This window comes from Ovis canadensis, chromosome 5, assembly GCF_042477335.2.
Source record: "Ovis canadensis isolate MfBH-ARS-UI-01 breed Bighorn chromosome 5, ARS-UI_OviCan_v2, whole genome shotgun sequence".
Taxonomy (NCBI): Eukaryota; Metazoa; Chordata; class Mammalia; order Artiodactyla; family Bovidae; genus Ovis; species Ovis canadensis.
In genome coordinates, this window is record NC_091249.1 from 64,059,664 (window position 1) to 64,279,505 (window position 219,842).

At 43.5% G+C, this 219,842-nt stretch overlaps 3 protein-coding genes across 15 annotated transcripts; 1 reads left to right on the plus strand and 2 right to left on the minus strand.

The window, feature by feature from the left end:
• Nucleotides 1–58,513: 58,513 nt before the first annotated feature.
• On the minus strand, nt 58,514–130,881 carry PFDN1 (prefoldin subunit 1). Of its 3 annotated transcripts, none has more exons than XM_069592256.1 (4): nt 130,691–130,881; nt 127,962–128,128; nt 91,837–91,921; nt 58,514–59,368 (listed from the first exon to the last, which is right to left on the minus strand). In XM_069592256.1, exons 1-4 carry the CDS (start codon nt 130,721–130,723, stop codon nt 59,285–59,287), a joined length of 369 nt encoding a protein of 122 aa, XP_069448357.1. In that variant the 5' UTR covers nt 130,724–130,881; the 3' UTR covers nt 58,514–59,284. The 3 variants fall into 3 exon arrangements, 2 of the variants coding, with proteins under 2 accessions (XP_069448357.1, XP_069448358.1); XM_069592257.1 differs by having other exon boundaries at nt 58,968–59,365; nt 130,691–130,819; XR_011257327.1 differs by lacking the exon at nt 58,514–59,368 and adding an exon at nt 89,207–89,832 and having other exon boundaries at nt 90,250–91,921; nt 130,691–130,819.
• Nucleotides 130,882–154,303: 23,422 nt separating this feature from the next.
• HBEGF (heparin binding EGF like growth factor) lies at nt 154,304–167,219 on the minus strand. Its single transcript, XM_069589833.1, has 7 exons — nt 166,793–167,219; nt 165,939–166,697; nt 165,566–165,739; nt 162,537–162,714; nt 157,092–157,247; nt 156,177–156,267; nt 154,304–155,771 (listed from the first exon to the last, which is right to left on the minus strand). The coding sequence occupies exons 2-6, from the start codon at nt 165,982–165,984 to the stop codon at nt 156,195–156,197; spliced, it is 627 nt and encodes a 208-aa protein (XP_069445934.1). The 5' UTR covers nt 165,985–166,697; nt 166,793–167,219; the 3' UTR covers nt 154,304–155,771; nt 156,177–156,194.
• A 13,430-nt stretch (nt 167,220–180,649) lies between these two features.
• Nucleotides 180,650–194,427, plus strand: SLC4A9 (solute carrier family 4 member 9). 11 transcript variants are annotated; one of them, XR_011257011.1, is made up of 23 exons: nt 180,656–180,923; nt 181,274–181,434; nt 181,735–181,848; nt 183,112–183,167; nt 183,311–183,468; nt 183,717–183,804; nt 184,141–184,295; nt 184,562–184,678; nt 184,846–185,020; nt 185,161–185,294; nt 185,458–185,720; nt 186,802–186,860; nt 187,073–187,261; nt 187,390–187,503; nt 188,694–188,855; nt 189,002–189,180; nt 189,807–189,879; nt 191,290–191,358; nt 191,568–191,741; nt 192,346–192,527; nt 192,636–192,754; nt 192,856–192,948; nt 193,999–194,427. XR_011257011.1 is itself a non-coding variant. In XM_069589835.1 (22 exons), exons 1-21 carry the CDS (start codon nt 180,706–180,708, stop codon nt 192,907–192,909), a joined length of 2,868 nt encoding a protein of 955 aa, XP_069445936.1. In that variant the 5' UTR covers nt 180,656–180,705; the 3' UTR covers nt 192,910–192,948; nt 193,999–194,427. The 11 variants fall into 11 exon arrangements, 3 of the variants coding, with proteins under 3 accessions (XP_069445936.1, XP_069445937.1, XP_069445938.1); XR_011257015.1 differs by having other exon boundaries at nt 192,346–192,501; XR_011257013.1 differs by having other exon boundaries at nt 191,568–192,501.
• Nucleotides 194,428–219,842: the final 25,415 nt, after the last annotated feature.

Here is a 219,842-nt window from a genome sequence, read left to right on the forward strand (position 1 = left end):
CAAAAAAAAAAAAAAATCAGTAGAAGTGAACCCTTGTTGTTGCTGTTCCCCAGGGCCCCAGTGTGAAGCTTGCATGTCAGGAGTAGGTTCTTCCTAGATGAAGGCCTGTGGCTGGCTGTGGAATGCCTGTTCTTGTGGCTTTGGGGTTCGTATTTGATGCTGTTGCTTCTTTTCTTGGCCCACAGCAGGCTCACACTATGTGGCCCACTTCCTCTGTTGGCAGGGTCATTCTCTACTTGTACATGAGTTTCAATAAACTTGAGTAACTCTTTGAGATAACTGCCCTCTGAACCAGGCAAAGGTGGTTTAGCCAAACTACCCATACCATACCCTTGAAATCTGGCGAACTTCCAGATTTTTCCATCTGATGCAGTAACCAACAAATGGAAAGATAATTTTATTTTTATTATCAGAGGTACTGAAGAGGAAGAGCAAGCCAGCTAGAGTTAGTTCTTCCTCTGATATCCTCGTTACTAGGCCTGTCAGGTAGTAAGTACTTAATGTTGAATAAACAAATGATCAGGTTTGCCAGTAGTTATCTGCCAAGCAAACAGAATTGCATGAATCCTACTAAAAGATATAAAGAATAACTAGAAAAAGTTATAAAAAATAATAGAAAAAGAAGCTGCAATGATCCTGAAAGTTTACTCTTAGTAAGGTTGTTTTTGAGTGTTATCTCTGACAAGAGTGTGAGGTTTGAGTAATCTGAATTCATCTTTCTGCCTAATTCTGTGTGACCGTTGCTTCTTCTTAGAAGCCTTCTCTGACTCCCCTGACCTGTTGTCTCTACTTTTTTTAGAATGGCCAGATGACTGTGAATAGAATAAACAAACATGTCAACACCAAAATTAACGAAAACTATAAACCTGAGATGGTAGAGCAGCACAGAGCTAGTAATTCTAAAGCTTTTTTTTAGCACAGTCATACCCAAAATTATGGGCATGAGAATAAAAAAAAACTTGAGCGACCTAGAATATAAAATAATCTATTCACAAAGATCCTATTAAAAGGCCAGCTAATTAGGGAGTTCAAAAAAGACACAGAGGAGGTCTTTAGAATAAGATCAGCTTTCATGTTTTCAAACTTTTCAGTTTTGTAAAATCCAAAAAAGGATATATAAAGAGAGAGGGATAAACATAACTTCTGGCTTTGAATATAAGAGTAGTTCCAAGGTGGGGAAAGTCTGTATGTAACCTAGAGAAAATTTTTTTAACCCCAAGTTTGTTACTTAGCCAAATAACTTCTCAGTTTGAAGCAGAAGAAAACATTTAAACAGCTTAAGGAACTGTGGTGTCTTGTGAAGAAAAGAATCATGGGACTTCCCTGGCTGTTCAATGGTTAAGACTCTGAGTTTATACTACAGGCTGCACAGATTTGATCCTTGGTTGGGAACTAAGATCCTATATACCTTGTGGTACAACCAAAATTTAAAAAAAAAAATCACAATTACAAAAATCACTGTAAAAAGCAATGATGAGCAGATATAAAGTAGTTTATCCATAAAGGAGAATTTTTAGTAATAGGAAGGGAAATTAGAGTACTAGAAGGAAACAGAAGGTCTACAGAGGCATTCTGCTGCTGCTGCTAAGTTGCTTCAGTCGTGGCCGACTCTGTGCGACCCCATAGATGGCAGCCCACCAGGCTCCCCCGTCCCTGGGATTCTCCAGGCAAGAACACTGGAGTGGGTTGCCATTTCCTTCTCCAGGCATTCTAGCTATCTAAAAAAAAAAAAAAAAAAAAAAAAAAATAGGTGGGTAGCATGAAAACACCAAAAAGCACTAAGAAAACAATTTTTTTCTGACTGTGGAATTTTAAAAAATACAGAATAAATAACAATTGCCTGTAATTCTAGCACCCAGGGAAAACCACTATAAATGTGTTGGGGTTTTTTTCCATCTAGCCAAATTTTATCTGTCTACTGTTACTGTACACTTAAAGCAGGAAAATCTTAATGTACAACTCCAGGAGTGTTCCATGTAATCATGACTCAGCTTAAGATGGGAAACATCTCCATTATCCCAGAAGTCACCTCCAGTGCCTCTTCCAATCAATATCCGTAGATTGGTTTTGGCTGTTCTTGAACCGCATATAAATGGAATCTTAGCAACATGAAGTCTAGGTTCTTTCATTGATCATTGTCTGTTTGACTCATCCATGTTGCTGCAGATAGTAATCATTCTTTCCTTATTGCTGGGCAGTTTCTGTTTGATAGACTGTACTATAATTTTTCTGTTCTGCTGTTGATGAACACTTGGATAGTTTCCAGTTTGGGGCTATAATAAATCAAGCTGCTTTGGCCTTTTTTTGTCCAGATCATACAGCATATGGGATCTTTAGTTCCCTGACCAGAGACAGCACCCGCTACCCCTGTCTTGGAGGTGCGGAATCTTAGCCACTGGGCCACCAGGGAAGTCACTGACGACTCTTGCATATGTCTTCGGTGTGCTTATGCACTCATTTTACTTCAGTGTATTTCTAAGAGAAGAGTTGCTGGGTCATAAGGTAAATACTGCCTGAGTCATGAATATATTATAAACTTTGTTCTAAAGGTATGTTTGCTTTAGCTTTTATATAAAAGTCCATGGTGTAGTATGAATTATTCATGGTTTATAAGGATGGAGATCATTTTTTTTCTCCCATAAGAATAGTTGGCACTATTTATTGAAAAGACTAATTTTTACTTTCTGAGTTGCAGTGGTACCTTTCTACTAAATTAGATGACTACTATGTGGGTCTCTTATAGGATTCTTGATTCTGTAACATCGATCCATTTATTAATATTTAAAGAAAATCAGGATCATGCTGTTGCATTTTTCTTACACTTAATATTATAGCATGCTTTGAAAGCAAATTAAAAATAAGTGCAAAGAAACTATTACATAGATATACCATAATTTATTGTTTTGGTTTTTTTGGACATTTGGGTTTTCTTTCTTTTTTCTTTTTTGTTTTGCTCTTTTATGTTGCAGGCTTTCCACAAATGTCTTGATAATCCTTGTTCATTCATTTATTTATGAGGCAATAAAAAGTCGATTAGAAGTTCTCTGTTCATGGGCTTTATTGTAGAATGACTGAGTGAGTCATTTCTTTGGGCTCTCGAGTATCATTATCAATATGTTTTTCCTTTTGGGGCTGCACAGTTTTTCCAGAGGAACATTCTCCACCCTACTGCCTGCAAGGTCAGTGCCAAGATACCAGTTATCTTGTCATTTAAAAAATAACTTTGAAAAACTGTTCTTTCCTTTATCTCTACTTTGCTGAGGTCTTTGATTGATATCTCCATGGGCCACTTTCTGAAAGAATAGTTTCTACTCTTCTCATTTTATGGTTGGATGACTGAAAATCCTGTGACTTTGAGCATGTCTTGAGTGGGATCATCAGATACTATTCAACACAGTCTTTTAAAAAAGTTTTTATTTTATATTGGGTTATAGTTGATTTATAATGTTGTGTTAGTTTCAGGTGTATAGCAAAGTGATTCTGTTATTCATATACAGGTATCTGTTCTTTTTCAGATGCTTTTCCCATTTAGATTGAGTAGAGTTCCCTGTGCTATACAGTAGGCCCTTGTTGGTTATCTGTTTTAAATATAGTGTGTATATGTCACTCCCAAACTCATGTTTCCACTTCTGTTACCATAAATTTGTTCTCGAAGTCTGTAAGTCTGTTTCTCTTTTATAAATAAGTTCATTTGTATCATCTTTTTTTTAAGATTCTGCATATAAGCATTATCGTATGATATTTGTCTTTGTCTGTCTGTCTTACTTCACTTAGTTATGATAATCTCCAGGTCCATCCATGTTGCTGCAAATGACATTATTGTTTTTATGGCTGAGTAATATTCCATTGTACGTATGTACCACATCTTCTTTATCTATTCAACTGTTGATGGACATTTGCTTTCATGTCTTGGCTGTTGTAAACAGTGCTGCAGTAAACATATGGGTGCGTGTATTAAGACATGGGATTGCAAAAGAATCAGACATGGCTTAGTAACTAAACAACAAATTCTTTCAAACCATGGTTTTCTCCAGATACGTGCCCAGGAGTGGGATTGCTGAATCATATAGTTGCTCTGTGTTTAGTTTTTTAAGGAACCTTTGTACTTTTCTCCTTAGTGGCTGCACCAGTGTACATTCCCACCAACAGTGTAGGGAGGACTTCCCTTTTCTCCACACCCTCCAGTACCTGTTGTTCACAGACTTTTGGATGATGACCATGCTGACTGATGTGAGGTGATGTCTCACTGCAGTTTTGATTTGCATTCTCTGATAATTAGCAACGTTGAGCATCTTTTCATGTGCCTATTGGCCATCTGTATGTCGTCTTTGGAGAAATGTCTATTTAGGTCTTCTGCCTGTCTTTTGATTAGGTTGTTTGTTTCTTTGATGTTGAGGTACATGAGTTTGTATATTTTGGAGATTAATCCCTGTTGGTCACATCATTGGCAAATATTTTCTCCCATTCTGTGGGTTGTCTTTTCACTTTGTTTATAGTTTGCTTTGCTGTGCAAAAGCTTTTGAGTTTAATTAAGTCCTATTTGTTTAAATTTTTGTTTTTATTTCCATTACTTTCAGAGTCAGATGAAAAAGACTTTGCTGTGTTTTATGTCATAGAGCATTCTGACTGTTTTCCTCTAAGTTTTATAGTATCTGGTCTTATATTTAGGTCTTTAATCTATTTTGAGTTTATTTCTGTGTATGGTGTTTAAAAAAATTTATTTCATTCTTTTACATGTAGCTGTCCAGTTTTCCCAACACCACTTATTGAAGAGACTCTGTTTCCTCCATTGTACATTTTTGTCTCCTTTGTCATAGATTAATTAACCATAGTAACTTGGATTTATTTCTGGGCTTTCTGTCCGGTTCCATTGGTCTATATTTCTATTTTTGTGCCAGTACCATATTGTTTTTATGACTCTAGCTTTGTAGTATAGTCTGAAATCAGGGAACCTAACTCCTTCAACTCCATTTTTCTTTCTCAAAATTGTTTTGACTATTCAGGGTCTTTTGTGTCTCCATAAAAATTTTTTAAATGTTTTGTTCTAGTTATGTGAAAAATGCCACTGGTAATTTAATAGGGATTGCATTGACTCTGTAGATTGCCTTGAGTATTATAGTCATTTTGACAATATTGATTCTTCCAATCCAAGAACATGGTATTTCTTTCCATCTGTTTGTGTCATCTTCGATTTCTTTCATCAGTGTCTTACAGTTTTCAGAGTACAGGTCTTTTGTCTCCTTAGGCAGGTTTATTACTAGGTATTTCATTCTTTTTGATGCAATGGAAAATGGGATTGTTCCTTTAATTTCTCTTTCATTGTTAGTGTAGAGAAATGCAACAGATTGCTGTGTGTTAATTTTGTATTCTACAATGTTACCAAGTTCATTGATGAACTCTAGTAGTTACCCAGTAGCATCTTTAGGATTTTTTATGTATAGTATAATGCCATCTGTAAACAGTGAAAGTTTTACTTCTTCTGCAGTTTGAATTCCTTTTATTTCTTTTTCTCCTCTGATTGCCATGGCTAGGACTTCCAACACTATGTTGAGTAACAGTGGCAAGAGTGGACATCCTTCTCTTGTTCCTGATCTTAGAGAAAATGCTTTCAGCTTTTCACCATTGAGTGTGATGTTAGCTGTGGGTTTGTCATATATGGCCTTTATTATGTTGAGGTAAGCTCCCTCTGTGCCCACTTTCTGGAGAGTTTTATCATAAACGGATGTTGAATTTTGTCATAAAGTTGTTCTGCATCTACTGAGATGATCATGATATTTATTCTTCAGTTTGTTGATGGTGTATCACATTGATTGGTTTGTGTATATTAAAGAGTCTTTGCATCCCTGGGATAAATTCCACTTGATTATGATATATGAGCCTTTTAATATATTGTTGAATTTGATTTGCTAGTATTTTGTTGAGTATTTTTGCATTTATGTTCATCAGTGATACTGGCCTCTAATTTTCTATTTTTGTAGCATCTTTGTCAGGTTTTAGTAGCAGGGTGATGGTGGCCTCATAGAATGAATTAAGGAGTGTTCCTTTCCCTGAAATTTTTTTGGAATAGTTTCGTAAGGACAGATGTACAATTTTCTCTACATGTTTGATAGAATTTGCCTGTGAAGCCATCTGGTCCTGGACTTTTGTTTGTTGGGAGTTTTAAATCATAGTTTCAGTACTTGTGATTGATTTTTTCATATTTCTATTTCTTCTTGGTTCAGTTCTGCAAGGTTGTACCTTTATAAGAATTTGTCCATTTCTTCTAGGTTGTCCATTTTATTGGCATATAGTTGTTTGTAGCAGTCTCTTATGATCGTTTGTATTTTTGTGGTGTCAGTTGTAACATCTTTTTCATTTCTAATTTTATTGATTTGAGCACTCTCCCCTTTTTCCTGATGAATCTGACTAAAGGTTTATCAATTTTATCTTTTCAGAGAACCAGCTTTTAATTTCATTGATTGTTTCTGTTTTGTTGTTGTTGTTGTTGTTGTTGTTGTTTGGTCTATTTCATTGATTTCTGCTCTACTCTTTATGATTTATTTCTTTTTATTAACTTTGGGTTTTGTTTGTTGTTCTTTCTCTAGTTGCCTTAGATGTCAGGTTAGGTTGTTTGATATTTTTCTTGTTTCCTGAGGTAAGATTGTATTGCTATAAACTTCTCTCTACTTCAGGAACTACTTTTGTTGCATCCCATAGGTTTTAGGTTGTTGTGTTTTCACTGTTGTTTGTCTACAGGTTGTTGTTTAATTTCCTCCTTGATTTCATTGGTGATCCATTGGTTGTTTAGTAACAGTGTTTAGCCTCCATGTATCTGTGTTTTTTACAGTTTTTTTCTCTGTAATTGATTTCTAATCTCATAGCATTGTGGTTGGATAAGATGTTTGATATTATTTTAATTTTCTTAAATTTACTGAGACTTGCTTTGTGGCCCAGCATGTGATTTCTTGGAGTATGTTCTATGTGCACTTGGAAAGAATGTATATTCATCTATTTGGGGATGAAATGTTCTAGAAATATCAGTTAAGTCCTTGTAGTCTAATGTGTCATTTAAGACCTGTGATTCCTTTTAAATTTTCTGTCTTTATGATCTGTCCTTTGATAAAAGTGAGGTCTTAAAGTCCCTCACTATTATTGTGTTACTGTCATTTCCTCTTTTTATGGTTGTTAGTATTTACCTTAAATATTGAGATGCTCCTATGTTGGGTGCATATATATATTTACAATTGTTATATCTTGTTCTTGAATTGATCCCTTGATCGTTATGTAGTGTCCTTCTTTGTCTCATGTAACAGTCTTTATTGTAAAGTCTATTTTGTCTGCTATGAGTATTGACATTCCAGGTTTCTTTTGATTTCCATTTGCATGGAGATTTCCATTCCCTCACTTTAGTCTGTATGCATGCCTAGATCTGAATTGGGTCTCCTGTAGGGAGAGAAAAATAGGTCTTGTCTGTTTTAAGACTAGCAGTCTCTGTCTTCTATTGGAACATTTAATCCATTTATATTTAAGGTAATTATCAGTATGTATGTTCTTATTGATGAAAGTGAAAGAGGAGAGTGAAAAAGTTGGCTTAAAGCTCAACATTCAGAAAACTAAGATCATGGCATCTGGTCCCATCACTTCATGGGAAATATATGGGGAAACAGTGGAAACAGTGTCAGACTTTATTTTGGGGGGCTCCAAAATCACTGCAGAAGGTGATTGCAGCCATGAAATTAAAAGATGCTTACTCCTTGGAAGGAAAGTTATGACCAACCTAGATAGCATATTAGATAGCAAAAGCAGAGACATTACTTTGCCAACAAAGGTCCATCTAGTCAAGGCTATGGTTTTTCCTGTGGTCATGTATGGATGCGAGAGTTGGACTGTGAAGAAAGCTGAGCACCAAAGAATTGATGCTGTTGAACTGTGGTGTTGGAGAAGACTCTTGAGAGTCCCTTGGACTACAAGGAGATCCAACCAGTCCATTCTAAAGGAGATCAGTCCTGGGTATTCTTTGGAAGGAATGATGCTAAAGCTGAAACTCCAGTACTTTGGCCATCTCATGCGAAGAGTTGACTGATTGGAAAAGACTCTGATGCTGGGAGGGATTGGGGGCAGGAGGAAAAGGGGACGACAGAGGATGAGATGGCTGGATGGCATCACAATGGATGTGAGTCTGAGTGAACTCCGGGAGTTGATGATGGACAGGGAGGCCTGGCGTGCTGCGATTCATGGGGTCGCAAAGAGTCGGACACAACTGAGCGACTGAACTGATGTTCTTATTGCCATTTTGTTAATTGTTTTGAATTTGTAAGTCTTTTTTCCTCTTTTGTTCTTGTCTCTTGTGATTTGATAACTAACTTTAGTGTTGTTTTGGATTGCTTTTCTTCGTGTGTGGGTTTTTTTTTTTTTCATCTATTGTGGATTTTTGGTTTGTGGTTTCCATGAAGTTTTGATACAGTGGTCTATATATAAACAAAACTGTTTTAACTTGCTGGCCCTTTAATTTCAAATGCATTTTCAATATCCTGCATTGTGCTTTCCTCTTCTTATGATTGTGGGTTTTGATATCATATTTGTATGTGGATGATTTCCTACCTTTACTATATGTGTGCTTTGCTGGTGAGCTTTTCCATTCATAATTTTCCTGTTTCTAGTTTGGCCTTTTCTTTTCCACCTAGAGAAGCTCCTTTAGCATTTGTTGGAAAGTTGGTCTACTCGTGCTTAATTCTCTTAGCTCTTGCTTGTCTGTAAAGCTTTTGATTTCTCCATCAAATTTTAATGAGAGTCCAGCTGGGTGGAATTCTTGGTTGTGGGTTCTTCCCTTTCATCACTTTAAATATAGTGTGCCACTCCCTTCTGGCCTGTGGAATTTCTGCTGAAAAATCAGCTGATAACCTTAGGGGAATTCTTACATATGGTTTCTTTTTTTGGTTTTGTTTCTCCACTGTGCAGCTTATGGGATTTTAGTTCTACCAGGGATTGAACTCTGGGATATGGCAGTGAAAGTACCATATCCTAACCACTGGACCAACAGAGAACTTCCCCCTTGTATGTTATTTGTTGCTTTTCCCTTGTTGCTTTTAACAACTTAATGACTAGAGACATATTAATATATCTTGTTATCTAAGCATTATTGACTGGAAACATTTCAGTATTCACTTACGTAAGAAATTGCCAGCCACAGGCATTAGTTTCTGCAGAAATCTCCCAGTCAATAATGTTTTAATATTTTCTGTCAGTTTGATTACTATGCCTCTCAGCACGGTCTTCCTTGAGTTTATTCTGCCTGGGACTCTGTGCTTCCTGGACTTGGCTGTGACTGTTTCCTTTCCCATGATAGGGTAGTTTTCAGCTATTATCTCTTCAAATATTTTTTTCAGGTCCTTTCTTTTTTCCTTCTGGGACCCCTATAATGCAAATTGTGTGTTTAGTGTTGTCCCAGAGGTCTCTGAGACCATCCTCTTTTTTTTCCCCCCATTATTTTTTCTTTATTTGGTTCCATGGCAATAATTTACACTGTTCTATCTTCCAGCTCACTTACCAATCCTTCTGCCTCATTTATTCTGCTACTGATTTTTTTCTAGTGTATTTTTCATTTCAGTTATTATTCATCTCTGTTTATTCTTTAGGTTTTCTACCTCTTTGTTAAACAGTTCTTACATCTTCTTGATCTGTGCCTCCATTCTTTTTCTGAGACCTTGGATCATATTTACTGTCAATACTCTGAATTCTTTTTCAGTTGATCCTGGCTCCTGCTTGATTTGAGCTGTCTCTTTTGGAGCTGTGAACTGTCCTTAATGCTGCAGTTTCTACTGTTTACATTTGATCTTCAGTATAACATACTCTCCTAGAGCAGTGCTTACATTTCACCCAACCAAATTTATACGGGAAAAATTCATATTTTAAAGTTTTATATCATACCTTAAATTTAAAGCTCATTTATATTTTTGTTATGTTAAATGGTTTGTACTAGACTGTGTTAATGTGAGGGAATCTTTCCTTACTTGGGTTTCCTTCTGGGCAAACTTGGAAACAATTGATTCCCACTGGGTGAACTCCTGCTTTTCAGATGCCAGCTCTGGAATCCTTGATCTCAATATAGATGGAGTTTCTGTGATTTTTGCTGTTCACTTGTTGGGATTTTTTTCCAGCCTAGAGGACACTGAAAATAAATCCAGATGTTATTGCCCTAAGATGATTGTGTTCTGGGAACACAGGGACAGAGTGTGCAGCAGGGCTGGGTCGTGACAGCAGAGCACTGTTTGGTTTAGCCTCTTTATTAGTGCCTCTGAGTAGCACATGAGGTTCCCCCCAACCCCAGACATCAAGCAGTTTCTCAGGCAGGGGAAAGATATGCACCAAAAATGAGGGGGAAACATGATTGAGGGAGAAGGGGGAAGACACATTTATTTGAGAGAGTTTTGAGGGTCCCGGGAATAGTGAAGAATACATACACAGAAATCAATCAAGAAAAGTCATGAAACATTGAGATGTGAGGTTGTGATATTTCTAAATACTTTGTTCTCTTTACCCTTTCACTGCTCATTGTTTTTAGAAGGGCAGTGTCTTCAGAGAAATATAGGTCTAGACTTTGCTAGAGGGAGAACAATCATTATTACAGGGTCTTGTTGGATTAATGAAGTTATTAAACTAGTTTTGATGGAATTAGGTCAATTCAGAGGATACCCACTGACCCCAACCCCTATACACACCCACTGAATTTTAGGAAAGAATAGTTATGATGGCTGTGTTCTGTAACTAATGGGATAGCCAAAGGGGATTAATAAGACTGATTTCTGTATTAACCAGGGCTCACTAGGTTTACCACAGCCTTCCAGGTAGGAGAGAGGAAATGCAAAAGTAATCAGCAGTTAAGTATGCTCAGATTCACATGATGATTGCAGTGTTAGTCACCACCAGCCTTTGCCTTAGGTTAAAGGGAAAGTCATTCCCAGATCAGAGTATGATGCCATGTTGGCATAGGCCAGAGAGCAAACAGGGGAAAGAACTCCCATTCTTTTCTGAATCCCTGTTAGGCCCCTGGAAAAAGAAGACTGGAGACAGAAGACAGATGTGATCAAAAGAGAGAGCTTCCAGCCATTCTGACTCCATATTATAAAGTTTCAGTTTATTATCGCCTCCTTCAAATGACAGTCTCACTTGCACCTTCTCCCACTGGATTTAAGCCCCTACTCCAGCCCAGTAATCTATTTACCACTTTTTCTAAAAAACACTATCCTTATGTTTCTCTTTTTAACTCATTGTCCAGGGAAGGATTTGAACCATGTTCATTTCTGTACCCCACTACTTAGACCAGTGCCAGGCATAGTCCGCACTACATAAATGTCTGCTTGCTTGAACATCACTCAGGGATTCCTTAGCTTACCTTACTTTGGCTCCTAGCACTGGAAATTCTACAGAGGTAGTAGTTTAGGTTAAGTTGGGATTCAGTCTGATTTTTGAGCTATTATAAAGTCATCTTTTAATTTCATGGCTGCAATCACCATCTGCAGTGATTTTGGAGCCCAAAAAATAAAGTCTGACACTGTTTCCACTGTTTCCCCATCTATTTCCCATGAAGTGATGGGACCAGATGCCATGATCTTAGTTTTCTGAATGTTGAGCTTTAAGCCAACTTTTTCACTCTCCTCTTTCACTTTCATCAAGAGGCTCTTGAGTTCCTCTTCCCTTTCTGCCATAAGGGTGGTGTCATCTGCATATCTGAGGTTATTGATATTTCTCCCAGCAATCTTGATTCCAGCTTGTGCTTCTTCCAGCCCAGCATTTCTCATGATGTACTGTGCATATAAGTTAAATAAGCAGGGTGACAGTATACAGCGTTGACATACTCCTTTTCCTATTTGGAGCCAGTCTGTTGTTCCATGTCCAGTTCTAACTGTTGCTTCCTGACCTGCATATAGGTTTCTCAGGAGGCAGGTCAGGTGGTCTGGTATTCCCATCTCTTTCAGAATTTTCCACAGTTTATTGTGATCCACACAGTCAAAGGCTTTGGCATAGTCAATAAAGCAGAAATAGATGTTTTTCTGGAACTCTCTTGTTTTTTCGATGATCCAGCGGATGTTGGCAATTTGATCTCTGGTTCCTCTGCCTTTGCTAAAACTAGCTTGAACATCTGGAAGTTCACAGTTCACATATTGCTGAAGCCTGGCTTGGAGAATTTTGAGCATTACTTTAGTAGCGTGTGAGATGAGTGCAATTGTGTGGTAGTTTGAGCATTCTTTGGCATTGCCTTTCTTTGGGATTGGAATGAAAACTGACCTTTTCCAGTCCTGTGGCCACTGCTGAGTTTTCCAAATTTGCTGACATATTGAGTGCAGCACTTTCACAGCATCATCTTTCAGGATTATGACCAACCTAGATAGCATATTCAAAAGCAAAGACATTACTTTGCCAACAAAGTCCACTAGTCAAGGCTGTGGTTTTTCCAGTAGTCATGTATGGATGTGAAGTTGGACTGTGAAGAAAGCTGAGCACCGAGGAATTGATGTTTTTGAACTGTGGTGTTGGAGAAGACTCTTGAGAGTCCCTTGGACTGCAAGGAGATCCAACCAGTCCATTCTAAAGGAGATCAGCCCTGGGTGTTTTTTGGAAGGAATGATGCTAAAGCTGAAAATCCAGTACTTTGGTCATCTCATGCAAAGAGTTGACTCATTGGAAAAGACTCTGATGCTGGGAGGGACTGGGGGCAGAAGGAAAAGGGGACGACAGAGGATAGCATCACCGACTCGATGGACTTGAGTTTGAGTGAACTCCGAAAGTTGGTGATGGTCAGGGAGGCCTGGCGTGTTGCGATTCATGGAGTTGCAGAGTCGGACGAAACTGAAGTGAACTGATAAAGTCATCTGGAATTCCATTTCTTTCCTTCTTTCTGCTGTACCTTTCTAAAGTACCTACTGCATCTTAAGGCTGGTGACCCCCTCAGGGCTGAAGATTGGCTGTCAGCAATTTGTAGCCCATGTCCTTGCTGGACTATGTGTTTGCCTATGTTAAGGTAAAAGGACGTTTGGGAGTGTGTTTGAAGAGCCCTAAGATTTTAACTGATCAAACCACTTTAGAAATAATCCGAGTGACCAAGGATTGCCATTTGTGATTGGCTTAGTCCTAAATTCCTTGAATCAATCTTGATGGAAAAGAGGAAAGGGTGACCTGGATTGGCTTAGGTTAGACTAGGTTTACCCTGGAGCTGGTAAGGAGCTTCCTATGAAGCACATGAACTGCAGGAGGAAAGAATGGATGCGTAACTGGAAATCTGACTTATTATGAAGGAGGATATGGTTGTTGTGTGGGCAGCCAGCAAAGTGCACTATTTTAATCCATATTTTTTAGGGAGGCTTACTTTATTTATAAGTAAGAAAAGTAATTTATTACTTTATAAGAAGTTGTTCTCTTCTTTTTATAGAGTCATTTATGAATTTATTGATTGCATGTTATAAAGAATTAATGGTGAAATTATTAAATTTTGAGCATGAGACTCTTTCCTTTATTAACTTAGATAGGTAAAATATTTCGTATCAGCACAGGAGAGGGGTAACAGTACCAGGCAGCAAGATGACAGTATCAGATTCATCCAGTGTGTATGGACTTTGCATTCTCCAGAAATGCTTTTAATCAGAAAGGCCTTGATCAGGCACTTCAGGGGCTACAGAGATGATAGAAAGGAGATGCTGACCCCCTCCAGACTTCAGGCCTAATCAAGAAAATGGATAAAAGGCTCTGGGGGCTGGGAGGAAATGGCCTCCCTCACAGAACCAAAGCACCCAGAACAGGAACTATAAAACAGTGGGTTCCTGGTGAGCCCTCCAGAGTCCTGGGAGCCTGGATGGTCAGAGAAGATGCTTGGCATCCTCTGTAAATAGCTCTACCCTTTGCGCGGTGACAACCAAGCACACCGCTCAGCTGCGCAGAGCTAGGGGTCTGGGGCGAGCGACCAGGCCACCCAGTGCCCGGGGCGGAACAGCCCTTACCCCGTCCCTGGTCACTCACTGCTGGCATGGCTGCTTAGCCTGATTCCTGCTGTCACAGCCTGTCATCTAGTGAGGCAGGCAGACAAAAAGCAATCAGATACATAAGATATTCACCAGTGGGGAGAAGGAAACAAAATGGGCAGAGCTGAAAATGTGCAAGAGGTTTAGGATATCTCTAAGGCAATTTGTAAATTGTCTCATGATTACAGTTTTTTTCTGATGATTTCCTCAGGTTAAAAACAAATAACTTTCACTGTTTGTCTCCTAGGTGTACTCTGCAGGTCCCTGATGAACCAAGGGAACCCTCCGCCGTATCCGGGCCCCGGTCCGACAGCCCCGTATCCCCCTTATCCATCACAACCAATGGGGCCTGGGTTCTACCCTCCAGGACCTCCAGGGGGACCCTACCCACCTCCTCAGGGCGGGTACCCCTACCAAGGATACCCACAGTACGGCTGGCAGGGCGGACCTCAGGAGCCTCCTAAAACCACAGGTACTGTGATGTCAATGGGGTGGGTATACAGTCGGCCCTCCGTATCTGTGGGTTCTGTACCCATGAATTCAACCAACCACCAGATTGAAAATATTTGGGGAAAGAAATTCTGGAAATTTCCAAAAGGCAGAACTTTTTGCTGCACTCTAGAAACTACTTGCATAACATTCATGTTGTATTTACAACTATTTAAACAACGTTTACATTGTCTTGGGTGTTATAAATAATCTATAAGTGATCTAAAGCATACAGAAGGACATGTGTAGGTTATATGCAAATTCCTTTCATATAAAGTATTTATATATAAGGTACTCGAGGCACCACAGGTTTTGGTATTATGTGGGTCCTAGAACAAGTCCTCACGGACACTGAGGGACGACTGTGTGTGTACCCGGGTGCACGTGTGCAGTCCCACACCACCAAAGGAGATGTTTGCTTTGCATGTTTTCTTTGGCAGAGGAGAAACTCTGGCCTCTGTGTGTGCTGTGGTTGACATTCCCAAAGCTTGGTGACTGCATAGATTGGCTTCTGACTCAGGAGAGTTGACTCAGCTCTGCTTCCTCCTTCATATCTCTTGACCCCTTCCTTCCTTCACTTCACTTCCTGGCTGGCATGTTTTTTGAGGGGACCTCCTCAAGCAGTGAATGGGGGCAAATTAGCAGTTGGATTCTTGCTCTGGCAGCCAGTTTTGTTTTCCAAGTTTAGCCTGTTGGGATTATTTTATCTCTCAACTTGTTGACCCTCAAGTCATCCTCTTGCCCCTGCTGTTGAGGTTGGTTTTCTTTGCTAATATGTTTTCATAATTCTGTGTAACCTGCTAGCTGAGTTGTCAGCAGGCTTGTGGTCCTTCTTGTGTGCTAGAACAGTGCTTCTCAAAGTTTACTCTGGAGACAAGGGCCAGTCCATGAGCAGCTATCAGCCTGCCATGAGGTAAATACTGAAAGTGTAAACATTTTTAGAGTAAACATCTAAAAACTTTGAAAATAGTTTGACATTGCCGTGACATTCAAGCCTGTAATCTCGCATTTTACAGAAAGTAGCAGTCTGTGAAGGGTTAGGAAGGAAACATCTTGAGAAGCACTGTGCTACATGTCTGGGTGACTGCTGTGACTGTTCTATAACCTTTTGGTTTGCAGAATTGTTGCTCTCTTAGCGCTTTCAGCTTTTGAATATAGCTCATTCTTACTGAGTGCTTATTATGTGCCAGGTGCTTTCCTAAGAGCTTTATATACATTCACATTTAATCCTTGCAACAGTCTTACGAGGTTATTCCCATTTTACAGTGAAGTGATTGAGGCACAGAGTGGAGTAATGACTTGCCCAAGGCCACCCAGCTAGAAATGGCAGAGCCCAGATCTGAATCCTGACAGGTTGACTGTGGACTCTGTACCCGTATCTTATTGCTGTTGTCCCTCTCCTCTCTTTTCTGAACTGCCGCATTCGTCTGAGTTTTAGAACCTTAAGCTGCCTCAGAGATTTTCTGAGGTTAATTTATAGTTTAACCCCTAAGGTTAAATTTTATAGTTTAACCCCTTACTAATCGAAAGTAGTAACAGAATTGAAGGTTCTTTTTATTTCAGAATTTGAGGGTTCTTTAGAATGGGTGGATACCAAAGAAGAAGAATAGGTTTAAGAGGAGTTGTGGGCTCAGTATGGGAAACATTACACTTTTATGGTATTAAGTCAGAGGCTATGTTAAGGTTGAATAGATTTGAATACCTTTAAAAGATTTAGTTTATTTTGAAGAAAAACTTTTACAATCCAAGGTTCTGTTTCTGTTTTAAAGTGTTACAACATGTGCTTGGAGGAGTTCAGGAAGTACAACCAGTATAATCAGAATAGTTGGCATCCAGGTCTGTGACATCAGAGGGGGATTTCCTGAACATAAAGCTCAGTTTCTAGGTTTCTGTTTCAAAATAAGGTAACCCTGTGATGAATGAAAGAAGACAGTCTGAAAAGACCACATAATGTATGTGGTCTGTTTATGTGCAATTCAAGACTAAGCCAAACTAACCTGTGGTTCTGGAGATCAAAATAGTGGAGTGGGGGGCTAGGGTGGGGTTTGTTATTGACTGGGAAGGGCACAGGGAACCTTCTGGGTATTGGGAGTATGCTTTTATCTTAATCTGGGTATAAACATTTTACAAGCCTCAAACTTTTTATCTGTGCACTTTAGTATATATGTCAATAAAAAAAAAAGTCAGCCCAGCATTTGTATTGAACAATAGACTCAGTCCAGTGCCTCCCTAGGTTGTATCTTTCACCCAGAGCCCTTCTGGCCTATACAATACAGGCAATACAGGCCTTCCGAACATTTCCGGGCCTGTATTGTTTGTACTGATTATAAGTAGCATTCAGTGGACTGGAATGTTCCAGAGCTCGTCTAGAATAAGTGCTTCCTGGGCTCATGCAGAAAGTATTCATGGGTTTGGCCCTCTTTCTTACCTTTGGTGTCATTTAAGTGTTAATATTATGTCAGCATTTTTGAGGAAAAAATAGGATCTTAATTGTTCTTAGGATTAAAAGGTTCTTTTAGTTCAGTGTTATCAATTTGTCATGATTTCATAAATGCATTTAAAAGCTGTTGAACATCCTTCTCTACAGGACTTCTCACTGACATCAGCCTGGGTTAATTGCCTACACCCATTCTGCGCCAGACTTGGCAGGCGATGCCAGATGGTGAAGTCCTTCTCTCAGTCTGGGTTCTGGGGGATCCAGATTCTGTGAATGGGACCCTCTGACCCCCCTCACTAAGGGATGCACCTTTAGGGAACCCATTTCATTTATTTCTCTCTGTTGCTCCTGGAATCTTCAGTCAGAATCATTCTTGGGGCCTATATTCTAAGCACAAGAATTTGAGCGCTCTGCAGAAATTTAAAGGGTTTTTTTCCTCTAGCAGGGTGATTTTAGATGTATCTACTGCTGCATATGCCATCTCTCAGCTGGAGTTCTAGTGTGTAGTCCATTCTGTTAATAGCCACCCAGGTGGAAATTATTCCAGGGTGTTAGTGAAAGTGAAAGTCACTCAGTCGTGTCTAACTCTTTGCGATCCCATGGACTATACAGTCCATGGGATTCTCCAGGCCAGAATATTGGGGTGGGTAGCCTTTCCCTTCTCCAGGGTATCTTCCCAACCCAGGAATTGAACCCAGGTCTCCCGCATTGCAGGCAGATTCTTTACCAGCTGAGCTGGAGGGGGTCTTAGCTATTCTTAATTGATATTTGGTAATTAGTAAGGGTTTAATAAAGATGTGTTGAATGTACAAGAAGGTGGGTAGATGGCTGATCTAAGCAGACCCGTCTTTGGTACTCTGTTTATAGTTCAAATTTCACTTTCTCAGATACTCTATATTTTTTAAGCATTTGTTTTCCTCAGCAAACCAGCTTTTTGGAAACCATGTGATTGGAAGGAGCAGGTGTTTGTGAGAATCAGGCTTCCCTGGGGAGCACACCCTCGCTATGTCAAGGGTCTCCGGGGATGATTTTTAATAATAATAATAGTTAATATTTCTTCCATTGACATTAGCTTCACATGATTGTCACAATGACCCTCTGGCATTAGTCCCGTGTTATAGTGGAATATGAAGCTCAGAGAGGTTGTGTTTCAGTTACTATTGTATAACATATCACTCTGAAACTAAGTGGCTTAAAACAACAGTGATTTATTATTTCTCATGGTCCAGTGAGTTGGCTTTAGGGGATCTCTCCTGGGGTCACTTGCATGACTTAATTCAGCTGTCAGCCTGGCTGGAGCTGAAATGTCCAAGACGACCTCACTCACATGACTTAGACCTCGTTTACCTCCATGAGGCTTCTCTCTGCACATCTCCCTGTCCTTCAAGAGTGTGAAAGTAGCAGCTGCCAGGCTTGTGATAGTGAGGCCCAGAACCGGCTCCGCCTTGCCCTGTATCCTGTTGCGCAAAGGCTGGCCAGGTTCAACAGGAGGGGAAATCGATGCCTTCTCCCCCACTTCTGCTTTTTACTTCAAGTGTACAGTCCAGTGGGTTTTGGTATAGTCACAGAGTTGTGTGACCATCACCACTAATTCCAGAACATTTTCATCACCCTGAAGAGAGACCCTTTGGCAGTTATTCCCCATATCCTTAAATCTCCTCCTCCATTAATTTATTTTCTGTCTCTGTAGATTTGTCTGTGCTGAACTTTGAATCATGTAATATGCAGTTTTTTATGACTGGCTTCTTCTACTAAGTGTAATGTTTTCAAAGTTCATCCACATTGTAGCAAATATCAGTGCTCCATTCCTTTGCCAAATAATATTGTATGGATATACCATATTTTATTCATCCTTTCATTAGTTGATATATATTTGCTTTTGAAATATTATGAATAATACATAAATGGCTGTTACAGACATTGGTGTAAAACAGACCTCAGCTCACTAGGAGGAACAGGGGCTTCCTAGGTGGCTCAGTGAGGTAAGGAATCTCTCTGCAGTGCGGGAGACGCAGGAGATAGGGGTTCAGTCCCTGGGTCGGGAAGATCCCCTGGAGGAAGAAATGGCAACCCACTCCAGTATTCTTGCCTGGAGAATCCCATGGACAGAGGAACCAGGCGGGCTACAGTCCATAGGATTGCAGATTTGAATGCAACTGAGCAGGCACACACTAGGAGAAACTGCATGTGAATCCAGGGTGAGAGGAGCTGTTGGTGGCCGTCTTGGCAATTGGTCCACCACGCACCAGCCTTCGCTTTTAACAGTTCACATCCCTCCCAAGCGAAAAATATACCCACCCCCTTACTAGACTATCAGATGTCTCATCCAGTAACTACCTTGGCTTGGAGTTAAGGATGTCACCACTGAGGATGGCCTCTAACCAGCCATGTTGCTCCCTTTAGTCCCTGCTCCTCATTCTCATTCTGCCCAACCCTACAGAGAGATCAAACAGAATATCAGCACCTCCTTGAAACTTTCCCTCCTGAATCCCACACCTTCCTTAGAACTTAGCACTCCTAGGTGCTTCAGCTGCACTCCATACAGACTTCTTTCAAAGTGCTTCCTCTCAGCAAATTCAGTTAGGTTTCATGTTCTGTAAAGAACCTCTTAAATGACTGACTGCAGTCAACCTTGCTCTTACTGTTTTAGTTTAGACTTCCACCATTTGTGTTAGTCAAGACTCATAAGACTGCAAGTAATAGAATCTCAGCCTTAAATATTAACGAACAACAGAGGATCTTCAGAGACCTGAGTAAAGGCCCCAAATGATAAGACAGGAAAAAGGGTCACTGAGGGAACAGAGGCAACACAGGGAGCAAAAACCTTGCTACAAAAAGAAAGGGAGGAGAGGAATCTTATATTCTTAGATGTGCAAGGAGATTTCTTATTGAAATAAGAGGAGGGATGCTCTATAAAAAGCAACTCAGGAAACAAAAGCACTTAGGCAAGGAGCTGTATCAGCCCAAGGATTGGGTTCAAAGACCCATTTGGAAAGCCAGGTCTTACCAAACCAGAATTTAAGGCTTTTTCCCTCAGGTGGAAGATTGACATATGTTTTGGGTGTCTACTACTACGTAGTCAGTCAGTTTAGTTGCTCAGTCTCGTCCGACTCTTTGCGACCCCACGGACTGCAGCATACCAGGCTTCCCTGTCCCTCACCAACTGCTGGAGCCTACTCATGTCCATCGAGTCTGATGCCATCCAGCCATCTCATCTCTGTCGTCCCCTTCTCTTCCTGCCTTCAGTCTTTCCCAGCATCAGGGTCTTTTCCAGTAAGTCAGTTCTTCACACCAGGTGGCCAGAGTATTGGAGTTTCAGCTTCAGCATCAGTCCTTCCAGTGAATATTCAGGACTGGTCTCCTTTAGGAGGGACTGGCTGGATCTCCCTGCACTAATACACATTACTATGTAGTAAGTTACCCTAAATCTTGCCATTAAAGATTCTGTAATTTGGCAGAACTTGGCCAGAAAGATGTGTCTCTGCTCACTGGGGCTGGAGCATAGAGGATGACCTAGAGGGGGCTGGGCTGAGTCTGTGTGCTTTCTGCCCTTGAATAGGATTTACAAACTTTCCTTCTTGGCTTTCATATTTATAGCTGTCTAAAAGGATACTCTTGGTTTGGCTTACACCTGTATCACAGAGGAAGAAGCTGTTTGGTTTGGCAGATTCTTTGGAAGGGAGAGGGGAGTGGGAGCATGACTGTGGCTGTCTCACTGCTGGGAGGGGTCAGGTGATGCACAGGCTGAGAAGTTACTCTTTTCATCTGTATGCAGTCCAGGCTTGGGCTTTTCCACTCCTGCTGGCTTGATCTGACCCTTTTATTTCCCATGAAAGTTTAAGTTTTGTAGTATTCTGTCAGTTGTTTCAGTTTCAGTTAAATCTTATACTTCTTCATTATAACAAGAAATTGTTCTTTCAAAGGCAAAAACGAAACAAACAAAAACACCCAAATGCGTCTGGTGTCCTTTCGCCCTCCAGCTCCCTCCACATGGCCCCACAGTGTGACAGCCTCAGGAGGTCTGGGCTCCTTTGGCAACTCCTTTGGAGTTGCAAAAGTAGCAACTCCCAGGCCTTCCTTAAAAAAAAAAAAAAAAAGAAACAAAAAACTTTTCATTTAACTTCTAATTTTGAAAAAATTCTGGACTTTACAAAAGCTTTGCAGAAATAGTACAAGCAGTTCTGTGCACCTTTCACCCAGATTTCCCCAAACTTTGTATAACTTCAGAGTAATGATCAGCCTGGCTTTTTCACTGCCCGGACTCACAAGTCTCAGCACGTCACTTCGTCACACTCTCTGGTGGCAAAGCCACATCAACATGAGTAGGAAGATCGTCGGAAACCCCCAGGCCCTGGTGCTGGTGAGCTCATGCTCAGTGAAGCATTCTAAATAACGAAAGTTTCTAGGTTCTTGGCAATATGCCATAGTAACAAAACTATTTAAGGTGGCAGTTAAACACAGCAGCATCTCCAGTCTTATGTCAGAAAATAGGCCATCTGTCTTTTTAAGGAAAATTCTGTGAATTGGTTAGAAAGTCCTGAAGTCAGAGGTTTTTAAATTCTGTCACCAAAATTGAAATGGCTCCCACTCGGCTACCTCAAATCATCGAAGTGTCTGGTTGCCCAGCTGATCACCCTCCCAAGCTCATGGGAGACGTCACTCACCAATTCCAGCTCTATCTGCTCAGCCCAAATGTGGCTTCAGAAGCCTCCTTAGCAAAGGGTCCTAGGCAGCAGCCATGAACAAGGCTTAAATTGTTTGTTAGGTAGGATGTGGCCATTTACCATTCCTTATTCAGCCAGTGCCCTCTTTCTTCAGTTCAGTTCAGTTCAGTCTCTCAGTCGTTTCTGACTCTTTGTGACCTCATGAACTGCAGCACACCAGGCCCCCCTGTCCATCACCAACTCCCAGAGTTTACTCAAACTCATGTCCATTGAGTCAGTGATGCCATCCAACCATCTCATCCTCTGTTGTTCCCTTCTCCTCCCACCTTCAGTCTTTCCCAGCATCAGGGTCTTTTCAAATGAGTCAGCTCTTCGAATCAGGTGGCCAAAGTATTGGAGTTTCAGCTTCAACATCAGTCTTCCAGTGAACACCCAGGACTTATCTCCTTTAGGATGAACTGGTTGCATCTCCTTGCAGTCCAAGGGACTCTCAAGAGTCTTCTCCAACACCACAGTTCAAAAGCATCAATTCTTCGGCGCTCAGCTTTCTTTATAGTCCAACTCTCATATCCATACATGACTACTGAAAAAACCATAGCTTTGACTAGACAGACTTTTGTTGGCAAAGTAATGTCTCTGCTTTTTAATATGCTGTCTAGGGTGGTCATAACTTTCCTTCCAAGGAGTAAGTGTCATTTCATGGCTGCAGTCACCATCTGCAGTGATTTTGGAGCCCCCCAAAATAAAGTCAGCCACTGTTTCCACTGTTTCCCCATCTGTTTGCCATGAAGTGATGGGACCAGATGCCATGATCTTAGTTTTCTGAATGTTGAGCTTTAAGCCAACTTTCTCATTCTCCTCTTTCACTTTCCTGAAGAGGCTCTTGAGTTCTTCTTTGCTTTCTGCCATAAGGGTGGTGTCATCTGCATATCTGAGGTTATTGATATTTCTCCCAGCAATCTTGATTCCAGCTTGTGCTTCATCCAGCTCAGCATTTCTTATGATGTACTCTGCATATAAGTTAAATAAGCAGGGTGACAATATACAGCCTTGATGTACTCCTTTTCCTATTTGGAACCAGTCAGTTGTTCCATGTCCAGTTCTAACTGTTGCTTCCTGACCTGCATATAGGTTTCTCAAGAGGCAGGTCAGGTGGTCTGGTATTCCCATCTCTTTCAGAATTTTCCAGTTTGTGGTGATCCACATAGTCAAAGGCTTTGGCATAGTCAATAAAGCAGAAATAGATGTTTCTCTGGAACTCTCTTGCTTTTTCGATGATCCAGCGGATGTTGGCAATTTGATCTCTGGTTCCTCTGCCTTTTCCAAAACCAGCTTGAACATCTGGAAGTTCTCAGTTCACGTTTTGCTGAAGCGTGGCTTGGAGAATTTTGAGCATTACTTTAGTAGCGTGTGAGATGAGTGCAATTGTGCGGTAGCTTGAGCATTCTTTGGCATTGCCTTTCTTTGGGATTGGAATGAAAACTGACCTTTCCCAATCCTATGGCCACTGTTGAGTTTTCCAAATTTGCTGACATATTGAGTGCAGCACTTTCACAGCATCATCTTTTAGGATTTGAAATAGCTCAACTGGAATTCCATCACCTCCACTAGCTTTGTTCGTAGTGTTGCTTTCTAAGGCCCACTTGACTTCACATTCCAGGATGTCTGGCTCTAGGTCCTCTTTCTTAGAGATACTGAAATACAGAGAGGTTTAGTGACTTGCCGAGATGCTTGTATTTTTATAAGGACATCAGTCCTGCTGCTGCTGCTAAGTTACTTCAGCCGTGTCCGACTCTGTGCAACCCCATAGATGGCAGCCCACCAGGCTCCCCCATCCCTGGGATTCTCCAAGCAAGAACACTGGAGCGGGTTGCCATTTCCGTCTCCAGTGCATAAAAGTGAAAGTGAAGTCGCTCAGTTGTGTCTGACTCTTCACGATCTCGTGGACTGCAGCCAGGCTCTTCCATCCATGGGATTTTCCAGGCAAGAATACTGGAGTGGGGTCATAAGTCCTGAATCCAAGCTAAATGCATTTCCTCTTTACTGCATGCTGCTGCAATCCAGCACTAATTCCACAGCAGCCCTCAGACATCCATCCAAGGAAAGTAGCTTCTTCTCAGCCTATTTCTTCCCGCCTCCCCCTGTTTCCTCCCTCCCCCTCAGCCCCCAGCCACAGAAAGAAACACAGAAAGCTGGTAGTTATAGCAGGGATAACCACTTTCCTGGTAGGCAGGTGGCAAGTGTGATAAAAGCTGGATTCAAATCCCCTTGTTAATGCTGGACCTGGGCAGATTGCTTAACCTCTCTGATCTTTGAGTGTGCCTGCTTCCCCTTGTAAGCTTCATGAAGGTGATCTTTTTCTCTCAGCCTCTGTTTCCACAGAACCTAGAACAGTGCTGACTCATGGTATATGCTCAGTAAATGTCTGCTGAATGGATGGAAATAACATCAGTTCGAAAGATGTTTGTGAATTCATGTTCCATTTCTGGTCCCCTTTCCCTTTGAGACTCTTCCCTTGCTATTTAACTGTCGTAGGTCCAGATACTGGGCTTTTATTCATGTTCTTCTGGGTTAGGACTGACATTTGGCAATGTATGGATATAAAATGAAATGAATTCTGCTTCAGCAGAGTCCCTAGGATGTCCCCATGGAGTTCAGAAGGCTGATTGGCCTTTGTGCAGGGTTTCTGAGCCTGTAAAGTGTGCCTGTTTTTGCTCTTTGTAATTTGAAGATGCAAAAGGTGAGTGCTTGTGGCAGGAGAGCCCTACCCAGGTCACTGGCCAACCAGCCAGCCTGTCCCCAGTCTGCAGCGGCCTGTCCCCAGTCCACAGTCAGTGCAGGCTGGCACCGCGACCTGGTTTGCCTGCGCACCACCTTCATGTCTGACGCTGCTCTTTCACTCAGTGCAGGGGTAAACAAAGAATTGAATGATCCAGAGTCTCTGCTAAGAAATTACAGCTGGCTTGTTTGAGCCATTTATGCTTTTTTTTAAAATCAGAAACTCTGATGAGGCATTTTTCATTGCCCCGGGAAGCCTTTCCAGCGCAGATAAAGTCCAGCTTAGTACCTTCTTTCTTCACCAGGTGTCAGATGACAGAATGTCCTGGCAAGGACTCTGCGTGGAGCCACCAAAAGCCACACTGGCTCAGGAATCTAGGTGGAGTCTCTCCAGTTCCCTGAGCTTCTGCTTCCTTATCTGTCCTACTGTGATCGCAGGACTGAGGCAAAGCACAAACAAAGTCATATACCATCCAGTGTACAGGCAGCGAGGACTCAGCATCCTCCCTTGGCCCACGCCACTTTTCTGAATTTTTATTTGTGGGTGGATGGGGCTGCTGAAGACAGGAAGCCCCCAGGGGAAAGGTGGGGATCCCAGTTGCTGAGAGTCATTCCTGATCTCCCCCCAAGAATCCCCACCGGCCTGAGGCAGCTATGGGACCCTCAACTCCAGAGTCACGTCATCTGCCTTATATCTGGTCTCCCTCCTGCTCTTGCCCCTGCTGTCTGCTTTCTCCCCCAGGCCCTCTAGATGCTTCGCTTGTCACTCAGAGTAAAACCCAGTCCTTCGGTGACCAGCCAGGCCCTCCGTGGGCAGGCTGCTGCTGCTCCAGTGCTCCTTGGTATTTGTGCTATTTGCTGTTCCCTTCCCCTCTGCCTTTCTCTTTGCTCCGAAATCGACCCGGCCTGTGTTCTCTTGATTCTTGCTCAGCTGTCACCTAGTCAGAGAGGCCTTCCACCCACCTTCCCTCTCCCCACCCCATTAAATATGACTCCCTAGCCTGCACTCTCCGCACCCTGCCCGCCTCTTTCCCCTTCCCAGCACGGTGCTCCCGGTGCTCCCGAGTTCCTTGGCTGCCTTCGTCCTCCTGCTGGAACGTAGGTTGCTGGGAGGCGGGGCCTTTTGTGCGCCATGTTCACTACTTGATGCCAGGGTGCGTTGGCTGGCAGGCTGTCCCTTCCCCGTGTCCTCTGCCTGCACAGGTGTCTCTATAGCACCCGCTTGTGACGTTACCTTGGGTTCCTCTCCCTTCTCATCTTCTCTGTATAGAATCCTGGGAGTGGCTCTGAGTTTTTGCTGTGGGTCAGACCTGGTGCTGAACACTATATATCCTTCAGCTTTTAATTAGGGGGACAGCTCCATGAGGTGGGTCTTATTAAAGAAGAGTTTGCCCAAGGTCAGAGCTAGTAAGTGGCAAGCAGTCATTCTAACACCATGTGTGACCTGAGACAGACCCAGTGACCACAAGGAGGAAGTCTCTAGAAAGGGAGGAGGAAGAAGAAGATGAGCAAGGAAGGGGTATGAGATGGAGACAGTAAGGTTCCCAGAGCTGGCACAGTAGCTGGTAGTGAGTAGGGTTTCCAGAAAGAGCTATGGAAAGCATCAATCCCCAGGGCCTGTCCCGACAAAGGCACAGAAATGGGGCAAAAGGGACAAGTTGCCTGTGATCTGAGCCAGCCTGAACACACTCACCTCCTTAACCAGGAGGAGGTGGGCTGCTTGTGGGATCTTCCGGGGATCTGTGGCTCTTGACAAGGGCTGTGGCACCAGTATTTCTCTCAGCACTGGAGACCTGCCCTCTCCCTGATGGGGGGGGTCCAGGACCGCGGCCCACTGGGCTTTCAGCTTGCACATCCTTACTTTGGAGAGAAAAATGCTCCTTCTTACTTTTGGTCATGGTCTCTTGGCTTCCATTTAGTTTGAGGCTTTGCTGCTGGCCTGGGTTTCTGTGTGATAGGCCAGAAGTTTTGATTTACCTGAGGATAAAGAGGTTTTGGGAAGAGCTGTTCCTCACCTAACCCTTGAGTGTGCCAGAGTAGAACCTATACAAGTTAAGGATTTAAACATCTCTTTTCCCTTCCTATTATTAGAATAAAGACCAATATTTCCAAAGGCCTTGAGAGGTCCTTCATGTTCTAGCCTTGCTAGCAGATTCTGTTTTCAGAGAGGCCTCAACCTCCCTAGGCCTCTCCTCCCGTGTGGCTTTTGCAAATGGTGTTTCCTCTATATGGCTTGCAAAATCATAACTCTCCTGACTCGGTGCAAATAACTCTTATTAATCCTTCCCATCTCACTCTTGCGTCACTTCAGTGATGCCGAGTGGTACCTCGCCTTCACTCCCCAGCACAGCTTGGGTCAGCTTTCTGTCCTTCATAGTGCGCTCGCTCTAGGCTTGTAATTTGACAGCCTTGGCTCTAGTTGGAGAATTAAGGTCTCCACCACTGTCCAAAAGTGTCCTGATTGCAGACACTTTGAATAAATTGACTGACCCCTTGATTCCCCAGTGAGTACTTGTTGAGTGATTAAAGATGAAGAGGAGTTTGAAGATACGCAGGAGAGAGGACAGAATGAGTTTCAGAGTAAGCTTTGTCAAGTTGTTAAACTTTTGAACTTGAATTTGCAGAAAGGATCATTTACACCACTTACCCCTCCCTCGTGCAATTCATTTGTCGGTCTGGGCTCTGAGCAGGATATTCACTGAGTCATGGGTGTGTGAATTATCAGAACTGAGAGATGCAGCTTTGGGTCATTTTTGCCTCCACTGAGTGGTCTGGTCACTGAACATAGTAACAACTCTGACAGGAAAAAAATTTTTTCCACTCATAGTCCAGATACCCCATTATCTCAAATCATTTTTGTGTTCTTTCCCCAGCAGCTCTGCTTAGATGCACGTGTCGTTTGCACCTGGCGGCCACTGTAGTGTAGAGTCCGTTGTGCGTCCTGTCCCCTCCTCCACCCCGCTTACCTGTAGAAGCAGATTCCCTGTAGGGCAGGGTTTCTCACCCTTAGCACCTTGATATTTGGGTTGGATGATTCTGGCGGGGGGAATACAGAGCTGTCCTGTGCACTGTATGTTCAGCAGCATCCCTTGCCTCTGCCCACTATCTGCCAGTAGTATCCGCTCAGTTTTGACAACCAGCAGTGTTGTCCGGACTGTTGCCTTTGACTTCTGTATGTCTTCATATTAAAGCTGTAAGTTGGGCTTTTGAGCCCAGTGGAGGAAAAGGCCTTCCTAATAAACTTTATCAGCAGCTAAAAAATTCATGACTTTTTTTTTGGTGGCCAGCCCAGGAAAAAGCCTCCAGGAACCTGGAGCTTTAAAGAATTCACTCGTGACTTCTTACTGGATAGACAAGCTTTGTTTCTGAGCCTCTCTGCAGGTGGGTCTGGAGAATCTGGGTGTCTGAAAGCAATTCCTAGATTAAAACTAACAGGACAAGAAGAGTTTGAGGCCAGTGGTCTAAGTTTTTGAACATTTAATATTAATTATTAATTGGTGAATAATTAATAAAAGCTAAATAAAAGAATGAATAGTTATCACGTGGTTATGGTGTATCAGGCATTTTTATGAGTCAGCTCTTTTAGTCCTTGTAACAACCCTGTGAAATAGGTTTTTTACCATCCCCATCATACAGATCAGAGGTCCCCAACCCCCAGGCCACAGACTGGTGCCAGTCTGTGGTCTGTTAGGAACTGGGCCACACGGCAGGTGGTGAGCTGTGGGTGAGTGAGTGAAGCTTTATCTGTTTTTAAAGCCACTCCCCATTGTTCATGTTATCGCCTGAGCTCCACCTCCTGCCAGATCAGTGGCATGAAATTCTCGAGTTCAGGTCCTACTGTGAACTGAACCTACAAGGGATCGGGGTTTTGGGCTGCTTATGAGAATATGAGAATCATCCCAAAACCATCCTCCTCGCCCCATCCATGAAAAATAATTGTCTTCCACAAAACTGGTCCCTAGTGCCTAAAAGCTGGGGACCACTGGTATAAATGAAGGGAATGAAGCAGAGAAAGCATGAACCTTGTTCATGGTCCTACACCTAGGAGGTTGTAGGGCTGAGATTCAGACCCACCAGTCTAACCCCAAAGCCTGTGCTCCTCAGTGGCTATTGAGCACCTAGTGAGGTGCCCCCATGCTGTGCTGGAAGCTGTATGGACGTGGCTTTGATTCTTTCTATAGTCCTTCTGGGTAGGTTATCCCAGACCTTACACTCAGGGAACCTGAGTCTTACAGAGGCTGTAATGTCTTGACCATGGTTGCCTGGGGATCTGACCCAAAGCCTGACATGCTTCCATGTGTCATTCGGCCTCCCATGAATAAGTAAAAGTTGGTTTCTGTTTGTTTTTTTTTTTAAATAACTTTGTCTTTCACTTTCCCTTGGAATTTCACCTCTCACTCCAATAGTTGTTTAAATGCCTTGTGTAATTTAGTGCTAAGCACTAAGTAAATGTTGCTGTTTCTAATTAGGTCTTGTTCAGGTGTTTTGTGTATATTATCTTATTTAATCCATACAGCAGTCCTGTGCTGGTGGTTTCCTATTTCAGAGATGAGGACACAGGTTCAGAGAGATGAATTTAACTGGCCTAAAGTCAGAGAGTCCCTGAGCCTTGAATTGAACCCAGGTCTGTCTGGTTTCAAATTGTATTCTTAACTTGCATGCTTATTTACATTACATTAGAAAATGCCCTTGAAATACTTCAAAATATTAATAATATATATAGTAGTTTAAATATAAAATGTATAATATTCATAACAATAACATACATTGTTAACAGCAATGAAGAGGCAGGCCCACCTCTTCTCTCTGGGACCCTCAGTTGCAACTCTTCACAAAAGAAGATGAGACTAGCCTTTCGTGAGTGGGCTCTTGGCACCAGTTTCAATCCTCACTCCCCATGTTTGTGACCTCAGGCTTTAACTCGACAGATCTGCTCCGGTAGGCCTGCGCTTAAATGAAGCCCCATGCCCTGTCCCCCACTGCCTAGTGACTGCCCAAGGTCTGGGGCCTGGCGTCACATGAAGACAGCCTGGTCACAAGGACACTGAGGGACCACAGGCTCCTAAAGATGGCCTTGGGTTTTTAATTCTTTTTGGATATAGAGACACAGTCTGTTTTGGTCAAGTGCTTAATGCAAAACACTTGCTTTTTCAAAAGCCTTGGCCCGCCCAGCACTCAGGGGTAATGGAGTGTAAAAGGGCGGCTGCTCTTTGCAGGTCCGGTCTGCTTGGCTGGCCGGGGGCATGTGGCGGGGGGGTTAAAGTCCTGCCCGCCCCCGGACAACTCTGCCGCACTGCTTCCTCAGCCTCCCCCGCCCTCCAGGTGCTGCCGGGGTTTTCTGCTCTAATACTGCTCTCATCCAGTCTTGAAACTTGACAAACGCCTTTCCTTTACTTCTCACATAAGCCTTTTAAGTTAGGTTGGTATAAACAATGAGGAAATTGGTTTGGTGGGCAAGGAGAGGAAGGCTGCTTTGGGTGAATGGTATCCAGGGAAACTGGGAGGCATGGGTGGGCTTGGAGCCAGCACCAGGGTGTTGGGACCGCCCTGTGAGTGTGAGGCCACTAGAGTGGCAGGTCTTTCCCTAGGACGAACCCTTCCAAACAGAAGGAAGACTAGCCTTGCTGAGAGCATCCCAGGCCCGAGCACAGGCCCTGAGGCTCTGCTGCACCCGTGCTGCTGTGGCCCAGTGCCCACGGGCACCTGCTTCCCTGCGGCCAGTGTGGTTAGCCACAGGGGAAAAAAATCTATATTCTGTTTATATTGTGGCTCCCCAGAGTTGAGATTCTCTAAAAGGTGGGATGCAACATGGGATGGTTGTAACTAAAATGCTGGCATTGAAGATGGTAAGGACTGGCATCCTCATTAGTGGATGAGGGCTTAGCCCAGCAGATGCCGACACGAGTGTGGGGACCAAGCCCAGTGTGGTCAGGGGCCAGAAGAGTGGCTTTCTCCAAACCCTGACTTAGCGCCACTTACGCAGACCCCAGGCCACTGCTCCTGGGGCCAACCAGGTTCTCACACAGAAAAGCACGGCTTTGTTTTTAAAAAACTTTTTAATTTACAGAAATAGCTCTTCCTTATAAAAAGTGATAAACCCATACTTTTGCTGTCCAGAGACAATAGTTTACATTTTCATGTAAATCTTATGGTCTGTGTTTCGTTCTTCATGATGCAGCCCTTTTGAAATTTGACTATTATGTTCATCTCTGTCCAGGAGATCTATTTGTAGCTGATATAAATACTGCATAAAAGTGTGGTTTGGTGTTCTGGTTTTTTTTCCTTCTTCTTAAATTCATTAAGTCTGTGTCTCCTCAGCTGCATCTTGGCCCCATACAATGTGGGAGTCTTGTGAGCGGTGAGCAGTGGTTCTCAGTGAGGTCTCCATGCAGATGTCAGTCGCACCATGCTGACTTCATGCCTGGCCTCCACCCAGTCTCTAGAACTGCTTTTCCTTCTAGCCATTTATTTTTTTTACAGTAACAGTAATACTTACAATATATTATCCACTTACTTGGTGCCTGGCACTGTGCTGCTTTTCAAGTTAGCCATCTAATCTTTATAACAATCCCAAGAGGTAGGTGGTGTTATTGCCTCCATTTCTCAGGTGAGAAAACCAAGCCACAGAGAAGTGAAGGGAAATAAGTGCATTTTATTGAAATGGGCTATTTCCCGTGTGGCAGGCTTAGCCCCAGAGCCAGTGAACCCGGATCTGCAGCGGCTGGATTGGGCCGGGGGTGGGGCACTACAGGAATGAGGAGGGCCCAGCTCCCACCCTGAGAGCTGGTCTCAAACCCACTGAGAACCGCCAGCGAGTGGATCATGGCAGTGGTAGTAGCCTGCCCTGGCCTTCTGCTGTTCCACACTTGGCCTTGGCTCCTTGAAGGAGTGGCTTCCTCCTCCAGGAAATGCACTTTCCTATCCACCCTTCTGGAAAGCCTTATCAGCTTGCAACCAGGAAGCTGTGTGCTGTCAAGGCTGCCCAGCTTTATAGAGAACATCAGGAGCACTCAGGGTGGTATGGCTGTAGATACCAACCCTTTTAGTTTCGAGAAGCCAGTACCGCTTGCCTCCTTGTCCCAGTGCTGGGCTCGGTGGCTTTTTCCTCTTTAGATCCGTGGTGCGATGGAAAAGGTGCCTCACTCCCTCCGGCTACCCTTACACATTCTCAGCCTTTTAGACTCTAGAGGTTTTCCGAAGCTGGAGAAGGGCAGCCCCACCCCACCCCCCACACACGTGTACAGGTGCGGGCACACGCACACACTTTTCCTCTAGAGGTTATCCCTGGGTGTGTGTGGTGACGTGGAGAGCTTTGTTCTTGGGATCCCAGGCATCAGAGTCTTTTCCCAGGGACATGCGTGCTTCAAGACTGTAAATCAAAAATGGTCCATGGAAGATTCTAGTGCCTTTCAATTGCATTTTCCTTAGGGGAAAAAAAATTCCATTAGATTTTCTTTTTGGTAGTGTCTTGATTCCCTCTGAGCTTTTCCATTTACCCCTGAAATAAGTCCATTTGGTATCCTGGGATACCTTGTCAGCCTGGAGGATTTTAGAGTGGATGAGATTGTTTTTGAGTAAAAATGGATTTTTGCTTCTGAAAGTAGGCGTATCATGGGTAGTTTACAAAGGATCAGTATTCCTCCCTCCACCCCAATCCCTGTCCAGCACCCCAGGCAGCTGTGGGTAACCATGAATTCCTTACAGCTATGGGCGCAGTGCCCTAGGCCTACGGATCTGAAGGAAGGGCTCTCAGGAGGGTCCTCCCTCTTGAGAAGGTGAATCCTGGGGCTCTGGGGCCCATTCTCCCCAGCCCAGCCAGACCTGGGATCCTGAGCTGTCTGTGCTTGCTTCACTCATTTCCAAGATATCCTCCTAGTCACATGGATTCCTTCTGGGATAGAGTGATAGCCCTGATACCCTCAACCATTTCAGGGAAGTTCAGAATGAGCCAAGATCTCTCAAAGGATTTCAGTTGACCAAAGTGAGAGTGCCACCTTCCTTCAGAACTTCAGGCTGACAGGATACTCATCTTTTCTTGGTCGCACTCTGCCATTGCTTCAGAGAGGAGCCAGCTGAGCCTGTATCTGAGCTTGCCTGCAGGGCCAGCTACAAACAGCTTTTCCAACTGAGGCAAAAGGTGCAAGACACCTTTTGTTCACTCCTCCATTCATTCACTCACTCATTCCATGTCTCCTGTACCTCAGGTCTGTGGAGTAGACTCGGGGCGTGGTTAGTAACGTTGGCATGTACAGCAAAGAATCGGGAGCTAAGGGTCACCAGACTTCATCTTGGAGATCTAAAGGAATTCCTGGACTGGACCTTCCCACTTTGTGGACCTAGTAGAAGGGGCAGGAGGGTGGGGGACTGGTAGGATTCTTGAGGGTCGCCAGCTCCAGCTGCTGCTGTGGGGGGTTGGGGGAGTCGTGGGGATGCCTAGTGGTTGTGCCTCATTAGGCAGCTGTGCCCCCTGCCTTCCTGGGTCATTGCCCAGCAGCCTGGCATCCACAAGGAGGGGGTCTAGGCAATACTTAACGGAAATAGCCACCTCTTTTACCCGATTTCCACATCACTTGGTTGTTGTTCAAAAACCTCAGTTCGTCAAGTAGAAGGAGAAGCTGTCTGTAGGCTCCTAGCAGCTTTACATCATGCCAGTGTCGCCTCCAGTGTCTCCGCACCTTCTGTCCTTCAGGTCTCTGTCTCGAGAGTAGTAATGGCAGCTGACAGAAACTTCGAGCCTGCTGTATACCAGGCAGTTAGTGTGGCTTAACTAAGTCCCCAAGGAACCCAGTGAGGGACAAGGTGCTGTTATTATTCGCATCTCACAAGTGAGAGAAACGAAGCTGGGAGAGGGGGTCACCCCTCAGAGTGGCACTTCGAGTGGACCCTGGGGTACCGACTCTACTACCGCCTTTCCTCATCCCCACAGGGTTCCTTGGTGAGCTGTTAGGAGGCCAGGGTCTGTATGTGTCGTGACCTCGGGGTGCTCCTGACTCAGGACCACAGCTGGGCAGCAGGAGAGGCCCTCGACCGAGGGGGCTGGGCTTTCTGACTTTGCTGAGAGGCCTTGCGTTCTCCAGACCAGCAGGGCTGTGAATAAACCCACCACTTTGGGCAACTGAACCCCGCTCAGCAGATGAGGAGCAGTCAGCTGCCTCTGTCACTCTTGACACAATGGGGCTCCCTTTGTACCCGCTTCATCACCAGGGCTAACCTTACCTAGCTTCCCACCTCAGCCTTTCGTGGCAAGGATTAGCCTGTCTCTTCCTGTTTCACTGGAAAGGTGGTTGGTCACAATGTTGGGAGACTTTTTGGATCTAGCTTCAATGACAAGCTGGCTAGAACTATTAATATTAATCGTAGAGTTGACCATGGAAAGAAGCTTTTCCACGGGCCAGGCTTCCCCTCTGTCCCCGTTTCTCCACCAGGGACGTCTCTGGCCTCGTATTTGCCGAGGGGCACACCTCAGCAGGTTGGGCGGTGGTTTTCGGGGCCCTTCCTGGTTGGCTTCTGGGTGGATGCTGGCTTGTGGCAGTTACAGAGCAGGAGGAACTGTTGGGGATTTCTCGGCAGAGCCCAGGCGCCCCTCACAGTTCTTTCCAAATCTACAAGGACGACCTTTGTTGCTGGGAAATGGCTGGTGGTGTGCTTCAGGGAGTACAGGCCTGTTGAGGAGACAGTCGTTACAAGTGAGGTTTGCCTTGCTGAGATCACCTTCTCACCATGCTCACTGAGAGTGGTCATCCTGTCCCACCCCGCCCTAGAGGTCACTGTGTACCAGGGCTCTGCACTGGGGTGCATTCAGGTGAAAACACACCTATTTTTACTGTCGCCAAATTAAGCTTGACCAAGGAGGAAGAAATCAACCTGGGGCATTTTGCATAAATATATCTGCTAGGACTGTTAATCAATAACGTAGGAACCTGGTACTTGCAGATGCCAGTTGTGGTCTGTATACGTAAGATAAAGACACACTCGGTGTTCGATAAAAAACAATAGGGTGGTGTTTGCCTTGTGAGAAAATGCAGCAAGACCTATTTGAATGAGACTTCCGAGGCCGGTGCTCAATGTGAGTCAGACTAACATTGCCGATAGCAGAGAGGCCTGTGCCCGTCTGTGCCTGGACACTAATGAGAAGGGCCTAGCAGTGACCTTTGTGCTGATCTCTGTCCATCTGGGCCCGTTCCAAAGAGCCAGTTCAGTTCAGTCACTCAGTCGTGTCCGATTCTTTGCGAGCCCATGGACTGCAGCACACCAAGCTTCCCTGTCCATCACCAACTCCTGGAGCTTGTTCAAACTCATGTCCATCAAGTCAGTGATGCCATCAAACCATCTCATCCTCTGTTGTCCCCTTCTCCTTCTGCCCTCAATCTTTCCCAGCCTCAGGGTCTTTTCTAGTGAGTCAGCTCTCCATATCAGGTGGCCAAAGTATTGGAGTTTCAGCTTCAGCATCAGTCCTTCCAATGAACACCAAGGACTGATTTCCTTTAGGATTGGCTGGTTGAATCTCCTTGAAGTCCAAGGGACTTTCAAGAGTCTTCTCCAATACCACAGTTCAAAACCATCAACTCTTTGGCATTCAGCTTTCTTTACAGTCCAACTCTCACATCCATACATGACTTATGGAAAAACCATAGCTTTTACTAGACAGACCTTTGTTGGCAAAGTAATGTCTCTGCTTTTTAATATGCTGTCTAGGTTGGTCATAGCCTTTCTTCCAAGGAGCAAGCGTCTTAATTTCATTGCTGCAGTCACCATCCGCAGTGATTTTGGAGCCCAGAGAAATAAAGTCTGACACTGTTTCCACTGTTTCCCCATCTATTTCCCATGAAGTGATGGGACCAGATGCCATGATCTTCATTTTCTGAATGTTGAGCCTTAAGCCAACTTTTTCACTCTCCTCTTTCACTTTCATCAAGAGGCCCTTTAGTTCTTCACTTTCTGCCATAAGGGTGGTATCACCTGCATATCTGAGGTTATTGATATTTCTCCTGGCAGTCTTGATTCCAGCTTGTGCTTCATCCAGCCAAGCATTTCACATGATATACTCTGCATATAAGTTAAAGAAGCAGGGTGACAATATACAGCCTTAACGTACTCCTTTCCCGACTTGGAACCAGTCTGTTGTTCCATGTCCAGTTCTAACAGTTGCTTCTTGACCTGCATACAGATTTCTCAGGAGGCAGGTAAAGTGGTCTGGTATTCCCATCTCTTGAAGAATTTTCCACAGTTTGTTGTGATCCACACAGTCAAAAGCTTTGGCATAGTCAATGAAACAGTATATGTTTTTCTGGAACTCTCTTGCTTTTTCAGTGATCCAATGGATGTTGGCAATTTGATCTCTGGTTCCTGTGCCTTTTCTAAATCCAGCTTGAACATCTGGAAGTTCTCAGTTCACGTACTGTTGAAGCCTGGCTTGGAGAATTTTGAGCATTACTTTGCTAGCATGTGAGATGAGTGCAATTGTGTGGCAGTTTGAGCATTCTTTGGCATTGCCTTTCTTTGGGATTGGAATGAAAACTGACCTTTTCCAGTCCTGTGGTCACTGCTGATTTATCAAAATTTGCTGGCATATTGAGTTTAGCACTTTCACAGCATCATCTTTACAGTGTTGAAATAGCTCCATTGGAATTCCATCACCTCCACTAGCTTTGTTCATGGTGATGTTTCCTAAGGCCCGCTTGCCTTCTCATTCCGGGATGTCTGGCTCTAGTCCAGTCATCACACCATCATGGTTATCTGGGTCATGAAGATCTTTTTTTGTATAGCTCTTCTGTGTATTCTTGCCACCTTTTCTTAATATATTTTGCTTTTGTTAGGTCCCTACCATTTCTGTCCTTTATGGTGCCCATCTTTGCATAAAATGTTCCCTTGGTATCTCCAATTTTCTTGAAGAGATCTCTAGTCTTTCCCATTCTGTTGTTTTCCTCTATTTCTTTGCATTGATCGCTGAGGAAGGCTGTCTTATCTCTCCTTACTATTCTTTGGAACTCTGCATTCAGGTACTTATATGGTTCTTTTTCTCCTTTGCCTTTTGCTTCTCTTCATTTCTCAGCTATTTGTAAGGCCTCCTCAGACAACCATTTTGCCTTTTTGCATTTCTTTTTCTTAGGGATGGTCTTGATCATTGACTCCTGTACAGTGTCATGAACCTCTGTCCATAGTTCTTCAGGCAGTCTGTCCATCAGATCTAATCCCATAAATCTACATGTCACTTCTACTGTATAATCGTAAGGGATTTGATTTAGGTCATACTTGAATGGTCTAGTGGTTTTCCCTACTTTCTTCAATTTAAGTCTGAATTTGGCAATAAGGAGTTCATGATCTGAGCCACAGTCAGCTCCTGGTCTTATTTTTGCTGACTGTATAGAGCTTCTCCATCTTTGGCTGCAAAGAGTATAATCAATCTGATTTCTGTATTGACCATCCACTGATGTCCATGTGTAGAGAGTCTTTTGTGCTGCTAGAAGAGGGTGTTTGCTATGACCAGTGCATTATCTTAGCAAAATTCTAGTAGCCTTTGACCTGTTTCATTTTGTATTCCCAGGCCAAATTTGCCTGTTACTTCAGGTATCTCTTGACTTCCTACTTTTGCATTCCAGTCCCCTATGATGAAAAGGACATCTTTTTTGAGTGTTAGTTCTAGAAGGTCTTGTGGGTCTTCATAGAACTATTCAACTTCAGCTTCTTCAGCATTTCTGGTTGGGGCATAGATTTGGATTACTGTGATATTGAATGGTTTGCCTTAGAATCAAACAGAGATCATTCTGTCATTTTTGAGATTGCACCCAAGTAGCGACCCAGGAGAAAGGAGCAGAGACCCCACAAGAGACTGACCCAGACTTGCCTGTGAGTGGCCAGGAGTCTCTGGCGAAGGTGTGGGTCAGTGGTGGCCTGCTGCAGGGTCGGGGCCACTGAGTGTGGCGGTGCAGGCGTGGGACCTTGGAAGGGGGCCGCCATTATCTTCCTCACCTCCACCATAGTTTGGCCTCAGGTCAAATAACAGGGAGGGGACACAGCCCCACCCTTCAACAGAAAATTGCATTAAAGACTTATTGAGCATGGCCCCACCCATCAGAACAAGACCCAGTTTCCCCCACAATCAGTCTCTCCCATCAGGAAGCTTCCATAAGCCTCTTCTCCATATCCATCAGAGGGCAGACAGAATGAAAACCACAATCACAGAAAACTAACCAAACTGGTCACATGGACCACAGCCTTGGCTAACTCAGTGAAACTATGAGCCGTGCCGTGTGGGGCCACCCAAGACGGACAGGCCATGGTGGAAAGTTCTGACAAAATGTGGTCCACTGGAGAAGGGAATGGCAAACCAGTTCAGTATTCTTGCCTTGAGAACCCCATGAACAGTATGAAAAGGCAAAAAGATACAACACTGAAAGATGAACTTCCCAGGTTGGTAGGCGCCCAATATGCTTCTGGAGAAGAGTGGAGAAATAACTCCAGAAAGAATGAAGAGACGGAGCCAAAGCAAAAACAACACCCAGTTGTGGATGTGACTGGTGATGGAAGCAAGGTCCGATGCTGTAAAGAGCAATAAAGCACAGGAACCTGGAATGTCAGGTCCATGAATCAAGGCAAATTGGAAGTGGTCAAACAGAAGATGGCAAGCTGAACATCGACATTTTAGGAATCAGTGAACTAAAATGGACTGGAATGGGTGAATTTAACTCAGATGACCATTAATATCTACTACTGTGGGCAGGAATCCCTTGGAAAAAATGGAGTAGCTCTCATAGTCAACAAAAGAATCCAAAAAGCCAGCTACCCTCTGATGAACCTCACCTTTTTTTCCTATAACCTAGTGCCTGAAACCAAACAAAAATAATTTTCCTAGTTCTGTTTAGCATCCAAAATCATGGCAATTGTTTTCTTATATTCAGGGGCAGCGACGTTGGGAGTTTGTGGGTTCTGAGTCTATTTCTGTTCTCCTCTTATCTTTTCTCTCATCGCTTGTTCCCCCAATTGCCTGGTTCTAAGCGTCTTTCCTGCTGCTCAGCAGGCTGTGAAATGACAGATCCTGCGGTCAGGCCCCGTCACCGCCACTCCCTCCTTGAGAGTTCAGGGCATGATGAGTCTTACCAGTCAGGAGAGGTCGGGGTTGGAACACAGCTGGGCCAGCCTACAGTGCCTCCTGTTTGTAAGTGAGCCGCTCAAAGCCAGCATTTCTCTAGGCTTCCTTGTGAAGGAAGGAACGCGAGGACAGGGCAGTAACGGGCTGGCGTTCCTGTCTCCTCAGCTCACCGAAAGGCCTTGTCTGGGCTCTCTGTTGACTACTGGTGACCGCCGCCCCCAGCGTGGCTTGCCAGCGCGCGCTTCCTCAGCTAGCTCGTGGGCTCTTCTGTCCAGGCTGTCTGTGGGCCGCCTGAGTCAGGCCCGGTGTCCTTTATTCCCAGACTCCGCTGCAGAGTTGGCCATGTCAGGGAAATGTGAAGTGAGCGTGTGAGCTGGGAGGGACCCTGAGCAGTGTCCCTGTCTCCTCTGGCACATCCTCTGTCTGTGAGATCCAGCTGGAGCATTCTGGAGGGGTCTTCGGGCCGGAGGGCAGGCAGGCACCTCACTGGCAGAGCAGACCTCCTTTGCAGGGTGGCGGGATCCACCACCCACCAGCCCAGGAGAATGGACAGCTGCTGGGACAGAACGGCCCTGAGGCACCAGCCCACGGAGCTTTGCCTGCTGGGAAGCGAAGCTCTGACCCATATCCCTTTCCCCAGGTGTTGATATGCCTGGAACCCTCCCAAATAAGCAGAGGATGAGAGTATAGGGTTTACCATTTTAACCACTCGTAAGTGTACAGTTTGGGTGGCAGTAAGCCTGTTGACATTGTTGCGCAGCCGTCACCACCATCTGTCTCCAAAACTTGGTTCATCATCCCAAACTAGAACTCCTCACCTGCTAAACAGTAAATCCCCTCTCTAGCCCCTGGCAACCACCATCCTACTTCCTGTCTCTACGAATTGACTCCTCTAGGTACCTCATGTAACAGGAGTCATACAATATTTGTCCTTCTGTGACTGGCTTATTTCACTTAGCAAAATGTCTTTAATCCATGTTGTGTCATATGTCAAAATTCCTTTCTTGGACTGAAGAATATTCCATGTTCCTTTCGTCCACTGGTGGTATCTGGGTGGCTTCCACCTTTTGGTAATGCAAGCATGCTGCTGTGGACATAGGTGTGCAAATACCTGTCCAAGCGCCTGCTTTCAGTTCTTTTGAGTAAGAGTTGTAAAGCACAGGAGCAGGATGTCTTTGAAGGTCAGTTTCTGATGACTCACCCTTTTCCACTGAGGGCTGGACTTATGGGCCAAAAGGAAGCTTTACTCATGGCCTAATTTTAGACTATAACGCAACCACCACTGGTCACTCGTAACATCAGGCTTCCTTTTGATATTTGATAGGATTTCACAACATGTTAAAATTCCAGTTTTATGTATTACCTTTTGTTGATTACACTTAGCTGGCGACTCCCTTGTGATTGTGGCCGCCCCGTTGTCACTCAGTGGTGGGCATTGACCCTAGGCAGTGCACTTCCTTACAGCTGGCTTGTTCCAGGGGTGTGGGCTCTTGCTGACTTCGCCCCTCGTCACCCAAGTTGGACTGGTCTTCTGGCCTTGTCCCCACCCCGGGCTCCGTCCTGGGACCCAAAACCCTGAGCCCCTGCCAGCTGAGAATATTGAAGTCACTTGCTTCAACTCCCAGCAGCTTTGAGCAGGCATGGTATCCCCCAGGTCTACTGGTTCTCATCATCTGTTTTTATTTCATCCAGTTTTCTTACACATTTAATGTTATTTGAATTATATGTCATTTTTTCCCCAGGAAAATAAAATACTTTTCTGAAACAGCTTGGCATTTGGAGTTACCACAGGAAGTGGTCTTCCCCGCACCAGCTTAGACTAGCCTGAGGGCCTGCATCTAGGGATGACAGGCTTAGTGGATTCACCTGTCCTGTCGTGGGTCCCTCGACCTCTAGGGGAGACTTCTTTGGCCAGTGCCCATCTGTGCCAGACCAGTTAGGAAGTGGACATGGGAGCACTGGGAGAAGACCTGCTCCCTGCACTTGAGTACCTTTATAGTCTGTTAATAGTTATGGCACTTAGAAACCCTGAGGATAAATGAGCCATTTCTGAGGCAGTCCTGTTTTCTTATCTATTCCAGTGCTTCAGGTAAGCAGAAAGCACTGCTGGCCCACAAAGGGAAAGGCCATCGCTCTTAGCCCCAGGCTTTGTTCTAGACACTGACTGACCACTGTACACGTAGCCTCCCCTTTTCCTCTGGGGACTGCCCTCAGGCCTATCTCTGTCTCCGCTTGGTATTTCTCAGACCAGGGTTTGTGAATGATTGTACTGATAGGTGACAGCAGCAGATCAGAGTCAGAAAGATCTGGGTTGGGCTGGACCAGGTCAGAAAGGCTTCTCGGAGATGCACGGGACCCCAGGTCAGGGTGCTGTCCTGCAGGTGGCCTTAGTATGTACTGAGTACCAGACAGCCATTCTAGTCTCCTGAGGGTTGCGTTATTTGGCTCTGGTTTTAGATGCTGGAGGAAGAAGGGAGGAGTTTGCCTTCAAACAAACAGCAGATAAGATGCTTCTCAGAGGGTCTGAAAGATCTGTGTGTTGAGTGGAAGGGGAGAGCCTTTCACACAGTAACCCAACATAGAGCGCGATCTCTGGCCTGACCCTGGGAGGAGCCTGCAAGTGGATCAGGCTGCAGTTCCTGGCGCTGACATGGAGGACAGGGGCACTTCTCTGCCCTGGGGCAGGCGAGCAGTTTTCTGGCAGAGAGAGGAGATGAAGCTGTTCACGGGGTGCAGAGCCGGACCTGGGAGGGGGGCTGGCATCTCTGCTCAGGTGTCACAGGCTGGATGGGAACATGGACGACTGGCAGGTGGTCTGGGAGGCCCTGTGCCACCCACTGTGGGCTCTCGCACTGGGTCAGTGCCACAGAGTCCCGAGCGCCGGGTCTCAGCAGGTGGGGTGGGTTGTCGCTGCCGCGGTCCTGGCAGTCAGGATGCAGGTCAGCCTCTGGTCCTTGGGTTACACCTTGTGCTGTTGTCCTGTTTATCCCCTGCTAACCAGGCCCCTCTTCTGTCCCAGCTCCCTGTCCTGGACTCTCTCTGAACTTCCCAGAGTCACACCTCCCCAACCCTGAACTTGGGCTCTGATGCCATGTGGTTGGTTGAGGCTGAAGGAAAAGTGACAGGGAATGAGAAGGAGAGAGAATGAGTGTGTGTGCACGCGCGCCTAAGTTGGGGTGAGAGCAGGGCCTAGAATTGCTGGCAGCTCTCCTCCAGCAGTCTTCCGGCCTGCTGTGGGGCCATGGGAGGTGGGGGCCTGACTCTGTTCAGCCACTCCCCTCCTCAGGGCTTCGGGCACACCCTCCCTCGGGCTGGACGTACCTGCTGCACAGTGAAGGACTAGGCGACCTTGCAGGCCCTTGGCTCCCAGAACAGCCTGTAACTGCCTCCTGGCCTCTGGTTTATTTCTGAGTCCAGGTGAGCCCCCCAACCCCTTCTCTCTACCAGTGTGTAGGCCACCTCTTTTGTCAGTCCTGGGAGGGGTCTCCCTGAGAGTCAGTCATTTTAATATGGTAGTAACACCAATGAGCATTTATTGAACAGTGACAACGTGCTGGGCACTGTGCTATAAGCGTTTTACATGTCTAATCTCTTCATTTTCCCTGCAACCCTGTAGGGTATAGATTACTGATGTCACTCTTATTTTACAGCACAGGAAGCTGAGGCTGAGAGAGGTTGTCACCTACTCAAGGTTACATGGCCAAGGAGTAGATAAGCCTATGTTTAAATCCAATTTGATATGTCTTATTAAAAATCTCTGTTCTGAAATTCTAATTGTGGTCTCTCACTAAATTGGAGCAGAGTGTCTGGGAATTGAGACCTGGACTGGGGCAGACATATCTGATAGGGAAGTTTCTTCCCTGCTTCTCTGAACTTCCCTATCTCTGGAATCTGATGAGAACCCACTGCCTACTTACCCCACCCCTACTCCTGTTGAACCTCGAGTTCCTAGGGAGAGACACTGGAACCTCTGGGGCTGCTTTAGGGGGACAGGGGTCTGTACTGGAGGGGCCAGGTCTGTGCTGGGGGGCCTTGTCTGTGCTGAGGGGGGCAGGTCTGTACTGGAGGGGCCAGGTCTGTGCTGGGGTGCAGGTCTGTGCTGGGGGCCTGGGTCTGTGCTGGGAGGTGACTGGGTCTGTATGGGAGCTCTGCTGCAGTGGTGGGAACAAAAAGATCTTGATGTTGGCACTTAAGGCAGTGAGTGAGAAAGGGGAGCCAGGAGGGGTGGTGAGGGACCTGAAGGCGGCCCCTGGCAGATCATGGGCTCCCTGGGGTTTGCAAGGCTAGACCGACTGTACCTGCTCCTCGGCGCCCTTTGTGCCAGACCAGGCTCAGGTGGGCTCCTGACTCCCTCCTGCCCAAACCCGAAGGAGCGGAAGAGAAGAGGCTGGCTTTGGTTGGGGAAATGCCAGCAGCTCCTGTCACTGGAGAGGGAGGAGTGCAAAAGGAACCCTGGAAGTGGAGCTACTGGGGACCTGGTGTGGTGGTGGGTTTTCTGGCTCATGGGGCTCAGCCTTAGGAATTGCACCAGCATGAGAACCCTCTGGTCTCCAGGCTCCTTGCAGGGGGAGTGGTGATCTGATCCAGCCGCTGCTTGCCAGGTTGGCCCAGCAGAAACCCTAGCATGTGCCTGGGGCTGAGTCAGCAAAACCTGAGGGAAGTCAGAATTGCATTGAAGGCAAATCTGATGGGTCAAACTCCAGGCCATAGGGGCCACCAGACCCGGCTGTGAAGGGAGCAACATCACTGGGACCACAGGTTAGGGGAACTGGGCCGAGGCTGGTCTGTAGGTAATCGTGACACTGGGGAAGACATCTGGGACTGAGGCCAGAGCACCAGGGAACCCAGATCAGTCGATGCCAGCTGCCCCCAGAGAAAGCCCCAGAGCCAGCACAGTGGCAGAGGCCAGAGGGGGTCTAAGCTGTGTTGAACCTGGATAGCCCTCCCTCCTGCCCACAGGACCCCAGCAGTGACATGGAGGAGCAGCAGCTTTGGGTGTGACTTTGGAACTGCGTGAGCCTGGATTTGAGAAAAACATAAAATGCAAAAGCAGAGTAAAAGCCCCTACCCCTCCACATTCTGACCTTTGTTTCTTATATTCTTTCAGATATCTGTCTGTATGTCTGTGTGTGTATGTGTATCCTTTTCATTGTACAAACATAACAAGGGCACTGCTGTATACCTTGCTTCTATCCTTTGCTTAATTTATTGGCAGGATGGAAGAACCATCTCCGCCTTCTTAATGGCCATTTAGTATTCTACTCTGTGGGATGTATTAGCTTATGTAGTCAGTCTCCAGGTGACAGACATCAAGGTTGTTGCTAGCTTGGGGTTATTTTGATACAGCAGCAATCACAATGTACACACATTTTTGAACAATGAGACAATTGTTTCTATAGAAAAACCCTAGATACAGATTTTCTGGGTCAAAATTCTATGCAGCACCCTACCGCCCCCCATATTCTCTTTCAAAGGGCTTCTATTAATTCACACTCCTGCAGACTGTGTTTGAGAGTTACAAATGATAGAAACAGAGCTGTTGTGAGGATTAAATGAGACGATGTGTAAAGCTTGCAGCCAGTGCCTGCCACATCTGGCTGCAGGGCGGGCCTCACCACAAGCTGTTAGACTTTGTCCAGGCAGGCACTGGGCCGTGTTTGGTGGTCAGCGTGGGGGAGGGGGTGTGGCAGGCAACAGTGATCTGCCAGCTGCCAAGCAGATGCCACCTTCACTCCCTCATCCAGGAAGCTGCCTGCCGCGTGCAGCGGTGACACCGGGGCGGGGCGGCCGGGCCAGGTGGGCGTGGCTCCCCTTCCCGAAGCAGGCAGTCTGGAGGGAGGGGGACTCGACCGGCTCCTCAGATGCGCTAGCGCCCGAGCAGCACCGGCCACCGCGGCTCGCGGTCGCCTCTGACTGGGTCTCTCTCTCCCCGCCCCTCCCCTGCCCCCCAGCTTACGTGGTGGAGCGGGAAAGGAAGACTGAAGACGCCGGGTGTCAGGCGGCCCTGGCCGCGTGCTGGGCTGCTCTCTGCTGCTGCTGCCTCCTGGAAAGCCTGGACTGAGCAGCGGGGCCCCAGGTGCCCCCGCAGGCCCGCTACCTTCTGTTACTGGAATAAAGAACTAGTGCTGCACAGTTGACAGTTTTTCTTTCATTAAAAATTACCTCATCTACAGACTTCACATTTTAGCATGTGTGATGGGTGTGAAATGGTATCTCGCTATTTTACCTTCCCTGCTTACTAGTGACTTTGAACATAAATATATTTTTGACTTGTCTTTACAAATCTTGTGAATTGCTTGTTAAAGTCTTAGCCCATTTTTTCTACTGGTTTGCCTTGTTACTGATTAGTAGGGAAACTTAAAAAATTCCACACACTATTGTCACTTTTATAGGCTTGGAAATACCTTCTGTCTGTCTCTTAACCTTTTTATCGTGTATTTTCTAGTATGAAAGTTTCTAAATTATGTTTATTGATCTTTCCCTCATACTTTGTGTTTTAATCTTTGATGCAAAGATAAGTCTATATTTTCTTCTAAAAGTCTTTAGTCCACCTAAATTGGTTTTTCATCACGGTGTAGGATAGGGTTCTGGTTTTCTTTTTCTATTTCGATAGTTTCAACACCATTTACTGATTAGGTCACCCTTTCCCCATTGATTTAAAATGAGATTTGTCATATACCAAATTCCCACATACAAATGGGCTAGAACCGGGAGTCTGGTGTGATAAGCATCTTCCTTGACCCCCCGGACATGTGTACACACCTACCCCATTTTCTTTAGAACTTTCTTGGATATTCTTGGCCTTTTACTTGTTTAATCAGGATTTTAGGATCATCCTAAAATGACACACTGTCATGGAAAACTACCATGCTTGACTTTGATTTAGAATAACTGGGGGAGAGTTGACATATTTAGAGTGCTGTCTTCCTATCAGGAACATGATTTCTCTCAATTTTTGAACAACTGTTCATTTATGGCTGTGCTGGGCCTCCGTTGCTGCGCGCAGGCTTTCTCTAGTTGAGGCGGGTGGGGGCTGCTCTCTAGTTGCTGTGCGAAGGCTCCTAACCGCAGTAGCCGCTCCCGCTCCCGCTCCCGCTCCCGCTCCCGCTCCCGCTCCCGCTCCCGCTCGCTCCGGGTGCAGAGCACAGGGGCCCCCAGGCTTCAGCAGCTGTGGTGCTCCAGCCTAGCTGCCCCGCAGCATGCAGAATCCTTCCGGACCAGGGATTGCAGATTCTTGATGGCTCAGACGGTAAAGCGTCTGCCTGCAATGTGGGAGACCTGGGTTCGATCCCTGGGTCAGAAGATCCCTTGGAGAAGGAAATGGCAACCCACTCCAGTATTCTTGCCTGGAGAATCCCATGGACTGAGGAGCCTGGTAGGCTACAGGCATGGGGTCACAAAGAGTCAGACACGCCTGAGCAACTTCACTCTTCACTCATCCCCCATACCACCGCCCCTCTTAATCTTTTTTCCTAGTCATCTTTTATGTCCTTAGATAAAATTATGTAATTTTCTTCACACAACTTTCCTGTACCCTTTGCTGGTTTTAAAATTGGATGTCTTCTCAGGTGCATTGCAGTTTTAATGCTATTATATATGGACTCCTTTTTAAAAAAATATTACTCCTTTTTTGGTGAAAATAATTTCTTCACTCTACTGGGGTCACAGACTGGATTTTCAATCCAGTTTCGTCACATCACCACCTTGGGGGCACTTTAAATAGGGAGGTGCAGTTTTTCAGTCTGCCCCAAGTATACTCCAGGGTTGGAAACAAAGGAAAGGAACCGTATTTGCTCAGGAGGAGGAAAATCATGTTGGGCTCTGAATGTGTTGGGTTAGATTGAGGTGTTAAGGTGCTTATCAGACATTCAAGTAGAGATGTCAGATAAGCAGTTGTAAATACACCTGGAGCTTGGAGATGTTGGGCTGGAGATGAAATGTGAGAGGCACTGGCATATTGGTAGCAATTAGAACTGTGAGAATGAATGAGATCACATCAGGTAGAAATATGGAGGGGGAAAAAAAGAGAAGGTGGCAATGTAGGGCTGAGCGTTAAGGAAAACTGACTTGTACCTGTAGATGATGAACCTGCAAAAGAATCAAAGATGGAAAACCAAGAGAATGGGATGCCCTGAAAGCAGAGAGAATTTGTATTAGGGGAACCATCAGTAGCATCAAATATTCCTGGGAAGTCAGGTACGAACTAAAAAAATGTGCACTGGATTTGGCCACACTATTGCCACTGAGGGTGGGTGGACTTCCCTCCAGCTTCTGTTCTGTGAAGGACACCAACAGAGGAGGAAACAAGATTGCTAGGACCGAAAATACAGGTCCAAAGGAAGGCAAGTATGCATGCATGCGTGTGTGTGTGTGTGAGAGAGACGAGCTCGTAGTGCAGAGAACTAGCTGGGCCATGAAAGATCGAAGCCTCTGCTAAACTGAAGAGAACCATACAAAAAAAGAAGTTCCAGAGGGGTCAGACACCAAGTAAGGGAGTCAGTTAATGCCACGCAGGTTTTGAGCCTCTAGACAGAGGAGACCTTGCTCTCCAAATGGACTCTGCTGGAGGGTCCAGCACGCAGACTGTCAAGCATGTGACTGCCCGTGCTGGGGAGGTCCTTCTGAACAGCAGCATGTATAGATCATAACCACCATTTCAGTCTGATAGGGTTCAGGTTTTTCTAGTATAAATGGTTTTATAAGAAACTCCCCATGTAACTGCAGTGTGAAATAGATACTGTGGAACTGCAGTTGAGGCAAGGAGGAGCCGTCCCCTGCCTCTTGTCTGGGAGCCCGGGGATCTGAGGAATACATCTGAGAACCTTAGTTTTTCTGGATTTTCCAGCACATTTGGCCAAGGGAGATTTGGGCTGAATGGTTTCTCTGCCCTAGAATGTCCTTCTGAGATACTGCCTTGTAAGCAGAATTAATCAGTGTGTAACTGCTGGTGGATTTTCTGAAGATCTGGGTGTCATATTCCATTGTCTGGAGGTAACAGGTTATATTCACTTACCTATTGAAGGACAATTGGGTTATTGCCACTTTTAGGTGATTATAAATTTATGTACAGGTTTTTGTGTGAACATAAGTTCTCATTTCTCTAAGAAGTATGATTTCTGGCTTAAATGATTGTGTGTATTAACTTTAAGAAGCAGACTGTGTTTCAGAGAGGCTATGCCATTATGCATCCCCGTCAGCAATGACTGAGGGTTCCAGTTGCCCTGTGTCCTTGTCAGCACTATTGTCAGTGATTTTAATTTTAGCCACTCTGATAGGTGTGTAGTTTTAGTTTGCATTTTTAAAATGGCTAATGATGTTGTCATGTATGTATTTGTTCTTCTCAAATCCTATTTGGTGACATGTCTGTTGACTTCTCACTGTAGAGTTTTGAGAGTGTTTCTACATTTTAGATACAAGGTCTGTACTGGATGTTATTTCCATGTTTTCTCCCAGTCTGTATCTTGTCTTTTCATCTCAACAGTGTCTTCCATAGAGCAAAAGTCTAAATTTTTATTAAATCCAAAGTATCATGCTTTTGCTGTTAGATTTGAGAACTCTTTGCGTAACTCCGGGTCATGAAGAATCTATTTCTTCTAAAAATTTTATAGTTTTACATTTAGGTCTATGAGCCATTTGGGGTTAATGTTTACATAAAACGTGGGGCTTAAAATGGCTGAAGTTTTTGGGGTTTTGTGTGCCAGCTGTTTCAACATTTGTTTGGAAAGACTGTCCTTTCTGCATGGAGTTGCTTCTGCATATTGTCAGACGCCAGCTGGCGTGTGCCTGTGGCGCTGCTGCCGCTCTTCATGCCCCTCCTGTCGTCTGTGTCACTCCCTTCTCCTGAACTGTGACTGTCGGGACTCCTGTAGCTTTATATTAACCGTAAAATAAGGTAGCATTAAGTCCTCCAACTTTATTCTTTTTCCATATTTTTTGTTATTCTAGTTCTCTTGACTTTCCATATATTTTAGAATCAGTTTATCTATAAAAAATGGTTGGGATTACGATTAGAATTGCATTAAGTCTATAGATTATGAGGCTTGGCGGGTATTTAATGGCATGACTTGTTCCCTCTTGCACTTCCCTTGTGGCTCAGCTGGTAACGAATCTGCCTGCAATGTGGGAGACCTTGGGTTCAATCCCTGGGTTGGGAAGATCCCTGGAGAAGGGAAAGGCTACCCACTCTAGTATTCTGGCCTGGAGAATTCCATGCACTCTATAGTCCATGGGGTTGCAAAGAGTTGGACACGACTGAGCGACTTTCACTTCACTTGCTCCCTCTTATATGCCATAACCTCTAATGAAGCCAGGCAGCCTGCTCCCTCATTTGCTCTGTTGTGATAATTCTAGCTTATGATTGATTGTATTGGTATCTTTTGAAGCTTCGTGGTAGAGGTGTGTCTACATCGAATTGGGTAGGAACAGTCATGAAAAGATGACCAGTATGTTGAGGGGCTTGTGGGCCAAGTCCTGCTCTGAGGCAGGTCAGCCACCATCATTCACAACCTTGATCTCTGCCTCCTTCCTGAGTAGGTTGTGAGCAAGACCTGCCAGTCATTAAAGGAATCTCCCTGCCTTGGGGTCTTTAAACCACAGCCGCAAGGTCATAGAACTGTCCTATACTGGGCATGATCTGAATTTTTTCTAGAGTCTCCTTAATTTCTTCTGCCTGGCATAGCAGCCTCACTCGTATTTATTTCTTAAAAACCCACATTAGAAACATATTCATGACGCATCACAATATAATGAATCGCATCCTCCTGTCTGCTGTAGTAACATCAGCCATGACGTCAGGGCTTCTCATACACTTCCCTTTGACCTTCCCTAGGTCACACCATGGTTCCTCTAATCTGAGGCAATGGCATACACAGACTTGGAGCAGAATAGCCGGTGCTGAGGGCTCGCCATGTACATTCTCAGCCTGCGTATTCCTCCCATCACTGTTCTTCAGTCCCCTCCCTAGTCTCTTGGCTGAATTCAGGATTCAAGAACACCGAGTGTCCTGTCTCTTGGTCTCCGGGTATACAAGGCCACTCACTGATAGGTGATTGGCCGTCACCCTGGCCAATCATTTGAGTTTCCCTTTTGATCACCTATTTTCTTTTCTCATCAGCGGAAGCAGTAGCTCTTGATTATCTTCTCAGATTTTTAGAAAAAATAAAAAAAGACTTATCTAGGTTTTTCATTTTATAAGCTTGGATAGAGCACCCGTCCCCTAAGCTGTTCAGCCCTTGCGTCAGCCTGGGGCATTTCGGTAGATGTGGGCCCGGGGTGCTCACTGTGGCCCAGTTGTCAAGACGAAGCTTGGTGCACACCGCCAGGCAGCACACGTGGTTGTAGAGGCTGCATTGGAACTCCTGGCACCTCAGGTCTTCAGCTCTGTGAACATAAACAGTTAGCTTTTCAAATTGTGAAAGATAATGTCTGAAAGCTCAGTGGTAAGGAATCCACCTGCCGACACGGGTTCGATCCCTGGGTCATGAAGCTCTCCTGGAGAAGGAAATGGCAGCCCACTCCAGTGTTCTTGTCTGGGGAATCCCACGGACAGGGAGCCTGGGGGTACCGCAGTCCCCGGAGTCACAAAGAGCCGGACATGACTGAGCACAAATATGATCTCAACCCACGGTGAAACCTTGCTGTAAATTGAGATTTCTTTTCTGACCCATCTTAATGATATCCACCTTTGTCCACTTTACATTTTCACATGTCCTCTTAAGGCAGCAGCTTCCCCTGCTGTCTTTACTTCCTACAGAGGATTCAGGAGCTCCGAGATGCCAAGTGACTTAACCCGAAGTCACCCAGCTACAGCAGAACAGAGCCAGGGCCTCTCAGCTCTGTGGGCCCTGGTCTTCCTCTTCTGTCGGTACAGGGAAGAAAGGAAGCCCTTGTTTTTTGTGTGTTGTGTAAGTGCAGTGAGTTCCTGTCTCCCCACATATAGACAGTGAGCACTGCAGGATCTCCACCGCATGCACCCAGACTGGCAGCTTCCAGCCCTGCGTCGAGTCCCAGCGGAGGAAGAGGGACAGCACTCGTGCGTTCGCGCTCACGTGCCCTGTTCAGGCTCCTTAGCAACCTCCTTGCCTTCTGCAGCATCTCCATCTCGGAGGTGGGAGGATGTCCTTTCACTTGAATATTTTATGACTGTGGACAGAAGTCTTTTTTTAACGTGTACATCCTTTGTTGACTGTTCTTTTGTATTATGTCCTCCTGTGGCCCTTAGTGGGTGCACGGTCTTAGTGGCAGCCACAGACGCACCATATCCAGGCAGATGCTCACCTGTGTATGTATGAGGGTCTCCTTACTCCCTGTATCTCGAGAAATGGGATGTTTCTAAATAGCTCACTCTCTATTCTCTTGAGGGGCCTCAACAGCTAAAGCTGTTTGTATTCAGCCTTCCCCTTGCTTCTCCCTGGGTTGTCTCTTCCTTCCCTTTTCTGAGCAGCTGTGCTTCACGTGGACAGCCAGCTCCTCTGCTTTTGTCATCCCGTGATTCAGTGCCGCAAGTGCAGATCCCAGCCTGAATATGGACTAGTGGGAGGAGCCCCTCCCTGCACACAGACTGAGAACCCAGACTTCGGTGATCTTTCTGTAGGGTATCGTCACACTGTGGTTCCCCCATTATGAATCCTCCCTGCTTCACTCTGTGCCAGGCCCCAGGCCATACATTTTACTTTGTTTTTGTCACAAAATGTAGGCTCTTAGGCACTATGCCCCTTCCCCACTTCGCCAGCCAGAGGCTGGGGCATGGGAAGCTGACTGTCACTTGTGCAGTGCCCTGCAGAGAGCCCACGTACGCAGCTGTTGCCCTCAGAGAATAAAGTAACTCAAGTGGTGGGGGCCCAAGGAAAGTCTGAAGTCGATTTCTTCAGGGGAACAGTCCAAGTACACCTCTCCCGCATGCCCCCAAGAAGTGCCTTGTTCTGGGCCGAATGGCTGTCAGGAGGGACCCTGGCATTCACTTGTCTCCCGGCTGACTGCTGCTGGGCCAGGGCCATTCTGCTCTGACTCTTTTGGACACTGTGGCGGAGGGTGAGGGCTAGATCTTGCTCGCACACAAACCTTGGATTTCAAGGGAGAATGGGGCAGTGGAGGAGAGGCCTTCCGCCTCTCCACAGTCTGTTTTTCAGGGCACTTGCAGGCAGCCTGGCGTCTGATCTGAAGTGAGCCTAACCTTGATGTGCAGACAGCACTGGGCCAGGAGCACCGGGTGACAGGCCAGGACCCACCATCAACTCACTGTGCAGCCTTAGCTACCACCTCCCTTCTGAGCTCAGGATCCTTTTCTTACCAAAAAATGACTGCCACGTGATCTCCAAGGCAGTTTCATTTGCAATTCTGGCATCTGGGATGTTCTCAACTGCCCCCGTATCCACAACCACCTCTGTCCCAGTGGCCCCAGCAGGTCTAGCCCAAGGAGAGGGTCACAGGAGGTGGTGGCAGTCCAGTCTTACTTGCCAGACTGGTGTGAGATGTCCACATGTAGTTAACCTTTTTGTAGTTCATGAGAAAACTTTGCCATCAAGTCTGCTATTCATAGGACTGACTGTGCTGGACAGGGCGAAAGTGCAGGCTGGCCTGTGACTGAGCCCTTCTCTGGGTGCTCGGGCTGAGGCAGGCTGGGGTCGCCTAGACCCCCGGAAGGCTCGGCCGTGATGGCTGCTGGGTTTTGTCTAGCAGCTCCTCCTCGGAGGATGGTGGTGGCTGCACTTCTGGAGATCTCGGGACAGGGACCCACACAGCAGACTCCCACCCTTTCCAGACCAATCCACACCACCACTTGGCACTCTGTCTGACAGTGATCCTGGGCTGACTGACTGCTCAGTGGGGCGGCAGGCAGCAGGCATGTGAGTGGACGGATGAACTGGTGGGCCAGCTCCCAGACTGCTGTGCCTTGGAGTAGGTGTCTTGGGACACTGAAGCAAGGAGAGGGACAGGGTCGTGGAAGACATGGCTGAAGTTGCAGGAGTAGCAGGGCAGGCGTGAAGCCGGGAGCACCAAGGTTGTGATGGTGCACCAGCCCCACAGCCCTCCTGCTGTGGAGGAAGAAGCTGCACCTCACCTCTCCCGCTCTTAACCTCCAGACTCCAGTGAAAACCACACTCCCTTGACTGCCTCTATGCTCCTGGCCGCCCTTCATCCCCTACGCAGCCCTCCCCCAGCGTATTTACCTGGTGCTCATGGCCTTCAGAGCAGGTGGCAGAGGGGTACTGCCTTTAGGACAGCTTCCGTCCCGAGTGCAGCCCCCTTGTGCTGAGTAAAAAATGGTCCCGCCGTACGTGCACATCCAAGGAAAGCGCAAGTGCATCCTCAGCCAGCAGTGTGGTCTCTCTGGCTGCTCAGAAGGCGCAGGAGCTGTCCTGGGGCCGTCTTGAGATTGTACTTATTCCTCAGATGCATTACGATTTTTCCCTCTTCCTCCCTCTTGGTCTGAGCAGTAGGAGGGCTGTTTGGCATCCTCTGATACCTCGCGGAAGGCTGGCCTTCTTATGTTGTTTTGGATGCTGGTTTAGAAGATGGGGTGAAGACAGCTGAGCACTGACCACAGGCCTCCTGCCTCTGGCAGAGCTGTCACCTCCGCCGGGGGCACTCCTGGGGCGGCGCTGGGCTGTGGTGGTCTCAGCAGTAAAGGAGCAGCATGGGGTGCCCACCACTGGTCCGAGCCTGCACAAGAGGCCAAGGTACAGCTTCCTTCGTTTCTGGAGCAAGAAGGCCCAGAACTGTCTGTGAGGCCCCAGTCTGTTGTATCTGCTTCTCCTTACTAGCTTCCTGGGCTGGGACTGCAGACAGATGCAGGCACAAGAACTAATGGCCTGCTAAGGCTCAATTACCACTTCAGAGCCCTTGATTAATCATTTAAAATGTCTGAGCTGAGCAAGTCAAGGTTTCAGATTCCAGGATGGGGCTGACTAAGAACTGGAGCCTTTGGCTGAGTCTCCACTCACATTCCTACCCGGGTCCCTGTGTGGCCTGGAGCCCTACTTGCCCAATGCGTGCCCGGAACCAGGGTTCTGAGTAGCCCATGTGAATACCTGCCCCCTGGGTGTACACTATGGTAGTCCTAGAATTTGGGACCGCTGGCTGGTGTGGCTGGTGGCCCTGGAGAAGACCCCAGGACTTGGCGAGCAGGCACCTGGGCCCAGGGGGCTGCATGCCTCCAAGCATCTTGCATCTGTCTTCTCTGCTTCCAGCTGAGGCAAGACAGTGGATGAGGATCCTCTGCCAGAGTCTGCTCAGCTCCCCTGGGCCTTTGACCTAGGCTGGGCCTCCAAGTCACACACATGCTCACTCACCCTTCCCTCTACATCCCCCAAGCCCGATACCACCACTACTCACGCTGTCTTTACACCTGCATTCATGTGGCAACTCTCAGTACCTGCCCCTCTGCAGGCCACACCCCTGGAATGGGGCTGAGGACACTGAAGGTTGGTACCAAAGGGCTGTGTCAGGGCAAGGCAGACAAGCTGGTGAAAGAACCCCTAGACCTGCTCTCCAACTCACCCACAGTTTTCTGGAAATTGAGAGTCTGTTCAGTCCCTTCCTGGGACCAGGGCACAGGCTGAATAAGGTGGCCTTGACTCCTGACACACTACGCAGCAAATGGGATGGTAAGCCTTTTGGGTGCTCTGCGTGTGGGCCCATCTGTGAATGCCTGCCTGCATCAGCAGGAGCTGGCACCCAGGCTGGCCACAAGGGGGCACTGGACCCCTAAGTAGGAGCGCTGTGTGAGCAGCCCCTGCACATGCCAGACCCAGTGCCCCTCACTGGGCACTGACTGCTCCCACTGCACTTTTGATCCCTCTCCATTGTTCCTTCCTTTAAAAGAAAAAAAATTTTTTTTAATTCTGGAATAATTGTAGATTTACAGATGAGTCAGAAATAGTACAGTTGCTGTATACTCTTGGTCCAGCCTCCCTTAATGTTTAACATCTTACATAACCATGCCCCCATGCTCAGCTTGCCAGTACAGGCCAGTTGCCAGTAAGGCTCATGTGGCCTGGGTGTGGAAACACCTGTGTTAGAATCCTCTACGTCCCAGCTCCTGCTGGGGAACCAGTATGGCCAGCGAAGCTGTGGTGTATATACAGTGCCCTGACTTAAGGTACCCAGGGAGGCTGTCCCGGCCCAGGACTCGGGCAGCACAGCTGCATCCTGACTGCTGAGCTAGGGCAATATGGCAGCTCTCAAGGGGAAGCGCGGTTCACCACTGCAGGGCAGGGATGGGGACAGGTGGCAGAGTAGAGGATGTGAGGAGCACATCCGAGGTGGGGTGGGCAGACCAGACCGGCAGCTCAGTGCAGCAGGCCCCTCTGGAGGTGCAGTACCTCAGACTGCGCAGGTAGGAAGGGCACCTAGGAAGATGCAGTTATAAAAAACGGAGTTCCTGGGCCCCACAGTGAGTGCTGTGAGGTGTTCCTCAGAGCCTTCTCCTGTGCCCATCATCCCTGCTTTGGCGATGGGAAGAAAAGCAAGGAAATCACTTCACTCATACCTCCAGACCTACTTTACCACACAGACTCCACCACCACCACCCCCATCTTCTCTACAGTCTGTGGGGATAGGTTCTGTCCTCAGCTAATGCGAAGGAAAAAGTCATAATAAGGGCTTTGGAAGACTCAGTGCTCCAGGAAATAACTGACCGGGTTTCTAAGGTAGGTACAGCACTAACTACCCCCATCAAGGCTGACACAGCCCTCGGGCTTGAAGTTCTGTTTTTTTGGGGTTTTTTTTAGCCAGACTGACTATTTCTAACCTCTGTAACCACTGTCTGGGGGTAATCAGCTCAGAGTCTCTACTGCACCAGGCTGTGGAGGACGTCATGTGAAATAAGCCCTGTCTAGGACGGATGTGGACTAGAGGAGGAAGGTGACAGAGGAGGCAAGACGGAGACATCTTTGTCTTCCTGAGAAGCTACCTGTGGGTCAGTGGTTCTGACAGGAGGAAGGGCTGGGAGTGGGGAAGCTGGGAGCAGACAGGTGTCCGGTGGGGCTGTGAAGGCCCTTAGCACGGACTGAGTAGTGAGCACCTCCATAAAGGCAGCTTGAGAGAGACTGCAGGGCCCAGCACACAGGAGCCCAGCCGTGGACTAGGTCTCTGGCCTGGGTCCAGCAGGCTGCCTTTGCAGGGGAGGGAGCCTTTCTGTCCTCGGGGCAGCAGAGCCAGTCCACTGACAAGGAGAATGCAACCAGAGATTAGGCAAGGGAAGCAACAGCCAACTGCGTTTTGGGTTTCCCTGTCCAGCACTACCCATGCAGGATCAGGGGAGGCTGGCAACCTGGGTCGGTCATCGGGGCAGAAATGGCAGGTCGCGCTGCCTGGGGCTTTCCTCCTCTGGTGACCCCAGAGTTGGGTGGGCGCTGCCTGGTGAGAGAGGACTGTCCTGGAGCCCATTCACTCCCGGGCTCCTCCTGGTCCCTTTGCTATCTTAGCTGGGGCCTGGGCTCACATTCCTGCTCTGGCTGTTTCTGTGCTTGCACAAGAGACCTGACCTTCGTGAGCCTCGAGTTCCTTACCTGTGAGATGGGAACATCCAGCACACAGTTACTGTTAAGACTAAACCAGGTCATGGCCTTATCAGGTGGTCATCTTTTTGACTAGGCTCCCCTGGTGGTGGGTCTTGACTCCCAGACCCTGAACAGCTTTTCCTATGTTGCTGAATGGGGCCAAATGAGATTAGACCTGTGCCGTGCGAGAGGAGAAAGGGCTATCTCTGTGGAGGGCAGCTGATACAACAGAACTTGAACAAGCTCACACTACCCAGCGTGTTTTAGCTACTATACCAGGCTCGAGAGAGGAGCTGCCAAGCGAGGAGGTATAAAAACAGATACGCAAAAACAGAACTGAAAGACGACTGCCCAAGGATTGGTTTAACTTAGAAGATTCACGTATTCATGAACTTGCAAAAAAAAATAAGATCCTTACTGCTTTATAACCTGAGTTTGATGATGGTAGCTGTTTTGAGATTTTCTTAAAAGTGTCTGCAGATCCTCTGAGGCCACAGTCAACCATCAGATACTCTAACAGGAAGTGAGGCTGATGTCAGCCACAAGTCAGTTGATGAGTAAAGGGCGGCTGGGGGTCCTTCTTGATCTAGGGATTGTTCAGCACTCATCTCTCCTAATAGAGCACTTAGCCCTGACAGGGTTCCAAGTTCCTACTCCATTCAGAGGAAACACAAGAGTACCAAGCTCCAGCCATACCCTCCCACTTACCCAGGTTTTCATCCTACCTTCCATTGCTTTGTGCAAAAGTTTAGAGGCTGGAGCACATTCTGCATTGGTCAGGTATGAAAAAAAAACAAGATTCTTGATTAATCTTTTAAAGCCTAAAGCCCCTTTAGATTATAGTTACCCTCTTGCTCTTGGGAGATGGCTTAGGTATATCTGAGGAAGCCCCCCCAACCCCCCGCCCCCAGTTCCCCTGTAAGATTTGGAAGAGGGTGCTCCCTGGTTTATAAACCAGTAGTGTTGGCCAGCTCTGGCCAGAGCACAACAGACACTCCTTACTTAACTCAGGCTGGCCTGGTGTGAGGCCACTGTGGAGGTTCCCCTGGGCTCACCCTCCTGCGGGGATGACTGTCCTTAGCAGGAGGGGGGACAGTCCTAAGCAACCATTCCTGCGTTCATCACTGAGACTGCCTCAGCGGCTCTGGCTGCTGCGCGGAGCTCTCCCTTGGTCTGGGTGGTGCTGGCCCTGTAGGGCCTGGGGTTTACTATTAAGTTACTGTTAGAGTTCATTCTCACCCTGTCCCCTTCCCCCTGCAGTGTACGTGGTGGAAGACCAAAGAAGGGATGACCTGGGCACATCTACCTGCCTCACAGCCTGCTGGACGGCCCTGTGTTGCTGCTGTCTCTGGGACATGCTCACCTGACCAGCCCAGCTCTCCTGTCCTGCCAGCTCTGCCGCCACCGCGCACAGCTGTGCCTGCCCCGCCTCTTCTGATTGCTGAAATCAACGACTAGCTCTGCACAGACATTTCTACCTTCAACACAGTGGGATTCTAGATTAGCAGGGGTTGCTGCTGTTTAATTCAGTGACTTGATCTTTTTAATGTTCAAATCCATTCTTATTGGCCTTTCACAAATGTGCTAAATGACTTTTCTCTTTATTTTTTTGGCCAAAGGCTTAGTTATAAAATATATATTTATAATTTTAGAATTATATTCAGGTTTGATGTAATTTACCACTGAATTATTTCTCTGCTCACATCCTGTATGTTTCAATAAATTTGTCTAAGCCTCAACTGTCTCAGTTATTCCAGATAGAATCTAAGCCCTGGATTTCTCAGCCACTGACCAGTATACAAGGAAGCTGATTTACCTGTTCATCCTGGCAGCTCCTAGGAAGGCAGGGTCCAAGGCCAGGTGTCCTTCAGTTGGGTCATGGGGCCCTCGCCAAGCGAGCATTCTCTCCCCAGGCCCACTGAGAGACACGGCCTCACCAAGGAGCCACACTGGCTTTTTCCCTGAGCCTAGAGCAGGGTGTCCTGGTAACCATGGCTGCCCCCAGGGCCGGACAGACCTGAGTCTTTCTTTTCCTGCTATGCCCTCCCAGAACCTGCCCCCTCTGTTGCCACACAAGGAGAGAGGAGAGCTGTCACAATATTAAATACAAACTAGCCGGTCAGGCCATCCATCTCAGCTTTGGCCGCAGGGTGGCGCTGGGCAGCCATAGCAGCGAGTTTCATTTTCCTTCAGCGGCCGGTCCTGAGGCACAGCTGACAGCTCTCCCTGCCTAACTGCGGCTGCCCACTTTTCCTCTACAGTTGCTGATGAATATTTAACCATTAGCTCTCTTGCTTTAAAAACGAAAATATTTAACTACCATCTCTCTCTTTAAAAGCAAAAAGCCATGATTTTGTATCATCACCTGATTTCTGTGGAGTAAACGGTAGGTACCCCCATGGCTGATTTCAAGCTACCAATGTGGTATCTTGAACATGGAGTCGGGAAGAGAAGGGCAGGCTCACACTACTAAGTTGTATTTCCACCATCCAGACACAACAGACTGTCAACCTCAAAAACATAGATAATGGTCAAATTCAGTAAAGTAATTCAGAAAGGATAAGTTCTTAATAATTATTAACCTTACTTTTAATATAATAGTAAATTTACAAATGTAATTTTTAATAATGGCTATTGTTTAACTGACTCAATGGACCTGCATTTGAGCAAACTCCAGGAGACAGTGGAGAACGGAGGTGCCTGGCGTGCTGCAGTCCATGGGGGCTGCAGAGAGTCAGACACTGAGACTCCAGGCAGACTGCCACTGAGGTACCACTGTTGTGATCATGCATTCAGCCATGCCTGCTCTCCTTTTCCCTCATCTGCATACTACTGATAATGGAGGCTCAGAAGTTGAGGGGTTTACCTAGAGGAACAGAAACGAAAAGAAGAGGGCAAGGCTTCAATGCAGAAGGAGCAGGGCCACAGCCCTGGAGAGGCAACAGGGAGGACTGAGGTGGAGACACCCTTTGCCTCTCTGGTCCTCTGTTCTCATCCATCAGCTCAAGAAAAGCAGACTTTGTAGAGTGGGACAGATGTCTTTTATTGGTCTGACCGGCGTGACCAGCAGTAGGCCCCGGAAGAACTCCCCTGTCTGTCCTGGCTCCCATCTTCCCTTCCCTGGAGTTCATGATTCAACCACAGGGGAGAAGGGTAGCAGGCAGAGCCAGGATAAAACATACAAGGATGAGAGTGAAAGGGGCTCCAGGCCATGCATAAAACATAAGGTTACTAGACCATCCAGATAAAGTGTCCCTCAGGCAGAGCAGTTTCCCTACACAGGCCCCTCACCAGGAATGGCAGGGCTCAGAAGGAAGAGGTTCCTGAGAGGCTGCCTACTGTGCCCTTCGCGCCATTAGCATCTCCCGGATATTGTCCTCGGCTTCCTTCACACTCCGCTCCAGATAGGATTTTTTCTGCTGCAATATGAGAAGGAAACAAGGGTTAGGATCAGGGTGAATGTGCCAAGCTGACAGATGCTGCTTTTATGCCCATGGGTTATGGCTTCTCTGCGACTAGTGACTTCCAGGAGCCTACTGTCTATTGAGAGCCAGGCGTACACGCCTGCCCCAGAGCATTCCCCAACCCCGACGCCTGGGCACCAGGGAGGGTGTCGCTTGGTTCCGGAAGCAGAAGTGCTCTGTAGAAAGCAACAGCACTCTTCCCCCAGAAGGAAGCAGACTCTAAAAACAGGCAGCATAGTACATGAAGTTACACCAGACAGACAAAGGCCAGGAAATTCCAGGACAAAGCTCTGGCCCCACAACAGACTGTCTCTCAAGGTTTTCCAAAGCCCAGGCCAGGCGCTTGTAGCTTTCGCTGCTGCGAGCGGACAGCATGCCCTCCGCTCTGTCCAGCGCGACGGGAGACAGGCTGCCTCGCGGACTGAGAAGCTGTATCACATGGCTCACTGAGGCAGATGAGTCAGGATGAAATCTGCTTTTCTAATGAAACCACTGCCTGCCAGGAATCCAGGACAATGACACACTGAGTAAAACAGACCTTCTGGAAGTGTACCTCCTACCCCATCTGGGTCCTAAATTAAAAATCTCGACTTAGACAAAGAACTTCACTTTCAGGAGCCACATCTGGACCAGGATTACGAAAGACTGGTCAAAGGAAATTATGTCTGTGTGTTATTTGCCCTGTGGTCACCCCAGAAGTGTGGCTTTACCACTGGCCCCTGCCCTGAGGACACACTGTGGCTCCGCCCACTGAACAGACATGACACGAAGCCTCCCTTTTGGGGGATGCCAGGGCGCATGGGACGGAGCCACACTAGAGTCAGAGGTGCAGAGCCCTGGCCCAGAGGCAGCCAGTGCCCTTCCCTCACCCCAGCAGCTGAGGGTTTTGACTGCTGAAATGCCCAGATGACCCGGGAAAGCCAGGGGAGGGCAGCGGCAGAGGGCAGGTAAGCAGCCTGGTCTCAGGCCTTGCTTGGGACCTGATCCCCAACCTCTGAAGCAGAAAAACAGAAATGAGGGCTTCTACTGCCCAGAGCCTTCACCATGAAACCTCTCTGGCGCCCCTTCTCCATACCCCTGCCTCCAACTTCTCCCACTCTCTGTCCAGACATTTATTAAATGATACACTGGGAAGTACAGTTTCCTTTAGGTGCCGTGTGCTGAGGCAGCCACAATTTTAAGTATAGTTGATTCACAGTGCTGTGCCAATTTCCACTGCATGGCAAAATAACTCAGTACACACATGCACGTTCTCTTTCGTATCCCTCCACCATGCCCCTCACAGGCCATGGAGCACAGTTCCCGGCTCTACACAGCAGGGCCCACCATTCATCCACCCTGTGCAACGCTCTGCATCTGCTAGTCCCACAAATCTTTATCACAGTTCTTATGTGAACTTCTGGTTCCTGTTTGTTTCCGAACTTCAAATTTCTTGAAGGCCAGGAAGAGCCCTGTCTCTCTACCCATCTCCCATCCCTTCAACTTGCACTCAATTCCTTACAAAAGAACAAGAGCGCCACAAAAACTCCTAGTGACCATGGTGAGTCTATGGCCCCAAGTGTGTTACTGCCAATAAAATTGTGTGCACCGCTAAACCTGGTACAGTCCTATCTACCACTGTGATATCAGAGTGGGAACTTAAACTTCCTCTGATAAACAATCGTTAGATTTACTTGTGAGTAAAAAAGGCAAATACTAGTAACTCCTGACACACTGCTGAAGAATGTACATGTACCAGCTGTTGCACGGCAGCTAGAGAGTGAGTGTCATGCGCCATCCGGGCACCTTTTGGGTCCCAGCCCAGTAAGGAATCCAAGGAAGAGGAGAGGGGAGCAAGGGGGGTTCTAGCCCTGCAGTTCAGCCAGAGTTCAGGACCCACGTCTGCTGCATTTCATGTCCACCCACTTGCTGCCCCAACGAGCAAAACCATCAAACTGAACATCAGCAAGAGCCTTTCTCCCTACAGCCCCGGCCTCTGGCCAGTTGAATCCAGGTTGTAACTCTCAACTTTAAAATTCTTTATTCTGTCACATCTCTTCCTTCCATCTTCCACTTCCAATTTCATTACTTTTTCATGATTTTTACTACTGCATATCCTAAAGTCTTCAAGTTTCAAAATAATGTAAAATGAACTTGTCTATCCTTAAATCTTCAGTTTAAACAGACTTACTGTACAGTAAAGAATTTTTTTTTCATCCCAACAGATGGGGCAACTCTAGCATAGTCCTGCCTTCCAACTGTATTTCAGTTGTCTCATCCTCAAACATACGTAAGCCCAGCAGACCCTCACAGTCAAACCTGTACCAGAGCACATGACATGGGTTGAATCGTGTCTCACCAAGAGACATGAGGCAGTCCTGACCCCTGGTATGTGTCAATGTGACCTTATTCGGAAACAGGGTCTTTGCAGATGTAACCACGTTAAGATGTGGGCACACTAGGTTAGGGCAGGCTCTATATCCAATGACTCCTGTCCTTGTAAGAAGGGCACACAAAGACTAAGGGACACATGGGGGCGACACCGTGCAGAGTGGGGGATGCACCTCCAAGAGGAAGAAGGCCGAGGGTGGCCCAAAGCCACCGTCAGCCAGACAGCAGGAAGGAAGGAGTCTTCCCCAAAGCCTTCACACGGAGCACGCCCCACAATACCTTGATTCTGGACTTTTACCTTCTAGAATTGCAAAAAAAAAAAACAATTTCTGTTGTTTTAAACCACCCAGTTTCTGGTAACTTGTTATGCGGCCCTAGGATACCACCATAGCACCTGAAATGAAGGGAGCTCCCAGAGACAGAGTGTACCCCAAGGCTCTTTTGGGCCATACCTTTCACCACACCGCATCACAGAGGCTTAGTTAAGGAGCCCTGAAAGTGAGAATGCTGGGGTTGTATTTATCTCAGAAATAATTGTTGTAGAATTGACCCAAATACAAATGAGACCATCAGAGAGAATGGAGAAAATTAAGGAACCAATGATTAAGTTAAACCTTCTCTTCTTTGAATCTCCACAGTTTAAAACCATTAGTCAAACCAGAAACTGTGGACCTGGCTCTTCCTCATTCCTGTAAATAACTCCATTCTCGCAACTCAAGGCAAAAACTTCAGTGTCATCCTTGAATTTTCTTTCTTTCACACCTGACATCCAATCAAACAACAAATCCTGCTAGCACTATCTCAAAATATCTCCAGACTCTGACCTTAATCAAGAGCTTCCTAAGTGGTCTCCTTTCTTCTATCCTTGACCACCCCCTTCAGTTTCTTCACAGTGGCCAGTCACCTTTCATTTTTAAAACCTCCCAATGGCTTCCCGTCTCTCTCAAGAGGCAAAAGCCTTTCAAAAAGCCACGTATAGTCCTGCTCTGACTCTCTGGCCTCCCCTCCCACGTCTCCCTCTCTCACTTCGGCTCCAGCCCACTGGCCTCCAAGCTGTGCCACAGATCCACCAGCCGGGCCCCTGCCTGTCCTTTGCCTTTGGTTCTCTCTGTGTAGGGTCCTTCTTCCCCAGATATCCGCATTACTTGTTCCTTCAGGTCTTTCTCACATGTCACCTATGGGAAAGGCTTTCGTGACCACGTGTAGCTCCATACTCTATCCTCCTCACTCTGTGATTTTCCTCCTTAGCACCTGTCCACCTGAAGGCGTGTATGTGTCTGTCTGTCTTCCCTATGAGAAGAAATGGTCCTTGATGGCAAGACTCTGCTCATGACACAGTCCCAGTGTCTAGCAGAATGGCTGGTTTGTAACAGCAACTCAGTAGCTGACTAAGGACATGTATCACGGGAAACGAGGCCTTTCTGATTTCCTTGTGTGCACACTCTGTTTTAGTTTCCCTCCCAATCTGAATGAATGAGGAATACCCACCAGAGGAAGCAAAGGCAGAAAATGGCCATTCTCTTTCAAGGTGGTTTTCAGTTTCTGGCATTGCCCTCTAACCTCTCCCTCAAGAAATGCACAGGTTTAAAACTCAGACCTCACTGATGCTGACACGGACATCAAAACCTCGCTCCCGTGAACAGGCCCTATGTACGGGTCAAAGCCCTTATGCTTTAACTGGTTAACTTGTGAAACCATAAAACAAACCATCCCCATTTCCTGCATCCTGGAGTCAGAAATCCTTGAGAAAGGGCTCCACGTGATGTCTGTCAGGGCTGCTGTGCACGACAAGGGCGTAATGACTGCTGTGGAAACTCTAGGAGGCATTCTGAACCCCCACCTTCCATCCCGAGTCCTGGGAAGGCATTTGCTGGCCTCAGTGCAGCACCCTTCTGCCTTCCTGAGCACTCCCTGAGAACCCTTTCCGTAGGAAAGGCTCTAGTGGCATCAAACCACAGGGCTCTGGGCGCAGCAACATTCTTGTGGGCCTTGTCCTGACGCAAAATTCTGAGCTTTCCTGTGGGGCTCAGCACAGCCAGGGAAATGACATTGTTGGCCTTCTTGCTCATCAGCGTGAAGTTCTTTCCGGAGTCAGACTGAGGGCCTGGAGTTCATTCTCATCCTCTCTCAGAGGAAAGAGGCTCAAGTCCCCTAGAACTTTTCTGACATGACACAATCTCTCAAACAGACTCCTGAGGTAATGCATCTTGTGACATTATCTCTATAGACTTTTCTTAGGAACGTTGTTTTCCTCTCTTTCTCGAAATTAATGTTTTTCCTCTCTGTCCTACCTTGAGGTATAGAAAAGTTTTTTCCTCTCTCCCTTTTTATTTTCCAACTTATCAAATGAGGATTTAGACAATACCAAATTGAAAACTCAAGAGCCTCAATGATTCTCCTGTTCTCTCAGGTTCGTGGAACTATAAAATCGTCAGAGGGGGCCGGCTGCCCATAATGGAGAAATTTAGCAAGAGGCCAGCATCTGAGGCTGAGAAGGCATGTTTTGGCAGATGGGGTAAAATGTGAGGAGGGCAGGGAAACAAGAGGAAGAAGAGAAAAACAAAGGCAATGCAAGAGCACAATGAGAGAAGTCAGAAAGGGAAATGAGACAAGGATGGGCAGAGCTCTGAAAGTGCAAGTGCGACGCGAGTCTGCGTGGGTGAGGAGCACCAGAGGCAGAGAGGGCAGGCCAAACCTGACCAGGCCCTGAAGATAAGAGACAAGTGATCCAAGGACACACAGCCACCTGTGAACTCACCTGGGTTTATCTACTTCACCATTAGGAAACAATGAGGCTGCAAGGTAACTGCTGAGCTACATATGGCCGGGAGATGAGCTCAAAGAACAAGAGAGCAATTTTAGGCATGGAGCAAGAGAATAAAAAGAAGCCTAAGAAGGGGTTACTGTCTCCATATCTTTTAGAAACTGCTTTCAAGACACCTTTCAGAAGTTCCTCTGCTGAAAGACAGGGACAAAAGACTTGGATTAGTTGAGCAATGACCTTTTTTTTCTCCCAGATGTTCTTTTACTTGATAAATAGATTCTAACACAGCTACCATATGAGGCCAGACTCCCATATCCCACCTATGATCACACAGCTCAATCTACCCAAGGCAGAGCAAAACTCTGCTCTACTCAAGTTCCTTAGAGCAGAGATATTCCAGGGTGGAGGCAGGGGGAGGAAAGGGGTCATATTTCCTCCAAATAATAACGTTTATTAGCATTTTAGTCCACCTAAAGTTTGTGATCTCTACCTACTATTACCCTCCCTACCACATCAGTTTCATTTAAGTCTCAGAGAAAGACCCATACATTAGACAATGTGAGAAACAAAGAAAACAAGCTCACAGGTTAAGTGAAGAGCAAGGTCGGGCACCTGTTCCAATGCATGTGGCAAAGATCAGGCCTTAGCCAAAGAATCATTATGTTCACAGGCACCAAGCTTAAAGGGGGTAAGATAAGACAATGATCATGTTAAAGAGATATATAGCTAATGGAGGTAGGGAACTTGGCTCAAAGAATATTAAGCGGAGAAGGAATCCAATCACTAACTTAAATATCTAAAACAACAGCTCTTGAAGTGTGGTCCCCTGACCAGCAGCACCATCAACACCTGGGAACTTATCAGAAATCCACGTTCTTAGGTCCCAACCCAGACCTACTGAATCAGCACCTCTAGAGAGGGAGCCTGGCAATCTGTTTTCACAAGCCCTCCAGGGGATGCTGATGCACACTGAAGTTTGAGAACCTCCTTCAAAAATGGACTCCAGCAAACTCCTTCAATAAAGGGCCAGAGAGTAAATATTTTAGACTTTGTGGAACTGCCTCTGTCACAGCTACTCAACTCTGCCACTGTAGTGCAAACGCAACATAAAAAATATGTAAACAGGACTGCCCAGTGGCCCAGTGATTAAGAATCCCTGGGCTGGGAAGATCCCACATGCTGATGGGCAACCAAGCCTGTGCGCCACAACTACGGAAGCCCACACTCTAGAGCCGGTGCCCTGCAAGGAGGGCAGCCACCACAATGAGAAGACCATGCACCGCAGCTAGAGAGCAGCTGCCACTCACCACAACTACAGAAAGTCTGAGCACAGCAACAAAGACCCAGCACAGCCAAAAATAAAAATTTTTAAGGTGTAAACAGATGGGCTAGCTGTGTTCTAAAAACACAAAAACAAGAAGCAAGCCAGATTTAGCCAGCAAGGTTTGCCAACTTCTCTTCTTTAAAAAGAGGGAGCCTTACAAGGTAGAACTGAATCCAGCAAGCAGAGATTTTAACTTTTAATGAAAGCTGCCTAATAAAAGCATAAATCTCCATCCATCCATCCTTCCATTCATTCATCAAGCCTGCTGTCAAACCATTTTCTATTTGCTCCAAAATCCCTGGTCCTTGAAGTCTGTGGCATCACAGTGTGCCATCCTCTTCTCCCCTCCTTGCTGCTGCAATCTACCAGTAGTCTGGATCGACAGCTCACCGTCTCCCTCTCCACCACAGCTGCACTGCTCAAGGCGACTTCAACAAGAGTGGAGATGATCCATTCAATACTATGACCTTCTCTCCCCTCTCACAATTTTTACTTTACCCCACCTGAGTCACCCAGGCCATAGTCATACCCCAGAGATACTGGCACCAGTAACTGTACCTCCTCCAGAATTTCAATTTCACCACCACCACTTCATATTTTTCCAGGTCATTTTGATCTGATAACTCTCCTTCCAGCACTTCTTCAACCTCATCACTCAACAAATTTTTCATTATCCACTCTGCTTCCAGGACTTTCTCCCTTCCCACTCAGCTCAGCTTCCACAGTCATTCATTTATATTTATTCCCCTCTGAACTCCCTTTTGTCCCCTCTCCCTCTCTGTTGCACTTCCCTGGCAAAATACTAACAACCCAAGCTAATCCAAACACCCATCTATTCCACGTTTGTAACCCACTCCAGTGTTCTTGCCTGGAGAATCCCAGGGACGGGGGAGCCTGGTGGGCTGCCGTCTATGGGGTCGCACAGAGTCGGACACGACTGAAGCGACTTAGCAGCAGCAGCAGCTGAACGCAGCTGGAGAAAAACACGAAACTGCGCTACACGTTTCACTTAAATTCAAGACCATGTATTTCAGCACTCACCAGTGTCCAGAAGCTCTATTAAATTTCCTTAACATATTAACTTCTCTACTCTCCCAAATAACTATTTCATGCTTTCCTGTCTCCTCAAATTTCCTATACTCTTTCTTCCTCTCTCATTCCCAGCTCAGAGAAAACAGAAGCAATCTGAGGAGAGTTCTCTCTTTTCACTACCAAATCCATCACCTGACTTACACCTATACATATACTCTCTTCTTTCTCCATGTTGGAGACACTCCAAAATGGACAGAGTGTCTCTGTTTTTATAAAAACACAACAATTCCACTTGGGGGTTGAATCCATCCCTTTTTCAAAATTTTCACTCCCACAGTTATCCTTTTTCTTTCTTCTCAATCTTCAATTTCTCTTTCTCTGCAAGGTAACTATTGGTGAGGCAAGTCACACACCCAACACACATCCACACTTTTCTTGACCTCACATTCCCCTGTACGTACTGTCTCCTCTCTCTCCTCTCCGTCTTGCAAAACCTCCTGAACTAACTGTTCAGCAGCTGCCTTCACTTCCTCACCTCTCATTATCTCTTCAAACCTCTCCAGTCACGTTTCCCTATTGAACTGACTGAAGTCCAGGTCGCCAATGATCTCTGTTACCCAAAGCAGTGGCTACTCTCTGTTCTCTTCTTACTCAACCTGGTCATTCTTACTCATCAACAGCATTCAACACAATTCTTGAAATAACTTCCTCTCTTAGCTTTCATGATACCACACTCCTATCTTTCTCCTACATTACTGGCTACTCCTTCTAAGCTCTCTTTTGCTGACTACTTCTCTGCTCAACTTCAAAATGTTGGTATTTTCTGGGAAGCTGTCCTTAACTTCTCTTCTCTTCATCACTCTCTCTTAGAAACCCTCATCTACTCTCAACTTTAAACATCATAATTCCCAAATCTGTATCTCCAACCCAGACTCCCCTTAATTCCAGATTTACACATCAAATTGCTTATAAAACGTATTTTCCTTGTTGTCAAACCCAAAATTAACATGTCTAAAATAAGCACAATTGATTTATACATTCAACTGCTCAATTTAAAAACCAGAGAAACGAAAAAATACAGAAGCCACTCTTTTCTTCTCTTTTCCTTGAACCCAATATCCCCCCTTCCATCTATCCATCAGTCTTAACTTACTTCCAAAGATATCCCCAAACCATCCTCTTCTTTCTATCCAGCACCACTGCTACCATCCTAGCTCAAGCCTCTATCATCCTCGCCTGGATGTTTGTCATGGGTATTGTAACAAGTAAATCAGGGTTACTTTCTGCTCAAAACCCTTGAATGTCCTCCCATTACATTTCAAATAAAATCTGAACTCTTCAACCCAGGAAATAAGGCCCTGCATCATCAGGTCCATGCTAACCACTCCAACCTCATTACAACTCTTTCCTTTTCTCACTTGCTTAAACAATTCCAAATGTTTTCTAACAAGACATTTGTATCATCTGCGCCCTCCACCTGGAATGTTCTTCCTTTGGATACTTTTAAGTGGCTGGCTGTTTCCTCTCATGCAGACTTCAGCTGAAATTTCATCTTTTCTGAGAGGCCTGCCCAACAGCTCTCTAAAACATCACTTTACTATGTATTTTCTTGCTTATATTGTCATTGTCTATATCTGAATATGAGTTTCATAAAAGTAGGAATCTTCTCTGATGTAATTAACCCTTCATCCTCAGTACCAAGTGACACATAATTTAACCAATATTTGTCGGGCACTCAATACATGTTACACCTGAAGAGCACTGGGCTTACAGCAGTGAACAAGTCACACACTTATTCACAGAGATCACACTGTTGCAGGACACACAGACATTTAATCACCATTGCAACAAGGGCTCTGAGGGGAAAGCACAGTGTCTAAGAGAGGAAGGGGCTTCCCTGATGGCTCAGCAGTGAAGAATCTGCCTGCAATGCAGGAGATGTGAGTTCTATTCCTGGGTTGGGAAGATGCCCCGAAGGAGGAAATTAGTAACCCACTCCAGTATTCTTGTCTGGGAAACCCCATGGACAGAAGAGCTTGGTGGACTAGAGTCCAAAGGGTCGCAAAGAGTCGGACACGACTGAGTGTCTGAGCATGTTAATACAGGAAACACCTGGTATAATCAAGGAAATCACAGAAGCACTTTTGAATAAGCTATGAAGGATGAATGGAAATTAAGTGGAGAGGTTAGCAGGGGGAGAGAGCAATTCCAGGCAAATGGAGCAGCATGTGCAAAGGTCAAATGAAGCAAGACACGTCTGGGAACTAAATGACAGCAAGTGAGGATGAAGTACTAAAGGGGGAAGAGGACAATAGATAATACAGAAGGATAAGGCTGGTGAGGTTGAGTCAGATCACAGAGGGTCAAAAGCCATATTAAAGATCTTAAAGATGATGAAAAGCCACTGGGTCTTAAGACAGAGTAACAAAAATCAAATTTCCACTGGAAACAAAAACTACTCTGGCTGCAACACAGAGAATGAGCTAGAGCAAGGCTTCCTGCAGAAAGCCCGACGAGTAATGAAAGGGTAATAGATGTATCCATGATGTTGATCCCTTTAGTCCCCGGAGTAGCCAAAGGGACCCCCACCTCTCCTGGGCAGTTGCTGCCACCCTGAGCATCCTCTGTCCACTTATCCCAGTGAACTATGCAAATACTATTCTCTAGGTGCCTGTGATGTGAAAAGGGCTGGGAAGCACTCGGTTAGAGAATACAAGTGTGAATGCTGAGAAACCTATTAGGAAGCAACTGTAATAATCTTGGAAAGAGATGACAGTATCTTAGTGGTGGCAATGGAGCTAGAGAAGAACATATTTAAGAAATATTTAAGAGAAAAAGCTATCAGAGGACTTCACCATAACTTTCATTATTAATCAGAAGTGGGGGGGGGGGGTGTCAAGAACACCTCCCAAGGGGATCAGGTTTGGAAGGAAAGATTTTAAGTTTAGTTTTAGACATGCTGAGTTTAAGGTACTTGTGAAACATCTAAGTGAGATGTGAAAAGAAAACTAGATCGCATCCTTGAAGTTCACAGAAGTCTGGGCTAGAGATACAAGTTTACACATAGGTACTTGAAGCCATGAGAATGATTGGAATTCTTTGAGAAAGAACTCAGAATACAAGGACTTAGCCTTACAGGAAGTCAACATTTAGGAAGAATGAAAGGAAGAAGAGGAACCAGCAAGTAGTATCTAAAAAGGAGGGGCACTGATTCATAAAAACCAAGAGAAGAGTGGTTCAGGAAAAAAGGATGAGATGACTAGAAATCACAGGATGTGTTCAAGTAGGAACCACGACAACACATCAGAAATGTTGAGGGCAGTGGGAAGAGTGTTCCATGAAGTGGCCTCTGGAATATCTTCCAACTTTAAAACGTCTAGGAAATTTCCTGGCAGTCCAGTGGTTAGGACTCCTTGCTCTCACTGCTGAGGACCCAGATTCAATCCCTGGCCAAGGAACTAAGATCCCACAACCCAAGCAGCACAGCCAAAAAAACTGAAAATATAAATTAAAAGTCTATGGCTCTTTGAGACCTGATCCTAAAACTTCATGAAGGGAAACCACCTGATATTTTAATTGTCACAGATGAGCCCTAAGAATACGTTAAGTGTCAGGACAAAATAATTTTCCCTCTTAACTTCAAAGGAGACACTGTGCTTCACACAGGTCTAACACAAGAGTTGTAGAAACACAAGAGTTGTAGAGTATCAGTATACTTTACACCCAAGGAAATTATTAGAAGGGTCGAATTGCTATATTCAGGAAATAAACACACAAAGAAAATATCCTTCAGAGATCACGCAGTGCCACAACTGAGAACTGTGTGTTGTACAAATCTCCTAACAATATACTAAACATGCTAAGTGTTTGATTCAGGGCCTGCAGGAAAGAGATAACTTTCCTGCAAAGACAACTACCAATATCACAATCCTGGAGTCTCTGATTCCTTTCTAAAATAAACAAACCAAAAAACCCTAAAAATTAGAGCCCAACTAGAACATTATTCTAAGTTTCATCGTATTTGAGAAGTAAATGTACACAGTACATAATAAATAAGTCTCATGAAAACAAGTTTTACAAAAGGAAATTTTCTAATACGCATTAGTTTCTTCTGCTTCTCCAGGGTCAGAAAGCCTGACCTATCAACAGGACTATCGAAACTCTACAAGTCTTCTAAATGAGCAAATAAAACAAGTTTTACTATTTCAGTTTGTCTTTAGTTTGCCCTCTTATAAGAAGAGCAAGAGGATCAAATCAACAGTGTTTACGATGGAGTTTGGCCTGTAGGCATGGTAAAGGGTTAGGTGAACAAAGGCGTGCCTTCTGAGAGCGGAAGTAAGGGCAACACCTTGCATTCTTAGAAGTGGAGGTGTAACTGACTCACCTGTGGTGGCAAGACTAACATGCAAGTGTGTGTGCCAAAAGCAGCAGTCAGTCTGATTCTGCTCTTTGCTCCAAGCAAGTTAAGAATTTCTATTTTCTTACAACTCAACAACAAAAGATATACAACCCAGTTAAAAAACAAGCAAGGGACCCTCGAGTAGACATTTCTCCAAGGAAGATATATTAGCGGGCGATTAGCACATGAAAAGATGTTCAACATCATTATTCACTGGGGAAATGCAAACAAAACCATGATATGATACTATTTTATACCCACTAATATGGTTACAATCAAAAATGGAAAATAAGTGTTAATGAAGACAGAGAAATCAGAACCCTCATATACGATGGTGGGAAATGTAAAATGATGCAGCTGCTATGGAAAACCGTTTAGTAGCTACTCAAGAAATTGAAAAGACAAAATAACCATAAGACCCAGCAATTCCACTCCTAGGTATATATCCAAGTAAGAAAAATGAAGACAGGTGTAGTACCAGAAATTTGTGATTGTTAGTAGCATTACTCATAACAGCTCAAAAATAGGAACCACCCAAATGTCTATCAGTTGATAAGCAGATAAACTAAATGTGGTATATCCATATAACTGAATATTATTCAGCCATAAAAGGAAAGAAGTACTGATACATGTTACAACACAGATGAACTTTGAAAACACTAAGCTAAGTGAAAGAAGCCAAACTCAGAAAGCCACATATTGTGTGATCCATTTATACGAACATCCGAAACAGGCAAATCTACAAAGACAGAAAATAGATGAATGATTACCAGGTGCTGGGGGAAGGGGAAATGGGAAGCAAATGCTTAATGATTAACGGGTTTCTTCTGGGGGGTGATGAACATGTTCTAGAATTAGACAGTAATAAGGCTGTAAAAACAGGCATAGCAATACAAGTTCCGAATGAATTATTTTCAGAGCAAATTAGTCTTTACTCCACCCAGAGGCTGACAGTAACACATACACAAACCAGGCAGGATAAACTGACATATTAATTTCTGAAAATTAATGTTATCAGCAGAAGCATTAACATTTCATGAGTTTATAAGGTACTCTGAGAGAGACTATGGACAAACAAAGGCAAGGAAACTTCTATGTGATCACAATATTACTTTCCAATCATGTAACATATTTATACAACTAAAAAAATAGAGATACGGCAACCGGAAACCCATAAAAGGACCAGGAGACAGTGAAAACAAGTAAGAGCTCAAAGCCACTACAAGCACAGAAGCATGACTCATGGGCACCTCCTCTGCTGATTTGTACAGGTCATCAGAGGGCAGAACCAGAGAACTACAAACTCAGTCTAACACCAAAGGGTTATTTTATAAAGCTTTCAAAAAACCTTAGCTTTCTTTTTACTCAGAAAGAGAAAAGGGAAACTGATACTTACACCTGTTCATGTCACCAAGAAATCACTGCTCTCTAACTCTGAGCTAAACCTCTAGGTCGGACAAGCAGCCCAAGGCCCTGGCTCATTGCTCTCAGGGCACTGGAAAGTCAGGTCACATTGCCGAGTGACACTTCTCCATCCAGGCTGATAAAGGGGCTCGTATCATGATGAAATCACTCCACAGACCAGACGTCGCAGCTGCCACTTGTCCCAACTCCACACCCACCCAAGTTACCATGGAACTGGTACAAACAGAATGGAGTTGAGCATGCTATTAGCTCTGATCTAAGTAGCTGACATAAGACCAATTAAATTTATAATGACACTGGAGTAATAAAAGAGCACTTGGCACACTTCTCTTTGCAAACATGATTCAAGGGGTGGTTTTTCTTTTGCCCTTCCTTCAATTTCCAGACACAAGGCCACTTAGAAGCCACTTTATCTCTTTACTCAAAAAGTTGGTCTTTAGGGGTTTATAATTTTATAAGAAAAGGATCACTAATATTAGAGGACCCAGCTACTGGAAGTATCCAACCATGGCAGAGGAATCCTCATTTCTTTCAGAGCAAAGGTGGCTGGAAATTAGAATCTGGAATCCTGGGTTCCCACTATGGCCTGCCCTCTCTTTCTCATCAATTCTGATTCCGGCTCTGTGAAGGACATGTGATCTCCATTTCTAAAACACTGACAGAGGCCAGCTAGTGTCAGTCAGTTCAGTCACTCGGTCGTGTCTGACTTTTGCAACCCCCAAAGACTGCAGCACGCCAGGCTTCCCTGTCATCACCAACTCCCGGAAGCTACTCAAACTCATGTCCATTGCATCAGTGATGCCATCCAACCATCTCATCCTTTGTCATCGCCTTCTCCTCCCGCCTTCAATCCCGCCCAGCTAGTTTAGGAGATGGCTTCACCACAGAATCCACAGCCATTAGGAAGTGAGAGCAGGAGATCTCACCAACCTGTTGGCACTTGCATCCTTGAGCCCACTGACTAGCCTTAACAATGTCTGTATTTATGCTACATGTGAAAGGAGTCCTCAGGTCCCTTGCCCACATTTACATGTATACACTAAAGCTATCAACAATGGATCCTTTGAATAAAATACAGAAAGTTACATGTTCTTATAGAATACCCTGCAGTAAACTGAATAAATTACATATATTTATTAGTGTGAACAGAACTCAAAAAAAGGCAAGTTACTTAAAGACATGAACAATATAATGTCATTTGTTGATCATAGAATGTTATGAAACATGGCTTGGAAAGTTATACCTAATAGCTCATTGTAGTTTCTCCTAGTTAGTGGGAATGAAACGAATGTATAGCCAGGAGGCAAGTTACAAAGCAGATTTCAATTTCATTAGTATGGTTTTATTTTTGTAAAAAAAATAAACATTACAGTATGCTAACATTTGTTAGCTCTGGGTGATGAGTACACAGGTGTTTGTTGTATTAGTTTTGTACATTTGTGTATCTTTATTTTTTTTCCCAGTTAAAAGGAAACTTTTATCTTATAAGCATGTGGTGGCAAAATGCTCCATCAGTAAATAGTTACTGAGCATCCATCATATGCAAGTAACAAAACCCTGCATTTACCGAGTAGTTAATGTGTGCCAGCCACCAAGTGGTTTGTATGTATCATGTTATGAGGTAGGTACTTCCTGTAAGAAGGAAGAAATGCTGGTTCTCTTCACCTCCAGTTTTCACCAGCTATCCATCCTGGTCTCCCCAATCTACTCTCAGGAAGACTACTGGCTTTTCTGACTGGTGTGTTTAGGAAAAAGAACTATGGCTTGGCCCCTGCCACTCTGCCAGGATCTGCCTGCTTGCAGAAGGTACACATTTTCCTCATAAATTTGACAGATATGCTCTCCCTGCCTCTGCAGAGAGAGACCTGTGGTTGTCCCAAACTTCCAGCGATTTGCTGGGTAACTTAATTCTGGACCAGTATTAGAAATCATTATTACTGCTGCACACCTAAGACACATCCTTCAACCTAACCTTCACCAGTAATAACAGTAAAATATATTTTAAATTTTCATATCAATATGCCCAACTTTCAGTTGATTCCATACTTAAACAGGAAATAAGAGGGTTATTTACTGTCCTTATCCATCAACCCTGCTGTTGTTGCTATTTTATAGAAAAGTATATTCAGCCTTAGAAACACTAAGTAATTTACCCAAGGTGATAGTATGTGGCAGAGTCAAGAGTTCAAATTCATATTCACTGATTCCAGAGTTCATCTTCTTAATAATTATGTCAAGGCATTATGCTGTGCTTATCAGAGCCCAGAAAAGCAGTGCCAGTTACTTGCTAAGAATCTGTAAGAGGAACTCAAAAAATATTCTAAAGGCTGAAGTATTTCTTAACATACACTGAAAGAGGGCAGGAAACAGCATCCTTGTATACATATGTGTTGAGTGTATATAAACAACAGTAAATGCACTGTATTATAAAACCCTTTTAGGGAACTTTTACCCTTCAGCAGGCACGCTTGCTCCCACCCATGCAAGCACACTCCTCCCTCAGGTCTCACCCAAGAAACCAGACATGCACAGGCAGTGTTATAATCTCCTGCGCTTTAAAGGAGCTATGCTGCACCACTCCCTGCAGTGTAGCCCCCAGAGCCCGGTCAGCTCTGAGGTTAGCTAGATGTCGGTCTCTACATTCTGCAGTCTCTCCCCAGAGAAAGCAAACTGTCCCTCAACAGACCAGGCCTGTCCAGCTCTAGGTCAGTGCTAATCAGAGAAGGCCACAAAGCCCTAGAAACTCAGGGCTAATTGGGCTGACAGTGTCTGCTGCAGCACAAAACCAGGGGCCCGCACAGCCCGCTAACCATGGAGGAAGCCGGTCTCATCCCTGCAGCTTGGCCCCTTCACAGCAGAGGGTGTTCACTCAGTTCTCTGAATTCACACTGCACACTGTCCACACCTCTGTACAGAGCTTTTACATCCTGCCCTTGGTTCAGTACATGAACCTTTTTTATACCTCCTATAAGCAGCTACCTTTTCTCCTTAGTTGATCTAATCCAGTTCTATGACTTTAAATGCCACCTATAAACTGACAATTTATAGACAATTCTCAATTTTATTTCACTAGCCTGGAGTTCCAGATTCCTATTTCCAACTGTCTCTTCAACATTTCGACTTGGGTGTCTAACAGTATCTCAAAGGTTAACAAGGCCCAAAACAAACTTTCAATTTGCTTTCAAAATTACTTTTGAAACTTGAAAATTGACTAAGAAATACTGATCTATGAATTATCAACAGCATATATGTTCCCATAAACACACGGAATCTCTGTGGAGCCCATCACACATGGAGTGCTGTGTGGAAACCACAGTGAATGAAAAGCATTGCACTGGGAATAACTACTCGTCCAGAACAAGGAGTACTTAAAGTGAGTATACACCATACTGATTTCATTCATTTTAGCCTTCACTTCTTTCCCTTAGGCCTTTCCAGCTTCGTTTCTCACTTTAACTCTCCATTCTACCACTTTATTTTCAGACTTCTGGTCATAGCATTTTTTTTGCTTTGAAATGCTGACTCCCCTGAACCAACCCTATGTATTAATAATAAAGTTCTAATTGATCTTCAAGGCCCAGCTAAAATGCCTCCTTCTCTCATGAACCCAATCTAGATCTCTACAACAGGTGATGAGTGATATATGTGGGAGGAAGGAGGTATGATTCTTTTGTAACAGGTTCAAAACTTTCAGTCTTTCTTTCATCCCTACACTCAGTTGTTTTGGCTCTACCTTAGAAATATCCAGATTCTGATCATCTCCACTGCCACCATCATGGGCCAAGCCACCATCAATCTTAATGCAACAGCCTCCTGACAAGTCTCCTTGCTCCCACACTTACTTACTCTCCATAATCCATTCTCACCAAAGCATCCAGAATGGTGAGATTTTAAATGTAAATCAGATAATATCATTCCTCTGGTTCAAAACCCTCCAAAACTCCCAACTTCAGACCGTAATACAAAATTCTTAATATGGCCTACAAAGCCCTATGTAATCTATTCCCTGATACCTCTCAGCTGACATGGCCTCCTTGCTGTTCCCAGAACTCATCAAATATGCTATCACCTCCAGGGCTTTTATACTCGCTGTTCCCTCTGCTTGGAACCCTCTTCTCCAAGATGTACACACAGCTTGCTCTCTTACTCTCTTCAGGTCTCTCTGCTCAAATATCACCTTAACAGAGAAACCCTCCCTGGCAGCACTACAGAAGACAGCTTATATATATCTCACCATTCTCTTTATTCTGTGTTGTTTTTCTAACATTTATCAATTATTTATTATCTGTCCCCTCACTCCCATTCTCCATAATATAAGTTCCATGCCATCAGGGTCTTTGCTAATTATGTCTTCTTTGCCTATAATAGTGCATGGCACACAGTATTACAATAGACTGTAGGTTCCTTGGTGTAGCAAAATAAGAACAAAAAACCTCTATAGTTAGTCAAAACACCAAAGTACACTGTATAATCAAGACACCCAGCAAACATTTAATGATGCATTTTTTTTACATGCATACACTTCTTCTGGCCTGCTTATTGGTCAGAGTCTTATCTCATGAATCTTAGCACTGTTTACCCAGGTGGCACTAGTGGTAAAGAATCTGTCTGCCAATGCAGGAGACAGGAGAGATGCAGGTTTGCTCCCTGGGTCTGGACGATCCCCTGGAGGAAGAAATGACAATCCACTCCAGCATTTTGCCTAGAAAATCTCATAGACAGAGGAACCTGGCAGGCTACAATTCATGAGGTCACAAAGAGGTAGATGGGACTGAGTGCACACACAGCCCAAAGGAAGGAAAAATCCACTGTAGGTAGGAAATTCAAACCCTGATACTGAAAGCATCAACACTTAAAAATTAAGGCAGCTGACATTTTACAATGAATTTCATAACTTGATCCATTTTAAGGATCAACTCTAGTACCAGAAGCTCCTCTTCCTCTTTTGTTTTCCATCACCATCTACCTTTTATTTCCCTCTCATGCCGTCTCTAAAGAGATAAAGACACTAAGCCTGCCTTAATGAAGGATCTGAATTTGAACCCCAAAAATCCAGAAGTGCAAAGTGATTTTTTTTATACAAATTTCTAGAGATGATTAAACTTGGCCATAAATGCTATCAATCTTGAGCTACTTGTAAAGGTTTTAAGTGCTGCCATACATGTCATTCCACATGAGTCACAAGACTTCATCATCAACTATACAGCACAGATAGTGCTGAAGACTGTGCTCTAAACTATATCTCTAAGACCCTTTAGTTCAGTTTAAATGATTGTGTTTCATTAAATTAGGCAGTAAGGCAGGTTGGTGACTTAAGAAATGCCTAAAAAGAATAAGCATTCCCAAAGCTTGCAGTGTCCAACCGCTCAGATTTCAAAGCTTTAGGTAAATATCAGGATCTTCATTAAAAACAGGCTTTCCCAAGATACTCCTTAGCAAGAATCTCTAATAAAAGCAATCCATTCTTTCTTTGGCAGTAAAGTGGCCAGATTCAAACCAAAACACACACTGAAAAAACAGAAGAATTACACGAAGGATAGGACTTCAGACGCAAAAATCAATAAGCAACTTCAGAATATAAAAATCAATAAATGCTCAGGTCAGTCAACAAAGAATGTGGAACACCAGAAATATAACTGCAAATTTGCTTCCAGTTTTCACACACTCTCCTGCTGGTAAACGCATAACAGGGGACAGGAAAGACACTTAACTCATTCCTTCAGTTATCGTCAATTCCTGGGTAGGCGAACCCCCTGCAAAAGGGATAGGCTGCCCAACTCCAGTATTCTTGGGCTTCCCTTGTGACTCAGCTGGTGAAGAATCTGCCTGCAATGCGGAACACCTGAGTTTGATCCCTGGGTTGGGAAGATCCCCTGGAGGAGAGGAAGGCTATCCACTCCAGTATTCTGGCCTGAAAAATTCCATGGACTGTATAGTCCACGGGGTTGCAAAGAGTCGAACATAAATGAGTGACTTTCACTTCAGTGATCTTCAATAGCTTTACTAACAAGTACTAAATTGCTTTCATTACAATCCCAAAGAAAGGCAATGCCAAAGAATGCTCAAACTACCACACAATTGCACTCATCTCACATGCTACTAGAGTAATGCTTAAAATTTCTTCAAGCCAGGCTTCAGCAATACATGAACCGTGAACTTCCTGATGTTCAAGCTGGTTAGAAAAGGCAGAGGAACCAGAGATCAAATTGCCAATAACCGCTGGGTCATAGAAAAAGCAAGAGTTCCAGAAAAACATCTATTTCTGCTTTATTGATTATGCCAAAGCCTTTGACTGTATGGATCACAATAAACTGTAGAAAATTCTGAAGGAGATAGGAATACCAGACCACCTGACCTGCCTCTTGAGAAACTTGTATGCAGGTCAGGAAGCAACAGTTAGAATTGGACATGGAACAATAGGAAAAGGAGTACGTCAAGGCTGTATATTGTCACCCTGCTTATTTAACTTATACGCAGAGTACATCATGAGAAACACTGAGCTGGAGGAAACACAAGCTGAAATCAAGATTGCCGGGAGAAATATCAATAACCTCAGATATGCAGATGACACCACCCTTATGGCAGAAAGTGAAGAAAAACTAAAGAGCCTCTTGATGAAAGTGAAAGAGGAGAGTGAAAAAGTTGGCTTAAAGCTCAACATTCAGAAAACTAAGATCATGGCATCCAGCCCCATCACTTCATGGCAAATCGATGGGGAAACAGTGGAAACAGTGACAGATTTTTTCTTGGGTTGCAAAATCACTGCAGATGGTGACTGCAGCCATGAAATTCAAAGACGCTTATTCCTTGGAAGGAAAGTTATGACCAACCTAGACAGCATATTGAAAAGCAGAGACATTACTTTGTCAACAAAGGTCCATCTAGTCAAGGCTATGGTTTTTCCAGTGGTCATGTATGGATGTGAGAGTTGGACTATAAAGAAAGCTGAGTGCTGAAGAATGGATGCTTTTGAACTGTGGTGTTGGAGAAGACTCTTGAGAGTCCCTTGGACTGCAAGGAGATGCAACCAGTCCATCGTAAAGGAGATCAGTCCTGGGTGTTCATTGGTAGGACTGATGCTGAAGCTGAAACTCCAATACTTTGGCCACCTGATGCAAAGAGCTGACTCATTTGAAAAGACCCTGATGCTGGGAAAGATTGAGGGCAGGAAGAAAAGGGAACAACAGAGGATGAGATGGTTGGATGGCATCACCAACTAAGTGGACATGGGTTTGGGTGAACTCCAGGAGTTGGTGATGGACAGGGAGGCCTGGCGTCCTGCGGTTCATGGGGTTGCAAAGAGTCGGACACGACTGAGCGACTGAACTGGACTGACTAGATTGCTATCTCCACTTTATAGAAAGTTATTTCTATTACTAGAAAGAAGTTAAGGTGAAGAAAGATCAAGAGCCAAACCACAGAAAGGTTTATGCTGGCAATGTGAGTTAAAATTATCAATACATGCAGATGTACTGAAGTCACATATGTGGTTAATTTTAAACAACCTGATTCTCTGGGAACACTGAATTAGCGTAGTAGAGAGTGCTATATAGATTTCTATTCTTATACTATCCATTTCTAATCACCATCTTCTCCACCTCACCGTCTCTCACAGGCTAACTGCACATTTCCACTGTCAAAAACCACATTAAAATTATGCACAAGACCACAATCACTTGGTTAATCTCAAGCATAACCACTGATTAGAACATGCTCTTTGAGTTCCCCAGCTCTGGCTCTCCACTATAAGTGGATGTACATATGTGAGCCCTATGGGGTTTGGGAAAAGAGAGAGCTCAAACAATGTACTTGTCAGCACTTCAAACAAAAAACCCATTCAATGAGAATGGCACCATGTTACTTTTGCCCTTTCTCCTTAGGAACTAAATTAAACAGATTACAGACAGTGGCAAGAGCTGGTCTTATAACAGCCTCCCCCTTATTTGTTATTTTTAGCAATTTAGTCCGACAACGCCCTACAACTAAACATGCCTAGAATAGCTAAAGGGAGGGGGATTATCAGATACTACCAGCAAAACACTAGTCATCACTTCCTCCAACCCTAAGAAAGAATCATTTTCCATGTCTTTATAGCATCACACAGCATTTGAGCTTTTAGAGTCTCATATAAAAACAGAGCATGTGTAAAACATCAGTGGAAACTGATAATGCTTCCTGACATGAAGTATTGTTCCACCCTCATGTGTTTTCTTAGAAACAAAAGCAGAATAAAATGAACTAAACTGTTTTACACAAAAGTTAGGAGTTTAATGCATGTGTGTCCATTTTGGAAAAATTCCCTCACAAGATAATTACCTACCCAAAAAACAGCCTCATGAATAGTGATGGAATTCAAATATTTTTATTATCCTGGTGGCAAGTGAGAGATTTGTTTGAAACAAGATAAAGTGAGGGATAGGAGAAAATCCTTTAATTAATCATAATTAGCAAGACAGCATCAACCATAGACACTACTTTTAAATGAAATAATGGAGTAAAAATGCTTTGAAAAATGAATAAAATGGTAAAAATAAAAATAATAAAGTCCTAAGCGGTATAACTATCTATATCAGCAGATAAACTAAAATTCATTAAAACATATTTTATAAAATTTGCCACTTATAAAAACCACATACACTCAAGGAATTTAATAATTTTTCAACATTTTCTTAATATTTTTGCCACTATTCTAAGTATCATGTATTTTACATGATCACTAAAAGATAAAGCACTACAAATAATAACATTCCTTGAGAATGCTACTTTATGAATGTAGAGCTAATAAGCTGTTACACAGCTCTATCCAAAAGTATCTCTAGAACAGGTGATACCTAATGTAAACTACCTTTAAGCCATCACACACACAATCTCTGTGATTTCAGTAACTTAAACATCTACTGCAAAGATCAAAGGAGATGCTGTCACCTTGTATTACATTTTAGCTGGCAAAGCTGCAGACAGACAACTAATTTTATTTACCTGCAAAAATATGATTACAATTCACTTTTTAAAATTAAGATAATGATCTGAATAGAAAGGAAACTGGGTTTTTTTTGTTTTGGTCTGCTTACCTCCATCTTCTCATTTTAAGGGGGCATTTTTGCTTCTCAAGTGGCAATTCGAAAAAAGAACAAGGTTCTTACAATAAATGTAATAGAAGTGACCCTAGATATCTTCTAGTCCAACCTTCTTCTTTTACAGATGAGGACACCGAGGGTTAGAATACAGCAAGGGCTAGAATCCAGAACTCATAACTCAACAGAAGGTATTTATATGAGAATTTAGTATTTAAATTAGGAATTTAGAGTAATGAATGCTCTACTACAAGTCTAGTTGACTTTGAGATCTCCATTTATGGTTCAAATATCAGTTTGGATCTTGTGTTTTTGAGTTAACATACACAGTGTGCTCACTAATACAGGTGTGGCCTGTCCACATTAAGTACTGAACAACTCATTTCTTCTGGCCAGCATCTATTACTTCAGATTAAAGATCTATCATATAAAGACTGATCAGAGTAAGAATCTAGTATGTGCTGTGTGCGAAAAGTCACTTTAGTCACATCTGACTCTTTGAAACCCTATGGACTGCAGCCTTCCACACTCCTTTGTCTGTGGGATTTTCCAGGCAAGAATACTGGAGTGGGTTGCCAAGGCCTCCTCTAGGGGATCTTCTCAACCCAGGGATCAAACCTGCATCTCATGTCTCCTGTATTGCAAGGTGGGTTCTTTACAACTGCCACCTGGGAAGTCCCAAAAATCTAGTACAAATAAAAGTATACTGACAACCTTACCTTACCGTCAAGTTACAAGAGCAAGGAGGCATACAAATAACAGAAAACAAAATTCAAATTCTAACTCATCAAAAGAAATAATTCACTAGGCAGCCTGAAAATGAATGGAGGAACTCTCAGGCATGGGAGGGAGGAGGCTAAGGACAAATATTTATGGTTAGACAAAGAAAAGTACAGACCAAATAAAGCATACAGCAGCAAAGGCTGAGGTCAACAACCCTCTAAAGCATTCAAAGGAAGAGTCTGGTGTGGTCATGGACAAGTGTTCCACCCTGGGAATGTATCCTAGAAGAAAAGAATAACTGAATCAAGATGCAAAAAGCTGAATTCTGTACTAACTGGAATGTAAAACCTTTTAAAAATCTTAATCACAAAATGAAGACAAAGAAATGAACAGATCAAATCAAAGGAGTATGTGGTAAAATATCTGTAATATGCACTTCACAAACAAGAAATGGTCAATAAAGGGCAAATCTATCTGGACTGGTTACATCTAAGTTCTTACCAGAACTGAAATACTTCTACTGAGGAAATAAAATATACCACAGACAGTTTACATCTGGGCAAATATTAGCACTTGAATCATATCACATATATACTGACCAAGATACTGATAATATTGATAATAACCAATAAATATTCAACCAGAAAAAGGACCATACATGGGCTTTTTCAGATTCACTGTTCTCTGAAAGCCACAGAGGAGAATCACATAGCTAGCTACATTAAGCTACATGTCCTAAAACACCAGGACATGGAGAATGTGTGTGTGTGTATGTATAATATATATATTATATATATATATAGTTCACTATAACTCTAGCCTTCCAACCATCAAGCCCTTTTAGACTTAAGTCTTAAGTAACTAAAATTATTTTAAAACATTCATTTTATGTATGCTGAGAATGCAAATGAACTCTACAAAGAGATAAGTATTCATCAGATACACAGATGACACTACCCTTATGGCAGAAAGCGAAGAAGAACTAAAGAGCCTCTTGATGAAAGTGAAAGAGGAGAGTGAAAAACCTGGCTTAAAACTCAACATTCAAAAAATGAAGACCATGGCATCCAGTCCCATCATTTCATGGCAAATAGATGGAGAAACAATGGAAACCGTGACAGACTTTTCTTGGGTTCCAAAATCACTGCAGATGGTGACTGCAGCCACGAAATTCAAAGACGCTTGCTCCTTGGAAGAAAAGTTATGACCAATCTAGACAGCATATTAAAAAGCAGAGACATTACTTTGTCAACAAAGGTCCATCTGGTCAAAGCTATGGTTTTTCCAGTAGTCATGTATGGATGTGAGAGTTGGACTATAAAGAAAGCGGAGTGTCAAAGAATGGATGCTTTTGAACTGTGGTATTGGAGAAGAGTCTTGAGAGTCCCTTGGACTGCAAGGAGATCCAACAGTCCATCCTAAAGGAAATCAGTCCTGAATATTCATTCGAAGGACTGATGTTGAAGCTGAAACTCCCAATCCTTTGGCTACCTGATGCAAAGAACTGATTCATGTGAAAAAACCCTGATGCTGGGCAAGACTGAAGGCAGAAAGAGAAGGGGACAACAGAGGATGAGATGGCTGGATGGCATCACTGACTCAAACATGAGTTTGAGCAAGCTCCGGGAGTTGGTGATGGACAGGGAAGCCTAGCATGCTGCAGTCCATGGAGTTGCAGAGTCAGACACAGGACTGAGTGACTGAACTGACTCATATCTGAAATCCCAACATACGGAACAATAAGAGAAGTTTCACCCAAGACTCCCAAATTCAAATCAACATAGAAAGGAGATTATTTACTAAACTTGCAATTATTTCTTTTTTTAATTTTAAAGACACCAGACATGCCTAGCTATCTAGTTACTACTGAAGGTGGGTAATCACCATTTCACTTCTCTCCAGACACTCAAACTTTCCTGGGATAGAGTAGATGTCTCTGGAAAACAGATCTCCTCAGCAAGAGGCTAACAGATAAACTATGCAAATATTTTATGAAAACATCTTGCCTTCTTAAGGGTAAAAATGAGCTGTCTGTATGTACCCCAACGTTCACTGCAGCACTACTTGAAACAGCCAGGACGTGGAAGCAACTTCAGATGTCCATTGACGAATGATGGAGGTACATATATTCAAAGGGATATAAGCCATAAAAAAGAACAAATCTGAGGATGAACCTAGAGCCTGTTTATGCAGAGTGAACTAAGTCAAAAAGAAAAAGACAAATATATTAATGCATATATATATGGAATCTAGAAAAATGGCACTGATCAATCAATTTGGGGGTTCGCAACAGAGATGCAGACACACAGAACAGACTTGTGGACATAGTGGGGGAAGGAGAGGGTAGGATGAATTCACAAAGTTAGCACTGAATCAAATACATTACCATATGTAAAACAACCAGGGGGAATTTGCTGTATGACGCAGGGAGCTCAGCCAAGTCCTCTGTAACAACCAAGACCAGTGGGATAGAATACAGGTGGGAAGGAGGTTCAAGAGGCAGGGGACATATGTATACCAATGGCTGATTCATGTTGATATATGGTAGAAACCAACACAACACTGTAAAGCTATCATCTTCCAATTAAACGTTTTAAACATGAGCTGTCTGGAAAGATAAACTGTGGCACAACTATATAATGGACTACATATAGCAATGAAAATGAACAAATCACAATCTCAACATGAACATATCGAATAGTTTACAGACACAATGTTGAGGGAAAGAAGAAAAACAAAAAATATGGAGATTGATTTTGTTCATATAAAGTTCAAAAACTTTTGAGGGGTACCTACAGAGGTAGTAAAACTTTTTATAAAAGAAAATAAATATCCAAAAGTTAGAGTTACCTGGGGGAGTGGGAGAACAGGCAAATGGAAGTGGGTGGCACTCTGGTGTCCTGTCAATGTTTGCTTTCTTGACTTGGATGATTGTTACAGGTGAATGCTTTATCATTACTGATTAAACTACATGAATTTTAATACATATTTCTGTAAATGCTGTATTTCACTACAAAATAAATAAATGACAAATTTTTTAATGGATTCTAAACTTTGAGGTATGCAAGCAGATGAACCATTGGGTATAATTCTTGTTTAATATATGTAAAACATTCTGCCACTGGCTTTGCTCTCACCTGCCCTTCTCTCTTCACTGAAAACACAGATAAGAATCAGTACTTAACATACAGTAGTGTCCACCTGACATCACCTCCAAAGAGGGTGTCCCATTATACACACAAAGATAGCAGCCCAAAAGTAAAGTATTTAGGGCAAAAACTAGGCATCCATCCAAGTGCCTACCAGTCACCACCCATGCTGTGGAAAAAATGATCCTCCTTAGGCAGAGTGAAATATCCTTAATCATGGGAACTATTCCAAAACATTTTCTCATCAGAGTCTCAGAGCTCAGCCAACTGCAGAGTGTCACAGGCACCTCCTATCTTGCCACTAGTCTTCCTAGTGGCAAGTATCTCTCCTAATTTTCTTGCCACTAGTCTTCCTACTTGTTTCAGGAACTATCATCTGACCATAATAGCCATTTTTATGGACGAGTCAGGACTTTCACAGTTTCTCAGATTTTACTTATAGCATGGGCTGGAGAGCTATTTCACAACTCTGGGATTGAAACATTCTGCGTCAGAGTGGTATTATGCAGGACAGTATGTCTTAATTTCCTTATTCTTATTTTTATTGTGTCATTGCTGAGCTAACCCGGGTGGTGGAAGGGTGGGAACCACGTCAGAGAAAGAGAGGAAGGAAAGTGGTCAACCAGTATTTGCATGTGCCTAAAATATAAGGTGAATTTTAGACTTTAGGCAGATGAGCCTGAAGCAGTAATACAAAGAGAGAGAACACAGGAGAATGACGGTCAAAATGTATTCAAACACATCACTGAAAGCTTACAGTTATCTCAACTATTTCAAATATTTGACAGTCAAAAGGCAAAAGGGGTCAAAAATTCAGCTCTAGCTCATCTAAATGCTGAAACTAAGTTTTTGCAACTGTAAAAGTCCACAAGTAATTGTTTTTTTTTTTTACCCCCCAAAAGTAAGCAAAAATATAGGATGTATTTTTCACTCTTTAGAAGATACATATCTCTTCAATCCATCAATAAGGTTTTAGGTCAACTTTAACTAAAACTGAAATTAAAGAAAAAAAAAAAAAAACCACTCAGGTCTTCCCTTGGTGCTCCAGTGGTTAGGAATGCACCTGCCAGTGCAGGGGACACAGGTTCAATCCCTGGTTCAGGAAGATGCCATATACTGTGGACCACAACTACTGACCCCACACCCCCAGCAAGCCACCACAATGAGAAGGCCCCGCACTGCAACTACACAGTAGCCCCTACACGCTGCAGCTAGAAAAAGCCCGCAAGCAGCAACAAAGACCCAGAGCAGCCATTAAAAAAATAAGATTTTTAAAAACTTGTACTTTCCCGGAGAAGGGAATGGCAATTCACTCCAGGATTCTTGCCTGGAAAATCCCACAGACAGAGGAGCCTGGCGGGCTACAGTCCATCGGGTCACAAAGAGTTGGACATAGCTGAGCAAACAACAATACACTACTACTATATTTTGTGTCTGATACCTCAAAAATGTCTGTGAGTTTAATGATAGGGTGTCTAATTAAACTCTTCAATCTCAAAAAAATAAAAACTTGTACTTTATGTAGCAATGCTATATAGTTCAAAAATTATTTTTATACAGACAGATGAGACACATGAAGTCCTAATCAGAAATCCCAATTATATGCATGTCATTTTTAAGAAGTACAACTTTATATTTTCTAATAACATATACTGTATTATGTGTTATATACTCAGCCAGCTTCCTTAAAGTTATTTGTTATCAGTATTTTTTTAAAAAAATAATGAATTCCCTCAATGACATAAACAACATGGTTACTCTACCATACTAAAGGCATCATTTGATTTTTTCTCTTCAATTGGAGTAGCATCATTGGTCTGCTAATCACCACGAGGATGAAACTGTGACATTTGCTCCCAGAACCTGATCAATCATCTTTATAAAGGAAAGGTAAAAATCTATATAACACTATCACATTGTGAGTCTGTTATGAAGTCACTTCCTAATCTAACCCAAGAAACTGATTACAGCCTGAAAAACCAACACAGGGGTATTAAAATGTAAAATACTGAATTTTAAAAAGAAAAAGACAGCCTATCTTCCCAAGGTTAACATGGTACTTGTTTCTACCCTTCTAGTAGGTAATGTAACTCCCTATCAAGAGGACATGAGAGCAGAGACTCCCCTGGAGGTCCAGTGGGTAAGACTCTGGGCTTCCACTGCAGGGGCCATGGGTCTAATCCCTGGCTGGGGAACTAAGGACGTGAGCACAACATTACAGTATTCCCACTTTTGCTCCAGAAGAGGAAAGGGGCCAGAAAGTGAGATACCAGACTAGTTGACAATGTCAGCACAGCATACTAGCATTATTAAAAGCTAAACAAATTCCAGGTAATCCTTACACTCATAAGTTAAGGACTAGGGGAAAAAAATATGGAGAGGGCAAAAAGAAACTAAGAATGGAGGTGGAGAAAGAGCAGTCTAGAAAATACTAACGAAGGTGGGCTCTCAGATCAGACCAGCACCTATGCTATGTCATGGTTGATCCACAGTGTCATTTATATAGACTACTGGTAGGGGATGCAGAGGCATACCCAGCGTAACCAGGTCAGAAACTGAACTCTTGACCCAAACCAAAAACCTTACTTCATAAGAGATGACAGCTGCTAAATGAAGCAGCCTGGCCTTAGGTTGCAGAGTTATTGTATAAATTATGCCTCCTCAACTTAATAGTAAGGGCTCTGAGGGTACAAATTAATAACAAATAATGATCATTATGTTGGACTAGCAAGAAATACTAACGCTCAAAAGGAGAGACTATATTTGAAAGGCAGGGTAATAACTGGAAGACCTTGGGAAAAACTATTTAGAGCTCTGAATCTGTATTAGGCTGCCCAAGTAATAGGAAGTAATATCTGTAATGACTTCAACTGATAATAGTTTATATGCTCAAATCCTCACATTGTGCTATGAAACTAGAAAAATTAGAACAAGGGGAAAGCACTTAATTTAATACTGAGGAATCAGAAAATGCTTCTCAGAAGTAGCCCTAAACTAAAATCTTAAGGATTAACAGAGTTGGTAGGAAAAAGAGGAAATTCCCAGACAGAGAGAATTACTCTTTTTATAGTTGTTAACAAGCATTTCAAATACCAACAAGCGAGCTAATCTATTCCATCATCTGACAGATGTCAGAATACTCTTACCAGTATTTAAGAGACTTCATGAAAGGAAACTTTTGGAAAATGAATTTCCTGATATTCACCAGAGCTAAATAGAATGCTAAAATCATCGTCTGTGGCAATTTTACCTTGATGTTTCTTTTTAAATATGAAAGTTAATATATACTTGTTACAATTTATCCAACACAGAGGTTATAAGAAAAAAAACAATTACAGCCACACCCCATCTAATTTCCTTAGGGAAACCAGTGTTAATTTCATACACATACTTACAACAAATCATATTCAATGTTCATATACAGATCTTGGCTTTTGTTTGTTTTCATAAAAAGAGAATTACTTATACATTACTTTGCCACTTATTCATCAGGACAATGTTCAGATATATCTATCAACAATTGCAAAAACACATTTTCTTTTTTTTTGGTACTCTACATGAAATAGTTTTGTTCAGTTTTTTTTTTTTTCTTTAAGGTATTTTTGTTTGGAAAACTCAACCTAGAAGAGTTGAGCTGACAAAAATTATAAAGTAGGAAATAATAAAAACCTGCTTACTACAAGGTAAGTTTTCTTTTTTTCTGTCGTTTGCTTATTTGTTTTGTTTCATAATACATTTTCTAAGCTACAAAGCCATTATCAAGTCTGCTTAAATTTTCATCAGTAGTCAAACAAAAATAAGCCTAATTAACTTAAAACACCACATGCTTGCCCAGGCCATGCCAAGTTGGTGTCCCTGAGAAATCCCCAAAAGGCTATAAGGGATGTCTCATCAATTCAGTAAAAGGCTGAGTCAGATTCTGAACCACTGCCTCAAATAGTATTCAAAGAAATTAGATAAAGTGACCTATGAAGTCACTGTATCCACCCCCATCTCAGGAAATCCTGGTCCCCAAAAATAATGACCAATTTTTTGTCCTATCCAACTTTTACTACATAGAGGATAGACCATTCACCAAAGTCCAAGAAAACTATTTCATTAAAGGTTTTAAGGACTTCCCAGGTGCCTTCCCTGGTAGCTCAGCTGGTAAAGAATCCACCTGCAATGCAGGAGACCCCAATTCGATCCCTGTGTTGGGAAGATGTCCTGGAGAAGGAAATGGCAACCCACTCCAGTGTTCCTGGACAGAGGAGCTGGGCAGGCTACAGTCCATGGGCCTAGTCACAAAGAGTCAGACACAAGTCAGACAACTAAACAGCAATAGCAAAGGTTTTAATGTGTAAGAAAATGATAATAATAAACTCCCAATTTTCCAAACACTTATAAAGTTATTATTCTTACCTATCATCTTTTTCCTTAAGATAAAAAAGATTGTTTTCTTGACTGGAGCACTATCCTTCAGATAGATAATTAGTTTTAGCTTGGTTGCCATGCCCTCCTTCAGGGAATCTTCCCAATCTAGGGACTGAACCCAGGTCTCCTGCACTGCAGGCAGATTCTTTACTGTCTGAGCCACCAGGGAAGCCCAATTACAGCTTACTACTCACTGTTCCAGAAAAACATCTATTTCTGCTTTATTGACTAGGCCAAAGCCTTTGACAGTGTGGATCACAATAAACTGTGGAAAATTCTGAAAGTGATGGGAATACCAGACCACCTAACCTGCCTCTTGAGAAATCTGTATGCAGGTCAGGAAGCAACAGTTAGAACTGGACATGGAACAACAGACTTGTTCCAAATAGGAAAAGGAGTACGTCAAGGCTGTATATTGTCACCCTGCTTATTTAACTTATATGCAGAGTACATCAAGAGAAACACTGGGCTGGAAGAAACATAAGCTGGAATCAAGATTGCCGGGAGAAATATCAATAACCTCAGATATGCAGATGACACCACCCTGACGGTAGAAAGTGAAGAGGAGCTAAAAAGCCTCTTGATGAAAGTGAAAGAGGAGAGTGAAAAAGGTGGCTTAAAGCTCAACATTCAGAAAACGAAGATCATGGCATCTGGTCCCATCACTTCATGGGAAATAGATGGGGAAACAGTGGAAACAGTGTCAGACTTTATTTTTGGGGGCTCCAAAATCACTGCAGATGGTGACTGCAGCCATGAAATTGAAAGATGCTTACTCCTTGGAAGAAAAGTTATGACCAACCTAGAGAGTATATTCAAAAGCAGAGACATTACTTTGCCGACTAAGGTCCGTCTAGTCAAGGCTATGGTTTTTCCTGTGGTCATGTATGGATGTGAGAGTTGGACTGTGAAGAAGGCTGAGTGCCGGAGAATTGATGCTTTTGAACTGTGGTGTTGGAGAAGACTCTTGAGAGTCCCTTGGACTGCAAGGAGATCGAACCAGTCATTCTGAATGTGATCAGCCCTGGGATTTTTTGTAAGGAATGATGCTAAAGCTGAAACTCCAGTACTTTGGCCACCTCATGTGAAGAGTTGACTCACTGGAAAAGGCTCTGATGCTGGGAGGGATTGGGGGCAGGAGGAGAAGGGGACGACCGAGGATGAGATGGCTGGATGGCATCACGGACTCGATGGACGTGAGTGAACTGAGTGAACTTTGTTTTCTGAGTGAACTCCGGGAGGTGGTGATGGACAGGGAGGCCTGGCGTGCTGTGATTCATGGGGTCGCAAAGAGTCGGACACAACTGAGCAACTGAACTGAACTGAACTCACTCTGTCCTTATCTAGAATTACAACATGTAAGAGTCATATATCTAGATTCTTTAACTACTATCATTACCCACTCTCATGCCCATCTACCACAATATGTGGTATTTATATACACACTGTGCTTTTATTTTTTAAGAATAAACATATTCACTCAAAGGCAATGGAAGAAACACATTCAGCTTAACAATATCCTATCCTAAAGTATCAAAACTCCCTAAAGTTTTAAGAGACTAGTCTTTTTTTTGGTCATACACTGCCATAAAAAGACTGCATCATTAGCTCTAGCACAACCGGAAAAAATAAAAACAATGTGACATGACCTTGGTAGGCATACATTTTCATTTAATGTGACAAAATGAGATCATTACTTTTCTCCTAAAAGCTGACTACAGCTATCATTATTCACTCAAAACCTACTTACTTCCAATTCTTTAATTTTTTCTTCTGCTATCTTCTGTTTCTCTAACAGCTGATTATGAATTGCCTCCTTGGATTGAAGAATAAACCTAAAAACACAAAAACGTTGAAGATTAAGCCACTTGACCACTATGTTCATCAATAACCATATGCCACAAATACTAAACGAAGAAAACCAGAAGGATCATTGCCCAACTCAGAACAAACAAAATGCATTATTATGTTAATATGACCAACTTCCTCAGGAAACGTCCTCAGGCTGAAGCCTTCTTGGCTGAGAAGGAATAAAAGTTTAAAAGTAAATTTTGCCTTCATGGCTTAAGAAGGGAATCAGGCTTCAAGGATATTCATAGACAAGAAAAAAAGAAAGGGAGATAAAAATCTGTTGCAGGCTAAAAGAAAACTGAACAAACAATAACCCCCCCCCAACTTTAATTTTTCAGTTTTCTGTATCAAATTTTATCTAGATATCTTTCAAACAATATTTGTAAGTCACAGCTCTTCCTCCAATCTTTAAAAGATTTTCTCTGTAACAGCAGTAACTCATGACCTTTTAAAGTCACAATCAAGTACTGTGTTAGGATCAATGCATTAGTGTTTATGAGTTCCTCACACAAAAAGCACTGTATAAGGCCCAGTATCTTTTACTATATCCAGAGTGTATAATACCTCTGAAAAGCTCAAAAAGCACAAGTGGAAATTTTCAACTTTTTCCATTTTACATTTGGGCACATTAGTTACAGTAGATGAGGGTAGAAATATGGGGAAGCTTTAAAAATTAATACTAAATCTGTTTTGGGACTTTATGTTCATAAGTCTTGCTGCAGGCAAAGGAAGAATGAACTATTTTTATGGCCTAAAGTAAGTAAACCGAAATATTTCCCTTCCACTGGAAGCAAGGGGAAAATCTCAATTACTCAAATCTCTTTCAGAGTTGTCCAACTCAGTCATAACAAATTTTTTTCAAAATTAATTACACAGACTGTTTCTTCTCTTTGCATATAACATAAGAGTTTAGCAAAAAACTAAACATCATCTCTTAAGAAGCCCTACAAGAAAGCACATCAAGTTAGCAATAGAATGTTTCCTCTACCAGAGCCACAAAAACAACACTGTATCTAGGTAGGTTCTTACCAGGAGGGTCTGTTATCACAGACAAAAACAACAAAAAAGAACAACTCTAGCTTTGCCCAGACACCTGGGAGGAAACTTTTTTCCTCTCTTCATGAATACACCCTGTCATACATAAAATATAGTCTGGTGTGATACTTTCTTTCACTCCACAAATTATTAAACATGTGTCCTGAGAAGGACAGGCCAGAAAATTTAATTGATAATCCTAGTCTTCAGTACTAACTTGACCCTTTGCAAAAATCTTATTCATATATTTACTGCAAAGATAGCCCACATTCATGCAAAACAAGGATTACCATGTGATGCTTTGTGTCCAAAATACTCATATTATTAGTCCAAGAGACAGGTGTTATTTCTGACAAGACTACTATTTACAGAATATTTTTCTCAGAACTAATTATTTAGTGTAGTATTCAAGGAAAAGAGTGGTTTTGAACTGTAATAAGTCTTGGTGACAACATATAAAAAGGATCACAAATCAAGGCCCCAGAGTTACCAAATTATGTCATTATATGCACAATTTTACTAACAAAGGCTTTTGGCCAAGGAAATAATTTTCAGAGTAAAATATACATTTCTAAATAGCACTGATTGCTGGCCAGAGAGTAGTATTCTCAAATTATAGGTCATTAAACATTATCTTTATTACTGTCTGGGAAATTCTCAAAGCTAAGATTAGAGGTCAAGTCATTACTTATGTGGTCTTTAAAAATAAAGTATCTGAACAGATACTAAATCCCTTGAGCAGAAAATAAAATTACTAGAAAGCAAGAACACTCAACAAAAACATGTTTTTCCAAGACCACACACACCTGAGGTATCTATACTGAACTGGGCCAACTTCAAAGGCCAGAGAGATGTCATCAAAGCTGGCCAATCTACTTACAAGCCTGATGACATCTCAGCCTTGAAAATTTTAAACAGGGGTGAGTATGGAGTAAACGCAAATGTCTACTTCAAAGAATAATTACATAGACAAAATTCAAAAAAAACTTACAGAAAATTTGGTTTAGTCCTCAATTTTTAAAATGCCAAAGATACACTGTATTGAGGATTGGAAGGAGTCCCCAGAAACATTTGAATTTCTGGGAAAAGTCTTTAGAAAACACCTTTATCTAGTGTCAAAAAGAAAAAAAAAAAAAACGAGTTATTAGATGTTATTTTGAAGATAGCTATTCAAAGAAAGAGAGGAAAACAACAGAATGGGAAGGACTAGAGAACTCTTCAAGAAAATTAGAGATACCAAGGGAACATTCCATGCAAAGATGAGCTTGATAAAGGACAGAAATGGTATGGACAGAAGCAGAAGATATTAAGAAGAGGTGGCAAGAATACAAGGAAGAACTGTACAAAAAAGATCTTCATGACCAAGATAATCATGATGGTGTGATCACTTACCTAGGGTGATTCACTTCATCCTGGAATGTGAAGTCAAGTGGGCCTTAGAGAGCATCACTACAAACAAAGCTAGTGAAGGTGATGGAATTCCAGTGGAGCTGTTTCAAACCCTGAAAGATGATGCTGTGAAAGTGCTGCACTCAATATGCCAGCACATTTGGAAAACTCAGCAGTGGCCACAGGACTGGAAAAGGTCAGTTTTCATTCCAATCCCAAAGAAAGGCAATGCAAAAGAATGCTCAAGCTACCACACAATTGCACTCATCTCACATGCTACTAAAGTAATGCTCAAAATTCTCCAAGCCAGACTTCAGCAATACGTGAACCATGAACTTCCAGATGTTCAAGCTGGTTTTAAAAAAGGCAGAGGAACCAGAGATCAAATTTCCAACATCCTCTGGATCATCGAAAAAGCAAAAGAGTTCCAGAAAAACATCTATTTCTGCTTTATTGACTAGGCCAAAGCCTTTGACGGTGTGGATCACAATAAACTGTGGAAAATTCTGAAAGAGATGGGAATACCAGACCACCTGACCTGCCTCTTGAGAAACCTATATGCAGATCAGGAAGCAACAGTTAGAACTGGACATGGAACAACAGACTTGTTCCAAACAGGAAAAGGAGTATGTCAAGGCTGTATATTGTCACCCTGCTTATTTAACTTATATGCAGAGTACATCATGAGAAACGCCGGAAGAAGCACAAGTTGGAATCAAGATTGCCGGGAGAAATATCAATAACCTCAGATATGCAGATGACACCACCCTTATGGCAGAAAGTGAAGAAAAACTAAAGAGCCTCTTGATGAAAGTGAAAGAGGAGAGTGAAAATGTTGGCTTAAAGCTTAACATTCAGAAAACGAAGATCATGGCATCTGGTCCCATCACTTCATGGGAAATAGACGGGGAAACAGTGGCTGACTTCATGTTTTTGGGCTCCAAAATCACTGCAGATGGTGGTGACTGCAGCCATGAAATTGAAAGACGCTTACTCCTTGGAAGGAAAGTTATGACCAACCTAGATAGCATATTGAAAAGCAGAGACATTACCTTGCCAACAAAGGTCCATCTAGTCAAGGCTATAGTTTTTCCAGTGGTCATGTATGGATGTGAGAGTTGGACTATAAAGAAAGCTGAGCGTGAATTGATGCTTTTGGACTGTGGTGTTGGAGAAGACTCTTGAGAGTCCCTTGGACTGCAAGGAGATGCAATCAGTCCATCCTAAAGGAGATCAGTCCTGGGTGTTCACTGGAAGGACTGATGCTGAAGCTGAAACTCCAGTACTTTGGCCACTTCATGTGAAGAGTTGACTCACTGGAAAAGACTCTGATGCTGGAAGGGATTGGGGGCAGGAGGAGAAGGGGACGACAGAGGATGAGATGGCTGGATGTCTTCACTGACTCGATGGGCATGAGTTTGGGTGAACTCCGGGAGTTGGTGATGGACAAGGGTGCCTGGCACCCTACGATTCATGGGGTCGCAAAGAGTCGGACATGACTGAGCAACTGAACTGATGAGTGGTATATAATAAGTATTATGTATACTACTTCTCAAAGTAGAGACTCTCATAAGCATCTTGCCTGATAATTTATGGAAAGCCAAATGGTAGATAAACTGTTCTACAACTCAGAATTTGCCCCAAAGGAAAAATAGAGCATGAAATGAAAAGTTATTTTCATATAACAAATGATATATCCAAAACATACTTATTAATACTCAATATTACCTAACCTACAATTGTCACTGCTTTGTAAAAAAGCCTCTACATTGGAAATCAATGCCATGTGGCTATGCACGTAATCCATCAATGATGCGTAGCCTGCTGTTTCATTTCCTCATTTATTTATAACTATGCCATCTGAAAAACATAATTTTACAATGACTTCTGGTTTTATTTGAGAAACATCAGAAGCTGTGTTCTGAACTGTCCTACAGTTTGGTACATAACTTCCATTTTCTAATGATTCAGCATGTATCAAAAGTGTTGTTCACTGCCAAAACACAACCTGGAATCAGTAGCAATGCTGTCTTTTGGCTACACTTGCAAAGTATGGTAACCTGGACACACACTATTCAGAAATAACAATACGTTTATGATAATGCATTTTGTCTGGGTGGGAAATTTTTAGAATTTAAAAACATATTTTAGTGGTATTTAAGGAATCCACAAATTATACAGCATAGAAAAAGCTAAATAAGAATGAGCATATCTTATTCCTTTGTCTCATTCCATGATGATGCAAAAACTCTTTGCCTGTGTGCACAAAGACCTACATGCAAAATTTTTTTATTTCAGTTTTTTAGCAAAACAAAAACAAACAACAACCTAAATCCCTAAATCCCTAAAAAAGCAATTAAAAAATTACTCAGCCTTTCACAACTCTCCACAATGTAAAAGGCTGAGTAAGACTTTTATTATTGGCATCTTGTAGAGCAGAAATCCAGGACAAAGGAAAAAAAAATGTTTTTTAACATTTTGCTGAGCAACCACAAATATTCCACAATGTGGAGAAAAGGGAACCCTTATGCACTGTTGGTGGGGATATGAATTGGTGCAGTCACTACAGAAAACAGTATAGAGATACCTCAAAAAATTAAATATAGAACTATCCTATGATTCAGCAATTCCACTTCTGAGTATTTATCAGAAGAAAATGAAAACACAAATTAGAAAAGATATATTCACCAATATGTTCATTGCATCATTATTTGTAATAGTTAGGATATGGAAAGAACCTAAGTGTCCATCAATAGATGAATGGATTAAAGACATAAGATATATACATATATATACACACCTAAATATATGATGAAATATTACTCAGCCATAAAAAAAATGAAATCTTCCCATATGTGACAATATGAATAGAACCAGAGGATGTTACGCTAAGTGAAATTAGTCAAAGGAAGACAAATACCATATGATTTCACTTATATGTGGAATCTAAAAAACAAATTAACAAACTTAGCAAAAAAGAAACACTGTTATAGATACAGAGAACTAACAGGCAACCATCAGAGAGGAGAGGGTAAGGAGAAGAAACAAGTGAGGGAGATAATGAGGAACAAAATTCCAGGTGCAAAATAAATGAGTCAAAGGTATAAAATGTACAGCATGGGGGTCACACTCAACAACATCTTTCTATGGTGACATATCACAACTAGATTTGCCACGGTGATCACTTTGAAATGTACAGAAACATCAAGTCACCATGCTGTATAACAGGAACTAACATAACATTTTAGGTCAATTATACTTTAAAGACACACTAACTCATAGAAAAAGAAATCAGATTTGTAGTTATGAGAAGTAGGGAGTGAGGGAAGGGGAACTGGATAAAGGCAGTCAAAAGGTACAAACTTCCTGTAAGACAAATAAGTATTAGAGATGTAGTGTTTAACATAGTAAATATAATTAACATTACTGTACGTTATATATGAAGTTGTAGAGTAAGTCCTAAAAGTTCTCCTCACAAAGAAAAACACATTTTTCTCTAGTCTTTAATTGTGTATCTAAGAGATAAATGTTCACTAAATGAAGATCATGGCATCTGGTCCCATCACTTCATGGGAAATAGATGGGGAAACAGTGGAAACAGTGTCAGACTTTATTTTGGGGGGCTCCAAAATCACTGCAGATGGTGACTGCAGCCATGAAATTAAAAGACACTTACTCCTTGGAAGAAAAGTTATGACCAACCTAGATAGCATATTCAAAAGCAGAGACTTTACTTTGCTAACAAAAGTCTGTCTAGTCAAGGCTATGGTTTTTCCAGTGGTCATGTATGGATGAAAGAGTTGGACTGTGAAGAAAGCTGAGCGCTGAAGAATTGATGCTTTTGAACTGTGGTGTTGGAGAAGACTCCTGAGAGTCCCTTGGATTGCAAGGAGATCCAACCAGTCCATTCTGAAGGAGATCAGTCCTGGGTGTTCATTGGAAGGAATGATGCTAAAGCTGAAACTCCAGTGCTTTGGCCATTTCATGTAAAGAGTTGACTCATTAGAAAACACTCTGATGCTGGGATGGATTGGGGGCAAGAGGAAAAGGGGACGAGAGAGGATGAGATGGCTGGATGGCATCACGGACTCAATGGACGTGAGTTTGAGCGAACTCCGGTAGATGGTGATGGACAGGGAGGCCTGGCGTGCTGCGATTCATGGGGTCGCAAAGAGTCAGACACGACTGAGCGACTGAACTGAACTGAAATTTAGGTGACAAACATTTCATAATGTATGTAAGCCAAATCATTAAGCTGTATACCTTAAACATACACAATGCTTTTTTGTCAATTACATCTCATTAAAACTAACACAATAAAAAAAGAAATACTCTACAAAGGGCCAAAATGAAGTGAAATGTGGACATGAATTTGAGCAAACTCCAGGAGATAGTGAAGGACAGGGAAGCCTGGTGTGCTGCAGTCCATGAGGTCACAAAGAGTTGAACACAACTTCTCAACTGAACAACTACAAGAAAGCAATAAACTGGTTTTCACCTTGAGCGATTCTGCTGAATCCTAGAGACCCTGAGCATCCAAACTGTCAAAGAAACAGGATTTAAAACAGGAGATAAAACCTAGGCACCATCCAAAGTAAGGATGTTATTTAGATAATCCTGAATTAAAGGATTCCACCTCCAGTCTAGGGAGGGGGGGAAAAAAACTTGTTTCTCAGTATGTAAAATAAAAGAAACTCATCTATCTATACCATGATATTGAGTAAAATGAAAAAAAAAAAAAAAGTCCCCTAAGAATTTGTAACACTAAGCTGACTTCCTCATGGGCTGTGGTCCAAATTCAAGCTGATTTCCTCATGGGCTGTGGTCCAAATCCAACCTATCAGGGAATTACCTGGAAGCCAGTGGTTAGGACTCCACGCTTTCACTACCAAGCATGCAAGTTCAATCCCTGGTCAGGGAACTAAGATTCCACAAGCTGTGCAGCGTGGCCAAAAATAAAACACACACACACACACACAAAAAAAACCCTAGTATATATGGTTCAGAAAATTTCACTCACAGAATTTATAGTGTTCCTACTCACATAAATGGCAAAGGTCTAGTAAACGTGAAGATGGGTTAAGAAAAACTAATCAAACTGAAACACAAAGAGGAAAAAATGGTGTGAAAACCAATAAAACAAAGCAAAAACAGGATATAGTAGGCAAGAGATAATAATTAAGCTGCCTAACATATGTGTTGGAGAAGGAAATGGCAACCCACTCCAGTATTCTTGCCAGGATTCCATGGACAGAAGAGCCTGGTGGGCTACAGTCCATGGAGTCGCAAAGAGTTGGACACAACTGAGCAACTAACACACAACATATGTGTAATTAGAGACCCAAAAATAGAAGAATTTTAGAGAAATATTTGAAGAAATAATGGACAAAAATTTTCTAAAACAAATGAAAAAAAGAAGCCAAATCACAGTTCCAAGACACCCAGAGAAACCCAAACAAAAATAAATACAACCGAACAAAATTATGTGTAACATAATCAAACTATTGAGAAATAGAAAGAAAACTTTGAAGGTAGAAAATGATACATTGTATTAAAAGAAACAATGGTAAGTGTTACATCAAACTTCTTGCTACAAATTATGCAAGGAAGAAGACAATGGAATGACATTTTCAGTGTACTAAAAGACAAAAGCTATTAACCAGCATTACACACACATTGAACATATCTTTCAAAAATGAACAGGAAATTTAAACTAACACACACTGAGAGAATTTATTCTAGCAAACATAAACAAGAAATTTCCTAAGTAGTTGTTCCAGCAGGAGTATGATAACATATGTCAACTTACAAAGAAATGAAAAGCACTAAAAATATTACAAATTAAGATAAATATACTGCTCAATGTTATGTGCCAGACTGGATGGGAATGGGGTTTAGGAGAGAATGGATATGTGTATATGTATAACTGAGTCCCTTTGCTATTCACCTGAAACTACCACAACACTGTTAAAATCGGCTATACCCCAATACAAAATAAAAAGTTTAAAGTTTAGAATAACAACAAAAAAGATGTAAATATAAAATACATGTTTTCCTCATTGTTAATGATTTTAAAAATAGTTCACTGTCTAAAACATGGGTTGACAAGCTTGCTTGCAGGCTGAATTGGTCACACTCATTTGTTTACAGAATGTCTATGGTTGCTTTCTCCCAACAATGGCAGGTAAGTAAGAGAGCTGAGACAGGAATTATACAGTTGGCAAACCTATTTATATCCCATTAAAAAGCAAGCTTGTCAAATTCTGTAAAGCAGTTATTCAATAAAAAAGCTTGTTAACCCTTGATCTAAAGCAAAATAGTAACAATATACAGTGGATTTCAACACATATCTTTAAGTGTATAACAATAAAAAAAGAATGCAGAAATTTGAAATATAACAAGATGAAGTGATATTATTTAACAACAGGTTACAATAAACTAAAGACATATTGCAAAAAACTAAGGTAATAGATAAATAAAAAAAAATTTTACTAAAGACTAATAAGCCAAAATGAAGATAACACAGGATCATAAAACATACTCAATCTAAAAGAAGGCAGAAAAAAAAAAAAAAGGAATACAGAACAGATGAGAAAAAGACAAAGCAAGCAGCAACGTGGTAGATTTAAATCCAATTACAGCATTAATTACTGGAAATGTAAATGATCTAAAGACCCCAATTAAAAGGCAAAGATTGCCAGATTTAATCTAACAGCATGACTCAACTACATGCAATCACAAGAAACCCTCTTTCAATAAAAAGACACAGATTTGTCCCAAGTAAAAGCACAACCACACCCTCAAGGACGGAAATAATCAAAAGATAATAATTTTTTAAGAGCATATGCAAAAGTTGGAACCCTCATACTTTGCTGATGGATACATGAAATGCTATAGCTGCTGTAGAACATTCTGACAGTTCCTTAAAATGTTAGTTACACTTCAGCAATTCTACTTCTAGAAATATACTAAGAGAAAAGAACAAATACACACAGACACACATGCACAAAAACTTGACTATAAGTGTTCAAAGTAGATTATTCACAGTAACCAAAAAGTACAATTAAAATGTGCATCAAATGATAAATGGATAAATAAAATGTGGCATAGTCATACAAATGAATATTATTTGGCAATAAAAAGGAACAAAGTACTGACACATGCTACAACGTGGATTAACCTTTAACACATAATGCTGACAAGATAGACACGATCATACACTATATGACTGTAAGGTTATATTTATGTGAAATATCCAAAATGGGCAAGTCTATACAGACAGAATGATTAGTGATTGCAAACGGTGAGGGGGAGGGCTTCCCAGGTGGTGCAGGGGTAAAGAATCCACCTGCCAATGCAGGAGACACAAGAGACATGGGTTCAATTTCTGGGTTGGAGAGATCCCTTAAAGAAGGAAATGGCAAGCCACTCCAGTATTCTGGCCTGGGAAACTCCGTGGACAGAGGAGTCTGGCAAGCTACAGTCTATGGCGATGCAGAGAGTCAGACACAACTAAGCATGCGCGCGCACACACACACAAAACACATGGCCAGAGGAAAGGGGTATTATGGAATAATTGATAATAGGTTTAAGAATACTTTTTGTGGCTATATTTTTTTGGAGACTTCCCTAGTGGACCAGTGGTTAAGAATCCACCTGTCAATGCAGGGACACAGGTTCGAACCCTGCTCCAGGATGATTCCATGTGTTAAGGGGCAACAAACACCTTGAGCCACAACTACTGAAGCCTGCACACCCTAGAACCTGTGCTCTGCATTAAGAGAAGTCACTGCAATGAGAAGCTCACTCATGTACCCCCGCTGACCACAACTAGAAAAAAGTCTGTGCACAGCAACAAAGACCCAGTGTAGCCAAAAATATATAAAAGTCTTTTAAAATTTCATAAACATTAAAAAAAAAAACCACTAAACTGTATACTCAAAAACCATTAAGAGTGAATTTTATTATAATTTATTTTACCTTTAAAAAAATAACCAAGGGACTTCCTTGCTGGTCCAGCGGCTAAGATTCCAAGCTCCCAATGCAGAGGGCCCAGGTTTGATCCTGGTCAGGGAACTCAATCCCACATGCCGCAACAAAAGAGTTGACATGCCACAACTAATGGTGCTGCGTACCACATCAAAGATCGAAGATCCCGTGTGCCACGACTAAGACCCAGTGCAGCCAAATAAATTTTTTTTTAATATTTAAAAAATAAAATATAGCCAAGAGTGAACTTTCCTGGTGGCCAGGTGGCTAAGACTTTGTGTTCCCAATGCAGGGGGCCTGGGTTCAATTCCTGTTCAGGGAACCAGATCCCACCATGCTGCAACTAAGAGTTTCCATGCCACAACTAAGGGTTTGCAAGCCGTGATTAAAGATCCCTCATGACACAACTAAAAGATTCTACACTCTGCAAATAAGACCTAGCACAATCAAATAAATAAGCAAAAACCTTATTTTTTTTAAGCAAAAACTTAAAAAAAAAAAAGCCAAAATACTTAAACTGACATTTCATCAAAGAGGTAAGAATGACGAATAAATGCTCAACATCATTAGTTATTAAAGACAAAAATTAAGCCCACAAAGAGATACTGTTACAGTTATTACAACAGCTAGAATTAACAACAAAAAAAGACAATACCAAGTGTTGGTGAAGATGGAAGCAACTAGAACTCTCACATATAGATGGTGGGCATGCAAAATGGTATAGCCACTCGGAAAAGAGTTTGGTGGTTTCTTATAAATGTAAGCAATGATTTACCCTTCAACACAGTAACCCCACTCCTAGATATTTACCTAAGAGAAACAAAACATATGTCCATGTACAGACTGTACACAAATATTTACGGCTGGGTTATCCAGAATTGCCAAAAACTGGAAACTCAATGTCCACGAAGAATTGCATGGACAAACTGTGGTACAATTATACAACAGTATGCTATTGAGCAATAAAAACAAACAAACTACTGATATACTAAGCAACATGGAGACGTCTCAAAACCATTGTTAAGCCAAGCAAGATAGATGCAGAAGGTTGCATAATTATGATTCTATTTACAAAACATTCTTAAAAAAGCAAAACTATAAGAACAAAAAGCAAATCAACAGTTGTTAGTGGGTGAGGGTAAAGAGACAACTAACTACAAATGAATATAAAGGAATGTTTTGAGGGGATGTAAATATTCTATAACTGTGGTGATAATTACACAGCAGCATGTTTCTCAAAACATACAGAACTATACAACTGAAATGGGTACATTTCACTCTATATAGATTATACATGAGAAACAAACATTACTTTCAACAAAATGGAAATAACAGACTAATTCTAAAATGTTGTTAACGCAGAAGAAATCCACCCTTACACACTGATCCCCAGCTAGCTACCTGCTTTGGACAGCATCATGTGGACCATGCAGATCCCACATGTCTCCAAAGTTTGGGGCATGGGGGGCCTGGGGCACATGGTGTGTAGTTATGGTTCAGCTGGGGGATCTGGAGCAGTCCTGGGAAGATGTTGCAGAAGCCTCACTGTGCGTGAAACAGCATAGAAGCCCCCTTCCTTATTACCAGTCTCTTCAAACCGTATGCCAGATATTCTCAATATTACAGTGAAATATTACATTAAATTATTTTTGGAATAGTTTGAGACTGCTGAATTAAATATCAACTAAATGTAAATAATAAACCTAAGACGGCATAGTGGAAGGACGTGAGCTCACCTCTTTATGGAAACCCCAAAATCACAACTGCCGAACCATTAACAGAAAAACACTGGAACCGACCAAAAAAGATACCAAAGATAAAGAAAAATCCACAAGACAGCGCAGAAGGAGCACAATCATGATAAAATCAAATCCTATATCCACTGGGAGGGCAACCCACTAACTAGAAAATAACTATATCACAGTTCTTGCACAACAGTTCTAAGCCATGTGTCAGGCCCTCCAGCCTGCGGATCTGGCAACAAGAGTAGATCCCAGAGAATCTAGCTTTGAAGGTCAGCAGGGTTTGATCACAGGACTGGGGGAAACATAAACTCCATTCCTGGAGGGGGTACACAAGGTCTCAAATGCACTAGGACCCAGGGAAAAAAGCAATGACCTCAGAAGAGCCTGGGCCAAATCTACCTGCTGGAATTGGAGAGTCTCCTGTGGAAGCAAAGAGTAGCTGGGGCCCACTGCAGGGAAAAAAGACACCGGCAGTAGCAGTTCTGGGGAGTGCTCACTGGCATGAGCCCTCCTAAACGCTGCCATTTTCTCATAAGAACTGGCCCCACCCAACAACCTGTAGGTTCCAGTGCAGGTACATTTTGGATCAAAAAACCACAGCCCCATGCATTAGTAGAAAAAGTGCTTAAATTCTTTCTAAGCATACAGCTGCCCGATAAACACAACCCTTGACACTGCCTTGCCACCAGACGGACAAGACCCAGCTCCACCACCCAGAGGGCAGGAACCAGTACCTCCGAGCAGGAAACCTGCACGAGTCTCTTAGACTCATCCACCAGGAAGAAGACAGCAGAATCAAGAACTACAATCCTGCAGCCTATGAAAGAAACTGCAGTCACAGAAAGTGAGGCACACGGAGACACCAAAGGAATACGTCCCAGATCGAAGAACAGGATGAAACCTCAGAAGACGTGAACTGGAGATAGGCAATTGAGACAAAAAAGAATTTAGAATAACAACAGTAGAGATACTTAAGAATCTCAAGAGAAAAAATGGAGGCACATCAAGAGGATACAAGAAATGTTTAACAAAGACCTAGAAGAACTAAGAATGAACAGAGATGAACAATACAATACCTGAAATGAAAAGTACACTAGAAGAAATTAATTGCAGAATAACTGAGGCTGAAAAACGGATAAGTGAGCTGGAAGACAGAACTGTGGAAATCACTGCCATGGAACAGAAAAAAGGCAAAAGGAATTAGGACAGTCTCAGAGACCTCTGGGACAGCATTAAACACACTAACTTGAGCATTACAGGGGTCCCAGAAGGAGACAGAGAAGGCAATGGCAACCCACTCTAGTGTTCTTGCCTGGAGAGTCCCAGGGATGGAGGAGCCTGGTGGGCTGCCGTCTATGGGGTCGCACAGAGTCGGACACGACTGAAGCGACTTAGCAGCACCAGCAGAAGGAGAAGAGAGAGCAGGAAGGAACCTGATAAAATATTTTATAATAAAATTTTTATTATATAATAAAAAATTACCTGAACAGATAATGGCTGAAAACTTCTCTAACATGGGAAAGAGAAGAGTCAGCCAAGTCCATGAAGCACAGAGAGCCCCAGGCAGGATAAATCCAAGGAAGAACACGCCAAGAGACAACAGCGATCAAACCGACAAAAATTAAAGACAAAGCAAAAAATATTAAAAGCAACAAGGGACTCAGCCATTAAAAAGAATACATTTGAATCAGTTCTAATGAGGTGGATGAAACTGGAGCCTATTATACAGAGTGAAGTAAGCCACAAAGAAAAACACCAATATACTATACTAACACATATATATGGAATTTAGAAAGATGGTAACGATAATCCTGTATGTGAGACAGCAAAAGAGACACAGATGTACAGAACAGTCTTTTGGACTCTGTGGGAGAGGGAAAAGGTGGGATGATTTGGGAGAATGGCACTGAAGTTCCATGCCAAAAATAAATAAATAAAAGCAACAAGGGAAGAGCAATAAACAAGAAAACTTTCACAAGATTATCAGTTGATTTCTCAGCAGACAGTCTGTGGACTGTAAGGCAGTGGCACAATATATTTAAAGGGATGAAAAGGAAGAACGTACAACCAAGAACACTGTACCTAGCAAGGCTTTCATCCAGATTTGATGGGGAAAAAGCTTTACAGGCGGGGAAAAAGCTTTACAGGCAAGCAAAAGCTAAGACAATTCAATGCCACAAGATAACCTGCAACAATTGCTAAAGGAACTTCTCTAAATAGAAAAGGCCTCTATTAGACATAAGAAAATTGCAATCACAAAAACCACCAGTAAAGGCAAGCATAAAGCTAAAGTAGTAAACATCTACACACAAATATGACATCAAAACCAGCAATAATGAGAAGAGAGCACAAATGCAGAATATTGAAAATGCATTTGAAATTAAAATACCAGTAACTAAAACAATCTTGTTTATATATAGACCGCTATAGCAAAACCTCATGGGAACCACAAACCAAAAATCTACAATAGATATGCACATAAAAAAGAAAAAGCAATCCAAACACAACACTAAAGATAGACATCAAATCACAAAAAGACAAAAGAGGAAGGGAAGGAGACCCACAAAAACAAATTTAAAACAACAACAGAAATAAACATATTGATAATTACCTTTAATATAAATGGATTAAATGCTCCAACAAAAAGACACAGATTGAATGGCCTCAAAAACAAGGCTCGCATATATGCTGTCTATAACAGACCCTCTTCAGATCTAGGGACACATACAGATCCAGAAGTGAGGGGACAGAAGGTATTCCATGCAAATGCAAATCAAAAGAAACCCAGAACAGCAATACTCACAGCAGACAAAACAGATACTAAAATAAAGAATGTCACAAGAGAGAAAGAAGGACACTAAATAATGAACGAGGAATCAATCCAAGAAGAAGAGTAACAATTATAAAATACGTATGTACTGAACATAGGAAGGACAGATGCTGAAACTGAAGCACCAATACTCAGACCAGCCGGTGTGAAGAGCCGATTCACTGGAAAAGACCCGGATGCTGGGAAAGACTGAAGGCAAAAGGAGAAGAGGGCAGCAGAGGATGAAACAGTCAGACAGCATCATTGACTCAACACGTCTGAGTTTAACCAAACTCCAGGACAGTGAAGGACAGGGAAGCCTAGCATGCTGCAGTCCATGTGGTCGCAGAGTCAAGATACAACAGTGACTCAACAACAACCCAACAAAGGAATACCCCAATATAGAAGGCAAATTCCAACACTCGAAGAAAGAGAAATGGACATTAACACAATTAATGGTGGGGGATTTTAACACTCCACTCTCACCAATGGGCAGATCATCCAGACAGAATATCAATTTTAAAAAAACACAGGCTTTAAATGACACATTAGATCAGACAGACTTAACTGATATTTATAGGACATCCAAAACCAGCAGAATGCACTTTCTTCTCAACTGTACATGAACATTCTCTAGAACAGACCACATCTTGGGCCACAAATCAAGACTTGGTAAATTTCAGAATACTGAAATCATATATAGCACCTTTTCCAACCACAATTTTATGAGATTAGAAGTCAATTACAGAGGAAAAAAAACTGTAAAAACACAAGCATATAGAAGCTAAACAACATGCTACTAAACAACCAATAGATTAGTGATGAAATCAAAGAGGAAATTTAAAAAAATACCTAGAGACAAATGACAATGAAAATACAATGCAAAACCTGAGATATGGCAAAAGCAGTGCTAAGAAGGAAGTCCACAGCAACACAACCTTACCTCAGGAAACAAGAAAAATCTGAAACACTCTAACCTTATACGTAAAGTAACAGGGGAAGAGGAATAAACAAAACCCAAAGGTAGCAGAAGTAAGAAACCATAAAGATCAGAGTAGAAATAAACAGAGATGAAGTAAACAATAAAAGGATCAAACTAAAAGTTGGTCCTTTGAAAGATAAACAGATCTGTTAAACCTTTAGCCAAACTTATCAGGAAAAGGATAAGTTTCAATGGACACCACAGAAATATAAACAATCATGAGAGACTACTACAATCATACGCAAAAAAACCCTGACAACTTCGAAGAAATTATCTTAATTTTTAAAAAGTACAACATTCCAAGCCTGAACCAAGAAGAAACAGAAAATATAAATAGATCAATCACAAGTACTGAAATTGAAACTGTGATTTTAAAACTCCCAAATAAACATCATAGTCAAAAGAGTCCAAAATGCAGTACCTGGATGCAATCTCAAAAACGACAGAATGATCTCTGTTCATTTTCAAGGCAATCCATTCAATATCATGGTAATGCAAGTCTATGCCCTGACTAGTAATGCTGAAGAAGTTGAAGTTGAATGGTTCTATGAAGACCGACAGGACCTTCTAGAATTAACACCCAAAAAAGATGTCCTTTTCATTATAGGGGACTGGAATGCAAAAGTAGGAAATCAAGAAACAGCTGGAGTAACAGGCAAATTTGGCCTTGGAGTACAGAATGAAGCAGGGCAAAGGTTAACAGAGTTTTGCCAAGAGAACGCACTGGTCACAGCAAACACCCTCTTCCAACAACACAAGAGAAGACTATACACATGGACATCACCAGATGGTCAACACCAAAATCAGACTGATTATATTCTTTGTAACCAAAGATGGAGAAGCTCTATACGGTCAGCAAAAACAAGACCTGGAGCTGACTGTGGCTCAGTTCATGAACTCCTTATTGCCCAATTCAGACTTAGCTTGAAGTAGGGAAAACCACTAGACCATTCAGGTATGACCTAAATCAAATCCCTAATGATTATACAGTGGAAGTGAGAAATAGATTTATGGAACTAGATGTGATGATAGAGTGCCTGAAGAACTATGAACAGAGGTTCATGACATTCTACAGGAGACAGGGATCAAGACCACCCCCAAGAAAAAGAAATGCAAAAAAGCAAAATGGCTGTCTTGGGAGGCCTTACAAATAGCCGTGAAAAGAAAAGAAGCGAAAAGCAAGGGAGAAAAAAAAAAGGTTAACATGTTTGAATGCAGAATTCCAAAGAATAGCAAGGAGAGATAGGAAAGCCTTCCTTAGTGATCAGTGCAAAGAAACAGGAAAACAACAGAATGGGAAAGGCTAGAGATCTCTTCAAGAAAATTAGGAGATACCAAGGTAACATTTCATGCAAATATGGGCTCAATAAAGGACAGAAATGGTATGGACCTAACAGAAGCAGAAGACATTAAGAAGCAGTGGCAAGAATACACAGAAGAACTATATACAAAAAAGATCTTAATGACCCAGATAAGCACAATGGTGTGATCACTCACCTAGAGCCAGACATCCTGGAAAGTTAAGTCAAGTGGGCCTTAGGAAGCATCACTATGAACAAAGCTAGTGGAGGTGATGGAATTCCAGCTGAGCTATTTAAAAATCCGAAAAGATGATGCTGTGAAAGTGCTGCACTCAATATGCCAGCACATTTGGACAACTTAGCAGTGGCCACAGGACTGGAAAAGGTCAGTTTTCATTCCAATCCCAAAGAAAGGCAATGCCAAAGAATGCTCAAACTACCGCACAATTGCACTCATCTCACACGCTAGTAAAATAATGCTCAAAATTCTCCAAGCCAGGCTTCAGCAATACATGAACCATGAACTTCCAGATGTTCAAGCTGGTTTTAGAGAAGCAGAGGATTGCCAACATCCACTGGATCATCAAAAAAGCAAGAGAGTTCCAGAAAAACATCTACTTCTGCTTCATTAACTATGCCAAAGCTTTTGTGTGGATCACAACAAACTGTGGAAAATTCTGAAAGAGATGGGAATACCAGGCCACCTGACCTGCCTCTTGAGAAACCTATATGCAGGTCAGGAAGCCATAGTTAGAACTGGACATGGAACAACAGACTAGTTCCAAATAGGAAAAAGGGTACATCAAGACTGTATATTGTCACCCTGCTTATTTAACTCATATGCAGAGTACATCATGAGAAACGCTGGCTGGATGAAGCACAAGCTGGAATCAAGATTGCCAGGAGAAATATCAATAACCTCAGATACACAGATGACACCACCCTTATGGCAGAAAGTGAAGAAGAACTAAAACGCCTCTTGATGAAAGTGAAAGAGGAGAGTGGAAAAGTTGGCTTAAAGCTCAACATTCAGAAAACGAAGATCATGGCATCTGGTCCCATCACTTCATGGCAGATAGATGGGGAAACAGTGGAAACAGTGGCAGACTTTATTTTTTGGAGCTCCAAAATCACTGCAGATGGTGACTGCAGCCATGAAATTAAAATACACTTACTCCTTGGAAGAAAAGTTATGACCAACCTAGATAGTAGCAGAGACATTACTTTGCCGACTAAGGTCCATCTAGTCAAGGCTATGGTTTTTCCAGTAGTCATGTATGGATATGAGAGTTAAACTATAAAGAAAGCTGAATGCCAAAGAATTGATGCTTTTGAACTGTGATGTTGGAGAAAACTCTTGAGAGTCCCTTGGACTGTAAGGAGATCCAACCAGTCCATCCAAGAGGAGATCAGTCCTGAGTGTTCATTGGAAGGACTGATGCTGAAGCTGAAACTCCAATACTTGGCCACCTGATGCAAAGGGCTGACTCATTTGAAAAGACCCTTATGCTGGGAAAGATTGAAGGCAAGAGGAGAAGGGGACAACAGAGGATGAGATGGCTGGATGGCATCACTGACTCAACGGAGTCTGAGTAAACTCCGGGAACTGGTGATGGACAGGGAGGCCTGGTGTGCTGCGGTCCATGGGGTCGTGAAGAGTTGGACACAACTGAGCAACTAAACTGAACTGAATAAATAAAAGTCCAGGACCAGACAGCTTCACAGGGGAATTCTATGAAACTTTCTGAGAAGAATTAACATCTATCCTTCTGAAACTCTTTCAAAATATTGCATAGGAAAGAACATTTCCAAGCTCATTCTATGATACCACCATCACCCTGATACCAAAGCCAGACAAAGATACTACAAAAAATGAAAAAATTACAGGCCAATATCACTGATGAACACAGATGCAAAAAAAAAAAAAATCAACAAAAACTAGCAAACTGTATACAACAATATGTTAAAAGGATCATATACCATGATCAAGTGGGATTTATCCCAGAAGTGCAAGGATTCTTCAACATATGCAAATCATGGGATATATCACATCAACAAACTGAAGAATAAACATCATATGACCATCTCAATACATGTAGAACAACGTTCTCACAAAATTCAACACCCATTTACGATAAAAAAAAATCTCCAGAAAGTGGGTATTAAGGGAACATGGCTCAATATAATAAAGGCCATACCTGACAAACCCACAGCTAACATCATATTCAATGGTGAAATGCTGAAAGCATTTTTCTCTAAGATCAGGAACAACGAGACAAGGATGTCCATTCCCACCACTGATATTCAAAACAGTGTTGGAACTCCTAGCCATGGCAATCAGAGAAGAAAAATAAAAAGAATCCAATTGGAAAAGAAGTAAAACTGTCACTGTTTGCAGATGATGTGATACTGTATTTGACAATCCTAAGGATGCTACCAAAAGCTACTAGAGCTCATCAATGAATTAGGTAAAGCAGCATGATACAAAATATACAGTATACAGAAATCTGCTGCATTTTTAAACACTAACAATGAAAAATCAGAAAGAGATCTTAAGGAGCCAATCCCAGTTACTACTGCTAGGAAAACTGCACATCTACGTGTAAAAGAATGAAATTAGAACAATTCCTAACACCATACGCAAAGATAAACTCAAAATGGATTAAAATGTAAATGTAAGAGCAAAAACCATAAAACTCTTAGAGGTAAACATAGGCAAAACATTTGACATAAAGCAAGATCCTCTATGATCCACCTTCTAGAGTAATGGAAATAAAAACAAACAAGTGGAACCTAATTAAACTTAAAAGCTTTTGCACAGCAAAGGAAATTATAAACAAGGTGAAAAGACAACCCTCAGAATTGGAGAAAATAATAGCAAATGAAACAAGTGACAAAGGGTTAATTTCCAAAATATACAAGCAGCTCATACAACTCAATACCAGAAAAATAAACAACCCAATCAAAAGGTGGGAAAAAGATCTAAACAGACATTTCCCCAAAGAAGAAATACCAGCAGCTAACAAACATGAAAAGATGCTCAACATCACTCATTATTAGAGAAATACAAATCGAAACTACAATGAGGTATCACCTCACACCAGTCAGAATAGTCATCATCAAAAAGTCTACAAACAATAAATGCTGAAGAGGGTATGGAAAAGGGTATCCTCTTGTACTACTGGTGGAAATATAAACAGCCACTATGGAGATTCCTTAAAAAACTAGGAATAAAACTACCACACGACCCAGCAATCCCACTACTATGCTTATACCCTGAGAAGACCAAAACTGAAAAAAGACACAGTACCCCAATGTTCACTGCAACACTATTTACAATAGCCAGAACATGGAAGCAACCTAGATGTCCATTGACAAGTGAATGGATAAAGAAGCTGTCATACATATATACAATGGAATACTCAGTTCAGCCGCTCAGTCGTGTCCAACTCTTTGTGACCCCATGAATTGCAGCACGCCAGGCCTCCCTGTCCATCACCAACTCCCGGAGTGCACTTAAACTCATGTCCATCAAGTTGGTGATGCCATCCAGCCATCTCATCCTCTGTCGTCCCTTCCTCCTCCTGCCCCCAATCCCTCGCAGAATCAGAGTCTTTTCCAGTGAGTCAACTCTTCACATGAAGTGGCCAAAGTACTGGAGTTTCAGCTTCAGCATCAGTCCTTCCAGTGAACACCCAGGACTGATCTCCTTTAGGATGGACTGGTTGGATCTCCTTGCAGTCCAAGGGACTCTCAAGAGTCTTCTCCAACACCACAGTGCAAAAGCATCAATTCTTCAGTGCTCAGCTTTCTTCACAGTCCAACTCTCACATCCATACATGACCACTGGAAAAACTATAGCCTTGACTAGATGGACCTTTGCTGACAAAGCAATATCTCTGCTTTTCAATATGCTGTCTAGGTTGGTCATAACTTTCCTTCCAAGGAGTAAGCGTCTTTTAATTTCATGGCTGCAATGACCATCTGCAGTGATTTTGGAGCCCAAAAAATAAAGCCTTAGTCATAAAAAAGAATGCATTTGAGTCAATTCTAGTGAGGTAGATGAACCTAGAGCCTATTATACAGAGTGAAGTCAGGAAGAGAAAGAGAAATATCATATACTAACATGTATGTATGGAATCTAGAAAGATGGTACTGATTAAATTATTTGCAGGGCAGCAGTGGTGAAACAGCCTTCCCTGGTAGCTTAGCTGGTAAAGAATCTGCTTGCAAAGCAGGAGACCCCAGTTCGATTCCTGGGTCGGAAGTTCCCCTGGAGAAGGGATAGGCTACCCACTCCAGCATTCTTGTGCTTCCCTGGTGGCTCAGACAGTAAAGAATTCATCTGCAGTGCAGGATACCTGGGTTTGATCCCTTTGTTGGGAAGATTTCCCTGGAGGAGGGCATAACAATCCACTCCAGTATTCTTGCCTGGAGAATCCCCATGGACAGAGGTGCCTGGTGGGCTGCAGTCCATGGTATCTCAAAGAGTCAGACACAACTGAGAGACTAAGCACACACACAATGGAGAAACAGACAGAGAGAACAGACTTATGGACACAGGGAAGAGAAAGAAGGTGAGATGTATGGAGAGAGTAACTACCACATGCGAACTTATATTACCACATGCAAAACAGACAGCCAATGGGAATTTGCTGTATGATTCAGGGAACTCAAACAGGGGTTCTGTAACAACCTAGAGGAGTGGGATTGGGAGGGAAATGGGAAGTAAGTTCAAGAGGGAGGGGACATATGTATACCTGACTTATGCTGATATTTGGCAGAAAACAACAAAATTCTGTAAAGCAATTATCCTTCAATTAAAAAACAATTTTTTGAAGGAAAAAAAGTAAAAGACCTAGGAATAAACCTACCTAAGAAGGCAAAAGGCCTGTACTGTAAAAACTATGACACTGATGAAAGAAACTGAAGATGACAGAACAGATGGAAAGATGTACCATGTTCTTGGATTGGATAATCAATATTATTAAAATGGATATACTACCCAAAGCAATCTATAGATTCAATGCAATCCCTGTCAAATTACCAGTGGCATTTTTCACAGAACTAGATCAAAAAATTTAATTTCTATTGAAACACAAAAGACCCTGAGTAGCCAAAGCAATCTTGAGAAAGAAAAACAGAGCAAGAGGAATCAGGCTCACTAGCTGCAGAGTATACCACAAAGCTATAGTCATCAAAACAGTGGTACATATGCATTACCATAGGTAAAATAGCCCGTGGGAATTTGCTGTATGACACAGGGAGCTCAAGTGGGTGCTCTATGACAAGCTAGAGGGTGGGATGGGGTGGGAGACGGGAGGGAGGTTCAAGAGGGAGGGGACATATGTATACCTAGGACTGATTCATGTTGATGTATGGCAGAAACCAACATAACATTGTAAAGCAATTATCCTCCAATTAAAAATAAATAAATAAAAAACAGTATGGTACAGGCACAAAAACAGAAATACAGATTAAGTGAATAAGACAAAAAACCCAGAAATAAATCCAAGCACCTATGGTCAATTAATCTATGACAAAGGAGATAAAAATATACAATGGAGAAAAGAATATCTCTTCAATAAGTGGTGCTAGGAAAACTGGACAGCTACATGTAAAAGAATGAAATAGAACTATTTTTAACACCATACACAAAAATAAACTCAAAACCGTTAGGCCAGACGCTATAAAACTCTTAAGAGTAAAACATAGGCAGAATATTCTATGATATAAATCGCAGCGATATCTTCTTTGATTCACTTCCTAGAGTGATGAAAATAAAAACAAAAACAAATGGGACCTAATAAACTCAAAAGCTTTGCACAGCAAAGGACACCATAAGCAAAATGAAAAGACAATCCACAGAATGGGAGAAAATATTTCTAATGAAGCAACCATTGATGGATTAATCTCCAAAATATATAAAAAGCTCTGGCAGCTCAATATCAAAAATAAATCAAAAACTGGACACAAGATCTAAAACAGACAATTCTCCAAAGGAAACACAGAGCATAAACAAGAAGCACACGAAAATATGCTCAGAATATATATGGCGGAAACCATGGTGTGAAAACACATGCACTCCAGTGTTCCCTGCAGTACTATTTGCAATTATAAGACATGGATTTCATCAACAGAAGAATGGATAAAGAAATGTGGTGTACACACACACACACACAGGAATATTACTCAGACATAGAAAGGAACGAAATAATGCCATCTGCAGCAACATGAATGGAACTAGAGGTTATCATACTAATGGAAGTAAGTCAAAGACAAATATCAAATGATATCATTCATATGTGGAATGTCATTTTTTAAAAGTGACAGAAATGAACTTAATTACAAAACAGAAAAAGACTTACAGATATCTGATTAAACAGATATCCAGATATACAAATATTTTACAAATATGGTTACCCAAAGGGAAATGTGGTGGGGAGGGATAATTAGGAGCTTGAGATTAACATACATGCAGTATTATTTATAAGACAGATAATCAACAAGAACCTACTGTATACCTTAGAACTACTCAATATTCTGTGATAACCAATATGAGAAAAGAATCTGAAAAATAATGAATATAAGTATAACTGAAAGACTTTACTGTACACCCAAAACTAACACAACCTTATAAATCAACTCTACTCCAATAAAATGTTTTAAATAAACAAATAAGTACACTCAAAGATATAACAACAGAACTGACAGATGAAAACACTGAGGAAAAAAGGAAATTAAAAAAGAAATGAAGGCTTCCCTGCTGGCTCAGTGAAAAAGAATCTGCCTGCCAATGCAGCAGACATGGGTCGAATCCCTGATTCCGGGAAGATCCCATATACCACAGAACAGCTAAGCCTGGGCACCACAGCTACTGAGTCTGTGCTCTGGAGCCCGAGAGCCGCGACTACTGAAGCCCTTAGGCTCTAAAGCCCATGCTCCACAACAAGAAAAGCCACAATGAGAAGCCAGCAACTGCACCTGGACAGTAGTCTCTGCTCACTGCAACTAGAGAAAAAGTCTGCACAGCAACAAAGACTCAGCACAGCCAAAAATAAATAAATAATTTAAAAAAAAAAAGAAGTAAGCTGGAATTTCCCTGGCAGTCCAGTGGCTACTCACCACTTTCAATGCAGAGGATATGGGTTCAATCCCTGGCTGGGGAACTAAAATACTACACACATCTTCTGACTAAGCCACCAGGGAGGCCCACTGCATCTTATTAATCATAATGTATCAATATTCCTTCAACTGAAACAAATATACTACACAAATTCAAGATATAAATGGAGGAGACTGGGGAGGAAGAATGTGAGAGCTCTTGGTACTTTCTGCTCAGTTTTCTTTTAAACTAAAAGTTATGCTCTAAAAAATAAGTGTCTATTAATTAAAATAAAGCAGGTTGAGGACATGCTAAAAGCATACAGGAGATCCCCTGATACAAACCTACAGAATATTATCAAAAATTAATATAAACTGAGTGAAACTGCTGCATCTTAGCACTATACTATTCATGCTCCCCTTACCAACTACTATATTCATAAGTCCCTCTTTCCTTTTCTCTTCCAGTGCCCATATTAAAAGTATTATGCAAACTCTGGACTAAGCTATTTGTACCCAAAGTCACTCTGAGAACTCTTTCATTTTCAAGGCTTAAACGTGGCTGTCTCAGCAGTAAAGAATCCCCCTGCAATGCAGTAGATGCAGGTTTAATCTCTGGGTCAGGAAGATTCCCTGGAGAAGGAAATGGCAATCCACATCAATACTTTTGCCTGAGAAATCCCATGCACAGAGAAGCCTGGCAGGCTACAGTCCATGGGGTCACAAGAGTTGGTCATGGCTTTGACTAAACCACCACCACCACCACCACAAACTTGGCTAATGAATCTCAAAATAGTACAAATCCCTATCACTTGCACTATCATCTAATGGTCACTTCCACTTATATTTTCCACATTTCCTCAAATTCAACATGTCCCAAATTAAACTCATTTTATCTACCCAGGCCAACACTGCCTACAATCAGGTTTCCCCATTTCAAATGCAGTCTCTATCAATAATGTCACCACTTGCCCACTCACCTAAGTCCCAAACCTACAGCTATTCTCTGTGTCCCCATATTCCCAATTTATCTCCAAGGCTCATCACTTTCTTTCACCCTCTTCCTCTCCATCCCACTTCTGCCACCTTAATTATGCCCTTATTACTATACTCCTGAATTACTTCAAGAATTTCCTACCTATATTCCCTAATTAACTTGCTTAATTCTTCTTAAATATTTTACATAATTCTCATGTAGCTAGCCCTGAACTGTTGGACACTGCAATGATTATTGTTGATGATTTTAGCAGATGCTACTGGTTGACTATCCAATATCTGTTCTTTGTTGACAAAGCCCCAGTTTTGTCTGGGTAGCCTGCACTGCTGAGTGACTCCTGCGGTAAATCTTGGTCTTATCTAATTATGGCAGTTCCAACCCACAAGATTTAAGCCAAGCATGTAGCTCAGCTCTTGTCGTGCAATGTGAGAGATGGTCCTTTTGACGACTCCAAGGAAAGATTTCCTTGCTCACAAAAAGTGACACAAAAAACATGGTAACTTTCTAACTAAGATGTTGTCACATCTGAATGAAATCCTTGGAATTCCTGCAACCAATCTCAAGATGAAGCTGGCAAACACAGCGGAGAGGGCAGAGGCAAGAATACTTTAAAAAGTGGAATTAAAGCCCAAAATACAGTTCCTGAGGAAGACTAATAGGCACAATATGGACAGATCTCAGAAGTATTAAGCTTAATCAAAGAAGCCACAAAAGGAGTATATACTATAATGATTCTACTTATATAAAGTTCTAAAATAGGCAAAATTAATCTACAGAGATAGAAATCTGACTATCAGTTGCCCAGGGCAGGATTTAGGGGACTGACTTGTCTAAAGCAAGAAAGAACATTTTACAGAGATGAAAATGTTCTATATCATGATTGGAGTGCAGCCACCACTTTGTCAAAATTCACCCTACTCTACTCTTAAAATGAATGCATTTTACTATACGTAAGTTATAGCTCAATAAAGTTGATTTAAGAAAGACAGATAGTTAGTACTATGGTATGCCACATGGTTTAAAGCGGCAGGAGAAAAATAAAGCCAAGGGAAAAAAACAGCACACAAGGCAAGTAGCTGGGAGGTGAAGTATGCATATACCAATTTTATACTGGGTGGTCAATAAAAGAATGGATATACGTATATGTATAACTGATTCACTTCGCTATACCGCAGAAAATAACACAACATTGTAATTAACTATCAATTTTAAAAAATTTTAATATATAACTAGATAACTAGTTTATATATTTAATTTAGATAAATAACTAAAAGGGTAGTCACAAAAGGTCTCAATGCCTACTTAGTACAGACTGAAGGAAGGGAAGTTATAAGCCATACAGACATTTGGAAGAAAGATCTATATTTTAAAAGAATCACTCTCGGGCTTTCCTGATGGTTCAGTTTAAGCTGCCAATGCAAGGGACATGGGTTCAATCCCTGGTTGGGGAAGACTTCACATGCCAGAGGGCAATTAAGCCCAGTGCATCACAACTACTGAGCCTGTGTGCTCCAGTTACTGAAGCCCCGTGCCCTGGAGCCCATGCTCTGCAACAAGGGAAATGAGAAGCCTGCAGACTGCAACTAGAGAAAGCCTGCAAGCAGCAATGAAGACCCAGCACAGCCTGGAAATTAATTTAAAAAAGAATGAATCACTCTGGCTACACAGTTGAGAAAAGCTATAATGTAGTCAGGATGGAAGCAGGAAACCCATTTAAGAGAAAACTGCAATCCAATGACAGTTTAGACCAACTTGGTAACAAGTAATGTGCAGATTCTAGACAAAATTTAGACAGTCTTTGCTAATGGACTGAACTTAAGACTAAAAGAGAGGAGTCAAGGATGAGCCAAGATTTAGAAGAACTAAAAGGAAAGAAAAAGCATTTGCTGAAATGAGAAGGAAGAAGGAACTGGTTAATTTGTAAATAATGAGAATTTTGTGTGGAGTCCCATCCCAAGGTCACAGTAGCAAGGCCTTGTACCAAGGCCACAGAGGCAGAGCCCAGAACCAAGGTCACCTCTGAAGTTGACTGAGCCCCTCTGTAACCACTGCCTGCCAAAAGCCCCCCTGATCATTACCAGCCAGCTTCCTGACTCCAAATTAGGCCAAAAATGCCCACTCCAGTACTCACTCTATAGCACCCTAACCAATTACCTATTGCCATCCTTCCAGTAGGATTCTTCTTTGTCCTGAGGCTATAAAAATTGGGTACTTAAACCATGAAAAGCGACAGCTCTCCATGAGCCGGCCTGTTCTCACAGCCGGCCCTCCCTGGTCTGTCAGAAAGTCGGCATTTGCAATGCCCCTCACTATCTCTGCTCTTTGTTCTCAATAAATTCATTCCTTTCTGAAACACTCTGTGTCTGGAAATTCTTTTCCAACTCGTCAACCCTATTCTGACTGCCACAACATTTTGGACTTCCCTGGTGGCACACTGGAAAGAAATCCACCTGCGAAGGCGAGTGACAAGGGTTCAATCCCTGGTGCAGGAAGATTTCACATGCCATGGAGCAACTGAGCCTATGCGCCACAACTACTGAGCCTGTGCTCTACAACAAGAGAAGCCACCGCAGTCAGAAGCCTGCACACCAAAACAAAGGGTGTGCACACCCCGTTCGCCACAACTAGAGAAAGCCCATGAAAATGAAGGCTCAGAGCAGCCAAAAATACACAAAATTTTAAAAAATAATAATAATATTTTTATTTTGGTCAAGTTAGTTTCGAGATGCCTGTTAGCCCATCGAACAAAGGTGTAAAGGAAGCAGGCAGATATATCCAAGTCTGGAGTTCAGGGAAGGGAAGATAAAATTCTAGAAGTTGTCAGAATACAAAAAAGCATTTAAAGAGATAAGCCTGGATGAAATCCCTAAGAAACTGACTATATATAAGAAAAGAGAAAAAAAATCCAAAGGCTGAGATGAGCCCAAATAATATTTGGAAATTGGAAAGAAAAGGAAACAGTGAAGGAGCCTGAGAAGAACTGGCCAGTGAAATTGACGGAAAACTAAGAGGCAGTATCCTAGAAGCCATGGGAAAAAAGCACATAAAGGAAAGAAACATAAACTGGACTAAATGCTACTGATAAGTTAAATAATATGAGGATTGGGAATCCATTGGAATTATTTTAAAAAATCAGTTCCTTCAAGAACCCAATTTCACGTAAACATTCCTTGTTCTAGATGAGTAACTCACATACTGATACGTTCAATCTGTACTAGTTAAAAATCACTGTGTATTTTTAAATCAAAGTATTACTCCAGAATTAGAAACAGTAGTATGTTAATCTATTTTAAACATGACACTTATTTTTGGTCACTACTTGGTATTCTAAGCATTCTGGTAAATAATCACCTCTGATGTTTACCACTTTTACTCTGGCCTCATCAACACCTAAACATTTCCACACATAAGCATCAAGCTATGCTATAAATTTTTCCAAGATGTAATCTTTATTTCACTCATAGGTTAAAATATAACACTGGATAAACTAGAATCACCAGATAATAAAAAATGAGTACTGAAGAACACAAACAGAAGACTATTGGTGCAAAAGCAGAAAGTCACAGAGAAACATAAATACAATTTGGTACAAGCACAAGAGTTACACACATATAGGATGCATCCTGTGGTCCAAATCTTTTTACCCTGAGCCAAACAATGTAAAAGGCTTTGCTTAGGGCAGTTATTCTCTTACCTATTTAAAGATACATTTTTCAATACTGGGCTCCTGCTGCTGTGAAATTTTGATGTAAGAATATTTCAAGTCCTCTTCAAAGCCAAAGGGTAGTGTTTTCCAAGTAATCTGGTTCATTTCAAGGTAACTGATCTTAGAACAAGAGTCGGTAATGAGCATCTCTGGTCAGAACAACGAGATAACATTCTCCCATAATGTCTATTCAAACCTAAATTCTAAAAATAAAGTGGGCATGCGTTCTTCACAAAACCACAGGCACTAATGGTACATGCAACACGACGCAATCCTAATTATTCTATCTGGGCAAAAGACATTTGCAATCCACAGCAATTCCTGATAAAACTAATAAATTAAAACACACCAATAAGTCATTACTGGTGTCTTCAAATATATGGACTGGCTCTTACCTTTTAAGCCAGTTTTTTTTTTTTTCCTAGTTCCTTTTTGGATGTTTCATTAAGCAGATTATGTTCCTTGACCTGACCATAACAGTCGTCTCTCAAATAGATTAGATAGCAAGTTGTTCCTAAATTTGCCACTATGAGATAAGTGGCAGCTAAAATCAGAAAATCCTTGGTACAGCTTAAAATTGATTGTTTTTTACTTCAGAGAAATTCAACCTGATTTAAGTCAGTTATAGCACCCAAATCCCCAAGGACAAAGTAACAAAGTTCAAGATTACTGCTAGCTTTATTTTTATTTACATAGGAATAACAAGGTAATTTTTTTCACCCTTCCCTCAGTTAACTACATTAATTTCTTGTTTATCACCAACTGGAATACACTGTACCACTATCCTCTCGTGTTGCTGATTAATTACTTTCATGCAACAAAAGCAGATGGGGAAAAAAAAGGCAGGCTTTTTGATGTCAGGAGATGGCAGAAGCAAACTCCTCCAAGTAACGGTAACAAAATGAATCAATCACATTTACCTTTTCTCAACAAGTTCTAGCATAAATGAACCAACCCTACAACAAAGACACATTAAATAAAATTCTTATTTCAGTATGTTTGTACATCCCAAGGTAAGTATACAAACTCTCTCTTTTTTTTTTTTTTTCAATAAACTCCTAATTAACACAACTTTTTGGAAATTAATTTCCAGTGTTTCAGTGAGATTGTTTGGATCTTGGAGGACATGGGAGGGGAAGAAGGGAAAGAATTATTAAAACTACTCTTTCTGCAGAAGAAACATAGCTATGTCATTCCTACGCAAATGTCTGTTAACTTCTCCTGGCATAAAAACAGTGATGTCATTCTGCACAGCAGTCAGAAGAGTTATAATGAACACCAAGTTTTTAAATCACTGACAGCTTAAGGAAATTAAGACTATGACTCAGAAATCTCCTCTCCCTAGAGTATCACATCTGTGGAAGAGGAGACTATGCCCAGCTGGGGTTATATACATACTCAACATCAACAAAACTGAAGTCATTTTCCCCTGCACAACAGGAAGAGTTGTTTTTTCACTGTTAGAACTCTGAGCAATGAAAGCCATGACTTTATACAGCTCTGTATAAAAACACAAGAGGGTGGTTCATATTCTATTAGGAAAAGCAGCTCAACATCAAAACTCCTCTCCCTTCAAAATAAAATCTAAAAAATGATTAAATTTCTTCCTACCTCTGAAAATTATTTTATCTTTGCTTCATTTTCTCTGCTCTAAAATACAGACTAACACCTTTAAAGACAGTATAAAGGAGCTTATAAGTAGACTGCATTTTTTCTCTCCAACAGTAAGCATAAAATATCTAAACTTGGCTCTAGAGAGAACAATAACATAAACTATTATTACTATAATATCAATAATGCTTAACAATGTCTATTACACCAAGATTTGTGGTTTGTCTCCTAATGTATTAGGAATAAAATATAATGCAACTTATCTTCAGCTTTAAAATTACCTCAAATTGACTGGAATATCAACTCTACATGAACACGAAGTAAAACAGCTGCAAAACTTAAGACAGCCTGATTATATCCCTTTTGACTAATATTTAATGTATCTAAACTGAGAGCAACTGCAGATGTTTCATCTTGACTTTTCTAAATGTTACAATCCAAATTACAAGTCAACATTCAAGCTAACAATTAAAATCAAAACAAAACGTAACATTCTAAACAAAGGGCAGTTCAACCAAACTGTCACAGTTCAGATTTCTACATAATTAGTTGAAAATCTGTTCAATTATTTAGATTTTTTTTAAATTTTGTTACCCATCAGAAATATACCTACTGTTTTCAGTTTCTACCTGTGCCACATTTATCTTAAGTTTTATTCTTCTGGATTTTTCAACCACCAGAGATCAACCATCAAATTACTTCAACAAGTAGAAATAGCAACACCGCTCCCAAACAGCAATTTCTGCATTGCTAGACACTTATCTAGTTGGTAGATTTATACCATTGTTCATTCTTAGTTCCTTAAATGTAAAAAATATCCACAGAATGGTGGCATACCTCTAAATTAGTTTAAATATGGTACAAAGTTATTTTTAGTTAGGTTCAAGTTTTAGAAAGGCACTAATCATTCTTCTCAAAGGCTAATCTACTCAAGTTCCTCTCATTAAAGAAATATAAAGCTTAATTTATCTCTTTTGGAAAGAAGAAATGTTATTAATGTAATGCTCAAGCACAAGGATATTAGAATAATGGACCTAATATCAAATCAGAGTCTGGATCATACCTATTGTTAATAAAAATAAATTTGACCTTTATTCTAATGATGGTCCTTTCAAACAGTATGACTAAATGTCATTTATGTGCACTTTCAAATGTAATACTAACTTTGAAAAATATTATTTCTACTATGCAAAGGAAAATGGAAGAAAACTAACATAAATAATTACAAGCTGGTTTTTATTCACACACACAAAAAAAAAACTACAAGAAACATTCATGTAATATTTATTTGAGATCTGTGTCTATTCCTTCCTTGCATGCTAGAAAGATGAAAAGACAAACACGTCCAACTATTCAGACACATCATTCCACAGTTGTAACTTTCATCATAGTTCTCAAAGCAGTATGGTGAGGTCAGCTCACAAACAGCTTAAGTAGCAAAACTAGAAATTGGTGGTAGTAGTATCAGGCTACATAACAGCCCCTCCAAAGAATATGAAGTAAGAGAACTAAAATGTGCTGGCAACATGCCAAGAGACTAGATGGACTATAGCTTTGAGCAACGAATATGCAGAGTTTACAGTATACAGCAATTCATCATCTCTTACCCTGTAGTCTGATTTTCTTTGTTTTAACCCGAAAATAGCCATATACAAAAGATATTTAACACTACCAGTTTTCTCCATACTCATGACTGGGAAAGGCATCTGGGCTTGAAATGACTTTGTAAACTAAATACACATCCTAAAATGAAAAATATGACTTCCATCCTATGTAAGCATAAGCAAGGTAAAATATACAATTATACCAGTAATACTCTGCACAGAACAGCCTTTACTCTCCAAGGATTATACTGCCCTCAGCGTAATCCTAAAGGCTTGGGGTTTTCCTATATTGTCAATGCTGTCTATCTCTGCAACTGGTTGGCATTTAGAATTAGTCAACCTTCTCAACAGATTTAATAAAGAATTAATTCTGTCAGATTAGAGGACATAATTTTGGTCAGAAACAATTCCTTTGACCTTACTCAAAATATGTTACTTTTAAAATTTCTTCTTTATTGAATCATATATTTAAAAAGCATAATAAACTTCAATTAAGTCTCTGACACTTACTAAACATTTTCTTTCTAGAGGACCAAAAGAAAATGCAGTTATTTTAGCCAACAGAATTATATTCAATTCAAACCAACACACGTTTAACATGTGAGTGCCAGACATTATACTGACGACTGAGGAAACAAAGATAAATATGTATATGGTCTTTGACAATCTAGTTGGGGAGGGCAGACCATTTCAAACTCAGTCAAGTTCTGCCCGCTACCCTCATCCCACCACCCACATACTCTACTAGCTACAGGAACAAAAGCTCTGGTATCATTCAGGAACGTGTTAGTAAATCTGCCAGGGAAGATGGAAAACTCTTCAGAGAAGATAAACTCTGTCTTAAAGGATGTGAGTTTCAGGAGGCAAAGTGGGATACTGCAGGCCAAGGACAGAAGGAGCAAAACCAAGAAAACACAAAAACACGGCATGTGTGAGGAAGCCCATGTGATGAGGGTAGGGCAACAATTTTGGGTACATGAGCTACTCCCCTTCTACCTTCAGCCCATGGCAGACCTCACTGATCAATTAAAGCATGTTTAAGCCCACAGGAGACTCAAACTCAACAGATAACTCAAAAACCAATGAAAAGAAGTAAGTCCATGAGATGAAATTTATGTGCTATCCTCAGCTTGGAAATAGAAAGTGGTGGGATTTGAGGCTAGAAGGCTCAATTAGAAGGCTAAATTAAGGACAGATTATGAATGACCATGAATGCTAGGCTAACAAGTTTAGATTTTATCCCATGGGCAACCAAGGATGAACAAAAGATTTTATGAAAAATAATGACATAATCTTATCTTGCAGATGTGTGAAGAAAGCATTTAAACCAACACAATAAGGGCAGAAAGAACAGTTCAGAAGCTATTGCTTCTTAGTCCAGGCAAGAGGGCCTAGATTTCAGCAATGGTAAAACTGCAGGTTCTAAAACAAAAATGTAATGTTTTAGATTTTATAATTCTTGGTTTTAAAACAACAGTTTGAGAAAAACTAGCATTCTAATTAGAATTCCCTAACAATTTTCAAAAAGGAAAAGAAAAGACAAATTAAGGTAAAGACTAGAATTAAAGAAGTGAATCACAATGATACTCAAGATTACTCAAGACTATAAATTCAGAAATAGCTATTTCAGGCTTAGCATCAAGAAAGAGAACATCCTCATGACCAGACTAATACTCAGCAAGTCTTTTCCTCCTGAGGGCACTAACACTCTAGCCAAACAACAAACACAATTTACCTTACATGCCCCTACAAACTCCAGTGAGATGCACAAAGTACAAAAGACAAATTTAAAACCAAAGTTTAAAACCATGTAGATATTCCACATTATCTAAACACTTAAAGCTACTTATTTCTGTTAAAAAAAACATAATTCACATGAAATAAATCTTTTGGAAATACTACTGTTCTACCATTAACTAATTCATAGCCCAGCCTTTAAACTCTAAAATTCTTTGAGTGGAATACAACCAGTAAGTAGCACTTTGGGCAATAAGCAAAAAAAGCAACTTGCCTACCATCTCTGCAGAATGTTTAGTAAATGAAATTATTCTATTAAAAATTAAAACTTCACTATAGATTGGGCTTCTCTGGTGGCTCACTGGTAGAATCCATCTGCCAGTGCAGAAGACACAGGTTCAATCCCTGGTCCCAGAAGATCCCACAGGCCGTGGAGCAGCTAAGCCTGTGAGCCACAACTATTGGGCCTGTACTCTAGAGCCCGGGAACCACAACTACGGAAGACTGTGCACCCTAGAGCCCGTGCTCTGCAACAAGAGAAGCCACCACAACAAGAAGCCAGAGTGCTGCAACCAGAGTAGCCCCTGCTCCCCAAAACTAGAGTGCACCAGCGTGTAGAAACAAAGACCCAGCAAAGCCAAAACAAATAAAGAAACAAAAAAAATTTTTTTTTAATTCACTATAGATCAAAAGACCAAAGAGTTTTTCTTTTCAGGAGAGAGACATTCTTTAACTGCAGCAAGCAAAGGCTAATGTAATGATGTGAAACCGAAGCACAACATGTTAACAAGCATGCTATAAAAGCTACCATTACTGTTTTAAGACCTAAGGATATTCATAACAAAGATAAAATTATCCTGCAGTGAATGCCAACAATGCACTTCATGCTACACAGACACATATTCAAGGGTTCTACTTTGTTTTCATCCCAATTCTTTTGCGTCCCAGTAACAAACTCTCAAATTGGAATTTTCTTCCTTTTAAAACAAGCTAAAATGAAAAAATAGACACCAACAATAAGTTTTTATTTACTTATCCATGCTGTTTATTCTCAGAAAGCAAATCAGATGAACAGTTTATCATAACCTATCTCTGTTTCAAACCAATATGGATTAACTAGTCATGAGCAGGGTCTATTTCTCATGATGTCATTCTAAAGCCATCAGTAAATGTTACACATGCTGTGCTTCCTTCAAATCAATCACAAAACAAATCATCCTAGACTGAGGTCAAATTCCTTTCCAACTAAAGGAGCTCCAAACTTAAGTAATGGTCCACTTACTAAGTAATATTCAAAGACCAAATTCCAGAAAAACCCTTCTCTTGTACCTCCTCCACTTAAAAAAAAATCAGTCTCCTTTTAGCTCAGTGTAATGGAATGTGACCTGCAGTTAAGGGCTTTTCCATTCCTATTCACTGCTTAGAGAACATGAAGCAGATGTATTCTCCCTCAGAACGGCAATATAGTTTAAAAAAAAAAAAAGTGAACTGCAGGTGGTTAATCATATAATAAGAATTAGAACAAACAAGGTAAGTTGACTTACTAGATTTCTCATGTTTGACAGAATGAGTATATTTAAATAGACAACTGAATATTTATTTTTGTTTTACAACCTGATCAGACATCTAAGATTCATGACTTGTGTGATTACTAATAATTAGGTTGGGAAGAGGAAGTTAAAACTATAACTACTTAAAAAAATCTTCACACACAAAACCACTATAAACATCTTTTCACAACAAATCATATTTTTACCATTCAAGCTACACACATAAGTACCTAAGTATGGAGAGAAGAACTTGGAATAAATATTTTTAAAATGTACTTCAAAGTTTAAGATTAAACACATTTACCTAGAACTCAGTTTCTCATTTAAAAGAAAAAAGATATTTGACCTAGTGTTCTTTAAAGCTACTATGATACTTTAACCCAAGTTGTAAAGTGAACAAATTCTATGACTTAATTCAGGTAAACTTCTTTCAGGATAACCCCCTTAAGGATATACTTTACTTACATTCTTCCTACACCTTCATACATGTTAGTCTCATCTACCAAAGTCATAATCTCTGTATCTGTAAGATGTGCATGCTTTTTCGTTCTGTTCAGCTGTTCAATCTGTACATCTGCAAGCTTCACCTTCTGTTGAGTGTCAATAACTTTGGCTTGAAGCTCTGTGAAGGCCTAAAAAGAAATAAGTCCTTGATTTAGCAGGTGCAACATTTTACAGTAAATGTTTATATCAAATCTATTAAAATGAAGCCTGTTAAACAGACAAAGCCGTGAAATTTACCACAGCAAACATCTCAAAGCCAGTCTGCTAAAAACTTGAGCCCTGAACAATTCAGTGATTAGAAGCACTGACCCTCTGTGTAGTTGAAAATCCAAGTATAATTTATAGTTGACTCTCCATATAGCAGTTCCTTTGTATCCCTGGTTCTACATTTGTTGATTCAACCAACTACATATCATGTAGTACTCTAGTATTTACTATTTTAAAAATCTGTGTACAACTGGATCCCTGACATTTAAACCAATGCTGTTCAAGAGTCAACTGTACTGAACTTACCCAGTCCTCAGAAGATGCAACCTATCTGAAGAAGCTGAACAAAGGCACGGTAAATAATAACCATATCAAGTAGCAGGTACCCAAGGAGTAATAAAAGCTCTAAAGGCAACAATCACAAACCCAGAGACCCAAATCAGGAACCATTAATGTAACAACTCACCACATCTGTACTACTCAAGATTATTTAAAGCACTTTCCCACACTTGTTTGAAATATTAACATGTGAATATTAATATGAGAATACTGACATATAATAAATGTCTCATTTTCTCTTTTCAATAATCCTGAGTTAAGGATGGCAGATTCATCAGCACAGCTTACAAATTAACTAAATGTTTTAAAGAGATATAAATGACTTTCACAGGGCTGAGCAACTACTAGGTCAAAAACCAAGTACTTAATTAACTTCTTCTGACCGCTAGTTACTGAATCTTTCTACTCTACTATCCACAGTAATATTCAGAAAATGAATATTTTAAGAGAAAGACACACAAAAAAATTCAAAGCATTGATAAAAGAATTGCATCATGATCTTCATATGCACACGATAAGCCAAACTTGACCTCTGAGTACTGTTAAAAGGTTTTTGATACTTCTGAAGTGCCTAGAATGATTTTCACATGCTGTCAAATTCTGACTTAATAATAACATCTGTGGCTGCAATACATGGCAAAAAGCTACTAAACTTTTATTCTGACTTTGTTCTCACCTACTAGTAAGGTTTCAAAAGGTTTATCTAGAGGGGAGAGGAGGTACCTAAAGTTTCCTATTAGTCTCCATCCCTTCCCCTCCCCCCAAAATTATAAACATTAAAAGACCTTTAAACAAGTTTCTTCTGTAATTTTATTGGTTGACAAAACTACCCAATTTAAGTCTGTAATTATCTTCTTAGTTTGCATTCACTGTCCACAGGTTTCCCAGCAACAGACTGAAATAATACTGAGGGGTAAGTCCATTCATAGCTGTATTCTATTGTTAGCTCTCACTAAACCCTAACTTAAATTTGAACTTTTAACGGAAAAAAAAGGTAAACTTTTAAAACACTTTAAGACACAGTTTGGTAAGGAAGCTAGTATTTTGTTAAAGCTGAGATAATACAGCACTAGACAGCACCATAAGGAGTAAAGGTACAAGTTCCAAACAAAAGGCAATACACACACACAAATCCTCAGAGCAATAATACACTGCTTCATCTATTACGTGGAAGAGCTACTTCAACTGTCTTATTTCTCATGCAAAGATAGATTACAAGACAGTCTTAAACAAAATTTGCTCTTCTAACCTCAAGTAGTGATCAAAAGGTGGAAAGTGAGGCAGAGAATGCAATATTCTAGAACCAAGCTTGGGCTGACTCTTCTGTTAAACTGTTTCCTTTTCTAGAAAAGTATCAGTTTAAAGTAGATGAAGTCTAGGCTCCTTTCCAATCCCCATTCTCCTTCTCTTCGCAAAAAAAAAAAAAAAAAAGGATACGCTTTTGAGTCGGTAGTGGTGTTAGAATCCTGACAACTCTCAGGTGGTGAAAACATTTCTGTGTAACAACACATTTCTAGGCAATTGTTTGAAGAGAGAAACTCAATTCCTTCTGATACCAATTTGATCTGGAAACCTTTGACTTGTTTCTTCTTTGACAAATCTTTAAAAACGAGGGTGGGGAGGGGGCGGTTGTTGGCAAAGCCCTAAGATGAACATTGCTACGAGGATACCTGACTGAACTGTATGAAGCGACCTTACAAGATATGGGATTAAAGAACTGACCTAAAAACAGACTGGACTTGGAGTTTTTCAAAGCAAATTAGTATACAGAATTACAGATGCTACAGCTCGGGCAAGCAGGCTAAGAGGCTCCAACTGGAAGCGCTCATTTCAGGCCTCACTATGGAACTGAAGGCACCAAGAGCAACGAAAGGTCTCTGGAGCTCGGAACAAGGGAACAAAACAGCTATAGGCCCGCCAAACTTAACTAGGCCCAGCCCAACGGGCTCTTACCCGGCAAAGAGCCGCTCGCCCTCGACTCCCGCCTAAGGAGGCCCGGTCCCGCCTTTGCACTCTGAGAAACCACTCCCCATTTCCCTGGGGCCTCTTTCCTTCCGCAGCACTCGAGACTCACTCGACATTGTTGTCCACAGTCCCCTTAGCTTCCAAAGAAAAGCTTCTGCCTGCTCAAGACCCTTTTTTACCTTCTTCAACTCCAGATCCACGGGGGCCGCCATCTTGCTTCACTACTGCGCCTGCGCAGTGGGAGAAGCCCGGAAAGAGCGTGGGGGAAGGGCGCGCCCTGAAGGTTTGATAGGGCCTCTTCCTTCTGCGCCTGCGCATGAGTGGGGCTGCTTGGTTTTCCTACCTTCCCCGTCGTTATTAACGCCTGAAATAACCGGGATTCCGATTCAGAGTACGTCTTCCCCACGTGACCTATGGGCCTGCCGTGATTCTCCACATCCTTCCAAACACGGCACAATCTGCAGATTTCGTGTGTGTGTTTTTTTAATATAAATTTATTTATTTTAATTGGAGACTAATTACAATATTGTATTGGTTTTGCCATACATCAACATGAATCCGCCACGGGTGTACACGTGTTCCCCATCCTGAACCCCCCTCCCACCTCCGTCCCCTCGTGTGTGGTTTTAACCACTTCGACAAATAGTTTAGTTTGTGTCGCTAAATTAAGATGTATGTAGATCAGGCTAAAACCTTTAAAGTCATTCATGCCTTCAGCGAGTCCTGTGCTGTCAGGGAGGGATGAGAAAGAATCAGCCTGAGTTTCAGACATGGCAGCATGGAGAAGACCAGAAGGCTTCAGTTCAGTTCAGTCGCTCAGTCGTGTCCAGAAGGCTTAGTTGAAGCGTTTTCCCAAAGAACTTATTTATACTGAATGCTCTCAGAAGACCTTGTAGACACAGGAGTTCTCACGAGAAACCAAATTTCTTTTTAAAAGAAAAAAAAAAAAATGCAGATTCTCTGATCCTCATCCCAAACTTACTTAGAATATTTGATATGGGGCACAGAAATACATACTTTTGCAAACTCCTTTTATGATCTGATCTAAGTGGACTGCAAACCACATTTTGAAAATCTGCTGTAAAATAGCTGGCATTTGAACCAGAAGGATGACTAGAAGGATGGACATGAAAGAAATGGATATCTTCCTTACTCTAAAAACCTGTGAGGCAGGGGAAAGGGCAGGGAGTTTGGAACTAAACAAATCTGTATTCAAGGTTTGGTCTACACTGAGCGTAGGTATGTCTGCTTCCATTTACTAGTTGTGTATCAAGAGTCTGTCTCCTCATTTAATATGAGAATAACAGTACTGACCTAACAGTTATTCTGAGGAGTAAACAAGATCAGGATGGAAAGCTCCAAGCATAGCACAATGCACACAGTAGGCACACAATAAAAAGGTATAATTAAGTTCATGTAGTTAGCATTGTTATATTTGTCTTTCAAGATACAGCAAGCAGCAGACACATAATATGTATCCATTATGTATTTTTTTATTTTTTACATCACACAGACCATAAATAATCTCTCCTTGGAATTTCAAGACTACTTCTGTTCCTTTTTCAAGACACATGACACTATCTGTCTTAAAAATTTTTTTTTATTAGACTTATTAGCTGTTCAAATGTCCATCAATCGACAAATGGATAAACAAAATGTGAGGACATTATGCTAAGTGAAATAAACCAGTCACAAAAAGACAAATACTGTATGATTCCATTGTACAAGGAACTTGGTGGTGGTGGTGGTGGTTTAGTCACTAGATTGTGTCTGACTCTTGTAACCCCATAGACTATAGCTAGCCAGTCATCTCTGTCCATGGGATTTCCCAGGCAAGAATACTGAAGTGGTTGCCATGTCCTTCTCCAATATGAGGGACTCAGAGTAGACAAAATCATAAAGACAGAAAGTAGAATGATGTTGCCAGGGGCCAGGAGGAAGGGATAGAAAGGAAAAAATTTTTAATGTTATTTATTTATTTTTGGCCATACTGGGTCTTCATTGCTGCACTCTCTAGTTGTGGTGCATGGACTTCTCATTGTGGTGGCTTCTCTCGTTGTGGAGCACAGACTCTAGGGTGCAAGGGAGTCAGCAGTTCAGCCACATAACTCAGTAGTTGTGGCTCCTGGGCCCTAGAGCACAGGCTCAATAGTGTGGTGCATGGGCTTAGTCTCTCCATGGGCATGTGGAATCTTCCTGGATCAGGGATCGAACCAGTGTCTCCTGCATTGGCAGGTGGATTCTTTACCACTGAGCTACCAGGTAAGCCCAGGAATTCTTGTTTAATAGGTGTAGAGTTTCAGTTTTATAAGATGAAAAGAGTTCTGGAGAGGGATGGTAGTGATAGTAACACAATAATGTCAATGTATTTAATACCACTGAACTGTACACTTAAAAATGATTATAATAGTAAATGTTATGTATATTTTACCACATTTTAAAAAATGAAAAAAAAATTTGTTCTTTTTTCAAATCTACATGTTCTTTTCTTTTCCATAATGATATGCAATGATATGTTCTTACCTAATTGTGAAAATAATTAAAACATAATTAACATAACTATTTTTTAATTTATTTCTGTCTTATCAGTTGAAATCTTTGGGGTATGAATTCTTCCACTGTTGGGCATCTGCTGGTCTTTCTTATGAGAGCTGATTTTCTCATTTGACTCATAAATTTTTTATTAGAACCTGTCCTCAGTGTCCAGCATATCCATGGACTTTAGAAACATCTCACATTCACTTTTTTTTTGCTGCACCTTGTGGCTTTTGGGATTTTAGTTCCCTAGCCAGGGGCTGAACCCAGACCCTTGGCATGAAAATACCAAGTCCTAACCACTGGACTGGCAGGGAATTCCTCCACATTCACTTCTACCAGAGCCCTGAGAGAGTCATAGGTTCCAGACCAATTTTTATGCTAATTCTTGACACTACATGAATGAAGCAAACTTAGGGGAAAAGAAACTTTGCCCAGAGCATAAAGTTGGCAGAATGTGATATACATTTATGTATGGGCAGCCACTATATTATCACCCTTTTATTTTGGACTTCAAAATAAATGTTATTGCCTTTCCCTCTTTAGAGTTTCTAAAATGACAGGAAGACACTGTCTATGAAAGCCCTAAAAAGTTTTCAGTTCTTGGACACTTGTCTAGAGAATAACCATGCTGAGCTTGCTTCTATTATTTTCATTTTAAAAAAAAAAAAAACAGCTTTCACACTGAAAACTTCACTAGTACAGGGATATACTCCTGAGGTGCAAACAGACCACAGTTGTGGAACTTAAAAAGTGATCCCCTATTACCGTTCAGCTCTGACAACCCATGCACAATACCCTAATTTATTCATTCAACAAATATTTATTGAATATCTATTAGGTCCTTGGGGTATAATAATAACAAGAGACAAATTCCCTGTCCCCATGGAACACACATTCCAGTGGGAAAAGAGAAACAATAAACATGCCAACAAATAATTTAATAAACTAATAAGTGTTATTAAGAAGAAAACAGCAATGTGGTTAGAGGCTGCTGGGTGGATACCACTTAGGTGTGGGAAGCTCTCTGAAAGGCCATAACATTTGAAATCAGACCTGGAAAATGAGAATTAGATAGCTGTGCAAAGAGCTGGGGAAACAGCCTTCCAGACAGAAGAAACAGCAAGAAGTTTAGGATGGGAGCAGTCTTGGCATATTTGAAGAACAAAAGGAAGATGCCAGCATGGCTGGATGTGGAGAATAGTAGAAGGCAGTGACATCAGAGAGTTGCACTGGAGGCCGGACCATGAAAGACCTTTAAGCTATAGTCAGGGGATCAGAATGTTATTCTGAGTGTGTTTATAAGCCAGTGAATAATTTCAAGCAGAGGACTGATATGATCTGAAGAGATTGATATGATTCTATTTTAAGGAGACCATTGTGGGTTCAAGGTGGAAAATGGATTGGAAGGAGCAAGGTTGGAAGCAAAGAGACCAGTCAGGAGACTATTGCAGTGGTACACGAGACAGACACTAATGATCTGAGGATGATGACGATGGAGACAGATAGAAGTAGATGGATTCGGGTAGAGGTTACTAAACTTAATGAAGGAATGGATTGGGGGCAGAGAGGGTGGCAATGAAACAGAGGAATCAAAGATGATTTGTAATCTCAAAATAAATATGCTGAGTGAGAGAAACCAGATGAGAAAGAGTAACAGGCTGAATGATTCCATGTCTAAAGTTCTAGAATATGCAAACAAATCTAAAGTGACAGAAAGAAGATCAGTAGTTACCAGATAGATTGGGGGTAGTGAAACCTAAGGAAGACGCAGAAGGAAGTGATTACAAAGGAGCATTAGATAATTTTTGTGGTGATGGATATACTTATTATCTTAATTCTGAAGATGGTTTCCTAGGTGGAAACTTATCAAAGTGTACACTTAAATATATTCAGTTTATCATATGTCAATTATATCTCAATCAAGTTGTTTTAAAAGAAAAGCAAAGACTCCAAGGTTTTTGACCCAAGCAAACTATTAATAGTTGAATGATAATGTCTTTTACAGAGAAGAGAAAGTTAATTCTTATGATACAGTCTATAAGCATCTCAAAGCAGCTCTATAGGAATAGTAAGAATAATCTTTCTCCCTGTGAACAGACTATATTAGTTAGAGATACGTTCAGCTGCTATAATAGAGATCCAAAACAACAATGGCTAAAACAAGATGGAAGTTTATTTCTCTCCATCTCAATCATCCAGGCAAAAGCAATGTAGGGTAAGTATGTGAGTTCTACAATGCCACAGTTCCCAGGCTCCTTCTATCTTATCCCTGTGATCCAAGATGACTCATCACCACCATGTTCATAAACGAGCTACAAGGAAGGGGCAAGGACCCAGGGGTGGGGGAGGGGGGAGGGGGACACTCACTCTGTCCCTTTAAAGGCGTATCCCAGAAATAAAAATGTGGCTCTGTTCATATCACATTAGCCCAGACAGAATCACATGACCATTCCTGGAGACCAGAAAAACTGGGAAATGTAGTTATTATTGTGGGCAATTATGTGACCAGCTAAACACTAGGAATTATATTATTATGAAAGAGAAACCAGAGAGATTTGGGTTAAAATTAGCAGTTTCTGACATCAGAGCTTTTCAGCTTACAAAGCCATTTCTTATTTATCAAGTTATTTGATCTGAACAACTTTGTAAGATGGATAGACTCTGAAGGGTTCACTCCATCTGAAAGTTTAGCAGAGTAGTTAAGAGTATAGACTTTGAAATCTGACCTTCTAGTTTCAAATTCTGTCTCTACTATTTACCAGCTGCAAGATTCAAGGAAAAGGACTTAACTTCTGTCCCCTTCTCTTCAACTATAAAACAGAGATAGTAATAGTACCCATCCCATAGGTTGTTATAAGGATTAAGTGAGATAATGCATGCAAAGTTCTTGATATACTGTTACACCTAATCTACACTAGCTACTATTATGTGTCAAGTATTACAAACCTACAGATAAATAAAAGAGCAGTTCACAATACAGCAGGGGTCACAGATAAACAGAAAGTTATAAAAGAATCTGAAAATTTAGCTGTAGAGAAAGTGACACCAGGAGTTGGAAGAACAGAGAAGAGGGACTCCTAATCCAGGAATCTTGCAGGAAAATTAACAGTTTGCAGCAAAGAAAGGAAAAACGATATTCCTAGAAGAGACTAAGACACCAAGGCGAGAGCCTAGCGTCTTTGGGGGAATACAAATTGTTTGGTATGGGTGAAGCACAGAGCATGCTAAACACTGAGAGAGAAAGGGACAGAGAGGTGAGGGCCAACAGTGGAGGGCCTTCCAAGTCAAGCTCATTGAGTGCAATGGTCATTGAATGCAATGGAGTGTTGTAAGCAAGGGAGTGACTGGTCACATTTATTTACACTCCAGAAAATTGTGATGGCTGCTTTAGCGGGAGTGATTCCTGGAAGGCAAAAGATGAGAAACCAGATCAGAACAGAGCACCAATCCAGATAGCAAGGGCACAAAACTAAGGCAGTGGGAGAGAGGAGAGCCCTAGGGTTCATCTGCTTTTCAAAATTCCTGTTTTGAGCAAGTTCTCTCTTAACTCTGCCTTATCTCAGCTGCTTTTGCATCACTTAATTTACTACGGAAACATCTTCTTTGATAATATTTCTATATTCAGGTGATCATCATGATTTACCCAAGACTATGGAGATCCAACACAATCCATTCTGAAGATCAGCCCTGGGATTTCTTTGGAAGGAATGATGCTAAAGCTGAAACTCCAGTACTTTGGCCACCTCATGCAAAGAATTGACTCATTGGAAAAGACTCTGATGCTGGGAGGGATTGGGGGCAGGAGGAGAAGGGGACGACAGAGGATGAGATGGCTGGATGACATCACGGACTCAATGGATGTGAGTCTGAGTGAACTCCGGGAGTTGGTGATGGACAGGGAGGCCTGGCATGCTGCGATTCATGGGGTCGCAAAGAGTCGGACACGACTGAATGACTGAACTGAACTGATACCAGTTTTTGTGCTGAGAGCCCTGTGATCTGAGAAACCCCTTAATCCTGGGCAGGCCAGGACACCCATTCAGCTTACAGAGAGGCTGTGTACTGGATAAAAGAAAAATTCTGGACCCAGATTGCCTGGATTCAAATCCTAGCCCAATCATGAATCAAGTGTAGGACCTTGAGCAAGTTACTTTACCTCTCTGTAGCTCAATTTCCCCACATGAAAACTGGAGATGATGCAATGTAGTAACTACAGGGTTATTGTGAAGATTAACTGAGTGAATAATATAGAGCTGGCCTTTTGTATCTGTCGATGCAATTTCAAAATAAGGGCTGACTCTAAAGGACTCAGACATCCTGAGATTTTGATATCAGAAGAATCAATCCCTGGTGAATACTGAGGGACAACTATACTATTTAAAATTTAGGCTGATACCCAGAAAATTGTATTTGCCATGACCATTCTGAAATTATAGCTGTTATAAACCTACCTGGGCTTCCCAGCTGGCACTAGTGGTAAAGAAACTGCCTGCCAATGCAGGAAACATAGGAGTCACAGGTTCGATCACTGGGTTGAGAAGATCCCATGGAGGAGGAAATGGCAACCCACTGCAGTATTCTTGCCTGGAAAATTCCACGGACAGAGGAGTCTGATGGGCTACAGTCCATCGGGTCACAAAGAATCAGACACGACTGAGCGACTGAACACACATAAACCTACTGCCTTCTGGTTGATTTCACTTCTGTGCCACACATCCTCTTGCTCTGTCATTATTTCTTGGATGTCTCCAGATCTTTCACTTCAAGCTCCCAGTCACCTCACCCAAGGATGGTTAGAAAAAGTAGTTCTGTGATCCTGGGGACTCTTGTTATCTGTGGGTAGCCTCTGGGAGCATTAAATTGAATTTAATAGTGTTGAAGGCCTTTAAGATTCTCTTCCAAGTGGGCTACTTCCTCATATCCTCAGGAATAGGGAATTTGCATGTTTCCTCTGAAAATGAATTATGCACGGGTCTGCCTAGGAGTAGGGTAGGATCAGGTGGGGCATTTGTACAGCTTATATGGTTCTTATATGTGAGGGCTTTAGGGACAAGAATAGGGAGTGGTCCTTCCCAAGTGACACATTTGCAAAGAAACTGAAGTAGCTCTTCTGGCTGACAAAGTAAGATTTGGGGCTGGGACATTCCTAGGAGGGAGCCTTAGCTGTGCCTAGCAAATGAAACAGTCATTGTGAGCTGCAAAGAGAGGAAGTGAGTTGTCCTAAGGAGAAACAGTCAGCAGCTTTTCCCAGGCACCTGGCCACATTTGATTCAAACTGTTTATGAAAAGTCCAAAGAAAGTGGGTACTTTCAATCAATCTGATGATTTAACCTTGCCTTAGAGATGAAACTGGGTAACAGAGCATAACAAAGACTGGGATATTTATCCCATTGCTCACCAGAGAAAGTGAGGGTGTGGGGCCTGGCAGAGGTGAGAGCCAAGAATAGGAGACTCAAGAATAGGGAAGCAATAAAATCAGGAAAATCAAAAGCTTAGTGGAGAATCCATGTCTCTATCGCCCAGCTCACCCTAAATGGAAAATATTCATTGTCCTGTAAAACAGGAAGAAGAATACAATGGAGTTGGGTTGAGATCTGGACAAAACTCCACATGCAATTTTTAAATAGGCTCCCAAAAAGCATCAACATGGAAGAATGTTTTTCTGTCCTCAGAGCTGTTCCTAGGACATGGTGACTAAAGCTTTTCCCCAGAGCACTCACATAGAGCAGCTCCAAATTTTTTAAACAAAGGTTTCTAAATTGTAAGAAGCTTTAAAACTTACTATTTTTCCTTTTAGAAATTAGAACATGAGTAAGTGTAACACCTAATAAGCAGAAAACTTAGTTGAAACAAGAAGCCACACATTGCCCACCTTGTTATTAACTCTCATCTGTAGTCACAAACAACTCCAGGCTTCCATTTGACCACTTTAGCCTCCAAGCAGAGAGAGACCTCTTTCCTTTATGTTTCCAGAAAGAGTGCCAGAATTGGATTTTCCAGGCCTAGGTTGTATCATATGCCCATCTTTGAAACAACCACAATAGCTAGTGGCATGGCTCTTGATCGGCCAGGAACAGGTCATACAGCCATTTCTGGAAGGTTAGGGGTACAGCCCCACCCAAAAAGCACATGGACTGAGAATGAGGGGAAAGTGTCTTCTTTACCAAAGGATAAAGTGTAACTATCAAAGAAAGAGGTAATGGATGTCACAAATAGGAAAAAAAAATGTGTCCACTACACCTTAGTGTCCAAAATTTCAATTTTCTCAATCCTCTCTCCTAATGACTAGGTCAATTCCATTTCAATCAATACATGAACTTCATGATAGTGAACCTCTATTCTGCCTGAGATGGTGGAGGTCAGGGACTTCAAGAAAACAGTCTTGTTTTGCAATGGAGTCCTTGGATCATTGGATATGGAGGGTCCCGCCCAAGGGCACTGAATTTAAGTTTTAGTATAGTTTGGCTTTTCTAGCTCAGGGACACTAAGGACTATCTCTTTGTTTCATTAACAACAAATTGTAGCAGGCATTGTTGAGGGGATGTGGAAGTTACCACTTCCTTTTATCCCCTCAGCTAAGGTCAAATGCTAAGGTCAGCTTGGGCTTGGGAAGATGGCAAAGGGTAGCTGGCTGTGGGTGAGTGACCTCATAGGTCTTGGTCTTTCTAACCACAGGGATTAGAAGAATACATAAGAAGTCCCTAGCAGAAATACTTATCCTGAAACATCAGCTTCTGAGGACAGAAAGCCACATAGAATCAGGGGGCAAACTGCAACGGATCCTAATTAGTCCATCCGTTTGTCACATACCCTCTCATTTTATAGTTGAAAATATAGAAAATACACAGAAATATATAGGACAGTATAATATATAAATATAGAAAATGAACCTCACAAAAGAGAAGTAGTTTGTCTAGAAATAGCAAATTGGTATCCAAGCTGAGACTAGAGCCCAGGAGTCTTCGATTTCCTTCCAGATTCCTTCCACGCCACCCTATGGCCTCTTTTGAGTGGATCCTGGCAAAACTATGCTGAATCTCAAACAGAATTTAGAGTCAAAAGGTTCCATTTGTCTTGGGAATATGGGACTCCTTTTTGTACCCACTTACCCTTGACTAGACTTGAACATGCAGATCTTGGAAAAGGGCCTCAGTCCCAGGGCACAAAGAGAAGTTGAGATAGAATAAGCTCTAGGCTTCTGCTTACTAGAAGAAACATGAACCTGATGTTATTTCAGATTTGGACTACACGTGAATTCTGGGTACACCATAAGCACGACTGTGCTTCATGACTTGTGGGATCTTAGTTCCCCAACTAGTGATCACATCCGGGCCCTTGACAGTGAAAGCACAGTCCTAACCACTGGACCGTCAAGGAGTTCCCCAGGAAATCTTCAAAAGCACGATATCTGGGCCCCTCCTTCTGGGGAGATAGATTCAGTGGATCTGTGTGCTGGAGCCCAGAGAACCTGCATGTTACCAGGAGCTTACGAGGAAGGAAATATTAATGAAATGCTTTTCTGGAAGAGAGAAAGAAAAATTAGCTCAGAACTTTAAAGCCATTCTGATATAAATGCTTCAGGTGCTTAGACAAAGAGAAAATGAGAATTCCTGGAAAGGGAAGGAAGTTGAAACCCAAGAAGCCGTAGAGAGAACAGTGGAATTAAGCAGGTGCCGAGTTTCTGTCATATTGCACTGTGACCACAGCTCATACCCAGCAGATCAGCTCCTAGCCCAGACTTTGTTTCCCTGACTCTACCCAACAGTGACTGTGTGATTCTGTGAATTCCCAGTCCTCAGGGCAGTAAAGCATTAGTGCAAATCAATCCCTTCTTGGTATTTTTATAGTTTTACTGAACAAAAACTACTCACACGTTGGCTTTGTGCATCTGCTAACCCCGTTAGATTCTAACTCTCAACCCAGCCCCTACACCCCTCTCCCTCAGCAACTGCAAGTCTGTTCTCAGTTCTCAGTCTGTGCTGACTCCAAAAAATGTAAAGTAGACACCTCTGTTACCTTCTCAAAGAATCCTATACTTCTTTTTCATGGCACTTATCACAGTTTTTAACATATTTATTTGCATGATTTTCAAAAAATATTTATTTATTTGCTGCACTGGCTCTTCACTGCCGAATGTGGAGTCTTAGTTGCAGCATGTAAGATCTAGTTCCCCTACCAGGAATCAAACCTGTATCCTCTGCATTGCAAATGTGGAGTCTTAGCCACTGGACCGCCAGGTAAGTGCCAAATCACTGGAAAAAAAAAAAAAAAAGGTAACTCATGCAATAACCACGTATTAAATAAAAACTGTATAAATTATATATAGCAGGAAAAGAAAATTAGCCTCATGCTCCTGACCCCCTGATTCTCAGCTCTTCTTCCCACAGCCAAATGCCATTATATTCTATAAAAATTCTATATAGTTTTGTGGGTCCATGTAATTATTCGTTAAATGGCTATCTCCTATATTAGACTGAGAGTATGTACTGTGTGTATTTGTTCACTGCCTTATCCCTAGTGTTTGGCACATACTTAGAAATTCATCGATGTTTGTGGGGTAAAAGAAAGGATCTCAAAAAAAGAGAGAGACTGGGTCAGTATCAGAGCTGTCAGCTTTTGCACATCTTCCCTGCCCCCTCAGCTCAGAGCACACAGTAAACTTGACCAAAGTTCCTGTGCTCTCCCAGCTCTCCATCAACACTTTCTTGAGAGTAGCTGGTTACATGATGCTGAAACTATAGTTCCCTCATCTGTCTGTCTCTCAGTTGTCAGTGAGCGCCTTCAGGGCTGGGACCATGTTTAACTCTAGGAATGTCATGTTAAGCGTCTCAGACATTATTGAACACTTTCTGACTGGCTGCTTAAAGTAACCTGACTCACTGGACTGTTGGCTCCTTTGCAATTCTGTTCTCAGCCTGTTGGAGCAGCTTAGAGTTATTATTTTTCTGAGAAAGACTAGCATTTACTTCAACATTTCTAGTTTAGAGAGATGCACTTTACCTGAGCCTTCCTGCTTTGGGACTCAGTTTCCTCATCTATAAAATGGGGATGGTCGTGCCAACCTTCCAGGGTTGTTGTGATAATTAAATGAGGTCTTATGTAAGCACTGAGCACATCAAGGCGATTGTTCAATTCTCAACATCCTTTCAGCAAGAAGAAGAATCTAGGCGTCTGTTTTGCTGAAAAGAAGAGACGCTCTCTCTGTGTAGGAAGGAGGGCAAGCAGACAGGAGCTTTCATTCCGACCCACGTTCAAACACTATTGAGACAGTGACGTGCAAATCACTAGTGAAGTGAAAATTGCCCACTTTGGACAATGACTTGAAATGTAATGGTTGCATGTCAAAGATGCTGCTGAGTGATGCACCCTCAGGACAGAATACAGAGACTTAAGAGGTTCCTCAAGGCTATATGTGGGGCTTCCTAGGTGATTCAGTGGTAAAGAATCTGCCTGCCAATGCAAGAGACAGAAGAGATGCAGATTTGATCCTGGGTCGGGAAGATCCCCTGGACTAGGAAATGGCAACCCACTCCAGTATTCTTGCCTGGGAAATTTTCATGGACAGAGAGAGGAGCCTGGCACGCTGCAGTCCACGGGGTTGCAAAGAGTTGGACATGACTGAGCACACACGCAAGGCCAAAGGCAGTCTGGTCCCGCCTGCCCACTGCCTCATCTTGTAGCACTTCCTCCATCCTCCCCTCTAGGGTCCAGACACACTGAACTTCCTTCGTTCTTCCACACACCCTTTTGATGCCAGGCTTTTGCATATTCGTCCATCTGCTGGTCACCCACGTATTTTAAGCTTAAAAATTTCTTTTTTAGGAAGAGCTCTCTTGACCTCCTGAACCAGAGCAGGTCACTGTTGTGGGCTACCCCATAGAAACCTGTCCTTCTCCTTTCCTAGCACTCATTACATATGTAAATTCCCAAAGGGCCTTATTCAACCATCTATGTATTCGACAATCAGTTCTAGAATTCCTACTATGTGCTAAGTCTTGTTTGGGAGCCTGAGGATACAGTGGGGGACAAAATAAGCCATAGACCCTACTCATGACACTAACATTCTAGTGAGAGAGGTGGACAATAAGCAAATAAGCCTGCTCTTTTCATTGCTGCATTTGCAGAACTGGACGTTGTATACCCCCATACAGGAGATACTCAATAAATGCTTGTTGAGGTGAAGGAACGTAAGGAAGGGTGAGTGGCAGCCAGCCTCAGGGAAGAGGCAAGGGTGGCCAGTGTCAGAATCAACGTGCCTCACTACTGCAGGATCACTTCACCCTGAAGATCTGTTGAACTTACAGGAGGGATCAAAATGGGTTGGAGTCTACCCTCTCCTGTTGGCCTCCAAGAACATGAGCCTGGGGAGGGGAAGAAGTGGCTTACCTTCACTTTTGTCTGGCCTGGGCCTGTGTAGGCATATAAAAAATAGGGATAAATGAATAGGCACAAGCCCCAGCCTTGCCAGATGATCTTATCCTCTCCTGTGCCTTCCTGTGCCAGGCACTGGCTAGCTGGTTGCCAAACCCATTTCCTCTTTCTCATAGACACCCACCTAGACTATGCTTTCCCACTTCTCTTATAGCTAGATGTGACCACATGATGAGCTTTTGTCAGTGGGATGCGGACAGAAGTGATAGAAACTCCCATGCACAATCCTTCACGCTCTTGCTACATCACAGTGACCTCAGAAGTCGAGTCATGTATTAAAGATGGCAAAGATCCAAGATGAAAGGACTTAGGTCCCTGAACTAATATTTGGAGAAGAGCCTCCCATTTATTAGGAACACCCTATTTTTTTTCCTTTTTTTTTTTTTTTTTTTTGGCTGTGCTGCATGGCATTCAGTATCTTAGTTCTCCAACCACAGATCAAACCTGTGCCCCTTGCAGTGGAAGTATGGTGTCTTAACCACTGGACCACCAGGGAAGCCCTAATAATACCCATTTTAGACTTGATCTGAGAAATAAACCACTGTGATGGACCACTGAGCTGGGCATTTACCTGTTAAGAGCTGCTAGCATTATCTTAATCATATAGTTCCTTACTCTGTCCAGGAAGACGATACCTCTCCAGCCCAGAGCCTCTCCTGGGCTCCAAACTCAGCTCTACAACTAAGCACCAGACATCCTACTGATAGTGTGGGATGTCAAATGTGGTCAAAACTGGGCTTGCTCTCTTTATCCCCAACCAGCTTCTCCTTCTCCAGTATGGCCCATCTCAGTGGATGGCACCACAGTCCATCTAGGCATATAAGCCTAAAACTCAGAGTCTTCCTTGACTCTTTTCCCTTTCTCTCATCCTCCACATACCTCATAAACATCTCTTGCATTCATGTACTTCTCTTCTTCTTCACTGCTACCACCATCAGATACTGCTATCTGGTTACTACACTAGCCATCACTAAACAGTCTCACTACTCTACCATTGCTACCCTTCAAGCTCGCTCTCCATACTATAGCCTGAACCATCTACTCAAAAACAGATCCAGTCACAGCATCCCCTACCCACACTTATTATTTTTTAATTAATCAAATTTTAATTGACATATGGTTGATTTACATTGTTTCAGGTATAAAGTGGTTATATAAAACCTTTTTCAGAATCTTTTCCATTATAGGTGGTTATAAGATATTGAATATAGTTCCCTGAGCTACACAACAGATCCCTGTTGCTTATCTATTTATATTTTATATATAGTAGTATGTATCTGTTAATCCCAAACTTCTGATTCATCCCTCCCCCACCCCTATTCCCCTTTGGTAACCATAAGTTTCTATATCTTCTTTGTCCATTCACCTGTTGATGGACATTTAGGTTGTTTCCATGTCTTGGCAACTGTGAAGAGTGCTGCTCTGAACATTGGAGTACCACACTTACTTTATACCCTAGGCTGGCTCCCCATCACCCTGCAGATCCAGGATAAACTCCTTGGCAGTGTCTTGAAGGCCCTGCATGATCTGAGCCAGCTTCCCTCTACCTCCTCGTCCCTCTGCTGACCCCAGCCCAGCTGTCTACCTTCCTGTCACAGCAAACTCAGTTCCTCATTCACATCATCCTCCCTTCCCCCACTGACTGTTCCTCTGCTTAGAATAAGCTTAACCCCTTTCTTCCCCTGGGCCACATCTGCGCATCTTTTAGGACTCAGCTTGAATTTCACTTCCTCAAGAGGTGGCCTCCTTGACCCCTGGAGTAGGCTCACCCACCTGGCACTGCCTACTGCCCATCACAAGCCTCTTGACACTTGATTGGTGCGACTTGTTAAATTGTCTGTCTTTCCTGTTAGAGTGCAAATTCCGAGAGGGCAGAGCCTGAGTCTTATTCACTCTTGTTTTCTTAGCTTTTAGAACAAAATAGGAATCACTGTATGACGGTAAATGAACACATGCTCTCAGTAAACTAGATCAGTAACTATCAACTAAAAGTTGCAATATGGCCTCACTCAGCAGCCTCTTAGGAATATCAGTGCTCTTTCATGATAGCAGTTAATTCTCAGAGTTTCTCTGTGATCTGAGTCAGCGGTGATGTGCTCTGATTTCTTAATGAGGAAACAGAGCTCCAAGGGAACAGGTGATCTGCCCCAGGGAAGCAGAGAGGTGAGGCAGTCATGGGATCCAACTATGACCATACCATCTCCACCTCCCCCCACCCCACTTTTCTTGTTTCTGAGCACCAGGCGGAAATGTAATGTCATGACACACTGGGGGATTTCTTCTTCCACTGCATTTTTCTGGTGTGACTCCAGCCTGGGGGGTTGGGGGAGCACAGGCCACAGCGGGAGGGAGGCGGTGGCGGGGAGGTTCGCTGCCACCACATTCTTCAGCGGCCTCCGTTTGCATAGCTCTGAGAGAGAAGAAAGAAGTTAGCAAGCTTTGGCAGACGCACTGGGCATTCAGCTCCTGTTCTGGCAGCTGCGGAGCCTGGGCCCAAACACGTACTCTGCCAAGGCCAGGGAGGCCGGCCCTCTCCCGGCTCAGGCTGCCAGAATGAGGTAGAGGAGGTCAGGGCCTCTGCCTAAGATGGGGGATCACAGAGAGTCCCCTTCTTTCTGCCTGGTCTGGCAGCCAGTTGGCCAGGAGCCAGTAAGTGTGCATGCATGGGGTGGGGAAGTAATGTCAGGGCTTCAAGGCAAATCCTTCCAGGTTAGAGGGCTGGTGTGGACACTGGAGAGCCTGGGGGGCTATCTCTGCCCTTGCAACACCCTGGAGATATTGGAGGGGAAGCCTCTGGACAGATGTCCCCACCCAGTTGCTGGGGCCACTGCCACCACATTCCAGAGAGGACCACAAGTCACAGACCGTAGCTTGAGAAAGAACACGCCTTGCTCACCATGGAAACCAGGCTTCCTAGGAAAAGGTCACATAGTTGATGTGGCTGTCATCCAGACACCTTAAAAGAAGCCCTGTTCCTGCTTTTTCTAAGGATGCCTGCCCATAGAGAAGGCCTGAGATAATGGGGATAGCCGCTGACCTGTTGTGCCCAGCTCAAGCAAGGCCCCTGTCAGAGCTTCCACCTCTCAGGAAAACCCAGTGCTTATGCACATCCATAGCCTGACTCTGACTTGTACCTGCACAGCCATGAGTCTGGCAAGAAGGCTGCCAACAAGATCCACAGTGGTAAAAACCAGCAGAGGGCTAGAAGTCAGAGCTTGTCGATAGCTATCCTGGACTGATTACATCCTTCACACTGGGTATTATGATAAACGCTTTACATGCACCATAATCCTCACAAAAATCTTAATAAGAAAAGTGAAGCTTTATACAACTAGAGATTATCATACCAAGTGAAATAAGTCAGAAAGAGAAAGATAATATATGATATCACTCATAACTGGAATCTAAAATAACACAGATGAACCTATCTATGAAACAGAAACAGAATCACAGACATAGAGAACAGACTGGCGGTTCCCAAGGGGGAGCGGGTTGGGGGAGGGATGGACTGGAGATTGGGGTTAACAAAACTAAGCTTTTATATAGAACAGATAAACAAGATCCTACTGGTTAGCACAGAGAACTATATTCAATATCCTATGATAAACCATAACAGAAAAGAATTTTTAAAAAGTAAAGCTTTGAGAGGTCAAATAACTTGTCTAAGATTATTATACAACAGAAATTGACCTGGTCAGGATTTGAGGACTTCCCAGATGGCTCAGCGGCAAAGAATCCACCTGCAGTGCAGGAGCCACAGGAGCTGTGGTTTCAATCCCTGGGTTGGGAAGATCCCCTGAAGGAGGAAATGGCATCCCACTCCAGTGTTCTTGCCTGGAAAATCCCATGGACCCAGCTTTGTCTAATGCAGAGCCTAAACTCTTAACTTGTACCCTATTTTCACTCATTTCTTTATTCATGCATCCATTCATTTACTCAACTGTCCATTCATGTATGCATCAAACATTTAGTGAAAGCCTCTGATGAGCTAGGAACTGTGTCAGGTACAGGCAGAGAGAACTGCGAAAGAACACTCTCCATGACCTCCATGAGCTCACAGTGGGAAAAACAGATGAGCAATGACCATACACAGTGCAATGGAAGCCACGGGAGAGGAAAACCAAAGCTGCTATGAGAAGAGGACCAATTTTCCTTGCATTGTCCAGGCCCAGGTGCTGTGAAAGCACAAAGGAGGAGTGACAAACACAACTGGGACCAGTGGACTTTCTCCAGGTGTCCAAACTAGGAAAGGATGTTTGTACCTGCAGGGTGGAACTTGCATCAGGCTTCTCTCACCTTAAATCTTGGGGTCTGGAGTTACATCCACTGGGCAGACATGCAGATGGACCTGATCAGGCCCTCCTTACCAAGCACAGGGCTTCCCAAGGCCACTGATCCACTCAGTACAACCGAAGAAATAGAAAGAAATCAAGCCTTCCTAGAGAGTCTTGGGGAAGAGTGTGGTATACATAACCAGGCTTAACCCAGACACTAATGGCATAAGGAAGAACAAGCTGGTAGCTTCTTCCTTTTTTCACACTCTCAGTGAAGCATGCCTGCTATCGAAATCTGGAGGACAACAAAAATAAAACCAGTCTCTCATCATAGGGAAACCAACCCAATGACTTCTAGGTTACAAGGAAATGAGGGTTGGGGAAAAGGGTGACTTAATTCCTCCCGTCTGTCTGGTTGCTGCACCCACATCATACATCTTTGGGGAAGCCTCCCACACAGGCTATGAGCCACTAACTGCAGCACTCCAGCCCTGAAAGGAGCCCTTTTCCTTAGATGCCCTGTTGTTTAGTAATGGCCAAGATGCTGGGAGGGAAGAAAGAAGGGAGGGGGGATGTTCTCTGAAGAGCAAGAGGGCTGGCTTCCTTTACAGCTGTGTGGGTGGCAGTGAGCTAAGAGGTCCCATTTTCTTCTCCATCAGTCAAGGGGGCAATCAAGAAAAAATGTGCAATTTTAAAAATTCAAAAAGAAAATCCAAACCACAACAACCTCCAAATTATATTAACATGGTGGTGGCCTGACACTCCAGAAACCAACCATCGAAGGGGCAATTCTAACTTCCCTCTCCTGCTCTCAGACAAGTTTAGCCTTTTCCTTTTTTCCAGGAATGACACTGCCTAGTGTCCTGTTCCCAGAGGCCTGTCTCAACTTGGGCACCTCACCACAGCAAGGAGGAAAACACAGAGCCTTTTTCTCTCTTTGGAGAACAGGGGTCAAGATAGAAGCTCGAGGTCAGTGAGGAGCCTGGGCCCTGCCAGACTAGGAAGCATCCACCAAATTGCATTAGGTAGTAGTAGCCTTCATTCCTCTGATTTCAGGGCCTTCTTCCATTAAACTGGAGATAATAATACTACCCATCTCCCCCAGGAACCATAAGGATTAAATAAGATACTCTAACAGAAGAGTTGTGAAATACTACCATATGTCAAGTGTCTTTTTATTTTTTTCCTTTTTCTATCTTCAAGTCCTTCTTATTTACCCTTTTGGTTCAATTTTTCTCCTCCTTGCATCTTTTTCCCACCCATCACTCTCACTTGTAGTGCCTTTCTTTACCTCATTTGGACTTAATATGTCCATGAAAGAATTCTTGATTTCTGTGGGCCCTGTGAACATGCTCCCCTATTCCTTCCCATCCTGATGAACAAAACCATTAGGCAGCCAGTTTCTCAGGCTACAATCCAAGAAATCAACCTTGATTCTTCTCTCTCCCATAGTGCCCGCCTTTGATCCATCAGCCTATCTTACAGGTGGTTCCTCCAATATGTATCCTGTATCTGACCACCACCTCCTCTACTCCCACCCTAATCCTGGCCACCATCATGTCTTGCCTGGATGACTCCAAAGGTCTCCTAACTTTTGTCCCCTAAGACTCCTTCTCTGTATATCAAAGTCATATGTGTTAAACGTACATCAAATCATATCACTCCTCTGCTCAAAACACTCCACTGGCTTCCAGATTGTTCACCACAGCCTACAAGGCCCCACATGATCTGGTCCTTACCTCCTTTTTAAGTCTCCAATGCCAATGCTGCAGCTCAGGGGTTCTTTTTTGTCACACACACATACTAAGCTTATTCTTTGTGTGCCTGATCTTGTCTTGTCCCAGTTCAGATGTTATATCCTCAGAGAGACCTTTTTTGAGCCACCTATATAAATTAATTCTATACCCACTGACTCTCTAGCAGATCACACTTGTGTGTGTATTTCTGAAATTATTCTACTTCTTTATTTACACACGTATTGTTGATCCACGTGTCATTCTTGTTCACTGTTCTCCAGAAACAAGGATAGTACTTGGCACATTATGAGTGCCTGGTAGATTTTTTTGAATGAGTAAATGAATGTACTTGCTGCAAGACAACTTCTTCTCCCTCCTCTGCCTCCCACAACTCCATCAAAATGCCCTCCCTCTTCTTCAGAGCGTGGATTTCATTGGAAGCTGACAGAGAGGCCTCTACAAATATTCACTGAATGAATGAAGCTAAAATGAATTATGTCAACTAAGAATGCTAGCCTCTTAACACATGGCTATTCCCAGGAGTATCAGCATTCTCAAACAGGAAGCTTGAATTTCAGGCACCGCTGACAGAGGGAAAAATTTCAGGCCAGCCAAGTTGAAGTGATATGTTTGGATTGAGTTGCTGTTCCATGGTTTCTTAAATCCACATATATTTGTTAAAAACCAAAACTGATGGCAGAATGTAAGACAATTGAAAAGTATTGCTTGTTTCTAAGGAAAAGAACTGTGGACTGAGAATCAGAAGCCTGGGTTTCAATCCTGGATGTGCCACTAATTAGCTTCTTGGACAGGTTGCTGATGATAATCAACATTTACTGAGCATCTAACATTCGGCTGGCCCTGAGTGAGGCACTTTACTCACACATATAATTTCTGCAGCTCTTCCAGGTGGGTATTTTTAGTATGTCTAGTTTATAGGTAGGGAGGAAGGTTCAGAGCGGTCGGGTATCGTGCATGAAACAGTGGGGCCTAGACTCGGGCTCAATTGTGTATCAGGCTGCACTCCTGCTCCTCCCCTGGCACCCTAATAAGGCACCTTGGGGCAGGAGAAGAAACTCTGAGGAGCTGCTCTCTCAGATTCCTTTGATGGGATTTCTTCACTATATTGTTTTTGGATTTGGGAGGAAGAGAAGATAAATATGGCCCCAAGAACTCATTTGAGAATGTAGTTAGTGGTTAAAGGATTAGGTTAACAGTCTGACTTTACCCCTTAACTTAAGCAACTACAACATAGGAGAGTCAGAGCACTTCTCTCCTAACCCAGCGGACCCTGTTCAGTGAACACTCAATGACTGTTAAATCTTTATTAACCTGATAACAATGATTATGAACATCATAAAATAAAGTCTCTCCAAGGCTGCTGAAAGGGAAGTTCATAGACAAGAGGTAGATGCTTCTCTTACTCACGAGGGCCCAATCTCTTCTGCTGACCAATCATGAAAAGTGGCTGATGGTTCAGAGGCTCCCAGAGTCATTGTATCAGCCAGGTAGATGCCCAGGGGACCTCCTCTGAGGATGCTGAGGAGAGCTTTCAGCAGCAGCAGGGGCAGGAGGAGAAAGCAGCTGAAAGGCAGGAAGCCCAGAGCCCACAGGAAACATTAACTGTGCTCAGAAAAGCCCAGCCCTGTGTGAAGACTAGAGGCTTGAAGCTTAGAAGCAGGAAAGGGAGCCCCATGAAGAGTTCAAAGTAACTCATACTCCAATTACTTCTGACATCTGTACCATTTTTTCTGACTACTACAGTAATACATTGGTATTTTACAGAGCTTTGCATAATGCAAACAGCAAAAGAGTCCCCTACCCAAGTTTTAAGAATCTTTGAAGTTTAAACAAAAAAAAGAAAAAACAAAAAAAGAAGAATCTTTGAAGTTTAGTACCTATAAAAAATTGCACAAATCACACTCAATAAATTTTCTCAAAGTGAGGGGCACCTAGGTAGTCAGTACCTAAATCTTGGAATATAACATTATCAGAACACCAGGAGTATCACTATCTGTCCCCTTCCAGTCATTACAGATCCTAATAGCAATCCTTTTCCTGATTTCTTTCCCTATATATTAGTTTTAAAATTTTAAATAAATGGAATCACAGAATCCTTTTGTGTCTGATTTCTTTGATTCAGCAGTATGTGGTGCTGTGTGCTCAGTTATGTCTGACTCTCTGCGACCCCATGGATTGTGACCCACCAGGCTCCTCTGTCCTTGGGATTTTCCAGGCAAAAATACTGGAGTATGTTGAGATTCATCCATATTGCTATTTAATATTTCATTGTATAGCTATACCACAATGTATTTATTCATCATCAAATACTGATGAGCAATGGGGTAGTTTCCAGTTTTAAGTTATTGTAAATAATGCTAAGATCATTCTTGCACATACCTTTGGATGAGCATATGTACTCATTTGTCTCGTGTATATTCCTGGAAGTGCTTGGTTACAGGTGTGCATGTGTTCAGTTCTGGATATTCAGAGAGATATAAGATCTCTGTGTGGGCTCCTGGAGAAACTTCACAGTGTCACAACTCTCTAAGAGAAGAGGATGAGGAGGGGGCAGTCATTAGCTCTTGTTCCATGGCCTCCCAATGGATCTCTGCCTCCAGTCTATCCAGGGCACCATGACCTGCCCCAAATTCCATTCACCCTGTCATCCCCATCCATCCTCCCCAACAAAGACCCTTCTTTAAACCCAACCACACTTCCAGGGCAGTACTGCATCCCATTTCTGTCCATTTGCTGGCCTTGGATTTTAGTCATCTCTTGTGTTCACTTATCCACATAACAAATATTGTGTGCCTACAACTCATGGCATCTGGTCCCATCACTTCATGGGAAATAGATGGGGAAACAATGGAAACAGTGTCAGACTTTATTTTTTTGGCCTCCAAAATCATTGCAGATGGTGACTGCAGCCATGAAATTAAAAGACGCTTACTCCTTGGAAGAAAAGTTATGACCAATTTAGATAGCATATTGAAAAGCAGAGACATTACTTTGCCAACAAAGGTCTGTCTAGTCAAGACAATGGGTTTTCCAGTGGTCATGTATGGATGTGAGAGTTGGACTGTGAAGAAAGCTGAGTGCTGAAGAATTGATGCTTTTGAACTGTGGTGTTGGAGAAGACTCCTGAGAGTCCCTTGGACTGCCAGGAGATCCAACTAGTTCGTTCTAAAGGAGATCAGTCCTGGGTGTTCTTTGGAAGGAATGATGCTAAAGCTGAAACTCTAGTACTTTGGCCACCTCATGCAAAGAGTTGACTCATTAGAAAAGACTCTGATGCTGGGAGGGATTGGGGGCAGGAGGAGAAGGGGATGACAGAGGATGAGATGGCTGGATGGCATCATTGACTCGATGGACGTGAGTCTGAGTGAACTCCGGGAGGTGGTGATGGACAGGGAGGCCTGGTGTGCTGTGATTCATGGAGTCGCAAAGAGTCGGACATGACTGAGCGACTGAACTGAACAACTCAATTACACTGTTTTACAATCTGGGATTGGAGCAATGTCCACACCCCAAACTACATGGAGCTAGCATTCTAGTGGGAAGAGATAGACAAAAACAAATAAGTATATGTTAGTGGTGATGAGGGCAGTGGAGAAAAAAAATAAGGCAGAATAACAAGGAGAGCAAGAGTGGGCTGGGAAGGAATGTGCTATTGTGTAACAGGGTGGTCTAGAAAGGCCTGCAAGGCAAACAAGATCTGGATTATGTTTTAAATGATCACTGAGTTTTACATTGGAAATGGGCTATATGGGAGTAAGGAGGAAGAAAGGAGCCATCACGAGAGTCTGGGTAAGAGAGAACTCCCTGGTGGTTCAATAGTTAGGACTCCACACTTTCACTGCTGAAGGCACAGGTTCAACTCCTGGTCAGGGAACTAAGATCCCCACAAGTGGTGAGACAAAATCAAAAGTTAAAAAAAAAAAAGTCAAAAAAGTCTGGGTGAGAGATGATGGTGAAATTTGACTGAGGTGATGATGGTTGCAGTGATAAGAAATGGCTGCACTCAGCATATATCCAAAAGGTAGGTCTGACAAGATTGGCTGATGGATGATAGACGGAATGTAGAGCATGAGAGATGGAGAAGGCAATGGCACCCCACTCCAGTACTCTTGCCTGGAAAATCCCATGGACAGAGGAGCCTGGTAGGCTGCAGTCCATGGGGTCATGAAGAGTTGGACATGACTGAGCGACTTCCCTTTCACTTTTCACTTTCATGCATTGGAGAAGGAAATGGCAACCCACTCCAGTGTTCTTGCCTGGAGAATCCCAGGGATGGCGGAGCCTGGTGGGCTGCCGTCTATGGGGTCGCACAGAGTCGGACATGACTGAAGTGACTTAGCAGCAGCAGAGCACGAGAGAGGAGTCAAACGTGCCTGTTTCCACCAGGAGCAAGGCCTGCTTGCACAGACAGCATAGCAGGTCAGGCCCTGAGGCCAAAGTCTGCTGACTGAACCGGTAGATGTCTTTCTTGGTTACAACCTTTCCTTTGTGAAAGTCTGTTCTCTCTTGCCTCAGATATGCTATCATGTAAGTATTAAGACAAATAAAAGTCAGATTACTAGTTGCAGCTCTGTCGCTTACCAACTAGGTATCCTCAGGCGAGTTACATAGACTTTCCAAGCCTCAGTTTCTGATTTTGGAAAAATGGGACAACAATAGCTCCTACACAGGATTGGTGGGGATACTGAGATAGTATACATAAACAGACCGGGTTCAGAGCCCACCAGAGAGTCAGGGCTTAGCAAATACCTACATTAAACCACTTCCCAGTTAAAACAAGCAGACAGAAGGCTACAGAGCAAGGGTTATCTTTATTTGAATTGCAAAGTATAAATATGAACCAAGTTTGGAAATACAGTTTTAGAAATACAAGTTTGGAAATACAGGTTTGTAACAGTTCAGTAATGGCACCAGAAACTTCCAGAAGGGACCATGACAGCATACCTTTGTAGTTTGGGTGAGGTGGGTGGGATTACACAAAAGCCCTCCTCACCTCCATCCTTCTCTGTAGCAATTGGTAGGTTATCAATTACTAAGAACAGTCAGCTCCACTGTTTCCTGTTCCTCCTCAGCCTTTTTGTTTGCGAATACCTTCTCTACGTTACGCCCTGCTGCATTGACCCCTGCATGGAGTAGCACCAGAAGAACGGCAGGAGTAAGAGAAATGTCTTGACACAAGGGACAGTGAGTTCCCACTCTGTGGACCTGGGCCCACGAAGAGTGAGGGGCCAGGAAAGCTGGAGGCATGGAAGCCCAACCTCTTCTAGGATTGGGCAGGGAGAGGACACAGGATAACACTGATATCTGTTACATCTTGACATCAGCACCGCGGGCTTTCAAAACACAAACGGTAGACACAATCGCCTAGGCAAGACTGCAGTCCAACTCACAGAGTGGATCTGACAAAGTTAATTCCTACATCCTGACCATACAGAACTCCCCCTGTGGCACTCTGATCATGGAAGATCTTCAGAAATGTGGACAGACAATGGATGACTACAGATGGATGACAGAGCCATCTCATGTTTGCAGCAGAAGAGTCTAATGTTGAGCCAGATGGTGGGGGATGTGGGGTGGAGGGCCAGGAAATTGCCAAAGTAACAGTCTAGGCACTTGAAAAATTGTTGTTAGATTGTTAAAAACTAAATAAATTAACATACATAGAATAAAATAAATATATAATTTAAGAGGCATTTTACAAACAAACAAACAAACAAAAATAGTTGTTATTTTTCCATCTGGGAAGAAGTCCCAAAATTCAGAGTTCTCAGGTCTATGGTATTTCACAGTTAACCCATCAAATCCAGCGCTGGAGGGTCCAAATGGCAGATCCCTTGGTGGCGACTCGAGTACATGGCTTCTCAATCTTTGTTACTTTCTTCCAGTCCCCAAATCTTTCTTTCTTCCTCTCCTTCTGTTTTTTCAGTCAAAGATCCTGGAGCATATGGAATTTAACTGGCATTTTTAATCCAGAAGAGAAGTGTTCAAACAAACGTATGGGGGTAAGTAGGGCTTGGTGCAGGAGAATCAGGAGGACACGAAGGTCCCTCACTTTTGCTTTCTTCTGACCCAGATCCCACTGGACATATTCTGTTTGGCACTTGAAAGCTCTGGTATTTTGGCAAAGCAATTATGGGAGGCCCAATCTAGATGGCAACTGGGGATGAAGGAATCTTCATGGCTAGTTGTGAAGTCCTTCCCCTCTGTAGAATCTGTGATCAACTTGTATCTTCTCAGAGGTAGCAGTCCCCAGCTGATTCCTAAAGTACAAGAAGAAGGTATTTAAAGCTAGATCCAGCTTAAGAGGTCTTAAGAGTCTCCTAGGTCCAGCTTTAAGAAGTGGAAAATCTAAAAACAAACGACGACAAGAAGTGGAAAGATCTTCTGGGAAGGGGTGGGAAGGAGAGGAGAAGAGGATGGGAGAAGCTGTCTTCTCAGGCATCTCTCTTGGGTATCTCTCTGGCAACTTTCACCCTACGTAGAGATGTAGCACTGACAACCTTTTTGAAAACAATTCCGCAATGGGTCCCTCACTCCACGGTAGCCTGCCCACTAACTCCTAGGTCAAGAGAAGAACGCCTAGAAAAGAATCCAGCATGCCTGGATCACTTCCTAGATCCAGGAAAGGCAGTGATGGTACCATGAGGCAAATGATGGATCATTACCTTGAGCGCAGGTTCCTCTCAGTGGGACGTAGTCATGCCCAACTTCACTTTCTCTTCATTTTCCACGTCATAACCTCCTCTCCTGTGGTACCTGAGGAAGGTAAGTTTTGTGAGCAAGTTCTGCCTGCTGTAACAGGGTGTGAGTCCCAGAGCTGGCCCTCCTAAAAGATTCTGGCCCAGTGGTTCTCTTCACACTTGGAAAAACCCAGAGGACATGGTGGGTCAACAGACCTCTGCCCAAAGGTCCAAATGCCCATATCCAAAGGATGCCTGTCTCTTAATTGCAGGCCACAATTTGCCAAGAGCTTTCATCTCATTTATACAATCCTCACAACATCTTTATGAAGTAGGGGAACAGAGATTATAATCCCTGGAAGATTACAATTCTTATAAAGACAGGTAACTAGATCCAGGTCTCACAACAGATGAGCTGCACTGCTTACAAATGGGCACAGAGTGCTTAGTAGGTCCCTCCGATCTAGAACAGAAGCAGGATCAGAAGCGTGGCCTGAGGTCCAGATGCCTCAGATTTAGAAAAATATACCAATAGCACCACTCATGCTCTGTTGACCAAATCACATCCTGATGCCAACAGAAAATAGAGTCAGGAAAAAGAACTGTGTGAAGATGTGGCTTCATGGGAGAGCTGCAGAGCCTGCCAGCTCAGGACCTCCTATGACCTAGCGACTTTGGCCCTGGGCTCTAGACACTGGACATATGTCATACAAAAGAAGCCAGGCTCTTGGAGAGCCCGTACCCAGGAATGTCAGTCAGGCTCTTAGCCCAAGATTTGGCAGAGGGTACGGAGAGTAGGGGGTGGGGTTGGAGGTTTGGAGGGCTCATGTGACCATCAGATAAAAGATCTTAAAGGAGGAGAAATAGAAGTGATTTGCAGAAACAGCCTGTAACACTCACCAAAACATGAGAAGCCCCATGATGACCAGCAGACAGACGGATGACAGCACCACAGCCACCACAACCAGGATGGTTGTGTGATCGTACGTATATAAGCGATTTTTCACCGGGAGGCTCAGCCCATGGCACCTCTCTCCGTGATAACCTGGGTGGCAGCTGGTCCAAAACAGAACAAAGCAGAGATGAAGTTAGTGGTCTGGTTTCACTCCTGGTAATGGGCTGCCTACATAAGCCAAACCCCACTCCTCACAGCTTCAGCCTCTCTGTCTCTGTGATCCCTGTTGCTTCTCTATTCTTCTCTAGTACAAGACTCTTTGGAAGCCCCTCTAAAGGCTCTGTGGCCTTCCTCCTTCACTCCAAGCCCTCCCCTTCTTCATTCCCTTTGGTTTTCTGGCCCCAGATTCCTGCTCCAGGCAGGGAAAAAGAAAGGACTGCAGGTTTTGGCTAGACAGGTTCCACGTATGGCTGATTAACTACATGTGTGTAAAGATGTTGTTTCAGTCAGTTCAGAGGAGTTAGGCACAAGAGCTGGTGGGTTGAACTGAGGGGATTCAGTATCACTCCCTCTAGTGAGGCCCCTCATCACTCTGACCCAGAAATAAACCCAGCCTTCCCCATCGATGCTCTCAGCAGCCAGTCCCTCTCTGCCACTGCCCAGCCTATTAATAGGCCTTGTTCCTTTGCCAGGAGTCGTTTTTCTCAAGTTTCCTTCATTTAACTCCCAGCTCCCCCTGGGTACAAGGCCCAACTTGAAAGCTGAATTCTGGCCTTTGGCCTCTGAACATCCAGCTATCATTCCAAGACAAAGCAACAAAGGAAGAAAAACATCTTGCCCAGCTGTCCTGCCAGTGCATTTTAGACCATCAGAAACAACCCCCTCAGCTTTTTTCACTCGAGAAATAAATCAGGGGCTTCCCTGGCGGTCCAGTGGCTAAGACTCTGTGCTTCCAAGGCAGGGGATGCGGATTTGATCCCTGGTCAGGGAACTAGGATCCTTGCCACAGGGCATGGCCAGAAAGAAAAAGAAAGAAATCACAGGCAACAGCCTCTTCTAACACAAAACTTTTCCTGGAAGCTCTTATGAAGACTGAGAAATGCCCACAGTTGATCAGGGACATTCAAGTCCCTTTCTTTATCTGAGCAGCCCACGGATCCTTTGATGTAGGTGGGAGCCCATGTCACAGAAGGGCAGAGCAATTTTCCCCATGGTCACACAGCAGGGCAGAAACACATATGCAGATAGTCTGACGCTGAACTCAGCGTGCTGCTCATTTGCACCCACGAATGCCTGGTCAGGGCTGCAGTGGCACTGCCTGCTCATGGCCTCTAGGCCATTTGCTACAAAAGGGAGTACCAAGAAGGTGGGGCCCTGTATTCTGAATTGCACGTCCTCTAGGGAGAAGGTGAGGCACCTGGTTCCTCAGAGCAAAGCATCTCTTTTTCCTGTGGAGAGGTAGCAGGCAGTTCCAAGGAACAGACCGATGCAGACCCAGGGTCTGGGCTGCCCCTGCCATCCTGCCCAGCACCTCTTCCTCTCCCAGCTCCTGCACATTTCAGGGAACCATCTCATTGCAAGATAAAGGTAGGTCAGGCCCACAGCACAGCACACAGTTCCTTGCCCAACCTCTCCACACAATTGTCCCATTGACCCAGGTGGGCAAGACAATGACCCCTATTCCTGCTGGGACATACAGGATGCTCTCAGGAGCACCCCTGGAACATCACCTGTGCACCACACTTGACAGTTTACAAGACTACTCTTATCAACTAGCTTAACTAAGACAACACCCTGGTAGGCAGGGATAGCCTCTTTGGCATATTGAAAGACTAAGATTAAGGTCAGAAGACAGTAAACAATTTGTCAAATGTTTCAAAACTAGAGAGCAGAAAGGCCAAATTCCAAATTCGTAATTCTTTCCATTCTGAACAGTGTTACCCCAAGGAAACACACATCTGATGGGCTTGATGGATTTTGGGTGTTGCCTGACTCTGATTTCTCAATTATTAGTATCTTGAGTGATAAATAAATAATAATTAATAGCACACATTATAGGTTTACTATGAGCCAAGTACTGTGCTAATGGCTTTACAAGGATCATTTCTTCTTAAAAATATCCCTCTGAAGTAGGAGTTACTATCTCCATTTCAAAGATGAAAGGACTGAGGTTGGACTTCTGTTAGATAACCTGCCTAAGACTACAAAGTGTGTGAGTGGTAGAGTCGAGTCAGGATTCAACCCAGCAATCTGGCTGACTTCAGAGATTGTGCTTTCCTGGGGGGAGGAGAGCTGAAGTTGAGTCTGTTTTTCACTTCAAGCCCATCATTCAAACCCCACAGGTACTTACTCAGATGATAGAAATAAAGCTTGGCCTCAGAGTCCCGCAATTCAGTTACATAATCCCTCCACCCCCTCCGCCACCCTGAGTCAAAAGGATAATAATGTAAACATCCTAATATTACCCACCTCCCCCTCCCTTTGTAGACAACTCCTGGCTCCCCTAGGGGAGGGGCATTCCAAGCATCCCAGGGTGGTGACAAGATCGTGTCTCTTGCCCAGAGCCGGCGACCCATCAAATCAGGACGTGTTCCTCCTACCCATGTCTGTGGCCCATTTCAGAACGTGTATTATAACAGAACCCTCTAGAGTCCAGAGACATCTTCCAAGTTGGATTTCTCCATGCCTGTCCCAGGAGGTGAAGGGGCACCATTTGGCAGAGGGGACTCCGCATATATGAGTTCCAGACTGGCTCTGCTACTATTTCTAGCCAGGTGATCTGGAGCAAGGGAGGGTCACGTTTCTAAGCTTTGATTTTCTCATGTGAAAGACAGGAATAATAAGTGCCTACCTCACTAGAGCTTTGTGAAGATCAAATGAGATAATATGGATAAAAGCAATGAATAAAGGCCAAATCCCACTTGTGTGGAAGTTAATCAGATTCCAGAGTATACTGCCCATATCCTTAGGAAAAGGGTACCAGAGTCAGAGTCAAGGAGAAGGGAGCTCACTATTGCTCCTTGGCATCTGGGCAGTGAGGCCAACTAGAGCCCTCTTTCAGCCCTGAGTTCTCCTCAGGCTAACTGCCCCTAGGCTTCCTCCAGCCACAGGAAATCTTGCAGTCAGTTTCTGGGTCAGCAACTTGTCAGGAGCCCCAGGAAACTGCTCTTTGAGGGTAACTTTTGGCTGGTGACACAAAAGGGTTTTCCTGTGGATGATGGCTGCAGAGGGCTGGTTTAGGAAGCCGGCCAGCCTCAAGCTTACCACGGCAGCCCAGACACACCCTGGCTGGCGGTTGCTGCGTCTGGAGGCTAGAAGGAGCCACAAAAGACCCCAGATTTAGGTGCCCAGATGTCACATTCTCCCAAACCAGGAGCTCTGTGTCTTCCTGCTGCCTGCTGCCCTGAGTACCAAGGGCTGGAGGCAGAAAAACAAGACACAGAATCCAGCCCCTTGAAAATCTCCCTTGGAAGCAGACATAAAGTCATCACATCAGACTTCAACATGCTCTTCAACTAGTAAAAGCCTTAAGAGACCTCTAGTATAATAGCTGCGCTCTATAAAACTGTGCTCCAACTCTGTAAGAACAGATGGGGAAGAAGGAAGCAAGCCAACACCTAGTGTAGCCTGGGGGCACGAAAAGCATGTTGGACTGGAAGTCAGGCACCTGAGTGCCTGTCCTATTTCCACCCACTTTATTTAGCTGCTGATCTCAAACCAAATCATTTCCTACTTCCGGGCTCCAGTTTCCTTATCTTTCAAGTAGAGACAGCAAGCCCTGCCTAACCAGCAGAGTGTTTTTGAGAATACGGGGCTATATTTTCCCATCCCCTAGAATAACTGGCACCAAGTGGGTGGTCAACATATACCTGTTGGGCTCAATTCATATTAAATATAAACTGTTAAGCTCCAGGAAAAAGGAGAGAAGGCATCATCACAGTCTTCATCACCATCCCTAGGGGCACCTTGGTCCTGGACACCATTACCTAGGCTCTTTGGGCTTAGGTGGTGGGTTGACCCCAGGTCTCCAGGAGAGCAGCCTTACAAGGGTTCTCAGCTGAGCAATGGAAGTCCATCCACCAGAGCCCTGGCCAGTTCAGCCCAGACAGATTCCTGGCCTGAATCCATCTTGACAACCCTCAGAGTCACTGCCTCCACCCTGTGTTAATGAGGCCATTTTACAAATTTAAGACAAACATTCCCTGCCCTGTCCCCAGACCTCTAGAAGAATAATATGGGGACTGTTTAGGTTACTCTTAAGCACCCTCATCCAATACCAAGTTCCTGATACGGATATTAAAGGAGAGGACCCACAAGTGACTGTGGGTGTGGAGGGGTGATGGATCCTATTGCCAAATACAGGGCAACTCTGCTATATGAGATCAGATGGCAAAAGCAAGCTTTAAAAAAAAAAAAAATCAAAGGGTCTGTACCAATCACAGCAGCAGAAGTGCCAGGCAGCCAAGCCTTCCCGCCACGCTGGGAGGCAGTGTGCACACAGTAGATTCCTGATCTGCCCAGAGTCTCCTACATCACAGAGGCTGCCTCCCCATAGCAACTCCAGCCCAACAGAAGAGAGGGCATGATTGCAGCCTGATGTGGGTGTGGGTCTCGGGCACAGTGGCGACATTATGCCTGCCGCAGAGCATGGCAGTGTCGTCATCCCTGAGGGACTGCCAAGGCAGCCGTTTGCTGGGCTCAGCCTAGCAGAGTAGCTGGGGAACCCATGGCCCCTCCACCCACACCCCTGCCCAGGGAAGGGGTGGTGCCATCTGACCGGGGGGTGATGCCTACTGAGATGGGTTCTATTTTCCATTAATCCTGCACAAAGGAAGTGTTCTCCCACCCCCATGGCCAAAGGTCAATACCCACCACGTCCCCCACATCTTGGCCCTCGCTGGGGTGAGGAAGAAGGGTTTCTCCCTGCTCCCACAGTGATTGCTTTCTGTACAATCCTGCCATGCCTTACAATTAACCCACATCTGCTCACTCACATGCACATTTGTCTGAGCACACCTGCACAGCACACATCCAAAGGCACCTCGTACCCGCCTGCAGGACTTAGGAAAGGAGGCCACAGGAGCTGCACTCCACCCAGGAGCCCCACTCTGCCGTGTTTCCTACTCGCTTCTCCCATCAGGAGTAGAGCATGAGGCAGAGATGAAGAACCTGCCTTCAGGTGTCAACTCTCCTAGTCACATGCTCATTTCTGAGCAAGCAGGAAATGCCCCCAAAGATGAAAGAGCGTCACAAACCCACGCCACAGGAAATTGCATCCTATGTTGGAGGGAGCCCCTTCCGCTGACTAAAAATATTTCCCCTCCTCCCAACTTCCTCCCAGAGGGTGAGAAGAAACTGAGTGGATTTATGAATTCAAGGAACAGTGATAACAGAACAGCCACTAGGCTGACAGAGTGAGCTGATAACAGCCCCAGGGAAGGGACACTTACATGCAGGTTGGAACCCGGAGCTCCTTCACGTATTTGCATTCTCCGTGGATGCAGAAGTCCTTGTATCGCCGAAGACATGGGTTTCTCTTCTTCCCTAACCCCTTGCCTTTCTTCTTTCTTTTCCCACGCTCCTCCTTGCTTGGTGTGGCCAGAGCTTGTGGCTTGGAGGAAAAAGCAGCTGCAATAGAAAAGTACCATTAAGTCTTTGACTCCCTTAAGGGAAAAAAAAATCAGAAAAGCAGTGTTTGGAAGGACACTTTGATTCTACCTAAAGTCAGTCTGGGCAGACCACCCAAAAGTGGTAGAGGAAGTAGAGGCTGGTGGCGGGGTCCCAACAAAGGCATTTCACAACCTCATTTTAAGAACCTCATTCTAAGAACGTTAGCTTCAGTTGAGTAATTGCAGCTGATTGGGCAATTCCACTGACCTCACTCCTACCCTTGTCTGTCCTCAGCTCCTACTCCCCCATACCCACTTGGTTCTATTTTGGCCTTAAATCAGCCTCATTTCCTGATGTTGCACTCAGTGACCCACTTGCAGGAAGACAGTGTCAGAGATAAAAACTGCTTCTGGAGAAGGCACTTGGATGGTATTTTAGAGGAAGGAGGTTTCTAAAATAATAATAATGCCCAGGCAGTACCCTCTGGGGTACCCTTTAGCACCAGGGTACCATAAGCCCAGACCAGAACCCGGCTCAGGGACAGCAAGCAGGCCATCCCTGGTCAGACACTTGCTGCTTAACTTAAAAAAATTTTTTTTAATTTTAATTTTTAAAAATATTTTTATTGATATATAATTGATTTATAATATTGTGCTAATTTCAAAGAGCCTTGTTTTTTTAACATCAAGCAAAATATTTACCCTGCTCGGTGCTCTTTGCAGTTCACTACTTCTCGAAGGCCCATTTACATTTATCCCCAGATGTCCTGTTTATTGCTTTCTAGGATGGGGTGCCCAAGAGGCAGAAAGACGGAGAGCAAAGAACTATCAAAAGGAACTAGAACAATGATGGCTCTCTCCATTCTTTCCATGCTTCAAAGGGGAAAAACAATCTCACACAGACATCCAGCTGGGACTGACCTTGGGCTATGCCCATCAGCCCAGGGGTCTGACGCCAGTCTTCCCTCCCCTGTCCCAGCAGAAGAAAAGGTGCCTGCTGTCTATGGCTATAGGCACATGTCTGGCAGAGGGATGAACATCATACATTATTAGACTGAAGGCTTAGGATTCTGGAAGTAGAATTTACTTCAAAATATATGGCTTTCCATTTTCAGATGAAAAACCTGAGGTCCCAAAAGGCAGTGACTTGACCAAGATCATGCAGGTTTGGGATCTGAAATGTGGTCTCTGGACTCCATATCCAGCACTCTTCCCCAACACACTAAGCTGCCTCATACACCCCAGCAGTGTCCTCCTCCAGACAAGCCCAGAGCACCTGGGATGCTGAGCCAGGAACCAGACAATGAATGGGCTCTGAAGTCAGCAGAATGGTGCTCGAATTACAGTCATGTGATCCTGGGCAAGTCCCTTAATCTCTCTGAACCTTGGGGTTCTTGGTGAAAAGTGAACAGGCTTTCCTATTTCAGAGGGTTGCAGCAGGATTAATTAATTCACAATAACATGTTAAGTGACTAGAAGACAGGAGACACTTAGTAAATGGTAACAGTTACTTATTTCAGGTGACAGGATCCCTAGACTTGAAAAATAGTCTTTGTCCAGCAAACCTGAGGAAAGAGAAGAGACAGGTGCCAATAGTCCCATAGTCCCCTGCTCCTACAGTGCATACCCAGGCCTCTTCAGAACTCAGAAGAGGCACATGGTTCGAGGAAATTAGTGACCACAGTTGTGGTAAAACTGAGGCAGGAAGAACAAGCCAATCAGAAAAGGGAGGGAGAGAGTGACAGGGTGACAGCCAAGCTCCTGCTGGGGAGAGGGAGCAGTGAGTCAGGTCTGCGAGGTATGAGGAGCAGCTGTGTGGGTGGAGAGTGAGTCACAGCCCAGCTCTGCCCTGCCTAGGAGAGGGCCAGGAGAATCCAGGTTGTTCAGGCAGGGGTGACCCCCGCCCCCTAGAGGGCTACTGTGAGAGGATGGAAAGTGAGAGCCCAGCCTCAGCTTTGGCGTGGACAGCACCTAAGGGAATCCCTGGGTAAGGAAAAAGAAGCGTGGCAGAGAAGCAGGCGGAGTTAGAACAGGTGGGTATCTTTCCAACCAAATATAGTCATTCCAGGGCTCCAGGGCTCAGTCCCAGCTCCACCCTCAAGAATCTCTGCAGGTGACTGGGGGCAGGAAAGCAGGCAATACTGGAGCCTCTGGACTCTGCCCTGTGCTTGTATGTACTTGGCCACAGCACCTTTGCTGGTTGAAGGATCCCACCTGGCCCTTCCTCCTCTGGAGCCCTTCTCAGGGTCTCCAAGTGGTCAGGAAGTATCCAGCCTTGTGAAGGACTTGTGGACACCCAGCATATCAAAACAGCTCTCTAGGGTTCCAGTGCTCGCCATTCACAGCCTCCCCAAGAGTGCTGGCCTCACCTGGCAGGACCAAGTGTTCCTCATTCCCCACGGTTTCCCAAACCTGGAGACAGGTGGATGGAGACTAATCCTGCACACCTTGTATGTGCCTAGCATCTCCACATCTGTGATTTTATACATAATAGTCAATTAATGTGGAAATTAGATCTTGTGCACATTTTTACATAGAAACTCTAGGGAAAGCATCTCAACCAGTCCTTGTTCCTGTCACCCAGCTTACCTCAGAGAAGAACACACAAAACCCAAGCACCTTGCCTGTCTCAATTTGCCCCCAAGTATGCAGAAGGGCAGCAATGTGGCATGTGAGACCGGAGGGCAAGAAAGACAACAGGACCTACGTTCTAGGATCCCCCAGGGAGCTTGTCAGGCCAAGAGGCTTTTCCTTGAAGTCCTTTCTTGAAAAGCCCCAAACCACAGGTGTGCCCAATCGGCATAAATACCAGATTCTATGATAGTTCAACTGATCACCAGGGTCCGAGGATGGGCAGCCCCCACACCCACCTCTGAAAAGGTCCAGGTTTGCCTCTTCCAAGTCCAGGACTTCCCGGCCTTGGGCACCTCCCGCGGGCAGCAGCTGGTCCGTAGATTGAGTAGGGGAGTCCAGATTGCTGGTTCCAGCAGCCAGGCCTCTCCGAAGCCGCTCCAGGCTCTCGCCAGTCACCAACGCCGAAAGCACTGCGGGAAAGGGGCGAGGCCGCCTCAGACCCCCAGCCCAGACCCCAGTAGCCATGCACCGCGGCCGGCTCCCGCCAGCCAGGGAGCACGGGCCCCACCAAGTGGCTCACGCCGGGGACGCTGCAGCGATCTTCCCCTGTGCCCCCAGCAGAGAGTCCCCATCCCCCCAGACCCCCGGGAGCGGCGGCAGCCCGCTTACCTGCAGCAAGAAAGAGCTTCAGCACCACCGACGGCAGCAGCTTCATGGTCCTGGACTCGGCGGAGGAGGCGAGGCAGCAATCACTTTGGGGGGCGGCGGCCACCGGACGCTGGCACGGGAGCCGGGCGAGAGAATCTCTGGAGATCCCGGCGGGCACGGTCGGCTGCTGGCCTCTGGGTGCAAGCCTGCCTGGGATTTGCGCGGAGCTCCCGGCCGCTGGGCGTCTCTCTATTCACTCCGTCTGTCCGACCGCCCGAGCCCTGGTGCCTCAAGCAACAGAGCCAGCCGCTTGCCGCGCGCAGCTCCCTGGGTCGACTGAGCGCTTCTCGGCGTGCAGCCTGGAATAAGGCTCCAGGAGGCGCCGAGGCTCCGCCCCGCCCCCCGCGGCCCCTTCCCCCCTCCCGCTCTGGGATGCCGGCCGGGCTCCAGGCGCCGACCGCTCAGCCCCCGACCCCGCGGGCGCGGCGGGGAAAGGCGGCGGGAGAAAGGGGCGGCGCTCACATATTTTGGGACTAGGCCAGTGTAGCCGCGGCCTGACTGTGGGTAGGGCTGCTGACCGGCAGGTGGCGGGGACCAGTTCCTACCTTTCCCCAAATGCTGGTCCGCCGCGGCAGCCTTGTGACCGCTGAGCTGCGCTTCGCCTTTGGACACCCCTCGTTCTTTCTTCTCTTCCAGGCCTGGTCCCTCTGGTTATCCGTGCTCTAAACCAGAGACCTCCGCCCATGTCTTCTTCTGAGTTTCAGAAACCTGCTTCTTTGCCTACCCACAAATCAAGGAGCAAATAATAATTAATTCATTTATCACTTAAAAATTAAACACATGAATGCCAGCAAGGGTCGTAAGCCTAAGGTTACCAGAGTTGCAGCTGCAGTCATCTGGTATCAACCCAGAAAAAGCAAAGAAAGTTAGTATTCTTTCATCCACCGGAGTGGCTTCTTTCCATCTTTGTCCCAGATGACATAGTCTCCTTTAGGATTTTTGAACTCTGGATTATAATTCCCAGGCTTCTGGGATTGAAGAAACACAGGCTGTGAAAAAGCTTCATACTTTTCTTTGTCTTTGAATGCCATCTTCTTCAACAGAAAAGCTGAGCCCCCTCTCACAGGACCCAGCTGGCTGGCCTAGGTTGCCACCTTCAACAGGTGCCAGGAGATTGATGTGTTTCTCTTCCAATCTATGTATTTTTACAGAAGTCCTCTGGAGTCAATGTCCTAACCCAAAGAAATAACTCTCTCAGTAGGCATTTCAGCTCCCAGGGACATGCTGGGGCGGGAGTTATATGACACAAGGCTGGGTTGGCATTCAGAGCCCTCAAATTGTGCCAGATAGAGCTGCTTGCCTGCTTCAGCCCATGTGTAGGGATAAAAACAGGCCTGCTATTTATACACAGCCTGTTCCACTCTCCCTCCCCATCCATAATTCTGCAGGAGTCCATGGGGCTCTGCCTTCTTAACTTGCCCATAGCAACTCTCCCCAGGTTTAGGTTTCCACAATGCCCTGGAATCGCTATAGACTTAAGCTGGAATCCTGACTTGGCTTCTTACTGTGTGACCTTGGACAAGATGTTTAATCTCACTGAGTCTCAGTTTCCACGTCTCTCAAATGGGAATAACAAAAATAATAATGCCTACTTTATAGAGAGCTTCTTGAAGATTGAGCAAGGGAACAGACATGTTCTAGTAGATGTGCCATATTATTATCGTTATTATTACTTAGCATTCTACATTGACCATTGCATTTCCTTAGAGACTTCTTTTCTCTCCCTTCCCCACAGGTCTGAGGCTTCATGTGTGGTTGGGCTGGTTTTAGAAGGAAGCTTACCTATTGCCTATTTGGCCAAGTGCCACTGTGGGATTGTTCCTTTGGGTGATCAGTATCGGGCCTCGGACCTCAGTAGACAGTCACCACCCAGGCCACACCTTTGTTCTCCCTCAACAGCTGCCTGACAACCTGCCTCCCCACAACATAACTACCCCAGGGTTAGGGCTCTCCCCAGGGGAGGGTGGGGGGAAACACTTCCTGACACACAGCCAGGTCACCCCTCCCCCTGCCCCTGCCAGGGCCACACCCTGCTCGCCTGTCTCAGCCTGCCTCTCACACGCTCTGTCCTTCCGCCTTCTCACCCTCGCATCAGTCGTAGTCCATTCATGGGGCAACTCCAAGTTTTCATCACACCTGTGAGCCTCACCCCAGCTACATTTGTGTGTCAGCCAGTTTTTACAGGAAGGACATGGAGAAAGAATTCAAAAGGCCTGGAATGGTTTGGGGATAGTCACTTCTCTCAGAACTTTGAGTGTCCTCTAATCTGAAAAAGAAATCATGGACTTACCTGGTGGTCCAGTGGTTAAGAATCCACCCGCCAATGCAAGGGACACAGGTTCGGTCCCTGGTCCCAGAAGATCACACATGCTGCGGAGCGACTAAGCCTGTGTGCCACAACTATTGAGCCCCCGAGACCCAACTACTGAAGCTTGTGGGCTAGAGCCTATGCTACCCAACAAGAGAGTAGCCTCCACTCATCACAATCAGAGAAAGCCCACATGCAGCAAAGACCCAGCTCAGCCAATAAATAAATTAATTTTCAAAAATAGAAAAAGGAGGGGCTTCCCTGGTGACTCAGTGGTAAAGAATCTGCCTGCCAACGCAGGAGATGCAGGTTCAATCCCTGGTTCGGGAAGATCCCACATGCCACAAAGCAACCAAGCGCAAGAGCCACAACTCTTGAGCCTGTGCTCTAGAGCCTGGGAGTTGCAACTACTGAAGTCCGGGTGCATAGCGCCTGTGCTCCTCAACAAGAGAAGCCCGCAGTGAAAAGCCTGCACAACAGCGAACCCAGCAGAGCCAAAAATAAATTATATTATATTTAAAAAATAGAAAAAGGAGTCACAGTTCATTCTGGGGCAATATCATTAACTCATTTATTCCACGAACAATCACTGAACACTTTTCAGGCACTAAGAGACAGCAGTAAATAAGACAGCCAAGGATGTGCTATTATGGAGCTCACATTCTACAGCAGGGGGAGACGGGCAACACATTAAATACATTAAAAAGGAAAATAGATCCTATGATGACAAACACGAAGATGAAAGTTAGCTTTTAATGATATACTCTAGGATGCTATGTCCCAGTGTTCCGAACAACACTTTAGATTTGGTGACTGATTAGCAAAGGTCTTTCTGAGCCTGTGACCTGGAAGCTGATGCCTGAATAACAGAAGGAACCAGACTTGTGATGATCCACTGCTGAAAGTGAAAGTGAAGTTGCTCAGTCGTGTCCGACTCGTTGCGACCCCCGTGGACTGCAGCCTATCAGGCTCCTCAGTCCATGGAATTTTTCAGGCAAGAGTACTGGAGTGGGTTGCCATTTTCCTTCTCCAGGGGATCTTCTGACTCAGGGATCGAACCCCGGTCTCCCGCATTGTGGGCAGACGCTTTACCATCTGAGCTACTGCTGAAGTATTCTAAGCACAACAACTCGGGCAAAGACTTTGAGGTAGAAACAAGCCTGGAGCACTCAGGGGAACAGCAAGAAGGCCAGAAAGGAGGGAGGGTTAGATAACATTAAAGCGAAGACCAAGGACAGATAACAGAGGATGTTATAGGCCCCAGGTTGTTGTTATTATTTGCTAAGTCATGTCTGACTCTCTTTGAAAGCCTTTGAACTGTAGCCCACCATAATACTCCTCTGTCCAGGCAAGAATACTGGAGTAGGTTTCCATTTCCTTCTCCGGGGGTCCTCTCCTGCATTGGCAGGCAAATTCTTTACCACTGAGCCACCAGGGAAGCCCCCAAGCCCCAGGTAGATCCTGGATTTTATTCCCTATCTCTGTGAGCATCAAAGGCGATGTCAGTGGGAAAGCACAGTTATAAAAGATTCTTTCACCTCCTCCCCTTTCTCCACCCAGGCCTCCTCATGCTCTCTGGCGTTCAAGCACCAAGGACACACTCCTGAGGAAGCAGACAGGCCACTCTGCTTTCCCTGACTATCTAGTGATGGACAATGGGCAACTGAGGCTTGGAAACCTGCTGGCCCTGGGCCACCAGTGAGTCCCATGGGGGCAAATCCACAGCAGAAACCCTGGCATCCTGCTTCCCAGCTCTGTGCTGGGTTACCAGGCCACTGGAAAGGCAGGCTTCATGGGATCCTCTGTGTCACTGACTCTCTGCTAGGCCACACAGACCTACATTTGGGAAGAGCACTTGTGAGCCAGTGGGGAGGAGGTACTGGTGGTGACAAGAAAGTGGAGAAGGGGACGTGGGGAAGGGACCCACCTGAGTCCCTTCCCCAAATGTGGCTGAGATGCCTATGCAGGTCAACTGTTGCTCCCACACCTGGCTGTGCATCAGAATTATCTGAGAATTTATTTAAGATAAAGAGGTCCAAGCCTCATCCTAGTCCTCCTAATTCAAAACTTCCTGGGGTGGGGCCCGAGTATTTACATTTTGAGCATATAATTCTGACATCAACTAGGGTTTGAAGCACTGGTCTACATAATTAACTAGGGTAATGAATTAAGCATCTGAGGAAAATCTGAACCTCTGAGGCAGAGACAGTCGAGCTTTAAGTAATGACAATTTCCATGTGCTCATAATCTTGCATGATCTTCACAACGGCCCTAAGAATAGATACTGCCCCCTATTTTAAAGGGGTAAAGCTGAAAACAGGTGAGTAACACCCCAAGGCCAGCCAGTTATCAAGAATCTCAGACTCAGTTAGAATTCCTCTCTTTCTTCTGGGCCTGTGCTCTTAAGGTTCAGTGCTACTCTGAACAAGCAAATGCATGAGACAATGGCCGCCCTTCCTCTGCCTCTATGGACAGTAACGTCCTCAGCTTCGCTGAGGCTCAGTGCTCCATCTGTACTGGGGGAGGTGGTAAGAATCTCTGCCTCACAGACTGGAAGGAGGCCTAGGTAAGAGCAGCAGGGCAGTTAACGAAATGGGTACACTCTCGGGAGCCAGACTGCCGTGGATTCAAATTTGGGTTCTGCTATTTTTCTAGCTTTCTAACTTTGGACGTGTTAGTCAATTTCTCTGATCTACAGTTTGTTCATCTGAAAAATGGGGGCAATAATAATAGAAGAATATGATGCCTGGGCCATTGTAGGTGCTGACTTGGTGACAGCTGCAGTTAAGAGCAGGTACTTTCTTCCTTCCTCCCTTCCTTCCTTTCTTCCTTCATTCTTCCCTCCCTTCCTTCCAGTGGGAGTTTAGTGCTGCTTTAATCTGGACCACTCATCCTCAGCCGAAGTGGTCCCTCTCTGCTGGGAGATGCCATAATTACCAATGAGACAGTGGCTCTGCAAGGCCACTCAGAGTTTCAGAAATCTCCACCCAAGAAAGCAGTCCTGACTCACAACATGTGTCCCGTGGGGAAGGGATACAGCTGCCTTCTCCTTCTATTCTGACCCAGAGAAGTGAGTGCTAAGTGGGCCCAGTGTTCAGCTGGCTGGGGAGACTGATAAGGGAGGGGTTCCTCCATGGAGGATACTTCTATCACCAGGTGGCCATGAGCCCAGTTACCCACATCTGGAAGCTCAGGGTAAGGGGTCACTGCTCCTATCCCAGTATGATTTCTCTCATCCATATCTCTTTCCCCATCAGAGCCAGTTGATCCAGCAGTTTTGGGGGTGCAACTGGATTTGAACTCAGACCCACCCTTTGGAGTCCCCTTGCACCTCCTATGTTGACTGGGGGTCCCTAGAGGAAGTGCCAGATGATGCTTCCTGCATCCCCAGGGGGTGGAGAGGCTCTGCTGTCTGATGGCCTGGAGTCAAGATCCTTTGAATAGGATGAAAGAAGGGATGGATGAAGGGGGAGGTTAGAGGATGTCTTCCACATGACATCCTTCTGTCATCCACAGAAGATGTTGAGGAAAGGGATTTATGATGTGCTTGGCGAAGGCCTGGATTCCAGGCCATCCTCCTCCATTTCTGGGCCCATTTCTGTGACTTCAAGAGATTTAAATTTCCAGTCCCAGGACTTTACCCCTTCAGTCATCCCCTAGCATAGACAGCTGTGTGATTCTTGTGCATCACACAACCTGCCTCCCTACTCAAGCCTCAGGTTCCTCTATGTAAAATGAGACTGTGAAACAATTGTTCTGTATTCAGGCACTGGCCAGTGATGTCCATTGTGGACTGTTTGCAGTCATGTTGCTGTGAAAAGGCTTGCCGAGACAGTTCTATGATGATATACAGTGCCTGATCGACAAGGTGTGATAACCTTTCTATGTGATAACCTTTCTCTTTGTGCCTCAACTTTGTCTTCTGATGGGGAAAGAATAACAATCTTCTTAGGGGGCTCTTGACAGTTGAAGGAGATAGCATCTCTGAAAGTGCTTGGCAAAAGGGAAAGCACTATATGAATAGGTCAGAACTACTATTAACATCTCTGGAGCTCAGTCTTGGAACAATGTCACATCACGTCCTGTACCAGGAATGTGTAAGTTTCATTCCCTTTAGAAATGTGGTCAGGGCTTCCCTAGTGGCTCAAGAGTAAAGAATCTGCCAGTCAATGCAGGGGACATGGGTTCTAATCTCTGATCCAGGAAATTCTCACATGCCTCGGAGCAACTAAGTTCGTGCGCCACAGCTGTTGAGCCTATGCTCTAGAGCCCATGAGCTACAACTACTGAAGCCCGTGTGCCCTAAAGCCCATGCTCCTCAACAAGGGAAACCACAGCAGTGAGAAACCTAAGCACTGAAACTAGAGAGCAGCCCTTGCTTGCTACATCTAGAGAAAAGCCCCTGTGGCGGTGAAGACCCAGCACAGCCAAAAATAAATAATAACTTTAAAAAAAGAAAGAAAGAAATTTGGTCACAGAGAGCTGCAATCTAACAACATCCATTTGCCTTTTTTAAAAATTATTTTATTTCATTTTGGGGGCTGTGCCTAGTGGCTTGCAGGATCTTAGTTCCTTAACCAGGGATCGGGCCCATGCCCCCTGAAGTGGAAGCACAGAGTCCTAACCACTGGACCATCAAGGAAGTCCCATTTGCTCTTTTTTATAACTTAGGACTGATCTAAGACAATGATTCACAAAGGAAGAGGTACTAACTCCTAGGGGACATTTTAGAAATCTGTGGGAAAGTTTTCATTGTCACCAATTGAGGAATCCTCAGGCATTTATTGGCAGAAGGCAATGGCAACCCACTCCAGTACTCTTGCCTGGAAAATCCCATGGACGGAGGAGCCTGGTAGGCTGCAGTCCATGGGGTCGCTAGGAGTTGGACACAACTGAGCGACTTCACTTTCACTTTTCACTTTCATGCATTGGAGAAGGAAATGGCAACCCACTCCAGTGTTCCTGCCTGGAGAATCCCAGGGACTGGGGAGCCTGGTAGGCTGCTATCTATGGGGTTGCACAGAGTTGGACACGACTGAAGCGACTTAGCAGCAGCAGCAGGCATTTATTTGTGAGGGAAAGCTGTTGGGCTCACACTATTAAGAACTGCCTGTTGTGGAGAAGGCAATGGCACCCCACTCCAGTACTCTTGCCTGGAAAATCCCATGGATGGAGGAGCCTGGTGGGCTGCAGTCCATGGGGTCGCTGAGGGTCGGACACGACTGAGCAACTTCACTTTCACTTTTCACTTTTATGCATTGGAGAAGGAAATGGCAACCCACTCCAGTGTTCTTGCCTGGAGAATCCCAGGGACGGGATGGGGGAGCCTGGTGGGCTGCCATCTATGGGTTCGCACAGAGTCGGATACAACTGAAGCTTAGCAGCAGCAGCAGCAAACCATATAGCATACTATGATTACTTTGTCTTTTCCAGTGCATTTTGTTTTCCCTGGAGTGAAATTATTTTCTGGCATTTTTATATTGGTTTAATTTTCTATGTATTTAGTAGTAATTCAAATCCAAACACTTCCTCAGTTATGTAAATCTTTTCTCAAAATCTTCAGGTTCATTGAGGGTTGTGTTAAGTTTGTCTTCTTGAAGAAATGACTCCTAAAGTTCTCTAACAATGTGGGTTCAGTGTTCTCTTAGCCTGGTTCCCTGTTACTGTCACCCTCAGGATTCCTTCTGATCCTGTCTTGTGTTGGATTTTCTGAACCCTGGACCCCCACGTCTGTATGTATTTGATTAAAACCCCTATTTTTTGGTAGAGGACATTCTCCAGTAGTTTTCTAATAAAAGGAGTTTGGGAGATGGAAAAAAAAAGAATTGCCCCTGGGAATTGGAGGATGCTTCAGTGACATTTAAGATTCTTGATGGGTTGTTTGTAAAGGTGACTTGGCTGGACGTGTCAATAAACAATTTATGGAGGAAAAAATTGCCGCACATTCCACACTGCTGTTGAGTGTCCCACCAGACACTCATATGGGTAAAACTCTTAATTACAATTACTTGAACCTAGATCCCTAGTTCATAAACACAAAAAGAGGGACTTCCCTGGTGGTGTTGTGGCTGGAACTCTGTGCTCCCAATGCAAGAGGCTTGAGTCTGATCCCTGGTTGGAGAACTTCTGCAGCTAAGAGGTCACACACTGCAACTGAAGATCTAACTTGCTGCAGCTAGGACCTGCAGCAAGGCCAAATAAATAAGTAAATATTTTTTAAAACACAAAAGTGGTTTTTGCACTGCTTTCCAGGAATGAAATTAAGCATGAATTATTAATTTTGGTGGTATTTGAGTTACCGAACAACAAACCTATATTTATATTTCTAGTTGTCACATTCAAGACAAGTCTATGTAGGTGCAAGTAACGGCCTACTTCACTGAGATTTCTAGAGTAGTTGTGGCCAAGCATTTGATATTCAAATATCATATTTTTAATCACCACTTTTATATTAATTAGGGTATTGACTATATATATATATACACATATACACATACGCACACATAAATACTTTAATGCTTTGGAGCACACCACATGGCACACTACATGGGATCTTAGTTCCTCAACAAGGGATGGAACCCATACAACCTGTATTGAGAGTGTGGAGTTATAGCTGCTGGACCGCCAGAGATGTCCTGGGTATTGACTTTCTTTAAAGAGAAAAGTGTGCAGATAGGATATTATTGTTAACTTCATTTCAGAATATTAAAGTGTTGTTAATATATTTGTAATAAAAAAAGGAAATATTGATTCAGAAAGGGTTGAGAACCACTAACATAAGACATATTCACATGGATATGAATATCTGTATCCTTTGTAAAAGCACTGTTCTAGATATTACTACATATAAGGCCCCTGGCCAGTGCCTGAATGAAGTACAATAAATTATCTTGTAGCTCATTGTTAGGAAGTTTGGCTCATCTGGTATCTGGTAGAAGTACTTCCTTTTATGAGAGAATGCAAGTGTAGAATTCATATGTTCCTTTTTTGCATCCACCGCCAGGAAGCTCACAGTTAAGCTTTGATGCTCAATTACAGCAATTACCCCTATTCAGCATTTTGAGGACAATTCTTTCTTTCTTCTCCAATTTCATTTAATTACGGGGCTCTTTAATCATTCTTTAAATACTTGTTTCTATGTCTCTTGCTGTCTAAACTTTTTCTGGAAGTAAGGGGAGCACAAGTAATTACTCTGAAACTCAACAATCACATACCTGCAGTTACCTTTCCAACACTTCCTGAGCCTGGCAGTTTGGGTCAGAGGCACCCGGTAAAGCAATTTAGGCTCAGACAGTTTTGCTCTTTTGCCTCTGCTTCTTTCTTTCAAGTGGTTCAGAGGTAAAGAATCTGCCTGCAATGCAGGAGACCCGGGTTCAATCTCTGGGTTGGGAGGATCCCCTAGAGAAGGAAATGGCAACCCAATCCAGTATTCTTGTCTGGAAAATCCCACGGACAGAGGAGCCTGGCAGGCTATAGTCCATGGGGTTGCAAAGAATCGGACATGACTAAAGCAACTAACACGATTTCCCTTCACAGGCTCTCGCTCTTCCACTCCAGATGGAGCCTGGGTATTGTGAGAAGTGGAAGCAGGCTCCAGCTGTCAGGGTAGCTCCAAGTCTTGACTGGATGTTGGTGATCTGGGGTCAAGGTGGGGTCAGAGAAGGGCACCCCAGCTCCAGGATGAGAGAAGCCCAGAACTCCAGCTGGAGAGACCCTCCCTCCACACGCACTCTGCATCTTGTCTGAATCCCTCAGCAAGGAGGATTTGAAGCTCAAGTTGAGGCATGCAACTGACGGCTTTTTAAACCCTGAGCCAATCAGATCCTAGCTTTGATCTTGAGCAAGGTACCTCTCTGAGCCTCATCTGCTTCCTCACCAGAAATGAGAATATTAGCTATCTCAAAGGGCTACTACAAAGACTCACTGAGATAACCTGCAAGGTGTTCAGGCAGTGACTGGAACATAACAAGTGTTCAGAAACCACCAGTGGCTGTTCATTCCAGTCTGCTCTGGGTTGCTATGACTCTTAGGCCTGTCTGCTGCCCCACAGCTCCTGAAGGCAAGAGTATGCATTCAATCATGGCTCCTCATTTATAAGTTTAATGACTATGGCAAAGTGCTTTCCTTTCTGAGCCTCAGTGTCTTTACAATAAAATAAGGATAATGAAATACACCTCAAATTTGTGGTGTGAGTAAAATTAGGAGGCATGGGCATTTGAAAATTTATTTTAGTTTTAATCTTAAGAATATTTTCTGTTTTTTTCTATAATGTGACGTGAAGTCGCTCAGTTGCGTCCAACTCTTCGTGACCCCATGGACTGTAGTCCGCCAGGCTCCTCTGTCCATGCGAGTCCTCCAGGCAAGAATATTGGAGTGAGTTGCCATTTCCTTTTCCAGGGGATCTTCCTGACCCAGGGACTGAACTTGGATCTCCCACGTTTATCCTATGTGCCACCAGGGAAGATATTTTCCATAACAAATATAAGTTATTCATATATTGTAAGTAATTTTTTAAAAAAACATGCTTTTTTTCTGGAAAAAAAAAGAAAAAAAACTTAAATTTATTGAATACTTGCTACTCAATTTTAGGTGTTGTTCCAAGCACTTTACATACATTATTTCATTTCATTCTCACTCCCATTTTATAGATGAGAAAACCAAGTCTTAAGGAGCAATTTGTCCAGTTGGGTGTAAGTGAATCTATACCTATGATAAAATTGCATAAAACTATACACACGAACACACAGACACACGAGTGCCAATAAAAACAAGTGAAACCTGAATAAGGCCTGCAGTCTAGTTAACAGTGTTGTACTTATGTCATCATCCTGGTTTTGATGTTGTGCTGTTGTTATGTGAGATGTTACCACTGGGGGAAGCTGGATGATAGATACCAGCCAGAGACTTACTTTTTTTTCTTGCAACTTTTTCTTAATTAGACTCACATAAATAGTTTTTGAAAAATAAATTGAAAAGTTTATAAAAATACAGTTTTTTTAAAGCTTGTCCTAAGGATAATATGAGAAAATGTGCCACGCACAGTGGTTGGAGGCAATTGACATTTCTGCATACATTTTCTTTTCTCTCCACTCTAGAAGTGACTATATTCATAGTTTTTAATAATAACAGCCTCCCTTTATTGTGTTTACTATTTACCAGGCCTATTTTACATGCATTGTTTCTTTAAAAAAGCCTGTGAAGTGGGCACGTTTATTATTCCCCTCCTGCTGATAGGAAAACTCAGGTTCTGCAAGGATAAATCTCTTCTCCACTTGCTAGACAGTGACCAAGCTGGAATTTACACCCAGGCAGCCAGCTGGTGACATGGTTCCCCCATGTACTGCTAAAGGTCTGCTTTAAACACTGTTGCAGTTTTGGTAGAAGGAAAGGGGCTCAGAGGCCGGAAGAGCTTGGCTCAAGAACACCTGACAAGTCTGTGACTGAGCCAGGAGGAGAATCAAGTCTTTGAATCCTGGGCCAGGGCATTTTTCAGGGCTCATGCCCAGTACTGATTTCTCAGACAGCACACTTTCACTGGCCCTGTCTGGGAGACCACTGATGCCCACAGACAGATAGATCCTCACTCACTCCCTCATCAACCTGTGCAGCTCAGAGCACTTGAGACCTAAGAGGAAAAAGGGTTTGGAGAGGATGGAGGCATGGTGGGCCCTCTACTATGGGCAGCCTGGGGAACCAGAGTAGTTGGGGCCAGAGAGGGCAAGGCAGACCCTCTGAACTTCAGCTGGAGTGGGGTTGGGAAGGGAGGACATGCTTGTGAGGGGGTATTCATGCTAAATCCAGCTCCTGTCCCCCTCAGGCTCCCTTGAGTCACTGGCCCCTGGGGTTAGGACGCATTCTTGAAGTAGTGGTCACAGGGATTCCCTGAACTTTCAGTTCCTAGGCCAGTTTCTATTCATCCTGGACTGAAACCAATTTCCCCCCTCAAACTCAGCACCCATTCCCAACTGGTAATATGGTGACTCGCCCCTCTAATTCCTGCCCTGGGACCTCCGTGAACTTGGACATATTTGCCACAAGTCCAGACCTGGAGTTGGTGGGGAGGACCGACCTGAGTCCCATTTCTCAGAGAGGAAGTGGGTCCCAGGTATCTAGTGAGGGGTTTGATTGACCCACATCAGATGGGCCTGATGGGTCTCTCGCCCCAGGCCTGTTGCGCCCCGCTACACCCTAAGGCAAGGCAAAGGATTCAAAGACCTCCTTCGTGCCGCCCCTCCATCTGTGCACTCTAAGGGCCCGCGCAAGAAGCAAACTCCGCCGCTTGGCCCAGGGGAGCGGCGCTAGCGATCCAGTCCGCGGGGAGCAGCGCCCTCGTGTGGTCTCATAAGAAGCGCAGCGCTTTCCCCAGCCCCTCCCTTTCTATGAGCTCATTGAACAGGTATTTATTGAGTGCCACTAGGTGTTCTAGGGGCAGTGGTGAAGAAGATAGATAAAATACCTGCTTTGTGGACTGTACATTCCAGTGTGTGTGTGTGGAGGGGTAGGCAATAAACGATTAAAAATAAATAAATAAACAAGGCAGTTACTAGTAGTGACAATTGCCAGGGAGAAAATAAAACAGAGAAGTGATGAAGAAACTAAGAATTCCATGAGTAGGTAATGTCCGAAATGAGATTTAGGTGACAGGGATTCAGTCCTGTGACGATCTGGGGTAAAAACCCTCCTTGCAGAGAGAAGTGCTGCACAGACCCTCCCTCAGGAACAGGCTTCACATATCAGAGGGAGGCCAGTGTGGCTGGAAAGGAGTGAGCAAGGACAGAACAGTAAGAGCCCATCAGGGAGGTGGGCTGGGGCCAGACTATAGATCAGATCTTTAGGCCATGACAGAGTCTGATTATACTACTAAGAGTAATGAGAATGTATTGTGTGGATTTTCAGCAGAATAAAAGGACCATTATGTTTGAATGAAATGGAAATGTAGTTTAAAAATTAAAAATAAAAATAATAGGGCTTCCCTGGTAGCTCAGTGGTAAAGAATCTGCCTGCCAATGTAGGAGACACAGTTTCGATCCCTACTCTGGGAAGATCTCTCATGCCATGGAACAACTAAGCCCGTGCTCCCAACTATTGAGCTCAAGCTCTAGAGCCCGAGCTCTGCAACCAGAGAAACCACTGCAGTAAGAAATCCACACCTGGCAATGAAGAGCAGCCCCACTTCATGCAACTAGAAAAAAGCCCTCGAAGCAACGAAGACTCAGAACCGCCAAAAATAAGTAATAAGATTATTAAAATAATATAATAGGGCTCCTCTTGTGGCTCAGCTGGTAAAGAACCTGCCTGCAATGCAGGAGACCTGGGTTCGATCCCTGGGTTGGGGAGAAGGGAAAGGCTACCCACTCCAGTATTCTGGCCTGGAGAATTCCATGGGCTGTATAGTCCATGGGGTCGCAATGAGTTGGACACGACTGAGCGACTTTCACTTACACTTACTAATAATATAATAAGGTCCTCTTGGCTGCTTTGTGGAGAATGGAAGAGTGGAAGCAGAGAGATCTCCACAAGAAATTAGAAAGCTGCTGAAATAATTCAGGTGAGACGTGATTATAGCTTGGAACAAGGAGGCCATGTTGGAAGTGGGGAGGTGTGGTTGAATTCTGGGTCTGTTTTGAAGGTTGAGTCAACAGGACTTGCTAACAGACCATGTTCTCCCTTGCTCATCTAGCTCCAGGAACTCCTCCACACATACACCTTAGGTGGCTCCTCCATCTTCACTGGGGGGCTGAGTTAGAGAGGCCAATCCCAGGCACACAGCTAAATTAGGAAGTTTCTAGGTGTTGCTAGACAAATGAAGTCAAGACGCGGGCCTATGTTCTCCATGAACTGCCTCCACTTTCCATCGTTAGCCCGTTTAATGACAGGGCCTCTGCTTGCTGTCTTCCTTCTTTGTTAGACTGCCTAACTTCTACAGACCCAGTTATTTAGTAGGGCCTCTGTTTCTCCAAATGGGTACCCTCAGGGTGTGTTGGTGACACCCAAAACAGTCCACTGTATTTGGTGTTTGTATTTGATACAGAGTATGGGCTGGTATAATCTGGGGGTCAGTCCTCAGACCCAAGCCAGTGACATACTCCCATTAATTTACACAAAATACAGTGGGGTCAGACCTGATCCCACAGGAAACACGCATAACACTTTTGCCCCAGGTTGGGCATTTCTGGAGATCCTGGAAAAGATCAGGTTGGCCTCACACTCAGGCTAGCCTAGTGGGGAAAACAACCACAGGGGAGGTGACCAGCTGGCTCTGGAGTCAGCAGGTCTGGCTCTGTTTGTGTTGTGTGGCAGGGGTGGGGAGAGGTCGGAGTGGGGGAGGGGGTGCATTATAAATGCAGCCAGCCAGAGGGCTCCTGGCCTCAGAACCTAGGACCACACCAGTTCCTGAGAGTTTGTAGAAGCTTCACTGAGATGAAGCTGCCAGGCCAAGAGGAGTCTGACCTCTCCAGTGCTAGTGAAAATGTGCCCACAGGAGAGCTGGACAGTGGCCCTGGCTCCGGCCTCAGCCCTGATGGCCCCTTAGACATAGACAGCAGGGAACTGGAGGTACCCAAGGACCCTCCGCTCTTCATTCAGCTGAATGAGCTGCTGGGCTGGCCCCACGTGCCCGAGTGGAAAGAGACAGGCAGGTGAGTGGGATCCAGGACAGTTTTACAGGGTCCTTCCCCTTCCCCCATTGGGACCTCCTCCATGACCCCCAGCTCTTCCTGTGTGTGGGGTTGGTATTATCACCCCCAGTCACGAGTTTCTTTCTGTGTTCCCCATTTCAGACCCTCACGCTCTATGGTGCTCAGCCTTTTCTGCAGTCTGGTTTTGAGTTCCCCAAGATCCAAGACGAGGGGGTGACTTCCCCGGGGAGGGGCTCTGAACCACTGGGCCCACAACTTCACCCTTGTCTCACCTTCCCTGGCTCTCCTGCATCTTCACTCTTGGACCTGGGAGAGATGCCCCCAGTAACACTGACTGCCCCTCTCACCAGGTGGGTGCTGTTTGAGGAAAAGTTGGAAGTGGGTGCAGGCCGGTGGAGCGCCCCCCACGTGCCCACTGTGGCACTGCCCAGCCTCCAGAAGCTCCGCAGCTTGTTGGCCAAGGGCCTTGTCCTGCTGGACTGTCCAGCTCTGAGCCTCCAGGAGCTTGCAGGTGCCCTGGGACCCTTTGCTGGGAGGGCCTGGGCATCCTCATGATTTCTCTAAGATTTTCCCCATGAAGTCTTAGAATTTTCCAGAGGCTCCCCCCCCCCCCCTGCAACTCTTGAGAATTATCCACCCCTGTATCACAAGGGAGAGATGGAAATGCAGAGGGGAAGAGCAAGTCCGTTGGTTGGACTTGTTTTCCCCAAGACTCTTGGAAGGAAAAGGAGCCTGGGCAGAGGGGAAAGGGGAAGAATTCAGGGGAAGGGAGCTCTCAGGTAAGGGTGGGAGCCCCACCTCTGTTCTCCAGAGCAAGTGATCAGAGTGGAGTCGCTGAGCCCAGAGCTGAGAGGGAAGCTGAAGGCCTTGCTGTTGCAGAGACCGCAGCACCTCATCCAGACCCCATGCACCAGCCCCTGCTGGGGTAAGAGGCCCTCCCTGGGCCCAAGACCAAAATCCCTGGGGTGGGAGGACCCCAGGTCTCCCCTCACCTTCCTGGACCAGCAGTGGCCTAGCATGGCTCAGACCTCAACTCGGGACTCAAGGGTGAGAAGCAGCAGGGGCAGTGAGGGGAGAGGAATGGAAGAAGCACAAGGGCCAGAGCCCCGTGAGGAGATGTTCTTGGCGGGCATCGTGGTGAGCTTCACACACAGCAGATCATCTTGTCTTCACAACAACACTGGGAAGTAATACCATAATTATCCTCATTTTAGTGATGGGAAAACTGAGGAGTAGCGGGGGGAAGGTGTGCTCTGGTTTCCACAACAATGCAAACCTGGTCAGAGAATCCACCTGGTGGATCCACCCCCAAGGCCTGTGGATCCACCCCCAAGGCCTGTGGTTTTTTATAATATAATATATACATATTCAGTTCAGTTCAGTTGCTCAGTCGTGTCCGACTCTTTGGAACCCCATGGACTGCAGCACACCAGGCCTCCCTGTCTATCACCAACTCCCGGAGGTTACTCAAACTCATCTCCATCGAGTTGGTGATGCCATCCAACCATCTCATCCTCTGTCGCCCCCTTCTCCTCCTTCCTTCAATCTTTCCCAGCATCAGGGTCTTTTCAAATGAGTCAGCTCTTCTTATCAGGTGGCCAGAGTATTAGAGTCTCAGCTTCAACATCAGTCCTTCCAATGAACACTCAAGACTGATCTCCTTTAGGATGGACTGGTTGGATCTCCTTGCAGTCCAATGGACTCTCAAGAGTCTTTTCCAAAACCGCAGTTCAAAGCATCAACTCTTTGGTGCTCAGCTTTCTTTATAGTCCAACTCTCACATCCATACATGACTACTGGAAAAACCATAGCCTTGACGAGACCGACCTTTGTTGGCAAAGTAATATCTCTGCTTTTTAATATGCTGTCTAGGGTGGTCATAACTTTTCTTCCAAGGAGTAAGCGTCTTTTAATTTCATGGCTGCAGTCACCATCTGCAGTGATTATGATATAGGTTTTATTTATTATTATTATTTGGCTGTGCTGCGTCTTCCTTGATGAGCAAAGGCTTTAAGCAAGTAGGGGCTGCTCTCTAGTTGGGCTTAGTTGCTCTGTGGCATGTGCGGTCTTCCCAGACCAGGGACTGAACCCATATTCCCTGCACTTACAGGTGGATTCTTAACCACTGGACCACTAGGGAAGTCCCAAAAGCCTGTGCTCTTAATCACCACATAGTCCTGTTTTGTAGGATCTGCCCATTCGAGAGAGGCTTCTCAGGAGGAGGAAGCCCCCCTGAAGGAACAGGTTTGTGGCCCTTCCAAGGGCAGGGCTGGGAGAAAGGTCAGGGGAGCCACCCTCCACTGGGCTCCTCATCAGTCGAGATCCTGCCTACATCCTCTCCCCTGAATAACCTTTCATCCTCTGTGTCTCCTTGAACCCCCACCCAGCATCAGAACCCTCGAAGACAGAAGTTCCCTGCAGGGGCTGAAGCAGGAGCTGTGCTGGCAGGACAGCTGGGCTTCCTGGAACAGCCACTGGGGGTCTTTGTGCGACTGCAGGATCCAGTGGTGCTGGGGCCCCTTATTGAGGTGCCCCTCCCCAGCAGGTGAGGTGGCTGAGTTGGGGGTCAGGGATCCTGGAATCCAGAAAAGGCTTTTACCCAGGAGGGTATTAGGAGGTCTTTGGGCCCAGTTCTCTAGGGTGTGTGGGGGTTGGTGCTTAGGGAGGGGTAGGGGTTAGAGCTGCAAAGAAGGTGTGAGCATGTATATGGAGAGTAGTAATGAGGTCAGAGGCTAGGGCTGCCCTGTGAGATAGCAGCCTCTGATTCTCTCCAGGACCTGGTTCTTTCCTCAGGTTTTTCTGCCTCCTCCTCGGTCCCCCTACACTGGGCAGGGGCTACCATGAGATGGGCCGAGCAATGGCCATCCTCCTCAGTGACCTGGTGAGCTGGACAGGCATGTGTGTCTGTGTGCATGCACATAGGCTTGTGTCAAGTGAGTGTGTGTGTGTACTCTCTAGGTGTACGACAGTGAAGCAGTGTGGCTTCCTGACTGTGAGCAGGAGGATTGACGTTGCCTTGGCTACCACCACAGCCCCCCTTACTTAGCACAGAGCTGGCACACAGTAGGCACCCACAGATACTCCCTGAATGCATGCATGCCTGAATGAATGCTTGAATGACTCATCTGCCTATGTGACCTGTGTCTAGTTTTGAAACTGTGAAAATGCATGTGAGAACAGATCTGTATTTAGTGCCTCTCTGTGCCCCTATCCCCAGCAATTTCAGTGGAGAGTTCGGCGGGCCAGCAGCCTTCATGACCTTCTGGCAGCCCTGGATGCTTTCCTAGAGGAAGTGACAGTGCTCCCTCCAGGTCGATGGGACCCGACAGCTCGGATTCCCCCACCTAAACGCCTGCCCTCTGAGCACAAAAGGTATCTGAGGGGTCATCATGCCATAGAGATCCTTCCAGTGTTGAGGAAGGGCAGTGGGGGTGGGGGGCGAGAGGAAAGGGGCAGACCTGCGTTCTGCTGGACCCTGTCTTTCACTATTAGAAGGCGACCTGGCCCTTGCGGAGTTGCCGCACCCCCAGCCCGCAGACACACAACCCGCCGCCAGGGGGCGGCCCGCCGAGAACTCCGGCGCCGAGTCGCGGTCTGGTCGCAGAGCCTTAGCCAACTCGGGTTCCCCTGGTCCTCAGGCTCCCCTCGCAACTGCGGGTGGCCAAGGGGCCCTCTCTCCGGAGAAGGACCCCAGCTGAGGACAGGCACGGCCGCAGGCAGCGCGCGGCCAACCCGGAGTTGCGGCGGACAGGCAGGTGAGGCGTGCTGAGGTGGGAGCCAGGGTACCTTGGGTTGGGGGGGCAGTGGGGTATCATGGGCCCGAGGTGTGCACTCACTGTGGGGGGCGGGAGGGGGGAGGCTCACCTGGCCCCAGGGACTTGGGATGCTGAAGCCTGGATCACTGACAACCCACGGGCGGGAGGCTGTTCGGGGGCCTAGTCCAGGACGTGCGGCGGAAGGCCTCGTGGTACCCCAGCGACTTCTTGGACGCCCTGCACCCCCAGTGCTTCTCGGCCGTGCTCTACATTTACCTGGCCACCATCACTAACGCCATCACTTTTGGGGGTCTGCTGGGAGAAGCCACCGACGGTGCGCAGGTGGGTGGGTGGGAAGCAGGCCTATCTTCTGTGTTCCACCAGCCATGTCCTATGCCCTCCTCTAGTGTCTGTGGGTGGGCTGAGGAGGCTCCCAGGGAACTTGGGTACCTGTGCTGACAGGGGCCATTGTTGGCTTCTAGGGGGTGCTGGAAAGCTTCCTGGGCACGGCAGTGACTGGAGCTGCCTTCTGCCTGACGGCTGGCCAGCCCCTCACCATTCTTAGCAGCACTGGGCCAGTGCTGGTCTTTGAACGTCTGCTCTTCTCCTTCAGCAGGTAGAACTCCCCACCTTCCCTGACCTCACTTAGCACACCCTCAGCCTGGTCTCAGCTGGGTCAGTAGGGCAGGGTAGAAACTGGCTCCAGAGGGACCTGACCTGGGTGAGGCTGGGAGTAAGAGTGGGCCCAGGCAAACCCTGCTGTCTCTCACCGCCCCCAGAGATCACAGCCTGGATTACCTGCCCTTCCGCCTGTGGGTTGGCATCTGGGTGGCCATCTTTTGCCTGGTGCTGGTGGCCACTGAGGCCAGCGTGTTGGTGCGCTACTTTACCCGCTTCACCGAGGAAGGCTTCTGTGCTCTCATCAGTCTCATCTTCATCTATGATGCTGTTGGAAAAATGCTGACCTTGACCCGTGCCTATCCCATCCAGAGACCTGGCTCTCCCACCTATGGCTGTCTCTGCCAGTACCCAGATCCAGGAGGTGGGTGAGGGGAATTGTTGTTTGGTCACTAAATTATGTTCAACTCTTTTTGCAACCCCATGGACTATAGCCTGCCAGGCTCCTCTGTCCATGGGATTTCCCAGGAAAGAATATTGGAGCGGTTGTCATTCCCTTCACCAGGGTATCTTCCCCACCCAGGGATCAAACTCACATCTCCTGCATTGGCAGACAGATTCTTTACCACTGAGCCACCTGGGAAGCCTGAGGGAAATAGGGAGCTTGGCAAAATAAGGGAGGATGCAGGAAGGGTTGTCCCCTTAGTTAAGTTCAGCAAAATGCTGAGGACCTACCCAGTAGCCAGCAGCAAACTTCCTTTCTCTGGTTCTGAGTCAGATGAAAAATAAGTCAACAGAGCAGGCCCAATTTCATCTTTTACTTCTGCCAGTGCTAAGAGGAGACCATGGTTATATCTATGAGTATATGGGCTTCCTAATGATGAAACCAAAATTGGATCGACTTACCCACCCAGTCACGGCCATCCTGGACAGGGACTGTCTCGCCCTAGAGGAGCAGAGCTCAATGCATGCAGGGTGCTTACTCCCTAGAGAGGGAGAGGAAGGGGCAGGACCAGGCATGCCCAGCTTCCTCTCCCAAAGTCACCAACCAAATAAATCACCGCTCTTCCCCTGGACCATATGAGTGACTGGGTGGAGAGGAGCTCGGACTATTGCACCAGCACATTTCCCTCCACATGGCCAGGAACACCAGGATGGGGAATAGGTATCCTCTCAAGAGTGCCAGACTCTGTACCAGCCATGAACAAAAATAATTCTGACGCTGGTGGAAACACACAGATGTGTGTGCTCAGTCATTTACTGGGCACTTGCTTTTTGGCCGGTCCTGTGCCAGCCACCAGGGATACAGATAGGGAGGGAATTTGAAGGGATAAGGGCAAGAGGCAGTGTCCTGAGAACAGACTGGGTAGTGATTGGAGTCAGCAGACAGATGAGTCAGAACAAAGAACTCTCTGGTTCAGCTGGACCTGTGAAATTAGGCTTCTGATTAGGGCTGGAGAAGGTTCCCGAGGGAAGAAAACTCACTTGAATTCTCTGCTTCCCAGGAAATGAGTCTCAGTGGACAAGCACAAACCCTAAAGACAGAGATGACATCTTGAGCATGGTGAGGGCCTGTTCCTGGGACGGCCTGAGAAAGAGAGGGTGGAGGTCAAAGAAGTCAGTGGTTCCAGGCTCTTCTGACCCTTCATAGGTCACTGAGGCCCGACCATTTGCTGTGGCTGGAGGTCTCTTATCTGGTGTCCTCAGTCTCAGCGGGCATCAGTGGACCTTTATCCCACTGCCCATAATCCCATCCTGGATGACCTCTCCACACAGGACCTAGGCCTGGTCAATGCATCCTTGCTGCCCCCACCTGAGTGTGCTCAGCGGGGAGGCCATCCTCGTGGGCCCAGCTGTCATACAGTCCCAGATGTTGCCTTCTTCTCCATCCTCCTCTTCCTTACTTCCTTCCTCTTTGCCATGGCCCTCAAGCACATAAAGACCAGTCGCTTCTTCCCCTCCGTGGTGAGTGTCACCTGTACTTCTGTGGGAGAGAACTGGCCCTTGGCCTTGGGCCCTGTCTGTAAATGGGAAAGGGGGCAGAAGGAGGGGGTGGTGGCCTGAACCTCACTGAGTGTCTGCTGGGTGGCCAGGTACGCAAGATGCTGGGTGACTTCTCCTCGGTCCTGGCCATCCTGCTAGGCTGTGGCCTCGATGCCTTCCTTGGCTTAGCCACACCGAAGCTCATGGTGCCCAGAGAGTTCAAGGTGAGAGCTGGACGTGGAGGGGAGAGGGCAAAGCAGGGTCAGCAGACAGGACCCTAGAGGAGGAAGATGAGTAGATACCACACTTCTCTAGCCTTCCGTTTCCTCATTCATAAGATAGAAATAGTACAATAATGGTCTTACAGAATTGTTGTGAGGGCACACTGTGTGCCAGACACATAGTAAGCCTAGGATAGGTAGCTACTGTTGCAGGTAAGAGGTTAAAAGAGTGGGTTCTGGTCAGCCAGCCCTGGGTCTGAGTCCCATTTCTGTCACTTCCTAGCTGTGTGTCTTAGGGAAGTTAACCCACATTCTGAGCCTCAATTTCTTCATCTATAAAATGGAAATAATAAATAACAATAGTTTCTGCCTCATAGGTTGTTTTGAGGTTCACAGAAGATCATAGTCCAAAGCACTGTCACATTACTGGGACTGGTTCATACCAACACCTCAATTAATGCTGGTTATTGTTGTTCTCTGTTCTCCCTACCCTTGGCATGGCCCTACTCACTACTCCCCACTCTCTACTTTGCACCAATTGCCTGCTCTGATGAGGTCAAGCTAGAGCTCCCTGCCCAGGGCATGACAGTGCACAGAACAAGGCTCAGTGCTCACTTAGTACCTAAACTTTGTGCATTTGGAGACCTCCCTTCCAGCTTCCCTCAGGACAAGAAAGCAGGGTGGCTCCAAGGCTCCAAGGCAGCCTTAGGGGCTCAGAACCCAAGATAGCAACTGAGGCCCCTCCCACAGACACAGACACAGACGCCTTGTAATCAGAGCAGACGCAGACACACCCAGCCCTACCCCTGCCCCAGCCCCAGATCGAGGCAGGTCTGAACCTGAGTTGCCCAGCCCTTGGTTGGGGAGGAGGGTGGTTGCTTAGGGAGAAGTACTCTGTACATCAAGAAATGTGGGTGGGCTTCATCCACTACCTCCTCCAGGACCCTAAGAGTCAAAGTCCAGAGCCCCTGGTTCCAGCCCAACCCCCAGGCTGGTCCCCGTCCTGCCGTTTGCCATCCTAGTCCTGGGATGCACTGAACCATCTGTACACACACAGAGTGCTCCCACCTAGTATCCAGTGTCTTAGAGCCGGTGGGGAGGGGGCACTGTGGAAGAATGCCATGGCTGGAGTGTGTAGATGAGGTATTCTTAAGATAGCCTCTCCAACTTCTCCATGGACTCCTCTTCCCCAGCCCACACTCCCTGGACGTGGCTGGCTGGTGTCACCTTTTGGAGCCAACCCCTGGTGGCTGAGTGTGGCAGCTGCCCTGCCTGCTCTGCTATTGTCTATCCTCATTTTCATGGACCAGCAGATCACAGGGGTCATCCTCAACCGTGCTGAATACAGACTGAGGGTAAGACCTGCAGGGTCAGACCCCAGGTACCTAGCCCAACTGACAGGAGCTCCAGGGTGGGGTCTGGGTTCCCCCTTTCCCACCCCAGAGGACAGAGGGCCCAGATCTGGGCTAGCTTCATCCTTACTGCTCCACACTACCTGCAGAAGGGAGCTGGCTTCCACCTGGACCTCTTCTGTGTGGCTGTGCTCATGCCCCTCACATCAGCGCTCGGGCTGCCCTGGTATGTCTCAGCCACTGTCATCTCCCTGGCCCACATGGACAGTCTTCGGAGAGAGAGCAGAGCCTGTGCCCCAGGGGAGGCTCCCAGCTTCCTGGGCATCAGGTAAGGCCAGTATTCAGGAGACTGGAATGAGACGTGGGCAGCAAGGTCGGGTACTGGGTACAGGGCAGAGTTATTTGGGCAACTTAAATTCTAAGCTGGTGACTCCAGAGGGCTCTCTCACTGCCCCATGAGCATGCAGTGGGGTGAACGGGTGGGTGCTGGACTCCTTCAGCCGTGGGACTGGGAGGGGCCTCCAGGGGAGCATCATGGAGGTGAGTGTGAAGGCTGAGCAAGGATGAAGTGCCACCTAAAAATCCCACTCAGTGTAGAAGCACCTCGTTGATCTTATAGAGTAACATCACAAAAACAATTTAATTGGAAATGCAATCTAATTGTTGAAAGTATGGGAAATCAACTTTGTACATTATGAAGTAAACGTTTTTATGGTGGTATAAGATTGCTTAATTTTCCATCAAAATAAAAACAAAGAGCAACTTTGAACTTGAGCTGCTGGGACCCTCGTATGGAGGTAACCTGTCCTTTCTTCTCCACCAATTTTTCACACCAAGCTCAGGTCCCCTCCCTTCCAGGGAACTATCAGGGGATCCCTCTACTTCCCTCCTGCCAGGGCCCCCAACCTGGCACCCCAGGGGCTCCCCCAGAGCTAACTCCTCCTTTCCCCACAGAGAGCAGAGGCTGACAGGCCTGGCAGTATTCATCCTCACAGGAATCTCCATCTTCCTGGCACCTATACTCAAGGTACCTTAGACAAACCAGCATCAGGGGCAGGGCAGTAAAAATAATAAATATAGCAAGAACTGACATTGACCGAACATTACTACGTACTGGGCACTGTGTTAAGTTTTCTTCACCCATAGTCTCATTTAATCCTGACATTACCCATGAGAAGCATATGCACTTTTAAAGTGAGGAAACTGAAAGTTAAAGAGGTTAAGGCACTTACAAGAGACCGCCAAGAGAGCTGGTTTCTCAGATCTATCTGAGAACCTGAACTCTGACCCAATTGGCTTTCTACCCAGTGGAGCCGAGTAGAGACATGCCATCATCCCCGGGGGCCAAGCACTAGCTACTCTTACTCCACATTCAATGAGGTTTGAACTAAGAACATGATCATCACAATCCAGGAAAACTTTTGAGGCAAAAATCCTTCACATCTCCCTCACCAGATGTTTACAGAATACCTGCTGAGTGCAAGGCTCTGAGAGGCACCTGGGAGAAGGAGATGGGAAGGGGAAGGATACTGAAAAAGAATATGGAACCAAGCCCCTGTCAGCAACTCATACACATGAATAAAAATTATGTAACAAGTAACAGCAGAAAGGTTCAGCAAGCCAGTACAGCAGAGCAGTCAAGGAGGGTGTGGAGAACTGCACACAAGAGTCACTGGCAGGACGACAGGAGGTTAGGGGAGGGAAAGGTCATGGAAGCTGGGTGAGAGGAGAGTAGTTCAAAGAGCCAGATGGACTGGATCGGCCGCTGACTAAACTAGGTGACTCCTGTTCAGCAGCTATTTACCGAGCATAAGCCATATGCCAAGCACTGTTCCAGGGACTGGGGATATAGTGGTGATCAAAAGAGGTCATCCACATCTTGCATTCTGGTGAGAGGAGACAGATAAAAACAATTAAAACAATAAAATAGGATAATTTCAGATAGTGATAACTTCTGTGAAAATAAAAGAGGGTGGGGTGATCAGGAGCACCTTAATGGTGCTGGGCAGGCAAGGCCTTTCTGGGGTGTCACAACAGGAGTAATGAGAGGGAGGTCAGGGAAGAGCATTTAGGTGGAGGGACTAGCAAAGCAAAAGGCCTTGCAAAGGGGTAGAAGTAAACTTGGGCATATTGAGGAAAGGAAAGGGGGCCAGTACAACAGGAACAGAGAGAACAGAGAGGAATGTGAGAGAGAAGAGTGGAGAGGTAATGGGCAAGTTACTTAGCCTCTCTGAAATACATCTTCTCCATCTGTAAAATGGAGACAATTATAGAATTTACCTCATCTGACTGATGTGACGATTCAATGAAATCAGGCATGCAAAGTGGGTATGTTTAGATCTTGGAGGCTGGAGGCTGGGCTTGGGGCCTAAATGGGGTTATCTGGGCAGCTAGCAGAGGTGAACTGCTTCGCCAGCTCTCCAATTCTCTCTACCAGTTCATCCCAATGCCTCTCCTCTATGGCATCTTCCTGTACATGGGGGTGACAGCGATTAGCAGCATCCAGGTGAGCCCATTACTTCCTGCCTCCATTTGCTAGTTCTCCTCCTCTCCTCTTTTCCTGCCTCTCCTGGGCACAGAGCCTCTGCTGCCACACTCTGGATGGAGAGGGGACCAAGGGAGCCTTGTGACCTCCAAGCTAGGCTTGGATAGCTAACAGTGACACCTTCCAGACTACCTGAGTACCCTGTTTTCTTCCTCTCCTTGTCCCCCCAGTTCACGAAGAGGGTGCAGCTATTATTGATACCAGCGAAGCACCAGCCAGACCTTCTGTTCTTGCGGCATGTGCCCCTGAGCAGGGTCCACCTGTTCACAGCCATCCAGCTTGCCTGCCTGGGTCTGCTTTGGATAATCAAGTCTACCCCTGCAGCTATCATCTTCCCCATCATGGTGACCTGTGGCAGGGTTGGGTGGTGTCCTGGTGGCTCTCTGAGCCTGGGGGTTGGTCACGGCCTCACAAGAGGAAGAATCTCTCCTCTGTCACTTGTCCTGGCTCTGCCTGGTTGGGAATCTCAGGACAAGGAAAGATGGCCAAGGGATGACTGTGAGGCTCTAGACCTGAGATATCTGGTTTAATTCTTTTCCCAACCTCTTTGGGCTCATCAACCTCAGGTAGGGATAGAAGGCCCAGAAGGAGACTGAGGACCTGGGAGAGGCAAGGCTGGCACTCTTTTACCCAGTTAGGTGATACTGTAAGCTTCTGGCTTTGTTCTTATCCACTGAGGAAGTTAAGAGTCATGGGCTTTGCTTTGGAACCAGTCTGGTTACTGCATCTCAGTTCTGTGACTTCTGAGAAGTTAGTAAGCTCCCAGGGTCTCAGTTTCCTCCTCTGTACAATGGAAATAATTATCATGTCCACCTCATATGAATGTATTAGCATTTACTGAAACTATACACAATGCTTTGCACATGGAAAGTGCTCGATAAATGTGGCTGTTGTTAACGTTCCTGCCGCTATTGCTGACAGCCCGTGGCTTTGTTTCTATCCCTGCAGTTGCTGGGCCTGGTGGGGGTCCGAAAGGCACTGGAGTGGGTCTTCTCACCACAGGAACTCCTCTGGCTGGATGAGCTGATGCCGGAGAAGGAGAGAAGCATCCCTGAAAGCGGCGTGGAGCCAGAGTGCTCGTTCAGTGGAAGTGACAGTGAAGATGTGCGCTCCTGGAGAACAGGGGAGGGGTAGGGGAGAGAAGTCATCTCCAGGAGTTGTAACTGAAGTATAATATCTCTATTAATTCTGAAGATTTGATCAACACAGTGACTCCTCCTAGTTCTGTATTAACATAGGCACACTGAAGGAGCGAGGGAAATTTTTCTTCATAAGAGTCCAGGGCTGTATGAGGGTTGGAAATGGTCAGGGACAACACCCTTAAGTGGACTGTCTTACCCAGGATCTTTGTCTTAAGGTGGGTTTATATCCTTTCCCTGTCTGGGTCCTTTTCTGTCTGCTCTCTCTCTGTCTTTTGTCTTTTTATTCCCAACTCATCTTGAGATCTCTGTTCCACAGTCAGAGCTGATGTATCAGCCAAAGGCTCCGGAAATCAACATCTCTGTGAATTAGCTGGAGTAGGAGTATGGAGTTGAGACCCAGGAAACTGAGGTAAGGGTGTGAGGGAAATGCCCTCAGTGTCGAGGGTGGGGCGGTGGGGGCTCCGGTGGTGGAAAGCTCGACTGTGTGCTGAATGGCAGTTTCCTCTACATGCTCCAGTCCTTCATGAACCCCAGAGTCGGGGAGTGGGTAGAAGAATCTCTCCAGAGGAAAGTTGGAAACAAGAGAGGGTACCCGGGCATGGCTCCCTGTGGCACTGAAGTCTAGCCAGTAGAGGGAGCTCAAGCTCACACCAACCTGGCAGGGATGGGAACTGGAGGAGGGAAGGGTTCGAAGATAAAAGAATGGAAAGGAATAGGAGGAGAGAAAGAGGATAAAGCTCCCAGCAGCTTGCTTGCTTGCTGAGCCTTGGAGGCTCCTTCCAGAGGCTGCCAAGAACCACACTACAAACAAGTGGTGGCGGGGGAGGGGGGTTCTTTGTCACTTGCCCTTTGTGCCATTCTTTTATTTTATTCATCTATTTCTCAAAATATTTTCTTAGCACTTCTGGAGTGTCCAGGTCCTAGTGGTATAATAGTCACAGTTCCTGACCTCAGAAAGTTAAAATTCCTGTGGGAAAGACACACTGGCAACTGCTAGAGTGGGCTAGTGCTGGCTCAGGGAAGGAGAGGCTGTGGCAGCAGAGAGGCCTCCAAGGAGGGTGGTGAAGTGGTGAGAGTTGGGTAGGGCTTCCAAGAGGAAGTGGTCCATAATTTGAAATCTGAAGAACAAACAGAAGCTAGTCAGGATAAGATGGAGGGAAAACGTTCTAGGCAAAGGGTGCAGCATGTGCAAAAGCCTGGAATTTTTCCCCTTTGATAAAATGAACTCTTTGGGGTTTGTCCTCTCCATGGTTTCCCAAGTCCAAGAGCCTGAGTCCCCACCAGCTGCAGTGGAAAATTCTGGGGGCTAGAGGGAGACAGAGCAAATCATGGGCTAGCCCAGAAGAAGATCTCCTGAGCTCCCCTTACTCCCTGTCACTACTGCGTGGCTCCATTCGTTGTCTTACTTGTGTCCCTGAGCACTTGCTCTGACCCCACTATGCCTTCTCTCTGTTCACAGGTATTTACTCAGGAAGTCAGGAAATTACTGGCCTTTGGCTTAACTGCCAGATGCTCAGTCAGCTGGGAACCTGGAACGCTGGGGCAGGACTGGAAGGCAGCTGGCCAAGACCTCAGTCACCCTCCTGAGCTGGGGGTGGAGAGTGGCAGGGAACAAGCAGGCTTGCTTTGTGGTTAGGAAAGTCTGGTAACTCAGAGGGACTGACCAGGCCCCATTCACTCTTTACTCCAGTAAAGGAACCTAAGTCTAGGAGCCCTTCTCATTTTGAAACTTCTATCCTCACAGATTCTCTTTTATACAATCAGGGGGTTGTCAGGGAACTCTTCTCAGTTTGCAAAAGGGAAAAATGTCCCTCTTTTCAGAATAAGTATTCCTCTATTCTAAAGTGTTTTTACATGTATAAAAATAAACTTAATTTTTTAAACCACAGAAGTGAATGAGATTACTGCAGAAATATTGGAACACTCTAGAAATGTATAATTTTGAAATGGAAACCATTCCAGAGATAACTAGGGCTCACATTTTAGTATATATTGTTCAGATTTATTGAGTTTTATAACATGCTTGATACTTAGGATGCATTGGATGTTTTCCCCATGTCAGTACTGCATACATATCCAACTTATTTTTTTTTGCATAGAATAAATAACTTTATAATCTGGGAAAGATATCATATATATAAAAGAGTATATAAAATGTCTTCTGCAAGGGCAAGAATTTCTCCAGAGTATATACCTAGGAGTGAAATTAAGGAGTAACAATAAAAAGAACACCTGCCAAAGGAGATATAGAGAAGGCCAACAAACACACAAAAAGAGTATCAACACTGTTCATTATTAGAGAATAGAAATCAAAACTACAATGAGACACCGCCTCAAACCAGTCAGAATGGCCATCAGAAAAATATCTGCAAACAATAAATGCTGGAGAGGGTGTGGAGAAAAGGGAACCCTCTTGCACTGTTGGTGGGAATGTAAATTGAGAAAACCACTGTGGAGAAGAGTAAAGAGGTTCCTTTAAAAATGAAACTACCATATGATGCAGCAATCCCACTACTGGGCATATACCTTCAGGAAACTATAACTCAAAAAAACACATGTAAAAAATAATAATAAAAAACAAAAAGCAAGCAAACAAACAAAAGGACATATATACCCCAGTATTCATTGCAGCACTATTTACAACAGCCAAGACATGAAAGCAACCTAAATGTGCATCAACAGATGAATAGATAAAGAAGATGCGGTACACATGTACAATGGAGTATTACTCAGCCATAAAAAGGAACGGAACTGACCATTTGTAGTGAGGTGGATGAATCTCGAGTCTGTCATATAGAGTGAAGTCAGAAAGAGAAAAATATTGTATATTGACACATATATATGAAATTTAGAAAGTGGTACTAATGAACCTATTTGCAGGGCAGGAATAAAGATGCAGACATAGAGAATAGACTGTGGACACAGAAGGAGAAGAAGAGGGTGGGATGAATTGAGGAAGTAGCATTGACATATATACACTATCATGGGTAAAACAGATAGCTAGTGGGAAGCTGCTCTTAAACACAGGGAGCCCAGTCTTGTGCTCTGTGATGACTTAGAGGAATGGGATGGGATGTGGGAGAGAGGGGATATATGTATACATATAGCTGATTCATATTGTTGTACAGCAGAGTGTAACACAATATTGTAAAGCAGTTATACTCCAATTAAAAAATAAATAACAGACAAGTAAATAAATAGATAAAAATTTAAAAAGAATACATGTATCCAACACTCAGCTAAGAGGTATCCTGTCATTAATGGTGGCGTTATTCAGTCACTAAGTCATCTATGATTCTTTGCCACCCTCGGACTGCAGCATTCAAGGCTCCCCTGTCCTTCATTATTTCCTGCAGTTTGCTCAGATTCATGTCCATCGAGTCAGGGATGCTACCCAACCATCTCACCCTCTGTCATCCCCTTTTCCTTTTGCCTTCAATCTTTCTCAGCATTAGGATCTTTTCCAAAGAGTTGGCTGTTTGCATCAGATGGCCAAAGTATTGGAGCTGTGGCTTCAGCATTAGTCCTTCCAATGAATATTCAGGGTTGCTTTAGTTTAGGATTGACTGGTTTGATCTCCTTGCATTCCAAGGGACTCTCAAGAGTCTTCTTCAGCACCACAATTCAAAAGCATCAATTTTTTGGTGCTCAGTCTTCTTCATGGTCCAAAATTCACACCTGTACATGACCATAGGAAAAAACGTAGCTTTGACTATATGGAACTTTGTCAGCATAGTGATATCTCTGCTTTTTAATATGATGTCTAGATTTGTCATAGCTTTTCCTTCAAGAAGCAAGTGTCTTCTAATTCCATGGGTGTGGTCACCATCTGGAGTGATTTTGGAGCCTAAGAAAAAGAAAGTCTGTCACTGTTTCCACTGTTTCCTCATCTATTTGCCATGAAGTGATGGGACTGGATGCCATGATTTTAGTTTTTTGAATATTGAGTTTTAGGCCAGCTTTTTCATTCTGTTCTTTCACCCTCATCAAGAGGCTGTTTGAGTTCCTCTTCACCTTCTGCAGTAAGAGTGGTATCATCTGCATATCTAAGGTTGCTGATATTTCTCCTGGAGTCTTACTTCCAGCTTGTGCTTCATCCAGCCCTGCATTTTAAATGATGTACTCTACATGTAAGTTAAATAAGCAGGGTGACAATACACCAGTCACCCCTGACCAGTAATGCTGAAGAAGCTGAAGTTTAACAGTACTATGAAGACCTACAAGACCTTCTAGAACTAATACCCAAAAAAGATGTCCTTTTCATTATAGGGAACTGGAACACAAAAGTAGGAAGTCAAGAGATACCTGGAGTAACAGGCAATTTTGGCCTTGGAGTACAAAATGAAACAGGTGAAAGGCTAACAGAGATTTGCCAAGAGAATGCACTGGTCATAGCAAACACCCTCTTTCAACAGCACAAGAGAAGACTCTACACATGGACATCACTAGATGGTCAATACTGAAATCAGATGATTATATTCTTTGTAGCCAAAGATGGAGAAGCTCTAGATAGTCAGCAAAAAACAAGACTGGGAGCTGACTGTGGCTTAAATCATGAACTCCTTATTGCCAAATTCAGACTCAAATTGAAGAAAGTAGGGAAAACCACTAGACCATTCAGGTATGACCTAAATCAAATCCCTTATGATTATACAAGTGGAAGTGAAAAATAAGTTCAAGGGATTAGCTCTGATAGACAGAGTGCCTGAATAACTATGGATGGAGGTTCGTGACATTGTAGAGGAGGCAGTGATCAAGACCATTCCCAAGAAAAAGAAATGCAAGAAGGCAAAATGGTTGTCTGAGGAGGCCTTATAAATAGCTGAGAAAAGAAGAGAAGCAAAAGGCAAAGGAGAAAAGGAAAGACATACCCATTTGAATGCAGAGTTCCAAAGAATAGCAAGGAGAGATAAGAAAACCTTTTAAAGTGATCAATGCAAAGAAATAGAGGAAAACGATAGAATGGGAGAGACTAGAGATTTCTTCAAGAAAATTAGAGCTACCAAGGGAACATTTCATGCAAAGATGGGCTCAATAAAGGACAGAAATGGTATGAACCTAACAGAAGCAGAAGATGTTAAGAAGAAGTGGTAAGAATACACAGAACTATACAAAAAAGATCCTTGTGACCCAGGTAACCATGATGGTGTGATCACTCACCTACAGTCAGATGTGGAATGAGAAGGCAAGTGGGCCTTAGGAAGCAACACTACAAACAAAGCTAGTAGAGGTGATGGAATTCCAGTCGAGCTATTTCAGATCCTAAAAGATGATGCTGTAAAAGTGCTACACTCAATATGCCAGCAAATTTGGAACTCAGTAGTGGCCACGGAACTGGAAAAGGTCCGTTTTCATTCCAATCTCAAAGAAAAGCAATGGCAAAGAATGTTCAAACTACTGCACAATAGCCCTCATCTCACATGCTAGCAAAGTAATGCTCAAAATTTTCCAAGCCAGGCTTTAACAGTACATGAACCGTGAACTTCCAGATGTTCAAGCTGGATTTAGACTAAGCAGAGGAATCAAACTGCCAACATCTGTTCGATCATCAAAAAGGCAAGAGAGTTCCAGAAAAACATCTACTTCTGCTTTATTGACTACGCCAAAGCCTTTGACTGTGTGGATCACAACAAACTATGGAAAATTCAAGAGATGAGAATACCAGACCACCTGACTTGCCTCCTGAGAAATCTGTTTGCTGGTCAAGAGGCAACAGTTAGAACTGGACATGGAACAACAGACTGGTTCCAAATCAGGAAAGGAGTATGTCAAGTCTGTAAATTGTCACCCTACTTATTTAACTTTAATGTAGAGTATATCATGCTAAATGCTGGGCTGGATGAAACACAAGCTGGAATCAAGATTGCCAGGAGAAATATCAGTAACCTTAGATATGCAGATGACACCACCCTTATGGCAGAAAGTGAAGAGGAACTAAAAAGCCTCTTGATGAAAGTGAAAGAGGAGAGTGAAAAAGTTGGCTTAAAGCTCAACATTCAGAAAACTAGGATCATGGCATCTGGTCCCATCACTTCATGGCAAATAGATGGGTAAACAATGGAAACAGTGATGGACTTAATTTTGGGGGGCTCCAAAATCACTGCACATGGTGACTGCAGCCATGAAATTAAAAAATGCTTGCTCCTTGGAAGACAAGCTACGACCAACCTAGACAGCATGTTAAAAAGCAGAGACATTACTTTGTCGACAAACGCCATCTGGTCAAAGCTATGGTTTTTCCAGTAGTCATGTATAAGATGTGAGAGTTGGACTATAAAGGAAGCTGAGCACTGAAGAACTGATGCTTTTGAACTATGGTGTTGGAGAAGACTCTTGAGAATTCCTTGGACAGCAAGGAGATCCAACCAGTCCATCCTAAAGGAGATCAGTCCTGAGTATTAATTGCTCCAAGTTGTGGCTCTTGGGCTCAGTAGTTGTGGGCTTTAGTCGCTTCTTTTCATGTGGAAGCTTTCAGGACCAGGGATCAAACCCGAGTCCCCTGCACTGGCAGGTAGATTCCTATTCACCGTACCACCAGGGAAGCCCTGTTTTGCCAATTTTTGAATATTATATAAATAGAATCACAGAGTATGAATTCTCTGGCTGCTTCTTTAACTCAACATTGTCTTGAGAATCATTGATGTGATGTATGCAGCTGTAGTTTGCTCATTTCATTGCTGTGTAGCACTCCATTGTATGTCTCTACCACAATCAATTATCCATTTTTCTTTTGACTCCAAGAATTCATTCCTGAAGCCATCTAAACCTGGTGCTTGCTTTGAGAAGAGTCAAGTTCATTCAAATTCTTTAGTGGCTATAAGATTTTTTAAAATTAAAGACTATATATTTTTAGGGTGGGAAAAAATCTAACTTTAATTTATAATTAACAAAGGTAAAATGAAGTTTGATTTCTTTGTTTTTGTTTTTTTCTTTTTTGGCCTTGCCACTTGTAGGACCTTTGTTCCCTGACCAAGGATTGAACCTGGGGCCCCCAGCAGTGGAAGTGACAAGTCCTAACTACTGTATCACCAGAGAATTCTCAAAATGAAGGTTTTTATTGGATTATTTGACAGCCTAAAAATTTTTCACCAAAACAGGACAAGCCAAACGTCCTGTGAACAATAAACTGTGGATCCAAAGCACACAGCCTTTTTCATTACTGAAAATATTATCTTTATCTTATTTCCATTGGTCCAAGGTGGGTTTTAGCGGCATTATTTTGGTAATTTGGGCTTCTCGTGGCTTCATTTTTTAACCCTCAAAAATGAAAACTACTGTCTCTTTTGCCATGCTTTCCCAGAATGATTTAAGAATCTGCTTCACTGTTTGCAACACTGGCTGAGAGTAACTTTTGGGGGAAGGTACACAATGAAAAAGACAGCACATAGTCTATTAACATAAGTTTATGACCTCAAATAAGGATTTAAATAATTGGAGGGGACTTCCCTGTTGTTTCCTGTTGTCCTTGGGTTTCCCTGGTGGCTCAGAGGATAAAGCATCTGCCTGCAATGCAGGAGACCCAGGTTCAATCCCTGGGTTGGGAAGATACCCTGGAGAAGGAAATGGCAACCCACTCCAGTATTCTTGCCTGGAGAATCCCATGGACAGAGGGGCCTGGCGGGCTACAGTCCACAGGGTCACAAAGAGTCGACTTCAATTTCTTTCACTTTCCCTGTTGTTCCAGTGGCTACTCCAGGCTCCCAGTGCAGGGGACTTGGATTCAATTCTTGGTCAGGGAACTCTATCCCACATACTGCAGCTAAGAGTTAGAATGCTGTCAACAAAGATTGAAGATCCCAAGTGCCCAAACTAAGGCCCAGTGCAGCCAAAGAAAGAAAGAAAAATGGGAGCCTGAATCAGTGGTGTGATTTTTTCATGGTGATGAAAGGCACTAAAACAATGACATCTGTATCCATAAAAGAAAGGAAATATGAAGTATTCTTTTTTTTTTTTTTAGTTCTATCTGTTTATTGCTACCAACCCATTACCCTCCACCCTCATGCATACATGCTCAGTCATGTAACCCCATGGACTGCAGCCCGCCAGGCTCCTCTGTCCATGGACTTTTCCAGGCAAGAATACTGGAGTGGGTTGCCATTTCCTTCTCCGAAGTATTAAGTTCTTAAATGTAGTTTTTAAAATTGAAGAGTCCTAATTTTCCCTTTCATCACATAGGCAGCACTTTTGAAGTAAATAAATGCCTAACTTGATCAGTTTTTTGGAATGCAGATCCCCAACCCAGCTTCTGATGGTTAGCTGTATCATAAGCTCCACGGCCTCATCTCTGGGAAAGATTATACTTTTTTAGCACAGTTTTAGGTTCATGTTACAGATTATAGGATTTTTAGGCTCTTTATTTCTTCTTTAGCCAGTTTTGTGGAATTGTATTTTTCTAGGAATCTATTCATTTTATCTGTTTTCATATATATTGGCATAAAGTTATCAAAACCTTTGTCTGTTTAATCTATGTAGCACACTTAGCTATAGTCCCTTATCATTTTGTTGTTGTTGTTGTAAATATTTATACATTTCTGAATTTTTAATATCATTTGCATTTTTTAGTTTTAGTTTTGGTCACTTTTGCCAGAAGTTAGCTAGTTAGTCTATTTTATTAGTCTTTTCAAATTTTCTGGTTGATCTTCCCTATTAATCCTTTTACTTCATTAATTTCTACTCTTTATTATTTCCTTCATTTTCTGTGGTTTATTCTGTTAATTTTCTAATTTCTTAGCTCATTATCTTGAACTTTATTTCTGCCATTGATTTTCTTCATAGTACCACTTCAGCTGCACCCCAGTTTTGACATTGTATCCACATTACCATTTATTTCTAAGTATTTTCTAATTTCTACTATGAATTCCACTTTGACCCACAAGTTGTTGAAAAATATATTTTTAAAAATTTCCAAATAACACTTAGTAAAGTAGGCACTTGAAATTCCAGGTGGAAATTCAGAATGTATATGTATTCAGAATTCTTCTTTACAAATATAAAATTTTTCATTAAATAGGAAAGTCTTAAATGCCAGTCAAAGCAACTTACTTTTAATAAGCATTCTTAGACGAAGTGCTGTCATAGTAAAACCATTGCTGGCTAAAATACCTATCAGAGATTCAGACATATTTTCTCCAGGTTTTCGTGGGGAGTTTGGTTATAATACAGAAAACTCTAAAGGTATATAGTTAGCCTCTTAATGGCTCTAGTAATTGTTCCCAGTTTACTCTGCCTTCCTCCATAAACATGTATTAAATGAAGATCTTCTCCAGCACCAGGACACAGCTGGCAACAGTTTGTGCTGAAAGAGACAAGTGTCAGGTGTGTTCCCAAGACTCTTCCTGCCCTGTTGGAAGCTCCACGACTGAGGGCAAATGGGTCACATGGTTGCCACTGAGAGACTGGCTGAAGTGCTTCAGCTTTTTCAGAAATCATTTTCATAAAGCTTGGACAGCAGGCCAATCTGCTGAATGGGTGGAAATCTTTTCTTGTCATTCTTTCAAAAATGGATGATAGAGGTGAAACTAAAAGATGGAAGATACAAAAAAAAAAAAAAAAGAAATTTTTTTTCAGGGACTTCCCTGGTAGTCCAGTGGTTAAAAATCTACCTTCCAGTGCAGGGGATATGGATTCGATCCTGGTTGGAGAACTAAAATTCCACAAGCCACAAGGCCCACAAGCCACAACTACTGAGCCCATACGCTCTGGAGCCCAACTCAACCAAAAAAAAAAGATTGTTTCCAAACATATGACTTTTTCCCCCTTATCTTTTTATAGCTGCTTTCTAACTTAACTGCATTTAGATATTTGTTGGGCTAAATTTATGTGTGTGGTTGATTTTTGGAAATGTTCCATAGGTGCTTGAAAAAGAATGTTTATGCTCCAGTTTTGGGGAGCAATTGCTATCTATTTCTATTAGGACAGCCTACTAATGGTGCTGTTTAAAATGTTCTATGTATTTCATAACTTCTTCTTGGGTCTATTTGAACTATCAAATACTAGAGGAGGTATTTTAATATACTTACTTTGATAATAAATTGATTAATATCTCCTTGTAGACATGTCAAGTTTTGCTTTCCTATCTTTTTAGAAGCTGTGGTATTGGGCACTTTCCAGTTTAGAATTGTTATATTTTCCTTGTTAATTGGTTTACTATTTTTTAATGACTAGGAATCCTTTCTGCTTAAAAGTTATTTTGTCTTCTAGAAATATAGTTAATTCAGCTTTCTTTGGTTAGAATTTACCTATATTGTACATTTACACTGAATTTTAGTCTTTCTGTGTTTTGATATTTTAGGTGTATCTATTATAACTAGCACATAGCCAGATAGTTTTTTTTTAATTCAATTTGACAATCCGTTTTTTAGTTAGAGAACTCAGTACATTTATATTTAGACTAATTACTAACATAGTTGGTTTTTCTATTCCTTTTTCCTTTTCTTGCCTTATTTTGGATTGATTTTGCTTTCTTGTTTTTTATTTCTCTTTTCCCTTTTCCTCCCTCTGCTCATTTAGGATATGAAAAAAAATGGAAGTTAAGGATGACTGCAATGTTTTTCATGTAAGTAACAGGAAGAATGGAACTGCCATTGACTGAGTTGATATTTGGGCATTTTAAGTATGATGCTTTTTAGATAAAAAGGCAGAGATGTCAAATATGCAGCTGGTCATGGAAATCTGAAAAGTTCAGTGGGTGAGGTCTGAGTCAGATAAAAATTTGTAAGTTTATTAGTATATAAAATATATTTAAAATGGACTAGGTAAGATTGCCAAGGGAATGGATTTAGAAGAGAGATCCAAGGATCAAATTTTGGAACATTCCAGTTTTAGGAGGTTGAGGAGCAACTGGGAAAGAAGAAGACTGAGAGGCTGGTGACATGGAAACAAAGCCAGAAGAACATGGCATCATTCTTGTAGCAAGAAAATGTTTCACAGAGATGTGTTTGTTTGGGGATCATTCTCTTTACTTTTGTACCAATTCATCTATGAATTTTAAAGTTAAAAAGTACACTTAACCTAGCATTATATTTGTTTAACCTAGCATTTACTGTTTAGGTTGTTTGGAAATTTCAATCCACACAATGCCAGAAATGGAAATTCTGATGCCTTATTTTAGTGTTATAAAGAATAGTCCAAGTGTCTATTGATTGAAAGAATATGTACCAAAAGTATCATTTAAACTTTAGATAATTGTATATTTTGTTCATTTTAACAGCATCTATATATTGTTGAAAGCACCTTTATTTAAATGCTTAAGAATTTTTAAAACATTTATTTTTAAGTCATTATTGAATTTGTTACAATACTGCTTTAATTTTATGTTTTGATTTTTTGGCTATGAGGCATGTGGATCTTAGCTCCCTGACCAGTGATCAAACCTGCACCCCTTGCACTGGAAGGCAAAGTCCTAACCACTGGACCACCTAATATTTGTAAAACCCCTAATATTTATCTTTATTTATTTGGCTGTACCAGGTCTTAGTTGTGGCATGCAGGATCTAGTTCCCTGACTAGGGATTGAACCCAGGCCTCTTGCATTGGGAGTGTGGAGTCAGCCACTGGACCACCAAGTGATTCCCAGAAAACATCTTCACTAAGACTTATTTAAATATTCAACAAACACGTACTGAACATCCACAGTGTCCTATCAGATAAGGTTTCTGATTTCATGGAATTTACATTATAGTGAAGAAGAGAAGTAAAAAGCAATGAATAAGATCATCTCAGATAATGGCAAATACTCTGAAGAAAATCAAATAGGGTAGTATGATAAGGATGGGGAGAAGACATTATTTAAGCTGAATGTTCAGGGAAGGCTTCTCTGAGGTGATCTTAAGGTAAGACCTGAGTGACAAAGAATCAGTCAAATTACCATCTGCCTGCAGTCAAGGAGTGGTAAACATACACATGAATTTAGGAGCTCTATAAAGTTATGACCAACTTAGATAGCATATTGAAAAGCAGAGACATTACTTTGCCAACAAAGGTCCGTCTAGTCAAGGCTATGGTTTTTCCAGTAGTCATGTATGGATGTGAGAGTTGGACTGTGAAGAAAGCTGAGTGCCAAAGAATTGATGCTTTTGAACTGTGGTGTTGGAGAAGACTCCTGGGAGTCCCTTGGACTGCAAGGAGATCCAACCAGTCCATTCTCAAGGAGATCAGCCCTGGGTGTTCTCCCGGGGAATGATGCTAAAGCTGAAACTCCAGTACTTTGGCCACCTCATGCGAAGAGTTGACTCATTGGAAAAGACTCTGATGCTGGAAAGGATTAGGGGCAGGAGGAGAAGGGGACAACAGAGGATGAGACGGCTGGATGGCATCACTGACTCGATGGACATGAGTTTGAGTGAGCTCCGGGAGTTGGTGATGGACAGGGAGGCCTGGCGTGCTGCAATTCATGGGGTTGCAAACAGTTGGACACGACTGAGTGACTGAACTGAAATGAAAACTGAATAGTCTTTTTTTGGTCGTGCCAGGGAAACATTTTAGTTCCTCGACCAGAGATTGACTCTGTGCTCCCTGAAGTGGAAGCATGGGGTCCTACCCACTGGACCACCAGGGAATTTCCAAGAGCTCTACAGTCTTTAGATTGGGAACCATTGTCAGAGCAAAGATTTTGCGGTCAACACTGGCTTCAAACTTAGCCCTTACCTTGCTCAGTCCAGACCATATGAGCTTGAGATATCCCTTTCCAGGCTCTAACCCACAGACTACAGTTTTCTGTCAGTAAAATGGGGCCCAGAGCCTGGATTCTAGGGTGCTACAAGAGTTAATTAATGCCTATAACATTCTTTAATTTCTTTAGATGAAAGACCTAGTGCTGCATAGAGGGTTATTAGAGCCTCCCCAGCCCCAGGGAAAATGTCTCCATATCAGTAACCTAGGTTCTCTTCTCTCCAATCTGTAGGCTATGGAACAGTGGTTCTCAAACTTCCATGGGAACTAAAATCAAAGGTTGTTATAATGTGAATTTCTGGGTTCTCTACTTCAAGTTCCTTGTTTGTCTACTTGAAGTTCTGATTTTCCCTAAGGTTCTGGTTCTCATCTTCTTGGTTCTGTGTTCTGTCCTCTTGTCCTGTGCCTCATACTTCCCATTACTCCAGATTTTTGTCTTTGCCGATGGACCTGAGTGCACATTTGTCCATATATACTATGATCAGAGACATCTTTGGTCATTTTTCCTGAGAGTCATTCAGAGCAGCTATTGGGAGAGGCAGGAATGTGTCTGTATCTACTTCTCAAATGTAGCCATGAGTTAGAAGGAGGATTTGGGGGAAACTTTAAAAAATATATTTATTTATTCATTTTTGGCTGCTTGCACTGGGCCTTCTTTGCTATGAGCAAGTTTTCTCTGGATGTAGCAAGCAGGAACTTCTCTCTAGTTGCAGAGCACAGGCTCTAGGTACATGAGCTTCAGCAGTTGTGATGCAAGAGCTGAGTTGCTCCTCGGTGTGTGGGATCTTCCCGGAGTAGGGATCAAATGTGCGTTCTCCACATTGGCAGGTGGATTCTTTACCACTGGACCATGAGGGAAGTCCCAGAAACTTTCAAATAAAAGGAGGGAGGAATTGTTGACTGGTACTAAATGGGAGGTAAATACATAGAAAGTACTTAATCCTGGTTTGAGGACAAGTTCACTGCTTCTTACTTTTTTGGGGGGTGCTGTATCCCAGTATAGGGGCTGTGCAGGTTTTGAGTGATCAATTCATCCATTCAACAAATATGTATGTATTAAATATCCTATGTCAGGTAGTGTTTATGTGCTGGAATTCACTGTTAAATAAGATCTCTCTTTTTCGTGGAGTACCCATTCTAGTAAGGTGAGACAGAAAATAAATATATAAAGATATATACATAAGATTGTTTCAGACACTGATAAATACAATAATATAAGTTAATGTGATAAAGAGGGTGGGTGACTACCTTAGATTAACATTTGAGCAGATACCTAAATGACAAAAAGGAAGTCTTGAGAATAGAGAGGAGGGAACAGAGGGGAAGCATTTTTGGCAAAGTGAATATCACTGCAAAGGCCTTCAGGCAGGAAGAACTTAGGATGTTTGAGAGACTGAGAAAAGGCCCATATATCTAGAGTGAAGGAGTGAGGAAGAGAAAATTTCAAGATGAGGCTGGAGTGTCTGAGGATTAGAGTTGTAGGTACAATGTATACCTTGGAAGAAGTAGCGTTGGTGAGACCTTGTCCCTTGGGGTAAGAATAGGAGAGGCCAATTCAGAATTGCCAAAACAATCTTGAAAATGAAGAATTGTATTGGGGTACTCACACTTCCCCAATTTCAAAACTTAATTTAAAGCTACGGTAATCAAGACAATGCAATACTGGCATAAGGAAAGACATACAGAATTGATAGTCCAGAAACAAACCCTCACACTTATGGTTAATTAATTCTTGATAAGCATGCCAAGACAATTTAATGGTGAAAGAATGGTCTTTTCAACAAGTGATACTGGGAAAGCTGGATATCTACATGCAAAAGAATAAAGTTGGTCCCTCCCTCACACCATATGCAAAATTTAATTCAAAATGGATCAAAAATCTAAATGTAAGAGCTAAATCACCTCTTAGAAGAAAACATAGGTATACATTTTCATGACCTTGGATTGGGAAATGGTTTCTTAGATATGATACCAAAAGCACAAATAACAAAATAAAAAAATTAATTAGGCATAACCAAAATTTAAAACTTCTGTCCTCCAAATGACACTGTCTAGAAAGTGAAAAGACAACCCATAGAATGGGAGAAATATTTGCAATCATATATCTTTTAAGGGACTTTTATCTACAATTTATTAAGAACTCTTACAAAATAATAATAAAAAAGACAAATAACCTGATTTAAAAATGGGCAAAGGGGGAACTTCCCTGGTGGTCCAGAGGTTAAGAATCCACACTCTACTGAAGGGGGCATGGACTTGATCCCTAGTCAGGGAACTAAGATCCCACATGCAGTGCAGCATGGCCAGAAAAATAAATAAATAAATATTTTTTAAAGTGGACAAAGAATATAAGTAAACATTTAGACATATAAATGACCTATAGGCACATGAAAAGATGCTTAACATCATTAGCCATCAGAGAAATGCAAATCAAAAACACAATGAAATACCATTCATATCCACTGAGATGGTTATAAATAACAAGCATTGGTAAGGATGTGGAGAAACTAGAACCCTCACACATTGTTAGTGGGAATGAAAACAGTTTGTGTTCCTCAGAAAGTTAAATACAGGATTAACATATGACCCAGTAATTCTACTCCTAGGTATATACCCAAAAGAATTGAAACCAAGCACTCAAATAGACACTTGTACATCAGTGTTCACAGCAGTGTTATTCACAGTAGCCAAAAGGTGGAAACAACCCAAATGACCCAGCAACTCAAACTGATGAATAGATAAACAAAATGTATTATATCCATACAGTGAACTATTATTCAGCAATAAAATGGAACAAAGCACTGATACATACTACAACACTGATGAAAGTTGAAAGTATCATTCTAACTGAAAGAAGTTAATCACAAAGGACCACGTTGTATGATTCCATTTATATGAACTATCCAGAATAGGCAAATATATAGAGACAAAAGGGATACAAGTGGTTGCCTAGGACTGGGAACCTAGGATGTTGAGAGATAATGGCTAATGGATTTAGGATTCCTTTTTAAGGGTGATGAAAATGTTCTGAAATATATATGATGGTTATGCAACTCTGTGAATATAATAAAAAGTCACTGAATTATACACTTAGGATGAATTGTGTGGTATGTGAATTATATTTCAACAAAGGTGTTAGAAAATAAAAAGAATGGTAGGGGCCAGAACCTGGTATCTAATTAGCAGAGTCACAACAAGGAGGCTGAAAACCTCTAGGGTCTCCAAGACCAAAGGAATTACCATTCCTGGGCAAGAACTGGGGAATTCTCCAATACCAACTCTAGGAACATACTAGTTAAGTGAGCCCAAGGGAAGAACCATAGCCTTAGGAGGTTTCTGCAGGTTGTTTTCAGAAAACTGTTTGTGTTCATCTCCCATGAATATATCCATGTCCAAAGGGGATAATGTGTAGTGATGCAAATAGAGCTATGCTCCTTCTCTCTTGATCCTTTGCTCTTTTCAATGAAAACATATTTATTTCAGAATCCTTAACTCCAGCCTGGACATATCTCCTGTTCATTAATAACTATAGGGTCACAGAGCTGGAAAATCATCTCATTTGAAAGATACAGAAACTGAGGGTCCAGAGGAAATTGACCCGCATGATCACACAGCCAGTAAATGGCACAGTTGTTGTTCAGTCACTAAGTCATGTCTGACTCTTTGCCACCCCATGCACTGCAGCATGCCAGGTTTCCCTGTCCTTTACTATCTCTTGGATAGTAAAGGAGTTTGCTCCAAACTCATGTCCATTGAGTCAGTGATGCTATCCAACCATTTCATCCTCTGTTGCCCCCTTCTCCTCCTGCCCTCAATCTTTCCCAGCATCAGGGTCTTTTCCCAAGGGACTCTCAAGAGTCTTCTCTAGACTCACAATTCAAAAGCAATTCTCACATCCATACATGACTGCTGGAAAAACCATAGCTTTGACTATATGGATCTTTGTCAGCAAAGTGATATCTCTGCTTTTTAATATGCTGTCAAGGTTTGTCATAGTTTTTCTTCCAAGAAGCAAGCGTCTTTTAATTTTGTGGCTGCAGTCACCATCCACAGTGATTTTGGAGCCCAAGATAATAAAATATGTCACTGTTTCCACTTTTTCCCCATCTATTTGCCATGAAGTGATGAGACTGGATACCATGATGTTAGTTTTTTAAATGTTGAGTTTCATGCCCGCTTTTTCACTCTCCTCTTTCACCCTCATCAAGAGGCTCTTTAGTTCTTCGTTTTCTGCCCTTAGAGTGATATCATCTGCATATCTAAGGTTGTTGATATTTCTCCCGGCAATCTTGATTCCAGCTTGTGATTCATCCAGCCCAGCATTTCACATGATGTACTCTGCATTAGCATAAATAAGCAATATACAGCCTTATAGACAATATACAGCCTTGACATAGTCCTTTCCCAGTTTTGAACCAGTCTGTTGTTCTACGTTGGTTATAACTGTTGCTTCTTGACCTGCATAAAGGTTTCTCAGGAGGCAGGTAAGGTTGTATGGTATTCCCATCTCTTTAAAAATTTTCCACAGTTGTAATCCAGAGTCAAAGGCTTTAGCGTAGTCAATGAAGCAGAAATAGATGTTTTTCTGGAACTCCCCTGCTTTTTCTCTGATCCAAGGGATGTTGGCAATTTGATCTCTGGTTCCTCTGGCCTTTCCTAAATCCAACTTATACATCTGGAAGTTCTTGGTTCATGTACTATTGAAGCCTAGCTTGAAGGATTTTTGAGTATTACCTTGCTAGCATCTGAAATGAGTGCAGTTGTATGGTAGTTTGAACATTCTTTGGCATTGCCTTTCATTCCTTTGGATTGGAATGAAAACTGACCTTTTCCAGTCTTATGGCCACTGCTGGGTTTTCCAAATTTGCTGACATATTGAGTGCAGCACTTTCACAGCATCATCTTAGGATTTTTAAATAGCTCAGCTGGAATTCCATCACCTTCACTAGCTTTTTTGTAGTAGTGCTTCCTAAGGCCCACTTGACTTCACACTCCAGGATGTCTAGCTCTAGGTGAGTGATCACACCATCGTGGTTATCTGGGTCTTTAAGATCTTTTTTATGTAATTCTTCCGTATATTCTTGCCACCTCTTCTTAGTATCTTTTGCTTCTGTTAGGTCCATACCATTTCTGTCCTTTTTGGGCCCATCTTTGCATGAAATGTTCCTTTGGTGTCTCTTTTTCTTGAGGAGATCTCTAGTCTTTCTCATTCTATTGTTTTCCTCTATTTCTTTGCACTGTTTACTTAAGGCTTTCTCTTATCTTAATGGCACAGAGGAGACTCAAATCGTGGTGAAATGCCTTATGCCTAAATTCCCCATCCTAGTGACTGTATCCCTAATGAATCAGTAATGGCCTAAGGAAAGAAGGGCTCAGACTAGGAGAGGGGTAGGAGGTAAAGGAGAAGCTTAGCTGAATGTGGAGATAGAAGGGGAGAAATAAGGAAAAGTAGCAGTTACTATTATGTTGGTTTACATTTTTTTCTCTTTAAGTTTGATTTCTTTCCATTTTGATTTAATTAACTATGTGGTACTATGGCCCCGAAGAATTGTTCATTCTTAAAGGCCATTGAAGGGTCTGTGCTTACTTGCTCAGTTGTGTCTGACTCTTTGCAACTCTGTGAACAATAGCCCACCACCAGTCTCCTCTGTCCATGGGGATTCTCCAGGCAAGAATACTGAAGTGGGTTGCCATGCCCTCCTCCAAGGGATCTTCCCAACCCAGGGGTCGAACCCAGGTGTCCCACATTGCAAGCAGATTCTTTACCAGCTGAGCTACCAGGGAGGCTCATTGAAGGGTTTAGGCCATTTTAAGAAATAGGCCAAAGCAGAAGGAAGGGAATCCAAAGATTACTGCTTTAGGGATGTCCCAGGCTCCTTCCTGTCCATGCTATTGAGCCCAAGTGGACCAGATGTGGCCCCTGACAGTTTGTCTTTACTGGCTAACTCTGGGGTTTCTAAATAAACTCCTTAACAGCTGTCAAGGTGCACCACTCTCATCTGCCCTTTCCTAGTCTCTTTACTCAGCACAACCCATAAGTCTTATCTGGAGACTTAGACAAGGAGAAGAAGGGAAAGAAGTACCTTTTCCCTTTCACAGACTGACATCAGAGATATGCAGAACATAGTGCAGACCTCTTATTCCCATGCTCAGCTAATGATGAGTGATGGCTGAGTGGGAAAAGACTGAAAACCCAGCAGAGTCTCCACAGGTCATCTACTCCACTCTTCTGCCTCCACTGGAACTGCTATACTACAGTGCTGCAGCAGCTCTGAAACTTTTTGGTCTCAGAACCCCTTTACACTATGAAAAATTATTACAGACTCTAAGAGCTCTTGTTTATATATGTGGGCTTTGTCTATTGATATTTTTGTCTATCAGTGTTTACTGTATCAGAAATTTAAACTGAGGAATTTTTTTTTTCAGCCATACTGTGCAGCATGTGGGATCTTAGTTCCCTGACCAGAAATCAAACCTGTGTCCCCTGTGTTTAAAGCGTGAGTCTTAACCCCTGGACCGCCAGAGAAGTCCCTAAACTGAGAAAATTTTTTAAATCTGTAATTGATTTCATAAATGTGAACACTAGTTACATATTTTTATGAAAAAATGTATCTTTCAAAACAAAAATAATTTAATGAGAAGAGTAGAATTTTTAATGTCTGGCTTAATAAAAGACAGATGGATTCTCTTATCTGCTTCCAAATTCAGTCAATTGCAATATAGCATTTTGGTTGAATAATAGGAAGCAAATTTGGACTTGCACAGATATGAGTTGGAAAAGGGAAAAATATTTTAATGGCTTTTCCAGATAAGCTTAGTTATTTTCTTTAATACCACACCAAAATTAAATGACTGTTAGTTTTGTAAAGGTTTAAAACAAAACTATAAAGTTTTCATGCTCTGTTACATTAAAATCCATTGGTCTATCTTTGGATGGTTCTTTTATTCATTTATGGGTTTGCAACATGAAATATTGATCATTTGGGAAATATCAGTCCATTGAGTTATGAAGGACTTGCAAATACTGACACATTTAACAATATAATTTTTTAAAACCACATTTGTTAATATTATAATTATCTCTTCAGAAAAATCTTTATGTTTTGGGAAACAGTAAACCAATGGTTGTGGATACAATTTTTAAAAATCCTCATTTTTGCCCCAAAGCCTGAATTTTATAACTGGAAGCAGATACTGTCAGCTGTTTCCTTTCAAGTGGCAGGCTCCAAAAAATGTCTGCCAAACACACAAGTCTGAATTACCAAATTTATCTGTCAGTCACACTTTCAAGTAAAAATGATATTACATGAAAAAGTGGTTAGTTCAGCTTTGCAACTGGAATAGTTGCCTAAGTGATTTTCCTTGAGACAATCAATGTATCTGAGACAAGCAATGTATAGAAGTGCTTTATGTATACTTCCCATTTCCTCATGTAGAATGTTTAAAATGTATATACGCAAGGGTTGAGTTTTAATAAAACTAATTTTACCACTCCATTAAGGATATTCATAGTAAACTTGGCTTTTTTTCCCTTTGAGTGCTGATTAGGGAAGACTACATTAACTACTAGTACAGTTTGATACCATTGCCTTGAATAGTGCTAAGGCACCAGCAGTTTGAACCCACCATTGTTTTTGTACTATCAGAAAGTCAACATGGTGAAATGAAGTATAGAATGATAACGGAAACAGTTTGACTCACAGCCCTGAAAAGGCTCTGGGGCCTCCAGGAGTCTATAAACCATACTGTGAGACTGGCAATATATGTATGTGTGTATGTATGGAAACATATGTAAAACAGTTATCTACTAAGTTGACATTTCTCTGAGTTAAATATAATTCCCTACATTTGGCCTAAAAAATGGTGCATTCTAAATTTTAACTAATTTGCTCCCCCCCCAAGTTTAATTTATTGGATAAGTAACATAACAACAATAAAGATATTTTAAATAAAAAAAATCATCTACCAATTTCTATAGTTTAATTTTAAGGTAGTAATGGGAGTGCTTTTGGAAATCTTTTATTACAAAAGTATTGTATGCTCATCATAAACAAATTCAAACAATAAATGTACAAATATTTTTATTCAAAAGCAGAAATAATTGCATATACTTTTTTCACTTAGCAGTTTACCATGAACATTTTACTCACAGGGATTAACTTGGTGGTCCAGTGGCTAACACTCCACACTCCCAATGCAGGGGGCCTGAGTTAAATCTCTGGCCAGGGAACTAGATCCCACATGCCATAACTAAGATCTGACATAGCCAAACAAATAAATAAATGTATTTAAAAATTTTTACAGATTTCACTCATTCTTATTAACAAATATATGCTAAGTTATTTTATAGCCATACTGCAAGTTATTTTAGCCACTTTTTAAAAAGCCACTTTCTTACTGACAGACAAGCAGAGTTTCAATGAATATCTTTGTATAAATATTTCTGAGCTCATATTTGAGTGTCTCTGTGCACTATACCCCTCAGAATTGGAAGTGGACTTGCTAATCAAGCAGTATGTACATTTAAAAATTTGAAGGCATTTCCAAACTGAATCCCTAAAGACTGTATCAATTTACACACCTGATAAAGGTATATGAGAAAGTAACATAGGACTTTTGAGTGTAACTGTTGCATATGAGATTATTGGACTTCCCTGGTAGCTCAGACAGTAAAGAATCTGCCTGTAATGCAGGAGACCTGGGTTCGACCTCTGTGTCAGGAAGATCCCCTGAAATAGGAAACGGCAACCCACATCAGTATACTTGCCTGGAGAATCCCATGGACAGAGGTGACTGGTGGGCTATAGTCCATGGGGGTCACAGAGAGTTGGACATGACTGAACAACTTTCAAGTCACATGAGATGAGCAGGGTCTGAATAGTGGTCTCACTACTCTTCTCCAGGATTTTTTTTTTTTTTAATATTTCTGAATCCTTTGGTCACTCTTCAGGGAACCTAATACTCATTGAAAATCCCTACTAGATAGATTAATATTGCTGCTTTCTTAGGATTTTCTATTATGGCTCAATTTTTGTATAAAAACCCTGCCAGATTATGGGCAGAAGCATTGGGACAATCAAGGGCTTTAGCCAAACCCCAGAGGCCACTGACAGGCTTGCCCACTTCTAAGACATTTGTCCCACATAACTCTTGTACTGGTGAAGCAATCTTCTTCAACTGACAAACCTTTTGCATCTACTTATCTCTGCTGGAAAAGTTCAACTCTGGCTCTTTTCTTCTTGTCACTGGCGTGCTAATGCCAGAATTTAAGAGGGCCCTCTATGTGAGAAGTTTCATTGCAGAGTCTTGAACACAGTTTTTCTTATAGCTTCTGTGAACTTGTATCAGACGCATGTCTCACTGTCCATAGATATCTTTTTGGGGCCATAGCAGACACTATGCCACTTCTTTAGGGCAAAACATCTGGGAGGTAGCATTCGTAGCTGCCCTGCAGGTGAAAGCCATGCTGCGTCCCCTGATTTATGAGCCTGGCTTGATGAGCAAGGGGTGTGGTAAACTGAGTTCAGTAAACACTCCACAAGAGTCTCCAAGATCAGCCTTCAGAATGACTCAGTTTTCACGTGTAAGCCAAAATTCCTCCCCAAGCTGGAATCCTGGGCTTGCTGTCTTCTCACTTTGGTAAGCAACAATGTACCTCGGATTTTTATAGAAAACAGAGGGTTAGATAGATGGGGTCATATAGGAACCAGAGATTTTCCTGGAAGACACTGACCCTAATACCCATTCCTCCAGTTCCTCCTTTATTAAAAGGAGGAGTACTTATTAAAAAGACTAAAGGACTCCTTAAGAGCTCTTCTGATTCAAAACTGCAGATTTACTACATGCCAAAATTAGAGATACCAAGGGAATATTTCATGCAAAGATGGGCTCAATAAAGGAAAGAAATGGTATGGACCTAACAGAAGCAGAAGATATTAAGAAGAGGTGGCAAGAATACACAGAAGAACCGTACAAAAAAAGATCTTCATGACCCAGATAATCACGAAGGTGTGATCACTCACACTCACCTAGAGCCGGACATCCTGGAATGTTTTAGGAAGCATCACTACAAACAAAGCTAGTGGAGGCAATGGAATTCCAGTTGAGCTATTTCAAATTCTAAAAGATGATGCTGTGAAAGTGTTGCACTCAATATGTCAGCAAATTTGGAAAACTCAGCAGTGACCATAGGACTGGAAAAGGTCAGTTTTCATTCCAATCCCAAAGAAAGGTAATGCCAAAGAATGCTCAAACTACTGCACAATTGTGCTCATCTCACACGCTAGTAAAATAATGTTCAAAATTCTCCAAGCCAGGCTTCAGCAATATGTGAACCGTGAACTTCCAGATGTTCAAACTGTTTTAGAAAAGGCAGAGGAACTAAAGATTAAATTGCCAACATCTGCTGGATCATGGAAAAAGCAAGAGAGTTCCAGAAAAACATCTATTTCTGCTTTATTGACTATGCCAAAGCCTTTGACTGTGTGGATCACAATAAACTGTGGAAAATTCTGAAAGAGATGGAAATACCAGACCATCTGACCTGCCTCTTGAGAAACCTGTATACAGGTCAGGAAGCAACAGTTAGAGCTGGACATGGAACAACAGACTGTTTCCAAATAGGAAAAGCAGTACGTCAAGACTGTATATTATCACCCTGCTTATTTAACTTATATGCAGAGTACATCGTGAGAAATGCTGGGCTGGATGAAGCACAGGCTGGAATCAAGATTGCTGGGAGAAATATCAATAACCTCAGATATGCAGATGACACTACCCCTATGGCACAAAGTGAAGAAGAACTAAAGACCTTCTTGATGAAAGTGAAAGAGGAGAGTGCAAAAGTTGGCTTAAAGCTCAACACTCAGAAAAGAAAGATCATGGCATCTGGTCTCATCACTTCATGGGAAATAGATGGGGAAACAGTGGAAACAGTGTCAGACTTTATTTCTCTGGGCTCCAAAATCACTGCGGATGGTGACTGCAGCAATGAAATTAAAAGATGCTTGCTCCTTGGAAGGAAAATTATGACCAATCTAGATAGCACATTAAAAAGCAGAGACATTACTTTGCTAACAAAGGTCCATCTAGTCAAGGCTATGGGTTTTCCATAAGTCGTGTATGGATGTGAGAGTTAGACTATAAAGAAAGCTGAGCGCCGAAGAACTGATGCTTTTGAACTGTGGTGTTGGAGAAGACTCTTGAGAGTCCATTGGACTGCAAGGAGATCCAACCAGTCCATCCTAAAGGAGATCAGTCCTGGGTGTTCATTGGAGGGACTGATATTGAAGCTGAAACTCCAATACTTTGGCCACCTGATGCAGAGAGCTGACTCATCTGAAAAGACCCTGATGCTGGGAAAGATTGAGGGCAGGAGGAGACGGGGACGACAGAGGATGAGATGGTTGGATGGCATCACTGACACAATGGATATGGGTTTGGATGGACTCCAGGAGTTGGTGATGGACAGGAAGGCCTGGCGTGCTGCAGTTCATGGGGTTGCAAAATGTTGGACATGACTGAGCAACTGAACTGAACTGAACTGAATTGAGACCACTATGACTTGAAAAATAAGTTGATTCTTGCTGTGGGGGTTACTATTTAACTGTTTTCTCATCAGTCTCTACCTAACTATGCTCAAACCATGAGATTCCAAACTTTTGCCAGTCCTGGGACTTTCTAAAGTCTATGGAAGAAGGCTGTGGTACCAGCCAAGAAGAGCTTCTAGAGAAGATGGATGTGGCTGCCTGAGCTGTAGGACACAAGCGGATGTTTGGAGTGGTTAGCCTCAGGTTCTCTAACTGTGGAACAGGAGAAGTAGGAGCTTCATTGTGATGCACATGGTATGATTCTGGGTTTCTCCAAGGCATCTATTGATTGCATTCTCTTTGAACCCTGTTCTTGTCAATGTACTTTACAACCGTGGACTAGTGCATCTGGGCTGAACTGGAGCCCCTATTTACTTGCTGGTTCTTATTCCTCAGTGTTATTCTTGATTTTCCCTTTGAATTAGTACTGAGGGATGGTGGGAAGCTCACAGAATTGCTACTAGTAACACTTTCAGTAAGTATGTATCTTTTAGTGCAGGCAAAACCTAAAACATATTCACCAAGGATCCACTCAGGGGTAAGTGACTTAACTTTCATTGCTAATCACATGACTTTTTGCAAAGCGATGTTTCTTTTGTGAAAAGCTACAACTTGACATCTTTTAAAAATTTATTTCCAGTTATGGTAAAGACATACATCTGCTTTTGTTCAGTATATTTCTCTTGAGGGTTTCTCGCTGACTTACCATGCAATGTTCTATATTGGCTAAGTTACTCACATTGCTTTCTGAAACAAACAGACTTCTTCATCTGAAAAAGAACCATTCCTGCTTAATTTTTCTAACACTGCCAATAAATATCCTATTTGATCAGTTACTTGACTTTATACCATAAGTGATTTTTTTTTTTACAAACTTTATTAAATTTTTCCTGATCACTAGAGTAATATCAGAGAAGGCAATGGCAACCCACTCCAGTACTCTTGCCTGGAAAATCCCATGGATGGAGAAGCCTGGTAGGCTACAGTCCATGGAGTGCCTAAGAGTCAGTCACGACTGAGCAACTGCACTTTCACTTTTCACTTTCATGCATTGGAGAAGGAAATGACAACCCACTCCAGTATTCTTGCCTGGAGAATCCCAGGGACAGAGGAGCCTAGTGGGCTGCCGTCTATGGGGTCGCACAGAGTCGGACACGACTGAAGTGACTTAGCAGCAGGAGCCGCAGAGTAATATACTATTTATAGAAAAATTGAAAACATAAATAAAATAAATAAAAATCACCCATTATCCCACCATCTACAGATAATCTCTCTCCTGGTGTATGCCATTTTGATGTACGGGAATATTCTATTCATTTTAGTGTACTGGGATTACTACATACCCTACATACCCATACATATAATTTTATCTTTTATTTTAGTGTACTGGGATTACTACATACCCTACATACCCATACATATAATTTTATCTTTTATTTAATATACTGTGAACTTCATTTTTAATGACTATAGGATCAAATTGTATAGTTAGAGAACTGGACATGGAACAACAGACTGGTTCCAAATAGGAAAAGGACTACGTCAAGGCTGTATATTGTCACCCTGCTTATTTAACTTATATGCAGAGTACATCATGAGAAACGCTGGACTGGAAGAAACACAAGCTGGAATCAAGATTGCCAGGAGAAATATCAATAACCTCAGATATGCAGATGACCCCACCCTTACGGCAGAAAGTGAAGAGGAACTAAAAAGCCTCTTGATGAAAGTGAAAGAGGAGAGTGAAAAAGTTGGCTTAAAGCTCAACATTCAGAAAACAAAGATCATGGCATCCGGTCCCATCACTTCATGGGAAATAGATGGGGAAACAGTGGAAACAGTGTCAGACTTTATTTTTCTGGGCTCCAAAATCACTGCACATGGTGACTGCAGCCATGAAATTAAAAGACGCTTACTCCTTGGAAGAAAAGTTATGACCACCCTAGACAGCATATTCAAAAGCAGAGACATTACTTTGCGCACTAAGGCCCATCTAGTCAAGGCTATGGTTTTTCCTGTGGTCATGTATGGATGTGAGAGTTGGACTGTGAAGAAGGCTGAGTGCCAAAGAATTGATGCTTTTGAACTGTGGTGTTGGAGAAGACTCTTGAGAGTCCCTTGGACTGCAAGGAGATCCAACCATTCCATTCTGAAGGAGATCAGCCCTGGGATTTCTTTGGAAGGAATGATGCTAAAGCTGAAACTCCAGGACACTGGCCACCTCATGCGAAGAGTTGACTCATTGGAAAAGACTCTGATGCTGGGAGGGATTGGGGGCAGGAGAAGGGGACGACCGAGGATGAGATGGCTGGATGGCATCATGGACTCGATGGACGTGAGTCTGAGTGAACTCTGGGAGTTGGTGATGGACAGGGAGGCCTGGCGTGCTGCAATTCATGGGGTCGCAGACAGTCGGACACGACTGAGCGACTGAACTGAACTGATAGCAAAATTCAGCTAACACCAATCAATTTCTGTTAGATATTTAAGGTTTTTGGGTGTTTCTTTCTGCTATATATTTTGTGCCATGTCTGATTAACTCTTAAATCACCTTACAGACCGTTGTAGCCTATTCCCCTTGTTTATCTGCAATGTTCCACTCCAACAATGAGAAAGTAGGCTCCCACCATTTGTCATCTATTTACATAATTGTTCAATTCCTGTACATATACATAGTTGTTTCAAAACTGCTAATGTGTATCTCCACAGGAAACAACTTGATTAACAATAGTACAGTGCTTATGTGCTTTTTCTTTTGTCTTTAGTCTTAGAGCCACCCACCAGCCTTCTTTGTCCATGGGATTTTCCAGGCAAGAATACTGGAGTGGGTGGCCATTTCTTTCTCCAAGGGATCTTCCCCACCCAGAGATCGAACCCGGGTCTCCTGCACTGCAGGCAGATTCTTTATCAACTGAGCTACCAGGGAAGCTCAGCCTTAGAGCCACCACTCATTTCCAAAGTTACATAGGTCAGTATATTTTCCTCTGCTCCCTTCAGTAAGGTTGTTTCACACATCTGTGATACAATTAGATTCTTAAGTCATAGT

What these genes read in the sequence shown, in the direction of transcription:
- PFDN1 (XM_069592256.1), bottom strand. Translation starts at nt 130,723, where the DNA reads ATGGCGGCCCCCGTGGATCTGGAGTTGAAGAAG. An exon ending in TATGAAGGTGTAGGAAGAAT is followed by an intron (nt 91,922 to 127,961) that starts GTAAGTAAAGTA and finishes TTGTGTTTTTAG; the next exon opens with GTTTATTCTTCAATCCAAGG. An exon ending in AAAAAATTAAAGAATTGGAA is followed by an intron (nt 59,369 to 91,836) that starts GTAAGTAGGTTT and finishes CTCATATTGCAG; the next exon opens with CAGAAAAAATCCTATCTGGA.
- HBEGF (XM_069589833.1), bottom strand. Translation starts at nt 165,984, where the DNA reads ATGAAGCTGCTGCCGTCGGTGGTGCTGAAGCTCTTTCTTGCTGCAG. An exon ending in CTCCGGGTTCCAACCTGCAT is followed by an intron (nt 157,248 to 162,536) that starts GTAAGTGTCCCT and finishes GTTTTGGACCAG; the next exon opens with CTGCCACCCAGGTTATCACG. An exon ending in ATGGGGCTTCTCATGTTTTG is followed by an intron (nt 156,268 to 157,091) that starts GTGAGTGTTACA and finishes TACCTTCCTCAG; the next exon opens with GTACCACAGGAGAGGAGGTT.
- SLC4A9 (XM_069589835.1), top strand. Translation starts at nt 180,706, where the DNA reads ATGAAGCTGCCAGGCCAAGAGGAGTCTGACCTCTCCAGTGCTAGTGAA. An exon ending in TGGTGCCCAGAGAGTTCAAG is followed by an intron (nt 187,504 to 188,693) that starts GTGAGAGCTGGA and finishes CCTCTTCCCCAG; the next exon opens with CCCACACTCCCTGGACGTGG. An exon ending in CAGCGATTAGCAGCATCCAG is followed by an intron (nt 191,359 to 191,567) that starts GTGAGCCCATTA and finishes TTGTCCCCCCAG; the next exon opens with TTCACGAAGAGGGTGCAGCT.